At 39.6% G+C, this 274,026-nt stretch overlaps 20 protein-coding genes and 1 long non-coding RNA gene across 31 annotated transcripts; 13 read left to right on the top strand and 8 right to left on the bottom strand.

Moving 5' to 3' along the window:
* Positions 1 to 1,471: 1,471 nt before the first annotated feature.
* Positions 1,472 to 3,743, bottom strand: uqcrq (ubiquinol-cytochrome c reductase, complex III subunit VII). Its single transcript, XM_004073339.5, has 3 exons — positions 3,609 to 3,743; positions 2,018 to 2,187; positions 1,472 to 1,641 (listed from the first exon to the last, which is right to left on the bottom strand). The coding sequence occupies exons 2-3, from the start codon at positions 2,169 to 2,171 to the stop codon at positions 1,547 to 1,549; spliced, it is 249 nt and encodes an 82-aa protein (XP_004073387.1). The 5' UTR covers positions 2,172 to 2,187; positions 3,609 to 3,743; the 3' UTR covers positions 1,472 to 1,546.
* A 516-nt stretch (positions 3,744 to 4,259) lies between these two features.
* gdf9 (growth differentiation factor 9) lies at positions 4,260 to 7,836 on the bottom strand. Its single transcript, XM_004073338.5, has 2 exons — positions 7,336 to 7,836; positions 4,260 to 5,921 (listed from the first exon to the last, which is right to left on the bottom strand). The coding sequence occupies exons 1-2, from the start codon at positions 7,712 to 7,714 to the stop codon at positions 4,993 to 4,995; spliced, it is 1,308 nt and encodes a 435-aa protein (XP_004073386.1). The 5' UTR covers positions 7,715 to 7,836; the 3' UTR covers positions 4,260 to 4,992.
* A 1,451-nt stretch (positions 7,837 to 9,287) lies between these two features.
* sowahab (sosondowah ankyrin repeat domain family member Ab) lies at positions 9,288 to 11,276 on the bottom strand. Its single transcript, XM_004073493.3, has one exon. The coding sequence runs from the start codon at positions 11,059 to 11,061 to the stop codon at positions 9,874 to 9,876; it is 1,188 nt and encodes a 395-aa protein (XP_004073541.1). The 5' UTR covers positions 11,062 to 11,276; the 3' UTR covers positions 9,288 to 9,873.
* Positions 11,277 to 12,134: 858 nt separating this feature from the next.
* On the top strand, positions 12,135 to 20,288 carry LOC101165402 (septin-8-A). Of its 2 annotated transcripts, none has more exons than XM_011480282.3 (10): positions 12,135 to 12,286; positions 13,735 to 13,849; positions 13,939 to 14,134; positions 15,380 to 15,566; positions 15,654 to 15,815; positions 16,341 to 16,437; positions 16,621 to 16,789; positions 17,183 to 17,315; positions 17,401 to 17,591; positions 19,639 to 20,288. In XM_011480282.3, the coding sequence occupies exons 1-10, from the start codon at positions 12,272 to 12,274 to the stop codon at positions 19,691 to 19,693; spliced, it is 1,320 nt and encodes a 439-aa protein (XP_011478584.1). In that variant the 5' UTR covers positions 12,135 to 12,271; the 3' UTR covers positions 19,694 to 20,288. The 2 variants fall into 2 exon arrangements, with proteins under 2 accessions (XP_011478584.1, XP_004073383.1); XM_004073335.4 differs by having other exon boundaries at positions 18,797 to 20,288.
* A 307-nt stretch (positions 20,289 to 20,595) lies between these two features.
* ccng1 (cyclin G1) lies at positions 20,596 to 24,814 on the top strand. Its single transcript, XM_004073336.4, has 6 exons — positions 20,596 to 20,927; positions 21,794 to 22,057; positions 22,143 to 22,396; positions 22,473 to 22,551; positions 23,528 to 23,638; positions 23,740 to 24,814. Exons 2-6 carry the CDS (start codon positions 21,794 to 21,796, stop codon positions 23,929 to 23,931), a joined length of 900 nt encoding a protein of 299 aa, XP_004073384.1. The 5' UTR covers positions 20,596 to 20,927; the 3' UTR covers positions 23,932 to 24,814.
* nudcd2 (NudC domain containing 2) lies at positions 24,782 to 26,732 on the bottom strand. Its single transcript, XM_004073337.5, has 4 exons — positions 26,301 to 26,732; positions 25,703 to 25,751; positions 25,453 to 25,604; positions 24,782 to 25,174 (listed from the first exon to the last, which is right to left on the bottom strand). Exons 1-4 carry the CDS (start codon positions 26,487 to 26,489, stop codon positions 25,091 to 25,093), a joined length of 474 nt encoding a protein of 157 aa, XP_004073385.1. The 5' UTR covers positions 26,490 to 26,732; the 3' UTR covers positions 24,782 to 25,090.
* An 882-nt stretch (positions 26,733 to 27,614) lies between these two features.
* On the top strand, positions 27,615 to 34,440 carry gabra6a (gamma-aminobutyric acid type A receptor subunit alpha6a). The gene is made up of 10 exons (XM_004073492.5): positions 27,615 to 27,801; positions 27,880 to 27,986; positions 28,087 to 28,154; positions 28,497 to 28,717; positions 28,795 to 28,877; positions 28,970 to 29,113; positions 29,804 to 29,956; positions 30,063 to 30,313; positions 32,575 to 32,819; positions 33,726 to 34,440. Exons 1-10 carry the CDS (start codon positions 27,755 to 27,757, stop codon positions 33,739 to 33,741), a joined length of 1,335 nt encoding a protein of 444 aa, XP_004073540.1. The 5' UTR covers positions 27,615 to 27,754; the 3' UTR covers positions 33,742 to 34,440.
* Positions 34,441 to 34,582: 142 nt separating this feature from the next.
* On the top strand, positions 34,583 to 71,078 carry gabrb2a (gamma-aminobutyric acid type A receptor subunit beta2a). Of its 2 annotated transcripts, XM_004073334.4 has the most exons (10): positions 34,583 to 34,743; positions 34,834 to 34,934; positions 35,288 to 35,355; positions 47,101 to 47,321; positions 61,231 to 61,313; positions 64,713 to 64,850; positions 65,014 to 65,166; positions 67,184 to 67,428; positions 67,904 to 68,044; positions 69,132 to 71,078. In XM_004073334.4, exons 1-10 carry the CDS (start codon positions 34,670 to 34,672, stop codon positions 69,486 to 69,488), a joined length of 1,581 nt encoding a protein of 526 aa, XP_004073382.1. In that variant the 5' UTR covers positions 34,583 to 34,669; the 3' UTR covers positions 69,489 to 71,078. The 2 variants fall into 2 exon arrangements, with proteins under 2 accessions (XP_004073382.1, XP_011478583.1); XM_011480281.4 differs by lacking the exon at positions 67,904 to 68,044.
* A 4,358-nt stretch (positions 71,079 to 75,436) lies between these two features.
* atp10b (ATPase phospholipid transporting 10B) lies at positions 75,437 to 93,772 on the top strand. The gene is made up of 21 exons (XM_011480280.4): positions 75,437 to 76,004; positions 78,341 to 78,545; positions 78,776 to 78,861; positions 79,111 to 79,217; positions 79,914 to 80,045; positions 80,188 to 80,315; positions 80,590 to 80,842; positions 82,734 to 82,924; positions 84,065 to 84,220; positions 84,621 to 85,113; positions 85,194 to 85,294; positions 85,383 to 85,509; positions 86,798 to 86,982; positions 89,165 to 89,432; positions 90,390 to 90,466; positions 90,567 to 90,692; positions 90,784 to 90,984; positions 91,067 to 91,147; positions 91,250 to 91,354; positions 91,934 to 92,121; positions 93,230 to 93,772. The coding sequence occupies exons 1-21, from the start codon at positions 75,595 to 75,597 to the stop codon at positions 93,489 to 93,491; spliced, it is 3,882 nt and encodes a 1,293-aa protein (XP_011478582.1). The 5' UTR covers positions 75,437 to 75,594; the 3' UTR covers positions 93,492 to 93,772.
* An 8,521-nt stretch (positions 93,773 to 102,293) lies between these two features.
* LOC101164902 (copper-transporting ATPase 1) lies at positions 102,294 to 115,982 on the top strand. Of its 2 annotated transcripts, none has more exons than XM_023959242.2 (23): positions 102,294 to 102,785; positions 103,942 to 104,072; positions 105,082 to 105,547; positions 106,092 to 106,832; positions 107,003 to 107,197; positions 107,299 to 107,462; positions 107,588 to 107,749; positions 107,869 to 107,945; positions 108,191 to 108,413; positions 108,528 to 108,761; positions 108,848 to 108,939; positions 109,136 to 109,263; positions 110,008 to 110,162; positions 110,253 to 110,387; positions 110,558 to 110,752; positions 112,276 to 112,458; positions 112,549 to 112,762; positions 112,849 to 112,995; positions 113,134 to 113,240; positions 113,417 to 113,620; positions 114,053 to 114,170; positions 114,242 to 114,344; positions 114,450 to 115,982. In XM_023959242.2, the coding sequence occupies exons 2-23, from the start codon at positions 103,953 to 103,955 to the stop codon at positions 114,721 to 114,723; spliced, it is 4,437 nt and encodes a 1,478-aa protein (XP_023815010.1). In that variant the 5' UTR covers positions 102,294 to 102,785; positions 103,942 to 103,952; the 3' UTR covers positions 114,724 to 115,982. The 2 variants fall into 2 exon arrangements, with proteins under 2 accessions (XP_023815010.1, XP_023815009.1); XM_023959241.2 differs by having other exon boundaries at positions 113,098 to 113,240.
* A 1,010-nt stretch (positions 115,983 to 116,992) lies between these two features.
* LOC101173428 (copper-transporting ATPase 1) lies at positions 116,993 to 134,128 on the top strand. Of its 3 annotated transcripts, none has more exons than XM_078954284.1 (23): positions 116,993 to 117,057; positions 117,925 to 118,055; positions 119,017 to 119,482; positions 121,184 to 121,924; positions 122,095 to 122,289; positions 122,391 to 122,554; positions 122,664 to 122,825; positions 122,945 to 123,021; positions 124,964 to 125,186; positions 125,286 to 125,519; positions 125,606 to 125,697; positions 125,894 to 126,021; positions 128,561 to 128,715; positions 128,806 to 128,940; positions 130,728 to 130,922; positions 131,278 to 131,460; positions 131,552 to 131,765; positions 131,852 to 131,998; positions 132,101 to 132,243; positions 132,420 to 132,623; positions 133,055 to 133,172; positions 133,244 to 133,346; positions 133,452 to 134,128. In XM_078954284.1, the coding sequence occupies exons 2-23, from the start codon at positions 117,936 to 117,938 to the stop codon at positions 133,723 to 133,725; spliced, it is 4,473 nt and encodes a 1,490-aa protein (XP_078810410.1). In that variant the 5' UTR covers positions 116,993 to 117,057; positions 117,925 to 117,935; the 3' UTR covers positions 133,726 to 134,128. The 3 variants fall into 3 exon arrangements, with proteins under 3 accessions (XP_078810410.1, XP_023815011.1, XP_023815012.1); XM_023959243.2 differs by having other exon boundaries at positions 116,993 to 117,218; XM_023959244.2 differs by having other exon boundaries at positions 117,004 to 117,218; positions 132,137 to 132,243.
* Positions 134,129 to 134,802: 674 nt separating this feature from the next.
* LOC101164654 (sideroflexin-1) lies at positions 134,803 to 143,352 on the bottom strand. Its single transcript, XM_004073332.5, has 11 exons — positions 143,209 to 143,352; positions 141,671 to 141,840; positions 141,425 to 141,595; positions 141,109 to 141,207; positions 140,927 to 141,002; positions 140,611 to 140,696; positions 139,840 to 139,967; positions 139,656 to 139,705; positions 139,423 to 139,472; positions 137,450 to 137,497; positions 134,803 to 137,296 (listed from the first exon to the last, which is right to left on the bottom strand). The coding sequence occupies exons 2-11, from the start codon at positions 141,832 to 141,834 to the stop codon at positions 137,200 to 137,202; spliced, it is 969 nt and encodes a 322-aa protein (XP_004073380.1). The 5' UTR covers positions 141,835 to 141,840; positions 143,209 to 143,352; the 3' UTR covers positions 134,803 to 137,199.
* A 1,427-nt stretch (positions 143,353 to 144,779) lies between these two features.
* On the top strand, positions 144,780 to 149,451 carry atp5po (ATP synthase peripheral stalk subunit OSCP). Its single transcript, XM_004073331.5, has 7 exons — positions 144,780 to 144,884; positions 145,174 to 145,224; positions 145,318 to 145,428; positions 145,648 to 145,777; positions 148,775 to 148,887; positions 148,979 to 149,065; positions 149,192 to 149,451. Exons 1-7 carry the CDS (start codon positions 144,858 to 144,860, stop codon positions 149,300 to 149,302), a joined length of 630 nt encoding a protein of 209 aa, XP_004073379.1. The 5' UTR covers positions 144,780 to 144,857; the 3' UTR covers positions 149,303 to 149,451.
* Positions 149,452 to 149,690: 239 nt separating this feature from the next.
* LOC105354916 (uncharacterized) lies at positions 149,691 to 151,300 on the top strand. 2 transcript variants are annotated; one of them, XM_020706646.3, is made up of 2 exons: positions 149,691 to 149,877; positions 150,095 to 151,300. In XM_020706646.3, the coding sequence occupies exon 2, from the start codon at positions 150,098 to 150,100 to the stop codon at positions 150,773 to 150,775; it is 678 nt and encodes a 225-aa protein (XP_020562305.1). In that variant the 5' UTR covers positions 149,691 to 149,877; positions 150,095 to 150,097; the 3' UTR covers positions 150,776 to 151,300. The 2 variants fall into 2 exon arrangements, with proteins under 2 accessions (XP_020562305.1, XP_011478578.1); XM_011480276.4 differs by having other exon boundaries at positions 149,702 to 149,877; positions 150,092 to 151,300.
* Positions 151,301 to 151,706: 406 nt separating this feature from the next.
* Positions 151,707 to 168,269, top strand: nsd1a (nuclear receptor binding SET domain protein 1a). The gene is made up of 23 exons (XM_023959240.2): positions 151,707 to 152,596; positions 152,950 to 153,776; positions 154,041 to 154,182; positions 154,715 to 154,887; positions 154,966 to 156,751; positions 156,830 to 156,954; positions 157,737 to 157,950; positions 158,615 to 158,715; positions 158,827 to 158,886; positions 158,962 to 159,171; positions 159,262 to 159,348; positions 159,446 to 159,569; positions 160,362 to 160,559; positions 161,817 to 161,996; positions 163,240 to 163,396; positions 163,483 to 163,688; positions 163,771 to 163,883; positions 163,965 to 164,234; positions 164,327 to 164,443; positions 164,513 to 164,654; positions 164,744 to 164,850; positions 164,926 to 165,130; positions 167,062 to 168,269. The coding sequence occupies exons 2-23, from the start codon at positions 152,967 to 152,969 to the stop codon at positions 167,793 to 167,795; spliced, it is 6,261 nt and encodes a 2,086-aa protein (XP_023815008.1). The 5' UTR covers positions 151,707 to 152,596; positions 152,950 to 152,966; the 3' UTR covers positions 167,796 to 168,269.
* Positions 168,270 to 168,854: 585 nt separating this feature from the next.
* slu7 (SLU7 homolog, splicing factor) lies at positions 168,855 to 173,526 on the top strand. The gene is made up of 15 exons (XM_004073330.5): positions 168,855 to 169,062; positions 169,224 to 169,383; positions 169,477 to 169,630; positions 169,708 to 169,788; positions 170,202 to 170,366; positions 170,588 to 170,653; positions 170,734 to 170,865; positions 171,518 to 171,615; positions 171,696 to 171,763; positions 171,946 to 172,085; positions 172,304 to 172,465; positions 172,554 to 172,655; positions 172,744 to 172,821; positions 172,894 to 173,013; positions 173,096 to 173,526. Exons 2-15 carry the CDS (start codon positions 169,232 to 169,234, stop codon positions 173,273 to 173,275), a joined length of 1,698 nt encoding a protein of 565 aa, XP_004073378.1. The 5' UTR covers positions 168,855 to 169,062; positions 169,224 to 169,231; the 3' UTR covers positions 173,276 to 173,526.
* Positions 173,527 to 174,563: 1,037 nt separating this feature from the next.
* Positions 174,564 to 177,215, top strand: c1qtnf2 (C1q and TNF related 2). Its single transcript, XM_011480274.3, has 3 exons — positions 174,564 to 174,704; positions 175,018 to 175,275; positions 176,441 to 177,215. The coding sequence occupies exons 2-3, from the start codon at positions 175,026 to 175,028 to the stop codon at positions 177,079 to 177,081; spliced, it is 891 nt and encodes a 296-aa protein (XP_011478576.1). The 5' UTR covers positions 174,564 to 174,704; positions 175,018 to 175,025; the 3' UTR covers positions 177,082 to 177,215.
* Positions 177,216 to 178,367: 1,152 nt separating this feature from the next.
* ccnjl (cyclin J-like) lies at positions 178,368 to 194,570 on the top strand. Of its 3 annotated transcripts, none has more exons than XM_011480273.4 (6): positions 178,368 to 178,760; positions 179,340 to 179,447; positions 183,019 to 183,229; positions 190,069 to 190,368; positions 190,471 to 190,630; positions 191,524 to 194,570. In XM_011480273.4, exons 2-6 carry the CDS (start codon positions 179,370 to 179,372, stop codon positions 192,053 to 192,055), a joined length of 1,281 nt encoding a protein of 426 aa, XP_011478575.1. In that variant the 5' UTR covers positions 178,368 to 178,760; positions 179,340 to 179,369; the 3' UTR covers positions 192,056 to 194,570. The 3 variants fall into 3 exon arrangements, with proteins under 3 accessions (XP_011478575.1, XP_004073536.1, XP_078810408.1); XM_004073488.5 differs by having other exon boundaries at positions 178,376 to 178,640; XM_078954282.1 differs by having other exon boundaries at positions 178,381 to 178,520.
* Positions 194,571 to 198,783: 4,213 nt separating this feature from the next.
* LOC101163908 (gastrotropin) lies at positions 198,784 to 199,831 on the bottom strand. Its single transcript, XM_004073329.4, has 4 exons — positions 199,656 to 199,831; positions 199,417 to 199,577; positions 199,253 to 199,342; positions 198,784 to 199,135 (listed from the first exon to the last, which is right to left on the bottom strand). Exons 1-4 carry the CDS (start codon positions 199,720 to 199,722, stop codon positions 199,076 to 199,078), a joined length of 378 nt encoding a protein of 125 aa, XP_004073377.1. The 5' UTR covers positions 199,723 to 199,831; the 3' UTR covers positions 198,784 to 199,075.
* Positions 199,832 to 201,965: 2,134 nt separating this feature from the next.
* On the bottom strand, positions 201,966 to 215,242 carry LOC101159926 (alpha-1A adrenergic receptor). 2 transcript variants are annotated; one of them, XM_011480271.4, is made up of 3 exons: positions 214,051 to 215,242; positions 203,001 to 203,044; positions 201,966 to 202,883 (listed from the first exon to the last, which is right to left on the bottom strand). In XM_011480271.4, the coding sequence occupies exons 1-3, from the start codon at positions 215,012 to 215,014 to the stop codon at positions 202,479 to 202,481; spliced, it is 1,413 nt and encodes a 470-aa protein (XP_011478573.1). In that variant the 5' UTR covers positions 215,015 to 215,242; the 3' UTR covers positions 201,966 to 202,478. The 2 variants fall into 2 exon arrangements, with proteins under 2 accessions (XP_011478573.1, XP_004073535.1); XM_004073487.5 differs by having other exon boundaries at positions 201,966 to 203,044; positions 214,051 to 215,241.
* Positions 215,243 to 269,320: 54,078 nt separating this feature from the next.
* LOC144994895 (uncharacterized) lies at positions 269,321 to 270,939 on the bottom strand. 2 transcript variants are annotated; one of them, XR_013658583.1, is made up of 3 exons: positions 270,844 to 270,939; positions 269,937 to 270,032; positions 269,321 to 269,447 (listed from the first exon to the last, which is right to left on the bottom strand). It is a non-coding gene; the product is annotated as an uncharacterized LOC144994895 (long non-coding RNA). The 2 variants fall into 2 exon arrangements; XR_013658582.1 differs by lacking the exon at positions 270,844 to 270,939 and having other exon boundaries at positions 269,937 to 270,073.
* Between the last annotated feature and the right edge of the window lie 3,087 nt (positions 270,940 to 274,026).

Raw genomic sequence — 274,026 nt, 5'->3', positions numbered from 1 at the left:
ACTGAATAGACTGTTAGAATTTGTATTATGGCAAGAAAAAAAGCAGCTAGATCCAGAAAAACAAGTGGCCATCATTACTTTAAGAAATGAAGGTCAGTCAGTCCGAAAAATTGGGAAAAAGTGTCCCCAAGTGCAGTCACGAAAACCATCAAGCGCTACAAAGAAACTGCCTCACATGCGGACCACCCCAGGAAAGGAAGACCAAGAGTCACCTCTGCTGTGGAGGATAAGTCCATCCGAGTCACCAGCCTCAGAAATGGCAGGTTAACAGCAGCTCAGATTAGAGAGCAGGTCAATGGCACACAGAGTTCTAGCAGCAGACACATCTCTACAACAACTGTTACAGGAGACTGTGTCAATCAGGCCTTCATGGTAGAATGTCTGCTAGGAAACCACTGCTACAGAAAGGCAAGAAGCAGAAGAGACTTGTTTGGAATAAAGAACACAAGGAATGGACATTAGACCAGTGGGAATCTTGTTTGGACTAAAGAACACAAGGAATGGACATTAGACCAGTGGGAATCTGTGCTTTGGTCTGATGACCAAAGCACAGAACGGATGGACTCTACATGCCTGGTTCCCACTGTGAAGCATGGAGGAGGAGGTGTGATGGCGTGGGGGTGCTTTGCTGGTGACACTGTTGGGGATTTATTCAGAATTGAAGGCATACTGACCCAGCATGGATACCACAGCATCTTGCAGCGGCATGCTATTCCATCCGGTTTGGGTTTAGTTGGATCACCATTTAATTTTCAACAGGACAATGACCCCAAACACACCTCCAGGTTGTGTTAGGGCTATTTGACCAAGAAGGAGAGTGATGGGGTGCTGCACCAGATGACCTGGCCTCCACAGTCACCGGACCTGAACCCAATGGAGATGGTTTAGGGTGAGCTGGACCGCAGAGTGAAGGCAAAAGGGCCAACAAGTGCTGAGCATCTCTGGGAACTCCTTCAAGACTGTTGGAAGACCATTTCAGGTGACTACCTCTTGAAGCTTATCAAGAAAATGTCAAGGGTGTGCAAAGCAGTAATCAAAACAAAAGGTGGCTACTTTGAAGAAGCTTCAATATGACATATTTTATATCTATATTTATACAGTCAATGCGTGTACCCTGTCTTGACAACTGGGTAGGTCCCTGAAACCCAGTGACCTTGTATGGTAACAGAATCAAAAAAGCACCAATTTAGAAAAACTATATAAAAAGTATGGAAATGTTATTTTGCATAAAGCTATTGGGTTGTTAACATTCCTACATTTGAAGAACTGCACAGAACTTAATTATTCTCTCCTTTTATGTATAAAAGAGATTTGAGAAGCTCCTTTTAGACATGTTTTAAGATAAAATGGTTTATTTCCAGTGGCTGAAACAATTCCTTCATGTAAAGCTCTTGTTCTTAAGCTCTTGTATTAAAAACAAAAGAAAAAACACAAACCATAAAAATAGGTAATAAAGACAAATCCAGTCTCATTTCACATACATATTTTTTCAGGTTTAATGATCACAGAATTTGAAATTACAGAAGCTTGGAGAGGTGCCAAATATTCATTCTTGTCTCTCATAGTCAGCAGGATTCTTCTTCTTGCCCTGCTCATGAACGCTGTTTCCCCAGCTGTAGGTCAAATACATGGCGATCATGGCTGTAGAGATAAGATCACAAATGTTGACAAGAGTTCATTACAGCTGAGATTTTTAAACAGGATTGGGGAAAAACTGCTTTTTTTTTAAAGAATGACACAAAACACTAATTTAATCCGCTTTTCCCTTCATGGGTAGCCCCAGCGAATCAGCTTTCTCCATCTAACCCCGTCTAATGCATCCTCTACTCTAACAGCGGGTATATATTAAATGCATATAAATTGTGTCAAATATTTATATCATTTAAAGAATTAAATTACCTTAGAACAAGTTAACATTGCTTACATTTACACGAATATAGCAGCAAAACATACTGCAAGACACCTGATTAATGCAATAGGAAAAAAAGACAGTAGTGTGCAATCAATAGACACTCACGAGGGGCAACTTTGAAGAATGAAGTTGTGAACCTTCTCCAAACATTAGGCAGACCCTTGGAGAAGTAATTGGGAAAAGCCCGCTGCTCAAAGGGGGACAGACTGTAGGTGATCACATGCCGGATTTTGGCCAAGTCTCCAAAATGACGCCCCATTTTCCCCACAGGAAGTCTAAAAAACAGTACAGGTCATGAAAAACACAAAGATTTTTATTAACTTGACTACAGAAAAAACTTCAGGAGTTAAAAATGTGAACTTTTTTTTTTTTTAATAAAAAGGCTGATGTTGCCAGCACACAAAGTGATGGAAAGTCAGGTTGGCCACACGTAATAAGTGCAGGCAAGATGCGCAATGCCCGCTTTTATTTTAAGTGCGTTTAAGGTTGCATTTTGTTGTTGGCTGCACGTATTTAAAATTAAACTTAAATTTCCATTATCGTTCACGCATCTAGGTGTATGAAGTTTATTTTCTGCTTTTGATGCATCCCCTGGAGGAGCGCAGAGCAGCAGAAACAGCCAAGTTAACTTCAGGAACTATTTGGTGGTTTAACCCTAACGATAACCAGTAATCCTCACCTTTAGTGCGGCAATAAAAAAGTTCACCTCTTGCACCACGTATTTAGAAAATTACATGCGAATAGACACTTTATCAAATTTGTTGGAAAATCCTTTGGCTGAAACATCGATTTCCTCAAACAGAACCTAAATACTTTAGTGTTTTTGTTTTAATAATAATAATGGATTGGATTTATCTGCGCTTTTCAAGACACCCAAAGCGATTATATTTTGTCCATTATTCATTCACTCCTCATTCATACTTGGTGATGGTAGCTATTGTTGTAGCCACAGCTGCCCTGGGGCAGACTGACAGAGGCGTGGCTGCCATTTTGCGCCTACGGCCCCTCTGACCATCACCGGGATCATTCATGCACATTCACACACCAGTGGAGCCACACTGGAGGCAAGGAGGGTGAAGTGTCTTGCCCAAGGACACAATGATTGGCTGGTGGGACACATTTTGGCTGGTGGGAGCGGGGATCGAACCACCAACCCTTCGATCATTGGACGACCCGCTCAACCACCTGAGCCACTGTCGCCCTTTTAATTAAAAGACATCTTAAGTTGACAGTGTATTAGGATATCGTCGATCTATACGCACATCAATATGGTCGACAAAATTGCTTACTGGTTTCGTTAATTAATCTGCCATTATTATGTTAGTCACTAGTGCCAGTAGTTTTGTGTGCTACAGAAAAGCCTAAAGTGTGACAATGTGACTACTTCCTATGCTACATATATAGAGATGTATGCTTGCTAATCAGTAAATCAGATGAAACTAATATAAACAAATTTAAAGACGTAAAATGTCCAAATTATTACGAAACAACAAACTCAGGCTAAAATAATTAGCACCTTGCTTGACCAATACAGTAACCAGACAGACCTACGCACAAAATTAATAGCGACACAAATTTAGTTTTTATACAAATTGGTCCAAACTAACTCAGCATACATGATTTAGAATAAGGTTTTGGAAATACACCTATAAAATCTGATAATGTTCGAAATTAAACTGGTGACATTGAGCCTTACCGTCCTGTTCACCGATGGATTTCTTTAGAAGAATTTCCGGTGACAATCTGCCGTTTATAGACTAACGACAAGAAACTTGCGCCATCTAGAGGACAGGAGGTCACAAAATTACCTTCCAACATTTAGATGTGGTGCTTCAACTGCAAGAAATTTGTTCTTTAAATCAAGAAAGTAAAAAATAAAAGTCCGTCTTTGTCATAAATTAATTTCTCGCTAAATTACCACCCATCTCCAAGCTTGTTTTAACAAGAAGGGACACTAATCCCCTTTCACGCAATCTACAATGACTCCAAGATAAATTGTTAATTTTATTATGGCTGAAAGAATTAAAATCAGAATCAGTAACTTATATGCATAATATGAAGTTTCAACAATTTAAAATACCATTTCGTTCATACAGTAGTAATTCAATTTTTTTTAAATTTTTTGGCAAGAATTGTAATTGTATTATTTTAGTCTATTTATAGAACTTTTACATTGTTTTTTGAATAGACAAGTAACTTAAAATTGGACAAACACTGAAATAAAATTAACCTTTTAAGTGCACACAAATATTTTCTAAAGCAGGATTTAAAAATAGATTAAAACTCAAACAACTTTTGTTGTCAAAATAATGTAGAAGTGTAAAGAAAGACTATGCAGACTCATTAATGCAATAATAATGCAAAACATGTTTTTTTTATTTTATGCAACTGATTTAGAAAGGTTTGACATGCTTACATTTTTTTTTGCATGTTTTTGAGCAGAGCAGACACACAGTGAATTCATTTGACAACCATAAATAGATTTGTCTTAAGTCACATTCAACCTATACAAATTCATACATGAAGTTAGTTTACAAGTATATTACACAAACAGAGTCACTTAGTGACCAGAAGTATTAAGTACGCACTTTTATAACTTTCATTCTGAAGGTGGGGAAGACAGCAGCCCCTTCCAACAGCTTCCAGGCATCTTCAAGAATAAAACAATCTGTAAAAGGTCTGTTAAGAGATTGTGACGGCTTCTTTTTTGTTTGTTTGTTTCTTTGTTTGTCTTGTCCAGAACAGGGCTACTTAAAATCTGTCAATTGTGTTACATTGGCAGACTTCCTGCAAAAAATCATAATAAATTAACAAAAAATAAAAAAAGAACAAACAACATAACAGAAAACCACACACTCATTCTCCCCCTTTAAATGTGTTGGACCATCGCTGGTATGTTCAATTGGTATTCTTTGGCTTTAAACAAAAAGAAAACAGCCATACTTCTGTTTGCATTTGCATCATCTGCTCTAGATGATTTTATTTGTGCATTAAATTTATGAACTCACTGAGCCTGGCCAGAATGGTTGATACACCAAAAAAGTGCAGCGATAACTGTTTTAGAGGAGCTTGGTGTATGGCTAGCGACATGTGCACCTAGTAGCAATCATGTCCTTGAACTCCTTTTGGGCATAAGAGCCATCCGCTTCGACTATGATGACACTGAGGGGGCTGTAGTGGGAGGGAACACACGAGGGTCTGGGCACAGAGGAGTCGAGCTTCTCATAGATGATGTTCTGTACCATAGTGTGGACCGGCGAGCCATAGATGAAACCCATGGTCCTCGGGCAGGTGCCTTTGCAGTATCTTGGGTCGTATTTTGGTGGGAAAGCAATCCAGTGGTCCAGCTTGAGCTGACTGAACCGCACCTTGAAATCGTACAAGGCACAGTCGCTGGTTGGGAACACGGAGCTGGGCAGGAGATCCGGGAGGTGGATGTCCAGGCCTTTATCACCTCGCTTGCTCTTGGACGGCTCCCTCTTACATCTCCTCTTGTGTTTCCGTTCAGGCTTGAAAACCACTGGCTTCTGAAATGCGTTTGCCTCAGGGAACAGGGTATGGATTGAGCTGGTATTGACTGCAACACCATGGTGGACAGATTTGCCCGTGTCCTTGAGATAAAGAATCAGAGGAGGGTACCTCAGAGTGAACTCCAACAGATTTCTGTGATTGCTGCTCCAGGTTTTTTGCCCATCTGGGCATGAAACATTAACAAGCAGCTTTATATTCTTCTTTGGAAACTTTATAATTGGCTGAATCATTGAGCTGATGTCAAGCTCCACCCATTTCCGGTGTTTTTTTCTGTCTGCACTGGCTGTGAGATTCACAGCATGGGGGGAACCTAGACACAGCTGGCAATGGTTTGAAGGCTCATTGAGACTAAGGGAACAAACAGAGATCGCAGGTGTTGGAAGTTCATGGTCAAGCCTGAACAGCAGGGCTGACTTCAAAAGCTGTTCTTCATCTCTAACTTGATCAAGGCTGTAAGACAAATCCTGCGTGAAACTTTCTGCAAAACAAGAAAATAATGCATCACGATCAAAGCAAAACATTTTAGAATGCATTTATTTGAAAATAAAAATACAAAACTTCAAAAAAGCTGCACAAACGATAAAAAAATATCTACACAAAATATTGACAAGCATCCCTAAACATTGTTGGGATGCTAAACTATCAGCTGGAAAAGCTGCAAATGCTGTGATGGAGCTCAGAAGGCACTTTACAGTAAGAGCTGTACAAAGCTTAAGTAAAGTAAGGATGAGTCATTTTGAGTAGCTCATAAAACAAAACACTTAATTATGAAAACTTTTCCTGCAGAAATCATATAAACAGCGGCTGTTGCTGAAGACTCCTACATTATAAACCAAAATTAACCTCAGAAATCAAAAAATTTAAGCAAAAACAGCACTTTGAAACTTAAGAGATTGGAGTTACAGTTAGGCTATGTTAATGAGGAAGTTAAATGTAAATATTTAAATTAATATTCTTGATGTCATGTTATATTTTGAGTTACAAGGTTTGCCAAGGAAAGGGAATTTTGTTATTCAGCTGTTTATTAATTTTGAGAAATTCCACATTTACAAGTGTAAATGCTTAAATTCACAACCTTCTTTTAATTGCTTTCATCTGGACTTTAAATCCTATTACAAAATAATAGAATGCATGCAAAACATTTAGACCACAAAAACATTTAATCTTTCAAAATAAACTAGATATTTATTCATTTCATAATATTGTATGATCAAAAAGATAATGTAAATCTCTGCACTGTAAATGTTGAGGTGTAGGTTGCACAGTAGTAATGTTTTCTTCAGCGTCTAGTTTATAATAAAGTTTGTCCAAAAAAAAAAAAAAGACTTTCAAGAGCAACAAAGAAAGCTAAAGCTATTCAACATCTTAACAGAATTTTCAATTGATGTGGATTTAAAAAGAATATGGGGAATGTATATGTATAATAAGATTATGTCATTTGGCTCTTAAGCACATAACATTTGTTTTGCTTTTCTTGAATTTCTGTTTTATTTATCTTTCAATTATTTTTTTTCCTTTTAATTCTTGAACTTTTTGAATAAAAGTTATCGAAGATAAAAAAAAAACTACTACATATAACCCGAAAAATAAGCCTTGCAATACCAAATTTGTTTGAGTATTATAGTTTTATTCTGTTTTACCATTAACTGCTGCTCTGTATATTTGTTTCTTCTGGGTGCAATAACTTCAATTTTTCAATTAAAAAAATATGGAAAGCTATTTTTTAAAGCAAAACAAAAAAGTATAGCATAATAAAGCTTAGTTTGGTTTTCTGTGACATTTTAATATCAACTTCTTCCCCCCAAAGACTGTATTTGCTACTTTGCGATGTCCGTGGAGTTTTGCTGTGGACTGGTGGTGCACTGTGGGTGTTGTAGTCCCCATTTACTCACCTGTGCTGCTCTGTACCACACATTCATCCTGGGGTTTGATCAGTCTGATGGTGTTGTAGACCTTGTCTCCGACAACACTCCTCTGCCCCCGGGAGGGCTTCTTGTAAACCTCCGTCAGGTACCTCATGTACCTGCGCTCGGGCTTCACCTTCCGCCTCTGACCTGGGTTCCACCTGGATCCTCCGTGCTCCGACAGGGCTCGCAGCAGCGGGGAGAAGATGCTGCTGTACGGGTAGGTGAACTCGTCCGGGGGGAGGAGCGCGTTGGAGGGGGACGAGACGAGCAGCGGCACGTTGCAGTTGACCAGAAGCAGCAACAAAACACCGCGGAGGCAGCAGACGGCGGAGGCCGCGGGCTTTGATCGGTCCATTGTAAACATAGTCAGCAGTAAAGAGAGAGAGACTCTAGTAAAGATATAGGGGTCACGCGCACGACGCACACGTCTCGGCCAACGAGCGCAGGTGTTGCCAATCAACCGCACCACTCCTCTTCCTCCTCCTCCTATTGGCGGTTGGCAAACTCACCTTATTTTTTAAGGAAAAAGTGATATCCGGTTTCATTTGATCAACTGTTTATTACTTTTGGTTTAAAAAAATCCACATTCACATGTGTAAATGGTCCAAATCCCAACCTTATTTTAAATTATTCCATCTGACTTAAAATCGCATTACTAAGCAATAAAATGCATGCAAAATGTTAATTTTTGTCTCATATCTAGTTGTTTTGAAAAAAAAAATCCTTTTATATCGCGATTTGAATAAAAGGTACTCTGAAACGCAGTTTTAATCTTCATTTTCTTTACACGTGTCTTAGATCATGAGAAAAACACTACAAAAACATCTTAAAATCACCAAAAACACAAGTTTCATTGTAATGGGTTTTTAAACTAAAAACGACAACATCAATAATAAACAAATAATGTCAGGATAGTGCTACACAAAACTGAGTTGACCTAGGAGAGCAAGCAGTTCAGTTAAATATTACTATCATTGTATGTTGTTGACACAAATTCATTCTTTTTTTTTTTGTCCCTACAGGGGTCAGGGGCTGCCGGAGTCTATCCCGGTCACATGTGGGCGAAGGCAGGGGACATGCTGGACAGCTTGGAAGTCTGTCGCAGGGCCACAAATGAGGGACGATTTAGTGTAACCTATGAGGCATGTTTTTGGATGGTGAGAGGAAGCCAGCATCAGAGAAAAATCCATGCATGCACAGGGAGAACATGCAAACTCTACACAGAATGGTGAATCTGTATAAGGTCCCCTAGCCAGGAGTTGAATTTTGGGCCTTCTTGCTGTGAGGCAAGAGCGCTAACCACTGCGCTATCGTGCAGGACACAGGACACAAATCATCATTTGAAAGAGATTGCAGAGTTTATCCACCAATATCTTGCTGGAAATCCAATGTTTCTTTGTGAAACAAAAAAGGTTAATTGTTTTGAATAATCTCTTTAGGAATTTAAAATCTTGAGAGATTGTATTTGTGTTATTTCAAGAGTTCTGTAGCTCAGCTGCTGCTACAGGTTCATGTATCCAAATTTGTGGCTGTAAAGAATCCTTTCTTTGACTCATTTCACACTTTAATTAATAAATCAAGAAAAACCAAAGATGGGATTATTATTGGAGTTTTATATTTTAAACATCCAAGGTAGCAGCTGCATTTGTTATCGTGTCCGTGACCCCCCCCCCCCCTCCCTAAAAGACAAAAGTTATTGTTCTGTCTCAGCTTTAATCAGGCTGCACTGTCACCGTGAACTCGTTCAGGTCACGAGGGACTGTGTTTCCTTTTCGTCAGCAAAGATGGAAGTCGTATTGTAGGAAAAAGTGAGTGATGTTTTTAGGCCTTTGTATCCTCAGAAAGTACATTTTTTATTTTGTGTGTTTTCCAGTTAAAACCTTTTATGAACAAATGATTCATCCCATAGACACAAGGTCATAAAAAGTTCCAAGCACTTATCTTGTAGATGCTAAATTGTTTTTATTAAAACAATAAGACTATGTTTATATGCACAAAAAAGTACAATAAGGGAAAAACTAATTGCATTTTATAATATGTTGTTGACATGAAGCAATAAGTAATCCCAGTAAATTGAGTTTAATCAAAATTTTTCTTTCTGGTAAAAGATGACTTATTTTATTATTAAAAGGAGTCCAAAAACCTACAAAATAAGGCGTTGCTCATGTGTTCCAACTTTGAAGTCCACAGAAAAAACAGATAAAGGAAGCATTCCAACCGTCACCGACATGCTCACATACTTTGCATAACTGACCTCACCAAAGGCCGTGTTCCCATGTCCTGCCTAATAAAAAGCTTTGTTTTTCTGCGGCAAGTCCCACACAAAGACCAGCTTCAAACCTGACACTGTAGTTTTACTATGAAATGCAGGACGCTTACCGGTTTAAGAGAAAATGATACAAAAGTTTTAGATTTTAGAAGTACTAGTTAAGGATAGTACATTAACAGTGATGCACTGTACTATGTTCTGCAAGATATTTGCAAAAAGTACACATTGTTTAGTTCTAAAAGACGCTGAGTTTATCACCACTCATGTACCGACTTGCTTGTTTTTTGCTTTTTCCCCATGTGAGGGTGGAACAGTTTACTAATCGTGTTGAAGCCTTTTGTCTGCCCCTTGTAATCCTCCTCCTCCTCTGTCTTGTCTTGTCCTCCCAGAAGTGCTCTGACCTCCATTGAAGCCCCTTTCTCCAGATAGTGGATGGCCTTCCTTCCATCATTGTCCCTGTCGCTTATACTGGCCCCGTACCTCTGCACCAACAGCTCCATCACCTCAGTGTGTCCATGTATGGCTGCAATGTGCAAAGGCGTGTATCCTCCATGGGATTTGCTGTTCACAAAAGTCTCTCTTTTTCTGGAGACCGTCATGAGTTCCTGGACCATGCCGCAGTTGCCATCCTTGGCAGCCCAGTGCAGAGCTGTGAAACCCGACACAAAGTCCCTCTTCTGGGCCAGGCGGGTGTCTCGCAACAGCAAAGCGTGTATGTGTTCCCAAAGTCCAGCTGCACATTTCACCAGCCACTCATGAGCCAGTGGCTCTAAAGGTACACACTCCTCATCTGCTTGTCTTGATGGGTTCAGAGTTGGATGCCTCACTGCAGCCTCTGCCTGCCATCTCTGGGCTTGCTTTGCTGAATCCAACCTGCAATCTGAGCCACAAACCAAGTTTTCTGCACTTTTCTGCGCTTGGAGGTGTGCTGCTGGTGGAAGGTCTCTAGGTGGGGATTTTACGGCAACAACGGCAAACACTGCTCCAGATTTGCCCACCTGATCTCCGGGGATATTCAGAATTTTAACAGTGGTAGAATCCGGACCTTTGCGCGTGCGTGAACCCCCTCTGAGCGCAACAGCAGCGTCCGCGGGTTCGTTATTGTTTTCAGCATCTGAGTCAATCTTCCGGTAACAACTGGACTCAGAGCCGGTCTGGGTTGGACCCGAACCGCTATAATCCACCTGCTGGGGGAGGTTCGGTGCCACATCTTTCACAAAATCCTGATACCTTTTCTTCACCACGACGAACTTCACCCCGTCGATCTGTTTGACCACAGCGACGCTGTTCACCAGCGCCTTGAAGCGGTCTCTATTGTGCTGCTTTTCCGCGGGATCGCAGCAGTCAAAGACACTTCGGAAACTGTTCAGCAGCTCGGAGTTCTTCACTTTGCCTCCACGTTCCAACAAAAAAGTCAGGAGAGACTCTTGGGTCAAAGCCATACTCGTCCCACCGAGTTAAAGCACGGGAAAAGACACGACAGACACAGGGATAACTCCGCTGATCCTCCTCCTGTCCTCATCCAATCTGCTGCTTCCGGCGCCATTCCTAATAAATCCACCCCATTTATTCCTTTTATTTTTATTTTAAACCAACACTATTATTTAAAAACAAAACCCAAAACTGCTAGATTATAAACATTTTGAGATTATTTTGCTTTTTTTTAAATACTCTTTATTGACAATTGTGAACAAGAACAAACCATAGACTGTATAATGGACCTGGAATGAGTGACCCCTCCTCACTCGCGTTCCAAGCAGGAAGTACCAGTTGGTTCCAAAAAGCCAAAATTCCATAGACTTTTATTGAAGAATAAACAGCTATTACTCAATCATTACATTGGTCAGAATATCCATTCTTGCTCTGGTGCCTATTATTTAGATTCATATTTGGCATATAAAGACCCTCAAGTCACAAATCATGCTTTTATATGGGATAAATGCTGAGAAAATGTGACATAAATGCAACACATGTGGAAATGAATGTCTAAATGTGGTAAAATAGTTATTTAATTTTCATGAGGTGGATAGCCACTGAAAGGTGTCATTTATTTTGACTTGTAAGCATTATTCTAACCATAATTAGCCTGGTTTAGCCATAATTAATTGTTTACTACATATTAAACATGGCATGTTTCCCAAACAGCAGTGGTAAAATACCCAAACTTGTTTTATTTTTAACATAAATTACATACTGCCTTCAAAGTTGGATAATTAAGATTAAAATTCGAAGATAAATAGGCCTACATGTTGATGGTGGATAATTTGTGGGAAAACGGGCATTTAGTGAGACAAAAATGTAATTAACTGTTGGCAACACATTTTTAACACAAAAAAAGCCTGCAGTACGAGTCCAAATACGGATGAATTAACTGTTAAATTAATTTTAGTAAAACCGTTTAATTTTAGTTTATTTATTAAATAAAATGTATGAAAATATATTTATATATTTGTTATTTATACTTTTTGAGTGCATTTTGAGGTATTTAATAAACGGCCTCCACAGGTCCCTTAAAAACTCTCCAGTCGTTGTCATTTCGCCCTCCAGCACCGAGGTGGTGTCGCCTCCCTGCAGCCGGAGCAAACTCAGCGCCAGAGCAGCAGATTTGACTGAAGACGGGTCGATTCCGCGCTCAGTCAGACGCTCCTCACTATGGAACCCGGAGAGGTGAGTGCTTTAATAACGGAGTGCGCGATGATGCAATGCTCGCTTTTAGTTACCGGACGGGACCGTCAAATAATAATAATAATAACGAAGCGGACAAGCTAGGATCGTTTGTGGTTGTGAGGGGCAGCAGCGACGGCTCTGCGGTGCTGAGGAGGCTCGTTGCGTCACGTGAATCTGAATGAGAGCTGTGGCCAAAGCTGAGGGAGAGAAACGCTTCGTCGTTTCGATGAGTCCCCTGATGCTCTGAACACAAGCTGGCCTCAGCATCTAAACATCGGCCTGCGTGATGCAGCATCACGGTTTTACATCATCTGTCAGCCTCTACACGGCAGATGTCCATCCATGGTGCTGAAGTAAGACGGAGGAAGCATGACTTGAATGAATCACGTCAGACATTAAGATAATCAGTTTAGACTAGTAATAACAAATGAACGTCAAGATTTAATGATTAAAACGCACAACTGGAGTCCAATATTTAAAAATCTGGTAAAGTTGAACACCAAGACTGTTGCTCTTCAAACTGATGGGTGACGGAGGGTTATGAGTAGTGGACTGCTTGGGTATCCTCCACTTTGTGAAATAACAGCTAAATAAAGAGCTCTTTGTATTTGTGTGTGTGTGTGTGTGTGGACAAACACAGAGACAGGCAGAAACGGATGCTTGTTGTGTTGAATAAACACCCTGTCTTCATGTTAAGTCTTTTGCTAGATGCCAGGATCCCATGGGGGAATCTGGCTTCTCAAGAGCATCCAGCTTGAAGCCAAAGATCTATTCACACAGAGTTAGCACTGTTCATAGTCAGACTCAGATGCATTCACTTATTTCTTGCTTCTATCGTGGAAAACCTTATAGTCCCAATTATCTTTTGATCTGTTGTAAAAGTGTTCCCAGCGGTCCTTTAATAATGATTATGCCCTTTTTAGCCAAAATCCAAAAGCCTGTGTCGTCTAGGAGTTCATTAGGAATTTGCCACTCAGTTGTGTGTTAAAAAACACACATTTTGTCAGGCTGGGTCTTTAAAGAATATGCTTCTAATGATTTTTACAGTAATTTCTTGATGTCTGCTCCATAATTAAAGTGACTCCTCTCTCCAATTGATGAACTAATAAGGAAAGACAACCTTTTAATAGATTTAACCTTTTGTGAAAGAGAAATAACCTAGTTTTCAGAAAATACTTTTTACATGACACAGCAGAATGGGACAGGACTGAGCCACAATATTGCTCTGCCTTCTTGTCATTGACTTTGTATTCAAACCTCTTGAGACCTGAACTTTTTTTATTTCGTCATCACAGGGCCCCAGGTATAGAGAATTAACTACAGTGGTAATGAAACCCTCAATGTGATGTCCTTATATGTGGACACCAGGACCTCAAGCAATAAAACTATTTTATGTTACGGTCCGTGTAGTGATATACTGTAAACTTTTTTTTAAATTTGCAACTTAGAATGAAGAAAAGCGAACTCTGGAGCTCAGTGGCCATGTGGGGCTACGCAGTCTCCCCGATCAGCTGGTCAAAAGAGCAGTAAAACAAGGTTACAGCTTCAACATCCTCTGCGTGGGTATGTCCCCAAACAGCCTTTATTTTCTAATCAGACGTGTTACTTTGCAGTGTGTTTGTCAGCGTTTCTTCCATTTACTGTTTCTCCAGGGGAGACCGGTATAGGAAAGTCCACCCTTATCAACACTCTTTTCAGAACAATCTTTGAAAATGAGGAAGCGAGCCATTATGACGAGGAGGTAAAGGTGCTCCCACGAACATATGATCTGCAAGAGAGCAACGTCAACCTCAAGCTGACTGTGGTACACACTGTGGGCTTCGGGGACCAGATCAACCATGTAAAAAGGTGCATATTTATACTTTTGATTAGACTAAAAAAACTTTGCATTAGGTTTTGATTTGACCATGTTCCAGCAAGTTTCTTCAAAGCTAATATTTACAAAAATATTGTAAGAAAAAACATTTTAAATGATTAAACTGTTATGCAATAGTTTTGTATTGTTGGGATCACTGCCAGTATTTGGCATTTTCTCTGTCAGCAGCAGGGGTGTATTGCTATTTGATGAAGTGCTGAAGTGCATGTACTGTATGTGTTTGCTGACAAAGGAGGGTGCTTGTGAGTTGATCACTCACTGTCTTGGGTTTTTTGTCTTTAAACAGAGTCTCGTTTAATAGTGTTCTCATGTGCAGCTGTAATTATGGTAACTGCATGTCACAGACAGGCAGACAGGTCCTGGGTGACCAGTCAGACAAAGAGCGGTTCAGAAGCCCTTCATGAGAAGTAAAATCAAGAACCCAGATACGTAGCTCGGATTGGCGTCACTGGGGCCCCACTCTGGAGCCAGGCCTAGGGGAGGGGCTCACAGACGAGTGCCTGGTGACCCCGGTCGGCTCAGCCCGAAGGAACGACGTGGGGCCACTCTCCCATGGGCTCACCACCTATGGGAGACTTCAAAAGGGGCAGCTGCAATCTGGTTTGGGTGGCAGTCAAAGGCGGGTGCCTCGGCGGCCCAAACCCCAGTCATGGAACTTGGCTTTTGGGGCATGGAACGTGACCTCTCTGGGAGGTAAGGAGCCTGAGCTTGTGCGAGAGGTTGAGAGCTACCAGCTAGATATAGTTGGACTCACCTCCACACATAGCCTGGGCTCTGAAACTCAGTCCGTAGAGAAGGGTTAGACTCTCTACCATTCTGGACTTGCTCATGGTGAAAGGTGACGGGGCTGGTGTTGGCTTACTCGTGAGCCCCCATCTCAGCCGCCAAGTGTTGGAGTTCACTCCGGTGGACGAGAGGGTCATGTCCCTCCACCTGAGAATGAATGAGAATTTAGGTCCAGGGTGTCAGCATCAAAGCAGCATGAGCACAACTCATCCCCAGAACCTACCGTGCACATGAGTTATGCTGGGATGTGTGCAGAAAAGTGGGGGAAAGGAAGCAGGTTGAAGGCAGAGGCACTGGCACTCTAGGTCGCTATACCACTAGGGCACCAAAATGTCTCTGAAGCAACAAGTGGAACACAGTCAAGTCACGTGTTTATAAATGAGAGAACAGAGGACCTATTCTTGTAACTTTTCAACTTATTTTCTGTGCAGCTCTGAACCGATTCTTGAGTACATCGACGCTCAGTTTAAGAGATACCTGGAAGAAGAGCTGAAGATAAAACGCTCGCTGTGGAACTACCATGACACCAGAATCCACGCGTGTTTATATTTTATTGCTCCAAACGGACATTCTCTGAAGGCCCTTGATCTTGTCACTATGAAGAAGCTGGACAGCAAGGTGATGACCGGTCAAAGCTCCTTATGTCTAAGCCTGCAGCAGATCTTTCTGGTGTACCTCGGACTCCTCATTGTCTTCCTTATTCAGGTGAACATCATCCCTGTTATTGCAAAGGCAGACACTTTAACCAGGAATGAACTGGTCAACCTAAAAATTAAGGTGATGAGTGAGCTGGTCAGCAACGGAGTTCAGATATATCAGTTTCCAACAGAGGATGAGGCCGTTGCAGAGATCAACTCTTCCATGAATGTGAGTAACATCCACTGCAAAGCAAACTGTGAGTGTTCCATGTAGTAGGAAAATTAAAACAGAAACAAAGTTATTTGTTTTGCTTATATAAAGTATGGATAAGAGGATGCAGAGATCCTGAAAATTTGCAACTCTGCTAAAATTAGAAACTTTAACACACAGAGACTAAGATTTTTACTGTTAAATACATTTAGGTTTGTAAAAATCTAAACTATTTTTTTTTAATTTTGCACCACACAGCCTTAAAACAAGTTATGCATTCCTTGTTTCTTTATTAGTCAGGTTACGCAATCAAACATTTTTCATGAAGACTCAAAAATAACTGGAGAGAAAGATAATTTAGACTTTAATGGTGTCTTTCGAGCTCCATTTTTGTTTGACTCAATATAGATATTGCAAGAACTGTGTTAGAGTAAAATACTTCCGGGCCTCTTTGTGAATTTGCATAGTTGATGAAACATTCACTGTCAGACTGACAGGGAGAGCATGGTGCAGCACTTTTAAACATCCTCTCCTCTGTTACAGACTCAGCTTCCCTTTGCTGTGATTGGAAGCACTGAAAACATTACAGTGGGAAACAAAACTGTGAAAGGAAGGATGTATCCCTGGGGATCTATACAGGGTGATTCTGCTCACTTAATAATTGTCTGACTAATTTTAGAAATGCCTATAAAATGCCCTCTATATTTTTAGATAAAGCATGAGACATGACGATGAAATTTTTATAAAGCGTGTCACGTTTCCACCCTTCTCTTAATACATTAACATAAGTAACATAATCAATCTTTTTTTCTCTCTTTTTCAGTGGAAAATGAAAATCATTGTGATTTGGTGAAGCTGAGAGAGATGCTGCTGCGTGTTAACATGGAGGACCTCCGAGAGCAAACACATACTCGTCACTATGAGCTGTACCGTCGATGCAAGCTGGAGGAGATGGGCTTCAAGGACCCAAGCCTCGACAATCAGTCCTTCAGGTTCAGGACCTGAAATTTTAAATAAAAAAGCTACAGGTTGAGGCGTCTGCCTTTTGCTAATATTTCAAACAGATTTATTTTCTTTTGTACTTTTCTTTAGGGTAAGAAGTTGCAACTAGACTGGAACCTTAATGACTGGTCTCAAATGTGTTGAAATTGAAAGTATAATTACAGTTCAAATACAATTATTTCAATTTGTCCACAATGGATTTTTAATCTACCGTGCATCCTTTTGGAATGTGAAAAGAAGCAGGAATTCCCCAAAAAGAGAAGCTTTTGTTGTGCTTTCACCTTAAGATGCTCTCATTTCTGCAGCATCTTTAGGAAATAGGTTTTGATCATTCCATCTGTTTTTGCAATAAGATTATGCTATCTTTGTATTTACCCTGTCAGCCTTCAGAAAACGTATGAAGCCAAAAGGAAGGAGTTCATCAAAGAACTGCAGCACAAGGAGGAATCGATGAGGCAGATGTTTGTGAACAAAGTCAAAGAGGCAGAAGTGGAGTTGAAAGAAAAAGAAAAAGAGGTCAAGACTGAAAGCTTCATTCCTCCCTGTCTTTGTTTAGTAGATTTACAATCATTAACTGTATCATTTTCTTCAACCTATCAAGCTCCAAGGGAGGTTTGAGCGCCTGAAGACTATGCACCAGGAAGAGAAAAAGAACCTGGAGGAGAAAAAACGAGAAATGGAGGAAGAGATGAATGCCTTCAACAGGAGAAAAGTGGCAGCCGAAACACTGATGGGACAAGCACTCCAAGGAAGCTCACAGCAGCCATTCAAAAAGGACAAAGACAAAAAGAAGTAAGTCAGTCACCTAACTTAAATGTTAGTGCCAACAAGCAATATCTGAAATATCAGTATGATCATATTACCCTTCTAGTGGCCATTTTGGGACAGAAACTGCTGATTGGTTCTAGCTCAATGTGCCCAGACACTGCAGGGGGGGGTGTCACTGCTTGCATGACACAGCTTGATGCATACGCCTTTGAGCTTTTAATGTACGGCACCTTTTTTGACTGGGTTCAGTTTAAGGCACCATGTAAAAAAGGAATAGAACTTAAACCTAAACATCTCTTCCGGCTGCCCTCCCAGAAGAGTTCTGAATGTTAGTTGAATCCATCTCCTTCATTCTCATGCTCATGTACTGATGAGAAAACAACATCACATGTAGAACTTCATTCAGTATTTCTGGTACCTTTCATATTGAGTTAGTAGTATTTGTCATTCACTAGCTCTGCAAGTTTTCCCATTTAAACATATAAGAGGTCAGTAACAGGTCTGAACAGCATCCCATGAACAACATACCCACTGTAGAGCATGGGGGTGGAAGCATCATGCTTTGGTGCTGCTTTTTCTGCAAAGGAGAAAGGATTGATCTGTATTAAGGAAAGGATGAATGAGGAAATACATTGTGAGATTTTGGAGAAACACCTCCTTCAAGCATTGAAAATATTGAAGTTGAACTGTGTATTCTAATTTATATTTAACATTTATATTTAACATTTATATTTAGATTTAACATTTATATTTGATATTTAATTTAGATTTTACTTTTATATTTAGACATTGCAGAATTATCATCTTTTAAAGTAGGCCAACTTGCAGAATCAGTGACAGACATGTGTTTTTGCATCATTGCTCATTGCAGTCAGAACTGGTTGCAGATTTATGCTAAAGGTAGAAAATGAAAGGACTGCCATGTTCCTTTTTTGTTGCTGGTGATGTAGTGTAACACAAGTAGGCCTTAGTAATTTTTAAATATTACATACAGTTATTAGACCTTTTTAAAAATACTTTCCATGACTCATTTTTTATCTTAATTAACCTATCAAATAAATTTGATAGGTCCCACTTCACTGAAACTTCTTCATGTGTTGTCTAAATGTAATAAAAAAGTGAATGCCCAAACCATGGGACATTCCAATTTGATTCCATATCATTTATTTTATATGCTTCATATCCTTCATATTTTGTTATCTCCATGTTTTGTCTTTTCCTCCCTTTAGTTGATTTATGGATCAAAACATCCAGGGAAACCAGGAATGTGTCCACCGTCAGCATGGGAAAAACAGGCTGTCATGTCTGACCGTAGTTATTGATGCCGTATGTTTGAGCTAACTATATGTTGGTTAAAAATGTACATGCAATTTGGTGTGTACTCAGGGGTTAACCAGTACTTGTTGTGTTTAATGTGTACCTTATGCTGAGTGTTGTAGGCACAGAATGACCAACCCATTGACTGTTTTCATAACAGGTTTTTGGGATGATTTAAGGTCAATATCATCTGTTTTCACCTCCTGTTGAAAATTATATCTGCTTCTAAATGAGGCGTTTTCAAAAATTCAGTTTTTGAATAAACTTTGCTTTGAGTTGCATGACATTATTCTGAAATAATTTTTTTTTAAGATTTCTAATGGCACTTATGCACATTAAGGTTTTTTAGATTTCTAATGGCCTTTATGCACATTTTGTTTGTAAAAAAAAAAAAGATATTAATAATTTTTCTATTTACAATCAAGAATATGCAACAACCGGAAGAGTGCAGCTGAATATTATTACAGCGTTCTGGAGCTGGGAAAACATTTTTGTTCCAAGAAAGATGAGGGGGAATTAAAGGCATAAAATCATTTCATTTGTCATCCGTGTCCCTTTTTGACTTCCTCTGGCCTTGGGGCTTTAATCACTTCACTCATTTAGATGATTCACAACATTCGGACTGCATCCTTTGTCTTCACTGAGTTGCCAAGAACATCTGTCAGGACACTTGAAAAACAGAAAATGCTAAATTTTTGCCTTATGAATGTTACTTGTTCAGACAAATAACCTGCCTTTTTCTTTCCTTTCATAGCTTCTTTAGTCTTCCGTCTGCGTGCTCCTTAACCTCAGGAAGGAATTTGAATTAGAAGACACCAAAACGTCAAACTTCTTTAATTTTACTATATTTACTGAACGTTTTATAGAAATTGAATTAAGAGAGCCTGAAGTCTTCCACATCAACTTGACTTTCCTCTTCTGTCTTATAAATGCTTTGTGGCATGGTCTCTGCATGAATTAAGGCTCTTTTTCCTGCACTCTCCATTGCCAAAGTCTTGGTTTTGTACCGAATATGCCTCCCTGCTTCATTTAGCGTGCCATTATTATGGTTTCTTTCTAACTGATGAATACTTACACTGTGATATTCATACTGTTAACTGAACTGCATTTGCTGTTTGATGGTTACAAAGATAGTTTGATCATTCTATGATTTAGAAGCACCTTTAGTTTTCATAGAATAATTTTATGTATCTTAAATAATATTAAAACTATAAATAGTGCTTCTCTAAAAATATTTCCTATAGATGGAGATACAACTAGTCTTAAGTGCCAAAAGAATATACTGTGTTATTAAAGAAAATAAATATTAACAATAAATGTACCTAAACCTTTGGAAATAAATCTTGTAAATTTGTGTTATGTCAATATCATTGATTATGAAGAAATAAATATTATTATGCATTATTATAGTTGTATCGTTGTTGTTGTTTTATTTTTTTCAATTAAAAAAAACAAAAACTGGTTTTGGTCAGCTCCAGCTGGTGACAACTAACAGCCAGGGCTTACTCGCTGGTGAGGCTCAGGTTCCTTCCAGTGTCTTCTAGATCCCTCCTAGAAACACATAAGGTTGCCGAGTGTAGACACCTTTTTATAATTGTTTATTGTTATTAAGGTAAAATTGTTATTATAAGTTACTAGCTTTCATCTAAATAAGAAATATACTATTACTTTACAAAATCTTAAATAAAAAATTCTTCTGAGCCTCAACAAGTCACTTCTAACACGCCCATATCTCTCATTTCTGATTGGTCATTTGCCTCGTGAAGGGGTGGGACTTTTTGTGAATATCCAATTAAAATATAGAAGACTCAGCTGCTAGCCAATCAAATCCTCCCATGCTCAGACCCTAGCTTCTTATGCACTCTTATTTACCTAAACTGTCCTTTTCCCCGTCGCCTTAACCAAGGGTAGGGGGTGTGCATAGGCAGAAATCAACCTCTGCTTAAAAATTTTTTTTACGCTAAGTTTTATTTTTCTACAAAACTCCGTGTTTATTACCCAGTGGATCATAACTTTTATCATTAAAGACAACACGCTTTCAAGGTAGGTGCACCACGTTTATTTGTGTAACAACATTCACTACATGTCACAATTATGGTTAAATGAAGTCAACCTAAAATTAAAAATAGGAAGCATTTTGTGTTGTGACTGATCCATAGAAAGTACTATAATTGAGATATGTTGTAGCTAGCGTTAGCTTGAGTAGCTAGCTGCAGTTCGATTAACTCTCCTTTCCATACAGTAAAAAAAAAAAAGTTCATAGCCTAGCTAGTGCTTGAAGCACATATATCCGTTTTTCGGTAAAGTCTTTATTAAAGTTTTCACAAATGTGTTGACACCACGGACTAGTGTGTGTTCCTCGAAGCGTTGTTGTCTATGGCAGGAACATGTCCCGACATGTCGCGGGTTCTGCCCCAACATGGCCTGATCCATTTACCTACTGTTCTAATAGCCATCTATCAATATTACGAAGTATTTAATGGAATACAACGTTTTGATTATGACTCCAGATACCTGTTTGAATTGTATTTATCTCCAGTATATGTGGTAATTGTGTCCAATCATGCGTTATCCCCCCATCTAAAGTTCAAATAGGTGACAGCTGTAACAAATGTGTTACTTGATAACTTACCAATATAGAAACTCGGTCTGCTTGCTCTCTCCTAAGCTGTACACGTTTTTAGGCATATAAAGCAGGTTGCGTGCAGTAATCCACAGGTTCAAGGGTGTCTTTCTCATTTCATGTAAATTGATTAAGTTAATACCCAAAGACCAATGCAATGTTATACTTTGTGTCCCGTGTGCAGATCATCAGATTGCTCACTCAAAATCCCCAAATTTGGATAACCTGGCATGTGGTTTTTATTTTCCTATTCCAAATAATATCAACATTCTCCTGCTCTTTACAGATGATTGATACAGTGACGGGAGCTGGAGTGCAGTCCTCTGCAGCTCAGCTGAAGACCCTGATAGATCTGGAGGCCAGATACCAACCAAAGCTGAGCGGATTGAGGCTCATTGAGTGTGCCCAGGACAATGGCCTAAGGATGACTGCAAAACTCAGAGAGCTGGAGGTGAAAGACCTGCTCTCTCTTTCCAGGTTCTTTGGTTTTAGCGCAGAGACCTTCTCCTTGGCTGTGAGCCTGCTGGATCGATTTCTCTCTGTAATGAAGGTTTGTAATGAAACTGTTCTGGCTTGTTTCATGAATTTCTACAAATTAAATAAAATGACACGCCTCCCCTTCATGTCCATTTCAGATTCAGCCAAAGCACCTCTCCTGTGTTGGTCTTTGCTGCTTCTACATCGCTATAAAGTCCTCAGAGGAGGAGAAAAATGTGCCTCTGGCAAATGACCTCATCCGCATCAGTCAGAATCGCTTCACTGTGTCTGATATGATGAGGATGGAGAAGATCGTCATGGAGAAATTATACTGGAAGGTGAAAGCCCCCACAACCCTCCACTTTCTTCGACTGATTCACAGTCATATCCAGGAGCAGCTTGACTCTGAGGGGTAACTTAATCTTAAAATATGTTTTTTTTTTTTTTCCAGTTTGAATGTTATCATTGAACACTCTTTTTGTCAACAGCAAAATGATCTTAAGTATCGAGAGACTGGAGTCGCAGCTTAAAGCCTGTCATTGCTCATTTGCTTTCTCCAAAATAAAGGTATGTCATGAGAAACTGTGTACAAATTTTGATCATCTGTTCTGATAAAAAAATGATTCTGTACCTCGTACCCCACATGTGAATCATTCATTAATCCTCTTCACCCCTGTCGGGGCATAGGGCGTCTACTAGGTCTCTCCAGCCTCTCCTGTCCTGGGCCGCGGTTTCTAACTGGCCCCATGATAATCCAAGAGATTTGGCTTCCGCCGCCGTTGTTCTCTGCCATGTTGTTTTGGGCCGTCCTGGATTTCTTTTGCCTTGTGGGTTCCACTTTAGCGCTTGGCGAGTGATACTGTTTTGTGGTTTTCGGAGCGTGTGTTCGAGCCATCCCCACTTTCTCCTTTTGATTTGATTCTCCACTGGCTCCTGTTTGGTTAACTTCCAAAGGCATTCGTTCGTGACTCTGTCACGAACAGAGTCCCACATGTGAATACTCCAGATTTATTTATGTTGAGGGGACTTGAAATCTGTTTTTTACAATTCTTTATTGAGGTGACTGATCTGGAAAAGGAAACACTTATCAAAACAAATGTGTTAGGCTAATAGATTCAGTCTGAGTTGTTAGAGACAACATGAAGTTATTTCTCCTCGAATAGTTTCCATAGGATTATCAAAGGTGTACCCTCCCCCAGTCAAAGTGGCTTCTTAAAAGCAGACGTGTAAAGAATGTGATGGTGCAGACGAAAACAGACAAGACCTTTGAGTTCAGCAGAAGGTTGAAAAGATTAGCCATGATCAGTCAAACACACTGTTCTTACATGCAACCTGATGCTTGTGTTTGGAAAAAGAGAATTAGGAAACCTAACTTTCATTTAGTTTGAGCTGATTAAATTTATTTGAACTTGGCTCCAGGTTCAATTTGTCATCCCTTTTTCAGGGATGGACTTCTGGAAATAACTAGAATTTTCTTAAAAAGGAAATATGTCGTCCATGCTCGTTTTAACCAAATCCCCCTTGATTTGCTGTTTCTTTTCAGCCTTCTTTGCTTGCAATGGCTCTAGTTTGCTATGAGGCCCAGGATCAACATGACCCTGAACAGATCGACCAGATATCTGAGGCTGTGAAAAGTCTGCAGAAGCTGCTAAATGTAAGTCCCATCCCTTCATGTCAGCAATGTTCATTGAGAGTCTAGTAGTGTGGTTTGAGGGACAGATGGCACACATTTCTGATGGTTTCTGTCCTCTGCAGGTAAGAGATGGAGACCTGGTTTGTGTGAGGGAGCTTGTTAGAAAGTGTCTGGCTGAATATGCCACCACCAAGTGCTTCAAGCCTCACTGTCTGAGACTCCGCTGGACCATCTCGGGGAGAACCGCTCGTCAGCTGAAGCACAGCTACTACAAGATCGCCCATCTTCCCACCATACCAGAGTCAGCTTGTTAATGATGGGGTCCATAGATGGGTGACCGTACACACAGAAGGAAGTGAAAACTCTTCTGCTATTACACCTTTTATTTTCTGATTTAGATCTCATTTCAGTTTATGGTCACCCATTTATGACCCCCTCCTTATTTTGCTTCCAGATCTTCATTAATGATGATGAATTTCTGGAAGGAAAAGTAAAAAAGAGAATTTTTCCTTTTGTCCCAGAAACAAGGAGTAGTGCTTTGTGTGGAATGTGGATGTGCTGCCATCCTGCAAAGTTTTTACTTTCTTCTAAACTTGATTGCACAGTCTGTTTTGGGAGAATCCGTACCAGGGTGTTTGGTGTTTCCTGGTATGGGTTGTTAGTTTTAAGCTACTAAGTATAGAACCGCCTAGGTCCTCAGTCCACTATGTGGAAGAGGAGGGAGAAGGATTTTGTGAACAGCAAAAATGGAACCAAGAAATCGGACCCAAAGTCCTTAACTCCCACCCTAGGTTGTTAAACTGTCCTGAATGCACACTCCTACCCAAGGTGACCTTTTTCTTTTTCTTTTCTTATGATGCGGTAAAGGAGCTCTGGCAAATAGCAATGAAGTGACCATCACGTCCCTGCCAGAGCTGAACTGTGAGGAGCGGTTCAGATGAGATCTTTTCATTGATTTTGGAATCTTGACATGGAGCCATGAGATTGAACTGAGTTCTGTTTATGCAGAGAACACTTAAAAGTGGCTGCAGTGGAAATGTGGGTTGGAATTCAAAATGCATTTTTCTGTTGAGTTTCTTTTATTGTTTGGCTGAGCTAGTGATATCAAATTGTTCCAAGTTTAAAGTGGTCAATGGAATACCATCTGATAAACTCAAGAACTCATACCTTTCAATAAAGATTTATTGAAAAGCTGTATTTGCACGGATCTTTACTTGGATGACACACTTGACACAATTCATCTTAATCAAAAGTGAAGTTCCTTTAGTCTGGCTTCAAAACGGTTGAGTAAAACCTTAACCAGGCGTAGGAAACTATTGTGCCAGACAATTGAGAGAAGGAGGCTCTGAAATAAGTCTCTCACTCGACCCTTGTAAAAACGACCAAACTGATGATTCTCTGCTCGTCTGCTCACTGGGGTGGGTTCAAATCCCAAGTAGCACTTTGTCTACCAGATTCTGTAAACATGAAGTGTCACTTCTGTAAACTGGAAAAGTCTGGACCGCCACTGGTAAAATTCCCAGAGATCTCTGCTCCACTGAAGTCAAAGCCAGGATTCTGAAATAGAAACACAAGCAATATATAAGTGAAATTTTCTGAAAAATCATACATGTCTGCTGAGACATCAGCAAACATCCTGCATGTCTGATTATTTTAAAATCATCCAAAACTTTTTTTAATATGCTGGAAACGACCAATTGTTAATTTGCATGAAAATAGCTTTTTCTAATTTCCCTCAAAAGGAGTTGCAGACTTAAATGTACGAATCTATATGAGAAAACTGAACCAATCTCTTGTAGCAGTAAGGGTTTTCTGGGAGAGCTAAATAAACGGACCTCCCGCTGAAACCTCTCCAGAGTGAGTTTTCTTTGCATCTGATCCTGAAGCCAAGCATTTGCGCAGTACTCCCCCTCAAGAAGAGAAGACCAGCAGTTTCCTGCTTCCCTGTTGGTCTTCATCAGAATGATCCGAATGAGACATTTGTCCTCTGGTGAGGAGGGGGAAAAAAAAAAAATAAATAAATGAGAAGCACAAAGCTAACCTACACAGACTTCTGCAAAAGACGCCAAACGGTGTGCAACTTACCCAACGTCCATGTAGCTTCGTCTGACACGGTTGTTTCAAACAACTTTCCCTGGGAAAAAGTTCACAATAACCACACAAAAAAGTTAAAATAATGAAGCAGAGTAAAATGTAATTTTAATTTTTTAAATGTGCATTGACTTTACAAAGCCATCGACAGCCAATATAAAATTATATTTGCATCACGAGTGTCCTTTTTGATTAAACTGTCATTGTTTTGTTACTTCTCTGCTTTAAAACACTGTAAAGCTTTTCCTTTTCAGGATTAGCCAGTATAAGCCAATCTGTAGAACAGACAACTTCACTTTCTGACTTTTTTACACAAATATAAATGAGGTTAGAGTTGATTGACGCTATTTTCCTGAAAACAAAGCAAAAATTAAAATATAAATCACTTTAAAATCATTTTATTGCCCTGCAAAACTAGCCTTACATAAAATGTGTCCATTAAAGAAAAAAGAACTATTTGTATGTAGAAGTTTAAAACTGTACTGCAAGTACTTTTGATTTAAAAAGGAATAATGTTTGTGATGTTGAACCAAAAAATGATCTACAATTTAACCAATGATTTAAAGAAGACAACTATACTTTACCGGGTTACCTTGATTATTTCCTTCCCTTTGACGTGCAGCTCGACGTCTCTGGCTCCCAGACGGCATCTGACCTCCTTGGCAGACGTCCCATGGGGCACCCCGACTTCGATGAAGACCTCCTCCATGGTCTGGTACCAGCAGCCCCACGGTGTCTTGCAGGGGACCACCCCGCTCCTCTCGTCGAAGTGCACCGACATGCTCCGGTGTCAGTCCCCGCCTGACTGTCCTGTGCTAACCGTGTAGCAGCACGACGTTTTTCAACGTAAACGGCAGTGATGATTTCAGTGCCAGCGATGTAGGTCAGGTCAGGCGTTTCAGTGTTTCATCGGCAAATCTTCAGGTGATGTTATGTGCTAGAACTGCTCAATCAAACTTCTCGATTCTTCCTCATACATGTAAACAGATCTGTTGATGCTCAATTGACAGACAATACTGCCACCTAGCGGCGTGGAGTCAGAATACACATTTTCATTCGTACAGCTGTCTCATCTACATTTTTTATACCTCTTTTCATTTTTGAAACAAAAAAACAACACAGTGAACCTCTCAAAAAGTTCAAATGATTTGAAAGCTACAAAAACTTGGAATTTATGTGGAGTGTGAAACATTGAACTTTCCCCTGTTTTCATTATGCTGTGATTTACTCAAATGTGCTCTGTGATCATAATTTTATTTAACATCTACAGTACTTTTTAGAAATCTCTTTTTTTCTGATCCTGTGTATGGATCATGGATAGAACTTTTGTTAATAAAGTTTGTTTAAAAAAAGTTGTCTCATCTGCCGCCATTGACTGCACTCATTCCTTTTCGCGGTTTTTCTCCTATTTCTTTTATTCTTCCAACTCACTCAAAATCCTGTATTTGCAAGAAAGAAAAAACATTGAAATTATTATATCATTAAAATCTTATGTAATTTCTCTTTGCAGATTCTGCTTGCAATTATCTTTTGTATTTGAAGTGAACTCCACATCACAGATATTTTCAGTAACTTTTTTCCATCCATCCATATATTCTTTTTGGGGTGTGCAATAAATAAAGAGATAAGATAAAACAACGTGCAAAAAAAATTCAATTTAAAAATAAATGCAAACAATTGATTTTCGATCCTTCTCTTTTCAATCTTTATGTGTGCTCATGACAACAGATTCACCTGTTTTTATGTGCACACAAGAGCTTTTCCTGTTCTGTGATGTCTGTCTGTAGTTTTAGTTTTTTATTTTATTTTAACAAACTAAACGTATCTCCAGTAGAAACCAAGTGGTTCCATGGTTTGTCTAAAAATGTAGGGGATTTGCTAATCTGTTAATTAGATTACCGCTCTTGCCTCAGTGACTCTTGTGTCCTTAAGCCCTGTAACCTGACACAAAATGGAAACAGGCTCCATGTGATTTTTACATCTCAGGGGGTGTTTTGCCATAAATTGCTGGGAAGTTGACCGAAAAGTTGACAGCTGCTGTCAAACATGGCCGGTGCCTCATTATCTCTGGTTGTTTTTATCTGCTGGATTAGGTAAGGTTCACTTCCTTTTGCTTCAACATTAATTTTTAGTCATTTCTTTTTTTTTTTTTAATTTTCTTAAATTTGCAGTCTAGGTAATGTCTGGGGTGAAGAAAAAGTATTTTCAGACAACATTACTCGTATTTTGGATAGACTGCTGGATGGGTACGACAACAGGTTACGACCTGGCTCTGGAGGTAATTTAAACCTTCAACGCTCAATCCTTCCTCTCTGCATACACTGGATTATTTAAGGCAAACTGCTACCGTTTTTATGTACAATAAGTTATTGTTGTAGGTGGCATCACAGAGGTGAAAACAGACATTTTTGTCACCAGCTTTGGACCTGTTTCAGACGTGAAGATGGTAAGATATTAATATATATATATGTGAGATGCAAAGGATTTTGTGAATAATTTTATGGACAATCTACCACAAGAACATCTAATGAGTCTTAATCTCTGTGATCAGACCCATAATTCTGTTATTGAGGCCTCTAAATCAATAGGACAACATGTCAGACAGTTAAAGGGCTGGACAAATTGATTCACAATTATGCAGGATGAGTGGCATCCATCATTGCTCAGAAGCTCTCCTCGTCTTTCTCGGCTAATTGAAATGTCTCTCTGGTGTTGTGCGTTCTAAAGCTGCAATTTTATGGTTTCAGTTTATGTGGAAACAACTGCTTTGCATTTATTCCTGAATCAGGAGTACACCATGGACATGTTCTTCCGTCAGATGTGGGTTGACGAGCGTCTGAAATTCGAAGGCCCCACCGAAATCCTACGTTTGAATAATCGCATGGTGGACAAAATCTGGACACCTGACACGTTTTTCAGAAACTCCAAGAAGTCCATTTCCCACAACATGACCACGCCCAACAAGCTCTTCCGTATCATGCAGAACGGGACTGTCCTCTACACCATGAGGTGATCTTAGGGGGTGCTGGTTTGTGAATCTGACTAAGAAATTTGCCCTGATTTCCTCTTCAAATTCTTGCTTTCAGACTGACAATCAGCGCAGAGTGTCCGATGAGGCTGATGGATTTCCCCATGGACGGTCACGCCTGTCCTCTCCGGTTTGGAAGCTGTGAGTGAAGCGGAGTTCTTCCGAAACCTTCTTTTTTTTTTGAGGGAAGCTGTTTGGGATCAATCTTCTTCTGAAACCATTTTGATTTTTAGATGCATACACCAGCAGTGAAATCATTTTCACCTGGAGGAAAGGCCTGACAGCTTCTGTCGAATGTCCCAAAGAGTCCATGAGTCTTCTGCAGTACGACCTTGTGGGGCAGACTTTGTCCAGTGAAATGATCAAGTTAAACACAGGTATTCCTCATCACAACAAACTGGGTTACCATTTTTCAAGATGAAAAGAGCCACGCAAATGCTATCAAAACTGTTTCTTAATGTGTTTATGGATATTTTTCCCTCAGAACTAAGTGATTGCCTTAAATGAGCAGCAAATGCAGCCATTTCTGGTGTTCCTGAATAAACAGGACAGGGGAAGATGGAGTGTGTTGGAAAAAAATGGGGAAACAGACACAAAATTAAATCCTGGTTCTCTACTTTGAAACCAAATTTTAGGGATGGAGGTTTTTTGGAGGAACCAAATGTAGAAGAATGGAACTTCATTAAATCTAAAAACTTCATCTGATTCATGATCAGGTCTGAACACAACTGTCGGAAAACTTCAAGTATACTGATGGCTAAGTAAGAAAAACTGTAAAGTTTATTGGAAACTCGAAATTACCATGATATATTTATAGGGGATGTAAAAGATACAGATGTGTAAAAAAAATCTATAGAGCTCTGGAAGTAACAGTAACCACAGATACAAACAGGATTATGCTGGTAAAAAAAAGATAAAAAAATGTATCAGGAAATCAATAATCGGTTTCCGACTAACTTCGTTAACACCATCTAATGTCATCATTTCCATCAGCAGCTCTTTTTTACTATTCAAAGGACAGACTTTCCTTCAGGGTTGCATTTTCTGACATATTTTTCATCCTGCAGGGCAGTACTCTGTGCAGGTGGTCTATTTCCACCTCCAGAGGAAGCTGGGCTACTACCTCATCCAGACCTACATTCCTTTAATAATGGTGGTTGTCCTGTCACAAGTCTCCTTTTGGATCAACAAAGAGTCCGTTCCTGCGCGCACAGTTGCTGGTACGCCCCTTTTCCCAACATCATTAAACAATTAATGTGTGCTAATCAGTGTGAGATTACAATCTCCATGCTTTGTGGGATTCATAATGACTTGGCTCTGCTTCAGGCATCACCACGGTGTTGACCATGACCACTCTGAGCATCAGCGCTCGCCAGTCCTTACCCAAAGTCTCCTATGCCACGGCCATGGACTGGTTCATCGCCGTGTGCTTTGCCTTTGTTGCGTCGGCTCTGGTGGAGTTTGCAGCGGTGAACTACTTCGCCACCTTGCAGGCCAACCGTCTGATGAAGGACAGAGCCAGACAAGACAGGCTGGAGGTTCTCGCCACTGGGAGTGAGGATGATGACACGATTTCAGTAAGATGAAGGCTACATGATCATCATTAAAAAAAAGAACAGCAGGAAATTCACAGAATATTCACATGAAAACATATGTGTAAAATGAAAAAATAAAAGCAAATACATGTTGTATAAGGAGAAAATATAGTTAGTCTTACACAAAAGTGTAAAGGCCTTAAAGTGCTTAATAAAATCATTTTCACCCGTGTGGCTGCCCGGGACTTTAGTACCTGACTAAAGCAGGACTAGATGAGGTCATCAACAGATCAAACTATGTTCTGAATGTCTTGGGTAAGTAAGAACTTGGCAATAATACTTAAAGTCCCTCTCCAATCATCTTTTGATCTGTTTTCAAAGCTGGTCTTTTAATTGGGATAATGCTGTTTTTAGCCTTAATTAAAAATATACAGTGTCATTTTCTAGGACATCCAGTGGTATGAGAAAGTTTGGGCACCCCTGACAATTTTCAAGATTTTTCTTCATAAACGATTGGTTGTTCGGATCATCAATTTCAGTTAAATATATCATATAGCAGATGAAACAGATGAACACAGTGTTCACAGGGATTTTAGAATCTGCTGATACTGACTGGAATCCATGCGACCTTCAACTTTGACAAGATTTCCAGTACCTGCACTGGCCACAACGCCCCAAAGCATGATGGAACCGTGTGGGTAGTAAGTGTTTGTCTTGGAATGCTGTGTTCTTTGTTCGCCAAGCATACCGCCCCTTGTTATGTCCAAATAACTCCATTTTAGTTTCATCAGTCCACAGCACCTTATTCCAAAATGAAGCTGGCTTATCCAAATGTGCTTTAGCATACCTATAGCGACTCTGTTTGTGGCGTGTGCGCAAAAAAGGCTTCTTCCGCATTACTCTTCCATACAGCATCTCCTTGTGCGATGTGCTTGAGTGGTTTAACGATGCACAGTGATCACGTTGTAGGTCTTTGGAGCTGGTCTGTGGGTTGAGTTTGATTGTTCTCACCATCCTTCGCCTCTGCCTATCTGAGATTCTTCTGGGCCGGCCACTCCGGGCCTTTGCTTGAACTGTGCCTGCGGTCTTCCATTTTCTCACTATATTCCTCACAGTGGAAATTGACAGCTGAAATCTCTTAGCAAGCTTTTTGGATCCTTCACCTAAACTGTGTTGTTGAACAATCTTGGTTTTCAGGTGATCTGACAGCTGTTTTGAGGTTCCCATGTTGACATTCTTCAGAGAAGATGCAAAGAGGAGAAAAACTTGCTCTTGGCCACCTTAAATACCTCTTCTCATGATTGGCTTCACGTGTGTATGTAGGTCAAGGGTTAATGAGCTTATAATACAAATTTTGTGTTCCAAGAATTATTGCTAAAGGTAGTAAAATCAATAAAATAACAGGGGTGCCCAAATTTATGCACCTGCCTATTTTTGTTTAAGTAATTATTGCACAGTTTCTTTAAATCCAATAAACTTCCTTTCACTTCTCAAATATCACTGTGTTCATCTGCTATATGATATATTTAACTGAAATTGATGATCCGAACAACCAATGAAGAAAAATCTTGGAAATTATCAGGGGTGCCCAAACTTTTTCATACCACTGTAGTTTCTGCAGGGCAGCCAAGTTCATCAAAAATTCACCTCTGAGTTGTGGACGAGACTGTTAGACCAGAGTTAGCCAGCCCCACTTCCCGTCATCCTTCTGTTTACGCGCTCTCAACTGTCCAGCCTCACAGTTTTGATCCAGATGCCAGATCAGACGAGGAAAACAAAGACATACGTGGATCTATTTGTCTTCAGGTGGATGCATCAGAATGGTGCAGAGCAGGGAGTTTGTGCCCCTCATCGTATTTTCTACATAACTAATGCAGGCTTTCGTCAAACTACATTTTTTTTTTCATCTACCCCTGAATCACAACCAATTGAATAAAGAAAAACTCAGAAATGCAATTTTAAGCTTAATTTTCTTTTCTATGTCCTCCACCATCAGGAAAATGCCACAAGAATTATTCATAAAATTAATTTATTCATTTTTTGAATTTGAAAATCGTTAATGTCTAAGCCACTACAGAGTCCCTCCTGGGATCTGTCTCACATGCAGAACTCATAGATCAATGTTTAAAAATAGCTCCAATGAGGAATGAAGAACAATAATCTCTAAATTGTGGTGTATGATTTAAAAAAAACCTGCAAAAAATCATATAGACAAAAACTACAGTTATCCCCAAATTTTGTCCTATTTTGTGTATTTTTGTCTTGAAGCATGACTCCTTTTTTTCTTGCTGTTTTTTTCCTAGTCGGACAGCAGCTTTCAGGAAGGCCTGAAGAGGAGAAACCATTCAGTGAGCTGCAGTGAGCCGGGAGAAATCCCGCCAACTCCGATTTTCCTTCAACAGGGTTCAGCTTTTCCTCAGATACCGCAGCTGGCCGGGACCAGCCGCATTGACTCATATGCTCGCATCCTCTTCCCTTTGACCTTTGCCCTCTTCAACCTGGTCTATTGGTATATTTATCTGGCCAAAGACACCATGGAGAGAGCCAGGTAAGAATTCCAGCCAACATCAGGATGCAAGACATCATTTCTTAAAGTCTATCCTAAAAATTAAGATGACAATAGTTTAAATTAGCATTACAACTTAAACCACAAACTTAATGCAGTTTCTCAAGAACAATTTTCTGACTTTTTTCAAAGCAGGAAAGACATCCTTAATTTGCTGCAAAAGCCAAAGGAGTTGTAGGCGAAGAGAAAAAACCCAGAGTTAGGTGGTTTGTTGGGTTCTCTCATGCTAGTACTTTGACTTTAATTATCAGAGATTAAAATTAGAGAAAAGTGGGTGTTTGGTTGGTATATTGAGTCCGAAAGAATCCACCTTTCCCCTCCATCACCCAAGATTTTCCTGCAAAAACGTTTCCTTTAAAAAAAAAATCTTTTTATCTTCAGAGAAAAATTGACAACCAACGATGAATTTGCACATACCAGTAATCTGCACAAAGTAATGACTCATAACTTTTCTACGTATGAGAGTGCCACTTAAAGAGCGCAGAGTTTCATGTCCAAGAAGAAAAAGGGGAGATAAGAGCAAAAAGATCTCTAGAGGGAGAAAAAGAGATCTTTTACGTAAGACAGAGAAGTGCAAAACTGCTCAATGTGTGTCTTGTTAATCCATTTTGTGTGTGTCTGTTTTTTTTGTATTTTTATTTTTTTTAATTTTTGGTTGTAGCATTGTGCAGGATAAAAAGAGAGAACACAGATCATGAGTGCAGCTGCAGCACATCTGTACCATTTTATATTTTGCCTCTTGGATTCAGCTTTTTTTCAAGGCTGAGGTGATGTGGAGCACAGGAGCAGGCTTGGCTGTGCAGCACTGCAGAGATAGAGCATTTCTGAATGTGGAAATAGAGAAGCTTCTGCTCACATTATCTGCTCTGTTTTGTTCTGGTCCTGCAGGGACATGGATCCTTAAGACTGAGAGGACATGGAGATTGAAAGATCTTCCACCTCTGCAAAAGCCAGCTCGCAGGATTCACGTACCCCCCCCCCCCCCCCCCGCCCCTCCCCATCTGACAGAAGAACTGAATCACAAACTCGTTTGTTCTCCTCGCTGCACATCTGCACAAAACACCCCGGTCACTTTTGAACCCCACAACGCAACCGGACGTCACACAGAGACACAAACCATGTAACGCATCAAAAAGAGCCGGCATGATATAATCTGTGATGGCGTTAACTGGCGGTGATGCAACGTTGAACCAATGCTTTTAGAAGCCTGCCCTCTCTGCAGAAGCACATCTTCAAGATCAAAGCCAGTTTAGAGAAGGCTCCTATCCCTCTTTACTGCTTCAAATATATGCTCAAAGCTGAGAAAAGGAATTGTGAGGCTCTCTTCCATCCCACCTTTCTGCCTTGCCATGCTGCTGCTGCTGCTTTGCAGTCTCTGATTATCAGGAAACACATTGAAAAGATATCCATAATTATTATTGGCACATTCAGTTGTTTTCTGTGAAAAGACATTTGTGTTTTGCCTTGTATCAACTTTACAGCACAAAAACAGAAAACATTAACTTGATCATTTCAACCTCAATATTCCAACTGTTTGACCTTGGATTTAGAAATGGGAAAACTGTCTGGCATGTTCCAATGACTCAATAAAAACACTCCAAACCATTTTATTTTTCCTCTTTCTTGAATATATTTTTCTTCTTAAGGACATCCACTTGTCTCTTTAATATTTTCCTCTGCAATGGAAACCGCTCTTCCACCATCATCGCTCTCTACTCTTTGATCTGGGGCTGCCTGTACGCATGCGCCCATCATTGACTCCGGCGCTCTGGAGTAAGTTGGATGTGCGCGCTCCTCACTTGCATCCAGAAGCCGCCTCTAACACGGTTGCCATGGGGAGGATCGGGAAAAAGCATCTTTGGATTTTTACTTTTTTATTTATGCTGACTTTCGCCTCGGCTCAAAGGTATGCGACCATTTCTGTGTGACCACTGCAGCATCCTTTTGGACGTCAAACCTCTCATTTTTATCTGTCTTTTTTTATTTTTGTTTCCAGCGTAAAGGATATTAAAGATCCGAGCAACATGCCTCTGGTAAAAGAGACGGTGGACAGGCTGATGAAAGGATACGACATTCGGCTCAGGCCGGATTTCGGAGGTAACGAGCGGATGGGAAGCGGAGTGTCATGTTTTCACGCCCTCCCAACGTGCGATACATGTTTAATGAATCGCAAAATCGTCTTTAATTTCCATAATGATCCCTTCACAGTCAAATGGGCGCCACCAATTAAGAGAAATGATGAGCGTGCATCATTTGATGAGGGGTGATCGATACACCGCTCATCAATGTTTGATTAGTCCATTGCGTTAAAGTAAATGAAATTAACATCATTCGAGGCTAATTTAGGTGATGGAGGCGCAGAGAGGGAACCTGCGCGCGCGTCACGGGATTTTGGTGGATTGCCACGGTTGGCAGGATGCTTGGCGTTAATGCGTCCTCTCCTCCCACAGGTGCGCCGGTGGCGGTGGGGATGAACATAGACATCTCCAGCATCGACATGGTGTCTGAGGTCAACATGGTAGGTGCATCTCCAACTGTCGTTCGTCTTAGTGTTTCCACCCCCCCCCCCCCCCCCCCTTTGGTTACCAGGCATAGCTTGTTGCAGTATAGTTGTAGCCACACACCCCACAAGGTGAGCAACTTTTATCGCCTTGGTGACGGTGACAGCACTCAAGAGCATGATCCCCCCCCCCCGCCCCCTCCTCAAAAATAAATAAATAACACAGATCACCGCAATTCCCCTTACCCAGGCGCCGCACCCCCCCCCCCCCCCTTCCCTACTGGCGTGTTGCTGCATTTGAATGCAAAACACACAGTCACTGGCGCAATCGGACGCACAGCGGCGGCTGAGCGCACGAGGCTTGTGTCCGCGCGCGTGCACGTGTGAGTGCGAGTGAGCAAAAAAAAAAAAAAGGAATGGGGGGGGGGGGGTACTTCCCCAAAACAAGGTGGAGTAATTTTATTCACGTAGCAAACGTCGTCACTACAAAGCAAACAGAAAATTCTTCTTCCTCCAAGCCAGCATCACTTGGCCCCTTTAACTCAGCGCCCAATCACATCATCACCCTCTACGCAAACCAGCTTCCTCCTACTGGTCAGATGACGTAAGCGATTTGTTTTTAGCCTGATAAATGTCTGATATTTCATTACTTCTTTTCACCAATGTTGCATAAACGTCCATTTGATGATGTCCTCACCATCCATAATGATGATTCCACAGTCTGCTATGGCGCCCCCCCCCCCCCCCATTAGTCCAATTGGTGACATTCATTTGGTCGAATTCAGAAAATATGAGGCATTTTTTCTGGAGAGGGGGGAAGAGTATCAGTTACAAGCCAGCCTCTTTTTGAGCTGTTATGTAAGAGCGTGAAAAACAAGTTTACCAAGAACTGAAGGGGGTGCTTTTTCTGTCCTTTTCATTCAATCCATATCATTTTGGATTTTGTTTGTGCATTAAATAACAGTTTGAGTGGCCAAATTTTCTAGAGCATAATTATTTGAAATTGTTTTTGGGTGGTGGATGTTGCCAGGATGGCATGAGAGATTTGAGCAGGGTGGGTTGTCAAGCTGAAATATAGACTCTTCCCTTTTTTCCTTCCTTCTTTCCTGTCTCCATCCTTTCTACCCACCACTTTGACCAGATTCCTGGCTGTGACTCTGGGCTCAGCAGCCATGTAATCCACCTCCGCCATGCTCAAAAGGGTTATCCTGAAGAACTAAGCAAGCATTCATGTGGAAAAAAAGAGACCCCCCCCCCTCCGCTTCTTACATCTGTGTGTGTCTGCAAAAAACACAAAACTGTGCTCAAACAGTAAATGGCGACTGACGTCACGGAGCTCCTTATGGCTGTGGGAGAGCTTTCATCTTTCTTATTGCTCAGAATAGCTCTCCCTGCCAGATTCACAGGATTCACTCTGATATAACACCTTCAGAATAAAAAGTGTGTGTGGGGAAGGGTATGATTAAAAAAACAAACCTGGTTGTTTGTGTTCCACATGTTTGCAACCTCTGTGCCTCACATAACAAGTCGGTACCCCTCTTTTCCGCATGTCCAACCATCTTCTGGCCCAACAGAGGATGAGAGAAGCTGATCCCAGAGAAATCAATAGCATCAGATCAGGAGGAGGAAGCCGGTGACCTGTGGTCGGCGTGGCACGGCTTTGATCCTCCTCATCAGGGGCAGCTCCTTTACAAGTGATGAAGGGGGAAACAACTTGGAGACACGAGGATGAAACTAGTGAAGGTGATAGATGGCAGTATTGGAATAGTGGTTAAGGTTAAAGTTATCACTTTAAAAAAAATTAAATTAACCTTTAATATTATACAGCCGCATCTGTGGAGGAGATTTAACTAAGGATTGTTGGTCATACTATCGAACAGTGGAAAAGTTTTAATAATGGAATTTATCCTATTTGATTTTTATGTTATTTTATAGTTTTAACTCTGTAGGATCCATATGGTCAAATTTATAAAAAAAAAGTTTTCTCTAATTTTTAAATTATATATTTTATTATTTTTTTCTGTTTTTTATTTATAATTTTTGGCTGTTGCTAAATGCTGCGATGTGAAAACGCTGCTATGTGAAAAAAATGGTAAATTAACTTTAAAAAAACCTAGAAGAAAATTTGTCTTGGGGTGAATATGATGCTTGAAAGGTTTTCAAATGAATGAGATCTACAGTGTAACTTTAACCAAACTCCTATCAGGCCTACTAGCCTTTAAAAAAAAATAAATAAATAAAAACGACATTAGATAATACATTATCTTATTTTACACTTTTTAATTACTGGTATGTTGGACAAAAACTTATAGTAAGGCAAATAACCTCCTGCTAAATAGAAAAAGCTTGTATTAAACAATATGTTGATCATAATTTTGTGCCAAATTTTTTTTTTTTTTCTTTGAAAAATTGTCACTTATCTTTATTTGTTACTTAATGGATACAAAAAAATCTTGCTATTTTGTTTTACTTATGAACTTATTTACTTTTTAAGAGAGTGCGTGCAGGATAGAAAAATAAAATAAAATAATTTTTAATACAGAAACCTGAAAGATGAATGTGATGAATTGTTCATATATTTATTCCTCAGAATTATTATTTAAAAATGAAAGAAATTTGGTTATAATACTAATTTGGTAAAAAAAAAAATCTTTTGTTTCTTGGTCACTTATCTAGAATGGAATTAACCAAATTACAGTTTTATTCAGAGCAGTTTCTTTAGTTTCTAAAGCCATCTTCTAATAACCTGCACAGTTCATAGAGAATGAAGACAGAAGCTGATAAAAGATGGAGGAGTCTGCTTTATAAAGTGGAAAGAAAAGGAGTGGGCCCGAATGTACCGGTATGTGTGTGAGCAGGATTGACATCATGGTGGTGTGCAGGGCCGGGTTTGTAGACAGATGCTCGCTCCTCTAATTAAAGACAACATTGCCTTTGGTGAAGAGTGAACTCTGTTTCAGTTTCAGCAAAGTCAAGCTTTTGTGGCATCTCTGTTGACATGAAGGCTACGGCAGCTGCAGAGGATCAGTGCTGCCTCTTCTCCAGCGTTGTGTGACAGGTTTTTTGTTTTTTTCTTTGTGTTTTTGTACCACGTCGGCCCGCTGTGGCTCAAAGGTCAGCCATGTTGTTGGGCCATGAAAATGTGCAGGTCAGTCAGCGCCTCGCCTGCATGCAATTACAAATGTGCTATTCTGAGGAGGAGAGGGGTAGGGGGGTGTCCTCATGAGTCCGAGGTGTGACCACACGTCCTCACTGGGTGGGCTTTGCTGACTCATGGGGGTTAGTGCAAAACACAGACATGATATAATGGCTGGGATTCTCACTTAGCCAGTTCATCTTTGTCTGGTAAACATCAAGATCTCACTCTGCAGACTTCCTTTACCCAGCAGTACATCCAGAGTTTGGTTACGTGTTGAAAATGGTCTTTTTTTTTCTTTCTTGCAGCTGATTAAATAGTGACTGTGTCAAAAATACACCACTGCTTAAAGTCCCACTCTGATCATCATTTGGTCTATCGTAAAACCGTTCCCAGAGGTCTTTTAATGATGATCATGCATGATGATTATGTCTGCAAGTGAATGCATCAGAACGGAGAAGAAAGCTTGTGTCCTGCCATTTGGAGCTTCTACGTCACTGCTACAAGCTTTTTCCAACAGCATTTTTCTTCATCTGCCCCTGATTCACGACGATTTGAATAAAGAAATACTCAAAAGTTCTATTTTTAGCATAATTTTATTCATATATGTCCTCCATCATGAGAAAAAAAATACACACAAGTACATGTTCAAAACACCAAAAACGTAATTTTCATTGGAGTAGGTCTAATGTCTTTTGCATGCAGTCCATACTGAGTGGAGCTGCAATAGGAACTGCAGGGCAGGAATAAGGAAAGAGCTAAATGAGTATTTTCCATCTTTTCTTTCTCGTGCTTGTTAATTACATGTAAAATACCTGAGGTTGATGGTTGTTAAGAACTGCACTGTAATACAGCTCTTCCAATGTTAATTAGCTGGCCTTGAATTAAAAGATTTAAACAAACCAGCTGTGATGGCTTCTGAGATGGAAGAATTAGTGGGGCGTGAGTGTTTCTTTTATTAAGATCATTATCCTGACAAGCACTGGTTTCTCTCGGTGAGTAAGAGGATCCGGCCATCAGATAACGGCAGCTGGAGACCGAAGGGGAGAGAAGGACAAGCCCCGCCGCCACGGCGCTCCCGTGTCAGGGACGCAGTCGAGGCGAATTAGCAACCATTTTGATGGTGTTTGTCCAAAATGATCCTGTTCCATTTTATTTTCAGCTCCTGGTAAATAAGCACGAGTTATTTTTACTGAGTGTTTCCATGACAACAGCATCTTTTTTTCCCAGCAGATTCAGAGATCACAGGAAAAATAGATGCCAAACAAAAGGGATTTCAACTTTGAAGGTGCAAAAAACAAACGTTTCGCTTCTGCAGATGACATGTTTGTGATGTAATTATTATTTTTAGTTCCTTTTGGGCCCATATCCAGAATGTTTTAAATATGAATATGGCCTTTTAAAGACATTTTCTTTACACCCAAACACCAACTTGCTCTCAGAAGAAACAAGCACAACTTGCATATAAAAATGTTTAAAATTTCTGAAAACTTGCACTAATGCATTTTTTTAGTAGCAAATGCACAGATGTGTTTTACATGGATAAATTCACACCTCCTTAATATTTAAGACATTTCTGTCTCTTCTTTATTCATTACAGGTTTTTGTTTGGCTCTACTCTGCTCTACTGAGCTTTCCTAAAAGCCCAAGACAGGAGTGCAGGTCTTTTCAGACCACCGTCTTTAGTTAGGCTGAGTGGAAGCACGCAGTAAAAGATTCATAAGCCAGAAATAAAATTACAGAAAAAGAACATCACTTAATCCTGTAAGTTTTTGTTACGCATGGTGAGCCCTCTGTTGTTGTTTTTTATGGGTGGAAAGTGTTCAAATGATGGATTTAAAATCTGCTCTGTTAAGATGTTAAGAAGGTTTTATTTTTCAAAAACTAAGGTACCATATTTTCTTCACTTTAGGGCACACCGAATTCTGCAAGATCAATGACTGTTTTTATTTTATTTTTTACTTTTGTCAAGTTTAAGGTGAACCGAACTATAAGATGTATTAAAGTCCCTCTCTGATCATCTTTTGATCTATTTTGAAAGCATTCCCATAATCATGATTATTCTCTTGTCAGTCAAAATCGAAAAATCTGTGTCGTTTTAGGACATAATTTCTGCAGAGCGACAGGTTTTCATAAGAAATCCGCCTCTGAGTTGAAGGGGAGACTGTTGGCGTGGATTACCCCTGCCCTGATTTCCCATCATCCCTTTGTTTACACGCTCCCCTGCTAGCTGACAGCCCAAATCGAACATGTTTGTTTCCAACTCGTAAAAAAAACCCAGACTGACATTTCGACAGAGCACCGTCTACCTCTTAAAATCGCTTCAACATCAGTAAACACAACCAGAATTAATCCATATTTAGGATGCTTCGGATTATAAGGCACACAGTTGTTTTTAGAAAAAAAAATTAAGGATTTGAAGTGCACCTTATAGTGCAGAGAATACAGTATTTTTGTTTTGTTGTGATTATTTGCATTTACTGTTCTCCTCAACAATGACTGTGAGAGGGAACCAAAAGAGCTAAACATTTTTAATGTGGGCTAAAGTCAGTCAGTTCCACCAGAAGCCTTTTAATGTGTCGGTGCCTCCCTTAATGATTCTGTCAGGCATTTTGTCCATCGAAGCTAACCAGCTGAAAAACAGCCCATTGGAAAGAGCGTCATAAAAGCAGCCATGCTGTCACCTCCCTCGGGTTACAAATGGCTAACAACTCATTGAGAGAACACCAACTGCTCCCCTGACCCTTGATGCTTGACATGAAACCCGTGTCTGCAATCAAATTTGCTGATCTGCCTCTTCTTAGCATTGCAGCATCCAGGCTGGGAGATTTTGCTTAAGAATTCTGTTTATTCACGTTTGGGTACGTTTAACATTCCAGATTTCCGATCATGTGTGCAGACATTTGAGATAAAAAAAAACCAGACTATTTTGCAACCACAGTGCTTGTTATTGTCAGCGAGTTCTTTTGTGCAGCTGCTGGGCAGTAGGGCACGTGTTGGCAGGATGGGAAATGTCTGCAGCCTCACGGGAAGGCAAGAGTGCAGAGCAGCACTTTATGGATTAGTTCTTTAAACCTTCCTGGAGGGTTCCCCTCCAACGAAACATAGAAAAAGTAATCCTGTATACTCACATACAAACAGATTGTGTATTTTTTTATTTTTTTGTTTCTTTTTCCAGCTGGCTTCTGTTCTTTTTTGTGTTTCTTCCTGTGCATGGTGCAGGAAGACCTGACCTTAAGACCTTAAACAATTGTTAACTTCTCCAGAGGGTGAGCTATATTAGTGACTTGAATGGAAGTTTTGCTTAGATTGCCAATGAGAGACTTCATTTTGATGGCAAATTTGGGACTGGACTTGAAATTTAGGACTCATGATTGTGTTAATGAATTTCCCTTTTTTTACCTTGAGGGCTACACTGTTAAAAAAAACAGAGCTGGGAAGTGTCGCTTTACACAAATAAAAAATGAGCATGTAAAGTAGTTGTTTTGGTTCAAAACAAATATTCTTGTTTGCATGTTGAAGTTTATTTTTCATCCCTGTGTAGTAATCTTTGAGCTCACTATAGTTGGGCAATTGTACAAAAACAGTCACTGGTCAATTCCCCTTTATACAACATTCCAAATGGCAACAATTCTACAATAAAAAATGTCAGTGTCTCTAGTTTATTGTATTTTCTGCACTACAGGGTGCACCTGATTAAAAAGCGTGCCGTGAATGGTCTGTTTTTCAAATTATGTCATATATAGGGTGCACCAAGCTACAAGGCGCATCAAGCGAGACAAAAGATCACTCTGTCAGTCAGACTTTAACTATTATTAACTTAACTATTATTAACCTTATTAACTCCAGAAGTTGTTTGTAATACGCTAGCACAATCTCTTTTCATGTTGGCGACTCTCAGCCTTGTTTGCAACACGTTAAAAAAAAAGACTTGTTCACTTTTCGACACATCCCATCAAGCATTCAGTTTCCAAAGTTACAGGGAGACCCAGAGTTGGGGCCCCTTGTGGCTACGTGGTTAGGCAGTAGCATGAACCCTTGTCTAAGGACCCACATTGGTTGAAGCTCATTGGCCCCTGGAAAACTAACCCTGGTTTCCCGAAAGCCAGTCCTAAACTCAGCCACAGTTTACACAGACCGATGGCACTAAAACAAACACTACTGTGACTACGCTGACTCCAAACCTTTTTTAGTACAATGGAAAAAATGAAAGTCAGATACCGCTACGCATTAGCTGTGTTAGCAATATTACCTAACCGAACATTTTGACAGAGTGCCATGTACCTCTCAAAATCGCTTCGACATCCGTAAACACATCCAGAATTAATCCATAAATAAGGCGCTCCAGATCAAGACGTCGTTTTTAAAAAAAATTTTTTAAGGCGGTGTGCTTTATAGTGTGGAAAATACGGTAACTTTGGAAAGGAACACTTGTTAATTACCTGCAAATATTTTTATATATATTTCTTTTAAAAGCTGAGGTGAATCTGAATGTACCAACCCAGCAGTCAAGTCGGTGTTAGGTGCATCTGTGGGCCGCTCTCCAGTGTCACTCACAACAGCTGATGTAGTTGTAATGGAGGACTTGTAACAACTGCAGTCTGACAGATTGCACAGGGAAGTCAAATGTAGTTCTTGTCACAGTCAGGTTCTTATTATGAGGTTATGTGCGGCAGGGCGCTGTCACGGAGAGCCTGGGATTGTTTTTTTGTTCATTTATTTTCCTTTTTTTAAATTAGTCAGGCCTTGTTTCCATCTTTCTTTATTGCATTTTGTCTTTTTTTTTGGCCGTAAACTCTCCTTTCGTGCCATGATAACTGAGTTTCCAATTGTGACAAGGAGACTCAAGGTCACTTTACAATACATTATTTCAGCTTCAAATTTTTTTCCTTTGCTACCATGTTTCAAGAAATGGGTATACATTTTTTGTTAATTGGACATTTATTTCAGGCTTGGAGAAAAATCTATCCAGGCTATCGCACTGGAGCATCAGTTATCTGCGTTGTATCTGCTCTGTTTGTTCAAAAATAACACAGTTGCCGTGCCTTTTTACCCCCCAGCATTTTCCCATCGCAACACAGATTCTATTCTCTTGCTGTGCAGTCAGATTCTTTGCAGCTTCCTGTGAAAACTCGTTCAATTGATCCCGAATCCAAAGAAAGAGGCACCATCTGTGAGGCCATAATTATGCAGCGATTGTGCAGCTCAGACAGAAGGCAGCTTGAAGGCCCAGGTGTTTTCTCTGCATATCTTAACTCCTAAACCCCCAAACTTGCACGACAGACCACTGCAAACACACAAAAAAATAATACCACAAGCTCAGCAAACGCACCAGGTTGTATTTGAAAGTGGAAAATGCATTATTGAAATCAAAAATCCTGGCTCACTGTCACTCTGTCATTGCTAAGTGGGATGCTCGAACAGGCTTCATAGATTTAATAACACCTGTGCTGCTTCTCCTGCTGTGCATCCTTAGTGGTGCTGACATCATTAGTTACTTAACCAATTAGTCATTTGAAGACAAATTAATTAACAAACTGTTGTTTATGATAAATCAGCTTCATGTACCCCAAATTAAGCATAAACACGTTTCTTTACACTCAGTTAGGAGGCTTAAAAGTTAAGTGGTCCATGCCTTTGATGCTTTTAGTTTCTCATTCATTTGATACAGAGGGTGTCCTTTTTTCATCGAATAATGCCCTGGTCACAACTACGGGGCACACAGGTGGTCCACATGTTCATACACATTATCTTGTGTAGCAGTTGGTGGTAGCAAACCCTTAAACAACATATAAGGGTGAAGTAGGTGAGATGCAGAAACGTCATAAGGATTTTTCAAATTTTCTGCCTCCCTGAACCCTGCACACTGAGCAAGGCACCCATTAGTAATGTTCAAGTGATAAGTGCGCTTCAGTTGCAAGCTCTGTGCTTGCAGCCTGGCTCTTAGAATTGCTGAAATTAGATAGAGAGCATAGTTTTTGTGGGCATCCTGGTGTTGTAAGGACACTAACCTGCACACCCTTTGCATACAGCATTTTTGCTGTAAGGAGCCAGTACTTGCATTCCACTAATTACTGGGGTGCAGCATAAGGAAACTGTAAAACAGCATCACTCGTGCTCACATTTTCCATTTATTTACATGATCCTTAACATTACTTCACGAAACACTTAGCACATGTGCGTCAATCTTACATTTTAATGATGTCCAATGTGTTTCCCCTAAGATGTGGCCGCACTTTGCCATAACCTTCCACAGGCGTGAACAACCCAAAAACCTATGGCACCCATATAGGGGCTGACCCATACAGGTGCATGTGACTAAATCATAAATATTTAGCGTCCATCACTTTGTGTCTACTGTCAAAAAATGTTTGATCATATTATGACAATTGGCAGTGTCAGGATAACTGGACACAGATTTCCTCATCTATTGATCGCTTTGAACAAAACTGTAAATAACAAACTATTGTAGTTGCCTCCTACTGCTCTGAAAAAAACATTTTTTTCCTACTAATTTACATTCAATTCTTGTATTTTCTAATAGACATGAACTGATATGTTTCTGGAAAACGCGAAATGTGGGCACTTTTCTAATTTTCATATAAAAAATTACATCTTGACACGTTTTTCTCCTTTTACAGACACAGCTTTATAGCTCCCGATGGTGACACTTAATACAGCACCTTAAAAGAGGAAATTAAATGTGATAATTAAGCTACCTTTAGCAAAATGCACATTGCTTTCATGATATTTAAACTCAGTTTTGACTCGAATTGCCCCTACAGTACTGATATTTAACAAGTAATGTTCAGGGGATGGAGAGATATGAATTATGTTTGCTGCAACAAGAAGATATGTTGTCTTTAAATTTTAAAATTGCCAGATTTAACTTGTTGCATCATGAAGCCACAGCACTATCCTAGTTTTTTGTTTTATATGTTTGTAGTTCAGTGAACTCTAAAACAAGGTTTTTTTAAGTTGGATTTTTTTTGGATGTGTGAACCCAACCCAACTGCTCATGTCTGATTCAGAATTAAACAAATGGGGTAATCACCTCTTTTTTTGTTAACATTGGAACAAAATAAGGAAAATCTGACATTTTTCAAGCAGAACCCATTGCATCAAAGTGTACTGTTTCACCAATTTGACAAAAAAATGTCACAAAATGATCTAAAGGAGATGGAGCCTTCCTGCAGGGCAGAGTTGCCCATCTTTAAGATAACTGGGATAACTGAACCATTTGTTTTTAATGATTGAGGAAAGAAAAGTTGCAGCAAAAACTGAAATAAAGATGCATGTTTAATTCACTCTGAGTGGATTAAAACCAGATGTATCTTCAGATTGCGCTCATCTATGAGGGCAGTACAGAAAATTGCAGTTGTTTTAAATCGCCACGCCTTTTTGTGCCCGTTACACACGGAAATGTAGTCCAGAATGCATTTTAATGATGATGGAGTTTCAGGGGTTGTATTTTTGCTATGTGTTTTCCCACTCACAGAACGCAAAACACTGTAACCAAGCAGATCTGACTGCAGTGCTCTGTTTTGCTGTTGTGTGTGTGTGTGTGTGTGTCAGTCCTTTTTTTAAGGGTGAGAAATAGGGGAAAGAGACAGAATGAGAGGAGGAGGTTCAGTTAAACAGCATATCACAGAGCACAGATGGAAAAACTGTACAAAATAAACAAGTTTTTTTTGTGTGTAAATTTGGCATATTCCTCAATCTCTGCGACTGGATAGTTGATACTAAAAAGTCAAATTCATTTAAGTTGAGGCTGAGTTTTATGAGGCTTGCAGAGGTAAATTTACCCAAGAGGGTATAACACCTCCACCACCACATTTATGCATTTTCTATCATGTGATAATCACATTTTATGATAAACTCTCACCTCTTTTTGTTTTTGTGTTTGTGGAGGAGGAAAACTCCAGATAGTGTGATCATTATTTTCCTTCTTTTTTCAACGAAAGCATCATTTTTTTAAAAAAACAATTTAAGTTTTTTTTGTCTAATATATAGTTTATTCTAGAAATGTTTGTATAACAAACATTATTTCTCCAGAATATGTACTCTTCCTTCACAAGTGTTTGGCTTTGACGTCATTCATAAAGCAAACTTTCTGCGTCTAACAAGGCTGAAACAACCACGAAAGAGCAGATCGTTTGCCGTGCAAATTGAGGCTTTTTTTGTCTGCAATAACAAAACAGAAGAATAAAAATTGAAGAACGTCTATCTATTGATCCTGAGAGTTACAGCTTATTGCTGAAGGCCAAACCTATTAACAATGTGGAGATGATTGATGATGAAAAAAAGATGAAGATTTCTCCCCGTTGAAGATGAGTATCTACAGGATAGTCCCCTCTGATCTGGGCAAAACGACCTGCAAACACCCACTTTTATGGGGTCATATCTTAACTTTGATTATGTTGTGTTTTACTTCTGAAACCAACACATCATGAACACAAAAAAAGCTTTAATTTTACTTTGAAAACAGCATGAGGGAAATACTACTCATATTAATCCACTCTCCTCTACTCGTAGCTCAGGTTGACTGTGACGACAACTATCCTTGTTTCTGCAAATATCAGGTTTAATAAACCAGCTTTATTAAACCCCTTTTTTTGGTTTTCCAGGACTACACATTGACTATGTACTTCCAACAAGCATGGCGGGACAAGCGTCTCTCCTACTCTGAGATCGCCTACAACCTGACTCTGGATAACCGAGTAGCCGACCAGCTGTGGGTCCCCGACACATACTTCCTCAATGATAAGAAGTCTTTTGTTCACGGCGTCACGGTCAAGAACAGGATGATACGTCTTCACCCTGATGGGACAGTGCTTTATGGTCTCCGGTAAGGTGTTTGTCTATGCTGCCTTTACTGTCACACCTATTTTTTTTCTGAGACAACACACAATGGGCATTCAAGAGGCATAAGAATAGAACATGATCTTTAAAATATCATATTTTCCACACAAAAGGACACACCGGATTGTAAAGTGCATAGTCAATTAATGGACTATTTTCAAACTTGACATAAGGCGCACCAAACTGTAAGGCATGTTAAGCGCGACAATAATTTGCTTTTAGGTGAATTGTACGCCGAATCCATATTCCTCCCCTACCCCTCTAACTTTTTCCTACCCCTACATTTAGCCCTCCAAGCAGAGGGTTATGGTTAAATAGTGTCTTCAAATTTGGACGTTAATATCACTCGATGACATCATTTATAGTCGCCGATCATCTCCGTTAGCGCGTAGCTGTCTTTGCTTGGAAGATACATAACATTGGTTTTATAACTTCAATAAGTCTCGCTATAACAAAAAGTCGTTATCTACTTATTTAAATGTAAACATCTTTGCTTTAGAGCACACCCATGTGAGGAAAAGCATTTGTCATCCATGGCACAGTGCGACGTGGATCACCCTCCAAGAAGATGGATATGCAGTTTTAAGTCCCTACTCCTCCTCCTTAAAAAAAAAAAAAAGTTCGGACACCATTAAAGCTCCAGATGTCCCTACAATTGGAGCAATGGCGAGGAGGGGTAGGGGAGGAATTCAGATTTGGCCTTATGGTGGGGAAAATACGGTAAAAGAGCCATAAGGTATACAGTGAGACAACTCACCACATTTCATCCCATCAATAATTTCAACGGAAGCACAAACTGAAGAAAATAACAATGGAAATAATGTGAAAACTTTAGCTGTAACAAACGTGATGGTCTCTAATAGTTGTGTGTAAAAGCACTTTCACATGTTCACATTGTTGCCTTTTATGTTTAGCCGTATCCATAATTAACTGTTGTGATCAATAATGGAGGAAGGTGGTGCATACCTCTGAACGTAGTGATTGTACTCGGTAGTTCAGCCCATCTTTGTGACGCTGGACTCAGATGCCTCTAAGGAGGCGGGCATTCATAATTGATAACTCTTAATTAATAATGTAGCAGTTCAATATAAACACTGAGTTCTGAATCTGTTCATTTGCTGTCAGAGCCACAACACATCTGTCCCGGTGTTGTTGACTTGTCTGACCCGTCACGGTCTTTGTGTGGGACGAGTGAAAGGTTTCTGTTGCTCATTCAAGATGTCGCGGCTCACCGTCGTTCCCTCTCCAGACTGAGACGTCCTTCTTGAGCAAAGACTGCTTAAAAAATTTAAGTATCTGCACTGCACCAGCATATTCGATGCTATGTTTTTTTTCTTTTCACAGTTGAGAAATAGAATTCATTACACTCTTGCTCAGTTACATAACCCTAACAGATACTTTTGCATGACACTCAGAAAGATTTTGTGCAGGCTTGGAGAGTCAGAAAAGCACAGGAAGAATTTTGAAGAGACTTTGTTGCTACTTCAGACACTATAAAACATATCTTTGCCTCTCGGCTCATTTGCTTATTGGATTTGGGTGGTTTATGTTTAGTATTGGCAAATTCAGCAGCAAGAGAGTTTTCAGATGGCTGCTCCTTCATCACATCAGGAAAGAAACACACAGGACATAGAAAACAAGATGAGAAGTATGTCTCTTATGTTGATATAGTATGTAGCGTAACTGATTTTGGTTTACACTGGAGGCAGAGTAAAAACATTAAGTTAAAAAGCCTTTTGAATAAGCTAAGTGGATGCCAAATAAAAAGTTAAGTGATGAGACAGAGAATTGTGGTTGGAGCAAAAGCAAAGTGAAGGAGAAACTGTTTCTGTGTGGTCCATCACCACAAGTTGATGTGGCAACTCCAGTCTGCGGTGACTCTGAAAAGTTTATTCTTTTTTTTACTGAGGTTGCAAACAAAACTGCTTCCAAGGTTAAGCTATGCGGTTTGCAGTAATAAAAATGAAATGCTTTATCATGGGCAGCCACGCCTCGTTGATTTGATGAACCGCGCCAACATTTACTGCTCTGATCTTGTTTCTTTAAGTAAAACTCAGCAACACTGCAAAAAGATGTTGAAACCTGAAGCAGAAAAGAGGAATGAAAGATTAATTAAACTGCAGAAAAACATGTAAATTGAAAGTTTGTAAGGATAAGAATATGGTGAAGTAAATAAGATTTTCAAAGGGTATCTCTGAAGCAAATGGAATTAATATTTGTACTGAAACAAAATGAGCAACAAAATAAAAGTGTAGAGCAGTTTAATTCACCCCAAAGGTTTTCTTTATGCTTTTTATTCATTTTGGCAATGAGCAGAAATTCTAAGATGGGCTTGCATACACCTCATCTAGACAATTCTCATCATAACTTACAAAAAAAAGTCCCAAGTAGCTTACACATGTGAGTAAACAACAAATTAGTAATTGATTCCCTCCAGTTAGAAAGATATAATAAATGATGTCATAAAAATTGATGTAAAACATACAAAAGTAAGAAACTAGAGAATTATTTACTCTTTGCACACTTATGCTAGAGCAAAATTCCTAGTATATCATTGACTCCTACCTCAACCTATTTCCACTTCTGACCCTAACAGAACTTGTGCTGAGAGTCTTCTGGTTTTTTTGTCAAGTATATTATTTTCCAAAGTGAAAAGGTGATTTATGAGGATATTCTAACACCAAAAGTGACACAATATAATTTAAAATAGCACATTTTGTCATGAGGATTTTGGTTTGCATATATTTGCAGCTTTCAAAATTCAATTTAAAGTTTTGGAAGCTTTGATTGCTTTCTAAAACTCCAGATGTAAATGGTTTAAATGACCACTGCTGCAAATTTATGTTCATGTCCATGTCAATAAAGTGAATGGGTTCTGATAAAATGAGTTTTATGACGATAAATTCAAGCAAAGCATACATACATTTTTAACTTTTTAAATAGCCGAATTTTATTATTAAGGGTAATAATATATATGTATTTAATACTGAGTTGTTGGACAGATTTCACGATGTTCATCCTTAATATCATTTACAATTCTATTAAGTTTAGGCCACTAATTAGCTCCCATGTACTGAGAAGTGTGGGCTACAACACAAGCCCAAATCAATACCTCTCTCCACCCCTGTTTTACTGTGGGTTGCAAGGTGTTTCTGTGAATTGCTGTTTGTTTTTTTCCGTAATGGCTTAGTCACAACTGCCTCCACGGGTGAGTTCAGGCTGTCTGTGGGTGAAAAATGGGCAAACCTGTACAGAGCAGCCAAGTGACCCTCGCAAAATTTTAACGATCGTATAGATCACTTGGTGAACTTGTACAGCCAAAATGTTTGTGCAAATTTTTATCTACGGGAATGCTGCGGGCAAAATGTTATGATGAACACTTTAACAACTCATAAGGCTGAGTAAGGGTGAGGTAGGTGAAATGCAGGCGTGTCGCAGGCACGGCGCAGAAAGCCCATTAGTGCTGTTTAAGTGCTGAGTGCGCACTCATTGTTGCCCGCAGCCTGACTGTTAGAACGTTAAAACATGCACAACAATCCTACGTACCCTGTTCACGGCGCCTTAAGGTGGCCGCAAGAGCCTCAAGGGACTCACCTGCACTCCCTAAAGATGCAACCGCTCCTGTCCACGACCCTTTACAGGAAAATACAACCCAAAAACAGCCGTGGTGCAGCAGTGGGGCGGTGGGCCTCTAATCGGAAGATTGCATGTTCAGTTCCTGTCTTGCCCGCCCATGTGTCGGGGTGTCCTCGGCTCCACCTTGCCTCTGGTGGAAGGTTGGCGCCAGTGTTCGCCATCAGTGTGTGAATGTGTCTGTGAGCGGGTGAATGGGACTGTGACTGTAAAGTGCTTTGGGCCTTCGAGGAAGATAGAAAAGCCCTATATGAGGATACGCCATTTACCATTGACCAAAAACCTGTAGCACCCATGCGGGTGCATGTTACTAAGCATTAGCAAACTTAGCTTTTTAACATGTCTGCTTTAAACCTGTTTGTAGGACAGAAGGGGTTGTTGAAATCAAATGCTGCTTGTCATGACGTCTTGTTGTGGCATGAGTCATGTGAACCTTTTGTCTGAGTTTTTTTTTTTTTGCATTTCTCTGAACGAAACACCGGCAACTGTCTTGAAAGCTTTCCTCCAGTGAATAATCTTGTTTTTTAATTACAGATTAAGCCTCGTATTGCTCTCTCCCGTGAAAGAAAGTTTGCAGTACGATAATACCTATCAATTTATTTTTCCCTGAATGATTCTTGAGTGGTACGGTGAATACGATTTTATGTATTTGCGTCAAGTTATGGTTGGCTAATTGTGCTTGGCTGATAAGTTCCTGTGCATAAAAAAGGGAGGGCAGAGGGCATGTTACTGTTCAATGACCCAGAATCTAAGCAAAGGCATTGTGGAAAATTGAACGTTCAGAAAATCCTGATCTAAGCTACCGCTTTCTCCAAAAGTAAATATCACACACAGAGGAGTTGGAGTTTATTTTACTTAAAAAAACAGCAGAAATATAATTTTAGGTGCAAAACTAAAATAAAATTATAAAGCAGTCTTCTGTTTTCTGACTCCACCTTTGTGTAGAACAACGTGAACACAACTTTATGCTGAATTAACTAACTGTGATGTCACAGCAGGGGAACAAAAGATGATTAGACTGAGGTTAGTTAGAAAGCTCTGGATATTAGAATTGTGCATGCAGGATATACGCATGTGTATGGGTGGGTGTTTGCATGTAGGCGAGTGTTATTTTTGGGGTGCATGCGGAGGAGGAACAGTGAGGGTGTTGTTTACTCCTTATTCTGTGGATATATAGCGCGTCCCAAGACTGCCAAATCCTGGTTTTCAATTACCAGGAGGAGCAGAAAATTACAACAGTGCTCCTGACTGTCACTTAAGAGCTCGAGTTGGCTCTCAGGGAAAGGCAGTCTGATCTAATTACCCAGCCTCTGAAAAGGCTAGGCTAATAACATGGCCCGGGCTGTGAGGAAACATGCGCACATGCATGACTAGTTTTTACTTTTTATTTTCTGCAAAAAAATGAACAAATGCTGTCAATTGACAAATCTCAGTTCGTGTGGCTGCAAAGAGAGAGGTCGTGGAGAAAAGGGAAAAGACGGAGATGTGAAGGTCAGACTTCATTCAAAATGGAGAAATTGTTTGAATCGCTCCTCCCTCCTCTCCCTGTGAGTTATTCTTTTGTGAGAGGACATATCCTTCTGATGTGGAGACTGACTTTGTGTTTTGTCGGATGAAGGAAGAGTTTTCCCCCTCTGCATCATATCCCAGAGTCGGGATCTTTGCCAGTGTCAAAACCTTCATTTTTATCAATTTTTCCTTTTTAGTAACCAATCAGGGAGATGCATTGCATGACTTAAAATAAAAAGCTGTCTTTTGGTCATTTTCAACCCCAGACTGCAACATTTTTGCTTTATTCAAACTCTGAGGAAAAGCATGCAGTCCCCCACATGTAGTTCTACAGCTCTCCTTGGGCTCTCCTTTCAAAATGGAGGTACCACTGCCATCCTATATAAACTGTCGGAGTAATAAAAGGTCACTTCAGTTGAGGCAGTTAATCTCTCTCTGAAATTTTTTCGCTGCTGTGGTGCTTTCCCGGAATGAGATTCTGTCTGTGAATTTGTAGTGGTTGTGTTTTGTCCGTAAACAAGGTCATCTGGAATAAAGGTGCACAGGCTGCCTTGGGGGAGTGGGTACCCACACACACACACACACACACACACACACACACACACACACACACGCACACACACACACACACACACACACACACACACACACCCACCCCCACACACCCCTACACACACACACACACACCTACACCTACACACACACACACACAAAACAGACCAGGCCCTGGGTGAAATGTGGTGGAGCATGGGCATAAAATAAATAAAAAAATAAAAGGGCCTGTTTTTAAAACTCACTTTACTCAGACGGTGAGCAAACGTACCGTGTTTAAATCACCTGATCTCCAAGAGCACAGGCTCTCTCCGTCGGCAGGTCGGGATGAAAGGGAGAGGTGCCGGTTCTGATGTTGACGAAGAGCAAACGAGCCCATGTTTTGTGATCACTGCAGACTCTCGCTGCAGCACCAATGACAAGAGGAGGAGGAGAAGGAGCAGCAAAGATGGGGAGGATGTGATGCAGATGAACTCTCATCCGCCTCTCCTCCCTGCTCCCTGTTAGCATTTAATTAACCGTTACCGTGTGTTTCGGACACGATGGCCATGAGATTTAGAAAAGATCGACAGACAGAAAAGCTTTGAGACTTCTGCTGAGGATGTAGATGGGCTATAAATAGGCTGATATTTTTAACCCTGCCATTTTGGCCTCATTTCTGCTCTTCTCTGGCGTTTCTTGTGCCACCAAGACGATTAAGTAACGATGGTGGTGGGTGATGAGTTCCCACTTTGGCCAGCACAACATCCCAGTGACTTGGATCCATAAAAGGGTAAACTAGGACAGAAGCAGGAGTCCTGTCTTAATCCTCCCCGTGCACCATGGTTCTGCTAACTGGCTCTTACATAAGAGCCTAGCACGAAGGAAGATATAGTCAGAGAGCCTGAGAATGGAAGGAAAATACTCTAAGACTCTGTTTCTCATCAAATCAAAACCCAGATTTTTTAGGTTTGACCTAGTGGAGCTGTCACCAAAGTGAAAGAAAGCCCTCTTTCTTCCACACTGGAGGGTCCGTCTGTTTTCTTGAACACAGAACAACAGTCCATTTTATAATCAAATCATACTCCATCTTTCTGCAGTCTGCACTGTGAAGACACAAAATATTTTTGCTTTTTTATTTGTTGTAAAAAGAAAACTGAAAGTAGAAAAACAAAGCAAAGGCCAGGGTGTCCAAAAATGGAGATAACAATACAGATATTAAATAAATAAATAAAAACCTGAAAGAGTCTTCCTTTTGAGATGATAAAATGAATAAAGCATTATCAGAAATGCAGATGTGAAGTGGATGGTGACAGTCTTCAATTTCGTGCAAGATAGGATGTGCAGAAACCTTTTGCAGCCACACAGACGTCTGCACAGACAACAGTAGTTTGATTTAAATTCACTTTATTTCTGACTCAGATGCGGTCCATAAAAGAAGACAGACAAACAGAACATACAAAAAGAGAACTACAATTTACAACCATTTAAACAGAGCATAATCTTTGCGCTCAGTGCCTTCTCAAGGCGGAGGTGTAGCAGCATTAGCTTCTTTGGGGATCAATCAGAGACATTACAATTGTGTTTTTAGACTTGTCCAGGCACTCCATGAGGCTGTAGGTAAGATGACATAGTTGTGCTTCACAGGTGGGGATGTGAGCATCCACAAACAGATGACTGGCTCTGAACCACCTGGGCACCTGGGGTAGAAGCCTAAAGGCATCATTATAGGCCACTAGGAATTTACGGAATGTCCCACATTCATAATTCCACCCCAGAGGAGCTGTATACAGTGGAGTGCAGGAAGTTTTTGCATCCGTACAGGCTAAAAATGACAAAGTCCTTAGCCTACATAAGATGGTTAAAAATCTGACATCTAACAACACACCCAGTTTTGCATTGATTTAACTTAGTAGAGCAATCATCAATATATACATTGAATAAAAATGGAGAAAGTGTCCCTTTCTGTTGAACACCTTTGCTTACGTAAAAAGTCTCTGATGAAACATTGCCTCATTTGACAACCATTGTTTGATTAGCATACCAAAAAACCAGGATGAATACCAGATATTTCAGCACAGCTTGATTTATTAGCTTCCGAAATAGCTTGTGGTGGTTCACCCTGTCAAAGGCCTTAGTGGCATCAATAAAACACCAAAATACAGATGTATTCAGATTCAGGTATTTCCCCGACTATTTCCTGTAATGCGTAAATACACATATCGGTAGAGAGGCTTTTATTTTATAAACCAAATTGATTCTCACTTGTTAGAAGATGCAATTTAAGTCTAGTCAATAACACATATTCTAAAATTTTGAGATGTTGCTGGCAAGGGCAATCGGTCGGTAATTCAACATACTATTTAAACTGGCAGTCTTGTCTTTAATGACAGGACTGATACAACCGAAAGAACAGAATCAGGTAGGACTCCATGCATTAAAAAGCCAGTGAAACGCATAGCCAATAAGGGCAGTCATTTAAAACTTGAATATTTTAAATGCTTCCCTGGCTTCAGCATGATGTTCAGCTACAAAGTCGTTCCAGCCTGGGTTAATAGTCTAGCTTTTATGACTCCTTCTTCGAAGGCAAAGACTACTATCTTTTAGAACTTTGGTTATATTTTCATAGAACTCATACAACTCACTGCAATGATTAGCATTTTGCAGTTTGGATCACGGCACATCAGCGTATCTCTAGGTAATTTTACAGCCTGCAGTTGAATATCTGTGGTTGCTGTGTATTTATCGATGTCTTCATTTGTAACTTTAGACCAATCAAGTTTGTCTGCAGAATAATCATTTTCTTTAAGTCACAAGAGATGATATATTCACCACATTTAAAGAGAAGACTAGTGGTATTTGATCTGAAGTAGCCAGAATATACAGAATATCTATATTTCTCAGAGAAGCATCAGCATCCGCAGTACAAATACAGTGGTATAGCTATGAGTTGGAATCCCAGGCATCACTGGTATAAGTAAAGCTTGTATCTGGGGGACGTATTCTGCTTGATAAGGTGAGATTATTTTCTTCACAAAAATGTACTAAATGATTACCAAATATTGATGAGTTATCTAAGAGATCAGCATTAAAATCTCCCATAACAAACACATAAGTCAAGCTGCTGCTTCTATTTGTGAACAGAAAGATAAAGAAATAAACTGGCAGTAACCATCTGTGACAAGAAAAACCTGCAGCTCCAACCAATGCTTCAACCATTACTGACAATTCTCCCACAGGCATCTGCTATTAATTATGGTTGTTTGACGCTATCTTGTTTCATGTGCATCCATGTGTGCTTGATGGCAACTGCAGAGTGTGAGGGGTTTCTTCTTAAAAGTCAAGCTATTCTGGATCTCGTCCCTGCAGTTAAACTGTGCGTCCGATGTCTCAGACAGCCTCCAGGGCCGGCATGGCTGGACGCCAGCGCGTCTCAGATCGGGCCAACTTGCCGTGTGTCCCATGATGGGCGTCACTTGATGTGAACCTTTCAGATGTTGCGGCTCTTTGTTGTTTTTTTTTGCAGGACTGCGTGACAAGAATTTGTCTGAATGTGTTTGTGGACCAGTGACGGAGACAGCATGAGAAACTGCAGGCAAATACTTTAGATACAGTAATTTCACAATATCTAACAATCAAAATGGGTAAACTTTGTTAATTTTGTCAACAAGGGCCGGAATTGCACTAAAAATGAAAAAGGGAATAATACCTCACCTTGACCTGATACCATGAATTTTACCATTAGATTTGCCAGGTTGTTTGGGCGGTAGCCAGACTTACTAGATCAAGCATAACACTGCCGTCAACTTTAGTCATCTCAACATCTGCTCATACACCAAGCAAAGGACGTGTCATTCAAATTCTCCTGTAAATTAGATTTTTGCCCTTCTAAATGTTCATCCTCCATCCATCTCTCTGTTGGTCTCATCACCACGGGGAGTCTTCAGCCGCTCAGCTCCCAGACTCCTTCACCACATCAATGAAAATCATCATTTCCCAGCAACAACAACATTCTTACTGTTCTGGGGCATTTCTCTACTGCTTTCTCATGCAGTTTTATGCAGTTTAATTCTGTTTTGTAGCTTTTTGATATTTTCATTGCAGTGCCTTTGAGTTTTATGAAAGGCATTAAAAAAACAACACAATTAATAATTACTATTTTGTTTATATTATTGACAAATCAATTATTAATACGTTGGTTTGGAGCTAATTTTAATTAATGACCATAGTTAGAAGAACTAGTATTTGTTAGAAGTGTATTTCAAATTATGTCTGAAACTAAACAGTTGTTTACACACAGGTGCCTGCATTTATTTGTATTTAACTTTATTTTTATTTTGTATTTTATTTACAATTTTATTTTATTTTACTTTATTTTAATATGGTAAAGCATATGATAGGTTTCTTGCTTTTACTCGGTGCAGGAAAAACAAAACAAAATGTGTTCACCCCACTGAAACCTGTAGAGGGCGTCTGGGAGCCTTAACTGGATTCTTTCTATATTTTTTCATACATGTCATTAGTTCAGAGTATTACAGGTCGAAGGCCCAGGCTGTTTTATAAACGAACAAATGTCACAAACTAATGTTTATTTGATGTTTTTTGTTTTAAATCTAAAGTACCCATTTCATTAAAACGAGCAGCTAATACAGAGTTAGTAATGGGAGCTTCAAAAGATAATGTTTCTTGTAAATAAGATGCAAACTGCTATGCTTGATACCACCAGTAATATACTTTGGCCAAAAGCTACTATTTTGCCAGTCATGCACAAGTAATGTGGTCTAAATTACGATATAAAAACGCATTATGTTCTTTCCGTAAGGGACAAAATACAACATTATGTTTATTCACAACAAGGTCAAAGATGGTATCTGAGCTTATTAGACCTCTGGAGAAAAAGCAAATACGGCTTTAGAATGACAAACTAAACCACACACTCTTTAAAATCGAAAACTTGTAGTTCCTTTCTTTATCATTAGAATATTTATTTTACTCTTGTCTGAACGCTTTCAAATCACAGTTGTGCAAAGATAAATCACTCTATTTTCTCTTTACCTTTTTGTCATGAATGAAATGCAACGGCATTTAAAAACTAAGAGTAAGATCATCACTGTGTTGTACAGAACACTTAATAAAAGTTCTGGTATCATTTAACCAAGTGGCTTGTGTAAGAAGCTAATGCAACCAAAGATGTTCTGATTTTATTATAGTTTTTTACCTTACTCCTTGTAAGTTTAAACTAACTTAAATTCAATTTAAACGTAACCTTTTTTCTTTTTTTTTTTTTTACAAAACTCTATTTCTTTACTTAATAGTATATTAAATATCGTTTGCTCCATTTTATATTTTAGTGTTAAAGAGAAACATTTCTTGTTTTTTTCAGATGTTTTTGCTGGTTTTCACAATATAATTAACATCTGTGGAGCCGCAGTACCTCTCCAATAAAATTGAATACTTGCTCATTGCAATTTACAATAACTTTTTGTTGTTTTTCTCAGAGAAACACCATGAGCTCATCAACATTATAAAGACTTTAATTTAAAAAATTGTTTTTTAAAATCCAAAGAATTTTATTCTTCCTAATTGCTTTTATTTTTAGTTTTGAGGGTCAGAGAACTGTAGTAAACTTTTGTTAGGCTGAATATCTTTAGTTGTTTTACTATTTATGGTTTGGTAATTACAAGTAAATCAAGTTTTTTTTCAAAATTTGATTTTTAACCCACAGAAGAAGAGAAGATTAATCTTAAAATGGTTTATCAAACTTTATTGCTTTAACAGAGGATCTGTCTAAAAAATGAATATTTGTCCTTATAATTCACATTCTGAAACAAACACTAAGATGTGTCCTTTTTAGTTTGAATTTCAAGCGAACAAATTCCAGAAGCCACAACGCCAAGTTTAGTGTTTACTCTGATTGACTGCCAATCGTGAGTTTCTGCAGTGAGAGAAGAATGTGTCAGGCACTTAGTGCAGATTTGCGGAGTACATTCACACTTGCACATTGTAAAACAGTGGGAAATTGTTATGGTGGACAATTGTGAAGTGCTATCAGAAAACCTTCATTCTCAGAAGGATCTGATAACCAGTTTGATTCACATGGACTGAAGGATGCAGTCATCAGACAGCCTCACTTAAAGTCTTTTGGGAAGCTCAAACTCAGCAGTTAATGGGAGTTTTTCCTGTCATTTATCAGACAGGACATGTTCTAGTGCAGGAGTTAAACACCATAACTGTGTTTCACCAGGTCCAGGCCTGATAGGACATAACTATAGCTTTATAGTTCTGTTTTTTGTATCAGCCCAACACAATGAAGAAATGCATTAGTGTCAAGGACCAACCAGGAAAGAGGAAATGCTGTTGTTGAATGTGTAATGCTACATACACATCTGACATGTGTCGTGCACTCAGGAACGTGCTGAACACAGGTTCTTCAAAGAGCTTTTAGCCCATGGTGTTCACATTGAACTTTTGCTACCCGATACTAGCGCATGCACTCACAGTTGAAAGAGGCTTGGTGCACAATGTTTGAACTGGTGCAAATATCACAAATCTTGCACCAGGCTTTTTCTTTCCCAGCTCTATTCCAATATATGAAAAATTTGGTGTCATTTAATTCCAACTGGGCAAAAACTACAATTATTTATTTCTCGTCTATGATCAATTTTCAAACAGTTGGCACTGCCGTGAATTGAGAAGGACACCATCCACATGTCACTACTAAATCTGAGTCCCCTGATTGGTCAAAGTTCAACCTGGTTTAACTGTGAGTGGGTGTTCCATGGTTTTGCATTTTGTACGTACAGCCAGAAAAACAGACTTAAAAATTTGTGTAGTGACGCGTAGACTTTTTATTGGAAGTGGCCGCTGAATTGCATGTTACAGAGGCCAGTGGGAAAGAAGCATTACAGATGACCAAAATGAATAGTCAACCGTTCAAACTAAACATAACAAAAACAGTTAACCCTGTATAATGTCTTTTTCAGACCGTGAGGCGCACCTAAAATTTTTTGATTTTTAAAAACATTGAAAATGTGTCTTATAATCTGCTGTCTCTCATGTGTTAATTCTTTTTTAACTTGCTTTCTGGCCTGAAACAAATTTTATGAGGCCATTCACAAATCTGTCAAAAAGTTTTGGTACAGCTTTCGGTTTTGCAACATAATGAACTGAAAAAGTGTATTGTGTTGCAAAAATGGGTGTTAGAACTGCACAACATTCAGTTTTTGTAAATGAGTTGAATAAAATTTGACTTATTTGTTGTGTTGCACTCTCTGCTTATTGCAGATTAAAGAGCTGCACATGAATAACAACACAGTTTGCTGGAACATTTTTAAAACATCCCATCAACCTCTCTGACCAATGGCCTGTCTATTGGCCTCTTCTGGGATTCTGAGTCTAGTCATGCAGCATCCTCTGGTTGTGCCCTATAATTAGATGCACTAATATTTTTCCTTTATGGTTCGAAAAATAGCCATTGGTAGATAAGACAAGTAGATAAGATAGAATATATATATATATTTTTTATTATTTAGATATTTGTGAACTAAAAAATAACAAAAACACTTCTATTTAAAGTTACTTAGCTCATTTTTGCCCAAAGCAACTGACAGACAATCTAACATCCAATTCACAAATGTTAATTAACAGCTAGAATGTCTTTTTAGATACTTAAACACAACCTAAGCAGAAAATACACCTTTTTTTAGTCAAAAATGACATCACAAACTATGTGGCTGCTGATGCATAACTTTAGCCGTGCAGTGAAAATTATTCATGTGTTAAGTTAGCTTGCTAAGAACAGCTGACTTTATCTTTCATGTCACTGAATTATAAATGTCTCGTATTACAGAAGGGAAAACAGGAAGCCTGTATTGTCTTGAGCTCTAGTGGGCTTGCTCCTTCAACCAAACAAATAGCACTATTTCATGTTCATTTAAAATGCAATTAGCTACGCTTTTATGCGTTTACAGGAAGTATACAAACAGCAAACAGAGCTTTAAAGCAACTTTTTGTCCAGTGGGAAAATTAGTATTTGGTAGAATCTTTCAATTTAAGTGATAAGGTCACATCCTCACCACTCACAGTCACTCGTGAAGGAGAACGTTTTATGGTATGACACTTTTTGTTCTGGTTGATTTCTAAGCTCTGAAACTGCACAGCTGGGATGCTACTCACTGTTTTTGTCTCTTATGAATCACATATTTTTTCCTCTCGGTCCACAGGATCACAACAACTGCAGCCTGCATGATGGACCTGCGCCGCTATCCTCTAGATGAGCAGAACTGCACCCTGGAGATTGAAAGCTGTAAGTACCGTTGTCCCTGGCAACCAGCTCTCACACCCACATGCAGATGTAAAATTAAACAAATCCCACATACGCATGGAGCTCTGCCTTCCCAGTGATGCCAAGGTAGAAGGAAGGTTGATGAGAATAGGATGTTAAATGCTGAGACAGGCTGATGAGATATCCTGAGTTATGCATCAAGAAGAGGAACATTACTAATCACTCTGTGACTGATAACATCCAGCCTAATTAATTTAATTCCAACTGCAGTGGCTTCCCAAGGCGCAGAGAAGCCTGATTAGGTCCAGTGTTTTCAGGGGTTGTGCTAATAGGAAATGTTAAGCGCGGCCTTCTCCTGAAACTGCCTTTCCGTGTTTGTACAGTACAAAGAGCTCATCTCACATGGACTTCGTGATTGTATGTGAACCAGAGCTTTTGAGCAGAGAGAGTGGGGGAGAACATGAGAGAAACCGAGGTCTTCTGCGTGTTTTATCTGAGTCCCTAGAGAGGAGATTATGGTGCGGGGCGCAGTTTTTCTTGGTTTGATCACACTGTTGCCAGCAGCTCCAAGCAGCACAAAAAAAACAGGATGGGTCAGAACCGACCTTCACTGCTCCTCTCCCAATGTGCTCCCCATCTCTATCTTCATCTTTCTGCTTTTCATCTCCCTTCTTTGTGGACTCTCATCCTCTCTTTTTTTTGTCTCCCAGTCTTTTTTATCCCTCTGCCCATCACTCATATGCTCCTTTTTTCTCCTGCTCTCTCAAGCAGTTCTTCAGAATACACACAAACTCACTCTCTCTCTCACACACATACACACAGCCCTAGTTTTGATCACCAGGCAGTATCAGCTCTCATATGGATTAACTGGCAACGGTTTCATCGCTGGAATCTCTTCATGCCACAGCATGCTATTTTATTCAGACTAATGAGCCAAGAGAACTCTCACTTCTCTTGATAAACTCGTTGCATTTTTAACAGACACAAGTCTAACCTTAGAAGAGGAACTCACTACTACATCTCTGCCCTTTTGTCAGAAGGTCTTGCTTGTAATAGCAAACAATCCATTTTTATCTAGAGATAAACATCTGTTTCACTTATAAAAATACACTCCATCCCATGCATGTATCATGTACGCAATGTGCAGTAATGAAACCAATTTAAAGCACATAATTCTTACTATAGACCTCCATACTAACCAGTTATGTATGTCAAGCTGTGAACTGATCCTTTGTGATTCCATATCAAAACCTTCCATCTCGAAATGTCTTAGCCAAACCTCTAATCCCACAGTGTCATGGCTGACATCAGTACAGCAGCATGGTGCCCTAATTGGGGGTAATGCAGGCTTGCACAAAGCTGCAGAGAGAACATACTGTGTCTGCTGAGCAGTTTCTGTGTCAGTCACACGTTGCTTCACTGTCACCTTCACTGTTCAGTTTGTTTCTTTTACTTCAGTCTGGTTGGAAAAGCAAAAACAAAATTGGTGCTTCTTGACAATAGAGCCAGCACTGACATTCCTGGCACCCATGGCAAAAAGCACATGGGTGCTTCTTCATTACATGTGCATGCCCAGTGGTTTAGTTTGGATCTGTTTCACATGTGTTTTCCTCCTGATGTGAACACTCACTAGAGCGCCAAATGTGCTGCACAGCAGCAAACACTGAAAGATGCACAATTTCCTCTTGTCTGAGTAATGCTTACTTACAGGACCCAGCTGTTGAGGGGAAGAATTTATCTGTTTCATAAAAAAACTTGCATTACTTCAACTCAAATTGATGTTAAATCCAACCAACACCACTGCAAGTAAAGCAGAGCTTTTAAATCACAAAATAAGAGGTCCTAAAAATCACATGCAAGCTCCTGCAGACAAAAAATGTTGGTGACATTAGAAGTAACACCTGTGCCTCCACTGCTATGACAGGTCAACATGTCTACTGTGAAAAAGGCCTTTGGGTGAAGTCAGCTCCCTGTCTAACCTGCAAAGATCATACCTGGGCATCATGACTAACCTTACCTTGAAAGTCACGGACTTATCTACAAATATTTTTTTGTATATATAAAAAAAAATTATAACCCCAGAGTTTAAATCATTCATCAGATGTGAATATTTCTGCTCCTTTATTTTTATTTCCTGCATTTTCTGCATTATAGGGAGCACTGGATCATAAAGCATCAATAAATGATAAATTATCAAACTTGTGTCATAGGCGCACCAAACTATAAGGAGCATTAAGTGTGACAAAAGAGTCAGAAATAAGTCTGTCAGTCAGACTTTATTAACTTCATTCACAGAAATTCTAGTACTTGTTTGTGACACTCTACACGTTAGCTATATTGGAAGCATTAGCATATTTTTAAATTCGTGTCGGCCACCTCTATTTGGATGCCCTGTATTCACTGCTCGACGCCTGTCCAAAAATGTGTTTATAAGCTTGATGGCCCAGACGCGTGTTGGAGGAGCTGCCGCCAAATGTTTTTAACCTACATGGATCAGTCTCTGTGTACATCTCACATACAATGCATGGAAGATACGATTATGTATTGAGATCAGGTTTATTTATTTTAAAGTATCAGTAAACACAACCAGAGTTAATCTATATATAAGATGCTCCAGATATTCAGGTGCACTGTTGTTTTTTGAAAAAAATTAAAAATAAATAAGATTTAAGTGCGCCTTGAAGTGCAATATGTGGCATAGGAAATGGAAAAAATGACAAAATTATAGTTACCATAGGAAAGCTAATAAGACGTTTTGAGTCATAAGTGTCCAATGTGTAGTTTCTTTTTTTCCGTTTGGTTTTTGTCACAGGAATGATTCGCTAAAAATGTCTGCTTTACGGCAGACAAGCATTTCCTCAGGATGGATACCAGAGTTAAACAGATTCCTTGTTGCACTCATTGTGTCTTGATTTTAAGTCGATGTAAACGGATCACGTAAACAACTGTGAAGATAACAATTCATTACAGTTAACATGACATTTGTGCAGCAGCTGCAGTTTGTTTCAAGTCGTTACAGTCTGTGAAGCAGTGTTGAATTTTCTGTAAGTCCTTGAATGCATCACGCAGCAGGCTGTCACAAAACAACCTCAAAGTCAGACATAGTGTTGCATTTAGGATGTAATTTTTAAAGATTATTGTTATAAAATATGCATGAGTAATGACATTTATTAGAGATTAAAGCTTTTAAAATTTAGTCAAATAATTGTCTTTTAAATTAAATGAAATGTTTCTTTCTTTTCAAACATTTTTTCATGTTTAATCTTAGATTCAGTCTGAGTCTGTGCATTTAGAGAGCGAGCCAACAGAGACGACCCCAGATGTGACATCTATCATTATTACCTGATGCTGTGATGTATTGCAGCCTGTTAATGTGCTATGCCAGTGCTTCTCTGAGTTTCCTGCCTCTCCTCTTTTTAGATGGGTACACCACGGATGATATTGAGTTTTACTGGAGAGGTGGAGAAGGTGCGGTGTCTGGGGTCGACAGAATAGAGCTGCCACAGTTCTCTATTGTTGACTACAAGCTCATCTCCAAAAACGTTGTCTTCTCGACAGGTATACATAACATACAGTATATATCTTAGAGCCTAGGTTGTCATTTCTAATGTACTACACACAAAGATCTGTGTTGGTTTATATAAACATAGTTTCCAAGTCTCAAGAAATATACAACAGGCGCCAAGGTAGAAATCTCTTTATCTCCATGTGCCTCCTTCAGGTTCCTACCCCCGCCTGTCTCTGAGTTTCAAACTGAAGAGGAACATAGGTTACTTCATCCTCCAGACATACATGCCTTCCATCCTGATTACCATCCTCTCCTGGGTCTCCTTCTGGATCAACTATGATGCATCAGCTGCCAGAGTGGCTCTGGGTAAGAGCGCCTCGCCTCAACAGTGACCCAAAGCCAAATAATGAGAGACCATGAAAGGAGTCATTAACAAACATTAGGCCTTTTGCACTTGGACATGTTAGGTCCATGCATTATTGTGTCTACAATGATTTTGATGACTCTTTATTTTCTCCAGCATGTCCTTTTTTTTCTCCCCATTACGCTCTAAGCATGTGAGCGATAGCCATGTGTGAGAGACTGCCCGGCTAAATGTCTGTTGTTCAGAGATGACTGTGTCTATGAGTCATGCAGAGCAAGAAGCGCTGCAGCCTGACCTTGAAGCGTTCTGTGTTTCTGTTTGCCTGTCTGTCTGAAGGAGACTCTAAACGGTCGACCATTCCTCTTTACCAGTCAGGTTGCTGCCAAAGTACAGATGAACAAAAACTAGCAACAGTCGTTTAAATAATGCACCTTTTTTGGGGTGGGGGATGGGGGTGTTTCTGTGCTGCAGTCAAGCCGGAACAGGCAGGTTGGAGCCTGAGAGGAGGCTGCTGGGTGGGTGATTTAAAGATGTGCCTGCACGCTCTTAGCATCCTGAGAACATGAAGCGAATCCAGCCAATGAAAACTGAGGCTCCATGCCACAGTGCTGCTGCTGGGTTATTTATAATACGTGTGAATCTGACCAAATGCAGATTGTGCAGGCAGATGAGTAATGTATCAAACGCAATGTGTGTGTGTCAAAATAAAGGGAACAAAACAGGTGAATCGTGCTCTGACTAAAGGCAGATGTTTACAGTAGCATTGGGAACCATTTTTCTCCACATTACACTCTTATGAAACACATTTGAACTCTCTGGAGGCTTGGACAGTATTTTCATGTATAACAGCTCACATTTGTTCATGTCAAACATGCACCACAGATGTGGTTGTTCAAGTAAATGTGCATTTTCTCCACCTCTCCTAAGTTTTACAACTAATTACTTTGTTTGGTGAAATGCAACATCCACTAAAAAAATGCAGAATGCTTATCTGGCAACTAGAGAAAACTAAACAAAACTTGGTTCCAACCTTGAACCAATCAAAGCTGGTTATTTTTTTAGCGTGTGTTATATTTTAGGTTGGGGTACTTTAGGTGGGTCGTCCTCGAACTTTGGTTTTAACATCAGTCAGTACAATAACGTTTTCAAGACTCCACAACAAATTAAGGCCCAGAAATCGAAGCATACATTTTCTTTGGATTAAAAAGGCAAAAAAGGAAAATTCACAAAACAGCACCGAGCTCCCATTAAACTGTAAAGCACGGAAACGGTGTGCAGCATCACTGACTATTACTAAATATTCTCACCGGGTCTGTTTTGATACCATGAAACAGGGATGGCCAACTCCAGACCTCGAGGTCTAGTGTGTCTGCATGATTTCCAGATATCCAATCCCTACTTATGACTGATTACCTGGTTCAGGTGTGTCCAGCCAATTAGAACATCCCAGAGCAGGGTATGCTGCTAAACATGCAGGAATGCTGCACTCGAGGCCTGGAGTTACCCATCCCTGAAACTGTGTTGCTTTCCAGAGAAATATTGTGCTGGATAATTTTGGAGGTGCCCTTTATAGGCTTTATCAACTCCAAGGTCATCCGAACACAACAATCCTAGTGCTGCTACCGCCATGCAGCATCAGACAGAGTGAAGAGACGGCACTTAGCTGCACTTGCCTCGCTGATGCTGAAGTAGTTTCAGTAGTTTTATTACTGCTTGTGCATTCTGTGCTGTCTTTTTTAGCCAAGTTCCAATGCTCATTTTTAGTAGTTTTAGGGTACAACGATGGTGAATGTGAACTGAAATGTTACTGTTGCGCCTGTCCTAGGGGGGCCTGATTTTGGGATGGGCGACTCCTCTGGTGTCGGGCCTGTGTGACACTTTTCAGTCTGGTGATGGATCTTCTCAAAAATGTTTGATAAATTTGTACCACTTCTTGAATTGACTGATTTACAGGTGAATTAAGATAACATGACGACAACAGAATTTTTTTTTCTAATGCTTGACTCTGCTGAACTTCAGGGATCACCACTGTGCTGACCATGACCACCATCAACACCCACTTGCGAGAGACACTCCCTAAGATTCCCTACGTCAAGGCCATTGACATGTACCTGATGGGCTGCTTCGTGTTTGTCTTCCTGGCTCTGTTGGAGTACGCCTTTGTCAACTACATCTTCTTCGGACAGGGACCTCAGCGGCAGAAGAAGGCGGCTGAGAAAGCAGCCACAGCCAATAACGAGAAGCTGAGGCAAGATCCAAACAAGGTACTCGAGGAAGGAAACCACCGCTCAGAGCATCTGTTCTGTCTGTTAATATGTGTGTTTGTGGGACCAAAACCAGTCCCTCTTCTGTTAAAGGCCAATGTTATCCTGTGATCAATGTCTGACAGTCTTTACCAGCACTCTTTACTCCAGCTGCAGCTCTCCATTAACCAGCGGTTATGTATCAACAATATTAGATCAGACTGATAGAGTGAATGCAGAAGCAAGAACTGGATTTTTAAATACTTCTCCACATGTCTTTGTCTCCTAAAGGGCAAGGCGCCTCGGAAAAATGACAGACTGTGGTGCCAAAGCCTTCTCTTCATATTTTATTCAGCTGCTAAACTTAGCAGAAAACATGAGCAATGTCAAATAAATAAATAAAAAATAAATAAATAAATAAATAAAACAGCCTTTCCTTCTGAGTGTGGCAAGCGTTTTTCCCCAAAGTAACAGTGCTGATTTTGTATGCTTGCAGTGGCTGGTGGGAAATGTAGTTCAGAGAGATGATGCTCTGTATGCCAGAATGAAACAGAGGGAAATTGACGCATATGACTCGATGTGGGATCCCATCTTTGTGGACGATGCTGCATTAGGACTAGGCGATCAAAGACATAAGGTACTGGAGGTTTTGAAAATCAAAACTAACAATGTCATCAGTCTGAATCAATCCAGATCAGAGGAAAATGCTTTAGTCTTTGTGCATTTCTTTAAGTTTTATGGATTTTTAAGGCAACCATCACTCCCACCATTGTGTTTTTTTCCCTCTCTTGGTTTGCTCTTCATGCATTTCCCTGACAGACATGGCTTAACAGTTTCATTTCTGCAGGCACTGATTTAATCCTAACTTCAGCTGTACATCTGAGCTGATGGGAAATGACAAGCATCTGTAGCTTCTCTTTAGATAATCATTAAGATTCTGACACTGCACTGCATCCGAGGCAATTGATAAATCTCTTATGACTAAGTGAAACCAAAAAGAAAAAAGAAAAGAAAAAGATTTCTGAGATAAGCGAAATAAACCATTTGGAGTTTGATGGATACTGCCAGCTAAGTGGCTTGGCTTCTATGTCAGTTACACAAAAGCAATCAAATCTATCATCCTTATGTATGCAGGAGCTCAAGATTGAATTATAGGGTAGTTTTTCTTGTTCTCAGAAGTCAGGCTATGGATGAAGAAAATGTTGATCCGAATCCACTTCCCACAGCGTCTCTCCTGACCTGCCCCGAACCTCCTCCATCTTTGCAAAGTCCCTATTTCTCTCAACCTTCTCCTGTCTCATTATTTTATTATACCTTTGCTTTCTCTTATTTTATTGCGTTTGTGTTGTGAATCGGCAGAATTTTAACCAACTCTGGTTGAAATTCTGAGATGACAATAAAGGTTTCTCCATGAAAGTTAGTTTGTGGAGTGCACTGTGCCCCTCCTGGATTATTTCATAGTCTTGTGGTTGTATTATCACTCAGTTGTTGACAAATGATCAAGAATTTATTTGGTGCTTTTTAGACTGTTTTGAAATTTTCCTCACTGTAAGTAACACACTTTTTGACTCATTTGCATTACCCATTTTTAGCACCCCATCAGTATTTTTGCTTAAGGATAGTTTTGCCGCTATTTATGGCTTAAACACAAAGTTAGCTAATTTATGATGCATTCTCTGTGGCAGTAACTTCTCATGGCTACACGTCTTTTTGACCCTTCTCAGATGACTCCCGATGACAACATCCTGTTCAGCCCCATGGAGATGAAGAATGAGATGGGAGGTGCCGGCGATTTGTCCCGGGGCCTTGGAGCACCTGGAGATCCTCGTAACACCATGCTGTCGTACGATAGCTCGACGCTGCAGTACCGCAGGGCAGCCATGGCCCGCCAGAACTATGGCCACAGCGCTTTGGAGCGCCACGCCCAGAAAAAGTCCCGCCTACGGAGAAGGGCCTCCCAGCTTAAGGTGAACATCCCAGACCTGTCCGATGTGAACTCCATCGATAAGTGGTCCAGGATGATCTTCCCCACCGTCTTCTCCTTCTTCAACGTGGTCTACTGGCTCTACTACGTTCATTAAAGCTGGCGGAATCCGCTGGGCGACTTCTGTGCAGGAGATGAATGGGATGGGGGGGGGGGAGAATTTAGGGGGGGTATCAGAGATGATGCGTGAGAGAGAACGTGATATATAAATTGGGCTGAATTTTTTTAGCTGGTTCCAATGAGACCATGTGAGGGAAGCGCAAAGACTTTTTTTCGAGAAGGACTGCAGCAGCACCCACTTCAGGCAATGGCGATTCTTTTGAGATTTGGGAAACACCTCAAAGCGACTGACATGCACTCATTAAAGAGATTTTAAAAAAGACAGAAACGGTGCCTGTTCCAGAATTTCAATATATCACTAATATTTGTCATTCGTAGCTTACTCTCTGTGGATCAAATATTTATGCTTGTGTTTGCATATACTTTAAGAATTTCTTTTGTTTAGTATCTATTTACTTCGTAGCTGAGCTGTCTGCATCCAGGAAAGCTTTATAAATGATTTTAAAGGAGTCATCCTTGATAGTCTATTTTCCTATAATTACTGTATATCAAAAACATCCTTTAAAAGCATGCTTACGTTTGATTTCATTTGCATCTCAGCCATGGCGATGGAGCGTAAAACATTTTCATTTCTTGCTGAGAGCTATCTATCAGTTGAAGTTTGCAGCTTTGGCTCGGCACACCTGGACGGACGATTTGAGCATCACCCTCATGGAAGTGGATTGGACAACAGGGAGCACTTTCTTCTCTGGACAACAACACCAAGCTTTAATGCTATCAAGACACGTTTATGGTCCTTTTCCATCTACTGGAGGCATCGGCATTTGGTTTACGCTTGATAATTTGTGCTAAGAGGATTCAGATCCACTAAAACGCTCGTGTTTCTGTTTGTTTTATGAGAATTCTTTTGACTCTGTATGTTCTGCCATCATAAAAAAGGAGCGGACGGTGATTTGAACACATATGGAAGCTGGTTTAAGAACTTTTCTGCAGAGTTTCGTTTCCAAATGGAGTTGCCGCATAAATATGTCCATCCACAACCATTATTATTAGTAGAAATGAATGATAGAAGTATGATCTATTCAATTGTGATTAAGTTTCTGTTTTGAAAAGCTGTAGATAAACATGAATCATGTTTAAAGAAAAAGAAATGATTCCTTTTTATAAATCAATACTCACATGATCGTGTAAATACTATGAATTTATTCCATTTAAATGGCTCTTTATTGTTGTTTTTTGCAGGTAAATTACAGCTGCAGTCTCTCTTTCAGTCAGAAAAACAGAAAAGGAAAAATTAAAACACAGACCACAACTTTTCTGATGGTACTTTTACCACTTTTTCTCTTTTATTCTCATTCTTTCTTTTTAATGGAGTCTAAAAGCAACTACTTCCTGAAACTAAAGCACTTCCAAATACCAGTGACTTTTGGGTCTACCTGTGGCTCCTCAAAAAAAAAAAAACCTTACCAAGGACCTCACATTCCAGGCCTTGAAGTGAGTCATATTTTGTACAAAGTTTATGTAAATTCCAGTTCATACTGACTTCAAATATCTTGTGTAATGATTGTCGGCAATTATGAAGATGTATCTAAATTCAATTAAAACTCAACTCAGTCTATCACTTCAACTCCAGAGTAAACGGGTGGCAGTTTTGTGTCCTGGGTGAATGTGAGGGCGAGTGCTGACTGGCGTGCTCATGGCTGATTGAGTGTCTGAATTAGCGAGTGAACAACTGAACCCGGCGCGAAGAATGAGTAGACAAGCGAGAGATGCTAATGTGGGGGTGAACAGAGATGTAAGCACTGCAGCTGGGGACTCTTGGCTGCATAATGGATGGAGAGGATGGGAGCTGGAGCGAGGGGAGGTGGTGGTCTGAGCTGGCTGCGTTGGGTTCAACCCCCAGCCTCAGGGGACATTAATGCAGAAAGCCATAGATATAAAGCCATTCTTTGGACTCAACTTTGGCCTTCTGACTGCAGGGAACAGAGCAGCTCATAAAAAGAAAGAGGGAAAAAGAATAGCGGGTCAGACTTAGTTTTAAAAAGGAAGGATCCATCTGTGCATCCAGCCATGCCTCCTCCACCTCCTCCAACGACATCCTGCCTTTCCTGCAGACCGGCAGCACTCTCCACTGCACTCACTTTGTGACCTGACCACATAAATGGATGGTGGTGAATATTTGATGTTACAAAACATTGAATGTTGAATATTTAAAGGGAACGTTTTTTATTACCACGAACTAATGAGCACAAAGAACAAAAAAGATTCCAGATATCAAAGTATCTGGTTACCTTGTTACAAACAATGAAAATTGTGTTTTTTTAACATGTTCTTGTGGCCTTTTTCTCCTGATGAAGGACATATAGAAGCTTAAAATTGCATTTCTAAGTATTTCTTTATTCAAATTGTTGTGAATCAGGAGCAGATGAAAAAATACTGCTGGCAAAAGCTTGTGGCAGTGAAGTAGCTGCTACAGCAGCAGGCCACAAGCTCCCTGCTGCAGCCCATTTTGATGCATCCACTTGTAGACAAATAGATCCATGTACGTCTTTGTTTCCCTCTTCTGAGCTGCCATCTGACTCAAAACTGTACAGCGGGATTGTTCCAATATTGCTCGCCATTTTTGTTACACTAGTAATTTTAGGTTGGGGGTGTGAGGGCTGTAAGCTAGCAGGAGAGCTTATAAACAAAGGGATGATGGGAAATTCCGCTCTGCAGAAACTATGTCCTAGAAAACAACAGTTTTTTAAAAATTTTTGCTTAAAAATGATGAAAGAAAAACCTCAAAACTCTGAAAACTTTGGAAATAGATCAAAAGATGACTGGAGCGGAATTTCAAGCACACATGCATAACATTCAGTGATTAATGTTGCGATGTGAGGGGAAATAGAACTGCTTTGTGTCATGTAGACAAAGATTTTGATGTAAAATACTCAGGTTTAATCATAGCTCAGGTCTACATAACAGATGCATTACTTCACCACAGTAGGCAGATGGTTCTTGCTAAATTAGCCTGTTTTCTTTCTCCCCCTTTTTTAAAAGGGGTATTAGTGCTGACATGTGGTAAGAGAAGGAGAGGCAGATGCTTCCTGCTTTTTAATGTTTCCATGCCACTGCGTGATTACCAATGCAGGGACCTCTGCTCTGTTGAGTAATCTGCATGCATGGGCTAAAATTTGTCTTTTTTTTATGTGTGTGCGTGGACTTGCAGCTGCGCCACCGTAAAACTGGTGAGCCTGCCAAGCCCAGCCAAAGCTGACTGTGAGTGCTGAGAGGGTGTGTGAGTCTGACACGCTTCGTTCATACCACTCCCCTGCTACACGTGTGCGGGGATGGAAAAACAAGTTGTGCTGCTCAGTCAACAGCAACAATATTGTATATTTGTGAAGCTTTTCACTGATAAAAGGTAAAGTTGAAAGGTTATGCATGAAAACGTCTTTGAAAAGGGTTGTGGCAGATGAACTAATACATGTCTGCTGCTAACGACATTCAGATACAAAGAAATCACATGTGTTTTAGAAGTAACTAATAAATAATAGCACATAAACAATGATTGGGTCAAATAAGGTCTCTTTAAAACAGATTTGGCACCTTTTATTGGAAAAGACAACATATGTTAACATGAGGGAATGGAAAGCTTCCGACATGCATGCCATCTGTGCAAAAAACCTGCTTTGGTGGAGTCCACCATTCTAGCTCAAATCATTCAGTACATCCAGATCAATCGAAAATTTTAGAACATAGAACACAGATACTGATGGGTTTTATGTGGATCAGAATCTCCAGTAGCCCAGTTTCATTGATGTGAAAAAAATGTACATCTAAACCATAAAGCTTCTAACCTTAAAGACCCTCTCCAATGAAAATGGTGTTTTAGGTGTTTAACATGTTCTTGTGGCATTGTCATCATGGTGGAGAACATATATGAAGAAAATTTTGGGCAAAAAAGTCATAATCATAAGTAAACAACCACTGTTAATACTTTTACAATATCAAAAGATGATCAGAGTGGGACTTTAAACCTTTACTGATCAGAGAGAAGCTGAAAATAAGGGACGACACTGTCATTCATCCATTCAGTGCTTTGTACCATCAAGATTGGATTAAACCGATCTTATTTACCTCAAACATCCTTGATTGTAGAATCCTAGATTGTAGATCCAATCTGCAATGTCATGAGTGAGTATGTGAGGTGGGTAAGCTTTAGTTTTCGAGAGATTTTTTAAAAAGGACAATTAAACTGTGTTAATAGAAATATTATATATAGAATATTGACATTGAAATTCTTTAAATTCAAACGATCCAAAGACTTGTCTAAATATGTCATGGCAAGGGCAAAGCCTTCTTGACTGTTTCAAAGATCTCACTTCAGAGATTAGGAGCAACAAAGAGCAACAGTTAAAAAAGGAATTCTATTCCTAAAAGGTTTTGATCAAAAAGATCAAACAAAATTATACATTCACTTTAATAATCTAAAATAATATAAATGAAATTAAATTAAAGATGGATTATCCATCAAAACTGACCAAATTAACCAAATTTGGAGATATCCTTATAATAATGTCATATGTTCTTAACCACTGTCTGCAGTGGCACGCTAACACCTTCAGTAGAACGAGGCCTTTTTTTAACAATTCACAGTTTACCTTTGAAAAGTGTTTTGTGGTTACATTTGATATCCATGTTTAGGTCAACCCCAACCTCTTTTTTTCACAGAGCAAAATATTACACAATAATTCCACAATAAACATGAAACTGGAGATAAAACGCAGTTACAAATAGTATGTTTTTCATTGTTTATACAGCAAAAAACACAAAAATTGAAATCAAACTTTTAGTTTTAAGACCAAATGTGCATAGATTAAATAGAAATGTATTAATCAAAAAACAAAGAAAAGACAAGGTGAAAAATTGTGAAACTTTAATAACAAAACAAACAAACAAAAAAAACAGACAAACCTTGACTTAACAAAGTGCAATGTTTCACAGATTTATTCAATTGTGTGTTTTAATTCTTGTAATGTTTGTTTTAAACCAAACTTTTTAAAGCTAATAGCCTTTTTGAAACCTTTCTGTTAAATTTTGAATAAAAACCATACTAATAGCAGGTTGGTGTCATTCCCACATCGTTGTTAAAATCCAAAGTGATTGGCAAACGCACCCGTGAGTTCAGAGACTACCAAAAGATGCTGATTTGTCGAACCAAAAATGAGGCTCAACAAGACAAAAGAGCCCAAGAAACTGAGTTTTGGTTTGACTAGTTGAATTTTATTGTCAGCATCAATCATTTGGGTTTCTGTTTTTCATGAATTAGGCTCATACGAGTTTCTGGATAACCTGTTGATCGCACGTAATACAGGTAAACAAATCTGACTTTTAAATCCATAAAAGAGTAGTGTAAGGGTATTTTATCTTCATAAAAATGGAAAGAAACATGGTTAAGGGGGCTGTGTTGAGCATGTAGGTTTATCAAAGACAAAGGACATAGAACATTTCTCTACTTGTAACATTGGTATTTATTATAATTACTGTAAATCCCATAAACTGTAGAAGTAAATAACAACAAAATGTGATTTCTGTCAACAGCATGAATTATGTGAATATTTCATACACATTTAAAACAAAGTGACCCTTCCTGTTGGAACTAAAGACACAATGGTATAAGTAAAATGATTTTTGTTTTTCAATATATGAAAAAGATGTTTTCTTAAACTAAATGTATAGAAGGTATTATTGCTTTGTAAAGATTCAGTTTTGCAGTGTTATATTCAAATTTTTCTTTCCTTCTTTCTTAATCCAACAGCTTCCTTTTAGTATAAGTAACTTGTGGATGTACTAATATTTTTCAAAAGCAATGATGAACTCCCCACTGCTCTGTTGTGTAAAAACTTTGTTTAAATCAGCCAAGTTACGTCAGCGCTGCCTCTAATTGGTAGGCTCCTTTCCATTCACTGCTCTAAAGGAAGGAATGCAATAATACCTGTCAATGCGGGGGGGCGGGTCCTCCACAGCTGCGCTGTCACTTGTTGTACTGCAGGCCTCGCAGTCATTCACTGCAGTGACAGCGACCCACAGCGAATCTCTCTAACTTGCCGAGGATGGAAGGTCTTTGAGAAAAGAGGAGGATAACACAAGGAAGAACCATGACCTGGAGGAGCCCTCTGGCCCTCCTGAGGGATGCTGTGCTCAGCCAGAAGGCCCGGGAAAAGGAACTGCGCTCTTTGGTGTCCAACTTACCTTTTGAGGGTCTGGGTAAATCAAAGCAGCCGAATCGCTTCTTCAAACCAAATGCCATCAAAACCAACAAATATACACCTCTGTTCTTCATCCCTATGAACCTTTATGAGCAGTTCCACCGTCTGGCCAACGTCTACTTTGTGGGCCTGGCTATTCTGAACTTTATCCCTGTAGTTAATGCATTTCAGCCAGAGGTAGCTCTCATCCCCATCTGCGTTATAATGTTTCTGACGGCCCTGAAGGACGGCTGGGAAGACTTCAGGAGGTACCAGTCAGACAAGAAGCTCAACAACATGCCGTGTCTCATCTACAGCAGGTATTTGACCAGGAGTCTGTTTTGTGATGTCCAGTCTGACATGACAGGCGTAACGATTTAAAGATCTCCACAGCTGTTTTTGATTTTCATCTTCCTGTGCTGTGAGTGCAACGATCTGAGCGATTGTGTGTTTTACTTTCTCTGGCTTTAAGGTGCAGCTTTTTGCAAGAATGTGTGGAAAGTCCTTCTTCTTTCACTGTCACACTGCAGAAATGATCAACTGAGTATTGTGTCCTTAAAAAAACAAAAGGTTGTGATTTTAAAAATAATTTAGGACTATATTGGAACAAAGAGAATTAAAGAAGGGTCTTTTTTAGCAGGGAACATAAAGACATCTTGAAAATCTTCAGCCTTAACAGGATATTTTGTCAGTCGATAGCTAACGAACTGCTGTGTGTGAGTGTTGGGGCAGATTTAGGAGAATCCACAATCAGCTGTAGGTTCAGACTGAGGGTGTTCCCAAAATGCTAATTTTTAAGCTTGTAAAGATTGAAACAGAATTAACTGGGTTGGATCCCTACAAATGCTAATGAACGAATTTGAAGCTTTCCCTCCTTTTTCTTGAATCTCAAAAAAACCTGTTTATCCAATGGCAACAGTTTTAACCTCATCCGAGAAAAATCCGACACATGGGAGGGAAGCTGACTCAGTTGGAAAAATTGTCACGTCATCAGCGAATGTCTGCGTTTCCGATCAGTTATTTTTGAATGCAGACGTGTTAAGTGTCTGAGTGTTCAAGCATGTCTTGCCTTATCTTCTGTGTATTACAATCTTGTTAGTGTATCAAAAACTCGTCAATCCACCTGCACTAAAAAGCAGGCCGTCTCTTAATCTGGCTGTTTGAATTCAAATCCCTATTCTTGTTTTGTTAAACACGTCTTTTTTTTGTTGTCGTCGACATCCTGAACATCCCTAACAACCAGACACACCTCATTCTTGTAGAATGTAATAAAAGTTAGAAGAGTAAATTAACTCATCTGTCAGCTGCATGGATGCTAACAAAGCTCTATCTTTTAAATGTGCTGCATAGGTGAAGTGATAGATTTTTAGGGATATTGTCAATTTATATTTATTGTTACATTAATTATTTTTAAATTTAAGTGAACAATCTCATTTTTTAAACCAGAAGTTTGCAGATATCATGAGGAGAATCCCAAAAAGTCAAGTTGAGAGTGATGCTCAAAGTAAAAAGGTTAAAACAAACGAAGTACTAAAAACAATCCATTTTAGGTTCTCCATGATGTACAGAGCCGTAATAACTTCATTTTAAAATCTACCAATTTAAAAAACTGTATTTAATAGCCTAAGAAAAATGTACAACTGAAATATTCTGCCATAGAAAACTAAATTTCTTTATTTTTTATCTTCAGAAAAAGGATTTTTTTTATATTAAAGTTATTATCACCTCCCCAAAGTAGAGAAAAAGTATTCAAATGAAAGACAAATGCCTTGAATTCCCTAAACGCTACAATCTTCAAAGTTTTCGTGAACAAAAAAGTGTTCAAAAGTCTTAGACAGTAAAATATTCATTTGAGAGCACACCCTTCAGAAACAAACCTTTTCACACCTGTAACCAGACATCCTGACGCACACAAAAGCACTTTGCTTCCAAAAGTATTTGTGCTGGTCAATGTAGTTCACTTTGAAACATGTAAAGTTCTTCTCCTTGTTTTTGTTCGCACTGAGGTGTGGCCTTCAGTAGCAGCTTCCCAATCTGGTCCTTCATGCAGGGCAGCATACCTGCAGTTCTCTGTCAGCTGTGGTTGGCCAGCTTGATGTTCAGGTTCTATTGACAACTGAGACTGTCTGGGGATGCAGTAAATATTTTATTTCAATAAAGTGTTTTATATAATAAACAAGACAAACCCATGTAGATCACAACTGTAAAAAAGGGCTCACAATTTGATTTGTTTCAAAATGTGTTTTATTTTTTTGTTTAATAAGTGGTCACACACCAAGAGTGGTCACACACCAAGGTATGGTAAATGTATTCTCTGCATTTGACCCCTTCCCTGCGGTGGCTGCAGACACAGACCCGCTCGGGAACCACTTGGGGGTTTAACCCCCCCATTCTAAACCCTTAATGCTTAGTGTACATCAAGGAGGCATTGAGTCCCCTTCTTAGATATGGGACTCTGTCAGGGATTTGAACTCCCAGCCTGCCAGTCTCAGGGCGGACACTCAACTACATGACCACTGAACTGATTCATTTGCCATGGTGTTAATATCTTATTTCTTTGAGACAGATGAACTCTTTTCACCTCCATAAATCTCTTGCCAACCTTGATGTCAACTTTGTTTTTAGCCACATTGATGTTTGACGATTCTCCACACAGAACAGCAAAGCATTACATAGAGAGACGCTGGAAAGACGTGCGAGTTGGAGACTTTGTAAAGGTGGTTTGCAACGAAACTGTCCCTGCGGACCTGCTTCTCCTCCACACATCGGACCCCAACAATGTGTGCCACATAGAGACATCCAACCTGGATGGAGAGACAAACCTGAAACAGAGGAATGCTCTTCCTGGACTCTGCACATCGGTGAGGGGCTTTGGGAAATGCTACAAACACTTTCACCTGCCTGTTTAGAGCAGTTTTACTAAATTGAAACTGATATATAAAGTTGCGCAATCATAATTGAAACATTACAGGAAAATGAAAGTACCTGTTTGTCTGCATAGTTTACTGCAGATATACTATTGTGAGTTTTACTGTTATGTGGCTCAAAAGTTTCGTTTTACTTTCTTAAAGTTGTCTTTCCTTTCTTTTAGAATGATGTGTTTGAACCTGAGAGCTTTAACTGCACTGTAGTGTGTGAAAAGCCCAACAACAATCTAAATCACTTCAAGTGCTTTGTGTAAGTATCAAAGGGGGGGTTCTAATGGATTTCCAGACACTTTTGCTGCTAACTTAATTACAACAGTGCAGGCAGACACATTGTTTTTTAGGGGGGCGGGAGTTTAATCGATTTCCAGCTTTCACAGAGGCTCTGCCGTCCATGAAAAGAAAAAAGAAAAACTTGATAATGTGGGAAAAATACGTAAGCAGTGATCAATATCTTTTAAGAGCTGAACGTTAAAAGGTTTCTCACTTTTTCCCGGAACAGGGAGAAACCTGATAAGGAGAAGACGGGCGCTGGGATTGAGAGCTTGCTGTTACGAGGATGCACAGTCAGAAACACAGAGCACGCCATTGGCTTTGTGGTGTACGCAGGTACTGTGGAGTCACTGCTTCAACCTTTAGCTTTAAAGAATAAGGAATTAGGGTTGTTCTACATAAAATTATCAAAGTTGGTATATTCCCATCATAGGATTGAGCAGACATTTTTATTACAAAATATAAATAATAAAATCAGATCAGCGTTTTCTTGATTATGTAAAAAATACTTTTTGGTTTTATATTCAGCCATTATTTTAGCCTTTATAACATTGTTTAGGATATTTGGGGATGAAAGTTTCAGTGTAAAGAAATATGACCAGTGGACACCAATTAGAGTCTCACAATATTTGTCTTTGTTGTTTCACAGGCTAAAATAAAAAAGTCAAAATTTCAATAGCTTATGTTTATCTAGAAATTCATTCTTATTCAGTGACCAACAACAACTCTGCAGATTTTTTTTCCCTTTTTCAAGAGCTTTTTATCCAATTTATTGAACCTATTTGTATAACTTTCTTATCCAAGAAACTATGTTTAATGTCTCTATTTCCACTTTTGTAATTGAAGTTTGTTCTTGAGTAAAGTCTATTCAAACCTGCAGTAACATCATCAGCACCAAGAACTTGATTAATTTTTTTGTGTTGTTTGTGGGTTTGACCCAGAACCTCCATTTGATATTCAATTTATTTTCTATGATGTTTCACTCCAAACATGAAGGGTCTAAATCAAACACCTCCTATTCTGTGTTTTAAGGACATGAAACCAAGTCCATGCTCAACAACAATGGACCCAGATACAAGCGCAGCAAACTAGAGCGGAGGCTTAATGTGGACGTCTTCTTCTGTGTCCTTCTTCTCTTCATCATGTGCCTCATTGGATCTCTGGGTCAGTATTGAACGGCACTGTTTCCCGTTTTAGTCGCGTCACAAAATGACAGAGGAAGCATAGAGATAGAGATGTGTCACCCATAGCTTCTATGTGTGGCTGTTGATCAATTGCTTCAATGACATTGTGTTTATTTTCTCAGGACACTATTTGTGGTTGAAGAATCTGTCGGATGTCCCCTCTTTCCTGGTTTCAGACAGTAAAGGTCACTTGGACAGTCCTAGCCTGTCCAGTTTCTACATGTTCTTCACCATGATCATCCTGCTGCAGGTGTTTTAATTGGTATTTCTAGTTGTCTCGAAGGTGCTGCATTCATTAAGAAGTCATTAACTCTTGGTAAACTAAAATGACAATCAAAATATTATATTATAATCAATTATCACGAGAGCAAAGGATCTGTTGGCCTAAGAGATTGATGTCTTTAAAGAGTGCTAAACTTTTACAAGTTATTCTAAATACAGTAGTTGAAAATAATGACCACTTATGTCAGTTCTTTTAAATTCCTTTTGGTTCTATTAAGTCTGAACTCTCTTTTCCTCCACAGATCCTGATTCCTATCTCACTCTACGTGTCTGTTGAGTTGGTCAAGATTGGTCAGATCTTCTTCATCTTGACTGACGTGGACTTGTACGATGAGGAGACAGACAGCCAAGTGCAGTGCAGGTCCCTGAACATCACTGAGGACCTGGGACAGATCGAGTACATTTTCTCAGACAAGACAGGCACCCTCACAGAAAACAAGATGGTGTTTCGCAGATGCTCCATTATGGGAAAAGACTATCCACATAAAGAGAATGGTAAGGATTTATCACATTTTATTCACACATTTAAAAACGCAGTTACACAATTTCAGAAAGTAATTCTATATTATAGAAATAGTAACAGAGTTATTTGTTGTTGTCTGAGGAAACTGTAAACACAGTGGTGGAAATAAGCATTTGATCCCTTGCTGATTTTGTAGGTTTGTCCACTTGAAAAGAAACCAACAGTCTGTCATCTTAATGGTATGTTCGTTTGAATAGTGAGAGGTAGAAAATCACAAGAAAATCAAGAAATGACTTTAAAGATGTAAATGTATTTACATTTCATTGAGGGAAATTAGTGTTTGAACCCTCTTGTTGGAAAGACTCAGTACTTTGTGGCAAAACCCTTATTAGCAGGACAAAGGTCAGACATTACCTGTAGTTGATGATCAGGTTTCTCCGCTTTTCAGGAGGATATCTAGTCCACTCTTTTTTGTAAATGACTCTAAATCATTAAGATTTGGTGACGGTCGCTTAGCAACTCTGAGCTTCAGCTCTCTCCATAGTTTTTCTGTAGGATTGAGGTCCAGAGACTGGCTGGGCCACTCCATGACCTTGATGTGCTTCTTCTTCAGCCATTACTTGGTTGCCATAGCGGTTTGTTTTTTGTCATTATCCAGTTGGAAAACCCATCCACAACCATTTTTATGTGTCGTTGTCAATGAAGATATGACTGAACATGGCTCCTTCCATTCTCCCATCCACACGGTGAAGTAGCCCTGTGCAGAAAACCAACCCCAAAGCATAATGTTTCCACCTCCATGCTTGACAGTGGGGATGGTGTTCTTGGGGTCGTAGGCAGCATTTCTCTTCCTCCAAACACAACAGGTTGAGTTGATGCCAAAGAGCTCAGTTTTGGTCTCATCTGACCACAGCACCTTTTTCCAATCCCTCTCTAAATCATGAAGGTGTTTATTGACTACCAGTAGCTTTTTAATTTCTGAATGTAAATTCAACAATTAATGTTGATTCAATTCACTTTTTTTTTATATAGCCCAATATTTACAACAATAGATGATCCTGTAATAACCACAGGAAATCAAAGTGACTTGAACATGCATTTTACATATATTCATTTACTTTTTCAAAAAAAATACATAAACACACACACATATAATGCGATAAAGTTTTGATTTGAAGGTTAAATCTATCTTTTAATTCTGGGATTTTTCATGTGTCATTGTACAACTGATTCTTCTAGTTAACCAACAGTTGAACATTTACTTAGTCATTTACTTACACCTTTAAACACACATTATTGTAATATATATCATAATTTCTCTATACTTTATCTTCAGTGTATGTTCTGTCATTCGGCTTATCCTGCACAGCCTGCAAATGTCCACACAATAATGATTGCGTGGTTTGCATTTTATTACTTGTACGTGTAACGACAGTAAAATCTAATCATCTTTAATCTCTGTGTCAAGGAGTTCAGATCACATGAAACTATAAACTTAGTCAAACAGCATATTATGTCTTAAGTCGTGGCAGTTTGCCAAATGTTTGTTTGGTCTGAACTTCCTGTTGGCTTTTTTGTCTTTTTTTCCAGTCATGCTGTTATGGTGTTACTGTTATAGTTCCTTATGAGGGGTGGTTGTCGTTTTTCAGTTAAAACATTTTGCAGATTATTTTTTCTTATTTGCTCACCATTTTGTTTCTGTGTTAAACTGCTTTTTCATTTAGACAAGCTGTCAAAATAACTGGGAGAAGATGGGGCATGAAATTGACATCCAATTATGTTTCTTTTTATAGGATTCTTCCTGAGCCTAATTTCTTTTTCCTACGCCTGAGAATCCTTTCTCCTTGGGGCTTTAAAGGAAAAATGAGTAGAGCCTGGTCTAACACTTAAGGCTTCACGTGTCACTGTGTTTTTTGTTTGTAGCCAATCGCCTGGCCCTCCTCGAGGAGACAGAGTCCGAGGAGAATGTTATCTTCAGCCAATCAACACTATCCTCCCAGGCCAGTCGGTACGATGAGGACTCAAGCCCTGTAGATACTCATCGACATGGCAGCCGGCACAGGAGCAAGATGGCTGTAAACCGCCAAAGCAGTATGGCCTTCAGCAGTCCACTGGTAGGTTCCTCAACCAGTCAGGAGGAACTGTAGTGCAGAGGTAGAGTAGTCAACCACTGATAGTAGTCAACCTCTGATTGGAAAGTCACAGGTTTGGTTCCCCCGTGCCTGGCCATGTGTCGAAGTGCTGGTCAGTGCTCCTGGTGGTTATGGGTTGGCTCCAGTGTTAGCAACAGACATCAGTGTGTGAATGTGTGTGTGCATGGGTGAATGGGACTGTGATTGTAAAGCGCTTTGGGCCTTCAAGGAAGTTAATAAAGTGCTATGTGAGCATACAAAGGACCATTTACTATTGCCACAAACCACTGGGAAAACCCCCCAGAAAACAACAACAACAACGTTTGAATGAATATAACCATGTTTTTACTCTGTGGTATCAGTCTGACTGGTCTCCCAATTTGAAAATAAGTAGTTTGTTTTTCATGTCATCCTATTTAAACAGATTGTACTTTTTTCAGGTCCTTCACAATTTTTAGCACAAACATGATTAAATTCATTCTCAGGCTGATGTTAGTTTAGCTTTGCTTCTCTCCACATCTTGATCTTTTTTCTTTTACTTGTTTCATCTCCTGATGACTTTCCAATTAAGATTATATTCACATCAATTCAAATACAGAAAATATCTAATTGCTTTCGTGTTTTTCCCCCCATTTGATCCACCCCCTGTCTTTATGGTCCTAGTTGCTGCTGCAGATGGCCAAGTTGCAAGGTGTCACTAATAAGAGCTCTCATTTTGAGCTGCTCCTGTGTCTATGACAGGACATATGGTCACACTGAGTACACTTTGGAACAAGCTACGGATATACAGTATATGAGTGGCTATATTTGTCCACGGGGCAAAGAGCAGGAGCCTGGTGATATGAGCTGACACAGAAAAAGTTAGCACAATATTTACCACATTTACTCTATTTTGTGCTGCATATTTACCAGAGTTCTGTGTTTGTATAAATAACATTACTTAATTTTTCTCTTCTTGTAAGAAACTAGCTAAAGCAGACAGAAAAGATTAGATAGCTACTGTAAAACCCAGCCTTCAGCCCCGTCAACAAAGATTCTTGTAGAGGTGTGGGAAAAGCAAAGGTGACCAAACCCCCCATTACTTATTGAATTAACAAAGTAATTGCATTTTTGCACCATCAGGAAACCCAGGTGATTCCAGATGAGAAACTGCTTCAGCAGATCAGCCGCTCAGAGAGAAGCAGCAGCGGGATTTCAGATCCTTACATGGACTTCTTTCTGGCTCTAGCTATTTGCAACTCTGTGGTGGTTTCCATGGCAACAACTCAGAGACAGAGGGTGAGTTTACCAAAATAGCGGATGGAAAACATTAATGGAAAAGACGAAAAAAACAAGTAGAAGAGTTGGCCTTTTTAAAAAATCAACAACCAAAGTGTTATCCATTGCAATGAATTCTAGCATAATTTAATTTTTTTTTTCAAAACTCACGTCTTTTAATGGGAAATGCACATGTTTTCATTTTACTCATATTTACCAGTTTTTAAAGGAGATTAGGGCATTTAGGTTGAAATTGATCCCTTCCCTTTCATAATTGAAGTTGATGGAAGCAGTTTAAATGAGGATAAATGATGCTGAAAATAAAGTACTTTTTAAAACTTAGAGATATAATACAAGATATGATATGGTTGAATATTTAAATTAAAAAAAATCTTTTGCTTTTTTTTCACTTTGTTTAAAGGTGAGTTCACCTTCACACTCCCATAAGACTAACAACCCTTTGGAGAGCTTTTCTGTTCTGGTGAAAAGGACTGGCTCATTTTGGAAAGTCTTTGACAGCCCCAAACAGAATGGCTCCTCCACCTCTGCACACAAGAGAAGCGATGATGCCAATGGAGTCCAACCCCGTGCGTTAGATACCGTGACCTTGAGCGCCAGGCCTGCAGCAGCGTCAGGTGATGTGTGCTATGAGGCTGAGAGTCCAGACGAGGCAGCACTGGTGTACGCAGCCAAGACATATGGCTTCACCCTGCTGGCTCGCACCCCTAACAGCGTAACAGTGAGGGTTCCATCTGGGGAGGAACTGGTGTTTGAGGTGTTGGACACCTTGGCCTTTGACTCCAACCGAAAGCGAATGTCTGTCCTGGTGAGACACCCAATCACTGGAGAGTACGTACTGTATACCAAAGGGGCAGACTATGCCATCATGGAGCTGCTTGGAACACCGTATGCAGGTGAGTGAAGGCAGTATTTATGCCTTCATGATGTCTTTTCATTCAATTTGTTTTACAAAAATTCAAACAATCTTCCCCAGAACACCTCAGTGGTCAGCAGAAAAAGATTGCAGCTGATACTCAATATCACCTGGACTGCTATGCGAAAGATGGACTCCGAACATTGTGCATCACAAAGAAGGTACAAAATCCTGCATCATAAAGCTGAACAGCATATTTCTTTTATTTGGGCTTGTGTTGTGATTCATTTTTTTCCACCTGTGTTGCAGATTGTAAGCAGCAGAGAGTATCAAAGCTGGTTGGCAGACAGAAAGAGAGCTCTTGCAGCTATAGACGGCAGAGAGGAGCTTATGATGGCCAGTGCTGTGCAGTTGGAGACAGAACTCACCCTGCTAGGTAAATCAGACACTTTTTTCCCCAACACAACTAACTCTGCAACCAGGACACACAAAGTAAACCTTCTTTAGGTTTAAATACCCACTTTGAAGAAAATTGTGCTTTTGCTGTTTTTAACATGATGATTAACAGATGGATAAAGGGAAAGCGGGGCGGTTTAACTCTGCACAAACAGTCCCGTCAACAACTCTGAGGTGAATTTCGAAACTATGTCCTAGAAAATGACAGTTTTTTAAAATTTTGGCTAAAAATGGCATAACTAAATTTAAAAGACCACTAGGGACACTTTTACAAGAGATCGAAATTGGCAGATACTTTGTTGTTTTGGAGCTTTAAAGTTTTGCATTAACTCAATTCCATCAAGAAAAGATGCTGCACATCAATTCAGAAAGAATCATGAAAAAACTTCTGAACTGTTCAAATATCCTTTTTTTCATGAAAGATTTCATGATTAAAAAAAACTGTTAAAGACCAGCTTTGAGCAGCCCTGCAAAATGACTCAGAACAAACCATATTCAGAGAAGTTAAAACAAAGCTACCTCCATCCATCCATCCATCCATTTGTAATCTATCCATTCGTCCATCTTCAGATCAGGCTGAATCCCTTTTGAAGACACATGCTTGCTGGTTACTGTTGGGCGAAAGGAGGGTACGCTGTGACCAAGTTGCCAGTCTATTGCAGGGTCACACTATCACAAACACATCTAGGGGCAATTTAGAGTCACCAATTAATCTACAAAGCCTTAGTGTTTGGAGAAAACCCACGCATGCACAGGGAGAACGTGCAAACTCCACACAGAAAGGCAACGGCTGGGATTCAACAAGGGACTTCTCCAAGGCGAAACCACTGCTCTACCTAGCCAACAAAACTACTTCTGAAACCTAAAGATTAGTTAAAGCTTCAGATAACTCTTAGAACCTTAACCTCCACAGAAGGAACGTTAAAACAAGCAACCACCTCTTGTTTCGATAAATTGACAATACAAAGACTCAGTCTTTAAAAATAGAACATTGCAGTGATGATTATGTATGCAGTGCTGCATCTGAACCTAAACAAAGTCTCACCAGGTTTAGCTTCAAGCAAATGCAGCATATAAATCTGATTAGTTCACAGAAAACGGTTTTGCACATGACGATTTCCAGTAATTTTGGTTGTCCAAGATTTTACTTTTCAAACTTGTTAAAAACCGGATTGTGCTCCATTTTAACATCCTACAAATACAAGTTTACTATGTTCCATTAAATGACCTTATTGAGGAAATAAAATGGGATTTTTCACCTTCATCAGGAGCAACAGGTATCGAGGATCGCCTGCAAGAAAGCGTCCCAGACACCATCACAGCTCTGCGGGAAGCAGGGATCAAAGTGTGGGTGCTGACAGGTGACAAGCCAGAGACTGCTCTCAACATCGGCTACGCCTGCAGGTTAATGGAGGAGGGAGACCTGGTGATTAACATGAGCTGCAAAAACAAGGTGGGGACGCTCACTTATTGTTGGGCATGGTGTGTTTTAACAAAAAAAGGAGAAACTTTTCCAGTCTTGAAGTACTGAATGTGGGCTAAAGGGGAGTTGGATTTTACCTTCAAGTGAAGACTACTCAAGCTCTCCTGTCCTAATATGGTGAAACAATATAAAACCTAAAAAAGAAGCTCATCTGTTTTGCTCAGAACCAAACCAATGCAAATCATCTCTCTGCTGAGATTACTGACTGCAGATCCTTAACAAGGCAGATGTGACATATGTTCCTAACATTTAAGGATTCTTTGAATTATCTTTTAAGGTATTTTTACAAAACACAGATCATCTTTCTTTTTATTCAGTTTTGTGAAAAGATTAAAAAAAAAAAAATTTAAAAACTAATAATTGGACTAAAAGTGGATTTGGGGTTCAACATATCCTTACATGGACAGTCAATGTATTGTTGGTCACATGGATGCTCAATTAAAAAAAAAAAAATCAATTAAAATATAACCGTTATTTGAATGGAAAGTGTTACTTTAACTCTGGAAACACACCAAGAAAACTGACAAGTACAAGTTAGGGGAATTGAAACTTGTTTCTGTCAGGTTTTCTCCTTCTGGATTTGCATTCAAAAAACAATAAATGAAATCTAACATCCAATTAAAGACGGGAATATTTTATAATATTTGTGAAAAAGGAAAGCTCTGATTAGCAACTGAAAAGACTCATTAAAAGATGTTAAAATATTCATGATCAAGGCTAAAATAACAAACCAAATAATAAGTAATGCTACAAAAATATTTCTCCTATAAGATTTGATTTTGGCCAAAGATTGATCAAGAATTTAGTTAAAATTACATGTGAATTGATTCTATTTTGCGAAATAGCTTGAACTAATTTCAAACAAAAAACAGCAAACACATTTAGAAACTGTCACCATAGAAAAGTTGAAAATTAAGTCAGAGTTTAGCCTTTTTGAAGACATTACCGTAAATGAAAATAGTTGAAATGTCACTTCTATGTCTTCTCATTTAAGAAAGCAATGCTGTCTTTTCCTGGTGGTCTTTGGTGAAAAGCGGTGTGCTTTCCGAGCATCTACCTTCTAATTTAAAGGACTGAAACCTTTCGAACCACTTTTCACAATTTAACTAAAGGTCAAACGCTCACATTTCCATCAGGGGAAGATGAAAAATGTTCGTTGGGGGACCTGCCTCTCTGAGGTCATTAAAGATCTGGTAGCGCCGGAGCAAGGTTTTCATAAAAACCCGACTGTGTCTACTCATCCTGACGTCAAATGGCTGCCAGCTCTGACGGATACCCCAATAAGTTTTTGAAATGAGGGGGCCGCTGCGCATCCTTTAGAGGCACAGTGACTGATGATGAATGGAGTTAGATGCCCCCAACCCAATAACTAGTGCTTTCATATCTAATTACCAGTGTAATATTTAGATCTCACAGGAAATTTACTTTAATGAACAGGATTTTTAACAACCTTAGCTGATAACCACTTGTGACATTTACTTATAAGCACTGCCCCACTAAGTGTAATGAAATTTAGCCAGGACTGAGCTGCTTGTAGGAGAAAGTATAAACATGGATCTTCCTTTTTTTCAATTTAATTTCCTTGTAACCCAGTTTGAAGCCGTTTAGCATCAACAATAAATCTGATGGGCCTGCTTCTGCAAAAGATAGAGAAATCTTTGGACTCTTAGACCTGCAAGACAAAAAAAAGATGCAAATATTGAACTTTTACATTTTATCATAACATTTTTTTATTAAGAAGAACTTTTAGCTGATTTTTTTTTTTTTTTTACTGAGTATGTTTTATTAGGTTTTACCTGCTTTAGGCATCCCGTGCTATTTTGTGTTTTTTCTTTGGTTTCATTTTGTTTTAACATTGTGAAGCACCTTGTAAGTTGCTTTCTGAGGGAAGTGCTATATAAAAGAAGTTCTTTCTTACACTCTTGTGCAAATTTATTTATAAAGTTCACATTACTTATTACTGGGGGGAAAAAACAGATTTTTTACATCTTATTTTAGGTTTCAACATTAAAACTAAAAGTGGAACATCTTGGAAGTTTTCTTTAACTTTAGGGGGGACAAACGTTTGTTGTGTTACTTCAAAAAGTATATTTTAGAAACCTAATTGTAAAAGTTTTATTGAAATTTTAGGAAAGCATCTGTTGTATTTCAGGTCACATGTGTATCTATCCTGGACTGTACTTTGGAAGAAGTGAGGAGATATCACGAGGACCCTCGTAATGTGGACACCACCCAGAAAATTTCTTTAATGATCGATGGAGACACTCTGGCCATCGCACTGTCCCCTGACCTACAGGACCGGTTCTTGGACCTGGCAAAGCGCTGCCGCTCTGTGCTCTGCTGCAGAGTCACTCCCTTGCAGAAAAGCAGGGTTGTGAAACTGGTTAGGGACAAGCTCAAAGTCATGACACTTGCTGTTGGTGAGAAAAACTAAACCTTTGTTACCTGTTAGGGTCCCACTTTGATCGTCTTTTGATTTATTTTAAAAGGGTTCACAGTGGTCTTTCGATTATGATAGTCGTTTTTTAGCCAAAATCATAAAACCTGTGTTGTTTTCTAGGACATAGTTTCTGCAAAGTGGTAAGAGCTTATTAGAAATTCACCTCTCAGTTGTGGAATGTGGGAGTGCAGTAAGCCCGCCCCTATTTCCCGTCATCCATCTGTTTACATGCTTTCCTGCCAGCGTACAGCCCCTCACAACCCTGACCTAACATTACCGGTGCAACAAAAATGGCGAGCAATATTAGACCTATCCAGAGTTTTAATCAGATGCCAGCTCAGTCAAGGAAAACAAAGTTGTACACGGATCTATTAGTCTACAAGTGGATGCAACAGAATGAAGTGGAGGAGGGAGCGTGTGGTTCGCCCATTGTAGCTTCTATGTCACGACAACAATCTTTTTCATCTGCTCCTGATTCACAATGATTTGAATACAATAAATACTCTGTTTTAATTTTAATTTCCCTCATATATGTCCTCCATCATCAGAAAAGGCCACAAGAACATGTTAAAAACACCAAAAACACAATTTTCATTGGAGTCAATCTGAGAACAGAGTAAAGTGACAACAAATGAAGCAATGCTTTAGCAATTAAGACCAAAAAAAAGTTTTTCCTGCATTAATTTGCCAACAGAAATGAAATACTGAAACAGGAAAAAAACTGTTGATAAGTAAAAAGTTAGATTTTAGTATGTCATGATGAAACCATTTCAGATCCACCACAGCCTTTTGTTTGTATTTATTAAGGTCTAAAATACATCAGCATAAGGCAGATTTTCAATCACAACACCTTAAATATGTATTTAGAAATTTTCTCAGACATTTCTAAAAGTTGCAAATGGGTCATCATAAGCTAAAATTCATTCTGTGGTTTCAGGTGACGGTGCAAATGATGTCAACATGATTCAGGTGGCTGACGTTGGCATTGGGATTTCTGGTCAAGAAGGGATGCAGGTCTGATCTGATTTCTATTTCTGCAAAAAAAAAAAAGGCATGCTTTCTCCCATTCTCACTGTGTTTTGAACCAAACGTTACTCCTCACTGTCATTTACAGGCAGTCATGGCTAGTGATTTTGCCATAACTCGCTTCAAACACCTGAAAAAACTTCTCCTGGTGCACGGACACTGGTGCCACACTCGCCTGGCCAACATGATTATTTATTTCTTCTATAAGAATGCGGTGAGCTGGGTTTCTAAGTCGAAGCTTTTATTTTGGCAGAGACTTGCCTGCTCCGATATATCCTCTAATTAGTTTTTAATGTGTTTCTCAGGCCTACGTGAACCTTCTGTTCTGGTATCAATTCTACTGCGGATTCTCAGGCACAGCAATGATTGACTACTGGCTGATGATTTTCTTCAACCTTTTCTTCACCTCAACACCACCCATCATGTTTGGGATTATGGATAAAGATGTTTCTGCAGAGATGCTGATGGGTGTTCCTGAACTGTACAGAACCGGTCAGGGTTCAGGGGTCAGTAAGCGGACAATAGAAAAGATTCATTACATTTTCATATGCATGTTTCAGCTAAACATGTTTGCCTTGAATTCCTCAGGAATACAATTTTCGTACTTTCTGGATTTCCATGCTGGATGCTTTCTATCAAAGTCTCGTGTGCTTCTTCGTTCCATATCTGGTAACATAAAATACATCTAATAAAGAAGCAGCCCTCACAAGTTCTGATGGACCTTTTCCTATCTTTCAACAGTTCTTAATATTGTCTTTGTTTCTTTTTCAGGCTTACCAGGGATCAGATGTTGACATTTTCACCTTTGGAACTCCACTTAATACAAGTTCTTTATTTATCATCCTGCTGCATCTCGGTATAGAAATTAAATCCTGGGTGAGTCCTGAAGATGTCTTCAAATAAAACAAAAACAAACAAAAAAGCCTTTTTTTTACTTCATTTTTATTTATGTTGCATTTTTTCATTAAAATATTGCATCTCAAAGTCTTGAAAAGCCCTGTGACAGACTGGAGACCTGTCCAGGGGGTACCCCGCCTTCGCCCAACAGTAAATGGGACAGCGACCCCATGACCCCTAGAAGGATAGAGAAAATGGATGATTGGATGCATAGAAATGCTTAAAAAAATCAATGAGTGCCAAAAAAGCCATGTGCAAACAGAAAGTTTACAATTTAAAAGTTTCACACATTGAAATCTAGTGAAATAACCGACAAATACTGTCAAACTCAACGTGACACTGGAGTTTAAAAATAGCTACAAATAAAATGAAACTGTGGAACTTCCAATGAAAAGTAACTAAATTAATTTTAAAACTTAATTTTTATTACTATAAAAATATTTAAATTGCTTTCAGTTTGTTAAAAATTTAGATAAATATATTTAAATTGAAACAATACAGTTTCAAGATAGCAAACAGTATAATTTGTCGTTTTGTTTTTTTGTCATCATCTCTTAGACGGTGGTTCACTGGATTATCATGTTGGGCAGTGTGGCTTTATACTTTATCGTGACACTTGCCTACAGCGCCATCTGTGTCACCTGTAATCCCCCATCCAACCCATACTGGATCCTCCAGAACCAGATGGCTGACCCCATGTTTTACCTTATATGCATCATTTCCACTGTGGTGGCTCTCCTGCCCAGGTAACACGCTTCACTCTCACTCAAAAACAGTTTGTGATTTAAAACCAGAAAAACGTATCCAATGTGATCATGTTGCCCCTACAGATTGTCTTTTGGAGTATTTTTTATTCCTTTTTTTCTGTATTTTTGTCAATTTTTATTCTGCTTTGTTTGAATTTCTGATATTTGGGTTTTTTATGCTGAAAAAAAAAATTTCACACTAGAATTTCGTCATATCAGAAAACACAGGTGATCAAAAACTTTAAAATCAGTCATCGGTTTATTTTAGTTATTTGGTTTCTCTTTAAATAAAATGTGCTACTATCAAAATCCAAAATATTCTAAACTACATTAAACAAACACTGGTTTATTAAAATAAAAATAGCTAGAGATCTAGGTGAATTAAAAAGTACTCCAAGTTTTAAATGTTGTCTGCCATTTGTCTGTCTTTCCCCTTTTCTAATTCAAATTCATAATCAAACTTTATTTATTAAGCAATTTTTATACAAAGGCAACACAAAAACACCTTACATGTTGAAAACAATTAAAAGTAAAATTATGAAACACACAGAATGCCCTCAACCCTCCTAACCCCTCGCACCCAACAGACATAAAACGACACATGAATAAAACTCAAAATGTAAATGGAAAGCGAAAACAAAACCGAAGTGGAAACCGGGCCTTATGCTGATGTGAGGAAGTGATATTTCAGGGAACTGTCTACGCCCAAGACGACCCACTCACCATCACAGAAGACGTCACCATTTCGCGTTACGTTTACCAACAAAGGGTAGCATGCAGCCAATTCAGAAAAGGTTTTTCTGGCTTTGTTAAGCGGGATGAAAGATATACAGCCCAGCAAAAACAGTCAGAAACAACAAATCCAGTCTGTTTTGCTCATATTTATCAGGGTTTTAAAGTATATATGATAAAGCAGATTGTGAAATAATAAGCCTGTGATGGTGCAAATCAATTCTGGACTGACGATTACAAATTTTTTGGGGTCAGGATTAACTGCTTTCCTCTCGCCTGTGCCGCTAATATTTAGAGGGGAATGCTCTGATTTTCATCAAAGCACTGCATACTTTTTCACTGGCCTACTTTCTCTCTGCCACACTCTCTCCCCCAGGTACACGTTTTACGTGCTGAAGAACTCTATCGCCCCCTCCCCGCTCATACAAGCCAAGCATCTGGACCGGATGGAGCCTTCTGTGAGAGACATGTGGATGAAGGAGTGGAGGAGCTTAAGGGGTGGAACGGAGGTCAAAGAGTCCAGGCTTTCTACGCCACCTTCCCCAACTCTTGAGACCTCTGTAGACTTTTACCCCGGGTTTGGAGATGCTGCAAGTTTTGTGGGAGAGGATATGTCGCTGAACGTCATTGGAGATTAGAGGCCCGTGGACACATGAAAGGCAAAGGCAGCTTGACAGCTGAACAAAAGAACTATGATCATTATTTATTTAGTAAAATGTATATATGTGGACTGGTTCATAGGTGGATTCATAAGTGCTGTATCATTTCCTAAATTAAGGGGGTAAAAAATAAAGCTCCATCCCATGTTAAAGTCCCCCCTCCAAAGAAAATCAAATTTTTTTGAGTTTTTGACATGTGGCTTTTTTTAAATGAAAGAGAAAACAAATGTGCGGTAATAATAAATCATTTCATTTGTGCATTTCTGAGTATCTCTCCTTTTAAATCACTGTCAAAATGTTGCAAAGACGCTCGGTTTGAATTAATGATCTGCCCTCTCCAACGTGCACTAACTCAGGTACAGGAGAAGAGAAGATGGCACATTGCTGCGGTTCTCACACGTATTTTAAGTGCGTCCAAGGCTGGATGTTGTTGTTGGCCGAACGTATTTAAAATTAACCCTTGTGCTATCCTAGGCACTTTAACTTTGGGAGTTGGGTCATCTAGACCCACTAGACAGTGCTCTGAACCTTTTTTCTTCAATGATTTGTGATCTTCACTGGTGTCCATGGATTACATGAAATCTTTCCACCTTTATCCACCTTTGTCATGGTAGGGAGAACATGTCAATGTAAGGGTGGGGTCATCTAACATAGCACAAGGGTTCAAGTGTGTTCTCCCCATTTGTGTTCTGTGTTCGAATTGAAGGCTTGCTGTCGCAGGATAAGAATAAAAACAAGAATAAAGTAAGGGGACCTTTTGTTATTATTGTCTGAGCAGACTGGCTCCCCACACCGCAGCGGGTCTCTGCCAGGGCACCAACTCGCCTCCTGGGAGCCGGCATAGCGATCGGGATCTCTCCAGCTCTATCGGCCCAGCGACAGACAGTCCAGGGGTCACCCTTCTTTGCCCAACAGTACCTGAACTGCATTTGGAAATTAGGTGCGAAAAGTCACTTTCTTTCTGGGTTTTCATTTTAATTGCTGTGCAAGTGAATGCAATCGAAATTAATTATAACGTAATTAAAAGCATTTTTCATAGGCTTTTCAAAGCAAAACAGCAGGGTCTGGTACACACATTCATTTTGTCATTCACACACATTGTTCAAAAAGTGTCCATTTGGAACCAAAAATATGTCACATTTCACCGCTTCTTTATCACCAAAGATAGACTATTGAAAACAGAGACTGTCTGTCGGTGTCATTTGTGGTGCCCCACTTGTGTCAAGCTCTTCACTCACGCAAGACGCAGCTATCATCATCAAAAGGGGCGATCGAGGGGGTGGCCACTCAGCAGCCACGCCCATGAAGACAGGACTCAAAATATGCCTTTTTAAGATATCTGGGATTTTGATTTAAAAACATCATAATGATAATCGAAACACCAATGGGAACTTTTATTTTCTTTTTTCATAGTGTCATAGTGTTTAAGTAGTAATTTTTGTTAAAAACAATGTAAAAAAATAAATAAAAAAAAGCATTTTCCATTCTCTGTGGTAAGAAGGTAGCCAAATTACCCGATCCCTCAGAAACTCTTCTTTCCCCAACAAAATATAACTTCCATTACAAAATACTTAGCTGCTTTAGTATATTTCTCACACCTGCATCCATGTTGGGAAGTTATGCAAATTACATTTCATGTTTCTTGTTTCCATTTTTTGGATTGTTTATTTCTATGAGATATTTTTATAGCTAGAGCATTTCCATGTAAATGCATGTAAATCCGTCTTCTAATTCCCCGTGTGTGTCTGTGTGCTAATGTGAGCATCTGTTCAAAGAGACTCTGCATTAAAATGAGCAATAAGGTAAATGTTGGAGGATGTATAAGCTGCAAAGTTTCTTTTGTACATGGAAAGTATACAAGTGAATCCAACTTTTAAGGGGACTCTGTTATGGTTGGCATAATTCATTACACACCAGCAACTCAGCTCTTATATAACAACTCACCTCCCACATTTGGTTCATTGCTGCCCTCTATAGGTGAAACATGGTGTTGCTGAAAGGTCACACAGGACAGACAGGCATACGTCATTCTTGAAATATATATAGTGAAAAGCCAAATAAAGCCAAATAAAGCCAAATATATATATATATATATATATATATATATATATATATATATATATATATATATATATATATATATATATATATATATATATATATATATATATATATATATATATATAGATAGATATATAGATATAGATATATATATATAGATATAGATATATATATAAATATATAGATATAGATATAGATATAGATATAGATATATAGATATATAGATATAGATATAGATTGATATAGATATGGATAGATAGATATAGATATAGATATATAGATTTACACAAAGTTTATCAAGAAAATCTGGTGATCAATACTTTTAACAGTAAATTGTGTGACCATCTATGAGTCTTCTTTCTTTTTCAATGCTCATTTAAGGTCATGAAATACTAATATCTACCATGTGGGCATCATATCAGGTGAGCACTATGATTTAGTGCTTCGACACCTCACTGTGGATCTGCTCAGGATCTGCTTGAGAGTGTCACTGTTGTTTGCCACCAGCACCTTCAGAGAGGGATCATCCACAGGAGTGTCATCAATCTTGATGGAGGACAAGGACTTGGAGTTTACAAACGCCACAGTCAGTGCAGACACAAAGTGTGCCTGAGGAGGAAAAAATAAAGGTCAAACTCAAAATTATTTTGTTGTAGCCAATATATGGTCACAAAGGTCCTCTAAAAGTCCAGATCCACAAACTAAGTTAAAGCAGACTTTAGGTGAAACCTTTTATATTATATCCAAAATGAGCTAGAATGGATTTTAATTTTGGGAGTAAAGTTTATTATTTTAAAGCCTTGTAATACAGATTATCTATCTCTTAAACTCCCAAAATAGATTACTTTATTATTTGTATTAACTATTCTCAACCAAACAGCCAACAACTCAAAGTTGTTTCATAGAATGACCCATCAGAGATCAGATTAATCTTTTTACTATTATTACAAATGGGTTGGAAGTATTTGTCATTGGAGGACATACTGTTGCATGGAAATGGTTTATAATTTTCTTTCCAAGTTACATTTCAAGAATACTTAAGCTTTTTCCAGGAAACAGTTGACAATCAAAACATTTTCTGTTCTTTGTTTGCTTTTCTTTCAAACACCAACTGTTTTGTATGCCCATCTCAGTTTTCCAGTCCATCTAATCTTGCAAAAACATGTCTCAACAACTTGCTTGGTTATCAAAAGGAAAATCCCCTTTCACTCTGTGTGATACACAGCACATAAACAAAGCAGCAGTGAAAGCAATTAGTGTGAGATCTAAGTCACCTTTGACAGCTTGGGATGAGACCGTTTTAGATGGGTTTTTGCAGATTTGCATGTTTCACTCATTTAATGACTTCATCTCTTGAGCAGATCACAAGCCTAAATGTAAAGTAAGCAACCAAGTAGAGGTTGCTCATATTTCTATCAACAGCTCTTACTGTGAAGCAGAGAAGATGAGTTGGATTTGAAAACGAACATTTTGGGAATTTGTGAACAATCTTCTTTTTTGTTGTTGTTGTTACTTTAAGAACATATAAATCCAAAAATAAAGTATTTTTACTGTGTTCCTGTGGTTACATGTCTCTATATCATTACTCAAAGCGTTGATCATTGTGACCCCACTGGTAATATTTTGGTGACGTTTTAAAAACTTGTGTTTTACTTAGATTTGTTGCCAGTGACCTGGCTGTTCAGGAGGTAGAGAAGTTTTCTTCCAGCAGCAGGTCAACGATATAAAAGCATTTTGAAAGGGCTCTATGAATGCAGACCATTCACCTGAATCTGTAACCAAATGCTTCACTTGTGAGCATTTTTGCTGTGTGTAATATGGTAACAGACTCAACTGCTCTGTTTAAGTCACATGCACCCGTACGGGGGTTGATCCGGACGGTGCTGTGTTTTTTGTGGTCATCTGGGCCTGTGGAGGGTCATAGGCAGAATCGGCTGCATCTCACGGGGAGTGCCAGTGTGTCTTGCATTACCTTTAAGGCTCCTGCCTCATGAAAGTGGAACGTACCGTTGTCATGCGTGTGGTAAATGTACTGTAAAATATCTGTACAGTGCCCTCACACCACAACCCATTGGTTGGTAAGGTGTGAGTACAGGCACCTTACTGGCCGTGTGCAAATGCTGAACAAAAGGTAATACATAAATGGATGGACACACATACTACCGGTACACTCTGATTGTCTAATTTCCTGATTTCTAACAGTCAGGCTGCAAGTACAGAGCGCTCACTTATCTCTTGAACAGCACTAATGGGATCTCTGCACAGTATGCAGGATTTAGGGGGGTAGGAAAAATGAAAAATACATAAAACACGCCTGTATGTCACCTACTATTTCACCCTTACTTTACCGTTATGTGTTGCTTAAGTGTTCACTACAACCTGTTGTCTACAGCATGACGAGGTCACCGAGCGGTCCACGACCTCGATATTTCATGAGGCCACCTGTGTGCCCCACACAGACAGCCCGTATCCACCCACAAGGGTGCAGAAGGCTTGAGACGAGCTCACCTGATTCACATCCATGAAGCTGGGCCGAGCTGTGGAAATCAGCCCGAGCGTCTTGATGGTGCAGTTCACCAGCTGGGACAGACTCTGTGCAGCTATCCACCTAATTCCCTAGTGATTCACTGTTTATGTTGTAACAAAGTAGAAACAGAAAAAATCAGGGATGGAAGCAGTAGTAACCTGAGTATAATGAGAGAAAAAAAAGGAAACGGTTTTTAGTGGGGAAAGTTTGGTTTTATTACCACTTATGGGAAATGGGTGAAAGATATGACATAGAATTGGTGGTAGTGTTGGAGGCCCTTACTTTGAAGCTAACATACTGCAGGTGTTGGGCGGGCTTCTTGATAATCTGCTGAATGAGGTCAGGGTGAGTGGAGCGCAGGTAAGAAGTGGCAGACTGATTGAGCTCAAACTCAAATCTCCTACACAGGTCCGGAGTGTGAAACACGTTGTTCCAACACCGGCACACAGACGAGGCCTTGGCCCCGATCGATCAGAGACAAAAATCTGCAGGACCACACGGTGGGGCAGTTTACCCCAGTCCTGTGGAAGTGATGGCTAAGAACTTCTTTTTCTCCTTTTCTGCCTCTTAGCTGGTTCCTCGTGGGAGGGGAATGCGTGGCGCCTGGATATAAAACTTAACCGGCGTTTCATTGTGGAACAAAGCGCTCCACTGTGGGAAATAAGATTAAAAGATTCAAACAAGCAAATTAAATTCATAAATTTCCTTAGTTTTTGATAAATTTGGTATTTAATAACAGGGCTGTAAATACTTTAATGAATGTTGTGAGACTGGCTCTTTAGTTTACTCTAAACTCGTGAAAACAGATGTTTGGAAAAAATCTTTTGATTAAAATCCTCTAGTTGCAGAACTGCTGAGTTGACAGGAAACAGCAAATGTGTTGTGTAATGATAAACAGCGAGTTCCTGTTGGACAGCGGTGGTTGTGAGAAAGATAGCTTTAGAGCAAAATGTTAGAACAGAACATTCTAAGAAAAAAAACAGAGGAAGTAAGGATTTTTTTTGATTGTGCTTTTTTGCAGAAGACTCCTCGTGGTTTCAGAATAACACACTAAGGAAAAATACTTGATCTTCAGGTTAAAAATAGCACTAGGGTACATAGACAGTGGACAAAAATATATTTTTTGGCACTTGTTGAATCCCATATAGGGCTCACTCCAGAAATTAACACTGTTTGACAGTACGAGCCTATAGTGCCCCTGTCGCATGCTTCACCCACACCAGTCAAACTGAGAACATAAATTCTTAAATCGGCAGAAAATGACGCAGGAGCCATGCTCACAGGTGGTGGCAATTAGATGTTAATCATTACCATTTGACCGTCAACACCTGTTGGTACCAGAAAAAACGTTAGTGAACCTGTTTACATGCACTCCAAAATCATAGTAAAATCATAAACAGAACGACCTGATATCCTTGATTATTTGTAAGAGATCTGCTTAAAAATCTGTGTTTCTCCCTAATAATCTTATTTCTTAATGACAGTAAATGCATTTTGTTCTTTAAAAGGTGAAAAGAAAAAAAACAATTGAAAAAATAACCAATTTTATTGCATAATAACAGTTTTTTTCTCTTCGTGAAATGTAAACAAAGAACTAAGGGTGTAATCTGTTTGTAGGCTTTTAATTCAACATTTGAAAACCTTTGATTTTCAAAGTTTCTTCACGCAAAGAAACTTTGAAAGAAACCTGATGATTGACAGAGGAATGAAAAGCACAGTTTTTTGATTGTCACATATCTGAAGTTCATGTTAATGTGATCTGATTATCGCAGTTATCTGACTACTCCAATAATCAGTTTATAATAACAAAAACATTGTCCGACCAATGTAAATAGGGGTTTCCAAAATGATTTAGATAAGACTCACAATCTCATTATTGCACTTAATCCCACACACGTTCCTCAAAAATGTTTCAAAATTTATCCAGGGCTCCGTAATTTTCTGACTCACTGCATAAAGCTAAATTAAAGAAACAGTTTTTAATAAAAAGAAGGGAAAAAAAACTTCCTACATTTTTAAAGTGCACAAACCTACTTTTTTTCTTTTTAATATATGACTTCTGATATATTTTATTTTTTATTTTTAGCTTTAAAAATGAGCATTTTCTACTTTATCTGCATTTTGATTATTTTTGTTTTCCACTTTATCTGATAGCAGGTTTAAAACAAGCTTTTCTCTCCTTGATAACTTTTATAATTAGTGAGTGCTCGCACTGATATGAGGCTAAAAAACATAATATGGGGTTTTTCTTGTATTACTTTAATGCACAGGTGTAAAGTAGCTATGTAAATTTACTGTGGTGAGGTTCTTCTGCACATTCTTGAGTATTAGTACTTTACTTAGAGAAAAAAGTCATACTTTTAGAGAGATGAGCTATTAATTTCATTCCACTTAGCGGTAAATAGAAAAAATCTTACTACTGACTTGTTTCATTTTAATGAATCAAACAGTTCCTTAAAACGTGTTGCTTACCAGAGTAGTGTTGCTGCATCTGAATGTCAGACGTTTTTATAAATGTTTAGAAAATTCATTCAATTCAGATTTTGTGTCTAACGGAGGACTTAAGTTCTAGAAATTTGGTATGAGAATAAATAATGACTCTCAGCTGTTTTTGCACAAAATAAAATGTAATCAGATCTGTTGGAACATCCTTCCTTGATGATAAATTACATGGCAGTTGTGTTCCACAGATACAAAACAATAAAATCAATGCAGTTTTATTTAAGCCTCAGAAGCTAATTTAGAGTTACTCACATCTGAAAACTTCTGTTTTCCCTGGATTTGGTGCTCCTCAGGTTGTGTGTATGTGAATGGCCATAGCTGACTGGGGAAAGATTGTTTGGTAATGACACTGGGCAGAAGGGCAAAAAGCTGGTGGCTTTAACGACAGCTTGATGCCCGCAGCCTAACTGTGCACGTGAGTACAAAATGATGGATGGATTTCTTTGATTGCATCGAAGATGTTATATTTGCCTACAGTTTAGTTGATTTATCCACAGTAAAACATTGGCCATTAAGATTTTATTTGCTTATTTTCACGCTCCAGCTGTTGGACAGGACAAGTTAAGAAAAAGAAAAAAAAAAGAAGAAAAAAAAGATCAGTAATAGGGGTGTAATGATTTTTTAAATAATTGTGCTATTCATTTTAACGAGGATTCAATTCATCTCAAGATTTGTGATTGACGACACAATTCATACTCTATATTGGTTCATTATGAACGATCCTATTGACTGGCAAAAAAAGGATTGATTTGTTTAAATCAATTAATTGTTACATGCCTAATCAATACATTATTCTTGTACACCTCTTACTTTACATACACACAATTATTGAATGAAACAGCTGAAAGCATTCACTTATACAAATGTCAAAATGTAGTCCTTTCCATGAAAACAGGTGTACAAATTCATGTCCTGACACATGCACATAGCATCTACAAGCATCTGCGAAAGACGTTTTCTGAAATCCTCAAGTCCTTCGGCCAGTCATTTAGATAAGCTGTTGAAGTGTGCAACAAGAGCTTCTTTGAGAGGGTTTGCATGGCTGAGCAACTGCATCCAAAGTATACATCACCAGGTGCAATCATGCTCCTCCATCTGGCAATCCAAGAATCATTATATTTTGTAAACGTGTTATGAGATCATTATTGTTTTACTTCTTATATTTTCTAGTTAGCATGATCAGCTTGAAAAATCCAGAATAATTTTTATCTTAAATCCAGTTTAGTGGGAAAAGAAAAGAGCATTCTCAACAAATAGATTATTTTTTTCTTCACAGCCCAGTGCTGCTGAAGAAATGCAACCCTGCATCCTCTTGAAACACGATCCAGCATGATTCTTTGATCTTCGGTATGGTACTTTCAAAGAAATTTTTGCATTCATTGGGTTAAAGCAAAAAATACTTAAAATTAAGCTATATAAACTCATTACTTTTATTTTACATTTGAAAATCTAGTGTGAGGCTGCTTCAAGTAGCTTTAGGAGTACTGTCCCTGGCTGTAGTGTGTTTATACAGGCAGGACAAACTACATTGTCAACTGCTGGTGTTTGTTTTCACCGAGAGGACACAATGGAAGAATAAACTGAATTGTTGTGGTAAAATGAGGGATGAAGATGACAGGGTATGACACAGGAGCCCAGGAAAATAAGTTATTTACGGGAAATCAAAAGGTGAAGTTTTTTTACCCTGCATTAAGACTTGCAGGCTTTTGACATCTGTTCCTTTTAAAAAACCATCATGTAACGAAAACCTTCGAAATTGTTAAATATGTTTTATTAGTATTTTTTTTTTATCTTTTTGGATTCAAGAAAAGTTTAAATGAAAATTGCTGCTAATTACTACTTTAGCTGGACACTGCTAGAACGACGCCCTTCAAACAAAAAACGGGCCTATGCGTGACTTGGCTAGAGAAGCTCCGCCCTGTCGTGACCGGTTGCTAGTCTCGTCGCGAAAACTAAGAGCCGTAGCTAATGAAAGCAGCCGAGTAAAGATGTTATTTCAGTCGTTTCAGCATTGTAGTATAGCAAACACAATAAAAAGGATACTTGTTTAATTTACAGTAATTTCAGATAAAAACTACGATGCTAGCCAACTCGCTAGCCCTATGTAGCCTGCTAGCCCATAGGCTAAACTCAGCGGCGTGAAGATTCAAGAGAACGGCTTGTTTTCATTTCAAGACGTACCGGTAATGTTATCTAATTACTTATTTTACTTTTATATTATGTTATCTTTTACTCAGGAGGCATTTAAAAGACCAATGGCTCATTTTTTACAGGAAAAAGACGGTTTTCTGTGTAAACTTGGCTAAGTTGAATCAATTGTTTTCAGTTTGACTACAAACCTAACATATATATTTTTATTATTTTAAAACGTGTATCTATATCCTTTAGTCATTTTCATTCGGTTTTGTTGGTTTCAAGCTAATTTGTTCCAACGATCAAACAAATACGTTAACCCATTTAGGCATTGGAGATTTAAACCTTCAAAGTAATGCTGTTGTTTTTGTAAACAATGAGCTTCTAGAAAAGTAACTTTTGAGTTGTTGACACATTGTTTACTGTGCGAGAAGAATATTGGCTTTAGTTTAGACATCGACGATTTAGCCAAAAAATCTTTTTCCCCATCTTTGCTGAAAGACAGGAAAACCATTATTTTTTTTCTTTTTCTTTTATCTATTAATTTCAACAATTGGAACATTACAAAAACATAGAACTAAATTGAAAATTGCAAGACGTGGCTTAACATCATAAAAGGGACCGAATCAAATTAACTTTTACATGTATATAATTATAAATATAATAAAAGGTAAATAAACCTCCTAATATTTTTAAAATGTTTTCTAGTTTAGTCTATTATCTTATTTAGACTGTTTTTGTTTATTTGTTTATCACACTCAGTTTAGAGCTTGCAGACAACATAGATTGTTTATCTGTGTTTTACTGTTGCTTTATCTTTAGAAATCTGTTTCTGTTTTTATATGGAAAAACAGTTTAAACACATCATATTCATTTTTGTTTTATAATCGGATTTAGCAGACTGAAAGGAAAGAGTTTGCCAGATATTTATGTCTTAGTAATTAACAATTAATGTTTAGCTTTTTTAATTGGAGCATTTATTAGTATTTTAAAGTATGAATGAATTTTCTTTTGAATGTGAGAAATCTTGTAATATTTGTCAGATGTTGTTAATTAAACTTCTTTTATATTTTTAAGAGAACTTCAGTCTTTTTTGTGTTAGCTCTGATAAGGTTTTTTTTTTATTATCTTACAATTGTAAAGAGAATCTGTGTTCTTGTATATAAACTGAAAAAAATCTTTGGGTTTTTTTGTTTGTTTTTTCAGCCAAACCCAAAATGACACAGAAAGTGAATCTGTGTTCAGTTGCTCTCAAAGTGGAGGGCATGACGTGTGGATCATGTGTTCAGTCCATAGAACAGCGGATTGGGTCTCTCCCTGGAGTCATTCATATACGGGTAAATGCAGTGTTTGCATGCAAAGATAAGCATTTTACTTGACATTGAGCAATTTTTGTTCTGATTTCAGATAATTCTTTCTAAAAAAACGTTCGTTTGCACTTTTCTTCTAAATACTCTATCTGTTGTGTTAATTTACCACACTTCTGTGTGTTTTAAAACTAGGTATCAGAATCGTGTTTTTAAATTCTCTGAGCAGATTTTCACATTGTCCTTTTAAATGAATTTGACATTCTTAGTTTCTCGGGTCCGGTCAGTTAAATTTACTATTAAAAGTCGCTACAAGACAGTTTAATTGCAAATGAAGAAGGTCTGTTTTTTTGTTTATTGTGTGTTTACCCCTCAGGCTGAGGTTTAATGGAAAGTTAATGTAATTGTGTGTTCCAGACATGCTCTGCTTTCTAAAAAAGACTGACAGCAGGTCGATGCAAACTTTCTAACCACAGGAAATGATCGTTACTTAAAAAAATGCTTTGATTCTTGGATCATTTTGTTGGTCTTTGTTCGATGTGTGAGGAGGGAATTTATCTTTTCCCCAACTGGAAGATGAAGAATTATCAGTTTCTCTTCTCATTAAAAAAATCTTACAGTCAGCTTCAAACTGAGTTGTAAATTTCACTAGTTTGTGTGTTTCTGCTTATGCCAGTCAGGTGATCCGTTCAGTGTGTCACATGTCTTATTCTTGCTCAAGACAGAGAACTGAGGGTCATCATGCTGAAAGAACGTGCTAAAAACTCTCAAAGACTATGGACTCAGTGTACTAGCTTTATGGCTTTAAAGTTCATCTTTTAAATTGCGGAAGTTATTTAAAGTTGCTTAATTAAAAGCAGATACATTTGAGTACGAAACATTTTATTGACACGCTTACAATTTGTATTTATACCGTTTATTATCTTTTAGTATAAGAAGCTACACTAATAGGTGTAATCTTTAAAAAAAAATAGATGTATGACAGATTCTTTATTTGACCCTTTCCCACCTTTTAAGTTTTTGTAATAATTCTGTGAAGGTGTCTCTGGAGCAGAAGACTGCAACCCTGATATTTGACCAGGGTCAACAGAGCCCCGAGTCCCTGTCAGAAGCTATTGAAGACATGGGCTTTGAATCAAGCTTTCCAGATGGCAGCACGGCCACAGCGGTATCTACAGAAACCCAGCTGATCCCCACGTCGGCTCTGGCACCTGCAGCCCATCAGGAAGCCCGAGAGAAGCTTTCACAGACCAAAGGAGTTCTGGAAGTTTGTGAGAGTCCCTCCCAGAAGGACCTCCATATCACTTTTGCCCCTTCCCTGATTTCCACACTGGAGCTCAGTAAAGTAGTGGAAAGTCTGACACTTGCAGACGTCCAAACGTCTAAGATGAAAGACGATGGAGTCGCACTTTTAAAGTTACGCATCGAAGGAATGACTTGCCACTCTTGTGTCACCACCATTGAAGGGAAGATTGGAAAACTGAACGGAATTCAAAAGATCAAAGGTGAGTCCACTTAGTTGCATTCAAATTCCAAAAAACAACATAAATGAATAGACAAAACAATCTAATCTGTAATCTATAATTTAGTCTGCATAGTTCTGCACTGTGGTGTTTGGTATGGTTCGTTCCTAACTCTTCACCTCACTGCTGTCAGGACATTGTGCAATGAGCGTCCTTAGGTTCACCCCTGAGAGCTTCCTCGATGACATTTGACCATGACTCATTAAATCCTCAGACTGGAACTGTTGAATCTGTTGAATTATAAACAAATACGAATTATGCTGAAGACATATATTCCATGGTGTTAAAGAATTTATGAAGTCCGTTCGAAAAATGTATTTTAGAATGTTATATAAATCCCAGGGTTTGTTTACAGCTACATAGAGATTTTTTTTAGATAAATCTTTACTTTTGATTTTTTTTAAATCTTAAGTAAGTGAAATAGTAAAACTAAAGGAAACAATTCAAAGTAGAATGAGTATTTTTTATTTCTTAAATCAAAATGTTGTCTTCCCCTTTTGTTGTAACAATTTTTTTCCCCTCACAGTTGTTTTGGAGTCTAAAGAAGCTACTATCATCTACCTGCCTTACCTCATTACCCACCAGTCCATCGTTGAGCAAATCGCTTTTGCTGGATTTAAGGCATCTGTGAAGTCCAAACCTAAACCGTTGCAGTTGTCCAACAGAGACATTGAGCGATTTGCTGACTCTCAAAAAGCAACACTAACTTCCTCTTCAGAGGAGACAGAAGTCTTCATAGACACAACCCTGGTGTTACTCGGGGTAAAAGGCATGCACTGCCGTTCCTGTGTAGTGAACATTCAGGACAACATCTCATTGCTGCCTGGTGTTTCATCTGTGGAGGTCTCTCTTGAGAAGGAGCAGGCTACAATTTGCTATGATCCCCACAAGGTGACTGTTTCTGCGCTGCAGCAGGCAATTGAGGCGCTGCCTCCAGGAAACTTTAAGGTTGAAGCTCCAGGATCAACTAACCCAGTGACTTCTGCACGTGCACAGCCTGCATGTGTAACTCAAGCCAAACCTGCAGCTTTGCAGCCTTGTTTTACACAGCCTCTGGTATCTACAGTCAACATCCACATTGAAGGCATGACCTGCAACTCCTGTGTGCAGTCCATTGAGGGGATGATCTCCCAAAGAAAAGGGGTGGTATCAGCACAAGTCTCACTGGCAGATCACCAGGGGATTTTTGAGTATGACCCCCTCCTGACCTCACCACAAGAGCTGAGGGAAGCAGTAGAGGATATGGGCTTTGATGCATTTCTACCTGGTAAGTCAAAGAAAAGTGGTAAAGGGCTTTGTGACTTGGTTTAAGAAGTGCCAGCAAAAGTTCAGGCATATTGTTGCGCCTATATGTTGCCATAACTTTCAAAAAGTAGATTTTAAAAATGTTCATGTTGCTTTAGCACATCCATGAGATGCACTTTGTTTTGTGATTAGAGACCAATTCTCTGCTTGAGCCCAATATTACAACATCTGCAAGTACAGCACCTGATCAAGGGAAGGAGTTTGATCCCAAAGAAGCCCACCGAGGATCCACTGAGGGCACACACTCTAAATGCTACATCCAGATTGGAGGGATGACCTGTGCGTCCTGCGTGTCAAACATTGAGCGAAACCTCAAGAACGAACCAGGTCTGAAAGAAACATATGCATTTCTATGTCAGTGAGGGTTGATTGTTTCCTTTATTAACTCAACTGCTGTTCTTGGTTTGTGAAATTAACATCTTCTGCAGGGATCTACTTTGTTCTAGTAGCATTAATGGCCAGTAAAGCAGAGGTCCGTTATAACCCTGAAGTCATCGATCCTCCGAAGATAGTGGAGTGCGTGAAAGAGTTGGGCTTCACTGCCTCCGTCATGGAAAACTATGAAGGATCCAATGGAAACCTGGAGCTTGTGGTGAGGCAACATTATGCATTAACGCATATTTTTTGCAAGGTTTAATTAATGTCATCACACTTCATATCTATATACATTTCAAATATCTATCACTTCCTTGGTTGCTCCTTCTTTCTACCTTTCAGATCAGGGGGATGACCTGTGCCTCTTGTGTTCACAAAATTGAATCCAACCTGATGAAGGAAAAGGGAATTGAATATGCCTCTGTCGCCTTGGCAACCAACAAAGCGCACGTTAAGTTTGACTCAGAGGTTTTAGGGCCGCGAGACATCATCAAGCTGATTGAGGTTTATTGCTTTGTTTTGTTTCTCAGCATTTGATTTTTACATTGCATGTAGGTTTCAAATAGCACACATTGAAGCCAGACCTGCTGTAGATGTGAAGTTTGATCCAAGTCTGTTTGTAGAACCTGGGATTTAAAGCTTCTCTGGTCAAGAGAGATCGGTCTGCCAGTCACCTAGACCACAGCAAAGAGATCCGGCAGTAAGAAACATTTTCTCTTTAGCCTTTTTAAACTCATTTGGCCATCACTTTATTTTCCTTTTTATCTGATACATTTCTTGGAAACAAAGTCTGCATTTGGCAAATGAAACATGCAAACTATTGTAATGTTTGAATATTTAATGTTGTTAACAGTACAGACATGAACAGAAGTTCCTTTTTTTTGCACATTGTCTGCATTGTGACTAATAATTCCCACATTAACTCAGTTGTTTCCACTCTCTCAGATGGAGGAAATCCTTCCTCATTAGCTTGATCTTCTGTGTTCCTGTGATGGGCATGATGATCTACATGATGGTTATGGACCACCACATGAATGCTTCACATCATCACAACGCTACAGTCGAGGACCGGAACCATTACCACTCCACCATGTTCCTGGAAAGACAGCTTTTCCCCGGCCTTTCGATCATGAACCTTCTCTCCTTCATTTTTTGTGTGCCTGTACAGGTAAAGCTGGAGGATTGATCGTACAATGAAGAATTTCATTGTTTATTTTTGTTTATTTTTTATTTTTGAAATGTGTTTGGCTGAACTACCATTTTCCCTTTTTTCTCTTCTCAGTTTATTGGAGGTCGCTACTTCTACATTCAAGCCTATAAAGCACTTAAGCACAAGTCTGCAAACATGGATGTGCTCATTGTTTTAGCTACTTCAGTAGCTTTTAGCTACTCTCTGGTCGTCCTAATAGTGGCCATGGTGGAAAGAGCAAAAGTTAATCCCATCACTTTTTTCGACACACCTCCTATGCTTTTTGTGTTCATTTCATTGGGTCGCTGGCTGGAACAGATAGCTAAGGTATAACTCATTATTATTATTCTTTTGTAGTTGATATTAAATTGTTGAACAGAATCAAATCAAATCCAATGTTTGTTGTTTTTCAGAGTAAAACTTCTGAAGCTTTGTCCAAGTTGATGTCTTTACAAGCAACAGAAGCCACAGTGGTCACTCTTGGCAGCGATAATGTTATTCTCAGGTACACCTTGTTCTCCACATTGATCACACAAACGTGTCCTTTTATTGTTTGTTTTTGGGCTGCATCAAATCTCAAGAGTTAAAATAAAACCTATAAAACAAGCATAACATATATAGAAGGGTTTTCAAGAATTTTCAGCTTTGACAAACCATAAATATTCTAAACCTTTCAGATGTCTTGTGCTTTGTATGTTCAGTGAGGAGCAGGTGGATGTGGAGCTGGTGCAGCGAGGTGACGTGGTGAAAGTTGTTCCTGGAGGAAAGTTTCCCGTTGATGGGAGAGTTTTAGAGGGGCATTCAATGGCTGATGAGTCTCTCATCACAGGTGAGTTGAGCTGACAGCTTTCAGTATTAGTTCATTATTATTTTTGATGCATCAAAAGTGTGTCAGACTAGTTCATCTTTATTTGGATCTACATTAAAATCAAACTGGAAATCTTTCAAATGCTGCTTTTCTGGTCTGTATCGTGAAACACAGTTATGGATTTAATTGATTGTTTTTCATTTTCACAATACAAAATAATGCTATTTAGATACAATATTAATATCATTTAAGTTTTACCTGTGCAATAAAGCATTTTGTGAAGCACATTCGAGTCTGATAATTGAACAGTCCTTTGGTTTTTAGGTATTTACAGAGCAGAGAATCTTATTGCCAAACAGTGTAACATCAATACAGTGGATGTGTTTCCCGTGGGTAGATTAAATTTGTTTCACTGCTGTTATCACAGATGAAATACAGAACTCTTCAACATAACATCATTTGTTTGCTACCTTTAGTCTCCATCACTGCTCTGCAGAGTTAGGTGAAATAAATGATTGTTTCCTGATATAAATAATGATCTCCACTTGTTTCACAGTGAACATTATCTTATTATCATTTGTACTTTCAGTTTCATTATTTGATAGTGTAAAATCCAAGGTTAGGGCACACAACGGCGTATAGCAAATACTAAAAAACCTTTGACTTTCTGAGGAGCACGCCAAAGCAGACAGTAGTGAATTAACTTCTCCAGCACTGATAACCCCTGTAATGTTTCTCTGATCGGCTGTTGCTTTGGGATTTCAGGTGAGGCCATGCCAGTCACAAAAAAGCCCGGAAGCACCGTCATCGCAGGTTCCATTAATCAGAATGGTTCTCTGCTCGTCAGTGCTACGCATGTTGGCATGGATACCACGCTGTCTCAGATCGTTAAACTGGTTGAAGAGGCTCAGACTTCAAAGGTAAAATGTGTCGTTTGAAATCTGGACTTTGCATATTAGTATTGAGGGACGCTTTCTGCATTTGTTAAATATGTGTGTGTTCTGTTTCAGGCTCCCATCCAGCAATATGCAGATAAGATCAGTGGCTACTTTGTGCCTTTCATTGTTGCTGTATCTCTGCTAACACTGATCGTCTGGATAATCATTGGGTTTTTGGACTTTTCTCTTGTCAAAAAATACTTTCCAGTAAGTTTATTTGAACACTGACAGTTTTTATCCAATCCAATCTTCAGTTTTCACACAAATGTCACTAATCTTATTATAATGTCCTGTTTTTGTGAGTATTACATTTTCGTTGATTGAAGCAAAAGTATTCATGGTTTAAAATTAAAGAATGCCTTTTTTCTTCTCTGCAGGGTTATAATGAGAGCATTTCTAGATCTGAGACCGTGATTCGCTTCGCCTTCCAGGCTTCCATAACTGTGTTATGCATCGCCTGTCCCTGTTCTCTTGGCTTAGCAACTCCAACAGCGGTGATGGTGGGCACAGGGGTAGGAGCCCAAAACGGTATTCTGATAAAGGGAGGAGAGCCCCTTGAAATGGCACATAAGGTGTGTTTTGCAATTTGACACTTTACTGTTTGCAATCAAATATCAATCTAATAATCAAGAAAAAGAAAACTTTAATAGTTCAAGTTTTATTGCCGTTTGCACATACAGTACATCGGAATTTTTCTTTGGCATCTCTCATGTCAGGGTGAAGATAGAAAGGACAAAAATTTAAAAAAGAATAAATATGAGTAAATATGAATATTGCAGCGTCCCGATCTATTCAGAAGAATTATTGCACATGTGGAATTAATTGTTTATTGCACTTAGTGTACCAGCTGGATGGCATGTCATGATTCAGTCCAGTCTTCCCTCTCTGATGTTCTGTGCCAGCATTCTGATTGCTGCTGGGAAGAAGCTGTTGTGGAAGCGTGTGGTGTGTGCGTGGAGGCTTTTGGGCCTGCGGCGTCTGAGATTGTGACCTAAGTCCACACACTGGATCAATGCGTGGGCGGGGTGGTGTCTGTCTTTGATCTCTGTCACTCTCCTCCTGCTGCGCTGTTTATAGATGGTCTCCATTAGGGCTGCACGATATGAGGAAAACTTGCGATATTAGAGATTAATATTGCGATAACGATATAATTTGCGGTATATAAAGATATAGAAAAATGCCAAAAACATCTTTCCCATTTCATTGCAACAGTTTAAATTGCACTCCAAATGACCCTCATCGACATAGGTGACAAACATCTAACATAATAGGCCTCCATCTGATTGGTAAACAATGGGAAGGCGTCCATCTGATTGGTCAAAGCAAAAAGGGATTTATTTGATTCGTTAAATGCGTCAAGCTGCCATAAGATTGTTTTAACACATTTTGGGTTTACAATTTATTGCGATATTCGCAATCTTTTGCGATATGCATATTGCAGAGCTGGATATTGCGATAACGATAAATTTGCGGTATATTGTGCAGGCCTAGTCTCCATGGATGGCAGGTTACAACCGATGATTTTTCCAGCTGTGTTGATGACCCTTTGCAGCATCTTCTTCTCTTTTATGGTGGTGTTTCCAAACCAGGCTGTTAGTCCGCTGGTGAGGATGCTTTCCACAAGCCCCCCTGCAGGCTTGGGTAAGGGTCCTGCGCATGAGTCCAGCCTTCTCGAGCAGCCGGATGATGGACAGCCTCTGCTGGGCTTTCTTCACCGTGGCAACAGTGTTTCTTTCCCAGCTGAAGCTGTTAATGATCTGCAGACCCAGGAACTGGTTGCAGTTGGTCCGCACCACCACAGTCCCGTTGATGATTAGCGGCTAATGTGGCGATGCTTTCCTTTTGTAGTCCACCAGTATTTATTTTGTTTTCTCTATGTTGAGAACAAGGTTGTTGTCCTCGCCGTAGATGGTGGTCCTGTGCACCATGTCTCTGTATGCGGACTCGTCCCCACCTCTGATGAGGCCGAGGACGGTTGTGTCGTCTGCATGCTTAATGATGATGTTTTTGGAGTCGGGGGAGGTGCAGGGAGTGGATGAGGAGAAACTTCTTGGAGATCAAATTTCCTAAAAGCTACATTTGGTTGTACGTGCAGGTCCAGGCTGTAGTATTTGATAAAACTGGCACCATCACATATGGAGCTCCAAAGGTTGTCCAGGTCAAAACAGTGGTGGAGGGGAACAAGATGCCTCTCTCTCGTCTGCTGGCCATTGTGGGCACAGCCGAAAACAACAGTGAACATCCTCTAGGAGCAGCTATCACCAAATACTGCAAACAGGTTGGTTTTCATGTGACTTTGAACCCCTCATACTCTTTGGTAATGTGGCAGCACATTGGAGTTGACATTTTTGGAACGGCGTTCTTGCAGGAGCTCGGCACAGAGTCTCTAGGCACGTGCACAGACTTTCAGGCGGTCCCAGGTTGTGGCGTCCGATGTCAGGTCAGCAACACGGAGACGGTGGTGAAGCAGGGAGACAGCGACAGTGAGGACAACAACCATCGGAACAGCGTGCTCGTTCAGATCAGTGACACACGGACGTCCAGCAGCTCCCATCCACTCATCATGGATCCACAGCCACTAAGTATGTAGCCTGTGGTTTAACGGACACTTTACCGTTCTAATAGCACTGTGCTAAACTTGACCTGTTGTCCTCCGCTTGTACTGCAGGTTCAGGTCCGACAGACCTCTACGTCGTCCTGATTGGGAATAGGGAGTGGATGAGGAGAAACTTCTTGGAGATCACAGCAGAGATTGATGAAGCCATGATGGAGCACGAGCGCCGAGGACGCACTGCTGTTCTAGTAGCTGTGAACAGTGAGTAGAATTTACATCAAACTCTAGGAAATACAGGAACTCTATTCAGAAAATATGCTTCACAATATGAAACAGCTGCTAAAAATTAGTCTTTGTGTGCAGATATGCTGTGTGCAATGATAGCCATATCTGACACAGTGAAACCTGAGGCTGAGCTGGCAGTCCAAACACTGACCAACATGGGTCTGGAGGTGGTGCTGATGACTGGAGACAACAGTAAGACGGCTCGGGTCATTGCAGCGCAGGTATGAGGGCTGCCGAAAAAATCGTTCTAGTTGTTGTATGTTTCTGCAAAAACATCGTCTTTTTCTTTTCAGCCAGGTTCTTCATTTAGAGACGGGAGGCTGGAGAGAAAAACATTCTCTTCATGTCATAGGAGGTACAGTTATTGTAATCCAGTCTTCTCATGATTGTCTTCCAGGTGGGCATCAGAAAGGTGTTTGCAGAGGTGCTGCCTTCCCACAAGGTGGCCAAAGTAGAACAGCTGCAGCAGGCTGGAAAGATAGTGGCCATGGTGGGTGATGGGGTTAACGACTCGCCTGCTCTGGCCATGGCTGACGTGGGCATCGCCATAGGAACCGGAACAGATGTGGCCATAGAAGCAGCAGACGTGGTGCTGATCAGGGTAAATCTTTCTATTTGAACTCCCGGCATAAACTCAGGTATTCATTTTAAAATGGGATTAGGATTAAGCACCAAACACACTTTTAATAATTGAATATCTTGTAAATAACAAGGAAACAAAAAAAAGTGGAGATTCTCCTCATTTCTGCTGAGTGACACCAATATTTAAAGTAAAAAAGCTGCTTCCACTCTTGTTTTCATCGGATGAATTCTTATTTGTAAAATAATTGACAATTTGTGCCACTCCTTACACATGTTTATTTTTACTTAATCTTTAAAATGTGTCATAACCAGAAAATAACTGATAATAAAGCAGCTTTAGATGTTAGAAAAGTGTAATTTTTTTGTGTTCTCTTACTTTTTTCCTAATATTGAATGTTTTTTATGTTTTGTCTCTGTGATGGGATTCGGCGTCGCCTCGTCTCCTGTGCAGAACGACTTGCTGGATGTGGTCGGCAGTATTGACCTTTCTAAAAAGACAGTAAAGAGAATTAGGATCAACTTTGTTTTTGCTCTCATCTACAACTTGGTGGGAATTCCTATTGCTGCTGGTTAGTGCATCAAAATACTTTTCAGCAGAACTTCTTTTAAAGTTTTTGTAGTAAAGAATGATTATTTCCAGGAGTATTTCTGCCCATTGGTCTGGTTTTGCAACCGTGGATGGGCTCTGCTGCGATGGCGCTTTCCTCCGTCTCTGTGGTCGTGTCTTCTCTTCTTTTGAAATGGTAACAAGAAAGTTGAAGTTGGTTTTCAGTCTTTTGTTTGCCTGCAGTGCATTAGTCTGTATTATTGCCTTTACCTTCCCTCATTTGTTTCCCTCCTCTCCATAGTTACACAAAACCCACTGCTGAGAAGCTGGAGGCCAGACTTGGTCATAGCAAGCGTCAAAACAGCCTGTCGGACATCAGCGTTCACATCGGCATGGGAGTCGTGCGGCGTCCCTCCCCCAAACTGAGCCTGCTGGATCGCATCGTCAACTACAGCCGTGCCTCCATCAACTCCTTACGCTCAGACAAACAATCGCTCAACAGTTTGGCGCTCAATGAGCCCGACAAGCACTCACTGCTGGTGGGGGAGTCTGTGTGTGAGGAAGAGTTCTGCTGAAAACGTGGAGAGTACACTGCCACGGAGGACTGAATCAGTGACTGGGTCGTGCCAAAATGAAAGGGTCCCAACAGGTTTTAGCTCATCCATCTGCTCTCTGTGCCTCAGATCAGCTCCCTTTACTGCAAGAAAGCATGTTTGCCTCTTTACCTCGTGCAGCTGATCAAATGCACCTCAGCTGCAGTCTGTCCTTTATGAAGACAACTGCCTTCAGTGATGCTCTTAACATTTTCAAATCATTCAGTGTCACGGAGCCTCCTCTTAGCGTTCATGGAGGTGTCCATGACCCAGAAATAAAGGAAAAGTCCTCCTTGGAACTTTAACTATTTGCCTTTACAATCGTCAACAGCGGGTCCAAAGATATGAAGCAGAGAGAGGATCTAAAGACATTCAGTATATATTTTTATGAATATTCTTTAAAGAAATTGAAACGCAATTGTATAATCTTACTTAGAAATATTTATATAAGTATTTATCTTTTTTCTCCTCTTATCTTTTGTGATGATTTTGTAATTTAAACATCAGTTTGGATTTTCTGTCTCCTAAAAGATGGAGTTTGTCGCTGACTGTGTAAATCTTCAGCACACTAAGGATTATAATCCCAAAGACGCTACTTAACAAACAAAAAGCTGATAGTGGTGTGAACACAGCGTCTGCAGCAGATGATAACTAGTCAAAAAAGTCCAGAAAAATCCCAAAGATTTCTCTATCCACTAGTTATAGTCCCAGAAGTGAAGTTTTGAAAAACAAAATTATCATCACCTTGTAAAAGAAAATCTGATGAAGTTGTCACATGAGTGACTTGTCTCTGTCTGATGAACACAGAAGTCGGCCCACATTTTATTTCATGCTGCTGAAAAAAATAGGACGTGTTTAACAATGTTATTGTAGTGAGTCAAATGTCTCGGTATATCTGTGTATTTTTATTGGTTTAAGATAGCCTTAAACTTAGAGGTTGAACATGTTACTGAATACAAAATAAAAGTGTCAGTCATGGGCTCTTACTGCCATATATGTTTGCAGAATTGTTTAAGCCAAAATTACAAATTCCTTTGATAGGACATCGGTTTATCCTGCTGCTTTTTTATTCTGTAGTGCTCACATCCTGCCAGGTGAAGTTAAGTCATTCTTTTTGGTGCAATGTTCTCTAAAAGCGTTCACGCGACTTCAGATTAATTTTTTCTGCAGTCCATGTTTGCTCTATTGCATAGCCCTTTGGAGATTGTGTGCCTTGGAATTAAAAAGCTTTTGCAAAGGAACCTTGTCATGTCCAGTTTTGACCAGAAGACGGTGCTGTGGAGCTCAAGTTGGTGCAAGAAATTCCTTTATTGTTTGTATCTTTTCTCAATCAAATGCAACTCGGTGCATGTGGATGTGTTTTTAAATACGGACTTCTTTTAAGTTGTTAGTTCTTTGGATGAAGACCATACTATTACTTAATGTATAATCTATTTGACATTGGGAATTTTAACAAAATTTATTTTATTTTTGTAGCAGCTTGCTGTTAATGTGAGACGATTCTTCCAACAAAATATGGAGAAATTGGGATCTGAGCTGAGGACTGAGGAGCTCCGCCCTAAAGCAAGTGCATCACTATGGCAAGTGAAAGGTATCAAAAATCAGCAGGAAAAATGTCCGGTTTCCTGGTGATTTAGGATTTATTTCGCTTGCCATACACAGAGATGCTGGCCAGTTACATTGACATGAGAGGAGGAAGATTTATGATATTCTTCACTTATAATCCACAGGAGCTCCATCACGTCAGCATGATAGGAGCATCGACTATATAAAAAAACTGGACTGAGCGAGTGTGACGTCACCCATAGAAAATACCTTCCTTCTGGCTTAAGCTAAATGAAGCCAATTCAGTTGACGGACATCGGGTTGCTGGAGCCAGATGACAGCGATTGGTCAGAGTTGGTCTGAGACGACGTATTTATGGCAAATACTGTTGCCACTTAAATGTAAGCTCGTTCAAAGTCCATACCCCTTCCACTGAGAGCGGGCTCCGGAGAATCTGTCAATCAAACATTCAGGTAGGGGCCAGCGGGCACCACGTGCTATTAGTAAGGCGTCTGATTGGTCAGTTTTTATCTTGCGATAACGAAAAAATATTGTGAAAAAAAAAATTAAGATTAACAAGAACAATTAAAAGAAAAAAAAGTTGTCAGAGCACGAATTGCTATTCTGACAAGTATATTGAATGAGTAATAGCTATTTCACTCGGGGTTCTCTCATACCGTCAATGGAGAGGAGAAAGATTTATGATACTTTTGGCTTGCCGTACTTCAGAGATCACTCACCGGCCGGTCACATCGGCGTGAGAGGGTGGAAGTAAGAGCTGAGGTGTATGAAAACAGCTGAATAAATATGTTATTTCAGCTGTTCCACACAACCAAACCCAACGAATTGTTTTTATTCGGTTTACTGTATCTCAGGATAAAGATATAATGCAATCTAACTTGTTAGTCGCGTAGCCCAAGGCTAACGTCAGGGTAAGGAATTGTTTGTTTGTTTATATTCATGTCAAAAAGTAATAGTAAGATTTTTAAAGTTTCTATTCTTTTTTTTAAATTCTATATTTAATACAGGACGCATTTAAAGATGCCTTCTTAATATCTGTAAAGGTAACAAACGATGTTCTGTGTGTAAAACCTACCTGCATGATAATCCAGTATTTCCTGTTTGACAACAGGTACATTTTCTTTTCTAAACGGTGAATGAATTGTAACAAAACCCTACTCTAGTTTTAACCACTCAACTTACAACAGTCAACCTACAAAAACTAAATGAATACGTTATCTGGAGGGATTCTCTTCTTATGATTGGAAATAGCTCACTTAGACATTACAAAACACACATTTGATTTTTCTGTACTGTTTTCCCATATTTAAAAACATTTTTAATTGAAAATTGCTTGAATACAATGTTTTAATAGATTGTTTTGATTCATTTAGCAATTCTGAAAGGAATTAATTTCCCATACATTTAAGTAATTTTTGTGTAGAAAAAAATCCTACTTTAAATTATAACACTTGTTGGAAAATGAATGGTTTATGAAGTTATTTTGTTTTAAATGTCTTGCAGCATTTTGTCACATTATGTTGTATTCTAGAACTTTTGTCTTTTCTAATGGTTGATTGTTTTTTTTTATTTTTGTTCTTGCTTAAAAATTAAGTAAGTCTGTTTTGTTTTTTTCAGCCAAACCCAAAATGACACAGAAAGTGAATCTGTGTTCAGTTGCTCTCAAAGTGGAGGGCATGACGTGTGGATCATGTGTTCAGTCCATAGAACAGCGGATTGGGTCTCTCCCTGGAGTCATTCATATACGGGTAAATGCAGTGTTTGCATGCAAAGATAAGCATTTTACTTGACATTGAGCAATTTTTGTTCTGATTTCTTATTTCATTTGATGACTGAAAACCTTTAGTTTGCATTTTTCCCTTCAAGGACAGGATCTGTTTATTTTTTTTAGTTTTTGATAGACACTTCTGTGTGTTTTAAATTTAAGTGACATTCTTAGTTCCTTGGGTCCGGTCAGTTAAATTTACTATTAAAAGTCGCTACAAGACAGTTTAATTGCAAATGAAGAAGGTCTGTTTTTTTGTTTATTGTGTGTTTACCCCTCAGGCTGAGGTTTAATGGAAAGTTAATGTAATTGTGTGTTCCAGACATGCTCTGCTTTCTAAAAAAGACTGACAGCAGGTCGATGCAAACTTTCTAACCACAGGAAATGATCGTTACTTAAAAAAATGCTTTGATTCTTGGATCATTTTGTTGGTCTTTGTTCGATGTGTGAGGAGGGAATTTATCTTTTCCCCAACTGGAAGATGAAGAATTATCAGTTTCTCTTCTCATTAAAAAAATCTTACAGTCAGCTTCAAACTGAGTTGTAAATTTCACTAGTTTGTGTGTTTCTGCTTATGCCAGTCAGGTGATCCGTTCAGTGTGTCACATGTCTTATTCTTGCTCAAGACAGAGAACTGAGGGTCATCATGCTGAAAGAACGTGCTAAAAACTCTCAAAGACTATGGACTCAGTGTACTAGCTTTATGGCTTTAAAGTTCATCTTTTAAATTGCGGAAGTTATTTAAAGTTGCTTAATTAAAAGCAGATACATTTGAGTACGAAACATTTTATTGACACGCTTACAATTTGTATTTATACCGTTTATTATCTTTTAGTATAAGAAGCTACACTAATAGGTGTAATCTTTAAAAAAAAATAGATGTATGACAGATTCTTTATTTGACCCTTTCCCACCTTTTACGTTTTTGTAATAATTCTGTGAAGGTGTCTCTGGAGCAGAAGACTGCAACCCTTATATTTGACCAGGGTCAACAGAGCCCCGAGTCCCTGTCAGAAGCTATTGAAGACATGGGCTTTGAATCAAGCTTTCCAGATGGCAGCACGGCCACAGTGGTATCTACAGAAACCCAGCTGATCCCCACGTCGGCTCTGGCACCTGCAGCCCATCAGGAAGCCCGGGAGAAGCTTTCACAGACCAAAGGAGTTCTGGAAGTTTGTGAGAGTCCCTCCCAGAAGGACCTCCATATCACTTTTGCCCCTTCCCTGATTTCCACACTGGAGCTCAGTAAAGTAGTGGAAAGTCTGACGCTTGCAGACGTCCAAACGTCTAAGATGAAAGACGATGGAGTCGCACTTTTAAAGTTGCGCGTCGAAGGAATGACTTGCCACTCTTGTGTCACCACCATTGAAGGGAAGATTGGAAAACTGAACGGCATTCAAAAGGTCAAAGGTGAGTCCACTTAGTTGCATAAGCAAACAACAATTACAGCGTGTGCACAATTGTTAGTCAAGCTGTACTTTTGAGGATTCATTTTGTCAGTAAGGTGCTCTTGGTTTATACAAAATGTTAACAAACCCTCCATCCTGAACATTTAGATTGTAAAAGTGACGTTAAACCAATATTAGACAACTATTAGTGGACAGAATTATTATACAACTAAATGAAAAACAAAGATTTTCCCGTCTCACTTGTTTATAGTCACCTGTTAAAGTGAGAAATTACTCCAAATTTACAAATATATGTTTCTGGGATTTCAAAAGGAAAATCTTAGCGACCAACATAGCCACTCTTCTTTTCTATAAATCACAAACTTCCAGTCATAGAGTCGCCTGTCTTTTGATCTGGTCTGAATCAGAATTTTTGTGCAACTACAGACTCCCAGATACTGTAAATGTGCTGCTTAAGAAAAACCCCAACTTTCTCATTAGGCTTGAAGAAGAGGGCCATGTCATTAGTTTTTCATCTATAAGGTCTTTACTGGCCAGCCACACAGTGAAGTACTTTGCATGTGAACGTGACGGACCGTTGGCTTTCATAAAAGCTCTTCTTGAAAGACGAAACTTTTTCCTGTCTCACTGCTTGTGGAAAGTGTCTTCTAAAAAGTGACAGTAGGGCTGACAGTTGATATAGAGTTAGTTTGTAACCCAAAAAGGTCAAACTAACTCATCTTTAATAATACCTGACCTTACCAGTATACCAACGCCACCTTGCTGTCTGAGTCAAAGTGGAGCTTTTTGTCTATCACTCATCCATGTGGTCCATCAAGAGTCACACTCATCTCAGTCCACAAAACCTTTAAAAAAATGTGTCTTCACAAAGTGTAGGGGAGACAGTTTAGCTCGTGCTGGTTTGCGGTGCCTTCCGTCCATGAAACCCAGGTTCAACTCCGGCCTTCTCCCTGTTCCCCTCTCTACTTCTATGCCGGTCCCAAGCCCGGTTGCTTTGAGAGGGTTGCGTCAGGAAGGGCATCCGGCGTAAAACATTGCCAAGTTTACCATGCGACTCGTTCGCTGTGGCGACCCTTGATGGGAAAAGCCAAAAGAGAAACAACATTCAGCATTTTGACAGTCAGGTTTAGCTCGTGCTGGTTTGCAGCGCCTTCCGTCCGTGAAACCAGGGTTCGACTCCGGGCTGCTACCTGTTCCCTTCTCTACCCCTGTGCCGGTTCCAAGCCCGGTTTGAGAAGGTTGCGTCAGGAAGGGCATCCGGCGTAAAACATTGCCAAATTAACCATGCGACTTGTTCGCTGTGGCGACCCCTGATGGGAGAAGCCGAAAGAGGAAGTCACAAAGTGTAGATAAAGAAATTAATCTGTAATTTAATTTGTGTTGGATTTAAAAAAAATAGGATTAAATATGCTGATTCTTATTCCATGGTGTTGAAGTATTTATGTTGTCAGTGGGAAATAGAATTATAAAAACACCTTTTTATTTAATACAGATCTTGGAGTTATTTACAACAGCTACAGGGAGATCTGTTTTAACATTTCTAAGTTTATTTGTTCTTGTCAGAAATATTGTTAATGTTTACATATCAGGAATAAAAATGGGTGATAAATTAAACTAGGAGAAAACAATCCACAGATGAGTACGAATAAAAAAGGCATTTGTTTTTTTCCCTTTTGTTGTAATAATTTTTTTCCCCTCACAGTTGTTTTGGAGTCTAAAGAAGCTACTATCATCTACCTGCCTTACCTCATTACCCACCAGTCCATCGTTGAGCAAATCGCTTTTGCTGGATTTAAGGCATCTGTGAAGTCCAAGCCTAAACCGTTGCAGTTGTCCAACAGAGACATTGAGCGATTTGCTGACTCTCAAAAAGCAACACTAACTTCCCCTTCAGAGGAGACAGAAGTCTTCATAGACACAACCCTGGTGTTACTCGGGGTAAAAGGCATGCACTGCCGTTCCTGTGTAGTGAACATTCAGGACAACATCTCATTGCTGCCTGGTGTTTCATCTGTGGAGGTCTCTCTTGAGAAGGAGCAGGCTACAATTTGCTATGATCCCCACAAGGTGACTGTTTCTGCGCTGCAGCAGGCAATTGAGGCGCTGCCTCCAGGAAACTTTAAGGTTGAAGCTCCAGGATCAACTAACCCAGTGACTTCTGCACGTGCACAGCCTGCAAGTGTAACTCAAGCCAAACCTGCAGCTTTGCAGCCTTGTTGTACACAGCCTCTGGTATCTACAGTCAACATCCACATTGAAGGCATGACCTGCAACTCCTGTGTGCAGTCCATTGAGGGGATGATCTCCCAAAGAAAAGGGGTGGTATCAGCACAAGTCTCACTGGCAGATCACCAGGGGATTTTTGAGTATGACCCCCTCCTGACCTCACCACAAGAGCTGAGGGAAGCAGTAGAGGATATGGGCTTTGATGCATTTCTACCTGGTAAGTCAAAGAAAAGTGGTAAAGGGCTTTGTGACTTGGTTTAAGAAGTGCCAGCAAAAGTTCAGGCATATTGTTGCGCCTATATGTTGCCATAACTTTCAAAAAGTAGATTTTAAAAATGTTCATGTTGCTTTAGCACATCCATGAGATGCACTTTGTTTTGTGATTAGAGACCAATTCTCTGCTTGAGCCCAATATTACAACATCTGCAAGTACAGCACCTGATCAAGGGAGGGAGTTTGATCCCAAAGAAGCCCACCGAGGATCCACTGAGGCCACACACTCTAAATGCTACATCCAGATTGGAGGGATGACCTGTGCGTCCTGCGTGTCAAACATTGAGCGAAACCTCAAGAACGAACCAGGTCTGAAAGAAACATATGCATTTCTATGTTATTGAGGGTTGATTATTTCCTTTATTAACTCAACTGCTGTCCTTGGTTTGTGAAATTAACATCTTCTGCAGGGATCTACTTTGTTCTAGTAGCATTAATGGCCAGTAAAGCAGAGGTCCGTTATAACCCTGAAGTCATCGATCCTCCGAGGATAGTGGAGTGCGTGAAAGAGTTGGGCTTCACTGCCTCCGTCATGGAAAACTATGAAGGATCGGATAGGAACCTGGAGCTTGTGGTGAGGCAATATGATGCATATTTTATGCATAGGCATTTTTTAAAACTCCATGTATGTTTTTCTTCTAAATGTATCACTTCCTTGGTTGCTCCTTCTTTCTACCTTTCAGATCAGGGGGATGACTTGTGCCTCTTGTGTTCACAAAATTGAATCCAACCTCATGAAAGAAAAGGGAATTGAATATGCCTCTGTCGCCTTGGCAACCAACATAGCGCACATTAAGTTTGACTCAGAGGTTTTAGGGCCGCGAGACATCATCAAGCTGATTGAGGTTTATTGCTTTGTTTTGTTTCTCAGCATTTGATTTTTACATTGCATGCAGGTTTCAAATAGCACACATTGAAGCCAGACCTGCTGTAGATGTGAAGTTTGATCCAAGTCTGTTTGTAGAACCTGGGATTTAAAGCTTCTCTGGTCAAGAGAGATCGGTCTGCCAGTCACCTAGACCACAGCAAAGAGATCCGGCAGTAAGAAACATTTTCTCTTTAGCCTTTTTAAACTCATTTGGCCATCACTTTAGTTTCCTTTTTATTTGATTAATACTTGGAAAGAGACCAAGACTGGGTTTGGGTCTAGTTGAATTAACAAAAAATTCCATATATAGTTATGTTTGAATAATTAATGTTGTAAAATATTGTATGAGCCCACCACTTTTGGGAGAGGTCTGATGGGAGTGGTGCCATGTGTTTTGCGCAGCAGTTAGACACCAGTACCTTAACTGTCCAACCCCTGGGTCATGGTATCTGCTTTTCGGGACATAGAAAGTCACCTCTCTTTGAGAGAAGGAACCTGAGCTTTTCTGGGAGGTCAAAAGGTATCTGCTTGATATAGTCTGGTTCAAGTTCATGTTTGGCGTGGGCTCTGATAACGCAATTCCTTGAGAGGAGTTGGACTCTCTACCACTGGCAGTTTTCTGTCTGTAGCGTTTTGTTGCAAGTGGGAACCAGTTGACTTCAACAGGGGATATTGTAGAGCAGTGGAAGGAATATTTTGAGGATCTCCTCAATTTTATTGACACCCTTTCTGTTGAGAAAGATGAAGCCTATAGTGGCGCAATCTATCATCTGAGCTGAAGTCACAAAGAAAGCCAAAGAGCTGCTTGATTGCAAGGCATCGGGGGGTGGGGTAAGGTTTTTTGCAGACTGGTGGTGGTGGTAGTTCCCCTGAACTGAGTTTGGACACTAATCAAACCTTGCATTCAGGAACAACAGTGTAGTTTCCATCCTGGTTGTAGAACAGTAGACCAGCTGTACAGTCTCCATAAAGTGCTGGAGGGTTTGTGGGAGGTTGCTAATCCAGCCCATAGGTTTATTGTGGATTTGGAGAAGGTGCTTGACACCCGTGGTGTCCTGTAAAGGGTGCTCTGGCAATATGAAGTCTTACTGACGGCTGTCCTGTCTCTTTATTACCAGAGCAGGAGCATGGCTTGCATAGTAAGTTGGACCTACCGTATTTCCAGTGCATGTTGGACTCCGGCAGAGCTGCCCTTTATCATGGCTCTGTTCATAATCTTTATGGACCAAATTTCTGGGTGCAGCCAGGGGCCAGAAAAGGGTCTGATTTGGGGACCACCGGATTTCCTTTCTACTCTTTGCAGATGATGCTATCTTGTTGACTTCATTGAGCCAGGACCTCCAGCATGTGTGGGGGCAGTTTGGGGCCGAGTGTGAAGCGGCTGGGATTTGGGTCAGCACCGCTAAGTCTGAGGCCATGGGTCTTGACAGCAGAAAGATAGTCTGTCCTCTCTGCCGCGGTGGAGTACTTCTATCCCAAGTGGAGGTATCTTAAGGGTATTGTTCATGAGTAATTGGAGCAGCATTGTTATAAGGTCACTGTTCTGGTGCGTTGTGGTGAACAGGGAGCCGTTCCAGAATACAAACCTCTCAATTTTCCGTCGATCTCTGTTCCAATACTCACCTGTGGCCATGGCCAAAAGAACAAGATCCCAGATACAAGCGACTGAAATAGCTTTCCTCCTCATGGTAGATGGGCACTCTCTTAGAGATGTTAACAGGTGAGAACCCCCCACCTGGAGAAAGGGTTGGAGTAGAGGTGGCTCAGGTATCTGGTTTGGATGCCTTCTGGACATCTCACTGTTTAGAGATTCTGGACCTAAGGCATGATGGCGAGATCACGTCTCTCGGCTAGCTCGGGACCACTTCTGAATCCCCCCAAGAAGAGCTGGAGGAAGTGGGCAGGGAGAAGGAAGATTATCTTTGCTTAAGCTGTTGCCCCTCCAACTTGTTCCCGGATGAGTGGAAGAAAGTGACGGAATGGATGGAAGTATAGAAATATGGATAAAAGTCTACTTCTTTTACACATTGTGTCTGTTTTAAAGCAAACGGTTTCACTATCATAATTAATTTACAGAATGAATTGTTTTTAACTCAGTTGTTTCCACTCTCTCAGATGGAGGAAATCTTTCCTCATTAGCTTGATCTTCTGTGTTCCTGTGATGGGCATGATGATCTACATGATGGTTATGGACCACCACATGAATGCTTCACATCATCACAACGCTACAGTCGAGGACCGGAACCATTACCACTCCACCATGTTCCTGGAAAGACAGCTTTTCCCCGGCCTTTCGATCATGAACCTTCTCTCCTTCATTTTTTGTGTGCCTGTACAGGTAAAGCCGGAGGATTGATCGTACAATGAAGAATTTCATTGTTTATTTTTAAGAAATGTGTTTGGCTGAACTACCATTTTCCCTTTTTTCTCTTCTCAGTTTATTGGAGGTCGCTACTTCTACATTCAAGCCTATAAAGCACTTAAGCACAAGTCTGCAAACATGGATGTGCTCATTGTTTTAGCTACTTCAGTAGCTTTTAGCTACTCTCTGGTCGTCCTAATAGTGGCCATGGTGGAAAGAGCAAAAGTTAATCCCATCACTTTTTTCGACACACCTCCTATGCTTTTTGTGTTCATTTCATTGGGTCGCTGGCTGGAACAGATAGCTAAGGTATAACTCATTATTATTATTCTTTTGTAGTTGATATTAAATTGTTGAACAGAATCAAATCAAATCCAATGTTTGTTGTTTTTCAGAGTAAAACTTCTGAAGCTTTGTCCAAGTTGATGTCTTTACAAGCAACAGAAGCCACAGTGGTCGCTCTTGGCAGTGATAATGTTATTCTCAGGTACACCTTGTTCTCCACATTGATCACACAAACGTGTCCTTTTATTGTTTGTTTTTGGGCTGCATCAAATCTCAAGAGTTAAAATAAAATATATAAAACAAGCATAACATATATAGAAGGGTTTTCAAGAATTTTCAGCTTTGACAAACCATAAATATTCTAAACCTTTCAGATGTCTTGTGCTTTGTATGTTCAGTGAGGAGCAGGTGGATGTGGAGCTGGTGCAGCGAGGTGACGTGGTGAAAGTTGTTCCTGGAGGGAAGTTTCCCGTTGATGGGAGAGTTTTAGAGGGGCATTCAATGGCTGATGAGTCTCTCATCACAGGTGAGTTGAGCTGACAGCTTTCGTTATAATTTTAACACAGAATCAATTGGTAGATCTCTTCTCCAACTTAAAATCAAAATCACACCAACTTCAGTTGCATAGTCCTTTACCTACAGACAACCGCTTACCTCTCTAAGTGCTTGACAGCATTAACAAAAGGAAGGTGCTTTTAACTGTAGCAAGCACTGGATTGTAAAACTGGTACAATTGTACATTAATTGACATAAGATACAACTGCTATAAAATGTATAATAATAATAAAAATATGACAAAAATTATGAATACATTAAAATATTTTAAAAAGCTTGTTCAGCTTTGATAATACAACTTCTAAGTACAAAAAAATAAATAACAGCACGAAACTGCAGAACTCTAAATAATAAAAAAGAAATAGAAATACATTAAAAGGCTTATACCATGCTAAATCTATTTTCTGAGCCTTTAAGTGTTTTATAATGTTAATTCCTCAAATAAAACAGCCCAAAGTATTTTGATCCATTCAAGCATTACTCTAAAAACCTGTGCTGTGACCACCAGCTCTTCTCAACCCATGAATGAACGGGTTCTAACGAGCTAACGTAGAACAGTGAGAACAGCCCCTTCTAGCCCCAAGGCTAACACAAACACCCACTCTCTCCACGTTGCTAGTGTTGATCGGCATAAAGTCTGTCCTGAGGCAGACACGTTGCCGAGGCCCACTCAACGCTGATGTCATGAAATGGGCGGCACCACATGGCGAGCAAGGCGGAGCTTTTGAGATCGAGTCGTTTTACTTTTCTATTTAATAAAAATGTTCATAGAATATTTGATAGTGAATAGTTAACTTTGTTTTACGCCATATTTGCTCAGCTCTCCTGCAAACTATTTGCAGTCCCTTAATTTCTTCAGTTATAATTTAGTTTTAAAAGTTTCACGTTTGAATAATACGACGGCGTTTTAGGGCCACGGTGAGGAAAAAAAATTCTGGCCAACGTGACGAGATTAAAGTCGTCATGTCGACTTTCATCTTGTCATGACGAGAAAAAACTCGACACAAAGTTTCGAGAAAAAACTCGTCTTGTCGAGATAAAAGTCGAAATAAAGTTTCAAGATTAAAGTCGCAAAAAAACTCGTAAATTTACGAGATTATTGTGGAAGTGAGCAGCATGCAGAGCAGCAGGTGAACGCCGTGCAGCAGCAGAGCTGACCGACTAAACTCAGTTGAACAGGTGAGCTGAATGTTTATTGATAACATTCCAAATGTCTGGAGGCTCATTTGATTGATTTACAAGTTATTAAAGTTTTATTTATTGATGGTTGGTTTGCAGGATCACTGCAGCCCGATGATGAAGCCATCGGTTGTCCCTGCAGCTGTTTGGTTGAATCCTTTCTTCCTCCACCAAAGACCAGATCTCTATGTTTGTGTGACGCTTCCGTCTGAGGAGGAGAAGCACTTTTTGCCTTTTTCAACGTCGTAATGCTAATATAACAGACTATTTTCATTCATTCATCTTTGTTTTTCAATGATCAAACGGGTCGCTTCATCTGCAGGAGGGGGCGTATGTAACACTGTTTACTTCCGCATTGGTGATCGGATGACAGGTTCATGACGTAATGTGACAGATGAACTTCAGGGTTTGTGAATGATAAGGAGAATAAAGGCTGCAGCGATCCTCTACACCCAAACGTGTCTCTGAGCTCCTTATTTTACATATGAAACTCCGCTTTACCGACACCGAACCCCGGAAAGGCTGCTACACGGAAAATAATCTGATTTTGAGTCGCCAAAAGACTCAGAATCTCTTTGTTTTAAACCTATAATCCGGAAATAAAGCTTCACAAAAGGCTCCATATATTTCATCTTCAAGCTAGGCTCCGATAAACGGACAACTTCGGGGTTTTCTCCTTGTTAATCTATGAATTTTTCCCGTAAATTTACGAGTTTTTATCTCCTAATAAAATTACTTTTTTTTGTGGCCATAAAACTCTGTCGTAAACTCTTAAATACAAAGCCACTAGCTCACTAACATTAGCCATAACACTGAATACTCCTGAAAGACTCAGCTTCACTGCTCTCGCGCAACATTGCGACTTTAATCTCGAAACATTATTTCGACTTTTATCTCGACACGACGAGTTTTTTCTCGAAACTTTGTGTCGAGTTTTTTCTCGTTATGACGAGATTAAAGTCGACATGACGACTTTAATCTCGTCATGTTGGCCAGAATTTTTTTTCCTCGCCGTGGCCCTAAAACTCCGTCGTAGAATAAAGCAGCCTAATCCAATAGTACATGAAGTTTATAGATAAAATGCTGAACTGTATCAACAGAGGGTCCTGACATTTCTGGCGTTGATGTTTTTAATGTGTGGTAAAGTTTGGAATCACTTTAAGGGTAAACATAATATTAAAGGACTGGTACAAACTATGGCCTGACATTCCAAAGATGAGTATAAAACAGGGTATTTCAAAACCAAAAAGAACAGACTGGATGTAGATCTTTCCTTAGAAAACCGTCAGTCCGTAATGTTTCTGTGATCAGCTGTTGCTTTGGGATTTCAGGTGAGGCCATGCCAGTCACAAAAAAGCCCGGAAGCACCGTCATCGCAGGTTCCATTAATCAGAATGGTTCTCTGCTTGTCAGTGCTACGCATGTTGGCATGGATACCACGCTGTCTCAGATCGTTAAACTGGTTGAAGAGGCTCAGACTTCAAAGGTAAAATGTGTCGTTTGAAATCTGGACTTTGCATATTAGTATTGAGGGACGCTTTCTGCATTTGTTAAATATGTGTGTGTTCTGTTTCAGGCTCCCATCCAGCAATATGCAGATAAGATCAGTGGCTACTTTGTGCCTTTCATTGTTGCTGTATCTCTGCTAACACTGATCGTCTGGATAATCATTGGGTTTTTGGACTTTTCTCTTGTCAAAAAATACTTTCCAGTAAGTTTTTTTTTAGCACTTTGACATTTTTTTTCAGTCCAGAATTGAGCTTCTTTGCCTTCTGTCTGTTCCCTTTTGAGTTGGCCACAGTAATTTATCCATTTCAGTTTTATCCCTTCAGAATTTCTCCTTCTCCTCTGGCTAACTACATACATGAGAGACATACCCACTCTTAACATTTAACATCCAGCATCAAACCTTGAACTTCCAGCTGCAGACTCAAAATCTGTATTAAGCTACGTTCACACTGCAGGGCTTAATGCTCAATTCCGATTTTTTTTTTTTTTTATTCTATTTTTTTGCCAGGCTGTTCACATTTCCAACATGTCAACAGCAGAGCTCTTTTTGTATTATAACATTTATTTTCACAAAGGAGCCAGCACAATTACAATCTGCTCATTTTAATAAGGCATTGGAGCCAGGATCGTCTGTAACCACTGTTGTGGAATGGGGATGTGTATGTGCTGGGGCCGCGCGCGTGTGTGTGGGTCTGTGTGTATGTAAGATACAGGAAAGAGTGCGTGCAGTGAGGTAGGGAATGATGGGGGCAGTGTGAGCGCGCATTTATGTTGTGTGTTAAGGAGGAAGGAGAACGGTGATAAAAGAAGGCTTCCCCCAGCAGAACTGCTATTGACTCTTTATTAACCTGCTCGGGAGAATCTAAGGGTCCGAACGGGGAAGTGAACCCCGGAGGAGGATCCGCCTTCGGTCCTCCGCACTTCTGACCACGGTCGGAAAGGGAGAGAAAAAATAGTAATCACGGGGAAGGTTCAACACCACGCTCGGCCATTTAGCTGGAAACTTTTTCAAAAACCGCCCGGTTGCGATAAGAGCCCTTGAGTTTAGACCTGAATAGAGCTGTCACCCCAAATATTAATCCAATCTGTGACCTCGCTTCCCTTCCACTGACTGGTCTCAGCAGCATCGTTCGCCATGGTTGATATTTATGTTCTCGTTCCCGCCTATTTCAACGCAGAATGATGACGTTTGTAGCGTCTCAATGATGTACGGGTCGGATACATGTGGCCTGGCCATTCAGACGGAGGTTGCATTTCAAAAGATTGGATACGTATCGGATTCAGGACCTCATACCCAAGTGGCCTGGGTTGCATTTGAAAAGATCGGACCTGTGTCGTTCAGACTGTCATGAAAAGATCAGATACAGGTCGCATAGGGCAAAAAAATCGGAATTGGGTCGTTTCAGCCTGCGGTGTGGACGTAGCCTAACATTCTCTTTACCTCTAGAACATTCTTAGCAAACTCCTCCATCAGGATCACTCCTACTCCTTTCCTCTTTCCATCCCCTCCTTAGTAAAACAGCTCAAACCTTCTTCCAATCTATAACAGGACATCTGCTTTTCTTCCCTTCCATCATGTTGTAAAATCTTGTAATTTTGCCCAAATCCCAGTAGAAGTCAAAGTCCCAACAATTAAAGTCCAGACTCCAAGTCCTACATTATTGCCTTTCCTTCTTTTTCTGTCTACAAAAACTCCTTCACCGTCTCCTCGACCAACAGTAGTCCAGTTTTGAAAGGGAAACTGTGGGTCAACAGCATCAAGTGGTCCTTTCTGACACAACCACCTGCATTGACATGAACTTGGGTTCGGTATACTCAAGCACTAGATTGTGCCTTCTTTTGGTTACATTCCAGTCCAGTACTGAGTAATTTCACATGAATGGCATTACTTAATCGTACTGACATGTTCTTGCTTCTATCACATTTTCTTAGTTTGAATTAAAATACACTTTAGTTTGAAATTAAACAATGCCGTTTTCCTCTTTGCAGGGTTATGACAAGAGCATTTCTACAACTGAGACAGTGATTCGCTTCGCCTTCCAGACTTCTATAACTGTGTTATGCATCGCTTGTCCCTGTTGTCTTGGCTTAGCAACTCCAACAGCGGTGATGGTGGGCACAGGGGTAGGAGCCCAAAACGGTATTCTGATAAAGGGAGGAGAGCCCCTTGAAATGGCACATAAGGTGTGTTCGTTATAATCTGATAAGAAATATCCATGGGGTTGTCCGCCACGATTTTTTATAAGAGTACAGACAGTACTGTTTTCTGTAACCCTCCGATCATGGCCTCTGACTTAAAATTGTACAGCTGGACAGCTCCAATATTGTTCGCCATTTTTGATGCACTAGAAATGTTGGATTGGGGGTGTGATGGGCTGTAAAATAGCAAGAGAGAGTGTAAACAGGTTACTCCACACCAACGGTCCCACCCACAATTCAGAAGTAAATTTCTGATGAACTGCTGTTGCTCTGCAGAAACGACAAAATACCAGACTACTTCTTAAAATGTCCTAAAAGCTACATTTGGTTGTACGTGCAGGTCCAGGCTATAGTATTTGATAAAACCGGCACCATCACATATGGAGCTCCAAAGGTTGTCCAAGTCAAAACAGTGGTGGAGGGGAACAAGATGCCTCTCTCTCGTCTGCTGGCCATTGTGGGCACAGCCGAAAACAACAGTGAACATCCTCTAGGAGCAGCTATCACCAAATACTGCAAACAGGTTGGTTTTCATGTGACTTTGAACCCCTCATACTCTTTGGTAATGTGGCAGACACATTGGAGTTGACATTTTTGGAACGGCGTTCTTGCAGGAGCTCGGCACAGAGTCTCTAGGCACGTGCACAGACTTTCAGGCGGTCCCAGGTTGTGGCGTCCGATGTCAGGTCAGCAACACGGAGACAGTGGTGAAGCAGGGCGACAGCGACAGTGAGGACAACAACCATTGGAACAGCGTGCTCGTTCAGATCAGTGACACACGGACGTCCAGCAGCTCCCATCCACTCATCATGGATCCACAGCCACTAAGTATGTAGCCTGTGGTTTAACAGACATGTTACCGTTCTAATAGCACTGTGCTAAACTTGACCTGTTGTCCTCCGCTTGTACTGCAGGTTCAGGTCCGACAGACCTCTACGTCGTCCTGATTGGGAATAGGGAGTGGATGAGGAGAAACTTCTTGGAGATCACAGCAGAGATTGATGAAGCCATGATGGAGCACGAGCGCCGAGGACGCACTGCTGTTCTAGTAGCTGTGAACAGTGAGTAGAATTTACATCAAACTCTAGGAAATACAGGAACTCTATTCAGAAAATATGCTTCACAATATGAAACAGCTGCTAAAAATGAGTCTTTGTGTGCAGATATGCTGTGTGCAATGATAGCCATATCTGACACAGTGAAACCTGAGGCTGAGCTGGCAGTCCAAACACTGACCAACATGGGTCTGGAGGTGGTGCTGATGACTGGAGACAACAGTAAGACGGCTCGGGTCATTGCAGCGCAGGTATGAGGGCTGCCGAAAAAATCGTTCTAGTTGTTGTATGTTTCTGCAAAGACATCGTCTTTTTCTTTTCAGTCAGGTTCTTCATTTAGAGACGGGAGGCTGGAGAGAAAAACATTCTCTTCATGTCATAGGAGGTACAGTTATTGTAATCCAGTCTTCTCATGATTGTCTTCCAGGTGGGCATCAGAAAGGTGTTTGCAGAGGTGCTGCCTTCCCACAAGGTGGCCAAAGTAGAACAGCTGCAGCAGGCTGGAAAGATAGTGGCCATGGTGGGTGATGGGGTTAACGACTCGCCTGCTCTGGCCATGGCTGACGTGGGCATCGCCATAGGAACCGGAACAGATGTGGCCATAGAAGCAGCAGACGTGGTGCTGATCAGGGTAAATCTTTCTATTTGAACTCCCGGCATAAACTCAGGTATTCATTTTAAAATGGGATTAGGATTAAGCACCAAACACACTTTTAATAACTGAATTGCTTGTAAATAACAAGGAAACAAAAAAAAGTGGAGATTCTCCTCATTTCTGCTGAGTGACACCGATATTTAAAGTAAAAAAGCTGCTTCCACTCTTGTTTCATCGGATGAATTCTTATTTGTAAAATAATTGACAATTTGTGCCACTCCTTACACATGTTTATTTTTACTTAATCTTTAAAATGTGTCATAACCAGAAAATAACTGATAATAAAGCAGCTTTAGATGTTAGAAAAGTGTAATTTTTTTGTGTTCTCTTACTTATTTCCTAATATTGAATGTTTTTTATGTTTTGTCTCTGTGATGGGATTCGGCGTCGCCTCGTCTCCTGTGCAGAACGACTTGCTGGATGTGGTCGGCAGTATTGACCTTTCTAAAAAGACAGTAAAGAGAATTAGGATCAACTTTGTTTTTGCTCTCATCTACAACTTGGTGGGAATTCCTATTGCTGCTGGTTAGTGCATCAAAATACTTTTCAGCAGAACTTCTTTTAAAGTTTTTGTAGTAAAGAATGATTATTTCCAGGAGTATTTCTGCCCATTGGTCTGGTTTTGCAACCGTGGATGGGCTCTGCTGCGATGGCGCTTTCCTCCGTCTCCGTGGTCGTGTCTTCTCTTCTTTTGAAATGGTAACAAGAAAGTTGAAGTTGGTTTTCAGTCTTTTGTTTGCCTGCAGTGCATTAGTCTGTATTATTGCCTTTACCTTCCCTCATTTGTTTCCCTCCTCTCCATAGTTACACAAAACCCACTGCTGAGAAGCTGGAGGCCAGACTTGGTCATAGCAAGCGTCAAAACAGCCTGTCGGACATCAGCGTTCACATCGGCATGGGAGTCGTGCGGCGTCCCTCCCCCAAACTGAGCCTGCTGGATCGCATCGTCAACTACAGCCGTGCCTCCATCAACTCCTTACGCTCAGACAAACAATCGCTCAACAGTTTGGCGCTCAATGAGCCCGACAAGCACTCACTGCTGGTGGGGGAGTCTGTGTGTGAGGAAGAGTTCTGCTGAAAACGTGGAGAGCACACTGCCATGGAGGACTGAATCAGTGACTGAAAGGGTCCACATTAAGCTGAGGTGCCCTTGTAAGAGAGGATGTAAAGACATTTATTATATTTTTATACATTTTCCTTGAGAAAATTTGAAACACATGAATCCTACTCAGAAATATTCAAGTAGTATTGATCTTTTTTTTTCATTTTTTGTGATTATTTTTAGTTTATTGCTTACTAAGTAAATATTCAGCATATTAAGGAATATCCAATCCAAAAGATGCTAACAGAATACTCTGATGTTTGAGCACATTTTTGTATGTATTTTAAGAGTTCTGCAAACATTTTATCACAGAAAAAAGAAACTCGTGAGGGGCTGAACATGTTGCGGATTTCCAAATAAAAAATGTGTATTACTTTTATGGACTCTTACTGTCATATATGTTTACAGTTATTTTAATGCCCGAATTTTTTTAATTCCTTATTCTGTTTTTTTTATCACACCGTTTATTCTGTAGTGATCACATCCTCCCAGGTGAGGTTTTGTTATTCTTTTTGGAACAAGTCTTTGTCAAAATTTTCATTGCAATTTAAATTTTTTTCTGCCTTTCATGTCTGCTCTACTGTAGCCCTTTGGACGTTGTGTCTCGTTAGGAAAGCTTGTCGTGCCTACTTTTGACCAGAAGATGGTGCTGTGGAGCAAATATAAACCGGATTATCTTGTCATTTGCTCAGCACTGGAGAAAATTAATTCAAAACCCTCAGATTTAATTAATTTAAAGCAAACTTATTAATAGTTAAAAGCATCACTGACAGAGGTCATATTTTTACCTTATTTGATAAATAAATTCACTTGAATAGATATAATGGCAAAAAGTATGATTTAAACAGGACCTAAAAAAATCCACCAATAAAAAGAAGACATCATTTTTGAATTGTTTAGTTATTTCAGTGATCATTGTGGATTTTTTTTCCCAACAACAAAGATACTTTACAAACGTCCATGTCTCCCAAGGGGGACACAGTTAAACTCCACAAATATCTACTTTACAGTACTTTATGTTCTTATAATAAGTTATAAAACGAAGTCTCCAGATTTGTGTTAGAGGATTGTGCTTTTCTTTTAATCAACAATTGATAGTATTGCGTGTGTGTGTGTGTGTGGGGGGGGGGGGGGGGTTCTAAAGGAAAGAAAACTTCTCTTTAACCCAAACATGTCACAGAAAATTACACAGCATGATGGGGAAAAAACAACTCATCCAGGCTTGTGATGTATTAAAAAAAAGAACATTTGCATTACATGAAGCACAGATCAATACGATACAGATTGGACCTCCAAAATGGACTTAAAATCACACATTTCAATTTTTAATTTGTTTATATATCCCTGATTTGAAAGAAGTCCAGCAGTGTTGTGTTGTGAAATTCTGTTTTACGCACCAGGATAACAAGAGGACACGTGCTGTTGAAAGCTTTCAGGCTAAAATAAAAGTACAACACCAAATGTGTCCAAACACAGCAGACTGAAATTCAGACAACAGCAACACAAAGGAAACAGAAGACGGAGTCACTAAACCGGACTAATTCGGTTTTTACAGTCTAGTGCAGGTACACGTCTCTTTACTCATTTCATGATGAAATGCACAGCTAAGGATTGTGCTTTGCATTTTCAGAAGCAGTTTTCCTTCATTTTTTTATTTTGAAAACTAAAATATTGTTTTAAAGACATTGAAAAATATAGTTTGACACTGGTACATCAATCCCTCTGTTTTTAACCATTTGCATGACTCATGATCTCTGAAATAATTTGGACTTTTCACCCCCAAAAGAACACATTAAAAATATATTACAAAAATGTGCTAACCTACCATCAAAACAGTACCATACATTGAAGATATATATATATTAGTAGGATTATTTCCAGCAAAAGAGGATGAATCAGTAGTTGAACTTAAAGCTATCAAAAACCTTCCTGGCTCAGTTAGACATTGAAGGGTTAATCACATTAATCTGCCACAAATACTGAAGGAAACACCATTCAGAAAATCTTTTCCTGATTATTATGGTACTCTTATAAGAAGTCATTTCTTTTGTTTTGCCTTGACAAAAAGTTGTCAATTTTCATGTGCAGCATGTGTGCTATACCAAAAATGAGGCAGTACACTTGAAGTTTACTTTAAACCTAAAATGTTCCAATTTAGTCTGAAGAAGTATTCGGTCAGTAAACTTCCTACACTACACACTCTATAGTAGACTTACTTTATCTATACTCAAGTATATTTATTCAAATAAACTTCAAGTGTCCAACTTTTTGCTAATGGGTTGGAAAGCAGTTGTCAAATAGCACCGACAATGACAGCCATCATTGCAACATCACATCTGTAGGACTGGAGATTTTAAAAACTGGATAAATTAGAAATGTCATTAATTTCTGTGAGACTTAGAAAAAAATGCATTTTAACCCCTAACTCCACTGTTCTGGTTAAAAAAATAATAAATCAAATGAGATAAAATACTGGAACACCAATTAGTCTTTTGCAGCGTTTCCTGGTCCAAATGGGTTTAAACACTTTGTAAATATCCAGCCATCTTCTGAGACAACACTGAGCCACAACCTGGCTTTGATTGAAAAGTTCAAGGCAAGCTGAATATCAACCTCTGACTCATTAAACACTCCTCTATGAGATTTTTACAAATGTATTTAATGTTGCACTCTATTCACATTAAGGATGTTTACCTATGAAGTGCTACTGATTAACATAATTTAACAAATGAAATAAAGATGGCAACTTAATCTGCATAATATAGTTCCTTGTAATACTTTTTCGGGTGTACTTCTTGTCCAAGCCTGCTTTGATTACTTGTGTTTTTAATGGTTCTACAACAAAAATTCATAAATTACATCTGGTTTTAATTGGCTCTTTTTGCTCAATTTTTATGTATAATACCTTATTTTAGATTAAGTTACTTCAGTGAGCATTGTGGGTTTTTCTAGAGCACTGACAATATGGTCCAGGTGTGGAGGTGGCTCCTGAGTTCACCTGCTCCTTCTCTGTAAACGTCTAAACCCAGAACTTAACAATCAGAACCTTTCAAATGTATTTCTAAGAACATTTTAGAAATCTTTCCTTTGATTGCATCATTACAATATTGCAGTTTACCATCCTTTTCGCCTGCTAACCTTAAGTTAAGTGTGACTTTGTTTTCACAATGTTGTGGGATTAAAAAACATAAAAACCAACTGTGCAGAAAAAGAAGGGATTTATCATAAGAACCTGCTTTTCTTTTCTTCATCTGGCCCAGGCAGAAAGAATTTTTGTTAGCATTTCAAATGAACACCCACCACAATAAGATAAAAAAATCCTTACAAACTGAACAAATGATGGTCCTTCATGGTGGAAAACGTAACTTTGGCACACTGAATGAGGAAAGCTGACAGAGGAGGTAAGCCTGCAGCTTGTATGACAGTGTTTGGGTTGGGGGGGCTGTGCACTCATAGCCCTTTGTTGAAGTACACTCTCTCCACTCCGGGGTGATTGGACCGGATTTTCTCCTGCAGCTCCGGCTCCAGGCGGCTGACTGACATGGAGCTGGAGGGGGTGAAGACAAATCAAGAGTTAGGCTGTGAAGCTCTGAGAGGAAAAAAACAAAACCAAAGAAGAAGTCTCGTTCATTTAGCTGAAAGATGATAGGACCCTTTGAGCCAGAGTGTTACTGGGTCTGGTTTCCAGTGTTTCACTAACCTCTTCTGTGGGAACAATGCGCAGCACAGAGGAGTGGCAAACACCAAACTGAAAAAGAAAACACACTTTTGAGAGTCAACTCTGACAACAGCGTTTGAAAGGAGACACAATCCCAGCTTGAACCACTTGGCAGCAAGTCCCAATCCTGTTATTTTTTAACTAAATAATGAATCACATGAGAAAGAGTCACACTAAGGTTATAAGGTGGGGGGGGGGGGGGCATTCAGACAATGTGCAGGGGAAAAATAATAATGCCTGTGTATTGCAAATGTAGTCCGTCAGAATGTATTTACAATGATTGCAACGACCTTGATTCATTTCCTAAAACCGCCTTCAAACATTCTTACAGTCTCAGAATACTTATAGGCTTGTTTTAAATAAAAAATGGCCACACATGAAGGAACCGGTCTTCATTTTTAAAGCTTTTGATTGTTTTTTTGTCACCTGAGCCTCTTAGCCCACAGTTACAGTGTTACAAGGACAGACTGCTGCCTTAAAGTCATTTATACAGAATGTATTCAAACACTGCATTCCTTTCGGGATCACTGAGAGCCCAGGTCCTGAGCACAAAGCCACCAGAATCCAAGCTGTTCCATTTTTTTCTTTACTAATCATCGAACTGCCTACCTTTCATCTCAAACACACGTCTGATCCTCGCTTAATATACATGTGTGTAGTAGTTCTACCTGTGCTCTGCCAGTATTTTCACCCTAAGATTTATTTGTGCATGTTTGCATTGTGTGCCACGTCATGGGGTGTATGTGTGAATGGGGGGTGGGGGGCAAAGGGGTGGGTTGGTTTTCATTTTTTCAGTTTTTTGTATTTTGTTATCTGTTTGTGTTTAATTGTAAAGTACTTTGAGCTGTGACACATAAAAAACACTTTTTTATAAATAAAGCTTGATCGATTGAATAATTGATTTGTATCAAATTTGATACATTGCATTGTCATGATCCAAACTTTCCCTAAATCCCATTGTTCATAACTTCCTTTTCCTTTCAGCTTTTCCCTTCAGGGGTCACCACAGAGAATCAGTTTCCTCCATCTAACCCCGTCTTCTGCATCCTCTAATACCAGCTACCTTTATGTCTTTGGAACAACTTGTTTTATGTTTTCTGCCCCATAAAAAAAACATTCCACTAGGGGCAGTTGAAGAGATTTTCCTGATCAGTTCAAAATGGCTGCTTTCATGAAATCTCAAGTAAAGTTTTGCTCATTTTCTCAGTTTTATGGAGAGAAAAAAATTATCTGTTGACTCCTTGCTGTATTTTAAAAATGCTAATTTTGTTGAGAATTACATTTTATAATACAGTCGTACCATGTTAAAATATGTGGATCAAATTTGAGACAGTGGAAAAATAAGGTGTCAATTTTTTTACACTCCAATCATCTTTTGATCTATTTTTAAAGAGCTCCCAGTGGTCTTTTAATTCTGATTATGCATTTTTTTGTTTTGTAGTAATTTGCCTCTGAGTTATGGATGGGAATGTTGTCGTGGAGTAAGCCTGCCCTAAAATCCCATCATCCCTTCATCTCCTCACAACCCCATCAAACAAAAATGGCGAGGAATATTGGAGCTATCCAGCAGAACAGTTTTAATCCAGATGCTATCTTGGGATGAGGACAACAAAGGTGTACAAGTGGATGCATCTGAATGGCCTGGGGTGTTTTCTACGTCACAAGGACGTTTTTTTACAACAGCTTTTTTTTTGCCTGCTCCTGATTCACGATCAGAATGAAGAAATACTCAGAAATACAATTTAAGCTTAATTTTGTTTATACACATCCTCCATCATCAGAAAAATCTCAGAAGAACATTTTCAAAACACTAAAAACACTATTTTTAATCGGAATGGGTCTTTAATACCGATTGTGCCTTTTCACTTGATCGGAATGATTTGCTACAAGAAGTTAATGTGAAGCAGGAAGAGCGAAAAGGGAGTTTATCGGGTCAGCCATCTCTGACAACTCACCAGAATCCCACCAGACTGACTTGAATAGGTGCACTCATCCATGGGAACCTCTGAAAAGACCAAGCAAAAGGAGGGATGAGGGACACAAAAGCAGCGGTGAACTCCCATACTAGAGTGGCCTCAGCACTTTTCTTTCCTCATGTCTGATAATTAAAGAGAGCAAACTAGTTCCAAACTTATAGTAAGTCAAGTCCGTCATCTCCTCTTTTCTACTGGTTGTGTTTAATGCTTACCTTTAAAAAAGCCTTCTTTTCCAGGTGGTTCATTAAAAACGGCGGGATAGCTGAGGAGCCATTGAGGAAACATGGTTTTACCAAGCATGCAGCTTAGAAAATGTATCTTTTGAACCTGCTGTCAGAAAGGGAGAACTATGACTAATGAAATAGATGAAAAAAGATTTTTTTTAGATTTGTATACCCATTCCTGGAGAAGCCATGAGGATCCTGGAGACCACCACCTGTGAGATGGCCTGCTGTGCTGCTTTTGTTGACTCTCCTAGCCTGTTGTCATTTTCGTCTGTGATGGGAATGCCATGTTGAAGCTCTCTGAAGGGAAGAAGTAAAGCTCAATTTTGGTGGAGCTAAACTCCTGCGTATGGACATTTAGGATTCTATAATGTCTGTTGATAAGAGTGAGAGATGCTTATTTGAGCATATGGCCTTTGTTGAAGCAATAAGCTCAAAAACTGGTATAAAAATACATGGATGGATAAAGTGAACTAAAGGGTTGATTGTTTGCTGCTTTACTCCAATTTATAGTAAACACCAGCAAAATACTGTCAGAATGTGAAACACAACATACAACACAACAACACACTCATGAATAGTCAAAACAACATAGAAACAGTGATGTGCAGCAGGACTGTTAATTTTGTGGTTTACTGTATACAAATCTCAGCTATTTGAAAAATCCTGCTGCTCCGCTGCACTAAATAGCAATAAAAATAGCTAAAGGGTTAGGTTTCTTTTATAGTATTTTATTGTTTAGTGTTTTTATTATTATATTTTGTTTACTTGCATAGCCATTTGGATGTTTTGGCTTATTTATAAGTACTTTATAAGTAAATCTGAGTGATTGATCATATCTGCTGGAAACTGGAGAAAAAAAGACTATTTTTTTCCTTCAGTGAAATGTTTGTATGAACACGCAGAGCAAATAAGAAGTACTTTAGTGAAAGCCGCTCCTTACCTTTGTCTCATTAGTGGGATATTGATACAGTTAGCAGCAGCTACAGCAGCAAATGGAACAAATCTTCCAATCAGAGGTGAAATATGCTAAGAGAAGAGAAGTGCTTTAGTATCCACCGCTGTAACAGCAAAAAGGGTTATATTTCTATATTCATATACAGGACATGAATGAGCATGGATCGTGAACCACAACAGCAGCATAAGAATATGATTATTTGCATGACATCCATGCAAAGCTAGCTTCCTGTAATGACACTACTGCGTTAAGGTTTCATGCTTTTTAGTGAGATATAGGCTGAGGTTAGATGGGCTACTACCTTTGTTAGTGCATTTAGTCCTAGAGCGGTGGCCACTGCCCCCGTGGTGGCAGACACATACGCTGTGCCAAGCTGGCTGCAAAACACAGGAGCGCAACGGTCACGTCACGTTAAAGACTGTCTCCCGCAGACATTGAAGGGTTAATTCTGAAAGTGTGTCTGAGGTGCATTTTCAGTCTCACTTGACTGTTATTGGAGCGTCGCCGCTCCTGTTGGTATAGTTGACTATTGCATTGAAAGACTGATTGATCCACTGCCAGAACAGAACAGCGGGAGTCGTCCTGCAAGAAAGAAAGACATTTTTAGCAATCACGTTCAGTTTATAAACATGAAAAACTGACACAACGTGGAGAAATGCAATCATAATTCTGAATTTACTCTTTAAAAAAATAGCTGTGAACGCAAACCAGCTCAATACACTTCAATACAAACAATTAATTTCTTTTAGATTATTTGTTATAAAAGTCAAAGGGTGGAAGTTTCAAAAAAACATCGTACTTATAAAATGTCATCATGCATCCAGTGATGGTCATGTTCATAGGAACTTGTGCGGACATGCGACCGATCAGGATCATCTTCTCTCCGGTGTCGGGATGGAAAGCAGAGTCAAAAACATACTTCGCTCTCCACAGTTCGTCTTCTGTCAGCCCTGGAGAAACATTCCCTTCCCTGCAGAAGAAGACACCCGACATGGACATTCATGTTTGAACATAAATGAATGTATTTGATGGTTCCTTTACAGACCTGTAGTCGGTGATGACTTTGTGTGCATGTGTTAGTTGTTCGTTAGTCAGTAAGATGTTCCTGGGGTCTGTGACGGTGAAGAAGTGTTTGGCTCGCCCTATAAACGTGCTCTGGTCCCACCGTGGTTCCTTGATGTTTATGGAAGTTGATAGCTCTGCAGCCATGTTTGTCTGGGGAGGGGGGGGGGGGGGGGGGGGGGGGGATCATAGGTTAGCACCCCAGCTGTGTGCATCCATGCATTGCATTGACTTAAACAGACTTTTGCCAAAACCTAGAACTTCCCATCAGAACCCAATTCGGAGAATACTCAGGAATGACAATGCCCCTTTCTCTCCTGCCATGCCACTGATTCACCGTAATGTTGCTATGGTGATGGCCTGACCTGACACTTGGGCTGTCAAGCAACAAATTACAAAGCCCTACTTTGGGACAACGCCAACCTCAGAATAAAGACGACGTTGAAGAAATTCAAATTCATAGTAAAAATAAGTAAAATTTTAGTTTATAAATTCTCCATGTGATGAAAAAAGGTCATTAAAAGTTGCACTTTTTCCAGCCTTAAATCAAACCACACATAATGCATTAAAAAAGACCTACAAGTATCAGCAAGAAACACAATCCTTCTTCCTAAATTGCATGTTTTGTTTTTACATTTTGTTCCAGCTGTAGTCAGTGCATGAACATGCAGCTGCAGGAATCTCCACAGGCAGCTGCACCAAAGATGGCTGCTGGATTGACAACAAACCAGACAACTGTTCTTTTCTGAAACCTGTGCAGTACAGACAGCGGGCTGCCTCTTTAACAGGTATCAAACTCGGCGGGGTTTTCTCGCGATCAACATGAAACACCTTCGTTTCTGAGCGAGAGAGAAGCATAGCTGCTCTGCGCAAAACGCTGCCAGGCACGCGCGCTAAAAGCGCGAGCAAATATCACGAATAAAATGCAAAAATCATTTGGGACATAAAAGAAAAATGGACTTTGAACCGATTTGGCCTTTGATCCAAAAACCTGAGCTGCTTTTCGCTCCCACTCTCAGCCAAACCACGGCAGCCTGCGTGGCAACACGTTCACCTCCAAATTCAAAGTCCTTTTAGTCAAATACATTTTAACAGTAGAACAAAAAATGCTACTGTTTATTATTATAATTTTTATTATTGATTGTCAACATGTGTGACTGGAGAAATATGTTGTCTGTGTCTCCATGAAAAGCATGCAGAGTGTGACTGGAACCGCTTTTGTCCAACCCGAGGTAAACCAGTCAGATCTGGACGGTACCTAAAGGTGTCTCCACATCTGGTAAAAAAAATACAATTAAAAATCAAACACAAAACGATCATGTACGAAAACAACTTAATTTTCTACGCGATCCTTATTAGAGGTTAATTAGGAACAACATCTGTGCAACTGTGCCGTCCAAGTATCAATCAAGGAGCTTCAGGAGAGAAAGTCGTTATTCCCACGATTTCCGGGACACTAAAATAGTATATTGTATCTTTGAACCTAAATAGGAGGATGTTTCCCCCCCACTATATACTCACAGCGCTGTAGGCTCCGAGAGTCCGCGGAAAGAGTCCCTGACAGGCTGCAGACAGCTAATTTTTCATTTAACAGCATGAAAACAGCCCGAGGCCACACACGGCTACATCCGCCTGGCAAGAACCTTTTTGACAAAATAAAAGCCCGTCTTCCGTTTGCATGTAAAATAAATTATTATACTGCCCAAACGTGGCATAATTTTAGCCCCTTTTTAACAACTGAATGTTCATTTGTTAGATAAGAACCCCGAACCTAAAAAAATGTCTGAAGTGAGAAATGCATTTCATCTTCAAGTCACAAGTGCGAAGATTGAGGTCAAATCACAAAATTATTTTAGATTTCTCATCAATTCTAATTTTTGATGGGAAATTATTAACATGTTGTTTCATATACTGTCTACTAGTTTCGTTACAGTGATATAACGTTGCCCTAAAGAACAGAAATTTTGACATTTTAAAATTGTGCTTTTATTTTTTGAGGTGAACTGGGCCCCACTTCCGCCCTCCCGAATGCACTACTGTGAATTTGATGTGCAGACAGTTAATTATTGATGTCTTAATAAACTTAAACTTTTGAGTATTTTCACTTGTGCCAGGTTAATATCTACACATGGACTCCTATAACTACCAATTTTTTTTCTATTCAAGGAGTACATTAAAGAAAAGGTCGTATTACCAATATCTATAGGATTATTGCAAAATAACTCATTACAAAACCTCAAACAAAACCTGTTAACACTTTAAAAAATGTCATTGAAAACTTTTAGAGTTTTAGGAATAGGATTTTATTTGACAACGTTTCAAACTACTTCTAAGCCTCTTATCAAAGTTGTTCACTAAGTCTGTATTTGTCTCCATCTAGTGATAAGACAAGGGACAAGACAGAGGATCGATTTATTCCATAATTGTACTAAAGTAAAGTACGTATAATACAGTGTAAAAAAGGGGAGGGGGTGGAATTAGTAGCGACAACAGGGTATTAACAGAGGTCACGAGAAAACAAAAAAATGTGCAGAGGCAATGACTAGTTTGGTCTTTCACAATCAATTTACTCATGTGAACTCTTGATCATCAGTTAAAAATAGAAAACACACACAAGAATGCAACATATTTAAACTAAAGTAAAAGGTCAGATACTCATTTTATTGACGTTTGCTCAAAGCTTTTAAACAATTACATGTTCTTCTCCCTTTTACTCAAATATTTAGTCATGTTTCCTAAATGGCAGACTTGATGTCTTATCTGTAAAGTGTCCTCAGCATTACACTTCTGTTAAAAAATGTTTTTTTCCCTAGCATGGGAAGCAGAAAGTCAAAAAGGTATTATAAGGAAAATCTTAAAACAAGTAAAAAATGAGGGCTTGGTTTAAAAAAAAAAGGCATGTGTCTTTTAAACTGAAATGTTTAGTTGTTTGCACAATGTAAACTTTTATCCTCAATAAAGACATTTACGTATGGTTTAATAAAGTATTAATGTTTCTGAATTAATATGGTTTACAATTTTAAACACATGGTAGAGCTGTATTTCGGCTTACTTGTATAAATGCGCCTGTCAAAAAATAACCCACTAATAAACTACAGTTCCCACAAAAAGCTTCTTTTCTGATGCACATGCGCAGTTTTTTGGTCTACCTTGGACAGCTGTAGGAGAAAATGGCAGCGTTCATGCTAGGACAGCAGGTACGACATTCGAAACTAAACGCATATTTTAAAGCTTTTTACTCGCTAAACTCAAGGCTTTATTGGGAATTAAGCGTTTGGTAACATTTATTTTTAGTTTAGTTGACTAAAAGATAGCACTAAATGTTGAAAAAGAAAGCAGTCGATCCGTTGCTCTTGAATGACTGCTAACCTGTTAGCCTAGCTAGCTTCGTTTGTCGTGCGACGAATGCGGATTTTGTGCATCAACGTTTACTTTATTTTGCGTTTTGAATGAAGCTATTATTTTTGTTTGTTTGTTTGTTTGTAGGCTCGCCAGCTCAGCACATCTGTGATCAGACCTGTTGCAAAGCTGGTTAGGGTAAGTGCCGACACTCCTCCTTGGTGTTTTACCAATCATTCGTGAATAGTTCGGGTTCTTCATTTGACCTGGTTAATGTATATTCTCTTTCAGCCTCCCATCCAGATCTATGGAGTGGAGGGCCGCTATGCCACTGCTTTGTTCTCTGCCGCCAGCAAGCAGAACAAACTGGACCAAGTTGAACAGGAGTTGGGGAAAGTGTCTGTGAGTTCAGACAAATATTTGTAATGACAAATGTCTGGATCTGATGTATTTTTTTGTAGTGCCTCAAGACAGCATTGTTTGTGAATTGGTGGCTCTCAAAAAACTGATTTGTGTTTAAGATTTACTTTAAGATTGAATGGATTTAAATGTGATGTGCATTTTTAAAATGTCTAATTTGTCAAAATATCAACGTTTGGCGTGTCTAATTTTTTTTTTCAGGTCCTGATCAAGGACCCCAAGACGGCTGGTATTGTATTGAACCCACATGTCAAGCGCAGCATCAAACAGAAAGTCTTCAGTGATTCTCTTGCAAAGGCTAAGCTCTCCCCTTTAACTGTCAATCTCATCAGTAAGTATTCATTGAGGATGAATGGATTGTTTCTTATTTTTTCATTAAGACAATAATAAAACAAAGACATATCAACCAGCCTAAATTGCAGGAATGTTGCATAATGCCATGGTGAAACTTTGTATTTTAATGATTAAAATCTCACCGTATTGGATACAAGCAATAGATGTAGAAGTATAAAGGACCAGTTATTGGAAACATTTCCTCTCACTAAATATGTTAAGTTTATGTGAGTTTTTGCTGTTGTAAAGTTTGGAAAAAAATATTTAAGAAACCATATGATATATTTTTGCTTAGACAAATATTCAGACTCAATTTTCTTTGTGAAATAAGAACATTTGTGTTGTTTGTATGCTCTGCATCCTGTTTTGTGTTACTGCTATTGTAAAAGTGCCCAATTCCAAGTCTCAAGGGGCTTTTCTAGGCCCTTTTTTCTCTCTACGTTTTCCTACTTGGTATTAGCTAAACATTTAGAATCCAGACTGTTGGCTCTAGTTAAAGCTAGGGTAACAAAATGAGACTTAGGACACTGTCTTTTAAAGACTGGGGTTGATATGGCATATTGACTGTAGACATTTAGCTAAATATTAAATGGTCAAATTAGAGACAGGTTTACTAGAGTGTCACTTTATTTTGCAAATTAGACAGAAAGTTGTTTACGACAAAAAACTGAAGCCGAGTAGTTTCACAACTTTTGGTGTTAAACTATTACTTGAAAATTAAAGTTTGGATTAACTTGGATTTCAATGATTATTTGAGTTTAACTACAGCTTCATTTATGCAGTTATAAAGTTTTAAACCAACATCTGGGTTTAAAAATTGCTAAAATTACCTGATCAGGACTTTAAAGACAACACATATTAGGATATGTCAACAAATTTTCTAAAGCTCTTCTAGACTTCATATCACTTTTGTTATTATGTCATTACTTATAGATGTTGTCATTTTGGTCCATGACCCTGTAGAGCAGGGGTGGGCAAACTACGGCCCACATGATGGATTTGTTCCGCCTCCATGATTGGTCCTGCCCACTGAACAATATCAGAGACCCATGTTTTTTTTTTTTTTTATCTGGCCACATGATCAAGACCCGCATAGAACGTGACATTTTATTCCCCCCCCCTCTGTGCTCCAACCTGAAACCCTCTAAAATCCCTGTCAAACAGAACAGAAGACAGTCCTTTCTGCGGCGCAGTTCACCTTTCCCGGATCAGCTCATTCTTTTAGTTAGATGGTAGATGACTATATTAATCCCACTATGGGGAAGTTCCTTTATCTGGCAGCAAAACGACATTCAGAAATGATCTATATAATTTAACATAAAAAAATCAGATCTTTGTTTTCATTCTAAGATCCTGGCCCTAATTTCTATGAAGGTTTGAGAATTTAAACAGTGAAGTGTGAAAATGTTCATGTCTGTCGGATAAAAGTGTGTTTAGGCAGTGAGTTTTACTGCCATAAAACTTCTGTAAATAATCAGACTCTGTGGATTTCACCGATCACAGGTGGTTTTTTAGAACTCAACTCCAGCAATAAACAAGGAAACTCTGTACTGGTGAAAAGGTAACGCAGATATATGCGTAGCTGCAGCAGAAGACATAGAAATTTGCGTTTTTCATTATTACTGGATGAGAAACAGACGCGCCGTGACGCAGCGCAGCTGCTCAGTTTTAGCGCAAACTGTGAGACGTTTGAGGAGCTGCAGCCCTCAAAGTCTCAGCGGGCGAAGATGGGAGAGGATCCACTATTTGTTTTTTCTTTTTAATAAATCTGTATATTTTTTCCCGACTTTTTGTCTTTGAAAATCAGTTATTTGGTCATTTTTGATTTCATAAATAGTGTTATTTATTTTATTGAAAGGATAATGAATCAGTAAAACTATATTATGGGGCTTTAAAATAAAATAAAAATAAAAGAAGTTTAAAGTTTTAAAAGACTCATTGTGGCCCTCACAAGAAAAGGTTTGTGGACTCTGCTCTAGCATCCATGTGGTGTTTGAAGATTTGTTGTTTTTCATTCTTCCAATCATTCAAACACCACAAGAACGCACCATTTCTCTAAGTTTTACACGAGGTACATCAAGCCGTTGGTGCAATTGGCTGTAAAATGAGAACAAAAGTTTTAACCTAAAAACTCTAAAAGGCTCTGTTTTAAAATATAAATTTCAATCCAAATGTTTTCATCCAGATTCCATGTTATTTCTTTCTCACTCCATGCATCTGCTCCTGGTCAGGCCCTTCTATCCAAATTTACAACCCTATGTGGCCCGCGAGCCAAAATAATTGCCCCCCCTGCTGTAGAGGGACGCCACAGTAGTGTCAAACACAAGGACACCAAAGATCCCTCCAAATGTCAGGCATACAGTCCGATCTTTTCAAGCACAGCCACAAATTCCCACATCGCCAATCAGACACGTATTCTGACACTGGCCAAGGTTGAGAACATTTTGAAAAGAAGTGTCTGATGCCATCGAAGCGTTTGTGTTACATTTACCGGTAGATGGTTGAACTCCGACCTTTCAGCCTACGGTATGTAGATTTGAAAAGTAAAACGGACAAAGCAGTTGAACAGTTTACACGCTCTCTTAGACTATAGACACTTATACAACAACAGGTGGAGACCCACAATGAAGCAATTGGTTTAGCACCAAACTCCTAAATGCACAAACACGCACAAGCTTGTGTTTTTCCCCATCTCTTAGATGTAAAACATTTTTTGTTTTTTTTACTTTGTTTCGCAGTGAAACAAAAAAGGAATAAGTGATTGTTAGTCACTGTAAAGAAGCAATCCAAATTTTTAGGCCATGTTAATTTAAAGTGTTTTTTATTTATATATTTTAGTTTGGGAGGAAAACATGATAAAGAGACAAATAAAGGAAGAAATTACTTACCGGTATATCTTTCAAGTGTGATGTATAGTTTATAGTATCCACTCTTGTCTTTAATTTGCACATTTGGTTTTTCCAGACTAATAGGACTATTTTTAATTTTTGTCCAGATGTTTTGGCTGATAATGGTCGTCTTACTCTAACTGCCGATGTTATTGGAGCCTTTGGCAAGATGATGAGTGCTCACCGTGGAGAGGTCCTCTGTTCAGTCACTACTGCTCAGGTATGAAATGTTGAAGTTCTTGCAATTAACTCAATAGTTTGATCACTTTTTGCTTCAGATCAATACCTGTATACTTTTTTACGTTTTTCAGCCTCTCGATGAAGCTAATCTGGCTGACCTGAAAGTGGCTCTTAAAGGTTTTCTACAGAAGGGAGAGACTATCAAGCTGGAAACAAAGGTACAGCAAGTGTGATTTAAACTATCTAGTGGTTGCATTTCCATTAATTTAGCTAAAGTGGTAACATTTAAGTTTAAAAGTAATTGACTCAATTGATGATTCTACTGTTATTTTTTCTTCTCACAGACAGACTCGTCCATTCTGGGTGGCATGATCATCAGTATTGGAGACAAGTACGTGGACATGTCAACTAAGACAAAGATCCAGAAGTTGACTCGGCTGATCAGGGAGACTTAAGTCCTGTGGACTCCACTTTGCGATGAAGACCATTGGGGGGAAACGCCGAGAAACAAATATTACTACTTGTCCTAGCCCTGCGATTACTCCATCAATCCAATGTCTGTTCTTAAATTGATATACATGTTAATAAAAACTTCAAAAAATGATTTGTTTAAGTCAGTGATTTTTTATTTTTAAGAACAGTTAAAGACTCCAGAAAAGTATGAATATCTTCCGAGGACTTTAAAAATGATTAATTTGACAAAATATTTGCTTGAAATGTTTCCACGGGGCCCTCGGTTCCTGGAAGCATTCTTGCGCATGCGTCGTTGGTTCTCATCGTTTCATTAGATTTTTTTTCTTCCTCACTAAATATGGCTGCCTCTCATCGCATCTTCTTCGTAAAGGATTAGATGGACGTGACATTAAGGCAAAAATCGATGTGCTGATACAAACAACACTCATAGACGCCAAAACGCACTTTATACAACGGACTTACAGAAATGTTTTGGCTTATAAAGAGGGTAGTGCACGCTAGTCGAAATTAACCCTTTCCATCCAGTGTAGCATCCAGCAGCTTTCTTCTGACTGAGGTAAGACTTGGTCGTTTCATGTCTGTAAGCACCTTTATCCTTAGCCCTTTGTTTTTAAGAGCTTCCTAGTATTGCCAACAAAAATATTCTAATTGCCTATCTTTCTTTTGCAGTCAAAAATATATGCTAGCTCCCTTAGCAGTGTGCTACTATAACATGCTTATTGTGCGCGCGTGACCTTTTAGCTAACATCTGTTTCTCTTCTTTGGGACAGAAGACGATGCATCAGGTGAGCAGCAGCAGCAGCAGTGACCTCTGTATGAGTGTTGCTAGCCTGGCAGAGAACTGTCACACAGCCAGCCCCTTTGATTTATGTAGCACACCGTCCAGCAAGTTCTTCACCTCTCCTGCAAACCCTGCTCTACAGCTATCTCTTGCCAGCCTTGCCCCTCTGCCTCATGGGATGCACAAAGCCATGGCTTGTCATTTTCAAGACACCCAGACAGACTTCCAGGCACAGGCAATGAGAATCAGGGCTAGTGAGGTCTCGGTGCCTGAGGGATCATCTAGGAAAAAGGAGGGAATAGTCAAATCAGGGAGGAGAGGGAGACCATCAGGAACCACAAAGTTGGCAGGGTATCGCACAAGCACAGGACGCCCAATTGGAACGACTCGGGCAGCTGGATTCAAAACCAGCCCTGGAAGACCCCTCGGGACCACCAAAGCCGCTGGGTATAAAGTCAGCCCCGGCAGGCCTCCCGGTAGCATCAAGAGTCTAGCTCGCCTGAGGAAGTTAGAGTTTGGCCGTAACAGCGCCAAAACGCTTGACTTGAACAACTGCAGCGTTCCCAAGGAACTGGACTTGACAAGCTGTGACCTTCCTCCTTTTTCATACACCATGATGGAGAAGAGGGTTCTCTGTGAGCCGAGTAGCAAAGCGGACAAACCCAGTGAATAGATGGGCTCATGTGCATGATGACGCATCTGGAAGCTGTATGAAATGCTGGCAGTTTTCCTTGAGATCATCTTATCTTTACTGTTTTTTTTTTTTTTGCCATTCCTGAGTTAAAGCAAATTTATAAACAATCACACACATCACTCATTAAAATCATGTTTTATAAAATTGTATTTATTACTTAGTGGATTTTTTAAACCATATTTCTTCCAATATCGATACTTGTCTAATACTTCTTTTGGACTTTTCTAAGTTTATCTGACCAGTGTCATCTGCATTGTCCTGAACATAAATATCTTACTGTTGCTGTCCTGTTGTTTTTTTCCCCTGTTACCTAACATGCACCTTACTTTGTGATATATTTGAGCATCTTACCTGTCACCTGTAAACCAGTATAGTTTGTAGCACATTACTTGTTATTTTCTGCACTTAGTTCATGTTTCTGAAAAGGCCTGTTTTCATGCTCAAACTCACTTGATTCACCAGTTAAAGTATGTGTTCATTAAATATTCAATTTTAAAAAATAAATTGTGACGCGTTGTATTTGGATGTTTATAAAAACCATATGTTCTCCACGTGGACACCAGGGGGCGCATATCTCCAAACAATAGAACTTGCTTTGTAAAAAAAAACCATTAGATTTTTCAATAAAAATCGTATTTCAGCGTTTATTGTGTTTCTGTTTTAGAGTATAGAAACAAGAAATGTCGAGAAAACAAACAATTGAGCTATTTAGAGTTACATTTGTTCCTTCAATTAAAAAAATATCAACTTTTTTCGATTTTAATGATCTTCCTATATGATCATCCGTCGTGGATGTTTAGAAAACATTATTCTATTAGTAAATTAGTTAGATATCTATAAAGAAACACCACAATGAGTGTTTCCGATCGAGGCGTTTAATTGTCTTTGTCTACTAGTCCTTCAGGACTGTCCCACATCGGTTCATTTGTGATTCGCATTAGAGGACAAGACGCGCGTGCCTCTCGCTCGTGCCTTCCGCACGAGCTTGTGTTTATGAACTGCGTAGGGGGAAAAAGGAATTAAAAAGACACACGAGTCTGGTTCCCGCGCGTATTTATCGCACATTTCATTCGTGCCGAGCCGAGGCGCTCAGCGGCCTGTTTCCTCAGTGAAAGGCAACAACATGGCGCGGGGGAGTGAACCGGAGAGGCCGTTTTTGTTCAAGACATGGCTCATTCAATTAGCCGGTGGTTGTTAGTCTGTGAAAGGAACTATATTATTCAATGCTCCGCGTTCACCTCGTTGTTGTTATCCGCTTATAACTGCTTTAAACAACTTCACCTGGAAGCTAGCGCGTGCGCGCGGAGGCTTGTCTGCGAGCGTGCCCGCCAGTGTGCGTGCGTGCGAGCAGGGCGAGTGTCACGGCCCTCTGCAGACTGGGGGGTTGGGTAGCAGCCATAGCAGCGCGGATTGGTCGCTGCTCACCAACACAGTCGGTCTGGGCTTGTTTTAACATAACCGGGGGCACTTCGGCAGCAGCCACACTGAAACCATGTAGTAAATAAGCCGCCGTGGCTGTTGGGGGGACCGGCGGGGCCACTGGCTGCAGAGTAATGGAGATTGCCGTCTTCTTCGGTGTCTGAGGTGACAGTTTGGTTTTGTTTTTGTTTTTTTATGGAAAGAGGGCCGCCGCTGATGAGGCGATGAGGTGCCGAGAATGAGAGCGGTGCCTTGGCCTACTTCTTGTGCCGCCGCAGCTGGGATTGTGCAGATCTGCGTTCACAAATCGAGTCAAAACACCCGCTTTGTGTCACTCCTCGAAGGCCCGCTGTTGGGTTGACGGTGACCGACTTTCCAATGGTGAGTTTCATTTGGGGTTTTTTTCTCCACGTGTTGACAGTGTGGTGAACTTAGAGGCTTTATTGTGTGTGAGTCGGCGATAGCTTCCTCTGTCGGCCATAGCTTGTTTGTGTGGCTGTGTGATCATGGCTCAGTGTCACCTCCTCTATACAGCCTGAGCGATCGCCATGGCCCACGATCAGCAGACAGACAATGCCTGACTATGAATCTGTGAATGCAGTGTGTCAGTGGGACGTCCTGCTGGCCTTTTGAATGGAGGCCATGCTATGTTTTGATAACTTTCCTTATGGCTTTTCTTCTGTTGGTTGACTCTATGAAGTATCTATTGTCTTCCCCTCTTTTTTATTTTGCAGGAGACAAGCATGACAGCATGAATCAGTCTTACAGAGCGGGTCTGAGGGTAGGCTCAGTGTTTGGCTCGACCCAGCCTGAGCTGAGGGCCCACAATGGCTCCACTTCCTATGGAAACCGCTGTGGCGTCGTGAAGCGAGGATCTGCCCAGGCGACGCCTGCACCGCTGCCGCCTTCCAGCCTCAAGCAGACCGCTTTCCTGGGATACGGCCAGCCGGAGCGACCCTGCTGCTACAGCCCGCAGAGGAGGCCCCAGCATCCGAGCAAATCTGACCTCCATCCTCACCACAACATTCACTGCGCAAGCCCAATCGATGAGGATGACGAGTTTGAGGCGCCGCTGGTCCAGCTCCCTCCTTCTCCGGGGGACGACGACCTGGAACCTTTTGAGACCTTGCAGGACGGGAGCAGGAACGGCTTCTCCCCTGGCAGTCCGGACAGCTTTGACCGCTGCTCCCCGATCCCGAACGGATGCCTGCATTTTGAGTCCACGCTGTTTGACAGCAGTGACGTTAAGGAGGAGGATGAGGGTCGCCAGGGTGGCGAGGACCTCACGCCTTTCCACCACCCCTCAAACTCCAACCAGGACAGAACTGCCACGAAGTGTAAAACCACATGGAGCTCAGGGGTGGACAGAATACCATACAAACCCACAGTTTTTAATCTGATGTCCAAAACTATTTCTGAACTGAACCCCACACTCAGCCCCAGTGCTCTGCCAGAAATCACACTGAGGGACGGCTGGAACCTGGGTGAGGAGTTAGACAGTGATGTGGAACTCTCCTCTTTTGACCCTGGACTTATCTCACCAGCTGGCACCAACTCTAACGTGAGTGTGAACCACGTATGGGTAACGACGCCCCGGTTTCTTTACTACACTGGAGAAAGTTTGATCGATCCTTGACCGCGCATAAATCCAGAGATTATATACTTTAAGTTTAAAAATGCACTTTCACTGTAACCAGCTGTTGTATCTGTGCTATGACTCAGAAATTTCCTTCTGAAAGGACTTTAGATCAGTTGCTGACATTACCTGTCTTACAAACTGATGTGATCCGATAATCAGCCTTTTTTTTTATTCTTTGTCGATCAGTCCAACAGCCCAAAGAAAAAGCTTCTCCCTGCAGTGAGATACTCGGAGGGCGACTTGGTGTGGGCGAAATTCAACAGGCGGCCCTGGTGGCCTTGCCGGGTCATCTATGACCCCGATCAGGGCTTTCATACTAAGATGAAAGGTGAGCATGGATGATTACTAATCATATTCACGATGGTAAAATGTTAATGTGGAAGTTTGCAGGTTTTTTTTTTTTTTGCATGGACCTCTCAGTAGGTGGAAGGCCGCACTCAGATGAAAATAGTGTTTTTAACATACCTTTGTAGCATTTCTCTTATGATGAAGGACATGTGTGAAGAATATTAAGCTTAAAATTGCATTTTTGAGTATTTCTTTATTAAAATCGTTATAAATCAGGAGCAGATGAAAGAAAAATGTTGTGTGAGGGGCTGTAAGATAGCGGGAAAGAGTGTAAACAGACGGATGAAGGGATGTGGGGGCGGGCTTACTCTGAATAGTCCCGCCCATAACTCAAAGGCAAGTATCTATTAAAGCACTGCCGCCCTGTAGAAACTCTGTCCAAAAATCACAGGTGTTTTATGTGGGCAAAAACGGCGTAATCATAATTTAAAGGTTTCTGGGAAGACTTTTAAAATGAATGAAAAGATGATCAGAGTGGAACTTTAAGGGCATATTCTTCATGATGTCATCAGTTCCGAGCCCCCGTCCATGTCGGATGTATTTCCTGGAGACTGTCGGGGAGGTTGCAGAACGGGCCTGGGTCCCAAACGGCGTCATTCTTCCCTTTGAAGGAGGCCATCAGTTTGAAGACCTTCCTGTGCTTAGAAGAAGAGGAAAGCAGAAGGAGAAGGACTACAAGTACACCGTAAGTGTAGGAGTCGGACTCTGATGTCTTTTCATTTCTCCACCATGGCTTTAAATGGGATGTGTGTTTTCATGGCAGATTCCCAAAAGCCTGCTGACTGCGTGGAAAGTCAGTGTGGCAGAGGCGGAGCTCCTGCTCCCAGGTCGACAAAGTAACTCTGCACTTTCGGTGTCTACGGGTGAAGGAGAACGAATACCAAGCCCTGTTTCTAAGGAAAAAGAAGCCGATGACCCCTCCGTCTCTCTTGACCTCATTCAGTCTCCTTTGCCTACTGAGGCTCCTAATGGTAATGAGCACCAACCCTTAAAAAATTCTTCAGTTCAGGCCAAGAAGATCAAAACTGTCAAGAGGAAAAAGAAATGTTTGTCCGACATATTTGGCCATATCGTTGGTGGATCAAAGGAATCCGCGGCGAGTGTTGGCAGCCAGCTGAATTCTTCAAGTCGTGTGCTGAAAGAGGAGCCTAAGGATTCGCCCTATGCTGATCTGGATTCAGTTCCAATGCTGCATCGTCCAAAACGCACCCCAGTTTCTCCAGAACACGACGTCGGCGCATTTAGGTTGAAGGAGGGCAGTCCAACTGAATCAAAAAACTCTAGAGTCAAGGTGAAGCAGATTTTAGATCTGTCCCATTCTTCCGACGGCCTTAGAAATCAGTTGCCGTGTAAAGAAGGAAAATCTGACCATAAATCTGACGGCTGCGCTGAACTGTTGCTCAGGTCGGATGAAAAAGGCACCACGCCTCTTCCTGCCAGCAACCGCCTGATGAGAAAAGCTCTGAAAGCAAAGGAAGAGACTGATCAGAAAGATGCACTAGCTCCAAATCATATCCCAACCCAAACTCCTCCTCATCCTCGTACAGATGCTACGTGGACTAATGCTCCCATTAAAACAGAAATGTCCGAAAACTGGGATTCCCCCGGTAACGTGTTCCTTCCTATAAACCACAGCTCCCCGAAACGACGGACCGGAAAGCTCGAGAAGAAACTAGTTTGTAACGGATCCCTAATAAAATCGAAACGCAAGGACGTCAGTGAGCAGCACTTCCAGTCGGTCAAGATGGAAGCAGAAAGTTCTCAGTCTGAGCCGTCATCTGCTTCCACATCCATGTCCCTGTCTCCAGAGGACGCCTTTCCAGAAGGTAAGGAACTGCGGTTTAAATCCCTCGCTGCGGACAACAAGGTGACGGATCCCTCTGTATTCCGGCCGAATTCCAGCTACAAATTCAGTACCTTCCTCATGCTTTTGAAAGACATCCACGATACTAGAGAAAAAGAAGGCAATCCCCTAAAAATCCCTCCACCCCCAGCTTTAATCAAGGAGGAGCCCCTGGTGATTCCCACTTCAGCCGACCCACTAACAGGTTCAGGTGATGGTTCAACTCTCAGGATCATGTCAGAAAACGGGCAGTCAGGGAAATCCTCGGTGCCCCAAAGCACACAGAGGAGAGCCAAGTCCAAGACTCAGACTGTTCCAGCAGCTAACACCTACCAATGTGAAGATGTTCCTCTTTGCACTCAGTCAGACAAGCAGCGCAGGAAACAAAGACTACCGTCTAAACTTAAAGTCAGGAAGCCTTGCCCGACTGCGGACCTGGCGAACATGGCTCACGGCAGGGAGTTTGTCAGTGGCCACACCGACCCGCTTGACCCAGGATCTGATCCCTTCGCTGCTCCTCCTGACTCTTCTGCCAGCTACCTCGACGGGAACTCCGAAATCTCAGCGGCTCCAAAGAAGCGCTGGCAGCTGGTGGAAGGTGCTGATGAGAGGATGGCGAGCGATGCATCGCAGCTTACAGGAGCATCGCCGGAGGCTGTGCCTGAAACGGAGAAGCACGCAGACAGCGACTCGCTTTCGTCTGCGGGTAAGACTGGATACCTGTTTGGTAACATCGTAAAGCGAGGAAATGTCAGCTAATATTGTGTGTTTTCTGGTCATGCAGGACAGTCGGAGAACAAACGCCTCCGGAAACCAACAAAGAGACTGCTGGAGTCGACGGAGGAGTACGAACAAATGTTCTCCTCGAAAAAGAGGTTGAAGAAACACGGCTCTGAATCCTCTAAAATGGTGAGATGCTCTTATTTCTGCCCAGAACAGATTTATTAAATAGCAACATCAGAGCCAGTAGTTGTCATGCACGGTGTGAAATGTATTCTCCGCATTTGACCCACCCCCCAGGGGGAGCGGTGGAACCGTTTGTGGAACCATCGTTATAGGAACAATCTGCAAGTGGTTTCTGATTCATGATTTTCTCACCATTCAACTGTTTTTGTTCATTGAAAAAAGTTGAAAAATGTTTAAAAAACGTTTTCTTCAAATATTAATATTGTTTCTGGCTAAAAAGGAAAACAAATAATTTTTCTTGATTTTTAAACACAAACTTTTGTCAGTCGACTCACATCACATTTGCTTTCTAGAATACCGGTGGTCAGATTTACAGATTCAATTTGTTGCAGCCAATTTACCCCCATTATCATTCTTCTGCCACTGTGCTTGACAAAGGAGAGGAATCCTTTTCTTTTTTCTTTTTTCTTTGGTTTTTGCCAAACACAATTTTTTCTTGTTCATCCTAACCTTCTCGCTCTTCTTATTGTCATTAATGGGCTTCAAAACTTCATGCTCAAGAGACCTGGGTGTGAGATGGAGATTTTTGGATGTTTTTCACTTGATGTTTTCTTTGATGTTGTGCTATAGAGCTCTTAAATCCACGATATTTGGAAATGTTGCGCAGATATTACTCCCAAACATTTGGCCAAGATTGAGCCCAAGTCTAAAGAACAGGCACAACAAGCTTGTTGATACATTCAAAAGAATTCATGATTCACTGTGCTTCATTACTGCCCAAACAGGAGACTTTGGGGATGTCGACTCTCCATGACTTCAGCGCAGCGGAAGGGTTTGATACCTCGTCCTCGGTGGATCCAGCCGAGTCTCAGTTGGAGATGAGGCCGAGTCTGTCTCAGGATGAACTGTCTCCTGTAGCAACATCAGCCTCTCCTGTTTCCCCCCAGCCATCCTTCGACTCTGAGGCAGCAGAGAAGACTGATCTACCTCTCGGATCCGGTGAGTCCAAGGGCATCTTTGTACTCGCAAGCTGCAGAAGTAAGAGCCATTGTATGATGCATTCGAATTTGATCCAGAAGAACTCGTGGTGACATCAGTGTAAAGCTAAGGACACACTGGCCATGTGTTCAAGAACATGCGTCGCATGGTAAATGGCGTATACTTCTATAGCGCTTTTTGTAGGAGTCTTGGTGCCAAATGTTCAATTGGTGCAAATCTCCTGAATCTTGCTCCAGGCTTTTTCTTTATTCCAATATATGAAAGACTCCGGGCACAAACCGACCACAATTCTTAATTTCTCCACCATTATCAATTTTCAAATGGTTGGCACTTCCGTCAATCAAAAGAGGCGCCATCCATACGTTACCACGATATCCCTGATTGGTCAAAGTTCTACCTAGTTTAACCTGCAACGCGCAATCAGTAGCCGCACGTTTTGTACGTAGAGCCTGCAGACGGTCGTAAAAACCTAGCTACGCGTGAAAGCAAAGGCCCAAAATGCATGTTTACGCGCATTTACATAGCCTTCATTGGCTTAACAGAAAAAACATCAGAAATGTATTCTGTGGTCCACTTAGTCTGTGATATATCCCACATAATTTTCCTTAGGAAAATGAAAGGAAAAGGAAAAATGGGTCAAAACTAGATTTTTTTGTTTTTTCAGATACGGCACAAATTCAAGAAAGAAAGAGGCCGAGAAAGCTTTCACATAAGGTGCTCGAATGTACGATTGAAGAAGTGTCTGCTGCTCCTGCGAGGAGGAAGGTATGTCGAGACTGACTGAGGGGAGCTGGTGGAGAATAATTCCGATTCATGTCAGCTTTCTGTTCTGTCATTAAAAAAGAATCACGTTTTCTCTTTTTTTTTTCCTGCTAGGAGCAAAAGGGCCTTGCTGACATCACTTCAGACGTGAAGGTGTTGGTTAAGAAAACTCAGGTACTTCAGTATAAAACATTCAACTGTTTGTTTAGTTGTTGGGAAGGCTGCTAAACTGAAAACTATCTTGTGTAGTTTGCTGCTGCTGCTGCTGCTGCTGCTGCTGGGAAGAAGGACCCAGTTCCCAGCGCGTCCCCAGACTCAGCTGTTGCCTCCAAGCTTCCTCAGAGAAGGTCTCCAACCCCGCAACCATGCAAGAGCCCCAAGCAAGAGGATGAGACGGAGCCCTGCAGCACTGAGGAGAAACAAACTACACACACTGGAACACTAACTCCCAAACCGGAGGTCTGCGTGGTTTTTGCTGTAGGCAATACAGCATAGATATGCTCATATATCAGCTGTGCCTCAATAATTCTGGGTAACAATGACTTTTAGGTGCTGCCAACTGGTTTGAATGACAGTTTCTCTTCCCAAGTGGACGGAAAGGGGAAAACGTCCTCCTTGAAGGAGAACGTCTGTCAGGTGACGACCGTTTCTTCTTTTGTCCTCATTTTCTGTAGCTCAACCTGGGTCCGGTTGTTTTTGTCCGGGTGCAATCACGATTTGTGCGTTTGCGCAGGTGTGCGAGAGGCCTGGAGACTTGCTGGTGTGTGAAGGCCACTGTTATGGAGCTTTCCACCTGCAGTGCGTCGGCCTGTCGGTCGCTCCCAAAGGAAAATTCTTCTGTCAGGAATGCAACACAGGTGGGTTGACGCTGCAGCTGCTTCTCCTTCTTTTGCCCTCAAACCAGTTTCTAAATGTTGCTCCAAAAGTTTGTAAAAGTTGTTTTAAGCCTTAGATGGAATGCTTTTTGGGGATGTTGCCTGGTTTTTCAGTGATACAGCATTAATTGATGCTCTGAGAGAGAGCTGCTCTTGCAAATGGTGATTAATCTTATTTAAAGCAAATAAATCACAGTCGAATAACTGCACTGCCAAACTACTTGATTCACAATTTCTCAACTCAGCACAGTTGAGTAACAACTTGATTTTTTTTATAAAATATCCAATATTAATTAGAATTTTGTTCGGTTGTAAAAAGCTTTGCACCACTAATAATTGAAATAATTTAAAGTTATTAAAATATTTATTAATTCTCACTTCTCATTTTTTTGCCTGAAACACAAATGACAAAAAGCCTTCAGTGATTTTGATGTGTTTTGAACTCAGCATTTAAGAGGATGAGTTGCTTTTCAGTTTTTTCTGCATCTGCATTTTTAGATTTTAGATGAAGTGGAAAAGATTTCAGACTTTTTTACAATTTTGCAATTTTTTTTGAACTTCTTAACCTATTTAATTCTTCATAGTTGTCAAAGATACACATTTTGTTGCCAGATTTGATTGGGTTGTTGCAGCGTTTTCTTCACCTGTGAGCGATGCTTTTGCCGCTAACCTCAGAGTGGTTGTGTGTTCGGCTACACACTGGAACTCAAACTGGATCTACTACTGATGGTTATCATGACAGACTTTCACTGACTTGAACCTCATCTGTTTCAGGGGATCATATGTGCTTCGTGTGCAAGAAGTCTGGTGACGTGAAGCGCTGCATTATCCCGCTCTGTGGCAAGTTCTACCACATGGACTGTATTTTAGCGTTTTCAGCCACCCAGCCGCATAACAAGGGCTTCCGCTGCCCCCTGCACGTGTGCCTGTCCTGCCACATCACCAACCCCGTCAACGTCTTCAGCTCTAAAGGTAAGTCTGAGCATGACTCTTTGGAAATTATGCTTGAATCAAAAAACCGGTGTCATTTTCTAGGACATAGTTTCTGCAGAGTGGCAGCAGTTGATTAGAAATTCACCTCTGCAAATGTGAACATGAAGCATCTTCGCCTCCCTTCCCTCCCTGTTGCTGAGAGCTCTCTGTTTACACTCTCCTGCTAGCTTACCATTAGCGGAGCGACAAAACAAGTAAAGTCATTTATTTTTGATCTAGAAAACGTTTCGGCATAAACATTGGTGATTGTGGAAACAGTCTACATCCAGATTGCTTCACGGAAGGCCAGATGATGACTGAACAGTTTCTGATGGGTGGATCATAGTTTAATGTGACATGCAGCATCCTAGAAGCAGTCACCTCTCTGTTGGTACTTTGTCCAGTTGTAAGCGTGACTCATGAAGAATGCGTTCACCTTTTTGTTTAACTTCACTGTATTTGTGTTGATGGTCAGTTTCGGTCAGTGCTATCATCAGGCCTGAGCTCCTAAAAGCTTTTGTTTGCATCGTCAAATCCGTACAGATCAGTAGTGGGAATCTCCATCGACTGTATGTGAGTACTGGACTGAGTGACCCCTCCCCCTGCCAGCTCCAAGAAGCCAAAATCCCATAGATTTCTAATGAGAACTAATTCTTGCTCTACTGACTGTTCTTAGCATGTTCCTGCTTATTCTATTTTTTACGGTGATTTTTCTTTCTGCAGTGCAAGTTATCCAAGTTATAAACTGACCAATCAGACGCTTGATTTAAAGGTTTGGTGTAGCCCGGGTGTGGACTTCCAAAAAGCTCACTCTTTATTCGTGAGAGTGGTTCCCATAGGAACGCTGACTCAGACCGATTTGGGCCAATCACTGCTTAGTAACGTCATCTGGCTCCAACAATTTGCCGTTGGTGTCGCGAAAAAATGTTGACTCAATTGACTTCATTTGGTTGGTGCCAGAAATAAGCATTTTCTATGGGTGACATCACACTGGCTCTCTCCAGTTCCCCTACATAGTCAACGGGAAGAACTCTGTGTGGAACTCTGAAATGTCTTCTTTAGAGGTCAACTTTTGTTATGTAGCACGTGTTGTCTCTGAGGGCCACCCATAAAGCACTGGTTATACCTGCTTCTGCAGAGTCGGGTGTAATTGTTGGCAACACTTTAATCCTGGTAAACACAAACTATGTCGAAATCTGAAGATGTTATGGAAGGTGACCAATAGGCTTTGAGAGGTTGCAAAACTGTGTGTTTCAGGTCGACTGGCCCGGTGTGTGCGCTGCCCAGTGGCCTATCACGCCAACGACAACTGCATGGCAGCAGGCAGCGTGGTGCTGGACAACAACACCTTCCTCTGCCCAAACCACTTCACTCCCCGCAAAGGCTGCAAGAACCACGAACACATAAACGTGAGCTGGTGCTTCGTCTGCTCTGAAGGTGAGCCTTCCGTGGCAACCGGCGCTGTCACTTCAGCCCCCCCCCCCCCCCCCCCCCCCCCCCCAAGAGTGCAGAGTGTGTTTTATATGCAAACACTGTTTGAGCTGATCTATACAGAATCAGCAAACGGACTACCGTTCTTTCTTTTGCTCTGTCTAACAAATTTCATTACATGGTGATAACGAAAAGTAACCTTTTTGTTTTTTGAACAAAGCAGTTTGTCAGAGAAAATGTCAAACACCTGCAGTGCTGATCAATTTGTAATTGATTACTATAGTTGTGGACTAACTCAAGTGGAAATTGTGTAGATGTTGTTGGTCATAAACATCAACATGATCCAGCTATTTCAATAGAGCACGTCTCTCTGCATTAAAAGACCTCTCGTGTCTACAGATACACAGTAATCACCAATTAAAATCCAATTTTCAGTGTTCTCTTGCTAGAGAAATACATTGTCTCAATATCAGGCGAAAAAACTTGCTTTCCTGTGATCCTTTTTATTCTATTTTATTTTATTTGACTGTTATTTTACCGTGAAGTCCCATTAAGATCAAACTACTTTTTTAAGGGAGACCTGGGACAAAAGGCATCATCACACTAAAAACATACAGTTAAAACAATAAATTAGAAATTAAATACAGTTAATAACGAGAGACTAGAAACCATCACTATGAGGATACAGAAAAAGAAAAAAGATAGAAGTTACTATCATGAGAAAACTGACCAGTAAAACAGCTAAGTAGGCTATTTGCAGCTTCTGTAGATTTTTTCTATTTATTTATTTTTATTTTAACCTTTATTTAACCAGGATAAAAAAACTCATTGAGATTAAAAATCTCTTTTGCAAGAGCGTCCTGGCTAAGAGGCAGCAGCACAACAATGAGACACATTTCTCATTTACACTCACACTCAACCAGATCTAAATTCTGTTTGGTGACTTTTGTTTTCAATCATTCTTGGACTTCTGCAGGAAACAGAAAGAAACAGAACAGGTTCCTTTGGTTGGGGTAGGAGTTTCCCTTAAAGTCCCATGACTTTAATTAGCAGTAGAAAAACTAAACCTCACTTCTTATCTTGTTTTTTTCTTTTTGTGTTTAGAATTGATTATGAGATGATTTTTCTGACTATTTTTGAAGTTCCTATTTGGGAATTTGAGAGATGTTGGTTCTTAGTCCCTGTCCAGAGACAGATTGGGGCTTTTGGTGAAGGTTGAGTGGTTCATGGGTGTGCTGGGACTCCACAGGGGGCAGCCTCCTGTGCTGCGAAGCCTGTCCTGCTGCTTTCCACCGAGAATGCCTGAACATTGAGATGCCTCAAGGGAGCTGGTTCTGCAACGACTGCAAGGCGGGAAAGAAGCCGCGCATTAAGGACATCCTCTGGGTCAAATGGGGCCGTTACAGGTGAGGACCCCCGTCCCCCACCGTGTGCGCAGCCTCTGTGTGCAGCACCTGATGAGCCTGCGTTTCTGTCTGATCTGATCATTTAGGTGGTGGCCCGCTGAGGTGTGTCTGGCCAGAGACGTCCCGAACAACATCCTGAGGATGAAGCATGAGGTGGGGGAGTTCCCGGTCCAGTTCTTTGGCTCTAAAGATTTCGTGTGGACATACCAGGCCAGGGTGTTCCCCTACATGGAGGGGGACACTCACAATATCGAGAAAATGGGGAAAGGTGCAGACGCAATCTATAAAAAGGGTATGTTTTTTCCAAGTGTTTACCCATGAACTGCCTTCTGTGTAAGTTAGATTCAAATTTGAATGTCCACATTTGTCTCTAGCTCTAAGCGAGGCAGCAGAACGCTTCAAAGAGCTGCAGACAGAGCGAGAGATGAAGCAGCTCCAGGAGGACAGGAAGAACGACAAAAAACCGCCTCCATATCGACACATAAAGGTACGGTGTGAGCCGTCACTCATGACCGCGTTTGTCGTTTTGCCATCTGACCAAGGTTGGACAAATCCATTGGTGTTTTAGGTGAACAGGCCCATTGGGAAGGTGCAGATCATCACAGCAGACTTGTCTGAGGTCCCTCGTTGCAACTGCAAAGCCTCCGACGAGAACCCGTGCGGCGCGGACTCTGAATGCATCAACCGCATGCTGATGTACGAGTGCCATCCCCAGGTGTGCGCGGCAGGGGAACGGTGCCAGAACCAGGCTTTCACAAAGCGTCAGTACACAACTGTAGAGATCTATAGGACGCTGTCCTGTGGGTGGGGTTTGCGGGCTGTGTCCGACATCAAGAAGGTAAAAAAAAAAAAAAAACTGACGATTTTTAGGGGTATTTGTGTCTTTTTCTTTTTTGTTAAATGTGTGAGCATTCTCTGTTTCAACCACAGGGAGCATTTGTGAGTGAATACGTGGGGGAGGTTATAGATGAGGAAGAGTGTCGAGCCAGGATCAGGCACGCTCAGGAACACGACATCTGTAACTTCTACATGCTCACACTGGACAAGGTGAGCCACACCCCTGCAGACACAGGCCTCTTTCAGCAGAGATGGTGATTTGTGGGTTCTTCTCCTCAGGACCGGGTCATTGACGCTGGGCCCAAAGGGAACCAGGCCCGCTTCATGAACCACAGCTGCCAGCCGAACTGCGAGACGCAGAAGTGGACTGTGAATGGAGACACGCGGGTGGGGCTGTTTGCTCTGCAGGACATCGCCAAAGGTTTGACACAATCAGCTGTTTCCTTTCTCCTTTTTTTCTCCCTTTCAATGCATTTTGCACTTATTTGGGTTAAATCCAATGTTCTTCAGGAGAGGAGCTGACTTTCAACTACAATCTTGAGTGTCGGGGCAACGGCAAGACGGTCTGCAAATGCGGAGCGCCCAATTGTAGCGGCTTCCTGGGTGTTCGACCAAAAGTACACATCTACGCTGAAAACATCTTAGCTCACCTTCTTAAACCATAACTGATCATTTCATTCCTCGTCGTTCAGAACCAGCCCCCAGCGGAGAAGGTCAAACTAAAAGAAGGGAAGAGGAGAGTGGGCATGAAGAAGAAGACCAAGCAACAAGTGATGAAGGAGCGGGAGGACGAGTGCTTCAGCTGTGGCGACGGGGGTCAGATAGTGTCATGCAAGAAGCCGGGCTGTCCAAAGGTTTATCATGCCGACTGCCTCAACCTCGCCAAGAGGCCTGCAGGTCAGAACTTCCTGTGGTTTACCGTTGATCCACACGTTCTAAAGATCAGTCTGACTCAGGGAGGCTGAATTCAGAGTCCTGGACACTCCGCCTCAGCTGCATTTTCCTAAAAAAAATACTGACTTTTTAATAACAACAAACAATATTAACCTGCCACATTACTTTGTCACTTTTATACACTTTTTAGAGTGAATTCTCATGGAGGCTTGAATGTTTAGACAGAGATTTTGTGTTGTTTGCATAGTAAACCAGAAGAAAAGCTTAAGTCACTTGATAAAAGCATAACTAGTAATGCAGTTTAATGGCTCCTTCCCACCTGGACTGATTGGTTCAGACTTAATGTCCTGGAATAGTCCGTTTTTTGTGAGCAGATGGGAATGCTCACCTTCTCTGGTGCTGCCTTAGTTATCCATTGTAAGGACAGTACTGCCCCCAGGTGAGCAGCTTTTGTAAGTGCGTGATACACATGTCTAAAGCTGGGGTCCTTAACTCCCCGGTGGTAGAGGGCTAGGGTTGGGCGATGTCCCTTAAATTGGCAGTTGACGATTTTTGCAGTAAACCATCGGGATGGATGATGATATCATTGGGGGGGGGTATTTTTAATTGTTCTTTATTATATAATTATTTATTACTTCATTTATTTTATTTCCCAGCTAATGACTCATCCGCGATGATGCAGTATAAACTGAGGGAAGTGACTTTAACAAAAAATAATAATAATAACAAACAAAATAGAAAAGAAGTAGTCCGTTCCTGCACTTGATTAGTCAAGTGGACCGGTGGACCGAGCGACCGTGTCTCTGAGCAGAGCAGACGGACTTTGTGTTTGAGGGGAAGGGAGGATGCTTTGTTACCTGTCCGCTATGTGTGGGAGACTTCGGACTGCGATCCGTCCCGCAGCTCTAGGTGAACGAGCTACCGAACTCAGGAGAACCGGGTCTTCCGGTAAAAGTGTGTGTCCGGGCAGAGCTCGGACCGCCAGCACACACACAGGGGCTTTGTTTGGGGCGGTGTGTGAGCTTTTCAAAGCAGACATGTAGCTCAGTCCTTAGAAACCGTTCAAACAATCACCTGGATTTGTGTTTCCAGTCGTGTCCCGACTAAATAAAAGCTGATGTTATTCCCACATGTTTACGTTCAGCAAAGCTGCAGATTGCAGCATTTCCCGCATGGATTTTATGTTCATCAAAGGCTAAATGTTGTTAACCCGTGTTAGCCTCTCCTAGCACTGGCTTCTTCCAGCTCCGTTCTTCAACAGAAAAAGCACTGACCCTACGGATTTAAATTAAAATGATGAGCGAACAGGCACTTCATAATAACCATAACATTAATAAAAGCACGTTTAGAAGATCATTTAGGATATTAAGGAACTCATTTCCTCTTGCGGTATTTCAAACACTACTGTACATGTGCGAATGATTTATTCCGACCGAAAGTGTGACCCATGTGAACGATTGTTATAATCGGAAAAAACTTTTCTGGGCCCTTGTACACGGTTGAATTCTAATCCGACCATTGATCCGATAAAGATATTTTGCACATGTAACCGCGGCTTATGATGTCAGCGTGGCGGGGGCCTGATGTCAGTCAGCCAGCATCATCCATCGGCACAACCCTATCGAGGGCCACTGGTTTGTGGGTCAAATGGTACCAGGAAGCACAGAAAGAACACCTACATGACATTCTTTTTGTTTTAATTATTGCAACTGTTGTTCCCTCACATCAATGCAAGTTGCAACTGATTTAGATTTACTCTGTCCCGCAATGTTTTTGAAATTCTTCTTTCTTACTGCGCGTTTGAGCGACAATTTGACCCCCGCCACGCACTCAAAAACTCACCAACACACCTAGCATCCGATGAAAATGAATGTTTGAAATAGTGCTTTCATTTGAAGTGATTCCTCTGATTGCAACATAAATCTCGATTCCAGGGCGATGGGAGTGTCCCTGGCACCAGTGTGACCTTTGTGGAAAAGAGGCTGCTTCGTTCTGTGAGATGTGCCCAAGCTCTTACTGTAAGGAGCATCGAGAAGGAATGCTCTTCATCTCCAAGTTGGATGGAAAGTTGTCCTGCAGCGAACACGACCCATGTGGACCTGACCCACTTGAGCCAGGAGAGATACGGGAATACATGCCCAGCATGGCCTCTGTGAGGCCTGGCGCGGTGGCTGCACCGGTCCTAGATGCCAGAAGAGCATCATCCTCTTCTTCCTCCTCCTCCTCTTCTTCTCCCTATGTTCCCATCTCTTACCCTGACAGCCAAACAGCAGCATCCAAGCGAGAGCCTCCTCCTCGTCTCTACATCAACACCAAGACAGCTACCTCCAGCTTCATCCCCTCCAGCAGCTCCTACCTCGCAGACACGACGGAAGAAACCACGACCTCCTCGTCCGCCTCCTCCAAGGATGAGAGGGAGGACGGGGAGGTGGAGGAGGGGGAGGTCTGTGCGTTGGACATGCAAGAAGTGGAGGAAGATGAAGAGGACGAGGAGAACGACACAGAGATGTTGGAAGAGAAAGAGGAGGAACCCATTTATGGTGGAGATTTGGTGGAAGATGAGGAGGGGGAGGATGAGGATGACCCCTGGGGTAGCTGTTTTGATGATGACGGAGAGGTGGAAGAGGAGGATTTTGAATCTTGGGGTAAATTGGAAGATGAAAAGTAACTCTTTCTTTAGAAATCAGCAAGAATATTTAGTAGACTATGGCAGAAGAGATATTTTGGTACCTCCATGAAAGCTACACTGCCTTCACTTTGGTACAACATTGCCTTCTCATCTCCTCACTGCTGGACTGACAGCGGAGATGTGTACCGGTGCTTATCTCACTTAATCTTTTTTATATTTCTGCCAATATGTTTATGTGTCTGGTGCTGTTTTGTTCTGTTGTTTCACCTTTCACTGTTTACATTTCCTGCCTTTATTTTTTTATCTATATGTTTGGAATATAAATAAGAAGTGGGAAGTTTTCACTTGACCAAACTGTCATCAAAAGAGCATCTTATGCTGCCGTTTTTGTCTTAATGTCGTCTTTTCTTTATAGGGGTCATGGAAACGTGCTCTCCCACTGGTCCATGTTACACTTGGGGCACTGCAGTACAGTGTCTGTGAAAAGTGCAAAAATAAACCCACTGGAATTATTATGGGGCTCTGGATAATTCTTCTCATGACAGAAAATATTTTTATTAAACTGATGGATGTTTCTCCTCCCTGTTAAATGTAGAGTTTTTTTTGGGAAGTTCCACCATAAATAACACTAATAGTAACAGTTGTTTTATTGTATTTTTTAATTTAATTTTACTTAATTTGATCTGTGATTTTTGGGAAAATGTTATATTCCTCTCATTGCAAATCTTGTCTCTTTCAAAAGACCCAAGGGAGATGTAATATTTAAGGAAGATTTAGAATAATCAATAGGTCGTACACAGACTACTTTTACATTTGTTCCCATTTATGAACACGTTTTAAGTGCAGTATTTATTGATCTATTTATTATAACTATGAGATTAGAAACCACAAACAGCCACTGAACGATTTTGTCTGTTTTGAACAAATTCAGTTGGGTTATTTTCGTTAGTTCCATTATTATTGTTATAGCAAAAATTACAAATCCAATTATAAAAGAAAAATAACTACTGTCCAACAAACTCCAATCGGAAGTGAGTGACGGGATTCTTATTTTGCCATGGTTTTTATTTTGAAGGCATCTGGTGTCCACGTGATGTCGCTGTTTTCCGCTGTGACGCCTGACTTTCCGACGAAAGCGGATGTGACGTACCTGAAGATAGTTGGAGTAACATGGCGGTGGTTGCGTTTTAACCAAAACACAGCGCATTATTTTCAAAAGGCTAAAGTTTTCGAGCATATAATTAAAATAATTATTTTTAAAAAGACATAAGCGACATTCTTCATTTTTTCTTCTTCCAGTAACAAGGTAAGGTTATCTTGTAAATTCTGTCCACAATCAAATTGTTTTGCTAACATTTTTACATCTAAGCTAACGTTAACGTAGAAAATGCTCTCCTGTTTAAAACACATAAAACAACACAAAATTGATGAAAATGAAATGCTTAAGTACAGATATGTTAAATCCAGTTTCAGTCATGACGGAGCAGGCGAATACCAGTCCAGTCGAGGGCGTCGTGAACCTCGACGAACCCAAGAAGATGACCAGGGAGGACTGGAGGAAGAAGAAGGAGCTGGAGGAGCAGAGGAAGCTGGGAAATGCTCCAGCTGAGGTGGACGAGGAGGGAAAGTATGTAAACCTCGAGAAGATAGATGATGAAATAGGTCCAATACTGTCAACTCAAATACATGAACTCAATTTATTATTCATCCTTTTCTCTAGGGACATAAACCCTCACATTCCGCAATATATTTCATCAGTCCCATGGTACATCGATCCATCTAAAAGACCAACACTAAAACATCAGAGGCCACAGGATGAAAACCAGAAACAGTTCTCGGCCATTGGCGAGTGGTACAAGAGAGGAGTCCAGGAGGCAAGGATCCATAGAATCAATACTTTGATGTGGTGTTGACTCCTAAGAATGAAGACTGAACTTGTGATCTCATGCAGAATGTGGTCGTCACCAAATTCCGAAAGGGTGCTTGTGAAAACTGTGGTGCCATGACGCACAAGAAGAAAGACTGTTTGGAGGTAAAACATTTTGAAAAAAACATTTTCATACGCATGTAACACAAAGAGCTTTACATAGTACAAATATTTTTTAATTTAAAACCAAAAAACAAAGACTTTCACACACAATGTTAACTCACAATGCTAAAACACAATTATACCCCCATCATAATTAAAGACAGTCCAGTTAAAATTGTGTTTTTAACATGTTCTCTTTCCAACTTTTTTATATGATGGAGGACATATTGAGGGAATTAAGCTTGCAATTGCATTTCTGAGTATTTCTTTACACAAATTTTGGTAAAGCAGGAGAAGACAAAAAAATGCAATTGCAGGGCAGGCATGTATTTTCTGCACCATCTCTGCTGTATTTTCAAGTAATACACTGTGTTAAAAACAACGATAAAGTTTAAGTTTCACTCGTATTTCATCAGCGACCCAGGAAAGTTGGTGCAAAGTTCACAGGAACAGACATTGCTCCAGATGAACACAGTCAGGTTCAGCTGCAGTTGGATTATGATGGAAAGCGTGATCGCTGGAACGGGTATGACCCCGAGGAGCATCAGCGCATTGTTGAAGAGTACGCAAAAGTCGATCTGGTAAGTGGATATACGTTTCCCAAAAATGTAGGTGTGGAAAGTATTCAAGCTGATGCTGCTGTGTTTTCCCCCCTATTCATTTAGCTGCCGTTATTCACTAAAATGTAACCTAAACATCATTAGTTTAGCATGAAATTCAAAATATGGCTGAAGCAGTTCATGTTTTGCTGAACACGTATGTTCTGCTTTGCTCCTGAAACCCCAATTCTTTTATTTCTCAGGCTAAAAGGACTCTGAAGGCGCATAAACTTCAAGATGAGTTGGCCTCAGGGAAATTGGACCAAAATGTAGGTATAAGTGTCCACAAAGATTGTTCTGATATAATATTTCCAATGACCTTTTGAGTTGCTGCGTCTTCTGTGAGCAGGAATGGGAACACGACAGCGAGGACGAGGATGAAGACAAATATGCAGACGACATCGACATGCCCGGTCAGAACTTTGACTCCAAGAGACGAATCACCGTCAGGAATCTGCGTATCAGAGAAGACACAGCTAAAGTAAGAAACAGATGAACAAAAAAGCCAAATATTTTAGTCTTTTTTTAAACATTGGTTTGAGATGGGTTGCATATATTTAGTTTGGTGGCAGATATTTTGAAAGTTTTTCTGTGCTCTTCCACAACCACAGCCTCAGTTGAACTGACAGGATAACCTAAATATATTAGTTTCTATAGAGTTCAATCTAAAACCAAAAATTATCAGATTTTTTGTAAACAAGTATCTAAAAGCAACAAAAAATGAGAATTATCTGCACTTCTGTTGCTACACACGGCTCCTTTTTTTGTACACTGCTCCATCGATGTAGCAAAGACGTATTTCTTCTTTGAATTTTATCCTTAACTTTTATCCTTTACTGCTGTTTTAAGATAAATTTAAGTTAACAGTTGGCGTGCTGCTATGTCACATACCTAAATAATTTTCTTCAATAAATTAAAAAACAAACAAACTATGATGATTAAGCTTGATTAGGCCTTATAACATTGATATTAAAAAATGACCTTTTTGTAAGAGTAAATAATAATAAAATTATTTAGATCTTCAATATATTTTACATAAAATCTCTAATTAAATTTAGCAAATAAAAACTGTGTTTGACTGTAATTTCCTAGACTGTAAAAACCCTGAAGTTCTTACATCTTTTCTTCTTCAGTACCTGAGAAATTTGGATCCAAATTCAGCGTACTACGATCCAAAAACCCGAGCCATGAGAGAGAACCCGTACTCCAACACTGGCATGAACCCTGATGAGTGAGTTACTATTATCTTTCAAAAGGCAGTGTTAGTTTTTCCGGGATCTTCTGCAATGACTGACCCCCTGCGTGTTGCAGAGTTGGGTACGCTGGAGACAACTTTGCTCGCTACTCTGGAGCTACAATAAGCATGGCTCAAACCCAGCGTGAGTCAACACTGTTTTTCCATTTCTTTACAATGTCAAAATCGTCGAGCTTTGATTAAATGGAAGCTGATGGGCTCTTGTGTTGCACATATGTTATTGATTCATATCAAAAGAAATGTACGGTTCTCTGTAGGCGTGTGTCTGTGTGCGACAGCTTGTTTTCATTGTGGTTTTCCTGTCAGTGTTTGCCTGGGAGGCCTATGAGAGAGGCTCCGAGGTCCATCTTCAGGCTGACCCCACCAAGCTGGAGCTGCTCCACCGCTCCTTTAGAGTGAAGAAGGAGGACTTCAAAGAGGAACAGAGGGAGAGCATCCTGGAGAAGGTGCCCAGTTCACCCCACCATGACAATCTTTAGCCGCACAAAAGTTTGACATTTGAAAATGTGGCCCCACTCAATTATTCACTGAATTAGTAGTTTATGTTTAGACTTTGAAAATAGTTTTGTTTTTATCTGGGCCACCCTTCAGTCTGTAACCTAAATATGATTCCATTTATTATTTACTGTATAAATCTGTTCCCATTTGTGTGTGCGGCTCTCAGTATGGAGGACAAGAGCACTTGGACGCACCCCCCCGGGAGTTGTTGTTGGCCCAAACTGAGGACTATGTGGAATATTCTCGTCACGGCGCCGTTCTGAAAGGCCTTGAAAAGGCCGTCGCCCGCTCCAAGTATGAGGAAGACGTCCTCATCAACAACCACACCGTAGGAAAAACAGGACAATCGTTTTTGTGGGAAATGTTCCTGTTACTTTTCTCATGATCACATTGATGCTCCTTTTTCTCTTGGGTAGTGTATTTGGGGCTCCTACTGGAAAGATGGCTTTTGGGGATACAAGTGTTGCCACTCGATGATCAAACAGAGCTACTGCACTGGAGATACTGGATTCAAAACAGTAAGTGCACGGCTGCCCTCACACATGCCCTCTCAGACTTGACGTTCTTCAGTTTACTCAGATGTTTGGTTCTTTTATCAACCTGCAGAACAATTCAGACTGTGTTCCGTTTGAAGACGGGCCGATTGAAAATCAAGAGGAGGAACAGCCCAAGACTCTCCTGGAAGTAAGTGACCACGAGCATGTGAAGAGACAGCTATTTAGAAAAGAAGTTTAAACGTTTGTCTTCATTCTAAAGATGCATCAAGACAAAATGAAAGAGAAGAAGAAGAAAAAGAAGAACAAAAAGAACAAGAAGCGGGCCTCAGACAGCAGCGACTCAGAGGATGAAGAAAAAAAGAAGGAGAAGTTGAAGAAGGTGCAGTACAACGGGTTTTTTTGGTGTCATTTATTGTCATTTTTTTTGGATGGCTAAGCTTCCACGTCATACTTTCATCCAGGCTCTGGACGCAGAGGACAAGCGAGTGAAGCAGGTCGATGCAATCATGCAGCTGGATGAGAGGAAGAGGCCCTACAACAGCCTGTATGAAGTTAAGGCGCCCACCGAGGAAGAGATGGAAGCCTTCCGCATGAAGCGCATACGACCAGACGATCCCATGGCGTCCTTCCTGGATCCCTGATCCACCACCAAATCCAGAAAGACTCAGAATAAACAAGTCAGATGAAAACAGCAACAATCCTGCACTGGAAGTGCTGAAAGAATGCATATTTTTGTCCTCTGAAATGAATTTTCACACCTTTGTAGGACGTTTAGCCTTTGAAAAAACATCTTGTCTTTGTTCCATACCTTTATGCTGATGTGCAGAACATGTCTGTCGCTTTCAACATGAGGTCTGCTTTTTACATTAAACAACATTTTTGTGTAAAAATACATCTTTTTTACTATTTTTATTGGAAAAAAATAAATTTCTTAATCCAAAGTAACCCAGTTCAAGTAGATGCAACTAACGTTAACTATTTGTGCTTTTTGTTCAAATTTTTGTTATTTTTCTCTCTAATTTAAAAAAAATGACAATGTAAAAACATGCAGGGGTTTTTGTACAATTTGTACAATGAGCTTAAACTTTTTACACAAAATAAGTACATCAGGAGATCTCAATAAGAAATAGTAAACAGAATAAAATAATTGAACAGGAGAAAATATTACTCATCACACAGAAGCACACAGTTCCACTGTACTGTATGGTACGCGTTGGGAGTATTATAAAAATGATCAAATTTAATAATAAATCCCTAAAAATGTGAAGAAATCACTATTACTCTGCATATTATGTATAAAAAAATTTGGTTTGAAGAAAGTAATAACAGCATTTTTTATATTTTTACCATCAAAACCTTAATAGGTAATCCAGTTTTTGATTTATGACACTAATATATAGTTTTGCTTTATTATGACTTATTTATTACGATATTTATCATATTTCATCATAGAGTTTGCATTTGAGAAACCATGGCTTAATATCCAACTGAATTACAAAAAAACATGTTCAGCTTTTTATTAGTTTCCATTGATAATTTTTAAAGAATCTAATGAAGAAATACTGAATTAAAAAGTGTGTCCAAATCTTTGAATGGTTATGTAAATACAAACATATGTTTTTCTAATATCAGCAGAATGCTGTATGTTTTCCAGGTGAACCTCACTGAGCTAAAACATTCTCCTTACTGAGTTAGAATGCATTGGCTCTGCAGTTTTCAGTTGTTTAATAAATATAAACAAGAATTTTTGAAGTTACATTTTGTAGACTGATGCAGTGTCTACAGTGTTAGTGTGTACTAGTCTGTCATTTCTGCTAAAGTTTCTCGTGTTCTCACTGCAGTACAGTTGGCCTGGCTATATGACATCATAGTGAAAGTATTTTTGGCCCATCATCTCCTCCAAACACAGGGCGGATGTTTTGCAGCATTAAGAGCTCCTCCAAAGATTTGAAGAAAAACAATGTTCGCTTTGCTGCTGAAGAGTCATGCAAAGACGTTGGTGAGCTTTCATGGAGATCTAGGTTGTGGAAATAGGATAGAAAACCCCAAGAGGCTTTGATTTCCCAACTGGTGAGTTGTGTTTTTATCTTTGTAGAGCTGCAGATTGATGCCATTAGTAAAAAACGCAGCAGAGATCTTTCCTTTTCTTTAAATTAATGACTCGCATTTCTTTCAAAACATTGTTTAGAATACCAAAACTGAATGTGCCACTTAGGTAATGCAAAGATTGGAGGATCTTTATCCTTCTATGCATGCATTTTGTCAATACTCTCTTAAACATGTCCAGGCGAATCCATTTTCATCTAAAACTTTTTCATGTAGGACTGTGGAGCCACATTTGCCCCCTCTTTATTGCTCCATTCTCCCGTTTGTGTCTTTCCAGCGCTCAGCATGCTCCACTTTTGTTTCATGATGTGTTTCCTGTCAGTCGTAAACGGTCAGTCGCCAAATCCTTTGTCCAAGAGGGATCGTCCCCTCACTGTTCATCCGTCCCAGTTGGTCTGCAGTCTGCCAGGTCCTCCTGGGCCTGCAGGAAATCCAGGAGCACCTGGACAACCAGGGTCTGTGGGGCTGATGGGACCACCGGGAAAGGACGGGCCGGATGGAAGTGATGGAGAGAAAGGAGAAAGGGGGGCCAGAGGTACTCACTGCAACCATAATTGTTTTTGCTCATGAGAAGTTAAGTAACTAATTGAATTTGTGTCATTGGGTCAAAATGATTTACCCATCACTTAAATTAATTGACCTGAAACTGTCAAATGATTATTCTGGAGGATCACTTTACCACAACACTAAAGCTATGAGTTTCCTTAGCAAAATGGAGTCTATTCAAGTTTACAAGTCTACTTGGTCTTTACTGAAAGTGAGAATACTTGAAGTTTACTTTTTATATTACATCTACAGTATATATTGTGAACCTAAAATATTTCTTCCAACTACAATTTAGTTGGAAGAAGAATTCAGATAGTATAATTCCTACACTTATCCTCATATTTACTTAATAAATGAAAATTCAAGTGTACTACTTTTTACTTAGGGTTACTGAAGCCCAAAGCACTGTGCTGAGGGGTCACAAACATTTCTCTTTTGGTGGTCTCCTTGAACTATTCTTGTTCTGGTGGTCCGATGTTCTGGTTCCATCCTTTTACCGTGCAGCCTCACTCAATCCAGTGTCACTCAGCAGAACTTTATATTTCCAGTGAAGCTCATGGGTTTTGTGAAATCCACTATCTCCTATCTCCAAACTATGACATTTATTGCTTTATTTTATGAAGACGATTATATAATACTGCAAATTTTAATGTAAAACCCTTCTCTTACAAGAATTTGTACTTTCTGCTGCACAGCAGACATGGGTTAACCCTGACACACAACTTCTGAAACTTCTTGAAGATGTCTTTCATTTGAAGCATGTTCAAAACACTTACTAACCTAAAACAAAAAAAACCAGCTTGATCAGGAACGGTCTTTTTTCCCCCATCATGTCCCACTTTTGTTAGGACGTCTTTCTTTTCATAGTTCTCGTTTTGACTTTCCTCTCTTGTCTTGACTTCCTCTGTTCGTCCTCGAGGGATTTTTAGAATCCTTGCAGATGTTGAGTTTAGCCCACTGGCTGCTCTTTGATGTCCTTTAACAGCTTTAACAGCTTTGTGGGAATCAATGAGCTTCTTTCCCACATCTTTAGAGAATAATGGGCTTAACACATTTGAAGCCAAGTCCTCTTTTTCTGGACTAATGATGTCAAAACTAGTTACAGAGTGTTTCTAATGTGCAGTTAGGATACAGTGTTCTTTTCTCTTAATCAGGGGATCCCGGGAGATCTGGCAATCCTGGAAAGCCAGGTGTGAAAGGTCGCGATGGAGTTATTGGCAAAGCAGGACCTCGAGGACTTAAGGGGTTGCGTGGACCACCAGGTGTGTCTGGCAAACCCGGACAGAAAGGGGAGCTGGGTGACACAGGCCAGCCAGGAGCTCCAGGTGGCTGTAGCTGTGGCCGCACAGCCCGATCCGCCTTCTCTGTTGCCGTGACAAAGAGTTATCCAAAAGAACGGATACCAATACGATTTAACCGCATCTTGCTGAATGAGGGGAATCACTACAATGCCAGCAGTGGGAAGTTTGTCTGTGCAATCCCTGGGGTCTACTTCTTTAGCTATGATATCACACTGGCTAACAAACACCTGGCCATTGGGCTGGTTCACAACGGGCAGTACAAGATCAGGACATTTGACGGCAACACAGGAAACCATGATGTGGCGTCTGGTTCCACCGTTCTTCACCTAAAGCGTTCTGACGAGGTTTGGCTGCAGATCTTCTACTCTGAGCAGAATGGACTCTTTTTTGACCCTTTTTGGACCGACAGCACCTTTACTGGCTTTCTTATTAACCCTGAACATCAGTTTGTCAGTGAGGCAGATAGAAAATCACACACTGAACAAAACAGTTGATACTGTGATGCTCATTTATTTTGCCTCAACTGTTGAATTCTCGTTTGTATAGGAAACTCTTAATGCTTTTTCTTATTCAGACACCAGGGGGCGCAGAAGGAAGAAAAAAATTAAAACATGACATATTTCCTTGAGATTGGAGTGACATTTGAAACTTTCAAAGTAAAACATTTATTTTATTAATTTACTAACATCTTTCACCTGTTTAGATGTCTACGTGATAGTATTTTTGTGTATGTTACATGGTTATCATAGAGAATGAACTCAGTAGCCGGGGAATCTAACATCTAACAAAATCCACTGATGCACTGGGGGCAGGTTTATTCAGGACGTTTTCCTTTAAATCGGAACTGATATCAGCACACTCTTTCTGTGTGATATACCACTAGCTCCAAATATTGTACTGAAGATTACTGTGAATTCCAGCTGAACTGTATAAAATTGTATTGTTGCTCAACGTTTTTTTATTTAAAAAAAAAATCTGCATTATATTATCTTGGGGAGGTCCTCTGGTTTATGTAGTTCAAATGAAACTTCTAAAATTTGCAAAGGTAAGTGAAACATAAATGTTTACTTGGAGCACTGGTTAGATAATGTATAATACTGTGTAGCACAATGTTAAAAAATGCAGTATTGATAAACAGAATCACACAAGGAAAACAACCAATACAAACTTATTAACAACTGAACTGTGTATTCTCCCCACCACTTCTGATATACCCTTAATAAGATTCATCTTGTGCATTGTTCTAGTCAAATATTGTTAAAAACACTAATTGGAGAAAAAAAAGCTAGTTCTAACAAATGCTTATGCAGTTTCAGTGATGAAAAATATGCTGTATATCCCTTAGCAAAAAGTAGACCACTTGAAGTTTATTTTATTAGGTATACTTGAGTACAAGTATAGCAAGTATAGCAAGTATTATATAGACAATGTCCGTGTAGTGTAGGTAGTATACTAACTGAATACTTCTTACTAAATTAGAACATTTTAAGTTTAAATAGTATATAAAAGGTAAATATCAACTATACTGCTACACTTTTAATAGAGACTAAATATACCATTTTAGTAGACTACTTTTTATTCAAGAATATTATATGTTAACCACAGTATACAGTCAATGATGTTAACACTATTTTACAACGTATGTGAGTTACATATATAACACTGCTTCAAAAAGTAATTTAATACAAAATACATATAATATAATATGATATTATATAATATAGGTGATCAAAATAAAAATGTTTTTTTTCCCTTTAACATTTGTATTGCTCTCTTAACCACAGACGTGTGGCACTGTTGTCCATGTAAACTGCATTTCCCAGAGTGCATCAGTACTTTTTACGTCGACCCCTCTCGCCTCGCAGCTCAGCAGCCGCAGCTGGTGCAGCCGGAGAGGCTACTTTGTTAAAGCAAGCTACCGGAGAGGAGAACGGTAGAGCAGATTTTCTCGGAAAAAGTGTGAACAGTTTAGGAAGCAAGGCGAGCGGAGGCCTTCCCGCCTCATTCCTGTGTGGGGGGCCGTTCGATGACCGCGGCAGCAGATTTGTAGTTTGTGAGTTTTTTGCGCCGAAAGCGTGTATCTTAAAGTTGTGCCGACAAGGAGTTTTATCATCCAGGATGTCGGACTGAGACAAAGGGGTCTGGGAGGGGGGTGGGCATTCCCGTCGGAGCGGTGAGTGGTGGCACATGTAAAAATCACGGAGATGAAAAGTTCAACGCGATGCCTTTTAACGAAAATAAGAAGTTTGTGTCGTAATTTGTAAAAAAAAAAAAAAAAATCCCACGAAGCGAATTTCATTCTGAGAACAGAAAGCAGTTATCACATGTCTATTTACGGCATGACCCACATCATTTTATTCCCAAACATTGTCGCGTTAACCTCAATGTGCGTTTTACCTCATAAAGTAGTCCCTAAAGCGGCATTTCTGAAGACGTTAATCAAAGGAATTTGCCGTAAAGCGCGTGGGTGAGAGGACATTTAACTGAGCCATTTAAATACCCAGGCAGAGAAAATGGCCTTTGCCGGCGAAAGTAGGGCTTCAAACTAGCTAAAACTTTGTTAAACGACTCTACTTTTTTTTAAAAAGCACCGTTTGTGTCGAAATGATGGGTTATTTGATTTCAACAACAACGCAATCCTCCGTCATATCTTGTAGTTGAGCTGGTGTTGTGAGTGAACAGCTGGAAATGTGTGTCTCAGAATGAAAGTGTCTGAAGTTTGTGTGGTTTTTCTGGGAACCTGTCCCTGCAGGTCAAACTTGGTTCTGGAGGCCTCCTCTGAATGGGAAAGATGGAGAGGGAGCTGCAGTGGTGGAAAGGACAGCTGGCTTCTGACATCCATCAGTCCCTGCGCATCAAGGTCAGTACCCCCAGAGACGGGAAAGCTATGTTTTTGTGAACCCATGCAGATTTCTTTCTGTGTTACAAAAACCAACAATAAATAAAAATGTCTCTATAGCTTTACCTTCAGTTTCATATCAACAAAATCTCAAAAAGGCATTGATTTTCTCTGTTGTAGTTTTGAAACAGACAAAATAAATAAATAAATATATACATTTTAATATTTCATAAACCAGACACAAAGCCTTGACGCTGCTGTATAAGTATTTCATTTCGCTCATTAATTAAGGATGTCTTAATTACCCCCAAACCCTGCTCATGTTTCTTCCCATGTGTCACATAAATGGAGACATCTGTCAATTGAACGACATTTTCCAGCCGCGTCACCCCCACGGCGACTCGTTCTGGGTTTATTGAAACTGGATCAGGTTGTAGGGATCAGGTACGCAGAAGCGCCAGGACTGAAGCGGATCATAAATCAGTCGTCTGAGGTTGAGCCGTGTGCTCGGGCTCCGTCATCGGTTAGCTCACCTAGAACAGTGTCTGACTCATTACACGCTCATGATTACGGTAAACTGAAAATCAGCGAAGGGCAGGAAACATTGGCACACCCACGGTTTTTCATATGCTATTAAAAAAAAAGACTATAACTGACAGATCAGTGATAGTCAGTTAGACTCTTAGCTGTTTTTTTTAGCTTCCAGTCCAATGAAGTGACCTCATTGTAAATGACATGGAAATGCCACTGACTCACACAAGTGTTTGGAGTGAAACTTTACTTTTTTTAAAGGGGTTTTCCAGATTCAGAATAGTTTTTATTTGAAAAAGTGTGGTATGTTTTATATATCCTCTTCATATCTCGCTGTGAATGGATCGTATTGCTGTGGGAATTGTTACATTTATTCTGATTGTTACAATTTTTTTCTGGGGAAAAACAAGGAAAATAGCCCATGCAAGCTCAACAATCAACCTGACTGGAATAAAAACCGTTCAGTGAGACATGAAAACTGATAAGAAACCTGGATTATCATAACAAAGTATTTATTTTAATACGTTGTCTCTAAGCGGATTAACTAAATATCCTCGATAATTGGAATCACCTTGCTTAATTTCTTTTAGATCCTGGGTGAAATAAGTGCATTTTCTTTTTTCTTTTTTTATCATGTCGCATATGCAGTTTAAGTTTAACAGTTGGGGGGAAATAGAGCGTCTTAATTCTTAAGTGACCTTTTCACAAGTGGAATATTTTTGTCAAAAACGAGAAAAAAAAGGATTTAACAAGTGGTAGCGGTCCCCCCCCCCCCCCCAAGTAACCACATTAAATCCACCATGAAACAGAATAGTAAAATCAGTTTCTAGGCTTCTCAGCCTTCAGATCTCCTGCATGACCCCCCCCCCCCCCCTGCCTTAATGACGTTTGCTGCACTGATAATGTCCTGATGTGGGAGACGGCAGCGGCGTGTAGCATGTGGCAAATCAGACATGCAAATCAGCAAGCAGCTGTGGAATCCTTAATTACGGCACGGATCCCCCACAAAGGCACCTCTCCACCCTACGCCGAACCCCCAGAGCCCCTCCAGACTCAGACGGCCCCCCCTTCCTGCTGCTAGCCTTGCACCCCAAGAAAAAGACAGATGGACCAGAGGCAGAAGCTGTGGGAGGAGAGGAGTGTTTAGGGAGTATAGGTTGATATCGGGGGTTGCTCTAGATTGTCAAGACTGTTCAAGTTGCACTCAAGATGCATCCTCGACAATTTGAATAACCTTGACACTGTTAGTTTATCACTCTGAACAAACTGTTATGACTTCACCGTGTATTTTTAACCCTTACCTTATAATTCATTTTACGACAGATTATTGGGTCGGTTCATTAAATCCTTAGTTTTTCTTCTAAGAAAAACTTAAAGCACACATTTGACTTGATTGTCTTTACTAAGAATAGGTTTGTCAGCTTGTCTTAAGTCAGTAGTGGATTGCAGCACAGCAATGGTTGGCACTGAAGAAGGTCCTGGTTAGTTGGCTGTACAACTGCTGCCACGTCTGTCCCAAAACGTCAACCATGGAGATTCTGAATTAATGATAGATTTGAGTGCTCCCATGCAAAGTTGCTGCTCCGAGGCACTGTAACTTATCTCGGGTTACCCAGCTTGGTGTGATGGGATATGAAAAGCCATTGCAAAGTAAATGACCTTAAAAACCCCCCACAAAGTTTTGGTAGAATTGATCAAAGGTTGGGCTTTTCAGCAGCACAGGCCTGTTGGGCTGAGCTTTTGATGTTTAATATGTTCACAAAGGACATTCATTTAGCCCCCCTTCTGTTATTGTAAAGCAAATCTCTTGTTTTTGTTGAAACTTTTGACAGAACAACATATTTTTCAAAAACATTTGAAGTTAAGCTGCTTGAATGCAGAAAAACAAGTCTGCAGCAGCAGATTGAAAGCTGGAACCTTTTTTGCTCCTTCCTTATGCCTCTCTGCTGATTCGTGAAGACACCCATGCCCAGGAAAAAAGACACTCGTGTGGGGGCCATGAGTGTCTTTTTTTCCTCTCTGAAACAACTGCAGCTAATTGAACAAGAATGGAAGATGTGTTGGGGGTGAAACTTAATCCAGGCTTCTGCTAAACTCCACGGGAAGAAGATGCCCCCCACCCTAAACCGCATGCCCAAAACCCAACCTCATTGTTTGCTGATCTCTGCAATGACCCACATTAGCTCCAGTTCTCTGCAGAGCTGGCGATCATATAAATGTGACTGCACGGTCCTGGAACCGTTTAAAGACCCACTCCAATGAAGATGGTGTTTTTAACACCTTCTTTTAGCATTTTTCTGATGATGGGGGACATTCATAAAGGAAAATAAGAATTAATAATTGAATTTCTAAGTATTTCTTTATTCACATAGTTGTTTATCCGAAGCAGATGGAAAAAATGCAGTTGATAAAAGCTTGTAGTTGACAGGCCACAAGCTCCCTGCTGCACTCCATGCTGATGCATCCACTTGCAGACAAATAGATCCATGCACGTCTTTGCTTTCTTTGTCCGAGCTGGTATTTGGCTCAAAACTGTACGGCTGGATAGCTTCAATATTACTCGCCACATTGGTTATGTTGGATTGGGAGGGGCTGTAAGCTAGCAGAAGCTTTCTGCCCTTCCCAACCCCAACCTAACAGAAGGGTGTAAACAGAATGCTGTCTGAAACGGGGAGGGGAAGAGGGGCGGGGTTGCTCTGTGCCAGCAGACTCCAAGGCAATCCTAAAGAAGTACAGCCACTCTGCAGAAACTATGGCCAAGAAAAGGGCACCATTAAAAAAAAGAATAATACTTTTTTTTGGGTTAAAAATGGCATAATCATAATTAAAAGACCACTGGGGACACTTTAAAAATACATTACTAGATGATCGGAGTGGGACTTTAAGAAAAACCATGGAGTCAATATTTAATTTTTTTGGTCTCAATTTTTAAGTCGGGAAAAGACATGCATCATCATTATTATCATCATACGAATTCTCTGCAACCCCAACGCCATTTCATCACACCTTCTCAGAGAACCAGCTCCTGTTATTTATACTCTGCTGTCCTCTCCTCGTTTAGGAGCTGAAGCTGCCGGTCTACCGAGCCCACTCCCCGCAGATCGGCATGCGGCGATACTTTGCAGACCTGCTGGCCATCCTGAGCAATCGCTACCAGCTCTGTCCGACGGCACGCCATTTGGCCGTCTACCTGCTGGACTTGTTCATGGACCACTATGATGTGGCTGTCAAACAGCTCTATGTCATTGCGCTCTCCTGCTTGTTGCTTGCTAGTAAGTACATACATGTTTTTTTTTTTCCTCTTTATAAACTAGTTAGCTTTCTCTTTTTTTCTCAGAAGGGTTATATAACATGTAGACTCCATCTTTTCTCTTTCTGTGTCATAACAGTTAAAGAGATTCTTATGGTTGTCATTTTGAAATGCGTTCATTTAGCTAAAGGTTTAAAAACTCCAGCGCTAAAGTGAAACTGTACTGACCTGAAAGCGGCTGTGGTTAGCACAGCCTGGTACAGTGTAGAGCACTTCCTGCAACAAAGCTAATTCGAGTGAGTCTCGGGAGACTTTGTCACCCCTTCTTAGTATTTTGCATGTTTTTAAGCTGTACATGTAATCTATCGCCTGCTGAGTGTTTGTGCTGCAACTGTTGAGTATTTCTCTCATGTCTGCAGATCTTTATCTGTGTGTATGATCGCGGCTGTAATTTGATCTCTTGTCGGCAGTTGGTTGGCTATTGAGCAAGGGGCAATTGCTTGACTTCCAGATTGAATCATGTTTAAAAACAAAATAACTGAATAGAGTTCAGTTCACAAATTAACAACTAGGTGCCAAATTAAGCAAACAAATCAGTTTGCGTCCCCCGATTTTAGGAGAGCTTTACATCAGAAATAAATTTCCTTTACATTCTGGTTCCAGAAACCTCTTTCATCTCCGCACAGAGTTCATTGCCTTCATTTTAATGCCAAATCAACACATTGTTGTTTGACTGATGTGATTGTCAAATCTTACAGGGCAACCTTCAGCAGGTCTCAGGCCTGTTTGTCTATTAAATCCTAAAGGCTGTGGTTTGGTGACGACCACAACTATCTAGAACAAGCCTCCCCCCCCCCCCCCCCCAAAAAAAAAAAAAAAAAAACATGTAAACATTTTTCCGTGGACTGACTCACACCCCATCTTCAGCCAAAGTTTTCCTGCAGACACTAGTGCCATAGTTTGATTGTCTGTCACTAATTTTAGCTGCGTCTTTGTGGTTGGTGTAAAGCAGGTGCATTAATCACCCAAAGCTCCCCTGCTGGTGCATGATGCGCCTTGAGTGCGGGCTGTTAACCTCTTTATATCTGTCTGGTGATTAACAGACTGTGGTGCATCAAGGATAATAATTAAAATAATGATGCCGTCAAAGTAGGAGTCTGAAACCGTTTTTTTTTCTTCACTCCAGGGAGCTGTGTGTGAGTGTGTGGATGCATGCGTGGTTGTTTGCAGGCTAGCTTCAATCCGTCAGGGTTTGGAGAAAAATTTCCGACTTCAAAGTGCTCTCATTTAAAAGCAATCTCATGAGAGTCTAAGGCTAGATTCATGTTGGTTCATTTAGTGAAGTGCATAAAGTATTATCTCTCCAACTCAGACAGAATATAATACATTTGAAATCACTGATAGATTTTTACTATTGAATTCATTGATTGTGGTTTCCCGTTGAGAGGAGCTCTGTGTGCTCTGCTGTCCTGCGTCAGTCTCCTCCAGCTCTCTAGGGAGTCTCTGTCATGATTGATGAACCTCTGAGAGGGCCGTGTGATTCTGACTTAACTCGGGTTTTCATGTCTTGTGCTTTGGAATCTGGCCTAGTTATTGAACAACCTCCCTATTGGTCTCACTGCTTCCCTTTGAGGCACACAATAGTCTTTCTTTAAACTTTCCTAGCTTCCACACTCGGTTAACTAATCAGTACCTCATTTGTGGCTCACACACATTTTATTTAAAGACCCACTCCGATTAAAACTGTGTTTTTGCTGTTTTTAACCGGTTCTTGTGGCATTTTTCTCATTATGGTGGACACGTATTAAAAAATGTAGCTCAATTTGCATTTTTGAGTATTTCTTTATTCAAATTGTTGGGATCAGGAGATGACTAAAAATGCCTCAGAAAAGGCTCCCTGTCCTGCTCCATTCTGATCGTCCTCTTGTAGATGACTATATCCACGGACGTCTTTGTTTTCCTCATCTAAACTGGGATCTGGCTCATAACTCGATGGCTGCATAACTCCTGTATTGCTTGCCATTTTTGTTGCACCGGCTATGTTAGGTTTGGGTGTAAATGACAGTGAGGGTAGGCTCACTCCACACCAACGGTCCCGCCCTCAACTCTGAGGTGAATTTTTAATGAACTGCTGCCGCTCTGCTGAAACTATGTCCTAGAAAACGAAGGTCTCCTATTTTTGCTAAAAATGGCATAATCATAATTCAAAGACCACTGGGAACGCTTTCAAAGTAGATCAAAAGATGACCACGGGGAGTGTAACTCTTTTAGGTGTGTTGGTTGTGGGAACTTTCATGTCTACATTTTTGCTTATGGATAAGCTTCTTCTCCTTTAAAGGAATACGTTTCACTTCTTTTTTTCTTCTCAGAATGAGTCGAGTGTTATCAACTGGTACTTATTTAAAGATTGTGCTTTGCTCCAGAGAACTCATTTAATTAAAGGAGCTGGTCTCTTAGGATGCTCATTTGAGGAAGTCACTCCACAGCTATAAAGTTTCTTTTGTGCTGCGTTCTGTGAAGTCCTGCAGGAATGTAATCCGTCTTCCTGGAAGCTTTGAGGAAAACATAAAGCCCCTCAAAGTTGCAGCTATGAGCATAAATGACACAATGAATTGCTGTCAGCCAACACAAAATGTTCCTGATGGATTCAGATAACCGTGATTTATACTTTGTCAAGCTTGTTTGTTGTTTTTTTGGAATATACCAGGTGACTCTTCAGAGGGAGATCACTAGAATTGAATTAATCGGGTTGAGTGAAGGATTTGGAGGAAAGAAAATGAAAGAAAAGAAAAGAAAAAAGAGCATCCTGCTGAAACAACTGCACAGGAAGCTCTGTTAAACTGACCACAAAGTGCACAGACATCGGCCTCCGAGCCCCGGGGGTGGGGAGGCGCAGTGTGCTGAGGGGCACCTGCCATATGCTCCCCGAGTCAGTCCTCAAACAAAAGCCAGTCAATGCGAGCAGGCCAGCAAGAAGACCCTTCCCAGAGAGGGGGGAGGGGAGCCCACTTGAAGGGGTGGAGGTTGTTATGCGAGCGTTTGTGTGCGCGGCCGACGTTGCTAAAAGAGGGACACAGTTGCCATGACAACCACGTGATAAACCCACAGATTTGTTTCTCCTGGCCACCTCATTAAGATCCACCTTGGAAGTCTTAACCCGCTGGAAAATTCCCAGTTGAGGGGAACGGCCGGGGTGCTGCAGCGCCGTGTTAACGGCCGGGTTCTGGGGGGGGGGGGGGGGGGGGGGGGGGGGGCTGTCCTTTTACCCTCTGCTGCCGGCTCCGTTTCCTCCTTGTTCTTTAACTCTGACGGGGTCATGCAGAGCGAGCCGGGGCAACCAATAAAAGCAGCCCAGCATACCTGGGGGTCCGGGGCAATGAATGGAGTGATACTTGAAAGGCAGGTTGGCTGCTGATGTTAAACAGGGACGTGTCGGGACTGAACCGCCCAGTAGGGCGCCCTGAAATGTGGATTATTAGGGAAATGCTCTTCCCATTCTGAGACCCCACTATTACCATATGTGGCTCCCCACAGTTTAAGTAAGTTTACAGCTTTTTATAGATCATCCAAATAGTTTCTGAATATGACCGCTTCATTCAGATTGACATGAACACACCAAGAAAGCTTCAACTGTGGAAGGATTTTGTTCTTTAATTCCTCAACATATGTTTGCCCACAGTCTGCCTTGTTACCACCCATAGGGTAAGGCACAATACAACCCCCCAACACACACACACACACACACACACACACACCACGCTGACACACTTCCATGCATAAGTTTGGGGTCTCTAGAATTCTCCTTGGTCACTAGAGCATTCAGCAATGTGGGTCAGAGATCACTCCAGGCCTACATAATCAGAGCTGTCTGGACCAGGAGCAGCAACAGATGAGATCTTGTATCAAATAGGAGATTTAGAACTCGGAAGCAAGACAGAAAATAGAAGAAAAATTTGTATATATATATATTTTTAAAACCCTAATTAATTTCCTTAAAAAGAATACCTTTAATTAAAGGCCCACTCTGATGACTTGTATGAAGAAAAAAAAGCTAAAAATTGCATTTCTTCATTAAAATCTTTGTGAATCAGGAGCAGACAAAAAAATGGGGTTGGAGAAAGCTTGTAGGTGTGACGTAGGAGCTACAAACGGACGGCGGGCCACAATTTCCCTGCTCCACTCTATTCTGATGCATCCACTTGTAGAGGAATAGATCCATGTATGTCTTTGTTTTCCTTGTCTGAGCTGATATCTGGCTCAGAACTGTTCGGCTGGATAGCTCCGATATCGTTAGCCATTTTTATTGCACTGCTAATGTTAAGGTTGGGGGTGTGAAAGGCTGTAAACTAGCAGAAGGCAACCCAACTTTGAGAAAAGATTTCTGCGGTTTCCTATCCACCAAATCATTAAACCCACAAACTAATGACCTTAAATCTCACTCAACCTTCTAAACCTTTGTCTCCATCTCTTCTAATCATCTATTGGGTTTTTAGAAAGGACTGGTAGTCTTGTAGTTGTGTATTGACATGTCATGAGAAATAAATAGGAAGTTCACATTTTCCCCCTTCAGCTGTTTCTGCTTCCTGCTCTTTGCTGTGAGATAGGATCAGTTTGCCATACCTGGAATGCAGGCAGCTAACTCACAGCAGAAGAATGCACACCATCTCTGTCAGCCTGCATTCAGACTTGAATGAAACGAAACTGCAAATGTTGCAGCAGTTTGGACCTGTTGCATGTATGAAAGGATGGAATTAAAGAAACATCCAGACTGGTGGATTATCTGACACTCCAAATGGTTTTTGTTTGTACTCTATGGATTCTTGATTTAGGTGAAGGTTCTTAGATTTACTGCTAAGAAAAGAGAAACTGTGGTCAGTGTTCATGTTTATCTTTGAAAAATGTGAGATTGGTTACATGTTCTGACGTACCTAAGAGCCTAGCGAGTTCTTTGTAGTAGATCATCTGTTTTTGAATGTTTTGTAGAAAAACAAACAAATTGCTGTCAAAGGAAGTGTTCATTACATGGAGAAAGAGTCACTTTGAAATGCATAGATTTCAGACTGATGCAGAAAAATGAGGTTAACACCTCTACATTGCATCTTCAGTGAAACAGCTCCTGTTTAGTGTCAGACTATTATCTTGTGCGGAAATCCATCTTTTGTTAGTCCATGAGGTCACTCTTTCATATCTATTTTTTTCAATTCTGTGATCTGTTTGCTGCTGGACAGGTAAAGTTAAAAAAAAAAATTCTGTAGTGTCCGACTTTTATTTCAAGCAGGACTGTATCTTTTCTGAGTTCCTAAAGTCACTTTGGGTTGTTTTTTTTTTAATAGACTTTAGTATCTATTTTTTCCAAGTCTGTGATCAGCCGCAGTGGTTAAACTGCAGGGATAATCACAGAGCTCCAAAACGCAGGCAGGCTGATAATGTCTTTCAAGATCAAAGAGGTCGGGTTTGTGCAGAGATTGGGGGCATTGATGGCCTTTTATGACCGTGTGGACATAACAGTCTGACAGCAGGCTGCAGATCTAAAGCACAGAATGGGACACGTGTGGACTGGGGAACGGAGTGAGCAATTGTGGTGGTAAACAGCGCTGTTTGTCATTGTGCTTCCTGCTCTGTTGAAGAGAAGCCATTACTGCCTCTCTGCTAATTACTCCCTAACCTCCTGGAAAGTGGGGCTTCAGACCCCCCCACCCATCCTCGTCCCCTCTTCTTCCTTGCTTAATAATAGGCCGCAGCATCGGCGATAGAATTTGCACTCTCCAGGAGGATGCTGCTGCTTCTAGATAAATAAAGGGATATATGAGATCAATCAAAGACAAAAGCAACAGCTGTTGTAAGTTGGAGCGTTCACGTCCAAGTGTAATAGCAATGTCGAAGCAGCCCCCCCCTCATTAAAAGTGGCTCAGTTGCCATGGTTTTAGATTAGAGGATGGACTCTGCAGAGTTTTGTTTTTTATTTTGTGCCCAGCTGGATTCATAATTTTTTTTTAATCCCAGCAAGGGGATGAAATGCAAAAATAATTTGCCTGTAGTCAGGGTGCAGCACTTAAGCAGGTTGGCCGTGTTTATTTAAGAGGACAAAGCCCCCATTTTACTCATGCAAATGATTTGAGCTTCTGCCCATTTGGACAAATTTGACTAAAAGTCCTGGTACAATAGAAAGACTTGAATAGCTTCATCATATGTGATGTGAGCAATCAGGCTTTTTTAATCACATCTTTTTTGTTGTTTTCTATGAAGTCTGTAAATATGATAAATCTATGAGAGGAATAGGATTTTATCTTTATAGAGCTGAGATTTTTCTGTGACGGTCAATTAGTGTTGTGATGTCTTCATGGGTATGAGCTTTAAAAACCCCCTGCTGTTGCAGCTTTTATGTTTACAGGCCAGCAGGTTTCAGTCTGTTCCAACTGGCTCCTAAAAAGCAGGTCCAGTTTAAGGCAAATGATTTCCAGGGAAATCTGTATCAGAGTAATCTGATACCCTCCTCTCCCTCTCCCCTCCTGATTGAGTGGAGGGACCCCTGGATTAGAGGCAGAAAAATGCCCCTCTTCATTGGCCACATGGACCCAGGCCTCAGGGCTGTTGCTATGGAAAAGAATATGTCTTTGGATGGGATGGGGGCTCGCCATAATGAGCCTGCTCTGTTTGGGAGGACCTGGGGTGAAGACTGAAATGTTTGACAGCTCTTTTCCTTTTTTTTTTAGTCCTCTGTAAAACCCCTTCTGCTGGGCTTTTTACCATTATGGTTCCAGATGTTCAGAACTGAATTCTTAAACCCAGCTCATCTCTTTGGCCTGTCCACATGACTAAAATAAGTTAATCCTTAACTTATTTTACACTTTCCTTTTTTAGGTAAATTTGAGGAGAAGGAGGACCGAGTTCCCAAACTGGAGCAGCTGAACTCCCTCGGCTTCATGTGCAGCTTGAACCTTGTTCTTAACAAGAAGGATCTCATCAAAATGGAGCTTCTGCTCCTGGAGACGTTCGGCTGGAATTTGTGCATGCCAACCCCAGCTCACTTTATTGACTACTACCTAAATGCTGCAGTGCAGGAAAGCGACCTGTACAATGGGTGGCCTCTGTCCTCGCTCTCAAAGACCAAGGCTTTCATGGACAAATACACTCACTACTTTCTGGAGGTCTCCCTGCAGGGTGAGTTTACAGAGGCTTACTTTTATTTTGCACTCTGCTGTCTGGGCCAAAAGGATGTTTCTTTGGCTCAAAGCATTAATTAAGCTTTCTTCCTACATTTAGATCACGCGTTCCTGAGTTTCCGACCATCTCAGGTTGCTGCTGCGTGCGTGGCAGCTTCTCGCATTTGCCTCCAGATTTCCCCGAGTTGGACAACTGCTCTGCATCTCCTGACAGGCTACACGTGGGACCACCTCACCCAGTGCATTGAACTGATGCTGCTGTAAGAAACGCCCTGAATTTGGACCTAAATTTTGTTTTCCGTGCAGTTGTTAGGATTTTACGTGTCATTTCTGCAATTGGTGGCTTTTTAAAGGCCAACTCCAATCATATTTTGATCTACTGTAGAATTATTCCCAGTGATCTTTTCATTATGATTATGCTGTTTTGATCCAATCATTTTCTATGACATAGTTTCTGCAGAGCGGCAGTAGTTCAATAGAAATTCACCTATAAGTTATGAGTGGGACTATTGGAGCGGAGTAAGCCTGTCCTTGCTTCCCGTCATCCTCCTGTTTGCACATTCCCCAACCTAAACCTATAGAATATCATTGAAATGTGTACTTTCCATAATACCAACAAAAATGGCGAGCAGTATCTGAGCTATCCTGCCGCACAGTTTTGATCCAGATTCCAGCTCAGATGAGAAAAACAAAGTATAAAATATATATTTGTCTGCATGTGGCTGCATCAGAATACAGCAAAGCAGACAGCTTGTGGCCAAGCTTTTTCCAACAGCATTTTTTTCATCCACTCTTGATTCACAATGATTTCAACAAAGAAACACTCCGAAATGGAATTTTAGGCTTAGTTTTCTTTATATATTTATATATCTTCGATCAGGAGAAATGTTAAAAACACGATTTTCAGTGGAGTGGACTTGAACACACTGATCTGACTAAAACTAGCGTAGTCTGTAATCTGTATACTCCTACAAATGTAATGAAGACTGTGATCATTTTTACACTTATTTTAATTGTGTGCTATTCAAACAGGTTTGTCTGAATTATTGTTGTTTTTGCATTTACATGTTTTTTTCCTACAGAACTGCGGTGTTGTTTTCTTCTGCTCTGGTTTGAGTGACTTACTTGATCTCTTTTTGCTTTTTCATGGCAGAGCTCACGACAATGATGTAAAGGAGGCCAATAAAACCAAATCCACCCCTCCTCATCGACTCTCCTCTCTGCAGTCGCAGCCACAGACCTCTCACCTTTCTCCAGTTTCATCTATCCAGAGACCGGCCTCCTCCTCCTCCTCTTCCTCCTCTGCCTCATCGACACCACAGTTGCTCTTTCAGCCAGATGGCTTCCCTCACCTTTTGCAGCACTCCCCGTCTCTGTCCCAGCTGCAGGCGCTCGCTGACTCCCAGGCTTTGGGCTCTGTCGTGAGCATGTCTCAGGACTTCCTTCAGAACCACACTATGAGTTTACTAACTGGAGCTCCTCCTGTCACTCCTAGCGGCGTGTTCCCTTCTTACTCAAGTATAACTTCGGGTCTGCAACCAGGGGTTCGCTCGCTGCCTCTTCAGCCCCCCATCTCTGTTCAGATGACGCTCGCCGCAGAACCGAGACACTGCCTGAGTATGGCCTATAGTGGCGGATACCTCGGGGCACACCACACGTTTGCCGCCGGCTGCTTTGACAGGTGACGCCAGGAGACGGAGAGGGAACTCAACCCCCTGCAGGAGTCCACTGTAATGCTTCCATCCCAGCTCCAAACCCAGAAACACCCGCTTACAGACCTCCTGTCTCTCTCCGTCGGCCCCGCAGCACCTCCCACCCGCCCTGCTGCCCCCACCCTCCCACAGAGACGCTCCAGACGCAAGCAGAGGTCCAAAGGAAAAGCAGTAGAAGTCATCACGTTGACGTGACCAACTCCCCGCCTCATGTGAAATACTGAGGCTCCTCAGACGTGTTGCTGCCATCTTCTGAACTGGATTTATAAATGTGTTTTATTGAGACTGTCATCACTGTGAATGAGATGAAAGCAGCAGTGCGATCCAACAGCCTCCTCATTCAGTGCCTGTGCTCTCAGTTGTGTATGAAAGCTGAGCCAAATCTAGTGGTGCGCAAAACACAAAGTATCTGTGATAAGGATTACTTGCTGCTCAACCGGTTTTTCTTTTCAAAACTCCATATTTAAACATGCGTGTTAGTTTTTTTTAAAATCTCTTTTCCATTTTGTGAGGTGGAGAAAATACATTTTTATATTTTAGGATGAATCTCATTAGAAAACTGGATTTTTCTTTTTTTTCCCCCCCAGACTGCCTGTGTCTCTTGCAAACGAACAAACATTGCAAGAATGAGCTCAGTGGCTCCTCCACTCATTTGTCACAACAATAAAACCTCTGAGGAGACCCAAGAGTTTATTTTTGAGTGCAGGTCAAGTCTGCAGCTCCAACAGGTCTCCTGTATTATCTAATTGTTTTTTTTTTCTTTTCCATCTTGTCTTTTTTTTTTTCGCTCTCCATCTCCTACGTCGGGCCTTGTGGCGGAGCCTCACCCAAACAGGTGAAGCACGGCTCCAGGCCTCTCCATACTAAAGGTTTAGCTTTTCCAACACCACTCAAAGGAAACAAAGCGATGTGACTGGACCACGTGACGGAGACATGAAGCCTTGCTCGTGTGTTGTACATATGAATTGCTGCTGCCTTTCTCATGAACTGTTGGTTCAGTGTCTGTGTTAATGACTCGATGTTTACATGAACCACTTTCAGGGACTTTATCAAGAATTACTTGAATACAATGCCATTGAAACATGCCATAGCTTTTATTTATGACCTTTTTCTGTGTTTTTTGAATTACTTATGTTTCTCGTAGTGTAGTTTTTTTTATACTAATGTAGAAAATATTGTTGATTAAGTTTAGTTTTCCTTGTTTTGTCCATTGAAACTGTCTTTTGGAGGTTTTAAGACTGAAGCTAGCTTCCCTCTCCATCATTCTGTGATGTGCTTTAATCTGAAGCGCTAATGCTTCATCCTCCTCTTCATCACTGGACCATGTACACTTCAGTATAGAAATGCATGGAATTCCTTTACTAGATAGCGAAGTGAAAACCACGGGTTTGCTTGTAAACATATTCGGCTAATAATGGCCTCTAATTGCATCCTAGATATCTAAGGCCACAAGTGCAAGCCTTCCACTTCCGTTTGAAGTTTAAACACTTCCAGATTACCACTGCTGATCCCAAGGGTTTCCCACTGGTCACCATGGTGATCATTTAAACATATGGGCCCCACGTTTGGTGGAGTTTAAGGCCATTCTGTGGCCTTTGGTTATTGAGTGTTGGCTATTAACTCGATTATTGATCAAAGTACCAAAAACAGATGAAGTTTCCATTCTGATGCCTTCTCTTTAAACTTTTACTGCCGACATGTAATCCGTTTACCTTCAGGGAGGCCAAAAAGATGCATAACGTGCGGGTTTTCATCAGAAGTGTGAGCTTCATCTGAATACAAATAATTGTGCTGGGGTTGAAGTTTTAAGGCTTTTTTTCTGCTGAATTTACACACTGGACGTCACTTCGTGTTGGTGCCTTGCCCTCAGCTGTTCCATGTCACATATGTTCTTCGACATCTTGATCAAATAGAACGAGTTCCTTTTATTTGTGAGGACTTTCTGCGTCCCAGCAGAACAAGTACACAGCGTGTTTTTTCTTAACTTTTAATGTTTTGTAATTTTTTTTTTTTACATTCCAGTAACACTCACATTTTAGTATTTTTGTTCTTCTCAGCATGAAGGTGTCAAAGGTGCAATAACTGTTTTACCTGCTCACAGCTGTCACTGTCTTGTGTGTACCACTGGTTCATCCCTTTGTAACTTATTTTTGATACTTGTGTAACTTACTTTATCTCCTCTAGAGGGCAGTGGGCTCTGAAACATAAATATGTTGCACATTGCAGCCACATGGTTTGAGTGATAGATATTACTGACTGCTTTGGTTTTAGATAGAATCCCACTGTTCCTGTTTTCTAAAAGGTGCTGGTTTGACGTAAACCAAACTTGGCCGATGCTGATGATGATACGGCACCACAAACTTTATTTTATTTTTATATATTTTTTGTATTGACCTGTAGTCTTGGTCTATGTGACACAGTGATTAAAGACAAAGAAAAACAAAAGAAATATGAAGTGCCATGACAAAATAAACACAAGTGAGCTCAGTGTCTGTGTGTTTTCTCTTTCTTTTTTGGTGGAGTTATAGACAACATGCACACATTTCTGGAGTTGGAATTAATTTCTACTTTTGGCAACTTGCATTTACAGGTAAAACGTTTTCTCACAGTCCTGAAGGACTAAAGCACTCAACAGTCACATTTACACAGATCCCACAGGTACGGCAGCAGAACTCAGAAGCGAGGTGCCAGCCAGGATCTCTGAAATATAGACATCTCTGTAAAATAGAAATTCTTAGGTAATGTTTCCTTTTACAGTACTTACAGGGTATTTAAGTAGTATTTATAGTACTTTTGTTGTACCTACTGGGTACATGCTGTGTATTTGTGGTACTTTATTTGCTTCTACTTGGTATTTATGCTGTACACACTGTACATAGTAACTAGTGGGTATTTATTTATGTGTTGTGTTAATGTATAAATACCACAGGAACCTGTTTGATGTATGTTTATGGGTTACTTTTTTGGGGGTTAGAGGGATTTCATTTGAACCCAAAGGTTGGGTCAAAAACCATCCAACCTGGGTTATTTTTATCTATGGAGATTTAGCTGTGGAACTAGTACCACATAAATACACAAGTGCCATGAAAGTACCTAGTAGTAGTAGTAGTAGTAGTAGTAGATAAAACAAAAGTACCATATACGTACCACATAAATACCCTGTAAGTACTGAACTGTAAAAGGAAGCATTACCTTATTATTTTTAGTACCTACCTTCTTACTGATTCTCATTGGTTAAAAGGTACTAGTTTGCTTATTTTGTTTATGAACACATTTTTGAACATTTGGAGTTTTATGTCAAGTTTTTGTGAGTAAAGTTAATATTTAAGTTTGTAAGAAAAAATGTAAAGATTGAAATGGATTTTAGTTTGAAAATCATTTACAGTTCGATCTTCAGTGTATTTTTACAGGAAGTTGTACTCTGAGTAGTTTTATTTCATTAATCATCATTCTACTTGAATAGAATGATGATTAAAGCTCAATCAGCTGAGGTACTGTTCTCAGACCACTACTACAGATTATGATTGTATGATCAAAAATCTGATTATTTAACAAGAACTCAGTTTACATGTAAATACTCAGATTATAAAGAATGTAATTAGACTACATAGACAGAAGTGAGAATGCAAACACTTTATGAATTTGATTTTTTTATTTGCCTTACACTGCTGGGGTAAGAAGAAAAAACATTCTTGTCACTAAGACATTTTTTCTTAAACTGACATTATTTCTTTAGTAAAACACTATTGAAACATTATTTTAACTCTACTGATGGTAGATCCAGCTGGCAAAAAAACAAAGGCAACATGCAAAAAGCTGAACAGGGCTGTTTTTCCAGGTAAGTCTGTGATCAGAGGCCCATTCAGCAGTGGAGGTGCAGACTGAGGGAGCAGTGGTGCTTCAGGCCATCATGCTGTAGGTTTTTGTTTTGGGAGGTGAAGACACAGGCTGCTGATCTCCTTTAAACGTCTCCAGGAGGGAGATGGGGGTTGTAGTGGAAGCTCCTCATTTGTCAGTGTTGGTTTGAACGTTTCCTGTTACCTTAACTCCCAGAGCTTCTACCACTCTGCATTGCAGCAACCACACTGTGATTTTAGATTGGTAAATCCCAGAGTTTTTAAACTTTGTTTTTTTTTGTGTGACATATTCAAGAAAGATCTTAGGATGACAACTTTCATAAGATTTCTAAGTTAAATGAAAGCTTTCTAATTTCTCAAAAGTAGTTTAAATGTAGCTTCAGTGCTTTTTGGCAGTCATGTCATTTGAAACATGAGTTTGCATGTTCTCTCGTGGGTTTTCTCTGGCTTCCTCCCACAGTCCGAAAACATGCTTCATAGGTTCAGTGAAGCCTCTAACTTGCACCTGGGTGTGCATGTGAGTGTGTGACCTGGAACAGGTTGCTGATCTGTTCAGGGTGTATCCCACCTTCGTCCAACAGTAGCTGGGTTGGCTGCAGCAACCCCAAGACCCTGAAAGGGATTCAGCATGATCTAAAGATGGATGCATAGATGGATTGATGGATGCATAGATGGATGGATGGATGCATAGATGGATGCATAGATGGATGGATGGATGGATGGATGGATGGATGGACGGACGGACGGACGGATGGACGGATGGACGGATGGATGGATGGATGGATGGACGGACGGACGGATGGACGGATGGATGGATGGATGGATGGATGCACCATGTCTGGTTTTTCTATAAATCTGATAAATTTCTGTTCTGCAGAAATTTCTGAATTCCGTTTTGTTTTCACTTTTGTCAAGCTTTCTTTCTAATTTGAACTTCATGGAAGCCACACAGGAGTTTAAATTATTGTGTCATTTAACTGTCATCACTTTTTTGAATCTATAGTTTGCTGCACAATTATAGCTGAGTCTTTTAGGGTACATTTACCTTTTACCCAAGTTTGATTGGAAAGTCACAGATTAGAGATTTCATGGATCTACTATAAGATGCGTCTTTACTTCTTAACAGTGCTTGCATTAAAATGAAGTTTTCAGGCATTGTTTATTTTGATTATATAACCATTAAAATCATGCTCTCCATCATGCATCAGCTGATTTACCTATATTACCTCTGGGATTCAATACTTTACATATTTAGGACTCTTGTCCATGCTGTGTGACGATCATTAAAAACACGAGTAAAGAACCATTGTCTTTTCACATAACAACAAAAACTGAATTCATTTTTTTTAAGATGATCATCCGAGTATAAATTTTAAAGTAAAATGATGGGATTGAAAACTTCAGCAGAATCTTTAAATTTATGTGGTGCAGAAATTCTAAAAACCTTATTTGAGTCTTTTGGTTTGTTCGACAGCGCCTTCTAGTGGCTGCTGTTGAGAAATGCAGGCTTAGATAGTGTTAACTGGTGTCAATGCAACAACTAATCTATCCTGGTGGCAAATATTTTACAATCTTTAATTTGCTTCACAGTTTGATGTCATTTTGCTGCTGGATCTGCTCGTGTCATGTTCTCCCAAAACTGTCATCACGTTATGTTTTAGTTGAAAGGAATTGTGAGGGTTAAAAAAAAGGCAGAGCATTTGCAATTCAAAATAGTTTATTAGGCAGTGCTTTCAATGTTTCACTTCTTTTCTGTGTTTTTGGTCTTTTTATATGTTTTCTCAAGTCTGTTTTTGATATAATTTTCTATAGTACATTAATTTTACATTTAATTTGATATATATTTGCATAATTTTCTATATTTGTGCCTGCACAGTGGTGCAGTGGTTGGCACTCTTGCCTCACAACAAGAAGGCCCCTGGTTCAACTCCCAGCTGGGATTGCATGTTCTCCCTGTGCACACATGGGTTTTTCCCAGGGACTCTGGGTTCCTCCCTCTGTCCAAAAAATCCTTTATAGGTTAAGTGGTTGGTGTGCATGGGTGTGTGATTGTGGCCCTGCAACCTGTCCAGGGTGACCCCTGCATTACACCCATCAGTGGCTGGGATAGGCCCCAGCAGCCCTGTAACCCCCAAAGGGACAAAACAGATTAGAAAATACATGACTGAATATATATTAGTTTAAACAAATTGAATTCAAAAAACTTTTTCTAAAAATTCAGTTTTTTCATTTTAATTCAGTTTAGTTTTGTCTCATTTTAGTTGATCTACATTTTGATTAAATCTAAACTCATTTATTATAATTTTTCTAAATTCCAATTTGTTCTATTTGGTTAATTTAACTGAATTTATTTTGTCAATTCAGTTTTGTTCAATTTAAGACTTGTTTCATCTCAAAATGTAATGAAACACAAACAGACCAAAAGAAAACAAATGTTTTAGAAACGTTTGAAATTCTTTTTTTTAACCATACAAAAATAAGTAATATTTATTTTCTCTAACCTGATGCAAGGAACATGTTTTCATCTCATTTGCAGTATAAATTATTTGAGTTCATTTGTACTTGATCCCCATGTGTAAAGTGAAGATGTAGATTTCATTGGCTGACATAGAAAAATGTATTTTCCCTAAGAACTGTGCAGGTATCATGCAGAATATTAAAACTGAAAATACATAGTAGAATGTTAATATCAGCCAAATATTTTAGAGGAGATTAAAAAAACAAACATTTCAGCTTTAGATTACCTTTGTACGATGGAGTTTTAGGGCCTCCGTTGTAGTTTTGGGATTAAACAGAAACGCTTACTTATTAATAATAAAAGAATTTTAATGCAAAATAACATGATTTCATTTAAACATTGTTTTATTGGTCAAACTTGGCAAAAGTGTATTCCTTTCCACTTGTTCAAAAGAAAAAATCATTCTTGATGGCTGAAACTACACTGTTCCTGGTCATAGGACTGTTTTATTTAAACACATGAATGCAACACTACAGTACACAGTTTTGGCTCAAACAAGGCAAGAAAGTCAATTCAGTCTATTGGTGTGCATCTCATTTTGAGTTTTTCTTCTTTTTCCCGTTGACAGCAGAAAGTTTTAACGCCGTTTCCCACTGAGGCATGTTGAGTCTCGCAGCGTCAGATTCTCTTGTTCACTCTTCGGAACGTCACACCCTTCTCCCCTGGTGTTACACATGTCTTTGTAACAAAACATTGAAAAGGGAAGAAATCACACACTGAGAAAGAAAAAGAACTGAAGTACTAGCTAATGAACACGTGTAAAGAAGCAACAGTTACAGAAGCTTCCTCACTTACCATCACAAGCTTGTCATCAATGATCTCCGCTGTGAAAAGGTACTGAGGAAACGGGATGGAAAGTTTGCCATTTTCCAAAGTTACCAAGGCCTGCAGATCACAAGAGTTAAGGTTTAAGCAAGAGGTTAAAGTGAACTTGAAAACAGTTTGTGTGAACACCTCACCTTAAATTTAATGTTTTTCATCGTCAAAAGTTCACATTCTTGACCCACAGTGAACTTGTTGGTCCATGACCAGTTGGGAATACTTTGCGTCCAGGTGAAGTCATTCCCATCCTGAACCACCTCTGTCACCACTTTGTGCTCGGTCTTGGCATTGACAAGGTCTCAAATGGAGACAGAGAGCTTTCAGCAACAATTACAGACATGACCAGTACAGAGAAGATACCAAAAAGTTGTCATACCGATCGCTTCCAGAAATTCCTCATAATTTGATTGGCTCTCAAGCTCATATTTCCCAGCAAACTTCATGATGCTGAAAGACAGGAGATGGGACCGATCTGGAGTCTCTGAGGTAAAAAGGTCTAATGCAGAAACTTTCAGTTCCACCTCTTCCTCGTCATGTGGAGCCACTCCTTAAACATGTGTGGAAGTGCCAACTGTAATTTTCCAAGACACATAGCCTCAATATTTGAGATGACGCAGTACGTCCACAACAGGAGTCTAGTTTTTCAAGAACAACGACAATCTGACCAAAGCCTGCAAGTCTCTGCAAGTTGTGAGAGACGGAAGAAATACTCATAACTCAAGGGTGCTTTGACGCAATAACGAACTGCAATTATTGTCTGTCAACGGCACATTGGGTAATGAGTAGCTGTTTTTCATATTTCACATATTTCTTTGCTGAGATGGATGAAGAAGACAAAAAGGAAGTGTGCCCTGACAATATAACGTAGGGAATGTCCAGGGTTTCTGGCTGACTTGTGGCATTTAAGCATTAGGTTTAATTGCGACAGAGCATCATTAGTTCAGCATGTCTTCTAGGCTTTTTATGATATTTCAGATTATTACTCAAAAACTATACAGGAAAGATAGTTGATACTTTGTTAGTACTTTATGAAGTACTAAGTATGAAGGAATGATAATCTACTAATTTGAAGAGCATCTTTACTTCAAGTCAAAGCCTGGAAAACTGGTCATTCAGGTTTTTGTAATTCCTTTTATTAGTAAATATTTCCATTGTGCACAGTCAGTATTATCTTATTATTGTTTCCTTTAATAGTAATATAATTGCATTAATTGGGAGCTCTGATGATTCTGAAATCTGATGATTTCTCGTGAAGCTGTTAACACAGAGGTGTCAAACTCAAGGCCTCGGGGGCTGACCTCCTGCTGGTTTCTCAGAATTCCTGCCTTAACCCTTGTGCTATCCTAGGCACTTTGATTTCAGGAGTGAGGTAATCTAGACCCACTAGACAGTGCGCTGAACTTTTTTCTTCAATGATTTGTGATCTTCACTGGTTTCCATGGATTACATGAAATCTTTCCACCTTTATCCACCTTTGTCATGCTAGGGAGAACACGTCAATGGTCATCTTGACCCCATAGGATAGCACAAGGGTTAATCTGCTGCTGACTACCTGGATCAGGTGTGTTTTTTAGCAAACACCGGTCCTCGAGGCCCGGACTCTGCCTAGCATTTGCAGCCTGCACTTAAAATCCAGTGACGGCTGATTTGTCACAGGAATGTGAACAGTGACTCACTTGACTGCAGTGAAACAAACAGCATGACTTTAGAACTTGTTTTAGGTGGCGTTTAGACGCAGGCAGATCACAGCAGGCGAGCAAAGCTGCAGTGTTTTTGTAGGCAAAATAAAACTCAATGAGCTTATATATTGTTATTTTCTGCTAACAGACACTGAAAAGGTCACCTGTGCTCAAAGGAACTTAGTTTATCGTGCACACCAGATACTTTCTCGTGCGTACGAAAAACTAGAATTATTTTGTGTTTCTTTGTATTCACACTATAGTTGATGATGGCACAGTTGGAGAAAATTTCAAATTGGCACTTCATGTCATAAACGGTGCTAACTCCTGGTCTATAGAATACTTATACTCAAGTGTGTTTAATAAAGTACACTTCAATTGTTCTACCTTTGATGTTTCTTAGTTGTTTTATTTAGGCTTTCTTCCAGCCTTTTTGTGCTTCACTTATTACCTATTTTTGTTTCATTTTTAAACCTCAAAAACCTAAATTCCGATTCTTTTTTCCACCAAAATGATCACATTTCCAAGTGTCTCATCGTCTTCAAGAGACGTGAATTTATTTGACCATCTGGTGTTCTGATGAACATGATGGATTGTTAGACACCAGATTTTGACAGAACTCTAACTCTCAGTCCAGTTCTCAGAGCATCGGCCTCCATTTCACTGATGTTTGTTTGCTGCAAGCACATTCTTCCAGTCCCTCCAGAGTTTTCCACTGAGGCTTTAATCATCTCTAATAGCTGCTCTAAAGTCTTTCTAAACCCGAGGCTCGTTGAACTTTTGGATTTAGTTGGGACAGCTGTCCGACTCGGGAACTTCCTCAAAGATGACACAGCATTTTCTCATAGTTTTTCTCTGTACTTGCTTGAATTTTGCTTTCACAGAAGACGGTGCGTTCCTGTCAGCAAATTCTTCTCTCAACGCTTTCCACTTTTCATGTGCAGATTTGAAATATTTTAATATTTTTAAAGGAAAATGTAAATGAAACAATCAGAGTGGAATCAGAATCTTAAAACAAAGTTTACACGTTTATTTATCCATCACATTTCTACAAATACACCAACAGGAGGAAAACGGATGACTGTGCGCACGAACTTTAAAAACTTTTTCACAATGGAGATATCAAGTGAACGTCTTGTTGTACTGGTGATTCTGGCTCTGCCTTTTTACACACAGAATGTCTTTGAAAGTGAAGGCATGAATGGATATTTTTTTCCCCTGTTTGCAGTTAAACTGAAATGCATGCAGATTTCTCTCCAGTCTGCAGGGAACACCAACACAGATACATTTGGTAAAGCGTTCCATAACTATTTATCAGAGGAAGCTTCTGGTCGGTCGCAATCACAGGTACGGCAACGTACAGCATGACATCTGTGATGCAACGAGAACAACAACAGGCGTTTGTCATCTGTTCAGATGAGTGATCCTCAGCATGCACGGTGAAGCCTGCGGCCTCCTACACCCACACACTGACGGTGCTCCCAATAACCAATACATCACATTGGAGTAAGATGCGGCAGTCAGACCTTGTCATCGTTTACAATGCTGTCCTTGCTGCGCACCTCTTTGTCTTTACTGTTCTCAAAGGAAAAAGAGAAAACACCTCCTGCAGTGTCTTTAGCTGCTTTGTCTCCTCTAACCTCCTTTCTCATAGCCGCCTGCTGGCAGTCTGCAGTGCTGCCAAGGAGCCGATTGGGTGTGGAGGGAGTAGGAGTGCTGGCTCCCCAAATATATAATGTTTCCCCTTCAGGACAAGGAGGGAGGCCTGAGCTTAGGTAGCTGGGGCTGGGACTAGCCGAGGAGGGCAGGGTACCCTGGCTTCCGTTCAGCCAGCTGGAGGTGTGATCCGTGGAGCTTTTGCGTGAGTTTCCAGAGGAGCTGAAGTTGGAGGAGCGGTAGTTGTAGGCTCTCCAGCTGGGTCGTTTCTGCTGATGACACTGACATCTCAGGATGCGAATGAAGGCCAGTTTGAACTCACGGCTGTAGCAGGGGTAAATGATGGGGTTTAAGCAGCTGTTGAAGTAGCCAAGCCAGAAGATTACCCGAAAGAGGAGCTCTGGGGGGCGCAGGTTCTCATTAAAAGACCCTGGACGGAGACAGAAATGTGGGAAGTTAAAAATCAAAGTTTCCAGGCAAAAACACATAAAAAGCAGCTATAACTTCAATTATTTTTCCACAGACATCACATTAGATCAAATATAATTTATTTGAAAATTCTCTCAGATTTGGGTTTGTTTGTTTCCACTCTGAGCAGAATCTTTTTTAATTTGTTTCTGTCATAAAGTCTTTCCGTTTAAAACCAAGACTGGTGCAAATCCTAGAAAAATTATTTTAGATACTTTGCTTGCTTTCATGTCAGCAAAAAACCTGTGCCCTGTACCTGTGACCCCAAAAGGGGTTAAGTGGATTTAGAAAAAGGAGTTTATTTATTTACAATAAATTCAAATAGAAGTTTTGCTTTTTGACGACTTTGAATCCTCCAAACCCTTTGGCGATAAGTCTTTTTAAGTATATTTAAGAGTACAGGGTTGACCCTTTTGGAGTCACTGAGATCCATTGTTTCTAGTTATTTATTTTTGGCCTTGTGTAACCCTTGTGCTATCCTAGGGACTTTAACATTGGGAGTTGGGTCATCTAGACCCATTAGACAGTGCTCTGAACCTTTTTTCTTCAATGATTTGTGATCCTCACTGGTGTCCATGGATTACATGAAATCTTTCCACCTTTATCCACCTTTGTCATGGTAGGGAGAACACGTCAATGTAAGGGTGGGGTCATCTAAGATAGCACAAGGGTTAAAATGAATTCATACGTAAAGGGACATTTTTCTTTTGTTTAACATTGAATCCTCTAAAGCCTTGATACAACAAAGTTGAAAAGTATTTAGGCTGCAAAAATACAAATGATTTTCCTGAAGTTGCCACTTTTGTAAAACGACAACCTCAAGACCACTAAAAAATGAAACAAAAAGAAAACTTTACAGGTAAACATGCAAAGTACGCTATACACAGTAGATGGCAGCAGTGATTCAAACAACATTTCTGGATTTCGGAAAGACTCCCTGAATTAATCTGCAATTTAAAAAAAAGATTTTATATTTTGGGAGGCCTCCATAAACTTATGACATGGTTTTCTAGAAAGTCTGGCTTATTTGGAAACCAACCAGAATTCAGAGAGTGATTAAAAGGAAAAGTGATTTGCATTTGAAATAAGAAAGAAAGCTCGGTATATTTTACTAATTTCAACAACAATCCTAACAATAAAATAGAAATTATCTTGGAAAGTCTTGAAACATTTATAATAAAATAGGCTTCTGAAAATTGCTAATTAGAATAAATGTCAACACTACAGGAAATATCTTGTATAATTGATGTACATGAGAGAGAAATTCTGCAGACAAAAGCCCAGCATTAATACGCACAGCACGAGTGTGATTAGTGTGTAACCACAAAATGCATCCTGTGATTTCATGCAGGTACATATCAACAGTTGCTATATTTACCCGACCTATGGTTTAATCACATTCATGCAGCCTCTGAGGATGCTCTATAATCTCTAGATTTTAAATGTGAAAACAACCGTAATACTACAAAATCCCAGCCTTATCAAATATGCTTTGACAGCTCGAGCAACTCCTTAATGCGAACGTGGAGTGGCTCCAAGCACTCCTGGTTCTGATTCCGTCTGTGTCTCTGTGTGAGTGTGCAGACGTGGAGCATTGAGGTGAAACCGGAGAAATCCCTCTAAATCTGTATTAGGCTTCTCCTGAGTTGCCTGTGGATGAGCCTCCTGTTTGTAGCTACTATTTTCACATGACATTTGCCCATCTGGAAAGCCAGTTAAGCGTGACTGTAGAGAGCTGCCTGGTATCCACTGCAAGGATGGGTAAAAAAGAAAAAAAAAAAATCTAATTTAAATTGGAACGTTCCTCATTTCTGTCTCCATTCATCTTGATTTGCCAAGTCACAGATAGCTATGGCTATACTAGCAGCTTTTATTTCACATTATAATGTACTTAATGTACAAACAGATGGTTTTATTTTTGTTTTGGGGTACAACTATGTGGAAAAACCAGCTCATGTGACTGTAATGTTCCAATGAACTCATTTGCTAGTCATTCAGAGTAAGGCAAGCTCTTAGAGGAGGTGCAAAGAACAACTATTTCTGGTTTTCCAGAATAGAAGAGTCTACCTTGATTAAACTGTTCAGTCAATCATGAAAACAGTACAGCCTGAATGACAACACATATAAGACATATGGGTTTATTTTGATGATCCAAGGTGTTTCATCACTTCAGGGTTAAAAAAGCTGTCTCTGATCTTCTGAGTATGTGAAACATGCATTCATGTGTTTGGCAAACTGCTACCATAATCACAGACTTTCCGGCTGGGTGGTCAGTAGAAAAAGAAGAGCGAGGAGCACAGAAACCGCAGTAATACTGGTAGAGTGTAAAAAGGATTGCTTTTTTTTGTCTGCGCCTTTTTGCATTATTTACATAATTAACATCTTAAAAATAATCCTTTTATTAGAGCTTCCCTTTTGACTGAGCTCTTCTCGTCTCTGCAGCTGCACACAAGTGGGCAGGTATGTCGAGTTATGCAAGGACCAAAGACACACGATAAACCCCATAAATGTGATGCACAAAGAGGAGAAAAGTGTACTTTAATGCTAAGAAAGGAAGGGAAGAATTCTGTCATTTTAAAACATTTTAAAATAAACACATGGGTTTTAATTAGTTTCGAGTGTGTAGATTGAATTTAACATAATATGAAGGTAGTTCCTTGTTGTATTTGAGCTTTCTGTCTCTATTTTAGAATGCTTAAAAAAAGAATTGTTTTTTTTTTCATATTTAAAGGAAACCGGTATCTTTTCTCTTCCTTTACAGCTGCTGCAGTTTTTTTGTATGTTTTTTTCTTTGTGTAGGTTGCCTTTGAGACTCAAAGTTCCTCTTATTTTTGATTTTTTTACAAGTATTTGTTACTGCCAAAAGGACTTCTTTTGTTAAATTTCTAATGGAATTTTTCAAACAAAGTATATCTCAATTATGGTAAGGACAAAAGAAAGTAAGTTTCCCCAAAGGGAAAATCACTATATATTTTGTCAAACAGTAGTGCATTGACTTTGCTCCTGTGACCTTAAAGTTAATTGAACACACCCGAAGATTCATTGGGACACACCTGCCGGAGCAACGCTGACAGACTGTTGCTCTGCAACATAGAGCAGCCAGGTTGGAAAAAAGCAGCATATTTGACCAACATATCTGATAAGAGTCTACTCAGCAGAATTTTAAACAAAAATATGCTTCATATGTCACATATTATTTTTAAAAGTGAAATAAATGATGAACAAAATTCTTAAGCTGAAGAGTAAAAGGTAAAAGACTAAAACATTTTAGTAAATAAAACACAGTTGATTGGAATGAAGGTTAATAAAGACTGGAAACCAAATAGTGATTGTTCATTTGAAAAAGAGCAGTGCTATATACTTGTCTTTTTTAAATTAAATAATCACTAAATTTTTTGAGCGTTTTTGTGTTCAGACACTTTTTTTGTTTTGTTATTTAACAATGGATAAGATAACTGTCAAAATTAAATGTACTGAGATTTCCGTCTTCAGAAGGACGGATGTGGAGTTGAAGTCTCCCAAAAATATCTTCTATTAGAAAATTTTGTGAGTTGCAACTTTGCTCAAATAAACCAGTAATTGATTGTGATACAGGTATGTTCAAACGCAGGCGTGGCCCCCTCTGAGAAAGCGCGAACAAACAAGCAGAGGTCTCATCAAAGACTAATAAAGGTTGGGCCGAGGCCATTGTGTGCATGTGTCCTCATTCAACAGGAGCACAGGATTAAACCAAAGGAAACAGGCTGACAGCAGACCTTATCGTCGCCAGATTTGGTGCGTGTTTGTATGTTCAAGGTCTGTGTAAACCATTTTTGTCCTACATGAAGCGTTTATGTGGAAAAGCTATAGTACAATATAAAAGGGGGCAGAGGGCTCAGCTGCAAGACAATGGTATGTATAGATAACTCTTTTGGGGGAGGAGCTGTTATGTTGGTGGTTTTTTTGCCATGTCTGCTAAGAAAACTACTTGCACCTCCTTCCTGACACACACACACACACCTCCCTATGAAACACAGGAACATCTTAACAAAACAGTGCATCCTGTTATGTTCACCAATTGGAAGACTCAGTGCCTATTCTGTGCCATGTAGACGCACACACACCCTCAAAGATCCACAATCTGCTCTCCTGAAGCTCGCACATCCTGTTTCATAACATCACTAAATGTGATTAATGTGTCTCAATCTGAAAGTACTGAAGCTTTATTGCCCCCTTGTGTAGCGCTCACTGAATACACAGTGTGAAGCTATTTTCATCAAATTGGGTTGACAGTCAGATTCCCCGCTTCCTCGCCTCCTCCTCTTCCTCCTCCTCCTCCTCCTCGGTGCCCTGTGGCCCCTCCTTCTTAGTGCTGCCACCTCCTTTCTCCTTCATTGATTTGACACGTAGCGCTCTCATTATTTTCCTCTCAAAAAATAACATTTCAATTGCCCCGGAGCGCTGAGGCCCTGCAGCTAAATGGAACAAGGAAATGCACGAGAGCCATGTAGAACGCACCAGAAAAGAAGAAAAAAAAGACCTCTTGAAAATGTGGAGAAGAGAACAAACAGTTCTAGGTGCCGGCCTCTCACACTGCTTCAAACACTTGCCTAACAGAGTTTTCATAGGACACTGGTGTCTGCTCTGGGTGTAAAAACACTGGAATGTGTGAAGTGAAAAAATTCATTCAGGCCATTAATAAATTCCCTCACTGAGACATTTGAGAAATGTAGATAAGTCCATCCATCCATCCACAGAGGCATCATTGTTTCCTGCATCCTTTTGAAGGTCGAGATGCTTTTAGAGCAATTTATCAATGATCCATAAAATCCTTTAGAAGAACATTTGATCTTCATTACAGCTTCTGGGTCATGTGGTATTTTAGAAGGTGGATATGCATGTGTTCAGCATTAAGGAATGCCGTTTATACTTTGACATAAATATTTCTGTTTATTTAGTATTGCTGTTAATAGAGGCAATGAGAATAATTGACCTTTTTTATAGCATTATTTAAAAAAACTTATTTCTACATTATGATGTAATATTTTATTTATTTATTTCTTATTTAGATGATTTTTTTTCAAGGAGTTTAATTAATTTAGGATATTAGAAAAACACTTCAGAGTGTTTCCTTTGGGAACGTTAAAATCCCAGTCCGATGAGAATAGTGTTTTTGGTGTTTAGAACATGTTCTTGTGCCATTCTTCTGAAGATGGAGAACATTTGTTTAAGAAAATTAAGTATTTCTGATTATCTCTTTATTAATTATTTTATTATTTATATTGTGAATCAGGAGCAGACTCAAAAAAGGCTGTTTAAAAAAAGCTTGTAGTTGTGAAATAGAAAATACAGTTGGCAGGCCAAGTCCCCTGCTCTTCTCTATTCTGATGCATCCTTTTGTAGACAAATAAATCTATGCACGCCTTTGTTTTTTCCTGGTCTGAGCTTGCATCTGGTTCAAAACTGTACGGCTGGAGAGCTTCATTTTTGTTGCCCCGCTAATGTTAGTTAGGGGTTGTGAGGGCTGTAAGTTAGCGAGTGTAAAAAGTGGATGACAGGAAGTAGGGGTGGGCTTACTCCACGCCAACAGTGCCACCCACAACTCAGAGGTAAATTTTGAAGGAACTCTTGCCGCTCTGCAGAAACTATGTCCTAGAAAACAACATTGGTCATTTGATTTTGGCTTCAGACAGCATAATCATAATAAAAAGATCACTGGGGATGCTTATACAATAGACCAAAAGATGATCAGAGTGTGTCTTTAAGTCAGTATCAAAAATGTTGCTTCAGTTTACTTTTATGTTCTATGCAGTCTGCTGAGGGGGCATTTGTCTTGATGTTTGATTTAAAATGGAGGAAATGTCTTATTACTTGTGTCAGTGCATCAGGGTATTTAAATGGCTACGAAGGCAAGTAGAAAAAGGGTTTTTCAATCACCAATTCTGCAAGCTGTTCCACTAAAAAGATGAGAGGTCAGTAGTGTTCATCATAGATACACTTCAACTGTTAGAAACGTAGTAAATAAAAATAATCCAGTAAATCCTACTGAATAGCTTAAAAATACATACATTTGTCAACTGTCTTGGAGATCAGAGGATGCAGTGTAAGAGGACAGATCCTCATGGGAGGACAAGCCCCTGCATGGGATGTTGCACCAGACCATAAATAAACAGGCTGATATCAAGAAGTCCTACCAATGACTAGAAAAGGCTGGAAAGCCCTCATCCTGGCAGCTCAGGAACAAGCCTTGAGCACCAGAGCGATAGAGGCTCAGATCTACCACACCAGACAAGACCCAAGGTGTAGGCTGTGCAAAGAGCCGCCTGAACCAATCCAGCACATAACTGCAGGGTGTAAGATGCTGGCAGGGAAAGCATACATGGAGCATCAAAACGTGGGATAGTTAGAGGAACATGTGTGCAGAATATGGACTGGAAACCTCAAAGTCAAAAAGGCAAACACCTCTGAAAACGGCAGAGAATGAGAGAGAAAAGTTCCTGTGGGACTGTAACAACGAACCAACCAGACAGAGTGGTGGACAAAAAACAGAAGAAAACCGTTGATGTGGCAATACCAAGTGACATGAAGGACTCAGCATCAACCTTGGAAGGTGAAGGTGACAGTGCTGCCCGGTGGCACTTGGGACAGTAACCTCCACACTGGGGGAGTGACTACAGCAGATCCCTGGAAAAACGCAGTGCTAAGAACAGCAAAGAATGTATATTGTGTGTTTCAAATGAATTTTTCCAAACATTTTAGCCTACTTGTTTTTCAGTTCTATTAGTTCAGACATTAAAAATCTGAGTCTAAAAAAACAACAAGCTGCAGTTCGGCTGTTAAGGAAAATATGGAAGTTAAAAAAAGGATAAGATCTCAGGGCCACCAGGAGCTGGTGAACGCAGCTGCATCTCTCTCAATGCTACATTTGACAGCTGGGGCCAGTTTGGATCTGACCTTCCTGTTTAGTTCAGGAATAGACTTCTCTCTCAGCAGTAGTTTGAGAAAATAGAATTAAACTGAGCATTTCCTTTTCTTTGTCATTTGTGTTAGTCTCTGCAAAATCTAACCTAAAACGTTGTTCCAGTTCCTCTGGAGTTTGGTGACTTTAGGACTTTTTAACAAAATACTGACATTGTTCAGTGTTATCACTGGGTTAAGTAAAGCTTCATAGGTCTTTTACTAATTACAGGATTGCTTTCTTACACACAAGGACTTTATTTTATGTATTCAGAATAAGAATTTTCACAACCCTAGTTATCACAGATAAGCTGCTTATGCAGTACTTGTCCTCAACTACTACTACTGTACTTCACTATTTCCTTCAAGTGAAGTACAAAACCACACAGTGGCCTCGGTGCAGATGTAGAGAAGTCAACCTCTGATTGGAAGAGATTGCAAGTTCGGTTCCCACCCAGCCAATCTGTTAAAGTGTCCTTAGGCAAGACACTGGCACCACATTGCTCCTGGCGGTTATAGGTTGGCGCCAGTGTTCGGCAGTGGAGCCATCACTGTGTGAATGGGTAAATGGGACTGTGAAGGGAAAGCGCTTTAGGCCTTTAAGCAAGGTAAAAAAAAATAAGCCATACAGGTATATACTATTTAATGGGTATAAAACCACATTTCAAACATTAGATAGATGCAAAAACAAACTTGGTTGCTCCAGAAAACTACTGGATCCTATTAAGGAAAACAGTCATTGGAAATGAGAAAAAGGCATGTAAGCTTAATGCAGACGATTATCAACAAGCCTGAACACAAAGCCTTAAGGACTTTTCTCTGAGAAGAAATATAAAACAACTTTCTTCTTTTTGTAATGCATAAAATATGTATCTGACCTGCCAAGGACATGTAACCATATTAATTTTGGAAACTTTTTAATAAAGCAGTTTTACTAATTAAAAAAAGGAGCTGCTTTTAAATTGCATTTTGTTTTTCTAAATTTTGTTTATCAGATGATTTTTAGAAGAGGCTCCAACAACTATAAACTATAGCATTACTATAACTTTACAAACCAAATGGACTATTTAGCATAAATTATTTTACAATTGTCCAAAAACAAGGTTATCATTATAAATTATTGTAACAAATTCCTGATATGATAAAGATCTGTCTTCAATTCTGTTTCACTTTGGTTTCTTTTCAATGTACACATTACCGTATTTTCCGGACTATAAGTCGCCCTTTTTTTCATAGTTTGGCAAGGGGTGCGACTTATACTCCGCAGCGACTTATATTAGAAATAAATTGAAATAAATAGATTGTTAACCCTCCTGTTATGTTTATTTGTGAGGAACAGAGATGATGTTCCTGGGTCAATTTGATGTATGAGGTATGTTAAGTGTTAAGAGGATGTTAAGTGACTCAGAGAATCAGCAAACTTTTTTTTACAGTAAGATCTTGAAGGCTAACAACATAATATTCTATTTTCCAATGATTTCATAGATTCAGAAATGCAATAAAAGTGAAAACTGTTTCTACAAATACAGGATGAAAACAGAGTATTAGTTAGCCAATGATGCTTCATGAAAGGAATTAATAATTAAGTAAGAGAAAGAATTACTGTGAAATTATAAGATAAACAGTCTGCTATGATTGTGTCATATAAGGTTGTGAAAGTTAAAATGCGACTTATAGTCCAGTGCGACTTATCTGTGTTTTTTTCTACTTAATAATGCATTTTTGGGCTGGTGCGACTTATGCTCCGGTGCGACTTATAGTCCGGAAAATACGGTAATTTACATTTTTACGATCTCTTACTCTCGCTGTTGGTGCTACTTTGCCAGATTTTATTGATGTTGTTTTCATTCCAATCATCCTTGCTGCTACTTGTCTATTGATTACTTCTATTTTAATAGATAAATCTTTTAGCATTTAGTTGCAGATCCATTTGAGCCCCCCCCCCCCATCCCCCTGCAAGGTTTCGTTTTCTTTTTCAGTTATATTTGGTTTATTAATTAAATTACTGTTCTGTTGCAGTCCATCCTTCAAAAACCACCAACTATGATAGAGATGAATTATTTTACTAATCAAAATTTGACAAAATAAAACCTTTCAATTTAGGATAGAGACATACAAATGGATGCATATTTTAAGGATTAGGATTAGGATTATTAACTATAACAATCTATCTGGCAATAACTAAATAAAAACAACAACAGATTACAAATTAAATTTAAAATCTCTTCATCTAAGGATGTCAGTCTAGATAAAAAACTAATTAGAAAAGAATGTTGTGTTGGCTTGGGTAATGCTGCCAATATCTTTAACCAGTCAATTTCAGATCATTTTTGTTAAATGTTCCTTTTAAAACAATTTTCTGTTGCTATGAAAGGAACATTAACATAATTGGTGTCTTCAACTGAACATTTGCAAATGTCATTAATTCATTTTACGTTTCATCAAACCAAAAAAGCAGTTTTTGATAGCTAAAAAGAAGGGTCTAGGGATTGGACAAATTTATATATTTTTTCTACATTAAGATCAAACCAGCTTTTTATTCCCAACCATATGATTTAGTATAATCATGACACCACTGAATTAGGATATCAAAACATAAAGACGTTTTTGTGTTGCTGTCATTTTTTTTAACCACAAAATAAAGTGAAATAGCAGAATTCCGTGCAGAAAGCTAAGCGAGGTAAGAGTACTAGTTAGGTGGGAGATCCCACACTTTGTAAAGGCTGCATTCACCGGCAGAGACCTTGCCTGAGGTCGCAGCAGTTTAGACTGGCAGCAGCCCCCCCTTCTTTCAAGTTGTTTAAAAAAAATCAGCAGTGCTACACTTGACACCGGCAAACTCACTCAGAAACACAAGAAACCTCGTTGCAGTCGGCGCACAAACACTCAGCCAGGCTGAGCCCCCACACACGTTAGATATCTGTGACAGCATGTGGTGGAGGGAGCTGGATAATAACAAGTGTGAAACAGGAAATCCCACTCTGTGGGTGGAGGCGGATGGATACCGAGGGAGCAACATGAGGAGAGAAGTGCTGCCATTCCAAATGGGAAGAATTAAACTTCAGACCAAACTCCCACCAGGGACAAAAACAACAACAACAAAAAAAACATCAGCAAATCTCCTTAAAAAAGTTTCAGAGAGGACATCGTTTTCAGTGCCATAATAAAAAGGATAGTAACCATGATGGAGCTCTGACTATTTTAAATGTACACTAAATTAACTGCTGTCATTCTTTTGTCTCTGTCTATCAGTATGCTGCGCAGCAGACATGGAAGACAATTGTACCATTGAGGGGGTTTCTTGGCAGTTTGTTCAGCAATCCTATACAAAAAAGCCCCCTTCTGTCACTCCCTCTTTTGCTCTTTCCACTTCCTGCAGAGATATGCAACCAGAACTTCATAAAAATCACATTTTGGTATTTTACTGATGATGCTCTCCAGCCTAATAACCCTAGCTGTGTAACAAGCACAAATTGCAAGATCGCCTCAAGTACTAAAGTGCATCTGTGTGATGAGCTGCAGCTTCTAGCCAGAGGCGTAAACACAGTCGAATAAGACCTGGAGAGATAAGCATGCATATATAAAGGTGCTTGAAAATAAAAGGAGGCACCCATCGGAATCAGAAAATTAAAAAAAAAAAAAACTTTACAACAACTTTCCAAAATTAAGAGGCTTTTTGAGTCTCCTTACTGCGTCTCAGACATTTCACCACAATTTAATTTCCTCTGGAGTCTTTGAAACTCAAGCTGTAGGATCAACAGACCTCTGATAGAACTGGCTGAGATGAGAGGGAGGATGTCTACAGTTTACCTGAGACTCATGGAACACTGCAAAGATAACAGTAATTATTTAGATAAGCTTACAAGAAACTCCTCCTTAAAGTTCTAAAGGTGGTACATTAATTACTATTGGAGCTGAAATTGGAAACTAAATCAGAGAATAGATTTGGCCTCATTTCAGAGTCTATCAAAAAAATGTGGGAATAGGTGGTAGAAAAAATATAGATTGAACAAAATAATCTGCTGAACCTACCTAAAGGTAAGGTCAAAAAGAAAGGCAGCCAGCATAGAATGAACATGCCAACCACGACCCCCAAGGTTTTGGCAGCTTTTTTCTCCCGGGAGAACTTCAGAAGTTTGACAGTGAGGGAACTTCTCGCCTGGTGTCCGCGGCCCTTGCCCGCGTTGGAGGTCCCCGGTTCCTCGTGCATCTGCGAGCCCTTGTGAATCCTGAGTGTCAGCTCGCTGGTGTTCATCCTCTCACGCATTACACCTGCCTCCAGGTTTCGAGTGGTCCTTTTGGCGACAATGTACACTCGGCAGTACATCGCCAGAATGACTGCGAGGGGGATATAGAAGGAGCCGAGAGAGGAGAAGAGCGCGTAAAAAGGCTCCTCGGTGATGAGACACTCCATGTCATCATCCGACGGCGGCTGCTTCCACCCGAGCAGAGGTCCGATGGAGATGACCACCGACAGCACCCAGACTCCCAGCATGGCCAGCAGAGCCCGCTTCTCCGTCACGATGCCCGGGTACTGCAGCGGGTGGCTCACTCCGATGTACCGGTCGATGGAGATTACGCACAGACTCATTATGGACGCGGTGCAGCACAGCACATCCAGCGCTGCCCAAATGTCGCAGAAGATTCTGCCGAACACCCAGTAGTTCAGGATCTCCTTAGTGGCGGACACCGGCAACACCGTAGTGCCCAGCAGCAGGTCAGCCATGGCCAGGTTTATGATGAAATAGTTGGTGGGGGTACGCAGGTGCCTGTTGCATACCACAGAGAGGATGACGAGGATGTTGCCGGCGATGGCGAACACGATGAAAGCCCCCAGAACCAAGGCGAGCACGATGGCTCGGGTGAGGTCCACCTTGCCAGCCTCCCGGTGCTCTCCCCCGGAGCCGTTGGTGAAGTTGATCTGCAGAGTCTCCCAGTTGAGTTCCGAAGAACCATTTTTCCACAAGTTTGTGACATTGTTAGTGCTCAAACTCATGTTGACGCGTAACGTGCCCCATAGCAAGCTTCTGGTCACTGGTAACCAAAACTCACAACATGGTTCAGCTGGAACTTAGCGGGACAAAAGCTGCCGAGGTCCGCGTGGATGGAGTGAAGCGGCCGCCACAGCTTTCACTAAAGCGCTGACATTTTGTTTATCAAGTCACTGAGCAGCCAGGCAATCCTTCTCCACCATGCGCTCTCCCGAGGGCTCAGCGCAGAAGTGAGGGGGGAGGACAATCGCCTCCTGCCTCCCTCTCTCCTACACATTGCTGCCATAAAATGACCCAACATACCCAAGGAGAGATCGGGAGACGCAGCGCGCAACTAGACGTTTTTTCTCCTCTGAGCGCACGGGTTTTGCGCTTTTTACGCACAGAAAAAGCAGAGATGGACGTTTTTGCCTTTTGAAAAAAATGAAATAATTAGTTAATTACAATACGTCTACTGATGGAAATTAGGTCGGAGATGTCTTTAAATACCCCAAAGCAATCAAAATATATGATTTGATTCCGTTTATTTAATTTAAATTTATTTTTACTTTTGGTTTTCCGGGCATCTTCATCTTCAGGAGACAATATCAGACAACTAAAATTGATAAGCATAAACATTTCTGGCATTTTTCATAAATTATATTCCAAGTATGGTGAGTTGCAGGAATTCTTTTGACTAATTCCACTGAGCAATAAATAATTACTGGGCTGAATTCCAAAGGCTGCGGTTTGGTATATCTACCTTATACATCTGATAAGAGTTTGGTTATTGAGTAGATAGAATCTTATGAAAGCATCCAGCTCTGATGTAAGATGCATTTATTTTCTGCCATTGCCAAATATGGATATTTCCAAAGGTTATGCTTGCTAATTGTTCCATCTTTCACTGATCCTGCCTTTCTAGAGTTCTAAACTAAACTATTGTTCATAATTAGGATGATGCCTGGTTGACTGTTGATTTTGCTGCTTGCTCTATTTGTTTCTGTATCTAACCCTTGTGCTATCCAATGACCCCACCCTTACATTGACATGTTATCCCTATCATGACAAAGGTGAAGAGGATTTCATGTAATCCTTAGAAACCAGTGAATGTTAGGTGCCTAGGATAGCACAAGGGTTAAATGCTGTCTGAAAATAGGAAACAAGAAGGTTTCCTTGGGTTTTTGTTTGAATCAAAGTTACTGATGCACTACAAACACTGCCATTTGACACAGGTCCAACCTTTTTTGTTATATTTGGCACCAAATGAGAGCAAAAGAAAAAAAAACATTTTGTGACAAGACAATCTACATTGTTAACTTTTAGATTATTTTTTTTCTTTTTCGATTAAACCAAACTGAAACAACTCTTCCGTAAACGATCACAATATTATTCAAACTATATGAAAAGATAAAAAATGCTAAATCTAATCCTTTTCTCTCATATTTTAAAAAAATGCACTCTTTCTATTTAGTGGAAAACCCAGGAGAGCTTGTTAATTCCAGCATATTTAAGAACATCTGCTGACATAACTTCAATCAGTTTAAAGGCCAGAAAACTTGTGTCAGATCAATATGATGATTGGAAGTGGTTTTCTTGTGTCCTGGAATGTTCACTTTATTGAGTATGCTTTTAGTGTAAATCAGAAATATAATCTGCAGCTATTGAAGTCAGAATTCTAAGAAAAACATAGGGACAACAACTATGAAAAATAAATCATTATTATTACTGTTATTTTTGCTTCAGAAGCAGCTGAGTGGCTCAGTTGGCTGCGTGTAGGACTGGCAAATGGGAAACCAGGGTTCATTTCCCAGGGGATGCAATGAGCGTCATCCTAGATAGCCACACGTCTGGATGGATACCCATGTGCAGGTCCCCAACCTGGCTAAAATACAAGGATGTGTCAGGAAGGGCATCTGGCATAAAAATCTCTGCCAAACCACCTGTATGAATCAGTAAAAGCTGATTCGCTGTGACCCCTGATGTGCCGAAAGTTGAACAAGTATTATTGCTTTATCTGAGCCAAAACCACCTGTTTGCCAAGTGATCGGTGTCTAATGTGATAGCCTTAATCTTTACAAATTATGCATAAATTAAGTGTTCTGTCCATTCAAGGATCCCTAATTGCGTACCCTATAAATTGCATTAGCATACCATGAATTTAAAAAAGTGCTCATACAAGTTGAAGTGCAGCATCCGCACTTTTACATATTCAGCAGGCTGAAAAGGGTTCAAGTCCATAAAAGCAATGATGAGAAGTTTTAAATGATGATACAGTAAGTTATTAATTTGAAGCTTAGATATTTTTTATTTTTTATTGATAAGAGGTTAATTTGAATTTTTTTATACAACTAGATTTTCACTATAATATGTTTAGAATTAACAAAGATTAATTTCGGATGTTGGTTAGAGGAATCACAAGAGAAGTGGGATTTTTTAATAAATAGAATAGATCCTGAGAGCAAAAACATCCTTAGACGACAAGCTCCCTCAAAGTCTCTCAGTCTTTCCATGGATTTCCGAGTTTTTAGGTATTATCTCAGCTCCTATCTATGACCGGAGTCCAGGGATTTGGTTACCTTTTGTTGCCCACCGGACTTGATTGAATTCTCTGAGCTTTTCAACTGCATCTGCTGCTTTGCATGTGGCAGAGCGCTTCAGGTAGAAAACGAATTTCATATCTTTTGCTTAAAATTCTGCTTAAACGAGAGCCCTTGTGATGGAATTTACCTCCAGTTTGAGAGGATGAGGGCAGATAACCAGGGCAGACAATGAAAATGTGAAAATAAACAAGGCATGCATTTCAGTTCTTTCTGTCAGACCTAACTGACTCTTTGTGTCACCTGGTTTAACTCTTGTGCTATATTAGATGACCCCACCCTTGCATTGACGTGTTCTCCCTACCATGACAAAGGTGGATAAAGGTGGAAAGATTTCATGTAATCCATGGACATGAAATATTTCCACCTTTATCCACCTTTGTCATGGTAGGGAGAAATATTTCATGTAATCCATGGACACCAGTGAGGTTCACAAATCATTGAAAAAAAAAGGTTCAGCGCACTGTCTAGTGGGTCTAGATGACCCAACTCCCAATGTTAAAGTGCCTAGGATTGCGCAAGGGTTACGTGAGGCAAAATTCCTTAGAAAATACAACTTCTCCTGGAGATTTCCTGACATTGACGGTTTTGTATAGCCAGCAACACCCCTTACTGACAAATTTCAGTATTTTGTATTTTATGGCTTAATTGTTAAACTGCCAAAACAGAAGGAAGTCTCATTTTAGTCAGTTGGTATGATTTCTACAAAATATCCACATATTCCGGATGAAATATATGGATTCAGCTGTCGTGGCCGGATGTTTTTCATACAGTGAAGAGTTAAAAGGTGAGAGGTCGGGTTTTTCTAAAGCTAAGTGCTGCTGCTCCTGCCCAGGACCTGAACTCTGACTGCTGTTTTCACAGCAAAGTTATGCTCACCGAGCACTTGGGACTGATTTAGGAGCACAGTGACCTTTTGAAGAGCTGCACACGAGACAACACACATCTCCTGCATGACAAACCAACACACAGATTTATTTTTATGTTGCAGCAAATGCAACATAAAAAAGTATCGTTATGTAAACCTATGAAGTTTCAGATGTTTTTCCGACAGTTTTATCCAAATGATTTACAGCAACAGAAGGGAAGCACACATAAAAACTTAATCTATACAGGAAATTACACACCTTGATGAGTGCACAGCTATTGTTTGATTGTGTAGAGTCTCCCACACTGTCCATGGGTACATGTTGTGTAACACACCAACCTGGAAGTGACTTTTTGTTATATAATTTTCCCTATCATGTTGTGATTTTGGAACAATGATGAATTTAGTACAAGGTGCCCTGATACACAAAGAGCGATCAAGATTTGCTCTTTCCAGTCCAAAACAGATTTAACAAGATGATCTATTGATGCAAAGTTTATGATAATAAGACATGAAAATAAAGTTTTAAATAAAGTAACCATAAAAAAACGAACTTAACTGTTTATGGATGATAGAAAAAAAGAGTCTAAAAACATGTTTTTGCTCATGTCTGTTGGTAAAGCAATCCTTTTGAAATGTAAACAATTCTGAAAAAAGTTTCTGTGTAAATCCTAACCTTTTTCCCCCCACTTTATGTCAGGGGTTCTGTATGCAATCCCACCAGCTCCACTTGGCAATAAACGGCTCAGTATGTGTTTTATTTATTTAAAAATATATATTCATAGTTTTTGTATATCTAAAAATACTTTATGGTTAGTCTATTTATGTTGATTAAAAAATTATCTCTAGCATCTGCTTTCAGAGTCTTTGATTGGGTCCTGTTTTCCACTTTTGACACCACGGAAAAACAGAAATCCAATATAAATGCAAACACCTCTTTTCTTATGATTTATTCATTATTTTTAACAGAAGACATTCCTTCTTACATTTTATTTATGTTTTACAACATTCAAAACAGGCAACAGATGATTTTGAATTTCTAAAAATAGGTATTTATCTGTTGTCATATTGAAAACAAGAATGGAAATTGCAGAAACAATTGAAATAAACATTCAAACAGTAGTGGTAGTTTTTCTTAAAACATTTATTTAATTAACAAAACTGAATTTTTGTTTGACATTTCAAATTTCGGTAAAATTTCTTTTAGAGTGACATGTTATTTAAAAAATGCTTATTTAGTCAAGTTACCTGTAGGATTTTGGGCCATAAAATTGGTTTTGTAAGGGAAATGAAAAGAATGTATCATTTTTGTAATTTTCTGGGTTGATGTCAAATGGTATTGCAGCTTTGTAAACACAAACTTTGATTCTGAGAGAAACTAGCAGAAATATTGCATGTTTGCACGTTCCCAAGCTCGGAATGCGTCTCGGCATGTGTCCTCTTCCTATTTGCATCGTTTGGGACCAGAAAAAGGAGTTTGAAATTCTAAAGCTTGCCGTTCTGTTCAGCCTTTCACCACCAGACCTTGTGTTCCGTGATTCATCAGTTTAGTATTATACATTGTGTCCAAGTTGAGAGAACACAAGGGAGACAAAAAGGGGAAAATAGACAGATAAGATGCCCATTAGCATGCTCACCCACTCAGAATCAGAGTTTGCATGGCTCCTCAGGGGATGATTGAAGAAGATAACATAGTGACACATCATGCCGGAGACAAAACGGTGGTTCTGGGTGAATTAATTTGCTCTGAGACATTGTCTGAATATTTATTGCAAATAAGGAGTTGGGTTTGAAACAAAAACAAAGTTAGTTTGAGTTACTTCCTCATAAACTAGTCTACCGTCCCTGATGTGTGCTCTCAGATGTCTTCTGTAACTCTGTACAATTTGGAAAAAGTATTGACTTTGTCATATTTCCAAATGTTCCATATTCTTTTTAAGGCAGATGTTCTGATTTAGATGAGTAAAAGGGACTTAAATGTCAACATATTGCTAATTGTCACAAGCTAATAGAGAATTATTGCAACATCTGTAACCATAGTAGTTTGGAGAGTGTCAGCTCATCGTTTAGTTTGACATCTGGTGCTTTCCACGGCATAAATCTTTCCATATGCATCATGCTTTAAGAGAGCAAAACATTCTCTTTAACAAATTACAGTGTCTCGAAAAAAATAAGGAGTTTCCACTCTGGCTTTCCTCAAAACAGGAGAGAAATCACAGCTCAATTCACAGATCTGACAGTGTAGCCACCTGGTAGCACTTTTATTCCATCAAGCACAACAGTAGCCAGACCCTGGTAACACTTATCTCCTGACAAAAGCCATGCAAACATCCCGATAAATACTTTCATTTATCTTTGGACACATTTTAAATCAATTTTAACATTGAATATTTTAACCCTACAAAGCCCACTACAACAAATTATTGACAGAAAACGAATAAAAAAATGAAGATGGTTTTGTTTGTGTTTTTTTTTAATTAACTCTACAAAGAAATTCTAATATCATTGTTTATGAAATATAGATAGTTTCAATTAGGATATGTTGGACGATTTTGTTGTGTTCTTGCTCACATCACCCATTTTTAACATGGTGTTATTGTTTAAATAATTACTTGCTAAATGGAAGAGTGTGACATTTGTTTATCATTTAGCCTACATCATGCACAATTAACTTTTTTGAGCTTTTAAGTGTGTTTTAACATTAAGTCCCCACAGAAAACAACCAAATTTGGATCATGCTAATGAGATAGAAATGTCATATGTGTATCAAATATGATACAAACAGTTTTGTGTGGGTTGAACAAGAAATTCACACATTTGCAAAAATGTTAGACCAGTACTTCTTTGATAAGGACTAAATCTAGTTGTTTGATAAAATTATGTTTTTTTTAGTTGAGAGACACAGAAATTTCTCAGGAATAATTACCATCATGTTAAAAAGGACATTTTGATATAAAGTAAAAAGTCAAAAAGATTTTTGATTAACAACAATGAAAAAATCCAACAAAGCACCACGAAACACTTGTCAGCTATCCAAGGCTTACGAACTTAATTATCTTGTTTTATTCTCTCTAAGGAAATTAATGTATTCCTTAGATTTTATATTAAATGTATTCAATGTAATATAATCTCTAACTTCATACATTCCTCAATGGACATTTTTGAAAAACTGCAGTCTATGTATAGATAAGTATCCTTTTACTTATCATAATCTTGGAATTTATGTGCGAACAGCAGCCAGACAATTTGTTTTCATTTCTACTCCCATTGTACAAATTTCACCCATCAAACACACTTTTTTATATTTTTATGTTTAGATACAGCCTCTCATAGGCCCAGATTTCAAAAATGTCTAACTGACAAACGACTAAAGCTTCATGTTGACCTTTGAAAAAGTTGAAGCTTGACCTCTCTCAGAGCCTGTGTAGGATGTGGAGTGTAGGGCAACTACATTCCCACTCAACGTATACAGCACTGCCCTTTCAAGGAGCACAAACTTGGCTTGCACTGAGGTTCTATATGCGCAAAAAGTGGACTATGGACCTATTTTAGCTTAAAAACCCACAAATGCTTGACATATTAATCTAGTGATTTATTTAAAAGTGATACGATCTCTATATTTATACTGCAGCTCAGCGTGCCTGTGGGTGAGCTTCTGTTTTTGGCCATGAAAACGCCATCCCACAGGATTGTGCAGAAGTTAGACATGAAACAATCAGAAAAACATTTGTAATCCTTCCAGTTTAGTGTTCTGTGCTCATCTCTTCCTCATTTTTTCATCCATCACTCGTTTTATTTTATCCCACTGCAGTGAAACACTTTTCTGCCTCAACGATTCGACTGATTTGAGCTTACTTTGCATTTTTTTTTAAACCAGAGGACCTGTTGTGATAGAGCTTTTTTGCCTGAAAAAGCATCTGACAAGGTTGATGTTTCCGTTAACTAAACCCTTAACTGCCAAAAATTGAAATCAAAATTTATGAACCCACTTAAAAACCTTTGGCACATTTATTCTAGCACCACTAACCTTCTTATGATATTTCTGACCTCTTCTTGATGAGGCTTTCATCACAATACAATATTAAGTTGTGGGAATCTTTTCTTTCATGGGTTTACTCTTATAACATAGGTTTATTGACTGACTGATTGAGGGAAATTGTGTTGTTACAGCAGCCAAACAAGAAATATGACAGTTACAGAAACAAATAGCAAGAGTAAGAATAAAAACAGTGGTAAAAATAGTAGTAAAGGTACACGTCATAAATAAAAAGTAAATACAGCTGCAGTTTCAGCAGTCCTTTATCGTATCGTTGTACAGTCCAACTGCTGTTGGGACAAAGGTCCTCCTGTAGTGTTCCTTTTTGCACTGAGGGTGTAAATATATATTTGTTTTGAAAGTTAAAGAAACCAAAAATAGTGAGATAAATGCAAACAAGTAGACCAGGGAAACAGGCAGTGTGACACAATGTGAAAAGAGTAAAAAGAAAACACCCAATACAAAATGTCTAGTGCTGAGAAGCCATCCATCCATTCATCTTCTAAACCAGTTTTTGTCCCTTTCGGGGTCATGGCGCTGCTGGAGCCTATATCCCGGCCACTTGTGGGCAAAGGCAGGGGACACCCTGGACAGGTCGCCGGTCTGACACAGGGCCACAATCACACACCTGTACACACCAAGCACAATTTAGAGTAACCAATTAACCTATTAAGCCTGTTTTTGGATGGTGGGAGGAAGCCACACACACAGGGAGAACATACAAACTCCACACAGAAAGGACCACCGTTGGTGATTCTGAACTGCGGCCGTCTTGCTATGAGGCAAGAGCGCTAACGACTACACCATCGTACAGCCCTCTAGGCTGAGAAATGGTCATGAAGACATATTAGCATTTTGGCAGCTCTTGCGTAGCTTTTTTGTTTCTTTCAAAGTGCTCAGAAAATGAATAATGTCTTAAAGGATGTACTAAAATATTGTATTTTAGTGCAGCTCAGCTTTCCCGTTATCCACTCCCACTCCTTTACCACCTTTTTAACTTTAACAGTCAGCCAGGATGAGGTATCATACCTGCCCACACGGTCACAGTGGCTGGCCATATAGTTACATATATCAAGCAAGTGACATTTATTGCTGTGCATTGATATGCTTTATGCTCTGCTTCTAAGTGATGGCTTCCTGCAGCAGAGGAAGCATTTTCCCGAACACAAATGAACACAAATTCAAACTGTTTAAAGTAGGAAATCGTATCTCCTAAATCTAATTCTGAGCTGGTAGACTTTGCAGCTGCTTATGGTTGCAGAACCAGTATGTTGATGAAACCCATCAACGACTGGAAAATGCAAAAACAAAAACAAAAAAAAAGAACTCAAGGCAAAAGATGTGTGCCTGACGTTCTGACTGTGCTGCTTTTAGGGAAGGTGTGCTCATCAGAAGGGTTCTTGGATGGCTGAGGCTGGAAATGGGTTGGCGGGAGCCCAGGCTGTACACACACAGCTGAGTGCTGAGTGGACAGTTTGGCAGCGCGGTGAGCCACAACCATTAGATGATTGCCTATGAGGTTTTGTGAGGAATGGCCAAACTTGCAGGGTCTTCCAAGTTTCTTCGGCAGTGTCGCTTTGATTGGCCCTTTGATCCACTACAGTTCACTTTTTGACTGTCCATCCATTCGACCAATATTCGACCAATTATCTAAAGCGCTTAACCCTTGTGCTATCTTAGATGACCCCACCCTTACATTGACGTGTTCTCCCTACCATGACAAAGGTGGATAAAGGTGGAAAGATTTCATGTAATCAATGGACGCCAGTGAAGATCACAAATCATTGAAGAAAAAAGGTTCAGAGCACTGTCTAGTGGGTCTAGATGACCCAACTCCCAACGTTAAAGTGCCTAGGATAGCACAAGGGTTACGGGAAGCCATCTAACCTATCATTGGGCAAAGGAAGAGTTCAACTTAAACAAGTTGCCAGTACATTGCGAGGCTAGAGATTTCCCTATTAAAAGGGCATTTTAGAATGACAAAATACCCTGTAGAATATGTTTTTTGGACACGAGTTAAACCCGAAACAGCTGAAACCTTAAAATCTAAGGCATAATTGTCACATCTCTCTTTACGCCACACCTATAAGCTTTTTCCAACGGCATTTTTTTTGTCTGCTTCTGATTCCTAATAATTTGAATAAGGAAATACTCAGAGATGCAATTTTATCCTTAATTTTCTTTACCTTTATGCTCCAGCATGACAACTATGCCACACAAACATGTTAAAAACACAAAATACACAACTTCCATTGGAATGGGTCTTTAACTTTACAGTCTTTATGACCCAAACGTGCATGTCCTAGCTTGAAGTCCACCTCAGTGCACATTAATGAAGCAGCATTTCCTCAACAGCTTCCAGCCCGACAACGTCTCATCTCACTTCCCTCAAACTGTTTGTTACTCGAGCAAAGGCTTTCCCATTTTGAGAAATAAGGATTGCGATGACTTGATTGTGAAAAATCTATAAAGTTGCTCGTTATCATTCCACTCAAACAACAGCCTGTGTTGCCATCACCTAAGAGCAACGAGGCGTTTGTGTTTACAAAAAGGTCTTTTAGAGACGTTTCTCTACCTAAAGATTGACTGTCACTCTGGAGAAAGTCATGAATAAGGCGTGTTCTGCCAGTGATTGCACAAAGTGTAATTGTGGAACAAATGTTTCTGTCAGCAACAAATCCAGCAGACAATCTTTGACTTGACACTTGAATAAGAGCAGATCAGATAAATTATAGTGTTTCAGCTTTCTTTGTTTGCTCTCCTTTAATAGCAAACCTTATGCCGATGGGATTGGAGCCAATGTGATTAAAAACAAAAGGTTTTGGAAGTGACTAAGTCACATTCAATTCTAATATTTGTAGGAGTCTTTTTCTACAGGCAAACCTTAAAAGGACCAGTCAAAAAAACAAAGGTCTTTTTAAGGCAGTTGAATGATAAGCGCCATTCTGCATGGTAATAAGGGATTTGCTTCTCTCTTAATATAAATACAGTTGGCACTGCGCCATAGGAATCAACTCAATTGTTGCCTATAGGAGCCCCTCATTTAAATGATGACTCCCCCTTCTCATCAGCCAAAGATATACGTTTTCCACGTGGTCTTGATTTAATGAAACAGCTTCAGCAAACTGTTAACTGAAAACAATGCTATTTTGGATAAAAAATGTATTCCAGATTTTGCTTTTTGAACATAAGATTCAACCAAACAATCTGGAGTTTTTTTATTTTAGTTTTCATATTTGCATTTCTTTTGAAAAGGAACGGCCTTCTGGGTAAAAAATAGCAACTTTTGTTTATTACATATAATTCGTTTTTTTTTTAATTGGAAAGAAAAGTGATTTGAATGTATAAAAAAGTTAATTTAAATCTAGAATACACATAAAATAAATTATATAATTATAGTTATTGGCATGGCCCAAATTAGCTTTGGGAGTAAACTCTTTAAATTATACATTCTGAAAACCTAAACTGCAGCACAGTAAGGTTGCTTGTATTTCCAACTGATGGGATAATTGCAAACTAAAGTGTGTGACAAGATCTTGCAGAATACTTCCTCTGTCACGTCATTGAGTGTAAATCATTTCAGGCAGACATAGACGGCAGGAGCTGAAACATAAATAGAACTTGATGTTACATAATTGCTTTGTCATGAGTACAATTTTGTGTTGATGTTTGAAAAAAAGAGGACTTGGACACTGAAGTTGTGGTTAGTTGTGTCGGGTGGTCTCATAGTTGCACCTCTCAGGACAGTGTAATGGCTGTAAACATTTGAACTGTGACTGCTGTGTAGACGACAGGGTTGAGGTAATTTTAGCAGAGGTTCACCCTCCTCCAGACTCTCAGTTTTCAGGCTCCTTTTCACTGAAACCAGTTTGAGTTTCATTGGGGTATGAAATGTCGACACTTAGAATGCCTTTAAAATTGGGCGTAGCAGACATTTGGAGGAGTGTAAACAAATTTGGATAGCGTTAGTATTGGCTAAAATTTGCTTACCGTATTTTTGGTAGTATGAATTGTGTTTTTTTGTGCGACTTGCAGTCAGGTGCAACTTATACTGAGGAGCGAGTGTTATATGTGATTAAAAAAACTTAAATTAATATCAACAAGCACTGGAGGGCACTGTAGCTGCATGTATCAGTATTTGTTACTGGCAGCAATGCAGAAGAAGAAGTTTCGCTCGGTTTTACACCAGGTTTGGCGGAATTGTTTCAAAGCGACACAGAGGATAAAAAAATTCAACGGATTTAGATATTTAAAGTGAAACAGAGTTTAGTTGACTTTTTAGCATGTTCTGTATGCCATGGTTATATAAAAAATTGTCCGTATGTTGCACTAATAGATTAGATTCCTCCTTTGCTTCATGAAACCAAATTTTGTTAAATGAATTTCTCCCAAAAGTGTGATTTATAAACGTTTTTTTTCTTCTTTATCCTGCATTCTTTTTTGCTGCTGAGACTTATACTCCAGAGCAACTTATATTGTCTACAAAATACAACAGTTAACATTTTTTAACTGTTAATTTTAACCAATGTTTTTTTTATTTAATGTATTTTTTGTGTAAGAAACACCATTTACCAAAGGATGAGAAAATAGATTAATGAAAGCTCAACCTTGTTCTGGATGAGATGCTGGTGTGCATATGAAAATATGATCATTTTTAAATACATATGATTTGTTCTCATACTGGCATAGACACGTTCTCATATTCTATCTGAATCTCTCGCTCCCCATCACTCTTTGTCTCTATAACCCTGAACCATACCTTCAGTTATGCTGATGAAGGATAGATTGCCTACTGTCGTTTAACATGCACCGGCTGTTTTCCCCTCACTTTAAACTGATGGTCTCTGTCTGTTCTCTCTTTTACCCATTTATGTTTGTGTCATTGTTTCCAGTTGTCGATTTGTGTGTTTTTTTGTCTTCCTTCAGAAGTTTCATTGTCTCCTCCCTGCTCTTCTATTGTTGCAATTACCAACACATCTCTTTCATCTTACAGTAGATGTTCAGAGATGTTGGATGCTCATCTGCTTCCTTGTGACAATGACAAAAGGTAGAATCACTCGTGTTTTTAACACCGATTCAAAGCCAAATCCATTAACAGCCATTTTTGGGGTTGTGAAGGACCAAGCTGGTTTAAGTACTGAGCAAAAAACACTGTATAGCCTTCTCATCACTTCTGGCACAACGTGCTATACTGCTTAACCCTTGTGCTATCTTAGATGACCCCACCCTTACATTGACATGTTCTCCCTACCATGACAAAGGTGGATAAAGGTGGAAATATTTCATGTAATCCATGGACACCAGTGAAGATCACAAATCATTGAAGAAAAAAGGTTCAGCGCACTGTCTAGTGGGTCTAGATGACCCAATTCCTAACGTTAAAGTGCCTAGGATAGCACAAGGGTTACGGGAAGCACAGGTGTGTCTGTCTTGCACTTCCCTTGAGGCTCTTGCAGCCACCTTAAAGGCCGTCATGAAAATGGAACGTACCATTATCCATATTCATAAGGACACTGGTAGTTACACGCACTTGTGACGTACAGACGTGTTGTATGGTGCTCTTTACGCAGCACTCCAGTCATAATTAGGGTAAAAGAACTGGCTTCCTACTGACCATGTGCAATGCTGCATGCATGATAACTAGGTGCCCTTAGGATACCCCTAGAGGGCCTTAACAAATTGTGCTCTGATTGTCTAATTTCCAAATTTCTAACAGCCAGGCCGCGCGCAAAGGGGCACCCAAGGAGCATGCATCTTTTACTGGAGCAGCATCAACAGGCTCATTGCACAGCGCGCAGGGTTCGGGGAGGTTGAAAAAAGAAAAATCTTTTCTATCTCACCTACTTCAAACCTTACTCACTCTTGTGTGTTGCATAAGTGTTTGCCTTGCAAGGACTTTTTTTTCCCCACTTTCGCCTTTTGTTTGTTTATTACAAGAGTCATAGCAAAACATTTTAATCTCTCATACAGACTGAGATTTTACAGATGAAGGAAGTTGTTTTTATTTGAATAATCTGGACTGTAATTTATAAAAAATAATGAAACTTTATGCTGCTTTTTGTTTTTTGTGTAACACTTTGAGACCACCTTGATTGTAAACTGGTGTTTTTTCCTTTTTAAAGACTGAATGGAAGTCGAGAACCACAAATCTTAAAGGACACGGAGCCAAGGTGGGTCACATTAGCTCGGCTCTAAAGCCTTAAACTAAAGCTATTGAATTTGTGCTGAATGATGTTGAGTCAGCCAGCATCAATAGTCCTGTTTCTTGGAATAGCTCATGAAAGCTGTGGTGACTGGCTCCTTTTGCCAGGGGTGTGGGGTAACACACAGCTAAACAAATATAAACAAATGTAACAAGTAGTCCTCTGGCCTCCCGCAAAAAGGTTAGAGCAGATAAGGACTGATTCACTGGACTTGTCTGATTAAATCGATTTCCTTCACTGGCGATAAAGGACAAGCTGCCCTCCTTCCAGCCCAAGAGCTCTCTGCTCATCATACTCGCTTTTCTAATCTCATAACAATTTATTCGCACTGCTGAACCCATCAAAGGCTTCCTGCTCTGTGGATTAAAAAGGATCTGCACATCATAATTAAGGGTTAAAAACAGTCTCAAATCTGTACATCAGTTTGTCTAAAAACTGTGATACTGACATTTAAAAAAAAGATGTAGGATGAAACACTTTATCTACAGCAGTTTGTTTGGACTGAAATTGTAACGCAGATAAAGGTCTTTGAAAGCAGCACGACATAACTGAAGGTCCTATTTAGCTGTGGTCTGACCGGGCCCCCAGTGCAGACAGACACGCGGTCAGTTTATAAAACTGGGGTTCCCATGAAATAAATGATACTCCCATCCTGCTACATGCAGTCTACACAAAAATGTTTACAGAGTTGTGGTTTATCGGGTAAAGTTAGAGTTTTGTTGAAGTAAAAATCATGAACTTTGCGGTGGCATTAAGATGCTTTCTGGAGAGGATAAGACATTAAATTACAGTCCTCAAAAAGATGTTTTTTACATTACATTATTTGGGACTGAACGTTAATGAAATTACATTGCTGTTGTGGAAACACTTGCACCATTCTTTGTGTTGTAATAATCACATTTGCACTGAACTTTAGGAATATGTGTGGTCATGTCTTGAGCAATCACCAGTTTCTGCTTTTATTTTTGTTATGATTCCTTTCAAAGGATCTTAATCTGCCAGATGCATGTCATCTTTTCACCCAGCTGTGAACAAAGATCAGTATGTGGTTTCCACAGCAATGTTCAAAACACAGGGAAATTATTTCTGTGGGATATCCTTCTATATGTGACATTTCTTTTCTTCTGCCTTTTACCGTACTTCATTTAAAAAAGAGAAAAACATTTCTGTTCATTCCTTCTTTTGGTTTAGAGCATAACATAAGCAAAAAAGATCTCAGAGCACAGAAACATTCTGTTTAAAAAAAATCAATTCACATTCGACACACATACAAAACAACATTCGTTGTACTAAATAAAGTGTCTTACACAAGAACAGAAATCGATCCGATGACTAAACAAGCAGCAGATTGCTTTTCTACGCAGTAAAGTACAACTGCCTCCACATACGGTGGCCCTGAAGTGCAAATCACACAGACAATTCACTCGACGCAAAAACATATTAAGATTACGACAATTAAAAAAGCAAAAAAATGTCATTTTAGAAATCAAAACAAAAAGGCCAAAAAATGAAACCAAATTAAATGAAATGTTTTGAAAAACACAAAAGTTAATTCCAGAAATCAAAATGGAATTTTAAAAAATGAAACACGATGAGAAACCAGAAAAGTACTATGGGACATCGTTGATTGGATGATTGTATTTGATTATTGACATTTAAGTTTTTTCGAATGTTTACTGTTTATTGCTTGTTGCTGTTCATTGTTCATGTTATCTTAACCCTTGTGCTATCCTAGGCTTTTTAACATGGGTAGTTGGGTCATCTAGACCCACTAGACCAGGGGTCGGGAACCTATGGCTTGCGAGCCATATATGGCTCTTTTGATGGTAAGATGTGGCTCGCAGACAAATCTTTAATTATACTTTTTTTTCATTAGACCAGTCCTTCTCGGGCGCGATGCGATGCCAGAGGCGCGTAGTAGTATCGGTGCTTGGAGAGAAAAATCTGTGACAGAAAAATCTGTCACTATCAGTTTACTATTATCTATTATTTCACAGAGTTTGTACCAGCTGAAAACATGTGAATTGCCGCGCCTAAAACTGCGCGCTCCCGTCTCTGAGAAAGAGCGCGCAGTTGCGGAGACGGGATGTGTGAGGAAGAAAGCAGAGGGGTGGGGGGGTGGAGTTGTGGGCACAGGTAGCAGGTGAATCTCGCAGGGATTGTAAAAACATAAAACCCGCTGCCCGTCACTCACTGCAGCGTGTGAGTATATGTTTGACTCTGCGTCTGCATGTGAGCAGTCTTTCTGACATCTACAGAACATTCATACAACCTACCATCACGTTTAAAGTCTCAACGTCTGCATGAAGCAGAAACTCACCACGTATCAACCGGACTAGACCATCAGCAAAACTACCACGAGAAATACTCATCATTTATTAGCAACAGCATAACAATGTTATTAAAAAGAATCCACAAACTTATTGTACTTTAAAAATGTTGAAATTACATCAAATGCACACATTCATTTGTATATTTAGTTTTAAACATGGTAAATTCTGGAGTTCATTGAACGCATCAAGCAGAGATCTGATTGGCTCTCAGTTCTGTCGCTCAGCCTGTTGTTAGGTTTGGACCAATGGGGTTCAGCTATGGGCCGAATAAGGGAAATGGGAGGGCTGGAGCGGGAGCAGGGGAATATATAGTTGGGAGAAGCGCTCTCGTCTCGGCGGGAGAGATTCAGGAGTTGCTGAATTGATTGTACGGCGTTTGTTGCGGTTTGCAGTAACCAGAATAAAGAACCCTAAAAGAGGTTAAGTCTCCGTGCCTCACTGTGGGAAAGGGACACTACATTATTGTATGGCTCTTTCGAAATTACATTTAAAAATATGTAGCGTTTATGGCTCTCTTGCCCAAAAAGGTTCCCGACCCCTGCACTAGACAGTGCTCTGAACCTTTTTTCTTCAATGATTTGTGATCTTCACTGGTGTCCATGTATTACATGAAATCTTTCCACCTTTATCCACCTTTGTCATGGTAGGGAGAACATCAATGCAAGGGTGGGGTCATCTAAGATAGCACAAGGGTTAAGAAAGATTTCCAAAATAGAAAAAAAAAGGACATGCACAATCGGGGTCAGACTGAAGAAATTCATCCTATAATATCTGTTCCTACCAATCATATATATCAATGGCAAACCAGAAACAAGACAAAGTGATTCAAATGATTATTACTGATAATCACACCCCATTCTTGATCCTAATTGAGGCCTACTTCCATTCCTATTAATTACCTTCCATCATTGTGTATATCTTAATATTTTGTCCTTAAACATTTTTTTAATTAAACAATATTCCTGCATTTAGTGTTATATCTAAGAGTTCCTCAATCTAATGCCTTGGATTTAAAGTGTCTTCAAAGTAATGTGTCTTCAATATTAGCATAATAATAAAGGTTTTATGATTGGTATGGAGCATGTGTGAAAAGTTTATCAAACATAAAAAAAGTCCTAATCCATTTGGGTGGCTTTTCTTTAGATCTGATGCTGTAGTCTATTTCTCCTATAACAAAATAAGCCATATTCCCGATCTCATGAGACCCCCAAATCACACATTCATTAAAAGAAATGCTTTTCTCAACTAAAAAAATGAATAATAATGTACCAATTTATAGGGTTGAAGGCCACTTTGACTCAGCTGAAATGATCTTCCCCAATATTGAGCAGATAGCTCCTCGTCTAATTAAAACTTTGGCAGCTTGAGGTTCGAAGAGCAGTGACAATTTGCTTTAACAAGCTATTCTGATATGTTCACAGAATTTGTGCAGAAGTATGCAGAGTTTGTTTGAGGTATGTGATATTCGGAGTCTCTTATCGGGACTTGTCAAAAGGAAAAAAAAGAGTACCAGTCCAAATAAACTTCACATGGAAGTTTGTAAATATGTCCCAAAATAAGGCCCAACAGATAGCTCTCTTGACGCTGACCATAGCCAAATCTGTGAGTGGGGGGATATTTTCATCCTGAGAATCGTAGGACACCATGTGATCCACGGGTAGCCAGGAGAAGCTGGGACTTTCTGTAAATGATCGAAAAATAAATCAAAGCTTGTGAAAGAATGACTGATTATCAGTGCCTGCTAAAATCCAAATGAGACGACCCAGAGAAATTTCCCAGTTCTACCCTCAATAGGAAACTCATTCCAGGTGTTTTTTCCCTCCTCATTGATCAAACAAAGACATCCACGCTACTTCTGTTTAGAATCATTCATCACTTTAGTCAATTAAACCTTATCTCTAGGGTGAAACGAGGAGAACGCTTTACCTGGTCTAAACCAAACATCGCTTCATCCCCAATGCAGGAGTGTCTCCATCATCAATACTTCTTACATAATTCAACATATTTTCTCTTTAAGGATATCAGAAGAGTAATCCAATGAAAGTTTTTTGAGGTCATTAAATCCTGTAAATGCAGCCGCATGAAATCTTTAAATATTTAGGAAAAGTTCACAGAATGTTTTGTGCTGGAAAAGCAGGACTGCAGAAAGACTGTGAGAGATGCTAAATATGAAGGATGACAAATGTGTTTGTGTATAGATGCTTTATTTATCCAAGCTTAAGTACATGCATTGCTTGTGTGGCATGTCTCCAGCATGCGTGCCTGAATGAAAGTTACATCTCCAGGAAGTTATAGCTCTTGCCACGGAGCATTTATTTTTTCTGTGCATCAAGGAAACCAGACACAAAAAGTCACAGTTAAGCTCGAGAGATGCCCTTTTTGGAAAAAACATATCTTTCCGTCCAAATTTTCCCAAAAATAAGATGTTGGCATATGTTTCATGTTGACTTTTTCAAGGAATTTTCTAAACTACAACAAATGTAACCAAAAAATGGAAAAAAAAGAGATTAACTCTGCAGCTAAAACATCTGATTCAATTTATCCTTGCTGTATTTCAGGCCTTAAGTGACACCAGATCACTTTAATCCTCATTATGTTTCAAAACCTAAAAGTGAAACAAAAATGATGAAAAAGATTTACAAGACAAGTTTATACAGTTTGCATCAAGTTTGCATCAGGTTAGATTTATTCAAAAAGGTCCATTTGGATTATTAATCTGCAAAAAATCCAGAAGCAAAAATGCTCTCTCACACTTATATCTATTTCTTTTGTTTTTCCTTTTCCGTCTAGTGTTTCCATAATTTAGGATGATGCTTACAAAGCCTTTTTCCTAATGAAAGCAAAAAGTAGCAGCTCAGTTAAAAATTGTTAATGAATTAATGCGTTGACAGATGAAAACCTCAATAACTGGAAGTTAATCTCCCATTTTGAGCACAACATTAATGGGTTTCTTGGTGAAATGGAATTCATTATCTAATGCTGTCTTTACACTGAAAATGACTGAAATGATCATCTATAGGAGGACGAAGGTTCACAATGGATGTTGCCATGATGAATAAAACACAGCTCACTAATATCCTGGCTTTTTCAAGTTTATTAAAGTTTTTCTGAACTTTCAACCCTTTATTGACCATTCAAACAAAAAAAACTCAAGAAAAAAAGATTCTAAACACATTTTAAATGAGATTTGTGGTTTACCTACGCTGGATTTCTGTTGCTTTTTACTGAAACTGATTTTATTAATGTTGTACTTTATCCTTTATTCATCCCTCCAAAACAAAACCAATCATATGACAGAGACACTCTTCTTGGACTGGGGTTTAACCCTTGTGCTATCTTAGATGACCCCACCCTTGCATTGATGTGTTATTCCTACCATGACAAAGGTGGATAAAGGTGGAAAGATTTCATGTGATCCATGGACACCAGTGAAAATCACAAATCATTGAAGAAAAAAGGTTCAGTGCACTGTCTAGTGGGTCTAGATGACCCAACTCCCAACGTTAAAATGCCTAGGATAGCACAAGGGTTACCCATAAAGACAGAAAATTAAATGTAAAAAAAAGAAAAAATCCATATATAAATTGCAATATCAAACAAGTTAACGACATATAGATAGTGTCAATCATGATGTGTGATTTGGTAAATTTTTGTGAGCAATGTGAGCAAACATATTTAAATAGTTTTCAGGAAAAACATAGCGCCCTTTTTACCCACTGTCTTAAATTTAAGTTTTAACATGGTGTAACTTTATTAGAAAATATCAATTAACACTTTTTTAAAAACTTTTTTTTAATACAGAAAGTAGTAATTTAAAGCAATGAATAACCGTAGATGAGGTGTAACATTAAGTTTTAAAATTAGCACTTAGTTTACTGCCCCTAGTGGAGTGATGATGAAGTACAGGAAAGAAAACATCGACAAAGTTCTATACAATAAGTTTCTAAGTAAAGTTTTGATCACGCTAACGAGATAGAAGTCTTAGGAATGCATTAAACAAAAAGCCTAGGAATGGTTATAAAGGGTTAACAAAATTTATGCATGTCTGAATAAAACTTGAATGTAATGTTGTACGTATCATCGTTTAGGAACAATGTTCGGTTGTTGTAAGAAGGAATTTTTTTTTTTTAATTTACCATCGACTTTCTTTCATTGCTTTAGAAGTTAAATACTAAAGAACAAAAAAAAAAAAACAACCACAGGCCAGAGGTTTTTTTAGCTGGAGCCCCAAGGCTAATTTATGAGAAGAACCGTATTTGGCGCAGAATGGGAACTAGAGGATGTTTAATAAAACTGTCAGACCCAAAACCAAGAATATGGTGTTGTCAACTTTGTAAAAAATGGAAAAGTTCATTACTAAACAAGAACACGAAGCTGATTTTAGTGACGTAACAACCCAGTTGACCTGTAAAACTGGGGTAGATCTTATTGAAATTGTGCCAAAAGTTCACTTCTCTCTTATATCCCTTTTCTCTGCTGGGCTTTTGCTGAAAGGTTCAAGTTTGTTTATTTTTGTTCTGACAGTAAGTAGATCTGCACATGGCTTAGTTTTTATATTAAGTATATTAAATTGAAATGTAAAGGGATTTGTTTATCTTCCAAACTGAAAAGATGGTTTCCTCTACAATCCATAGGGTTTTTAGATATGGTCCTGTTAGATGCAGTTGCATGAGGAAATGAGCAGACTTGAACACAATTTTCATTTTTCTAAGATCAGGATCTGATGTTGATCCTGTAAAACACTGACAACACTGATCCTGTAAAAATAAATAAAAACTACAGAACACAGCAAAGGAACAACATTCTGCTCAGAAAATTGACATGTACTTCATTTCGTGTTAAAAGATAAAAAATCTCTTTGTTCACCACGGAATGAGAAAATTATTTAACAGTGCTTCATTTAAGAAAAAACCAACAAACACTTCTGTGAGTTTGGTAAAGTAATTAAAGACCCGCTCCTTTTGATCAATGTTAAAAGCTTTCCCAGAGGTCTTTTATTGATGATGATGCCGTTTTTAGACAAAATCCAAATGTTGTTTTTCTAGGACAGTGTCTTTCAACCAGTGTGCCGTGGGACATGGTCAGGTGTGCCGTGGGAAATTGCCCTCATTAATTGATCTAAAAACATTTACCATCTCCAGGATATCAGCTCTGTGTTCATCCAAACAGGCACTGATAAAACACTGAGTAGTTAGGAATATGAAAGATCATAAAATACTTTTTTCTTTGTGTTTATTTGATTTTATTAAAGACACTTTGATAAGAATGATGGTACCACCATTTAGCCGCAGCTTCAGCTCTGTTTTCGGAAAAGTCCCGCCCCTTTAACTGTCTCCACCAATCCTTCTTGGAGCCTTCATCATACGTCATCAGTCTAACCAATCAGAAGTGGCTAAAGTCTTCACTTCCTTGTTCTGATTTAGCTCATAAAGTCTCTCAGTTCCAACAAAAATACCAGCTAAAGCTCGTCATTAGCGGTGTAGCTTTCCACAGAATCCGGTGTCAGACCGTGGAACAAGTGAACACATTTTAGCACTACATCTCCCATGATGCATTGGGTTGAAGTGACAGCGTCTCAGTGTAAAATGAGTCTTGCCTGTTAAACGTCTTGAAACCACAATAAACACACCTCAAACAGTTTTTTAAATCTTCTTGATGAAATCAGAGGTCAACAGTTAATTTCTCCTTTAAGGTTTGTGTTTATTAACAGCCAAACATCCCAGAGTTGAGTCCAAGTCTTCTTTCTAACTGAAACACTTTTCTAATAATGTCTGGATTATTTTAGATGTTCAATTTAAGTTATGTTCATTTAAGAAACAGGATTAAGGTGAAGTGGCCAACAGACACAATTAAACTAAATTCAAACAAGTTAATCATCTAAAAAGAAATATAAAAAAAAGACTTCATCTTTAACCCTTGTGCTAGATCACCCCACCCTTACATTGACATGTTCTCCCTACCATGACAAAGGTGGATAAAGGTGGAAATATTTCATGTAATCCATGGACACCAGTGAAGATCACAGATCATTGAAGAAAAAAGGTTCAGAGCACTGTCTAGTGGGTCTAGATGACCCAACTCCCAATGTTAAAGTGCCTAGGATAGCACAAGGGTTAAATAAAACAAGAGAAAAACTACTAAACCTTCAACAGGTTCAGTTTTTGTGTGGCTACAGAAAACATGGTAATATTTTTATCAAACATATTGTGATCATATAATTGTTCAAAAATTACAGTTGCCTTTGAACTAACATTGAAATAAATATATTTAAAAAATCCCTATTTAGAAACAATATATTTGTTTTTTTGTGAGGTTACAAAAAATTGCATGTTAATAAACTGAAGGGAAAAACAACTACCAGGGTAAAATATCAAATAATTTAGTTGAAAATTATTACTGAAAACTAACTTAACTTTTATTAAATATTTTAGAACAAACAGCGGCAACTTCCAGCCTTTTCTGCCACAATTGTCACAAAAATGCACTTGAGATTGTGGAGGGACTATAGAGTTTCTCCTTTTTCAATTTTTGGATGCTGGTGTGCCGCGGGGCTTTTGTCAAGGATAAAGTGGGCCTTGGCTCAAAAAAGGTTGAAAAACACTGTTGTAGGACATAGTTTCTTCAGAGCAGCAGGAGTTCATTAAAATACACCGCTGAGTTGTTGGTGAAACTGTTGCACTCTGAAGAGAAAAAAGTTGATCCAACTTAATTGAATCACTTCAGTTAGTAACATGCAATTGAATTAAGTTTATTCAGCTTGACTTTTTATGTCTATCCAACTCAATTTAATATGTTGATCTTACTTAGATTTTTTGTTATTTTAATTTTGTTTATACAACTTAAATTGACAGATTTTCTAAAGTTTCAGCAAATGGGCCTTGTTATTTCCATTTCAAAAAAATGAGTGACCCAACAATGTCTCGCATTACAAGGCAGGAGCTCACATGTTCTGAACACTGCTTTATAATATTGGAACAACGATTCAACGAGTTAATTACTGATAACAACCTTAGTCTTTTAGCCTTAACAGAAACTTGGCTCCATCAGGATGACTATGTTAGATTGAATGAAGCAACCCCCCCCACTTATGCTAACTATCAGAAATCCAGGATTTCAGGGAAAGGAGGGGGTTTGGCAGTAATATCACAGTCTAGCTTACTTCTCAGCCCTAAAGTTAAAAATGCTTATAATTCATTTGAAAACATCATATTGTCTTTAAGTCACCCAAACAGGAAAACTCCAAAACCTGTTTTACTCATAATTATTTATCGCCCCCCCGGCCCATATTCAGAATTTTTAACTGAGTTTTCCGACTTCCTATCGACTATTGTCTTAGATTCTGATCAAACTATAATATTAGGGGATTTTAATATTCATGTTGATGACCCCAGTGACTGCCTAGGAAAGGCTTTTGCAGCTTTATTAGATGATGTTGGTTTCACCCAAAGTGTGAATGAACCCACTCACTGTCATAAGCACACCCTGGATCTTGTTCTAACCCATGGTATAGAGATCAGCCAGCTGAGAGTCCTTCCTCTTAACCCCATCATTTCTGATCACTTTATGATTACCTTCCAGCTTACACTGGAACATCCTTCTGCCCCAGTGAATAAGAAACAGCCTAGAAGAACCTTAACTGACTGTTCTGTGTCTGAGTTTAAACACACAGTTCAGCCAGTACTTAGTGATATTCTGAGAAAATACTCTGAGACCAGCTCCCATAGTATCAGTCCTAATATAAATGACCACTTTGTTAATGATGCCTTACAAGCCCTCAGGAGTACACTCGATGTTGTTGCCCCCTTGAAACCTAAGTTCGTCAGACAAAACCGAGTAGCCCCGTGGTTTAACGCTGAAACTCGTTCTCTTAAACAAGAAACCCATAAGTTGGAAAGAGAATGGCGCCGCTCCGGTTCAGAGCAGTCTCTGGATATCTGGAAACATAGCCTATTAAATTATAAAAAAGCTCTGCGTAGAGCTAGAAGCCAGTACTATTCAACCTTAATATCAGAGAATGGAAATAATCCAAGATTTCTTTTTAGCACTATAGCTAAATTAACTCGCAGTCAGAGCTCAGTAGAACCACATGTTCCTGTTTCTCTCAGCTCTGATGATTTTCTTACATTTTTCGACAGTAAAATCTCAAATATTAGACATAAGTTAAATCAAGTTATTCTTACTATCAGCCCAGAACAGGCTGAAGCGGTAGAAATGGAGGCATCCATAGAAACCTGTGTAACATTGGACTGCTTCACTGCTGTGGATCAAGCGGAAATAACATCAATTATTACGTCCTCCAAATCCTCAACGTGTCTGTTAGACCCAATTCCCACTAGACTTTTTAAAGAAACTTTTCCCCTAATTAATGATCCCATATTAACAATGATAAATGCCTCTCTGGAAACGGGTTACGTGCCACAGTCTTTTAAATATGCAGTTGTTAAACCTCTTCTGAAAATGCCCAGTTTGGATCCTAGCATCTTGGCCAACTATAGACCGATATCAAACCTGCCCTTTATTTCTAAAATCCTAGAAAGAGTTGTAGTTAAGCAGCTTTACTGCCACCTACAGGACAACAGCCACTTTGAAGACTTTCAGTCGGGGTTTAGACCTCACCACAGTACGGAAACTGCACTAGTTAGAGTCTCTAATGACTTGTTATTGGCCTCAGAAAAGGGACTACTTTCTATTCTGGTCCTGTTGGACCTCAGTGCAGCCTTTGACACTATCGACCACGGTATTTTACTCCATAGATTAGAGCAGGACATAGGGATCAGAGGATCTGCTCTCCAGTGGTTTAAATCCTATCTGTCCGATAGGTATCAGTTCGTTAATGTAAATGGCCATTCCTCTCAGTGCACTCGAGTCAACTATGGAGTCCCACAGGGCTCAGTCTTGGGACCGATCCTGTTTACGCTTTATATGCTACCCCTAGGAAACATAATCAGGAAACACAGCATTAATTTTCATTGTTATGCCGACGATACGCAGTTGTATTTATCCATGAAGCCTGACCAGAATGACCAGATAGAGAAACTGAACACCTGCATCAGTGACATCAAGACCTGGATGACAATTAATTACCTCCTCTTGAACCCAGAAAAAACTGAGGTCATTATACTTGGTCCTAAAAACCTCAGAGATACTCTGTCTGCTCAGATAGTCTCCCTGGATGGCATAAGTATAGCCCCCAATTCCACAGTTAGAAACCTTGGGGTTTTATTTGACCAGGATTTATCATTTAAGGCTCACATATCTCAGGCGTGCAGAACTGCCTTTTTTCACCTGCGGAATATTGCTAAGATCAGAAATATACTTTCTAAGAGTGATGCTGAAAAACTCATCCATGCATTTGTTACGTCGAGGCTGGATTACTGTAACTCCTTGTTAGCAGCGTGTCCTAAGAGTTCCTTAAGAAGTCTCCAGCTTGTTCAGAACGCAGCAGCGGGATTGTTAGCTGGAACTAGCAGAAGAGATCACATCACTCCTGTGTTAGTTTCGCTCCATTGGCTCCCAGTTGATTCCAGAATCAAGTTCAAGATCCTCCTGTTAACCTATAAGGCCTTACATGGAATGGCCCCGTCCTATATTAAGGACCTCATAGTCCCTTACCATCCAATGAGAACACTTCGCTCGCAAAATGCAGGACTGCTTGTGGTTCCTAGAATTAGTAAAAGTACGGTTGGAGGTAGAGCGTTTAGTCACCAAGCCCCTGTCTTATGGAATAAACTCCCAGCTCATGTAAGAGAGGCTGACTCAGTTCCTACATTCAAAGCTAGACTGAAAACATTCCTCTTTGGACAGGCTTATTGTCAGACTAGTTAGTATTCAGAGATTATTTAACTTAATGTTAATTTGTTTAAATTAAACTTAATAATAACTATTTCTTTTAAAAGGCTGCTAGAAGTTGAAGCTGGGGTAACTATGGTGCACTGGGGTTCTGTCCTCTTTCCTTTTTTTACTTCTACCCTTCCTCTCCTCTATTCTTGATCATAATTTATCATTTAGTTCTCCATGCCTCTGTTTGGTGCAGTGCGATTCATGTATTGTCCCTCTTTTCCTCTCCCCTCCTGGGGAGTGGGAGTGCTTCCAGACTCCAGTTGGCTCATCCGTGCTCCAGTTCCTGACCGTTTACCTCGCCTTTGCTCCTGCTCCTACACCTGGCTGTGGATCCTGCCTCTGGCTCATCTCTGGCTCGTCTCTGCTCTGTACCTGACCGAGTACCTCGCCTCTGCTCCTGCTCCTACACCTGGCTGTGGTTCCTGTCTCCGGCTCGACTCGCGCCTTTGACTGTCCCCACAACCACGGCTGGATGAAGCTCGTCTGCTGGACTTTTATATATGTAGTTGTAGATTTAGATAAGTTAATTCTTCTCTAAGATTTCTGGTAAATCCCCTGTCCGTCCTGGGGGAGGATCCCTCCTAAATGTGGGCACCCCTGAGGTTTCTTCGTTTTTTCCGGAATCCGGTTTTTTTGGGAGTTTTTCCTTACCGCGAAGGGGTTCTAAGGGCAGGGATGCCAGTATAGCTTAGTCAGTTTGTTAGTTCATTTTAGTATTTTTCTATTGAACTCTTTGTATTCGTGATCCTTTTGATTTCATGTTTTACTTCGAAGCCCATCGAGATGACTGTTGTTGTGATTTTAGGCTATACAAATAAAATTGAATTGAATTGAATTGAACAAGAATTTTTTCCGCACAAAGGGGTTGGACATCATCCTCTCCCAAATTCTAACTCATGGTGCAGAAAGAAATAAACAAAATTTTTGAAATTACTAGTTAAAATAGAGTGAAGCAGCTAGACAACAAAAAACATGGACAAAAATCCTCACTTAAACCTCAATCTGCCCAGATAGGCAAAGAAAATGGTATCCCACAATTCCTTGCGCTGCCTTACATTATGACGTCATGACTTATTGACAGCTTTAAACCAAAGTTACATCCACTTAATTGAATTATGTTGATTGAAAGTAAAATAACTATGTCAAACAACTAAGTGTCATTCTTAAGTGAAATGAACTTAAAAAAACGATTTATTTTCCCCAAACTAAATAATTAAGCTAGATCAATGTAAAAAAGTTTATCTTTCCAACTACAGCCTAAATACTCTTTTTAGAGTGTGTCACAGAGTCACCCCATTTCCTATCATGCATCTGTTTACAGTCTCTCCCTCTAGCTTAGAGCTCCTCACAGCTCCAACCTAAAATTACTGGTGTGACAAAAATAGTGAGCAATTTTGGAGCTATTCAGCCGTACAAATTTGGGCCAGATGCCAGCTCAGACAAGGAAAATAAAGACGTTAATGGACTTAGAAGGTGCATCAGAGTGAAGTGGAGCATGGGGCTTGTGGTCCTCTGATTCCAGCACCTGCATGACAACAAAAAGCTTTTCCCAACTAAATTTTTTCATCTGCTTCTGATTCACAACAATTTTGACTAAGAAATACTCAGAAACACAGTTTCAAGCTGAATTTTTGTTTATGTCTTCTATCATGTAAAAAGACCATGTTTCCATGCTCTATCAACTGTAATCATGAATGTAAAGTGAGCTTTTTCATAGACATAAAGTGAGTTTTATTTTTTTAGAGGCTGTAACCAACCGTCACCCTTGAGGGTTGGCACTCCCAACCGTCAAGGGTGATTGCGCTCACCGGAACATTGGCAGCCGCATGCAGGCCTGCAGCTCGTTTTCCCGGGTTTTCCTCCTCTGCTTGTTTCACTGAAGTCTGCTGAACTTGATGGTAATCAGTCTGTGTTTGGCCTTCACGGCCCTGAATGACCTCTTATCACTTTTTGCGATTTAACTGCTTTTTTAAGGGTAATTTTGCCCCTGCACGATTCAGGAGGCATTTTTAGTTGCTCCACACCAAATATTCCATTTCATACGTCTAAATATTTAGTTGCAGAAATACAAATGTTTTGTTTGTATACAAACAAACAAACATCCCCACCATGATTTCAGCTTCCCTCAGGAGGCAAAAGATACAGAAATAGCATCCGGCTCCAAAGCACGGAAATTGTTGTGCTTGTTAAGCATCTGTGTTCATGACCTAAAACAGTTTTTTTTTTCAAAGCAGAAGTCCTAGTTTTTCATGTTTTTCAAAATGTCTTCTTATTTGGTTGGACAAAGAAAAAAAAAACCATGTATTTAACTGAATTTCAGAGATAGGAAATGCAAAGAGAAAAAGGAGATTGTCCTCGGTATGTAAAGGAAATAAAACTTCCTGATGTTGGAAAAAAAAGAGATAAAGACATGATTAGTTAAAAGATCATATAACAGCATTTTCAAGTTGAACAAAAATCAGATGGAAAAGAAATGGCTTCCATGAGGCTTCAGTTTGGCTTCTCCTGTGGAGACTTTATTTCCAGAAGCACTGAGGTCACATTATTTGGATATTTGTTTACATCCACAGCAGTGGCCAGTGATCCAAGGGTGACTGACCGTTTGCTTTGAGGTTAATTCAAGCATGTACACGGACAGTCTGGTATGCACAAGGCCATAGAAATGGCTTCTGTTCTCATTTGTGGCTTCCTGTCTGTCCCAGTGTTCCTCGTGACCTCCAGAGTCTGCTATGACCAGCTTCCCATCTGAAAACCAAGCAGGCCGCCAACTAAGCCCACAGAATTTGCTCCACTGTCTCATACTGTGTGGCTTTACTTCATCATTTTGAGTAGTCATTCTTATTTTTTGTTGTTTTGTTTGACATTTGATCATAGCTAATTTGAACTTGAACCAGTCACTTCTAATTGTCTCAGACGAAATTTTTGTTTGTGAAAGAGGTTAATCAAAAAAAAAAAAAAAGTTTATGGTCTAATTTCCCTCCTAAATGTGAATTGGTTTTCATATATTGTACTTTAAGTGAAACAAGTTAGGTACATCATGAATCTGTAACCATGACCAAAACAGTATAGTGTTATGGCAGAAATTTTAAGAATGTTCACATATGTAATTACTTTTTTTATCCCACCAATTTCAGACGTTATCTGACAGATCTACATCTAGTTCTAAGTAAATTAATAGACTTTTTTCTGCTCTACATTGATTCAGTTGAATTTAAACTTCATACAATTAGTTAATCTTTTAATTGGCCGACATGTCTTTGAAGTGTTGCAGACTTCTTATTTCAAAGATTATCTTTATCTGACAGAAGTTAAAATAGATGCACGAAATCAAACATACAACTAAATGAAATAGAAAAAACAGGGAAGGAATCCTAAAATTAAAGATTCTGACCTGGTTTATGTTTCTGCTTCTTGGTTTCCTTCAACTTCAGCAACTTCTGTGTTACTCATATTGATTTTTATACTCTATTAGACATCACTCTTAACCCTTGTGCTATCCTAGGCACTTTAACATTGGGAGTGCTCTGAACCTTTTTTCTTCAATGATTTGTGAACCTCACTGGTGTCCATGGATTACATGAAATCTTTCCACCTTTATCCACCTTTGTCATGGTAGGGAGAACACGTCAATGTAAGGGTGGGGTCATCTAAGATAGCACAAGGGTTAAAGCGGCTGCTCCGACCATTAAATCAAAACCTCCAAGCATGCAAAATTAATAAAAACAAGAAAATATCTGAAAATAGCGAGAAAACAGAAAACTTCAAAATAAAAGAAGTCTGCAATTAACAGACAAAAACCAGAAGTCTTTACTCTGCATATGAATTAATGTGACAGTTGTTCCCACACACCAGAATAATGCATCATATTCAGCAAAGAGCTGTCAAATGTTACAAGAATGCTGTTAAAGTTGCTTAAATGGTGAATATACTTTTATTATTATTCATTCATTCATCTTCTTTACCGTTTATTCCCTTTCGGGGTCACAGGGTTGCCAGAGCCTATCCCGGCCACTTGGGCGTAGGCAAGGGATGCCCTGGACTGGTCGCCAGTCTGTCGCAGGGTAGAATATCCTCAATCACACATCCATTCACTCTCACACTCACACCTATGGACAATTTAGAGTTGCCAATCAACCTATGAAGCATGTTTTTGGACGGTGGGAGGAAGCCAGAGATCCCGGAGAAAACCCACGCATGCACGGGGAGAACATGCAAACTCCACACAGAAAGGTCCCCCGTTGATGTGTTTTTCAGGTCCCCTGAAAATTATTATTATTATTTTTTTAAAATACACGTTTTAGCAACCGTTTTTTTATCTTTTTGTATTTATCTGTCGTAACTTAAAATTCGGACAAGGCTAACGTTTGGATCCAATTTTGTAGCTTCCACTTTTAAAGTTACGGGTTAATCAAAAATCGACATCACATTTTATTGGTTCCAACACGAAATTGTGTGTTCAAATGAAGTTGAAAGCAGCTGGAAATATTTCATAGAGGATGAAGTTAACTTTATCCACTAAAGTTAAAGTTAAAGTTAAGAGAAACTGGAGGAAAAAACGAATTGGACGCCACCTTTAGCCTTGTAGAGACTCTGCGGCCTCAAACAAGTTGGAGTTTCGAATGCCTCTGTTCTGCCTCATAAAGCCTGTTTTCCACGCTCTGATCCATTCACCTCCCTCACCAAATCTGAACATTGTATTGCTAAGAACAGACAGCTAATCAATTTGATTTAATAAACTCAAATGTGTGACTTAATGCTTTAGACTGTGACATAACAAAAGAACGATCAAACAAACAAAAACAAAGAGGTGGGAAAGAGGAGAAGCAGAATGATGGGAAGCCAGTTAAACAGTGGACATTGAAAAAAGCAATTGAGTGAAACAGAAACAGCTGTGGTGAATGGCAACAAAAACCTGGTGTGTTGCTTTCTTCTCACGGCACCATTATAAAACATTTTATGAGAAAAAAATAAGTAAAGAATGATCAAACTAAGTGTTTTACAGACATGATTTCACTTAAAAAACTACATTTATCTTTTTTGCTCGCTATACGATCCTCTCTTATGTGTAATCAAAAATGATAAATGCTTTTTAAACAATCCGTTTGTTTCTTCTATGCCTTAAAATTGCACGAAAAAGTGACCCTGAGATACAATAATATTTAGTGCATGATGTGATGTAAGGCATAAAAAACTGACAACAGCAGTGGATGCAGTAGAACAAAGGAAATATGGGGAAATGACGGCCTACATGGGAATACAAATAAAGCATAATAAATCACAGAAAACAATTCGATAATAATTCTTCATTTGAGCCCCCAGGGCTGTCTGCAAAGAATGTATCCAAGGGGCCCCCCTTTCTAACAATCATCTGTTTCTATTAACACCTTCTCCTTGGGGCAAACACTGTCTTTGTTCAAGGAAATTTAAGAGGGCAAATATCAAGACAAACTCAGTTTGAGTGTCCAAAAACTTTTGTATGCAACAGTTTTTGTTTAAAACATTCGCAACATTTTATATTCATATACACTTTATTTTATATTTTATATAATCATTTGTAATTTTTTTTCCGTTTTAGTATGTTTTTCAAGAAGCCAAAAAGCTTTTTGTTTGAATTAGCCAACTTTTAATTTAAAAATCATTGACGTTTTTTCAGTGAAAGTGAGTGATTTCATTATACTGAAGGATAGCAACTGCTGGGATTCATCTGAGAGTTTTTTTTTCCTGTTTTTGCAGAAAATCAATTTATTAAAAACAAGACCAAATCCATCTGTCAACAGCATCTTAGAATCAACCAACCATGGTCTATTTGGAAGTCATTTAAGGGCTGTTAATGTCAGTGTATATAGGAAGGTGGCAGCTGTGCAAGAAGCTTGAAACAAGTGAACTAAGACAGCTGTGGAAACAATTCTGTTCACTGCCAAATTCTAGAGTCACATTCTTGTTCAATATATTTTGGTAGATAAAGTCCAAATATAAGCCCTCTCTTGGGGGCGGCACATGTTACATATGCACGTAGGACCATCATCTCCCTCATTTGTGCAGATGATGCCACTAAAACACAAGGTCATGTTGCTGCAGTCTTTGCACTGGCTTCAAATCTGGGTTTTTTTTTGGCCCCAGACACAAAAATATCTGGTTCTGTGTTAATCACTGGCTCTGATCAAGCATTGGAGTCATTTTGATTACCACATATTTATGCCTACAGTTTAGAAGCTGCATGAAGTTTTGATTAGAGTTAGTGGGATCATTTTTCTCCATTTTTATATATATTTACTTCATGGATGACCTTCAAATTTAGAATTGCTTCTTTTCCCTCTTCTCTAATCATAAATAAGGCAAGAGGAAAAATTCCAATTTTTGGAAAACTTTTCTCTTTAATTATCCATCTAACACTGCACTCACTCTCTGGCTGCAGGTGTAATTGTGGTTCCTGAAGTCTCCAAAAGTAGAATGGAAGTGGGAGCCTTCAGCTGTCAGGCTCTTCTTCCATGAAACCAACTCTTGGGCGGAATTAGGGAGAATGACTTATTCGTTGGAGAACTTTATATGTATGTATTCAGACAGCTTTCGTGATCTCAAACAATACAAATATTTATGCATTCTCATTTCAGCCAGTTGTTCCATGTTGCACTGGCAGGTTCTGCATGTTGTCCCATGTAAAAGGAGGATTTTGATAAATGATGTTCAATGATACAACTTTCGGAAATCACATTGTTTGATGTTCAAAGAATTTATTTGTATGATGTTTATTTGCATGATGGTGAATCTAAATATTTAGTCAATAACTGTCAAGTTATTATTCCCCACTTGAAAGGGGAAATCATCCACAGAGTGTTCCAAGCAGGAATTCACACAACATCCAGACACACTTCTCCGTTTTGTTTTGTATTATTAACCAATTTCTTGAGAGGTTTAAACAGTCTTTGTCATGGTGAGGTGCCTGACAACGTATGGTGAAAAACCTGAACAAGAAACAATATTTTTTCAATTTACAACAATAAATATATGACAATCATCGAAGGGATAAATTCACGGCTCCACCCAATTTACACAAGTAATTTATTAAAAGTTAACTTCTTATTTACGAGAATTTATTGACAATAAAGCAATTTTGAAAGTTTTTTTTTAAATGGTTAATTTCAAGCAATCAAATGGGAGCCGGTTTAGCTCGTGCTGGTTTGCGGCGCCTTCCGTCCGTGAAACCAGGGTTCGAATCCGGGCTGCTCCCTGTTCCCTTCTCCACCTCCGTGCCGGCTCCAAGCCCGGTTTGAGAAGGTTGCGTCAGGAAGGGCATCCGGCGTAAAACATTGCCACGTTTACCATGCGACTTGTTCGCTGTGGCGACCCCTGATGGGAGAAGCCGAAAGAGGAAGAAGAATTTCAAGCAATCAAATAAGAATAATACACGAAAAAATACAATCATCGGTTATACATTCATACAATGATCTATCACAGTGAGGAAAAATAATAAATGAATAAATAAATAAATGTATTTCATAAATAGCAGCGTTATTATAAATAACATTCAATGACAGGCTAAACAAACATTTGCGCTGACGTGGCAGCTGCACTGTGCGTTTCAGCCGTTGTAGGTACCATAACCGTTCTGCCTGCAATGACCGTTTGGGGTTCTTTCGACTGAGGATAACGTCCCACTACGGTAACCCCACTTGGACAAACTACATTGAGTGGAGATCTGCTCGGGCTCTACCTATTTTCATTTCACGTTTCCTTTTATAACCTAAAGTTCTTTTCCCTAGTAAGTTGTGTCTGACATTATTCTTTGTAGTGTTTACAGAGAGATGTTGACAAAACCCACTTTGTAAAAAGTTCTGTGGCTGTTAGAATGAACCTGCTGCTCCACACAAGCAAACCGTGTTTTTGATCAGAGCAACTGGAGTCTCGTAGCTTCGTGTTTGCAGGCGGTGAAGGTGCTTTGTTATAGTGTACAGTCCGGAGAAGGGTTCGGAACACAGTCCGTTTAATCTTCCCAATAGTAAAAGCACGTTTAGAAGATAATCTCGCTTCATGTCGTAGCTCTGTTTGTTTACAACGGACCGCATAATTTCTTCTTCTATGGTAGTATCGTCATTTGTCCAGACCAATCACTATCTAATAGGTCGTCTGACCAACGGACAGCCAATCAGATAATGTGACGTCAGCACTACTCGAAGGACCCCAACAGTTATGGTACAGTGGATGACCATGACTGTGCCCTGCTCTACTATAGAATCATACCGGCTGCCTCCGTGGTTTTGATGCTTTTAACTAGATTTAGATGGATCGCAAGTTTCTCAATCTCTCTCTAGCTCCGTCTAACCTGGAGCTACGCGTGCACCTCATCCAAATCATCTCCGGTGCGCACAGCTGGAACTTTGATTGACACCGTGCCCACTAGAGCCTTACACTTCCCTTTTCCTCTCTTATTTTTAATTTACCCACTTAAATTAATTTTCTTTCAAATTTAACAGGATGTACTTTAATACTTTAGATTTTTACTTTTGTGTCCCCCCCCCCCCTTTTTAATTTTTATTTACTTTTAAACTAAAATCGCTTGCAGTTTCCTCTAGTTTGACCTAACAAAAACCCAGGTTTCTCTTAATATTTGTTAATGTAACCCTGGTTTCAATGACAGGAGTCAAATGTTTCCTGTAGGTCTTCACCAGGTTTTTATACAGTAGTTGATATCTTGGTCCATTTTACCATGCAGATTTTCTCCAGAGTTGTGATGTGTTTTCTATTGTTACTGTAGTCTCAGCTCTCTTCAGGTCATTGACCTATTCCCCTGTGTGGTACTGAGCTGTTCCCTCACTGTTCTAGAGATTATTTGCACCTCACCAGGTGAAATCTTGTTTTTACTCTTTTTTCTAATAATTGCTCCAACGGTTGATCTCCTTTACCTTCAGGTAATCCTAACTCGGGTCTATTTCCTTCTTTGTTCCTTTTCTCTCCTGCCACCTCAACAGTACCTTATCAGGCTTTCTTTCTTAAGCGTATGCAATTCACCGCCATTCTCTCCTTTATTTCCCACTGCTCTTCTCTTTCCTTGCCAACCATAATTTCCCCTTTGACTTTTAAAAGAAGCTGGACATTACTCGTTCCTCCTCATCGGTCTTCATTCATCTTCTTTTTCTGGTCTTCAGTATTTCTTTTTTTCTTTGGTTTCAGCCGCACATCTGTCCTATGTTGTGTACTTTGGAAGTTCTGGGTATGTGTTACCAAGCCCCTGGGAAACAACACCACTTTATCCAGGACAAAAACGGGCCTGCACTGTAGAATGGTGTCCCATGAGCAACACAGTACCACATGGCTCTGACCACGATTTCCCCATTTTGCTTCTTCTTACACCACCACACCACCACCAAATTCCCCTTTACTCCTCAGAAATGTGATGCAAGTCCGTCTCGTTGTAGCTTCCACCTTCATGAGTTTTTAGAAGAAGGAACAAGCCCATTTTTGTAATATCGATTTAATGCTCCTTCATTCTAGCTGCTACATTTATTTTTAATTTCTTGCTTTCCCTTTAGAAAATGACGCTTTTTGCAAATTTTTAGTAAACTTCTTAATTTAAAGCTTCACTAATATCCCACTCAGTGATGCTGTGAAACTAAATCAGGTTTAATTTCATTTTCAAGTTGTTTTGAAAATATAATTTAACATCAGAAAAAGACGACTCTTCACTGAAATTTTTACTCCGAGTGGTTCAATAGTTCCTATAACGCCAGACTTACATACTAACTCAACCATCAGCTGTAGAGCATTTCACTCAGAGCTTGGTCAGTAAAACCAGATATGAGGATTATCTGTGAATTCTCCACATGTCCACACTTTTTGAGAGGTTTCGGTATTAAGAAAAAAGCATCACAACCGTTTTTAGAAGCGAGCTTAACAACAGCAACAGTGTTTTAGTTTTAAATATTTTGCACTTTTCCAAGAATTTTTAAAAAAAATACAGAGTCAGAGGGCTGTTGGTTTGGAGTTATCTTGTTAATGTAAAAATATATATTGTTGGTTTGTTGGACCTCATTCGTTATCTTTGAGTAAATTAATGCTAAAAAACAAAACAAGACACAGAGACATTTGATTTTGGGAAAATGTGGTGTAAATGTAAGCTATAATTTAGCCATAAATGCAGATACTAATCGTTTTCCCTTTTTTTTATTTTTCAGAAGTTATTATTAAAAGAAAGGTTCCCTAAAGCTTTCATGTAAGTGTTTTTAAATAATTCTGTGAGTAACCCTTGTGCTATCCTAGGCACTTTGACATTGGGAGTTGAGTCATCTAGTCCAACTAGACAGTGCGCTGAACCTTTTTTCTTCAATGATTTGTGAACCTCACTGGTGTCCATGGATTACATGAAATCTTTCTACCTTTATCCACCTTTGTCATGGTAGGGAGAACACGTCAATGTAAGGGTGGGGTCATCTAAGACAGCACAAGGGATATGGAAGAGCATTTAGGTAATTGGTCAAGTTAAGCTTAACTGTGCATTTTCATAGGAACAGTCCTGCATAAGGTGTTTACAGAATTACTATATCACACTCCGTCTGACACTGTCTTTAAAATGAAAGCAACATTTTTTTCTACTTAAAGAAAAATGGATCTACTTTAGACAGGAGACGGCCACTGCTGTTTATTTAAGGTGACAAGGTTGCACTTAAACTGATGGTTGCCAGTTTAAGAGATTAAAATTTGCGACTTTTTTTCCAATCAGTTATCATTTAAATTGGAACTTAATTAATGTTGTAACACTACAAGATGCATTCTCTTTTCTGGCCCTCAGTTCTACTATTATAATTTGTAATATTGTTTAAACAAATAATTTTCACTCGTATTAAAATTATTCTTTTATAAAACGAATTCAACTTTTTACAGTCGATACAGTCTTCATTGATTGCCAAATCACTAACACATAAGTTATTAATGAAGACCAACCCAAATTTAATTACATTGTAATTATGAAGGAACATTTAGATTTAAGAACATTCACATAATTTTACACAACTATTTTTGAATATTTGCATTTTAAAAATTCCCTTCCATTCCTGAGGCATATCCTTAAGTTTTATTTTTACTTTAGCTAACCTCTTCCTTATCGTCTACATTTTGTTGCTCTTAATAAGTGAAAAAAAGAGTCGAAACATGCGTTGTAGTTTTGAAGCCGTTGTATATTGCCAGCACAAGGTCCTATTGCAGCTGTGCCATGAAGGAAGCTATCTTTTTTGTGAAGGTTTTTTCCAGCACCTGAAGCTAAAACTCACAAGTGACGAAACTATCAGGATGCATCTCTGTGCTTTGTTTAGCAAATGGTGCGGTGATAAATTTAGGATCACTTTAATACTGTAAATAGAAAAAAAACACAAATTTCTTTGTGTCCGGAACAGTTTCCTGCCTCAAACAGTAAACTAAGTTTAAGAACTTTTCTCAAGTGGAACTACTTTCTCTGAGTAATTGAAATGCCACAGGCGTCTGTGAGAAACTCCCACTGGAGTTTGAGCCAAGTTGGCTGCACAGTTGCTTCATGTGTTTCCAAGGAGTTGCATGGTGCTTTTAAAGGAATGGTTCCATGTTTTTAACCTGATCTGATCAGAACAATACAGGGAGAGCGCGGGGGTCAATTATGTAACCTGGGAGTCATTTCCCTGATTTTATTCACTTCTTGGCTTAAGCTTTTATCAAAATAGATGAAGTAGACAGCAAAGGGTGGAGGAAATGGTCTGTTTGAAACTTCTTGCTGCAACTCTTGGCCAGACTGCAAGCTTTAAATCATCCTGTATCACTAAATATGTTTCAGCACTATTTTGGGTGCTGCAAAGACAGAGACATACACAGACTTAAATAGATGCTACATGCTATTTTAAAAGTAAACAATGGATATAACCTTAGAAGAAAATTCCCAAATAAATCTTACTGATATGTCTTACTGTAATTTGTTCCTCCGTGCTTAAAAAAGGAGCAATTTCTTAATACAGGCTGATTGAGACTGAATAGGATATTTTGCTTGTTTTCCACACAGAACCCAAAAGAACATCATGATCCTCCACCACTGGTTATATGAAAGTGGTTTTTAGGAGTCTACAAATAAACACATAAGAAACAGAGATGTTCCAGCAAAGGCAGGAGAAACCCAGGAGGGTAAACAAGCCCACCACTCAAAACCAGGAGAGGGCAAATAAGCTGAAAGGCCATGACAAAGCTTGATTACTCTCTGGGAAAAGTGTTTATTTGTGAGGGAACTTCACAGGGTATAGTGACATCTGAACATTTATGTATTTGAATTTTGAGAAAAACAACAACAGATATAACAGATCAAGAACAAATCAAAGATTGATTGTTTTCTATACACAAAGTTCACAAAAAAACAAGCACATTTTCACTTTTTTATGGGCATAGTTTTGATTATTTTTATGTTCATTTTAACATTTGTCAATCCTGTGTTCAAATCCACATCATTTCCTTTAATTTAATATATTCCAGATGGTTGAAATTTTCTGAATCAACATCCTCCACTAATTAAGTTCTTAGAATGTTTATAGGAAATCTAAAACAGGCAAACTTTGCAAAATAAAAAATAGTTTTCCAAAAATTCTGGATTTTCTTAAAAATATTTTTGGAAAGATAAAGAAAAAAACGTTTTTATTGCATTTGACAGATTTTTAAAAATAATCTTTGTAGTTACAATGTAATAACACAAGTTTGACCACGCTAACAAAAATACACCACTGTGCTTTTTGATTGTCAGAATCAAGTGCCCTCTCAGGTGAGTTTTATGGGACTTTTCTTCCCTTCCCTTTGGCTTATTGTCCTGTCTTGAGCCCCCAGCTGCGTTGTTCTATGCACATGTGCGTTTCCTTCCCGTCTTTGAGTAGGTTTCCCATAGGAGCCTAATAAACAGGGGTCAGTGATTGAAGATGGATGATAGACTCTGCAGACAGTATGCATGGAAGTAAAACAACTGCTCATGTGTGAGTGTATGTGACATAAAGATATACAATTTTGTTGAAATGTCTGCAATAGCGGCCTTTTTCAACACTGTCCTTCTAAGGTTGTGAATGTATTGTGTTGATATACACAGTGTAACTATAGCGGCTGCATGTTTTCTACATGTGTAACATGACAGCCTTCTGTTCTCAACAAGGACACTCTCAGACCTGAGTCACAAGTTGATTGGTAACACTTTATTTTACAGTACAGTACTCACAGCATATTTAAGTAGTATTTACATGTTACTTTTTATGGGACCTACTGAGTACTTACATGGTATTTTTTTGTGTCTACTTGGTAATTACATGGTACTTGCCGTGTATTTATGTGGTACTATTTGGTTCATACTTACATGGTACCTACTGGGTATTTATGTTGTACATACTGGATTTTGAAATAATACCTACTGGGTATTTACATGTGTGCAGTTGTGACATAGAAGCTACGAAAAGCAGGCCACAAGCTCCCTGCTCCTCTCCATTCTGATGCATCCAAATGCAGACAAATAAATCCGTATAAAAAAAAAAAAAAATCCCCCTTCCTGCTGCCTTGAGATATTGCCTAAAGTGCACTCGCATTTTATTGGCTAATGTTGAAAATTGTCTCTTTTCTTTCCTTTTATTTATTTATTTTTATTTATTTTTTTCCCTCTTGAACAGACACGAGAGAGTAAGAAACAGAATTGCGATTCATTGTACGTGATGCACATGTGAAGAATCGACACTAAAGTTGACTTTGACTCTTTGACTTTGACTTAATGTCCATGTGCTCCATGGCAGTAAATAGCAATTAATAATAAATTAAAAGACAATCAGGAGAAGAAAGAAAAAAGGGAAGAAAGAGATCGTTTAGAAATTTTAACAGACTTAATTAACAGATTAGAAGAAGACAAGGACGATCTAGTGCTAACCCCGAGAGAAAATGATAATCTGGGTTGCTGGGCTGAGTTTGTTGCAGACGAGGCAAATAAACTGGACCATAAATGTCAAAAGAGGGTTAAGAAATTAAAGAATACAAAGAACCATTTTAAATCTGATGAAGAATTATATAAGGAGATTAAAGAAAACGTTATTGTGCTCAAACAGAAACATATATTTGAGATCAAACAAAAATGGACAGAAGTTGAAAATAAAGTAAAAGATATTGCGTCTCCTAAAGCCTTCCAAACAAAGTTCAAACTCTTTGACAGTGTCATTTCATTTCAAATGAGATAGAGTTGCTGAAAGAGAAGATCTTAACTTTAGAAGATGAAATACAACAACTGGAGAAGTCTTTTGTGGAAGACCAACTTGAAACTGGAAAAATTTATTTTGAAGGTGACAAAGACAAAATTAATCACGATCCTTCAGAAGAGCCTTGCCTTTTTCAGAAACCACCTTCACACTCAGCTGACTGGACAGATGTTAGACCAAAAGACAGAAACTCAACAGGGAAAGAAAACAGGAAAAAACACAAAGTGCTGAAAGCAGCCTAAGTGACTATTCTGGAACATGTAGAAAACACAAGTCTAAAAGTAATAACAGAATGTCCTCAGCAGAAAGTGATTTAGATTCATCTAGTTTGGATTCCATGCTAGAAAATTCTACAGCCCTCATTGGCATGGCAGATTTAAAATGTGTCAAATCAATTTCTTGGGTCAAAGAATGAACTAGCCAACAGTAACGGCCATCATCAAAGCACATCATCAGGTGACTCGGCAGATTCATCAAGCAAAGAAACCACAGGTTCAAATCAAAAGAGGCAAGATGCTGACAAAGAAGGAAGTAAAAGTGTTGTTTCTACAACAGATGACACAACATCCAATTACTCGGCAAATTCTCAATTGACGGACAATGACGCACCAGAAATACCCTTAGATGAATCAGATACGGATCACACAGAATCCATGGATGCAACAAGCAATGAAACTCCAGCTGCTGATAAAAAGGAAAATGATGCTGAGACAGAGGAAAGTACAAGTGGTTCTTCTATGCCAGAGTGTCTTTTTGACAAGCTTGAAACTACCAGAGTGCAACAGAGAGAAAATAAATGGGCATCACAGGCAAGCTCGTCAGAGTCCAGCCTGAAAGCCACAGGCAAAGAAAGCACGTGTACAAATGAAAAGGGAAAAGAGACTGTAAGAGTGAGAAGTACAAGTGATGTTTCTGTATTGGGCAGTACATTAAAAAACGTAGTAGATTCTGAACTGAGGAACATCGATCTGCCAAAAATACAATCAGATGACTCCAACGATGATCAGGCAGGCGATCGAGTATGCCAAACAAGCTCCAGTATAATGTTCATTAACAATGAGGAGGCACCGCAGTCAAGTCAGCAGGCTTTAGAATTGGAACTAAATGATAATGTACAGGAGCAGCAGGAAAACACAGCGACACACAAAACTTCACTTCAAAGTAATTGTGAAAATGACACAATGCAAAGTTCCAAGTCGGAAAAGACAAAAAAAAGCAAAGACAAACCTTTTTTTTTTAATGTTGTCTTTGAGATGGGGGCTTAGAAAAAAGTAAGGTTTAGGTTTATAATAATTGTCTAGTAGGATAATATAATAGATATTAGTGTTTATGAAAGTTAATAATAATAGGTTTGTAGGATAGTATAATATTAGATTGTAGGTTATAAAAAGGGGTCTGATACATGTGCAGCAAGCAGCACATGAATCAAGAAGACAAAGACGGCACAAGAAGAAAAAAAGTAAGGTTTATGAAGGTTCATAATAGTAGGCTAGTATAATACTAGATACTAGGCCTGGGGTGCACATTACATTAAATATACATTACGGTAAATATGCTTCTAAAAAATCTGTCAGCAAATCAAAATCCTCACCGAGAAGTACCTGACTTGATTGAGATGCAGAACAGCCAATTATATCAAATCAAATCGAATCAAATCAAATCATATCAAATCAAGCTTTATTTATATAGAACTTTTACAACTCAGGTTACTCAAAGTGCTTTGCATAAAAACAAAGAATAAATAAAAACAAAAGGTCAAGACAAACAAATGTTTTGTTTAAAACCTGCACAATTCAGACCCCCCCCCCCCCCCACACACACACACATGCACACACCATGATAAAAATAATTATAAAATGATGCAATGTAAAAACCTGGCTTTGTACTGAAGTGGGGAAACAATATTTTGGGGACATATCCACATCAGTGACCTCCCACTCAAGTTCACGGAGTACAATATCACAGGGCCCCCCAGATCTGATCAAAAAAGCCAGACCCGGGAGATCCGACTGCAGTGACGCCGTTCACTGAAAAGGGTCAGTCACTGATGTGAAAGATCCCTGTGAGAAAAACACCGGAGTTACAAATAAAATAAAAAATTTAAATATATAACCCACAAACCCATCCCTCCATCCATCAGCAGAACTAGCTGAATCCACTTATCAGTCATGGAGCTCCCGCAGCCAACCCAGATACATTTGGACAAAGGCAGAGTGCATCCTGAACAGGTCACCGGTCCACTGCAGTATGTTGAGCCCGCTTGAATTCCTACTCAGTAACAATTTCAATAATTCTTAAAAGTTTTTCTGATTATTTTGACTTTTCCTTGTGGTTTTTACTAATTATTTTATTATTAAACTTTTAGATAATTTTCACATAATTTTCACAGATATAATGCATTTTTTATCTTACATTTTATAACGATTATTTTGGTAACATCTCTTTCTTTTTCTTTTCGACTGGTGGACCGGACGGAAAAGAAAGGGAAGGAAGCCCCAAGCCCATTAACACGACTGTCGTTTTGAATTTGGGCTATACAAATAAAATTGAATTAAATTGAATTGGAAGAAGAGAGAGCGAGAGGAATGTTAGAGAGGGGGGGGTAAAAATCGTGAAGCTGCATAAAGCAACAAGTTGCTGGATGTTTATAATCATTACGGTCGGCTTTTAAAGTTAAACAGATCTAGAGGGGGCGGGGCATGTCCACACACAAATGTCAAATGTTATAAACATACCTGTTAGCTCCAAAAATGTTCACATACAATAATGTCAACATGTTTATAATACAACTAATGTTCACACACGCATACTTATGCCTTCAGACCAACCCATGTGAAACATTTCACTCAGTCTCGCAAACTCTTTGTGCAAAAGTGAGATAGCACCTGTGCTCGAGTGAGTGTTTATGTTCTTCTAAGGTGGATGATGGAATGTAAAAAGTAGGAGGGAATCTCTTTCTTTTTCTACTTGTGTCTCCTCTCTTTTTATTCTTTCACTATAGGCAGAGTGGCTAGAGGGATCAGGCTGTGTGTAGTGTTCACCAGGAGGAGTGATGAGCTAAACCCAGTGTGGGTCTTTGGACAAAACCCTTCTACTGCCTACCTAGTTAGCCACAAAGGGCTCAGATCTGGGTCTCCATATACCGGTCCCAAGCCCGGATAAAATACAGGGTTATGTCAGGAGGGGCATCTGGTGTTAAGCTCTCTGCCAAACCAATGTGCAGAACAATGAAAGCTGAACAACACCGACAGCAGTCACCTGGTGTGCTTCGGGAAAGTGGTGGGGGCACATTTCGGGAGCACCATAGACATATTTACGAAAATATATTACATTTGACACACAAAAGAACAACCGTTTAATAAAATATGAATTCTTTTTTTCTGCTTCTTTTTCCTACCCGGAAACAACCTCAGTCTCTGAGCCTCCGCCTTTCACTCCTTGTGGGTGCCGCCCAATATTGCACTGGGCATGCCTTTGGTAAGGAATTAACACTATAATACATTTAAAAGCCCAAAAGAGTTGATTTTGCATAATATAGCCTACTGTACGCCCTTTAAGTTCCATCGTTATCCTTTTAAATGATCACCATCCCTCAACCCATTGTGGGAGTTAAATCCCCAATCACAGTTCCCAGCGTGACGGCTGTGGTTTCAAGCACCATTCCGGCAGGAACAATGTTAGGCTTTAGCAGTGTGGGAATGGAGCCTTTGTCGACTAGCACCGCACAAGACACCCCCTTTTTTATGATTGGGACATGGCAAAAGTCCCTAATATGAGTCCAGCCAATAACTCTGGTCCACTATGTGCTGTTGTCTGCTTCTGGGGGAGATAAGCGTCCCTTCCCCTGTTGTCAAGGTGGCCTTGTTTCAATGAAAGACCAGCAAATTGGGACAGGGTTCAAATTAACTGATCCCTTGCCAGCTCATGCAGGAGTGCAGCAGGCATGTGAGGATAGGGACTACTTATCAGGGTTTCGATTTCAGAGGCTAAAACCTGGACTGGTTCAGCTGTAAGTCTCTGCCTATTTGCCAGCTAAGACCACAAAACAGCAGGTTGGTTAAATTGCCCAAAACATCACTGCAGAGCTCTAACTGAAGCCTTGAAGTCACCCCATTCTGTGAACAGATGCTACAGCACTTTTCTCATGAACCTTGACACTAGCAGGGTCTGTGGCCCTTTGTTGAGTCATAATTGTCACTGCTGCAATATCCTGCAGTTGTGCTGAGCTGCATAAAAAAAAGCAGACGTAATACTTGCACTTGCTTGATTACTTTCTTTCTACTTTAAACATTTGAATACATTTTTGGCCTGAATGCCTCACAAAACTTGATTTGTAGGCTCACTTATCCCAGAAATGTTCATCGCGGTGTCCATGCAACTTGGAGCTCAGGGTAATCCTTCATGCAGTTTCCATGCTCATGTCCTCGTATGGTTTTCTCAGCATCTCTCTGTCCTTTGTTTGTATCAGGGGTGGACAGGCCATGTGAGAGAAGATGGGAGGACTTTTTCCCAATGGAGAAAAGGAGCTGGATTTGGATCAGGCTGGGGTCAAAAGACCTCATTCTCTAATGTACATCACTGATCATCTATTCTTAAGGAGTGGCTACTCTCAGGAGTATTGTAAATTTTATCAAAACGTATGTCACATTATCTACCTTTTTTTGTGCTTTTTATCTCTGCGGACATAATCGTTATCATCTGCTGGAAGGTATTCAGCTCAATTGGCTATTATGAAGTGGTAAGTCATTGACCCTCCTGTTTGTGAGAACAAACTGCTGCTACTGGATGTTGGTGTGCAAGAGTGAGGGAGTTCATAGCAGTGTTCCGACAAAAAGTATGGATTACCATCACATTCTTTCACATGCTTTTTATGTTTTAGAAAGTTTGAAAACCACATTAATTTATTTTCTAAACATTGTTTCTTTTTTTTATTACCCAGATCTCCATGCTCTCAGTTTTTCCATGCAGTTTCTCTCTACTTTCTTTCACCACCATATTTTTTCCTGTCCTTACTCACACTTCCTAATCCCATTTAACACACTCAAACTGAAAATGTTCCCCTCTTCCGCCTTCATCTTCTCTGTCCCTCTCCTTTCAGTGGTGCTTGGAGGCGTTTCCGCTCCCAAACTCCACACGAGCTCTGGTCTCCCCTGTGGGATATTAATAGGAAGGAGGAGTGGAACTGATATACACTCCCAGGAAGGACAAGGGTGGGAAGTTAAAAGTGGGGAAAGGGCCAATCTCCAAATTTTACCCGCAGTCATAAATCCATCCACCATGAGTTGGCCACACAAATACTTACATGTATGTAGAAATGTATGTTTTGGGCTTTTGCATCAGGGTTAATTGAACATGTCACAATGACAATAAAGTATATTCTATTCTATTCTATTCAGGTGTGAATTGAATTGAATAGAGGTGTGGTTAGAACCTTAAATGGCAGCTCTGCCACTATCAGTGTATAAAAAGGTGAAAAGTACTTGTGTTTGTAAAGTGCAATGTTTCTTTAAGGAAGGTAGAAAAATACTACATAAGTGTACACCATTCTTTATACACCATATATGTAAATGTCTTGAAGTTAAGCTAAGCCAACTAGACATATTGTCCTCTTTGTGAAGTGCTTCACCACTCACCCAAATAGATGAAACCTCTTTCATTCCATCATAAGCCTCATATTAATGTTGACAAAGCTTGGTAGAAGTTTGCATCTTCCTCATTGTTCTATTCTTTTTATTGGCATTTCATGTTTATTGTAAAACGATATGTACTGATACGTTTTTAAATATGTCACTTTTTAAAATCCAAGTTTCTAAAATTGTCATGGCTTTTTTGAGTAAAAAAAGGCATTTAGGGAGAAATTGCTATCAGAGTTTGAAGTGGCTTTCTTTGTTTATTTTTTAATTTTTATTTTGATTTGAATTTGTGAAGTGAAACCACAAAATTTTGGTTTTGAGCACTGCAATATGTGCACTCACAAACCTCTTTCAGATGCTGCAAAGTTATTCAGAAAATAGCTGATGTTGCGGCGGGACATCTGTGCTATTAGGGGTTAAAGAAGTGGAGGTCTGACGATGGACCATAAAGACTTGTGACAGATCAGCAAGTTTGCCTAAAAGCAACAGTGGATCATCCAGACTCAGAAAGATTTCCAGTTGTTGGATCAGAAAAGGTTTTCTTCCTCCTGGAAATTATGCGTTAAAAACATCTAACATGGATGTCCCCTAGATGTCCCCTATTGTTCTTAAAAAGTTTTTACCTTTGTTTCAAAGAAGCCAAGTAATCAGATTCCGATATGCCTTCAAGAAGTTAGAAAAACAGCCTTAGATAGTCTCACTTCCTTTTTTCGATTTGTTCCTGTTTTGTCTGACATAAGCAGAAGTCACCCAACCATGGCTTTTTTTAGTACGGACACTTTTGTCTTATATTTTTTCTGATTCATTGTTGCACCATTATGAACCTCAACATAAATCTGACGAAACAAAACCACTTTTCCACAGAGGAAGCTTAAACTATTTATCTCTCGTAGATCATAGAAAAAAATCAGGATGTGCTCCACTAAATATGGAGGTTTAACAATGACAATGTCAACATGTAACTATTACACCAGGGGTCTGTTCCAGAAAGCTTCATTAACTCACTATGTGGTAAACTCTGAACTCTGGGTCAATCAACCACAACAAAAACGACTATTAACAGTTAGTTTAATCAATTTCCTTCTGTTAACCAAGAGTTAAACTAAAGGGAATAAACCATGAAGCTGTGCAGAAATAATATCTGATACAGCAGCAATCAGATAAAAGAATGACACAAAGATATGAGCTCAGCATGGAATATAATCTAAAGTTAGTGGTTGCTGATTAACAACAAATTCTAGATCGTAAAGAAGCTTCTCCATTAATAACTAGTGGCAGGTAATAGCATGTTTTATTCTTTATAGGTGATTTTTCTTAAAGGATGTTTTTATTTTACAGCTTTATGGTGTTTAATAAGATCTTTTGTTGAAATTTAAAAAGATGAAAGCAAAAGTGTATTAATGCCAGTGAGGTGTAAAGTTGTTGATATTAAGGGGCAAATAGGTAAAGCAAGAGTTTTTTTGACAGTAGCAAACATCTTAGCAATTATACATTCATAAAGGTGTTACATGAGAACATTTTTGAAAGTGTTCATTTACCGGTAGACAGTAGAAGTTCAAGCAAACATGTTTGTTAAATTAAAGCTTAGTTCCGAGACTTCAATGTCATGTACTTCTGTCATGTTTGCAGTGCTGCTACAATATACTTCTTCTTCTCTTTTTGGCTTTTCCCTTCAAGGGTCCCCACAGTGATTTATCTTCCTCCATCTATCCCTGTCTACTGCATCAGCGACTCTAACATCAGGTCCAGCTGCTGCTGCTGTACAATACACACAATGCGAAAATGTCTCATAAATAAGCCTATAGTAGTAAATTATCAAAAATACACAGAGACAAATTTCAAAACTTTAGTAAAATTACCTGCAATCGTAATACATTATGGGATTTCAGCTCTGAAGACATTCTCTTCAGCTCTATCAGGTTTTTTAACAATAAAAATAACTGTAAATAACACAATGACAAAGGAATAAATTAATTTAACTATACAATGCAATCTATTAGTTTAGAGAGAATAAAAAAACTTACTTTAAGTGACTTGACTGGATGGAATCCAGACCACTCAGCATTAACCCACTCGTCTGTAATTGACCACTTTTGTGGTACATTTGTAATGCTGAGCTCAGAGTAGAGAACAAAATGAGATTTAAAACTCAATTCACACGAACACATTTCAGTTGAAAACCGATGAGTGAAATGGCATAATAGCAACAAGGTTTGTAAAGGTCACAAATGTATTTTGTAACTAAAGAAAAAGCTTTGAAGAAACTGAGTTGCTAAGGTTACTGAAATACTCTGAAAGATACTTTCATTTTTGGAACCAAAGCTTAAGCTTATCCACTAACTGACCCTTAAACTTATCCAGTTATGCCACATAACCCTCCTTTGGAACAGACCCCTAAAATATTAAAAACATTATTAAACATGATTAAAATTGCCATTTTGATCTCGGTGAAACTCTAATGACACTAGGATGCTTTTATGTTGGATAATTAGTTTGTTTTTGAAAGATGGCGGCAGTAGCAGAAGTGCTGTAAATGTATGTTTTGGGCTTCCAGGTTGAAAACTCTTGTGTTCATGTGTCACTACAAGTTTCTCCATTTTCCGATTCTACATGCAAAACGTGAAAGTGTGTTGAAAGTTAATACAGTTGAACTTTGACTAATCAGAGAATTTATCATCTGTGCGTTGTGCGCAGACAGAATTATATGACACCAAGTCTTTCATATATCGGAACAGAGCTGTGAAAGAAAAAGCCTGGAGCAAGATTAGCGACATTTTTACCGCTTTGACATTTCACACTACGCCTCTTTCAACTGTTCGTGCACAGTAGCAAGAAAAGAAGCAATAACACTATAGGCTAAATGCACGTAAGAGTGCGCGTTAAGCATGTCCAAGAACTCTCATTACATACCCAGTGTGAACATAGTATTCATTCATTCGTCTTCTTTACCGTTTTATCCCTTTAGGGGTTGCCGGAGCCTATACCGGCCACTTGCGGGCGAAGGCAGGGGACACCTGGACAGGTCGCCAGTCTGTCACAGGGTCACAATCACACACCCATGCACTCTCACATTCACACACCTATTGACAATTTAGAGTGACCAATTTACCTATGAAATATGTTTTTGGATGGTGGGAGGAAGCTGGAGTTCTCGGATGCGTGTTCTCCCCACGCATGTACGGTGAGGTCATGCAAACTCCACACAGAAAGGTCCACCACTGGTGGTCTGTTTCAGGTCCACCAGCTGGAACTTGAAACTGTGAAGCAAGAGCGCTAACCACTGCGCCACTGTACAGCCCTGAACATAGCATTAAATGCTGAATTTTTTTCAGTTCAGGTTCTTCAGTTAGTTTTGGAGGAAACAATTTTATAGGAACATTGTTTTTTGGGTTTTGATTACTGAAATGAAAATTCCGCATTTAATGCTATGTAATGAAGATTCACCAGGAAGCACCCGAGTGAGAGTCCTTCAACACGATCTGCAGCAAAGCAACGACTCCACTGCAGGGCGGCAAATAAAAACCCTGATTTAGTCCATTGCTATGTAATGAACATAGCATTAAATGCTGAATTTTCATTTTGATCACTCTATAGTGAACCTCACAAGAATTGCAAGTTAACCTTTGACTTGTTTGGAGCAGTTCAAAGCCTATGTGAGCTCAAAATAAAAGTGTGTCCAAGAAAGTTGAATCTGAGGACTAAACACTGCAGTGTGAACATGCCCCGAAAGCCTCAGAGCAGACCAAACTACACAAACCCAAATGCAACAAATGTCGAGGATGCTCTGCAATGTAGCAGCTGGGATGTTGCAGCCATCATAATCACAGAGGTCAATAAACCTATAAACGAATGCATTTGATTTTTTTTCGTTTTATCTTTTCAAAAGTCATGTTCTTCATGAAGTCAGAAAACAGTGTTTGCAGTCATTTTTGTTTCCATTCAGAGACTCTGCAGCAAACAGCTCAGACACTGGACACGGGATAGGGATCCTGTGATCTCAGGAACACAGCTGAGTGCTGCTGACAGAACTGACAAGTGGAGGCGGAGATGGTGTAGACAGAGGTGAGTTAAGGGCAGATATAAACAAAACATTTTCTCAGACTGCTGTACTTGGAGACTATTTATGCACACAGGCAAACACACTAAAAAAACATTCTAATGCACATAACAATGAGCTTTTAGCATACAGCTTTCCTGTTAAATGTGCTCACACATGGGTTTTCACAAATACCCAAATAGAGTCATTGTGTTGACTTCCTTTTAAGCCATAGATCACTACTTACAACCACAGATCCAATACCTTCTTCTGACCAGGTTGACTCTAACCTGCACGCACATCCTACCTGAAACTAATCAGGAGTCTATAAATAGCATTTTCCATGATAAGGTTGACCAAAAATCCCTAATCAGAACTACAGCTTCTCATTAGGTCAGAAATCATTTTAGAAATGGTCCAAATTTGGTAATAAAAACACACAAGCACACAATTACTGGTGCAGCTGTTGACTTAGCCTAAATTCAGAGATCCAGGAGAAACCTTAGTTTCTGATAAAACTTTTGTTGACCATCAAATTGAAATTGATATAGCTTTTAACCCTTGTGCTATCTTAGATGACCCCCCCCTTACATTGACGTGTTCTCCCCACCATGACAAAGGTGGATAAAGGTGGAAATAGTTAATGTAATCCATGGACACCAGTGAAGATCACAAATCATTGAAGAAAAAAAGGTTCAGAGCACTGTCTAGTGGGTCTAGATGACCCAACTCCCAATGTTAAAGTGTCTAGGATAGCACAAGGGTTAAAAATAAATAAATAATAAAAGATCTGCCCTGTAACAGACTGGCGACCTGTCCAGGATGTCCCCTGCCTTCGCCCACAATTGGCCGGGATAGGCTCCAGGAGCCCTGTGACCTCGAAAAGTACAAAATGGGTTTAGAAGATGAATGCATGAAAATAAATGATTTGCTTGCAACTTTGACAGCATTAACAACTGGAAGTACTGTAATTGCAACAATTTCTAAAGGTAGTTGTTCCTTTTAAAAGGAAAAGTACAAATGAAGAGCTCCATTTCTCCAGAGTCATTTTAAAATTGAGAGGTCCACCTTTACCTACAATGCAATTGTCAATGGTTTAGGTTATTTACCGCACTATAGGGCACACCGGATTATAAGATACACCTTCAGTGAATAGTCTACTTTTAAACTTGTGTCACAAGGCACACTGAAATAAAGCACATAAAATGAAACAAAAGAACCAGGGATAAATCAGTCAGACTCTAGAATTTGATTGCAATATGCTACACATCAGCAACATTAGCATATTCACAATAACACCCGACCTTGTTTTGCAGAATTGCTTCAACATCAGTAAACAAGTTATTCCATAAGGTGCTCTGGATAATAAGGCACACTGTAAGAAAATTGACATTTACGTGTGCCTACAAAGTGGAAAATACAGTACTTCGCTTAAAAGGCTGAAACAACTAACTTAATGCCAAAATAGCTAAAAATGTCTAATGACAATTATTTCAGTTTTGTAAAACTCAGCAGTAGAGAAATCCAGCACTAATTTTTTTTTTTTCTAAAGGAAAATGTCTTTGTATAAAACATATCAGAAGTGTGAAGACAAAGTTCCTCCCCTGCTAAGATGAGTATCGCAAACAAACCCAAGACTCAGTGGCAATTTCCACTCCCTCTATACTAATGATTATATAAAATATTTGACCCTTTTAAGTATTACAACCTTTGGGGCTACAATGTGTGCTGGTTTCATGTCTCTAAGTTCTAAAAAGTTCTTACAATGGCAAGTTCAATACCGGATTTGGGGAGATATGTGACTGTGCAAAACTCACAATAGAGAAAAAGAAACAACAAAATAAAAGGAAGGCCTCAATTAATCCAGGTTACATGTCCATACCAAAGGACCTGTGGAATGTAGAGCAAACCCTTACAAGTTAAGTGTCAAACAACAAAGCAAGTCTATGAGGGGCCGTATAAGACATTATTTATTCTGAACCATTCACATTCATACATTCTTGCTCTCACAGTCATATATACTCTCTTTCGCATACATATATTCTCTTACGCATCCATATATTCTCTCTCTCACATTCATACATTCTTGCTCTCACAGTCATATATACTCTCTTTCGCATACATATATTCTCTTACGCATCCATATATTCTCTCTCTCACATTCATACATTCTTGCTCTCACAGTCATATATACTCTCTTTCGCATACATATATTCTCACTTGCACATCCATATATTCTCTCTCTCGCATGCATATATATTACTTTACACATACATACATTCTCACTCTCATTATCACTCTTAAAAAAGAATGTATGTATGTGAAAGACAAGTATATATGAACGTGTGAGGAAGAGTTTATATGTGTGTGTGAGAGAGGAGTATGCATGAAACGGAAGTTACTTTGCATGAAAAGGAAGGCACTTTGAATGAAAAGGAAGGCACTTTGAATGAAACGGAAGGCAGATGATTTCTCGTGCTCTGATTGGACGAGAGGCCGCCACCTCCCATTTTGAACAGACGCTAACACGAACCAATAAGAAGGCCATCGGAACCTTAAGAAATATTTTATTTTCACCTCAAGTGGTCACAAATCTGTCTGCATCTCTAGAGACACAAAGGAATGTCTCAAATACCAATAATGGTAATAGAAGTGCCACCGAAACAGAAAATCCGTATCCACCTTATTCCTAGCCCCCATGAGCCTTTGCGTGAATTATGGGCGACACTTCCTGTAGACGCTGGAACACGCATTTACATTAAAACAAATTCCTCTTGTTTTCGATCCATAACTACATATAAATGTGGGAAAACCAGCTGTCATTTCTTAAAAAAGGCAACGGTGAGGTGGAGATGAAATATTTGTTAAGGTTCCGATGGCTGCAGGACCCCCGTGGCTACTTCTTGCCGGTTCGTTTTTTTAAAAAAATAAACTTTATTAACAATATCTTGCACATACAAAATACCAAACACAAAACTCCACTGTGTGCAAAATACAATCTTCACGTTCGCCATGAGAATGAACAAAAAAACATAATGATAACCATGTAAAACAGGTTATGCAAAAAGAAAACAAAAATAATAAGGCAAAGGAATCTGTTAAAGTTTCAGGAGAGACCATGTTTCAACTGTTCTGACAGCTTTTTTGTTAGTGGAAGATTTAATACTGTTCACATACAAAACCATTTCTTTCTGAAAAAACATAAAACACGTTTTTTTTGTTGGCATATTTACACTTGTGTATAAAGTATTTAGCCATAATTATAAGTAAATTAACTACATATATTTTTTCTGCATTAAGTCTTTCTTGTGTAAAATATCCAAAAATAATATGCTCGTAAAATAATCTATAATCTTCACATAGATGAGTTCTTATAAAATGTATCACATCTTTCCCAAATAGTTGAGTGAAATAGCAAAACCAAAAAAGATGAGGCACAGTTTCTGGTGAGGAATGACAGAATGAACAGTTTATGTCCAGATCTTTTTTAAACTTAGTAAAGAAATGTTTCACTGGATAAAATTTGTGAAGAATTTTGAAAGAAATTTCTCTGATTTTATTGGTGATGAAATACTTTTGTGGCAGGGTCCAAACCTTTTCCCACTGAATTCTACATCCAAAGCTGTTCCAGTATGAGATAACATACGGTTTTGTGGCAATCTCATTTTGAAACAGAGAACGGATACTTTGATTATTCCTGCTAGCTGAAAAACATACCTTTCCACAACACAAGTCTGTTAATTTGGGATTTCTTGCTGGTTCATGTTAGCGTCTGCACTGTAATCCCTAGCGAGTTGACTGAACTTAAAAATTATTTTGTAACAGATTACGCAACAGTTAAGTTATATTATTAAAACTTTTAAGTTAACATTTATTAAAATTCATATTGTCAGTTGGCTTACATTTGTATTATTTCATATAAAAAATATTAAGATTCCTCAACTTATAAAAGAGAGATTATTTACTTAAAGTTTTTAATATTTTCCAACTAAAAAACGCTTTAACTAACTATATTTTTATATTACTCAACTCATAAAATATGTAAAATTCACTCAAATGCTTTATAAATTCTTTAACTCATTAAATGTGTAGCATTGAAAATATTTAAAATTCTTCAGCTTAAAATGTATTCTAAACAGAGATATTGATACTGCCCCACTACATTTTAAAGGCTAACATTGATAAAAACCAACAAACGTGAAGGCCACACAATAGTGATTGCTTAATACACTTTTTTAATTGCTCTTTAAAAAAAAGCACAAATATCAAGAGGATGAAGAAACAATAAGTGCAATAAAACTGCATTATAAGAGTGCCACACAACATATTGACAAAAAGAGTTGGTTTTGTATTTTACGGCAGAAAAAGCAAATGATCACAACAAAACACATTAGTTACATAACACTTAAACCAACAAATAGTCCATTCTGGAAGACTCACTCAACGAAACATTCTTCAGCGTCAATAAATGTCCTTTCAGTGGTTTGCTGTCCTCAAGGCTCAAGACAGCATTCTGAATAAATATGAAGGCAAGTTCAAGTTTTTTGGGGTGCTGTAGGTCCAGAGCATAGATGTCCCCGAAGAGTTAGAAGAGATTAGTCAGCCAGATCTGTGGGACCACTGACGGCAGCATCCGGAGCGTCACCACGACAACTGAGAAGATACCCACAGCAGTGTCTGTGAGGTCTGGTATTCTGGAAAATACAAAACAAAAAACACAGATGAGTTCAGACCCTCAAAGATATTCATCACACTAATGTCCAAAACTGACATTCCTGCCATCTGTCAATGGGAATCTTTTCATGCTAACATTCTGTTAGCTTTTAATCAACTGGCTATGATGTTTTAAGGACCAACTCCAATTAAAATTGTGTTTTTAAAAAGTTCTTTAGCATTTTTCTGAAGGAGGACATTTATAAAATAATTTAAGACTAAAGCTTCATTTTTCTTTATTCAAATAATGATGGATCAGGAGCAGAAAAGGTAAACGAAACTCCACTCCTTCCAATCAGGAGTCCCTGATGTTCGCCTTTCATCTTCCGTCTCAGTTTTAAAACCATTTAAAAATATCACTCAGTTTACAAACTACAAACAATTGCCCTATTTATTATGTCACTCAATAAAATCTCAATCAATATTAAAGGATTAGTGAAAACCATTGACAGGGAGTCGTGTGCACTTACTGTACAGGTCTTGAAGAAGTTGGAGGCATCTTCATGCAGATAAACAGGAAGTGCAAGGAGGACAAGTGCCCGTCTCATGTTCACGTCACGTTGGTCCTAAAAGAATAAAAAGAAATATCCATTACCTTTGAAGCAAATGCAGAGCAAACACTTCCAATATTTACTTAAGGAACTTTAAGAAATAATAAAATGATACCTTTTCTAGATGTCTATTTCTAGTAAGAGGACAATGCAGTGTTTATGGCATGATCCACTTCAGGTCAAAGACACAAAGTCATTTGAAGGCAAGTTACACCGTGGCTTCTTACAGCTGTTTACAAATGATTTGTTATCCGTTTTTGAATTATGCACATTAGAAATTCACCTGGAGGTCATAAATCCTAACCAAGCTGGCCAGTTCCTGTCTGTTTTGGTGGACTTAGTCTCAGAAAAGGGCAGCTTTAAGTTACACAAACATGTAAAAACTGCACAATTTCCTCTGACTGCATCTACTCTACATAAATCCATTTCAGATCTTGACAGATGAGTTTTCATGGTTTCAAATGATGGAATGGTGCTAATGCAACATCATTTTATTATTGTAATATACTGTCATAAAGACATGACAATATTCCAAAGTGTTTCCACATACATGGCAGTGGAAACACTTTGGAATATTGGCTATGTAGTACTGCAGTATTATATGTAGTACTGCATAGTGCCAAAGTAACAGAACACAACTTGCACCTCCATTCCATTGTGCCACCTTCAGCCTGCAATCTAAATATGTTTAGTTAAATTGTAAATAATTTCAACTCTATTTAGACCTTTGACTAGTTAAAATGTGCATAAATGTTTCCATGCTGCCGTATAAATCTAATAATGGTAATAGTTCAGGATGAATGTATTAAATAAGTATAAAACTCACCCACTGACAGGTCTTTTCTGGTGAAATGGTGACTTTCTGGTGAACTTTCTGAAGTTCAGTATCTGAAAAAGTCCAAAAGAGATTTTTCAATGTTAAAAAATGTTTCAATTATATTCTGATCAAAAAAACATTTATTGCACTACACAACCTATTGCATTTTTTGTTTTTTTAAAATAGCTCTAGACAAATAACTGAGACAAGTTACCTCGCTGGCCTCAACACTGAACACTCTGTAGTTCGGTACCTGAACACAACACGAGCACGTTGATTAATTTATTTTTACAAAAACCTTTTTTATAACGGAGATCAGTGATTTATAAAAGCTTAAAGCTGCATTCAAAACCCAATGCTTCCATGTAGCAACCAGGCTTAAAACTGTTGGCGGTAGCTCCTCCCACACAACCGTTAGAGGCTTTGAGTGACATTTTTGGACAAATGTCCAGCAGCAAACTTTAGCCACAGACAGAGGCCTCCAACGCGAATTTCACACGCGGATCACGTTTAGTGTGATTGCAGCATAACAGATCATTTCTACCTCTGAAAAAAAAAAAAACCTCATCACTGTCGTAACTTACGGGCAGAAAATGCATTTTGGGTTTGGCTCGCCATACGTCTGCTATGACAAACTAATCATGTATACATTTCCACATTAATCTCTAAAACAATCATAACACACATATGTTTAAACAACAGTAAACCACATTTACGGTAGTATAAGAGCATTTTTAAAGCATTCATTCATAAACCATGAACGATACTTACCAAATTAAATCAGGGCTGAAGACAAGACGGCACCATCAGCGATGAGGCAGATGAAAAAAAAACCCGAGGTTGGGGCGTCTTGAAGCGGGACGAAATCGCAACGCTTTGCAGAATAATAAAATGCTCGACTTTCAATTTCAAACGTCGCATACTCGCATTCGGCAAATCCAACATGGCCACCTGAGCTAACGTAGAGAAAACGAAAGACCCTCCCACCAGTACGTGATGACGTCATAACGCTACTTCACGGATCTTAAAATTTTTGAGTGCCAGGCAAGATGGCGGACCGGGAGCCTGTAATGTTCTAAACTCTGCAGAAGTTTGCGTGCCAAACCCTAGTAACAAGACAACAAATGAATACAGTGACTGACTACCGGTAAGAGAGCTTGCTTAAATATAAAAAAAAAAAAAAAAACGAACTCAACATTACTTACTCGCTCTGGGAGTTCCTGCTGGGGAAGATCTTTCAATCCACCACTAATAGCAATTGCTAGCTAGCTATTGCTAACGCCATGCCGAAACGAGATAAAATCAAAGGGAACATGTTAATGGACACAGATGAAGAGGGCGCAGGTTCTGCTTGTGCACTGCTGCTTGAATCTCCTGCTTCAAGTCCTCTCTCAAAGAAACAGTGTTCAGGAAAAAAAGAAGAACATGTGTCAAATGCTGATATTCTACACGCAATCCGCGAATTAACAGGCAGATTTGCTTCACTTGAAGAAAAGATCTGCAGGAACACTGCAGATATTGTAACCATCAAAGAAGTGGTGGAAGGATTGGATCATCAAGTTAAAAAAAGCGAGGAAAGGATGCAAGAGGTGAATCAGAGATTTTCAGATCTGGAGATGAAGACCGATGAGATGGAACGTTACAGTCGCAGGTGGAATCTGAAGATGTTCAACCTTCCTGAATCCACAAATGAAACAACGGAGGAAACAAGAGGAAAAGTTTTTGAAGTTTTTGCCCAGATTGCTCCAGAAGAAAGGCAGAAATTTGGCTTTCTCATTGACACAGTGCATCGCGTGGGACAGCGTAAAGATGAAAGCAGGCCTCGACCAGTCATCATTCAATTCACAATGCGAGTCTTCAGGCAGAAAATCTGGAGGGCGTCAAAGGATGCTGCAGTCATGAAGGAAAAGAAGCTTCGCATCGCCGAAGATCTGACCCTTCGTGAAAGGCAGAACAGAGGAAAGATCTGGCCGTTGGTGGAAAAAGCTCGGAAAGAAGGGAAGAAAGCCACCTGGAGAGGACAGGATGCCATCATCGATGGAAAGAGAGTTTCAGCTGAAAATCTAAAAGACTGATTTATGTAACTGTAAAGGTCGGTAATTAAGAAATATTCCCTTTGCAACAATCATTTGTTGACTTAGAATTTTACCTCATGAAGGCATGTCAAACTTTCGATAAGTTTTTGTTTCCAACTTATCCCTAAAGCTAGGTAAGTTGGTATAGAATTGTTATTTGTTCTTAGTTCTTATTTTCAAGTTCTGTGTTCTATAAGCTATGACTGATTTTAAGTTTAACTCTTTAAAAATAATTTCTTTAAATGTTAGGGGACTACGTGATACAACCAAGAGAAAAGCATTATTTCTTTTTCTTAGAAGAACTGGCGGAAATATTTTTCTGTTGCAAGAAACTCACTCTTGTGAGTTGGATGAAAAATTTTGGAGATCTCAGTGGGGTGATCAGTATTTTTTCTCTCATGCTTCTCATCATTCTGCAGGTGTTTCAATACTCTTTAACAAATTTACTGGGGATATTTTAGAAAAAAAGAGTTCTGAAGATGGCAGATGGATAGTAATGGCGTTAAAGCTGGATAATTCCATTTTCATAATCCTTAATATGTATGGTCACAATATAATAGCACAAACAAAACAATTAGCCACAGATGTTTACAATATTATACAGACTTTTATAAAGAAATATAAAGGTGCAATTCTGATTATTGGGGGAGATTTTAATGATGCCCCAAATGATTGTGTGGATAGATTTCCAGTAAGAGCTCTAAACTCTCAATTTAAATTGACTGATTTCCTAATTGATAAACTTTCCCTCATTGATGCGTGGCGTTTTCTCAATCCTAATAGCAAAGAGTTTACCTGGAGTAACTCTCGTAAAACTCTGCAATCAAGAATAGATTTATGGTTAACATCCTGTAATTGTCTACAATATATAACTAATATTTCACATTGTTATGCCCCATTTTCTGATCACAAAATGATAACTATCCAACTAAATGGTTCAAAACACAAAACAAACAATAAATTAAGAGGATATTGGAAATTTAACAACAAATTACTTGAAGATGAACATTTTGAAAATTCCATTAGACAAGAAGCAAAACATATATTTGGAAATAAAAGCATGAATGCTAAGCAGAAATGGGAGTTCTTTAAATTTAAAGTTAGATCCATAGCAATT

This window comes from Oryzias latipes, chromosome 10 (assembly GCF_053564925.1).
Source record: "Oryzias latipes strain Hd-rR chromosome 10, Olatipes_Hd-rR_3.1".
Classification (NCBI taxonomy): Eukaryota; Metazoa; Chordata; class Actinopteri; order Beloniformes; family Adrianichthyidae; genus Oryzias; species Oryzias latipes.
Note: the sequence above shows the minus strand (reverse complement) of the source record. Positions and strands in the feature narration are given on the sequence as shown.

Excerpts from the sequence above, each read along its gene's own strand:
- uqcrq (XM_004073339.5), bottom strand. The coding sequence starts at position 2,171 with ATGGGGCGTCATTTTGGAGACTTGGCCAAAATCCGGCATGTGATCACC. Across the intron at positions 1,642-2,017 it reads ATTCTTCAAAGTTGCCCCTC|CCATGATCGCCATGTATTTG; the intron begins GTGAGTGTCTAT and ends TTATCTCTACAG.
- gdf9 (XM_004073338.5), bottom strand. The coding sequence starts at position 7,714 with ATGTTTACAATGGACCGATCAAAGCCCGCGGCCTCCGCCGTCTGCTGC. Across the intron at positions 5,922-7,335 it reads TGTGGTACAGAGCAGCACAG|AAAGTTTCACGCAGGATTTG; the intron begins GTGAGTAAATGG and ends CTTGTTTTGCAG.
- sowahab (XM_004073493.3), bottom strand. The coding sequence starts at position 11,061 with ATGGCTTTGACCCAAGAGTCTCTCCTGACTTTTTTGTTGGAACGTGGA.
- LOC101165402 (XM_011480282.3), top strand. Across the intron at positions 14,135-15,379 it reads CAGATCAACCATGTAAAAAG|CTCTGAACCGATTCTTGAGT; the intron begins GTGCATATTTAT and ends TTTTCTGTGCAG. Across the intron at positions 16,790-17,182 it reads CTCGACAATCAGTCCTTCAG|CCTTCAGAAAACGTATGAAG; the intron begins GTTCAGGACCTG and ends TTACCCTGTCAG.
- ccng1 (XM_004073336.4), top strand. The coding sequence starts at position 21,794 with ATGATTGATACAGTGACGGGAGCTGGAGTGCAGTCCTCTGCAGCTCAG. Across the intron at positions 22,058-22,142 it reads GATTTCTCTCTGTAATGAAG|ATTCAGCCAAAGCACCTCTC; the intron begins GTTTGTAATGAA and ends TGTCCATTTCAG. Across the intron at positions 22,552-23,527 it reads TTGCTTTCTCCAAAATAAAG|CCTTCTTTGCTTGCAATGGC; the intron begins GTATGTCATGAG and ends GTTTCTTTTCAG.
- nudcd2 (XM_004073337.5), bottom strand. The coding sequence starts at position 26,489 with ATGTCGGTGCACTTCGACGAGAGGAGCGGGGTGGTCCCCTGCAAGACA. Across the intron at positions 25,605-25,702 it reads CGAAGCTACATGGACGTTGG|AGGACAAATGTCTCATTCGG; the intron begins GTAAGTTGCACA and ends CCTCCTCACCAG. Across the intron at positions 25,175-25,452 it reads TGGAGAGGTTTCAGCGGGAG|AATCCTGGCTTTGACTTCAG; the intron begins GTCCGTTTATTT and ends TTTCTATTTCAG.
- gabra6a (XM_004073492.5), top strand. The coding sequence starts at position 27,755 with ATGGCCGGTGCCTCATTATCTCTGGTTGTTTTTATCTGCTGGATTAG. Across the intron at positions 27,802-27,879 it reads GTTTTTATCTGCTGGATTAG|TCTAGGTAATGTCTGGGGTG; the intron begins GTAAGGTTCACT and ends TTAAATTTGCAG. Across the intron at positions 28,878-28,969 it reads TCCTCTCCGGTTTGGAAGCT|ATGCATACACCAGCAGTGAA; the intron begins GTGAGTGAAGCG and ends TTTGATTTTTAG.
- gabrb2a (XM_004073334.4), top strand. The coding sequence starts at position 34,670 with ATGGGGAGGATCGGGAAAAAGCATCTTTGGATTTTTACTTTTTTATTT. Across the intron at positions 35,356-47,100 it reads TGGTGTCTGAGGTCAACATG|GACTACACATTGACTATGTA; the intron begins GTAGGTGCATCT and ends TTGGTTTTCCAG. Across the intron at positions 61,314-64,712 it reads CACCCTGGAGATTGAAAGCT|ATGGGTACACCACGGATGAT; the intron begins GTAAGTACCGTT and ends TCCTCTTTTTAG.
- atp10b (XM_011480280.4), top strand. The coding sequence starts at position 75,595 with ATGACCTGGAGGAGCCCTCTGGCCCTCCTGAGGGATGCTGTGCTCAGC. Across the intron at positions 78,546-78,775 it reads TTCCTGGACTCTGCACATCG|AATGATGTGTTTGAACCTGA; the intron begins GTGAGGGGCTTT and ends CCTTTCTTTTAG. Across the intron at positions 84,221-84,620 it reads CAACAACTCAGAGACAGAGG|GTGAGTTCACCTTCACACTC; the intron begins GTGAGTTTACCA and ends CTTTGTTTAAAG.
- LOC101164902 (XM_023959241.2), top strand. The coding sequence starts at position 103,953 with ATGACACAGAAAGTGAATCTGTGTTCAGTTGCTCTCAAAGTGGAGGGC. Across the intron at positions 107,463-107,587 it reads ATGGAAACCTGGAGCTTGTG|ATCAGGGGGATGACCTGTGC; the intron begins GTGAGGCAACAT and ends TCTACCTTTCAG. Across the intron at positions 108,762-108,847 it reads GGCTGGAACAGATAGCTAAG|AGTAAAACTTCTGAAGCTTT; the intron begins GTATAACTCATT and ends GTTGTTTTTCAG.
- LOC101173428 (XM_078954284.1), top strand. The coding sequence starts at position 117,936 with ATGACACAGAAAGTGAATCTGTGTTCAGTTGCTCTCAAAGTGGAGGGC. Across the intron at positions 121,925-122,094 it reads CTTTGATGCATTTCTACCTG|AGACCAATTCTCTGCTTGAG; the intron begins GTAAGTCAAAGA and ends TTTTGTGATTAG. Across the intron at positions 133,347-133,451 it reads TCTTCTCTTCTTTTGAAATG|TTACACAAAACCCACTGCTG; the intron begins GTAACAAGAAAG and ends TCCTCTCCATAG.
- LOC101164654 (XM_004073332.5), bottom strand. The coding sequence starts at position 141,834 with ATGGCTGCAGAGCTATCAACTTCCATAAACATCAAGGAACCACGGTGG. Across the intron at positions 139,968-140,610 it reads ATCCCACTAATGAGACAAAG|AGAGCTTCAACATGGCATTC; the intron begins GTAAGGAGCGGC and ends TCTTCCCTTCAG. Across the intron at positions 139,473-139,655 it reads AAAAGAAGGCTTTTTTAAAG|AGGTTCCCATGGATGAGTGC; the intron begins GTAAGCATTAAA and ends TGGTCTTTTCAG.
- atp5po (XM_004073331.5), top strand. The coding sequence starts at position 144,858 with ATGGCAGCGTTCATGCTAGGACAGCAG. Across the intron at positions 144,885-145,173 it reads CGTTCATGCTAGGACAGCAG|GCTCGCCAGCTCAGCACATC; the intron begins GTACGACATTCG and ends GTTTGTTTGTAG. Across the intron at positions 149,066-149,191 it reads CTATCAAGCTGGAAACAAAG|ACAGACTCGTCCATTCTGGG; the intron begins GTACAGCAAGTG and ends TTCTTCTCACAG.
- LOC105354916 (XM_020706646.3), top strand. The coding sequence starts at position 150,098 with ATGCATCAGGTGAGCAGCAGCAGCAGCAGTGACCTCTGTATGAGTGTT.
- nsd1a (XM_023959240.2), top strand. The coding sequence starts at position 152,967 with ATGAATCAGTCTTACAGAGCGGGTCTGAGGGTAGGCTCAGTGTTTGGC. Across the intron at positions 159,349-159,445 it reads TGAAGGAGAACGTCTGTCAG|GTGTGCGAGAGGCCTGGAGA; the intron begins GTGACGACCGTT and ends GCGTTTGCGCAG. Across the intron at positions 160,560-161,816 it reads CAACGTCTTCAGCTCTAAAG|GTCGACTGGCCCGGTGTGTG; the intron begins GTAAGTCTGAGC and ends TGTGTGTTTCAG.
- slu7 (XM_004073330.5), top strand. The coding sequence starts at position 169,232 with ATGACGGAGCAGGCGAATACCAGTCCAGTCGAGGGCGTCGTGAACCTC. Across the intron at positions 169,631-169,707 it reads ACAAGAGAGGAGTCCAGGAG|AATGTGGTCGTCACCAAATT; the intron begins GCAAGGATCCAT and ends GATCTCATGCAG. Across the intron at positions 171,616-171,695 it reads ACTGGCATGAACCCTGATGA|AGTTGGGTACGCTGGAGACA; the intron begins GTGAGTTACTAT and ends TGCGTGTTGCAG.
- c1qtnf2 (XM_011480274.3), top strand. The coding sequence starts at position 175,026 with ATGCTCCACTTTTGTTTCATGATGTGTTTCCTGTCAGTCGTAAACGGT. Across the intron at positions 175,276-176,440 it reads AGGAGAAAGGGGGGCCAGAG|GGGATCCCGGGAGATCTGGC; the intron begins GTACTCACTGCA and ends TCTCTTAATCAG.
- ccnjl (XM_011480273.4), top strand. The coding sequence starts at position 179,370 with ATGGGAAAGATGGAGAGGGAGCTGCAGTGGTGGAAAGGACAGCTGGCT. Across the intron at positions 179,448-183,018 it reads ATCAGTCCCTGCGCATCAAG|GAGCTGAAGCTGCCGGTCTA; the intron begins GTCAGTACCCCC and ends CTCCTCGTTTAG. Across the intron at positions 183,230-190,068 it reads CTCCTGCTTGTTGCTTGCTA|GTAAATTTGAGGAGAAGGAG; the intron begins GTAAGTACATAC and ends TTCCTTTTTTAG.
- LOC101163908 (XM_004073329.4), bottom strand. The coding sequence starts at position 199,722 with ATGAAGTTTGCTGGGAAATATGAGCTTGAGAGCCAATCAAATTATGAG. Across the intron at positions 199,343-199,416 it reads TGAAAAACATTAAATTTAAG|GCCTTGGTAACTTTGGAAAA; the intron begins GTGAGGTGTTCA and ends TGTGATCTGCAG. Across the intron at positions 199,136-199,252 it reads TTGATGACAAGCTTGTGATG|ACATGTGTAACACCAGGGGA; the intron begins GTAAGTGAGGAA and ends TTTGTTACAAAG.
- LOC101159926 (XM_004073487.5), bottom strand. The coding sequence starts at position 215,014 with ATGAGTTTGAGCACTAACAATGTCACAAACTTGTGGAAAAATGGTTCT. Across the intron at positions 203,045-214,050 it reads CTTTTTGACCTTACCTTTAG|GGTCTTTTAATGAGAACCTG; the intron begins GTAGGTTCAGCA and ends GTCTCCGTCCAG.